The 214,445-nt window shown below is 41.5% G+C and overlaps 8 protein-coding genes and 1 long non-coding RNA gene across 10 annotated transcripts; 6 read left to right on the forward strand and 3 right to left on the reverse strand.

The window, feature by feature from the left end:
* The first annotated feature begins 46,135 nt into the window (after positions 1-46,135).
* LOC112561556 lies at positions 46,136-47,897 on the forward strand. The gene is made up of 2 exons (XM_025234114.1): positions 46,136-46,318; positions 46,875-47,897. The coding sequence occupies exons 1-2, from the start codon at positions 46,136-46,138 to the stop codon at positions 47,895-47,897; spliced, it is 1,206 nt and encodes a 401-aa protein (XP_025089899.1).
* A 29,052-nt stretch (positions 47,898-76,949) lies between these two features.
* LOC112562868 (probable G-protein coupled receptor 139) lies at positions 76,950-164,082 on the forward strand. The gene is given in 9 exon segments (XM_025236440.1): positions 76,950-77,651; positions 134,632-134,638; positions 141,672-141,778; positions 157,834-158,038; positions 158,041-158,225; positions 158,227-158,348; positions 158,499-158,805; positions 159,134-159,447; positions 160,883-164,082. Coding segments are annotated over 7 exon segments (1,329 nt in total). The 5' UTR covers positions 76,950-77,651; positions 134,632-134,638; positions 141,672-141,709; the 3' UTR covers positions 161,010-164,082.
* A 3,885-nt stretch (positions 164,083-167,967) lies between these two features.
* On the forward strand, positions 167,968-169,426 carry LOC112561983. The gene is made up of 2 exons (XM_025234875.1): positions 167,968-168,414; positions 168,611-169,426. Exons 1-2 carry the CDS (start codon positions 168,333-168,335, stop codon positions 169,147-169,149), a joined length of 621 nt encoding a protein of 206 aa, XP_025090660.1. The 5' UTR covers positions 167,968-168,332; the 3' UTR covers positions 169,150-169,426.
* Positions 169,427-169,444: 18 nt separating this feature from the next.
* Positions 169,445-171,747, forward strand: LOC112561987. The gene is made up of 2 exons (XR_003098756.1): positions 169,445-169,709; positions 170,027-171,747. It is a non-coding gene; the product is annotated as an uncharacterized LOC112561987 (long non-coding RNA).
* Positions 171,478-180,457, reverse strand: LOC112561980 (arsenite methyltransferase-like). Of its 2 annotated transcripts, none has more exons than XM_025234873.1 (10): positions 180,321-180,457; positions 177,177-177,380; positions 176,546-176,696; positions 175,891-176,027; positions 175,013-175,082; positions 174,406-174,487; positions 173,991-174,116; positions 173,617-173,759; positions 172,761-172,877; positions 171,478-172,144 (listed from the first exon to the last, which is right to left on the reverse strand). In XM_025234873.1, exons 2-10 carry the CDS (start codon positions 177,371-177,373, stop codon positions 172,073-172,075), a joined length of 1,095 nt encoding a protein of 364 aa, XP_025090658.1. In that variant the 5' UTR covers positions 177,374-177,380; positions 180,321-180,457; the 3' UTR covers positions 171,478-172,072. The 2 variants fall into 2 exon arrangements, with proteins under 2 accessions (XP_025090658.1, XP_025090657.1); XM_025234872.1 differs by lacking the exon at positions 180,321-180,457 and adding an exon at positions 178,781-178,936.
* Positions 180,312-186,974, forward strand: LOC112561981 (arsenite methyltransferase-like). The gene is made up of 10 exons (XM_025234874.1): positions 180,312-180,449; positions 181,248-181,506; positions 181,700-181,850; positions 182,164-182,300; positions 183,165-183,234; positions 183,739-183,820; positions 184,207-184,332; positions 185,435-185,577; positions 185,929-186,045; positions 186,718-186,974. The coding sequence occupies exons 2-10, from the start codon at positions 181,313-181,315 to the stop codon at positions 186,787-186,789; spliced, it is 1,092 nt and encodes a 363-aa protein (XP_025090659.1). The 5' UTR covers positions 180,312-180,449; positions 181,248-181,312; the 3' UTR covers positions 186,790-186,974.
* Positions 186,975-187,113: 139 nt separating this feature from the next.
* Positions 187,114-189,941, reverse strand: LOC112561979 (galactoside 2-alpha-L-fucosyltransferase 2-like). The gene is made up of 2 exons (XM_025234871.1): positions 189,146-189,941; positions 187,114-188,238 (listed from the first exon to the last, which is right to left on the reverse strand). The coding sequence occupies exons 1-2, from the start codon at positions 189,333-189,335 to the stop codon at positions 187,253-187,255; spliced, it is 1,176 nt and encodes a 391-aa protein (XP_025090656.1). The 5' UTR covers positions 189,336-189,941; the 3' UTR covers positions 187,114-187,252.
* A 562-nt stretch (positions 189,942-190,503) lies between these two features.
* Positions 190,504-201,499, reverse strand: LOC112561978 (prolyl endopeptidase-like). Its single transcript, XM_025234870.1, has 20 exons — positions 201,311-201,499; positions 200,377-200,504; positions 199,247-199,342; positions 198,776-198,944; positions 197,962-198,063; positions 197,584-197,726; positions 197,145-197,260; positions 196,823-196,872; positions 196,243-196,338; positions 196,018-196,122; positions 195,664-195,768; positions 195,069-195,149; positions 194,273-194,386; positions 193,697-193,845; positions 193,380-193,496; positions 193,099-193,194; positions 192,273-192,374; positions 191,712-191,868; positions 191,395-191,463; positions 190,504-191,121 (listed from the first exon to the last, which is right to left on the reverse strand). Exons 1-20 carry the CDS (start codon positions 201,482-201,484, stop codon positions 191,056-191,058), a joined length of 2,235 nt encoding a protein of 744 aa, XP_025090655.1. The 5' UTR covers positions 201,485-201,499; the 3' UTR covers positions 190,504-191,055.
* An 82-nt stretch (positions 201,500-201,581) lies between these two features.
* Positions 201,582-202,937, forward strand: LOC112561985 (putative peptidyl-tRNA hydrolase PTRHD1). Its single transcript, XM_025234877.1, has 2 exons — positions 201,582-201,902; positions 202,745-202,937. The coding sequence occupies exons 1-2, from the start codon at positions 201,717-201,719 to the stop codon at positions 202,913-202,915; spliced, it is 357 nt and encodes a 118-aa protein (XP_025090662.1). The 5' UTR covers positions 201,582-201,716; the 3' UTR covers positions 202,916-202,937.
* The last annotated feature ends 11,508 nt before the right edge of the window (positions 202,938-214,445 follow it).

Raw genomic sequence — 214,445 nt, forward strand, 5'->3', positions numbered from 1 at the left:
GGTGTCCAGTGGGAAAAAAAACAACAACCAACCAACCAATAAAGGATACATCTATATATCCGAACCAAATTATACACATCGCTTAATCAGGCCTGAGCAAAAAACATGGAACATCGCATCGCTTTGTTCTGGAGACAAATTGAATCGGTCATCTACGTACAGAATATACAATCAACTCTAGATGACAGGGACTATAATCAACTTATACATCCGGCAGTAACCATGGAAACATGGCAAGCTACGGCTCGCAGGGAAAGACAACTGTTTGGAAACGAAAATGTACATTCTTTGCGTAGACTAGCTTGTGGCAAGGAAAACAATCAATCAATCAAAATAAACAACTTGAATACAGAATGGTCAACGATGCAACGATCCTTTCTGGGACTAACGAGGCCAGAAATATTTAAGCAGCAAGTAAAGTGTACACCAAATTGTAATTCTCACAGCCGTGAAGCAGAGTCGGGAAGGACACGAAACCTGTTCTTTCTGTGCATTGATAGATCACGAGAGTTAAAAACAAAAAAGTCAACAGAGGTGCATCCCTTAATTATAAATTATGAATTAAAAAAACAAGTGTCAACAAAGCAATATTCCTTCATTGATAAATCACAGGATTAATAGCAAATGAAATTTCTAAATATTAACATCTTTGGAAGAAATTTCATCTAAAAGCGATAATCTAGAGAATTCGTTTTTATTCCATGAATATCACAAGTCCTGGGTTTCAAATAAAAATTGTCTTAGTTACCCTGTATTGTTTCCAGAATGTTTTCAATTATCTCTGTTTAGTTTCTAATTGAACATAATACCATCAGCTCTACAAAAAATATAAAATAAAGAAGTTTCTTTTTTTCTTTCTTGAAATTCCAAAGTCTGCAAAAATCTTAGCTCTTTTATGTTTCATGACATTGCTGACAAACAGTTTGTTTTATATAATTTTTAACCCTTCTTGTTGCTTTGTCATAGTGCTGTGTTTGGTGTAATGAACCGTCTGAACATTAATTACAAATATTTACTATTGACAAATGTGCTTTTACTAGGTAAAATTTTATCTGAAACTAAAATCAAAAGTAAATTTCTAATTTTGACACACATTGAAAAGTTTCGTTACGGAAGAGTATGCGGACAAGAAAAGAGTTGTTACAATACTCTTTAGGTCATTATGCCATGGCTTTAAGAACAATATATACATAACACAAACTCATCAATATTTTCAAAAGGCTTATCGAGCAATAAATATACATATCAACAATAATTCGTATACGTCAAAAAAAAAAAAAACGTTAAGACTTGCTGACACAGAAGGAGGGAAAGAGACTGAATGGAACAGTCCTACACACAAATGGAATAGTTGCTTATGGATTACTGAATGGAGCGATAGAGATTAGTAACAAAGCATTTTAATACGTTTTTTTTTCTACTTATTTTCAATGAAGGAGGTAAGAAGTACTAGTAGGCTATGTTTCTAACCGACATTTCACCTGCTCAGAGAATCTCTTCTAAGATTTATACCCCAAATCGTGAGCTGGTAAAGCTGAGGTTGGGCTTTACAGTAAAAGGTGGGATCCCTTGATACTTGACAATGGTAGTGGTTTAGTAGCACCACTAGGCAGTCTAAGAAATATGCATTCACGCACGCACGCGCACAAACACACAAACGCGCGCGCATATAAGCAATGCATGTTTTCACATTAATACAACATACAGAAAGGAACTAGGAAAAAGCGTTATGTTCGTACATATAGATCATATGCCATAAAAGCACATAAAAGCCCATTTGGCACACGGGGAATCTGAGGGTGAGGAGAGCACGGTTGTCGGTCTGTTGCACATACAGCTAACATCGAAATTTGTCAGTGCTCTACGAGCTAGAGCCTGCTATTGAAACAAATTCATCATCATAAAAATTATCATCAACAAAATAACAAACAAAAAAGAACTATATTAAAACATGTAAATACGGTGCAGTGAGACTTTACAGCCATTGGGACTAAACATTAGCTTCTCCATTGCATTGCATGCACATCTAGACTCTACAACTCTCCCTCTCCTCACATATATATATATACACTTAAGTTGCAAGGCATAGAAGCCATTTTTTCATCGTCAATGCTGGAATAATTCATACAGTTTTTTGTTTCATAGTGTTTCATTATTATCATCCATCATAGGCATAGAGCGTAGAAAGCCATCCACAAAACCTGCCGCAATCTGCTCCAGGCATCCATCTCTTCAGTTTGAAACGCAGCTTCTGCTTGTCAACTGTTACAACTACCGACAAAACACTGACAAGAGATTTAAAAACCATTTCTCTGATTTATGTTCCAATCATGGTATGAATCTCAACCGGCATTTTTTTTTCTCACCGCAAGACTTTTATCAAAAGCAGGCACCAGAAGGGAAATGTGTAGGAGAGGGTGAGTGTGGAGGGGAAGGATGTGATGTAGATGACAGGTATGCAGCTGAAAATGCTTCTTCACGTGCTTAAAATACCATTCCTACTTTCTGACCAAAAAATAATCTCTTGATGCCAGCAAGTCAGTCAGGTTTTGTTAAAAGACTTTGACGACGATGCGGCGCGTGCGCACGCACACAAACACACGTGTGGAAGAACCACTGCTTAGCAACGCACGCTGGCTGAACGATTCTGATGCTCGTGCGTTTTCGAAGAAACGTGGCGTTGACAGCATTGCGAGCGCGTGGCGTTTCCTCTTCGCCTAAATGCCACGCGTTCGTGCAGCGACCTCATGGTTTCCATGGTAACACGCGGGCGTCAATTACGCCTTGATTATGCTCGTAAGCAACAGCCTTTGGAAGGTTTACATCAAAAGGAAAACAAGTTTTGATACATTGCACACGCGGGATGGGTGAAGAAGGGGTCGGGGAGAAATCCCGTCACGTGGCTTAGCACTCAGGGTGTCACGTGACCTCCATCATTAAAGGTCGGTTCACAGGCACAGTTAAGGTCAGTTCACACGGGTCGTCAGAAGCACACGAAAGCATCGTGCATCCTTCTATGGTAATTGTTCTAGTTCAGAATAGTCCACAGCACAGAGTGGCAGTTAGCATGACAATTACTAAGCAAATGTCGATATTTTTTTGAAGATGCTAAAGACAAGGGGTGGATTGAAGGATGGTGAACTGTATGGGTGGGTGTGTCAAAGATTGGCTACGATGGTATTCCGTTAATAAATCAGTTCAACACTCAAGAAGAATGAGTTCAAGTAAAAAAGAAAAAAATGTTCCATACGGAAAACGGGAGAGAAAGGACAAAAAAGGGCACGAGGCAGTCTGAGAGTGGATGGGGATTCTGGAGGGTGGGCGGTAATGACAACATGCACATTTGCAGACCACCTCAGGAAATGTTGCTTCTACATTTACTTCTTTTATAGCTTCCAGCGAAGCCCACTCTGGCCTCTGGTAAAGGGAAACAAGTAATCATAGCACTTTAAATAAAATGTAATTTACTGACTTAGATAACTTTAAAATGTTGGTGGAATAATCCTTGAACTCAATCAGACTGGCGTTGCTGGAAAAATTTTGAAACCGACTGATTTTATTTTTGTTTTAAAAAAGCGTATCGGTAAATTTCATTAGTGAAAATTTCAAGATGTTTTATCAGATATGTAGGATAGGAAACAAATTAGAGACTCACGGAAGTTTGCGAGTTCCTCTGATGATCTGCAATTTTATCATAAGTCCAACAGCAGGCAATAAAACCTGCCAAATGTGCACGTAATAATAATAATAATAATAATAATAATAAGAATAAGAATAAAATAATAACAATAATTGAAATACATTACTCTGATTCATCGTCAAGCTCTTTTTTTTTCTATCGATAACTTCATTGCATTAAGAAAAAAACTTTAGTGAAGTACATTCTGGGATTTTTTTTTAAAAATCCTCAAGTCAGAGATGCTAGTGGATTAGACCATTTTCATGTCCATGAAGAACAAGTACAAATAGAATTCAATCATCGAACATCAAAAGACTCAATTTCTCTCTCTTCCTTTGTCGAAGTCTTTCAAACACACACGCACTGAAGCATACACACTCATTCTCTCTCTCGCTTGATATATATGAAAAGCAACAGACAAAACCGTTAAAGGTTAAAGCTGAAGTACAAAAGGGCAATCTGAAAGGCAATGATGTTCCAACGACACTGAAAGATTACTTGTCAAAAAGTCAAAAGGCCGAAACAGCGGTTCAGTTACCAGAAATTTCAATCAGGGTGTTTTCTGAAAAGTGCAGCTGTTGTTTCGACAGACAGTTCGAATAATAATAATAATAATAATAATAATAATAATAATAATAATAATAATAATAATAATAATAAAAATCGAGATCATGTTACTACGGTTAGGTCAGTCAACAAGTTAGCAAGAGAAGTTGGCTAGAAGTACCTGGGGAGTCTCTCAAAACATCACGTGACCAGGTCACAAGCCACAGAAACATTTAGCACGGGGTGGAGTAAACATGTGTACAACCAGTACAACTACCTTAAGACAATCACAGACACTATGCTGCATCATCTGAAGCATGCTGCATGGAGGAGAATCTTCTGTTTTTAGTGAATTGATTAAAAACTTGTAAGGATTTTCTCAGGGTGGAAGTGTGCAACAGGATATTAGTCGAAAAAGAGAAAGTTACCAAGACGACAAGAGCGGTTCACACTTAACACACTGAACATTTTCTCAGAGGACTTGATGTAAGTCCTTTCGTCAATAAAATATCTATCTTAAAAAGTTGATTTACAAAGCAATAAATTAAAACCAAAACAGAAAACTTCTCGCAGACTTTTCATCTGGCGGAAAAAAGAAAACAATGAAATCGAGCCATGTAGATAGCGATGTCCACTGTTAACCCTTTCTTTCCTTTCAACCTCGAATTAGGTATTAATCCGAGAAATAGGGTCGACACTGAATGGTACCTTAAGAAAATTTGCTACTTCAGTGTTGATTTGAGAAAGTCGAAGAATAATAACAGACTTGATTGCACTTTGTCAGCGTCGAAAACTTCTTTATCGCTGCGAGAGAAAAAAAAAATTAGGAAATCGGGGCTGTTCGATGTTTTTACTGCATGTCATGAACTTGTGAACTTGCGATACTGCAGCGACTACAATTTTGAACTCATGGAACAGCGTAAAAACATCGACAAGCCCTGAGGTCTCATTTAACCCAGAAAATTAAAAAAAAACAAAAACAATTGTGATTTTTTTTTTAAATCAGGCATTTACCTTAGCACTGCGCATCGCTTTTCGGATTATTTAACTTATACCTACTCAGTAAGGCATAATATGCTGCAAATGAACTTTTTGAGGGTTGACTTTTAAGGTCACGAAAAGTTTTGAGACAGTTTGTGCTTTTTCTTTCTTCAAAAATAGTCGCAGAGCAGTCTTAGACATAAGCATTATTTTGTGACTGTCATGAGGCGACAGAATCGAAAAATATTCTGACAGCAGCAGGTAGCCCTTTACTGTAAAAATTTACTTGCGGTTCACCGGGTCACAGGGTCTAATGGCACGTGCTGAGCCCCGGATTTTTGCATGTTCAGTACGGCTGAGTAGCTGGCTTGCAGGCGAGCGCTCTGGGACTCCAGTCTCATGCGGAGGTCTTGCAGCGTCTCCAGAAGGATCTGCTTCCGGTGAATGTCCAGGAGACGCTGAAGCCTCAGCTTCTGCTGTTGTCGCAGCATCTCCTCCTCTCGGGCTTCCCGGATCTTACGTTGGACCAGCAGCTTTCCCTGCCGCAGGAAGAAGACCTTGTCCTCCAGGCTGCTGGTGACCTCGCGAAGACTGCGACCCGTCGCCAGGCTAAGGTCAAGGCTGTGTTCCGAAAGTTCCGAGCTCTCACCCTTCGACTGGAGAACGCAGCGTGGGAGGGAGTTCCCGGCGGGTGAGGTCGAGGCCAGGGGGGTTGTCCTGATGTGGTGCCGGAAGAACGTCGCTGACGGACGAACGAGGACAAGGGCGCTGCGCGTGCGCGAGTCCCTGTTCCGGCTGGAGAAGACGTCCGGTCCTTCCGACGACCTGCGAAACTTCAACTGCTCGCTGAAGTCACGAGACCCTGTCTCTTCGAAAGGTGACGACCGTCGTTTGAAAGACGGGTCGAAACCGTGGCTCATGACGTCAGGAAAGCGTGTGACGTCATACGGGTAGGGCACGATGCTGTCAGAGACCACGAGGTTTTCCAGGCGACAAGGCCGTCGACGGTCTCGAGGCCGCTGGTTGGAAAACGCGCTACAGAGGCCGTCGCTGCAGGAGCAGTAACCGGTGTTTTCCACCGCAGTTTTCTCCCTTTCTTGAAGGAAAACGGACCAAACTCTGTTAGAAAATCATTTGTACTTTGAGTCCACAAGTAGACTATCTCTAAAGGTTTCTGGGGAAGAGATTGGAGTGGAGGCTTAGCTCGATGCCCTGCAAGCCAGCCATGGAAAGGTCGAAAGCCTCTGTGGAAACAGGAGTGTCCCGATCTCGAGAGACCGGCGGTTCGTCGGGTTCTTTGATGTCGGAGGCGACGTCGTCGTCTTCGATTTCATTGTGACACTCACGGCTGAGGCTGGAGTACCCAGTGTCCGTGGAATCCTGCATGCAGTCCGGCATGAGCCAGAACTTGTTGTCCATGTCATGGGCTTCAGCAGCAATAGTAGCGGCATCGTCTTCATCCTCAATAATTCTGTCTCCCTCTGTAGCGCCGTCGCTGGCATTGGTTAGCCACTCCAATTCAGAGTTAGTTAAGACATTGATTTCGTCATTCTCTGGGTCATCCTCTTCTTCTTCATCGTCATCGTCTTCGAAGTCGGTCTGTACAGCCACGTCTGCTGTGCGCGCAGTGCCGCCTAGAAGGTCGCGGAGCCCACGTGTCACGCTGCGTGCCGGTCTTTCTACTCCGCACACGCCGCTAGTGTTGGGGTCTGAACTTTCCATCACCACCCTATCGTGCATCGACTGGCCGCCCTTGCAAGAGTAACTGGGCTCCATAGAAAAATCTTTATCAGGAACAGGACGATCTTTCATTTGTGGGCGACAACTACCGTCGATGTGAGTGGCGAGGGCTACCTCCCTCGTGTCCTCGTATTCGTAGCTGATGTTGTGCGCAAGCTGCTCAATGTTGCTGGTCAGGGCGCAGATGCTGACGGAGGGTGACAAAGCGTTGTCTTCCTGGGAATCTGAATCCCAGGCCTTGGAATTTCTGTTTCCTACCGCTGGTGAGAGCGGCGTCTCGAACTCGCACCCGTAAGAGTTTCTTCGAATGATTGCGCCGTATTCTCCTGGGAGCTGCTGGGACCTGCGAATCACTTTAGTCTGCTGCAGCCCGCTCGGAGTGGATGTGGAGTGAATGGTGTTGAGATTGTTATACGAAGAAGAATCCAGATCCCATTGTCTGTTCCATCTTTTTGAATCAGACTTTCTGCTAAAGCCAGTGTTGTTGTCGTTTCTGCTGTTGTCCTTCACGTCATAGTGGATGTGATCCTGAAAGTGAAGCACCTCCCCAATGCCGCTGTCTAAAGTGGAATAATACTGCTCACATTCCGCGGAGGAGTAAGTCGGTAGCGAAGCGACAAACGCGGCGGCCCTGACCTCAGAATGATGCGGTCGATGTCGTCTCCGACGACTCTGCTGAGGAGCGCTTCGGGGTACGTGCTCGCTAGGTGACGTCAGAGGCGACACGTTATCAGAGGTGAAGGAGAGGGGGAGGAGGACGATGAGCGGGAGGAGGAGCAGGGGAAAGAAAGGCTGCGTACACTGTAGGGGCTGGGGCGAGGCGAGGGGAGCCACGGGTTGGTTCGAATCCGCGAACGGCTCCGTGGTGCCTTCTGTCCGCTGGAAGTCAGCCCCGCCGGCGTGAGATCTTCCAGACACCCGTGACCAGACGAGTATCCACACGTGCTGTCAAGGTCACAGTCATGCTCACACCACTCACGGAGAGGCCGGGGGGAGGACAGATCGCCACATTCGTCGAAAGTCGCTTCCTCCAAGGGAAGGCAAGCGAACTGTTGAGGAGGTCGCTGCTGTAGTCAGGGCTCCCCAGTCCCAGGGCGGAGGACGAAGACGCAGAGTCGTCTAACCTTTGCTGCTCCTGTCCGTTCTCTTGATCGTGGAAACCTGAATTTTGTTCCCTGTGTCTCCGAGAAGGAACCTTTGTTGAGCTTTCCTTTCCTAGAAGTCTGTCCCAGAAACTAAAGCGGGATTCTGCCACGGGGAACCAGTTACCGTTTCCGTCCGGTTCTATTGCCGTCGGCGAGGACAGCTGCTTCTTCGACGACGAGGACGCCGAGGAGGCCACGTTGTTGGTCTTAGGCGTTGATGTGGAACCGGGAACCTGCTGGCTCTTTTTCTTCTTTCCTCGCACTCGCGGGAGGGAGTTAGCGACAAGTTCACGCAGCTTCATGGCGTTGGCACGTTTTCTATTGGCTAATAAGCGTCACGTGAGGAGAGCGGCCATCGGTGACCTTTCACGCGAGTCCCTCGATCTGGAAAAACACACCAATTAGAAACAATTTAGTTCACGCCGACAGCACTTAGCACATTTTCTACAATTAAGGGGTTGATCATATCTTTTTAGCACGCACAGGACGCACACATGCATGCATACTCTTACAAAGTGCACACGCACACAATGCACACCCACACAGACATGTGCAGTCTCTCTCCCTCCCAACTGTTCTCTCTCATTAGAGTTCATTCTGGGCTTATCGTACTAATTGCATCAGAAAGCAGACCATCCACGACGAATAATTACACAGTTACTGCTCGCAACCTGTTCATCCGACGAACTGCTTCTTTGCATGGATGCGTGTCTGCGTGCGTCAGTCAGTCAAAAACTAAATTGAACCGCCAGTACACAAGTTTGTTCAAGTGCAGTTTCCAGACTGTGTGCGTGCACGCATTATCTGCATCTGCTTGTCTGCGTCTGCGCGGATGAGCGAACCCGTAACCTACACCCGGGACGAGCGAAATGGGCCTAAACGAGTGCAATCACGGCGAATTATTCCCCTTGACTTCAAAGCAACTACCGAGGTCTGCACATGGGCAGGACGACAAGTTGGAAAAAAATCGAGAAAAAAATAAGAAATCAAATTTTGCGATCCCGTTGGGAGCATGTCTCGCGCACTAACACAGCCATCACTTGCCAGGCGCGTGTCGAAGCGAATGTGATGCTGCACCGATAGCGATTCCTTCCTCCTACCAGTCCCACCACAAAAGAGAAGGAATAAAAAGTTCTGTGCTCACAACTCAATAACTATAGTTACAGCTCAGTAAAACAATGTCGGGAAGGAGGACATAAGAAAACTTTGCGAAAGAAAGTCAGAAGGAATGAAAACGTTGAGGAAAGGAAACTGAGGATGAAGACAGGTTAGAGGGGAAGAGACAGAATAAAAGACTGAAGAAAAAAGAAAGAGGCAGAAGGATATAAATAGGCAAAGAATCAAAACAGATGAAAGTTATGAACTAATGATTGAACGAATAAGCAAACGTGTTTGAAAAAAAACTACAAATAAGTGATATATATATATAAGAAAATACTAAGCAAGTTTCAATTTAAGAAACACTGTTATTTTAAATGTTTGTGCCTTAAGCTATTGCCATACCCATACAGCTTCTACCCCATACCCCTCCTCTTTCACCACCCAATAAAGCGTGACAGAAGGGGGATAACTAACTCAAGGGGGCTATAATCTCCCCCGAAATACCTCCCTCGGCGATGTTCTTCACGCTTCGCAATTCATCACTTTCCAATATCCCGTTGCACAGCTCCGAGTGCATCCATAAAGAAGCTGGTTTCTAAATCATCGTGCCTTGGACGACTATAAGAAAACACTGGTTCCACGATCGTAGGATTTAATGACTTCTGTTTACAGGGAATTTCGATAAAAAATAAAAATGCCTAAGAGTTTTTAAGTATTTGCTCAGAAATGCTTAAAGAAGCAGACTGTTGGAGATACCAGGGGCAGGGCACACATTCTGGTACTCCAGCAGTCAACTCAGCTGTGAATATTTTACTATCGTTGCTTTTATGAACAGTGATGGACGAACCTGGGGTAGGAAGAGAGTAGAAGCATGTCTAAAACAAAGCCAGAGACATTCTGTATATTTGATAAACAAATCGTTTTGAAAGCAATGACACCATACCTTCAGATTAGTAGCAGAAGGAATGCGACCACAAGAAGATGGATGCAAAATGAGATTTTAACTTATAATATCGAAAGTACTTGTTGAGAATATACAGGGTCGCCTAGAATACAATCGACGACTGCATGAAACACAATTCTAGAAAAAAAAATCAGATGAAAAGGAGACAACAATTACACCATTATGCTGAGGACGAGAGCTGTTTCGGAGGCGAATGATGTGTGAACTTAGTGTTTAGACAGGAAATGCCACACCAGGGAGTTGCCAAGTTAACATGAAAAAACGTGAAGGCGGAGGGTCGTTGCAGAGGATCGGAATCACACGTGCCGGGCATGGAAGGAGGGAGAGGAGAATATTGTTTCGGCACGTGGCCAGGCACATACAGGCCCACAGTCTGTCCTCGCCAGCCAAGTCCATGTTGCCAGCCCGTACCGGATGTATGTTCGAAAGTCAAAAGCGATGAAAAGTAGTCTTCATCTCTCACCAATCCCAAACTCTTTCGGTCACACACACACCCAAGCTTTCCAACCAATCACTGAAAACCTAGCTCGATGACTCGTATTAAATTTGCATAAATAGCTGACATCACCTTTCGTAGATTGTTTCTCAATATGTAATGAGAAATATTTCTTCTTTTCGATTTTCTCCTGATCACATCGTGAATAAAAACTGTTCATTTTGTGTCTCTCGTCCGCAGACTTCTCTCTGTATTACCCCACCCCTACCGTGAGCCAAATAATAAAGTTGAACTCAGTTCCATTTTTCAGGGAGGGCAGCAGCATCCGTGCAGTCGACAAAGGTCACTACGTCACGCACACAGCTGTCACGTGACGCCAGACGGCAACGCGCTGACTCCGTCGCCCGAGATTAGAGTGGCGATGGTTTAGTTTGCTCTCGGACCCATTCCATGCACGTATAGCAAAGGTCAAAGGTCGATTTAAGTCACAGTGGGTAGAAGCGGGAGAGAGGGAAGGTTGTGCTATAAAAACTGTCGACATAAAAAGGTTTTGTGTGTGAAGTAGGTTCCACGATTTTGACTTTGTCTCGCTGTGACATACTCCAAGTCACAAAATTAATAGTAAGGTCCAAACAAGAAGACGACGTTGGTCAAATATGTTTACTATGACAACACAACCCATCCGGCTACAGGTGTGTATATTTAGTCCCCAGTCCGGCTAGTACACAACCAATAAAGTACACTCATCCATTGGTATTCGTGGGACTTTCAAAAAAATGCTAACAGTTTGTTAAAAGCTCTAAATTCCCCTTAGGAAACCCTAGCTGACTAACTCAGTGTCTGCAATATTTAAAAATAAAATAAAAATAAAAATAAAATACACTGTGTACCTTGTATGCAAAGTACTTTTAACTTTAAACACTACTTTTAAAACTCCAGCATCAACAATAACACACAGGCTGGCTAGTATCAAGATATAATGAGCCGCGAACCCATAGTTATCAGAGCAAAGTCCGCATTTTATTTATTTTTTTTTAGAACGTAAAAAATAATTACAATCCCAATTAATTATTAACGGAAAACCCGGCAATAATCAAAACCGCGGAAGAAGAAAATGATGGACTAAGGACGGAGTGTACTCAAGATGGACGCATTGTAACCGGTGTATTTATAGTGCAATTGAAATAAGAAGAGCCTGGGATTTATTCCATGTGCATGTATGTTCAAGTAATTTAAAACGCACACATAACCTAAAAAAGGTCTTCAATCTCCATTCGATTTCATCTTTTATCAGGAACCGCAGAAAACATGTCCTGATTAGCTTTGGGATGGGAGATGAAGGAGGTAGGGTGGGGTGTAGGTGGTGGTGGAATAAGCTTTGCATGTTGCACAACATCCCCGGAGGATGCTGCCATTAAGGCGAGGAACCGTTCCGAAAACGAAGCTTGTTAGAGCGCCTGTGTTGTGTAGTCTGTGACACGCCGCCATCTTTTTCTGTTGCCAGGTAACAGTGTCAGACGGTGCAGGCTGCACGAGGGGCGGTGCGAGCCTCACCACCTCACCACCAGGCCTGCACTCAGGCAGCCAGCCTCATAAACACCAGCTTCCGTGTCGCCACGGTGAACCCCACCCTCCAAAATTGTTCGTTATGTTCCTCCTTTGACTGTGTACTTGCAAAAGGTGGATCAAAGCCGGCACCGAGAGAGAGAGAGACAGTGCAAACACGACACAACTCTGCAAACATCGTGCCAACGGCGTGACACCTTCCTCGTGACACTGGAAAGAGTAGCAGAAAACGATTTGTATATCTGCAGGTGTGCTTTTCTTTCCAAGAAAATGTTAAAACTTGCGAAATGGTGAAAGTAAACTGAGTCTAATGGAGGTATTAACGGACTCTGGCAGTTTTGGCACGAGTACCTTTCGTCAGCATGCAGTCATGGCATGTGTCACGACAGCTTTGGCACCTGTCCGACACCTGACTCGACATCCGGTACACGTGTGTAATACCTGTAACATGTGCCTGGCAGTTGCGAAGGTCTTCGGCATTTGTCCAAGTTCTATAGCACCAGGTAACCCGATGTCCAAAGCAAAAGACAGAGAAAATCTGGATTCTGACATTTTACAGAAAATGGCGTGTATCTTGTTTTCTATGTCATCTACCGTGAATGGGGTGGCCAGTGAAACGAGACTCCTGGAAATACTCTACCCTTTGTTGTAAGCAGTAGTTCTGACAATTAGAAAAGGACTTCTTGGTAACTTAACAAACTCTCTAATGTGTGCTCTGTCATTTATTAAAGCATCTTTATATGTACACACATATATACTGTAGGTTTCTGAGAGACTCAAGGGAAAAAGAAAATGGAAAAAAAAACCTTGCGAAAGAAACGAAAGAAAAAGCTGTACTCAATATTGGCCTATGAGTCATGTCCCAACCTTTGCAATGGACAGTACTGCTAGCAAATGTCACGTGACTTAAAGGTTGGCTAAGGATTAACACTCACACTTTACGTGCATGGAGGTCAGACATCTTGTCTGATGTACACAAGGAGTTGGTGAGTGTCAGAAAGTGAGTACGCGAGAGCGCGTGTGTGTATACATGTATTAGCATATATGTTGGGGAGGGAGACGGAGAGAAGTTTTGAGAGCAGATCTTTGCTGAAAAAAAAAAATCCAAAATATTTTTATAAAAGCATGCAAACGCACTAAAATGGACACAGAGAAACTGAGAATGAAAGAAAAACTCGGCAATGTTTGTGAAGGGTAATCCATTTATGGTCATGGGTGCAGTTTACGCTCGTTGACCGAGAGGTGATAGGACTCTAAAAGAGGACTCGACATAAAACGGCTATGTCCTCCAAAACTGGCGATAACACGCGATGTTAGCTCCTCTTCCGCTGGGCAGCTTTCAATTTCTCACTTACCAAATTTGGAGAAGTTTTGGAGAAGCGCGCATGCGCACGCTCACACTCTCCCTTCCTCCACTCACTCCAACAATCCTCACCACTCCATGAAACCAGGGCAACGCGGAAATCTCATGATACTCGTTGACGATGTTTTTACTTGCTTCTTCTGAAGCTCCGACCAATGCCCGCCCCTCGAGCTTTCTTTCTCTCACACACACATTCTCTCTCTCCCCCTTCCATCATTCAACTATCCCTGTCCCTCCCAGATCCCCATCCCTCAAGTAAAACTGGCAAAACTGAATTCTGAACGAGAAAAAAAAATCGTTGACGGTTATTCCCATCACTTGCTGCTTCTGAAACCCCCCTCTGTCTCGACCCACCCTGCCGCTTCCTCCTCTGGAGATCAATCATAAATAATGTCGGCCTCCCTCCTTGTCAACGCCCGAGAAACGCGTTCATGGGGAGGTAACTCTTAATCCAAATATTTTTATACCTCCACAGCGATGGACGTTTTCACGCCTCAGAAGAGCGAGCGGTCTTGACAGAGAGCCGACTTCATTTCAATGAATTAAAACACGAAATGTAAGTGATGGTTAGAATGCAAAGTACTTTGTGATTCTAATCTTCAACGAGTATAAGGTGAGGAACCTACGCCAACCGCTTTTGTAATGTCCATTTTAAAATATGCTGATTTAAAAATACAGTTATCTTCCCCACAGAGGGAGAGAACGAAAAAAAAATACAACGAAAGACTTATTCCAAATTTCTATAAATACAGTTCCAAACAGGACCTCAAATGAAACGCAGGTGGAGTGCTCATCAGGTGTAAAAGAAAGGATTCACCGGTGAGCAGAATTTAGTCACCACTCCTTCAGACCCACTCTCTCCACACCACCATCTCCTTCCTATCTTAGAAAAAAAAATTCCTCCAACTACTGTGCCAGATGTTGGCAAAATCTTGCCCCTAGTGTCTGGGTGGGCGTTTGAGGCCAGGGGGCATAACTGCGGGTCTAGATGTGCAATGGGAGGTAAGTGTAATTTCCATAATGTTCAGGACACGTGCATCAGCAGTAAAAGACCGCCTCCCGTGAAGGAGCTGATTGCCAGGACCTGTGGGAGCCGCGCCACACTTCGACGCTTCCGTGTCTTGCCGGAGCTTCCCTGTCACGTGACAGCTTCCCTGAGTACTCAGCAGGTGCACGCTGCTCACAATCGATGTCGTCTGCTCTTCAGGTACAACAGACAACCGTCACGTACACACTTACTGGGTTCAAGTCAAAAGGTCGCCTCCTGACCTGTTTCTTCGGTTAGTGGAGTGAGACGCTTTTTCTCAGGATAAGCATTTTTTTTTTTTTTTTTTTTTGGCGAGGGTGGTGCCCGCCTCCTCCATCTCTTCTCTCTTCCTTACTTTCCACAACCTTTTGAGTCAGGTAAGTGTTCTCGTGGGTCGATTTGGGGGTATCTATCCGATGCCCACACGGGTATCGAACAGGCATACAACAATCAGTTAGTGATACTACAGACAAAATACAAGCTATCTGGTTCGAAGGATCCGTGTTACCGCATGATTGGAAAATTGGATTAAAAAAAATAAGAGAATCTTTGAGACATCCCGATCTGCATATTTCCATTACAAAATGTAATTTCTACTATGAAGAGCAACTATCATTTCGTTGTGTCGTTCTGATTATATTTTAATAAAGAGAAGCAGTGAGACCTCTTCATAACCTCTTAACTCTCATTTTACAGTTAGTTTATGCCAGTATAAAATTATTACAAGTTACCTTGTCGTGCATTAGGTCAACAAACCGTGACGGCACTGTGCAGCTTATCTGCCCACCTGTATCACTACTTACCTGCACGCCTGTATCACTTTTATCTGCACACCTGTTTTACTATTCATAATTATGCACATCTGCATCACTAAGCAGGCAGACATTAAACACAGCATAACTCGCGTCACCCGACTTACCTGCACACCTGTATCATTGTTACCATGAGCGGCAATCGTTTCAGCCTTGCGGAAGTGGTCAACACTGTTTACTACTCTCGTCATTCACTTCGGATCTTTCAGACGAGACCACAAAGACACGTGTTCCTTTTCGTCTAACTCTCCAAGCCCCTCCCCACCTCTTATTCCCCCATAACCCCCCATGCACACCTTTAACCCTTAAGACACTTAGTAACGCCGGACTGGAAGCGCGGGGAGACCTCAAACAGAAAGCTTGCCTTATAATCAGATTCCTCGAGCAAACATCTCTACAGCCCTTCAGTAATCTCCCGGCTTTTGGCGACCGTCTGATTCTGAGCCCCATCTGACGGTGGTCTTAAACTTGCTGACACAGCGAGGGCTGACCGCGCGCGGGGCGTTCCTTTCTCTCCCAGATGCCCCGAGAGTTCGCCGCTCCGAAAGGTCAGATGGTAGCTAGAGACTCTCAGTTAGTCGACCCTCAGCACCACCTACACTCTAACTCGTGCTGTCAGCGGCACAGCGCCACGTGTGGCGGGTCCCTTAGTAACCATGCAATGTGAGGACCCTTGTGTTGGGGTCGCTTAGTTACCACACAATGTACGCCGTGTGTAGGGGCCTTTAGTTACTATACAAATTGTACCGTGTGTCAGGTCCCTTAGTTACCACACTGCCCGCCGTTTCTCGGGTTCATTAATTGTTTAATAAGTATGTGCCGTGTGTAGGGACCCTTAGTTATCATTCTTTCTGGACTTGAACTTTTTCAATCTACGATGTCCAAGAAAACAAGCAGATGATTCATGTCATCTGTCGACGAGATACAGTTGCGTCCTATAAACGACAAAGATGGACTGAGCGACAGACATATCTGTATATCTGTCTATCCAACTAAGATACAGAGGACATGGGAATTAAAGTATTTTGTGTACGACTAAAGGTAGTGACATGTCACAGGCACGGCACTCTATCACCGTCCTTGAATACCGTGAAGAGTGATTGACAGTAGAAGCGGACAGAGAAGAAAGAATGGACTGGACATACCATGAAGACATGGTACGTCTATTTACTTATTTGCCCTGGCGACCGGTACCCGTGTGTGTGTGGGTGGGGATTGGTGTTTTATGCCGAGCCAGCAACTAAGGTTGTGTCACGGCAAGGGCAGCTAGCCCTGTAAACAGATGCGACATAAAGAGAAAGTACAGCGTGCCCGAGACCTGAACCCAGGACAGCCAACCCTCACTATTGGTGACAAGCGCTAACCGTTGCGTCACCGAGCCGCCCGACCAGTTCGGGTGGATCAACAAAAACGTACCTCAGGTGGTATCAAAGGATGAATGGTGATGACAATGCACCTCGTGTTGGACTATTATCCCGCAAAACTTTTGCTGTAGCGTCACGTGTCTGTCTACCCGTTTCACCATCTACCCGGTATCCGATTCAAGAGATGTCAAGCTGTCAGTTGTGCCTCTTGCAAAGAACCTGTTCATACCTTAATGATGTATCACGTGGTAACACCTCCTTCCCCACTCACACAAACACACACATATACACACAAAGGGAGGAGAACCGCGTGCAACACGAAGTACAAACACGCGGCCACGAGACGTGCGAGCGAGAAATGTTGAGCTCAGCAACCCTCTCAGCCTCCTGGGCGCTTTCCAGGTCAGGGACAGCAGGGATGTGTGTGTGTCACGGTCATCACACCAGGTCTTGGCACAATGAACAGGTAATGAACAAACCCCCGCACTGCGCTCGACATAATTCACCAAACAGTTTCACACCACCTACCCCCTTCTCCATCCATCACCTTCCTGCCCCACTCTCAAACACCACAATCCCCTACTCCGATACCCTGAATAACCACCCGTTCCTAGCACAGCCATAGTGATCATCCACTCTACCTGGTGTAACCGTTGAAATCATTACAATCAAGCAGGACGAACTTCATGCCACCCGAGGTTAACGCTTGAGGAGGTAGGAGTGGGTGATCACATAAGAAGATTTTAGCGAGTTCGCACTCCTGTCCAGGGTTACTGGCAGTTCAGTCGAGGTAAGTAATGCCATCCAACAGGAAATCTTGAAGTGGCTCGGTTCTCAAGGCTTAAGTCTAGCACGAAGCTATTCGTCTAATGAAAGTATAGTTGCTTCGTTCTCGAGGGAGGAATAAGAGCAGGAATTATTTATGGCGTGTGTGAAGGAGTGAGAGAAAGGCGATGGGTGGAGGCGATGTACTTACTGTAAAATCTTTTCTTGACAAAGGAGAAGCAGGTTTAGTTGCAGCCTCTTCCATACTCCATGACACTCCAGTGAACAGGTATGTCACACAAACACAGTGACATTAGCAGTCTCTTGAAAAAGGTGGTTCAGGACACCTTCACGAGATAGAAACAAGTCCGTGTAGTGATAGTAAGCTGGTCCCTCTCTCGAGCCAATCCTCCCAACTTATTTTCAAGACCGATGTTTGACTTTTTAATTTACTTTTTCTTTTTAGCAATGGGGCCTCGTCCACGTTTGAGGAATCAAGTCAACGCCCCGCCCCCACAGCTGACCAGACCTCCGTGCTTGGCAAACAAGTGGATGCTGCCTCGGTTTGCGAGGAAAGGATCCAAACTTTAGGTCTTGAACCTGCGTTCACACGTCCAGTAGAACAGCCTCGAAGCCACGTCCTCCTCACGGAGGGTCAAAGTCTTCAACCAACTGCTTCAACGATCGCAAAAAACTCACAAACTTTGATTCTCCTACCCTTCACAAACGCCACCGACAAACTTGCTTGTAGGTCTTTCGTCAACCGTTCTCGGTTATGGTTTTAAAAATAAAAATCCAAACAGGCTGAACAGTGACGAGTGAGCGCTGGTTGCCCACACATCCACCCACAAAGCCGTCCGTCGGTTGGGCTGAGCACAGTTCAAGCGACATGCAGGCCTGTTGCGCACGGCTCCTACGTCGTCACGTTGTAGCTGGCCGGCCTTGCCAGGAGTTGTGTGTAGTGGCGGTGATGGTGATGGTGGTGGTGGTGGGGTGAGGGAGGATGCAGTAGCTGGCTTGCTGCTGCGGCAGGCGTTGACAGACCATGCGCGGCGCGTCACCACGCTGCTGTTAGCTGGGAGGGTAGAGGGAGGGTTTGCAGCGCCGAGGGTCGATATCACGCGCGCACCTGCCTCGAGCACGCGCACACCTGTACGACCACGCGGCTCCCCTCGCGTGCAGTTGCGGAAGTGGAGAGGACTTGTAGTCGTTGTCGACAAAGGACGACCACCGGTGAGTTCAAACATGCGCGGTCAGGGGCGGATAACTAGCAAGTTGTCACATGCTTTTTTGTTTGTTTGTCCTCTCTGTGTCCCCCTCTCCGTCTTTGTTGTCTCCCCTCCCCCTTGATAGTCCTCTGACCCTATTAGCCAGATTATTACTAACTTTTACAACTATATTTATTTTAATTATTTTCATTCCTAATGTTAAGAGAGATTTCTTTCCCTCACTCCTCTGCCTCCATCCTCCCGTTAGACCGACCACCCACATCCTGTCCGTGACATTCTAGTGGTCAGTATATTTTTCTTACTGTAGTTGCACTGACCAACTTGTCACAGGTGAACCCAGTCAACTGAACCCACCTGAGGCGCCAAACTTCTCGGGAAGGTGGGAGGGGCGAGAGCAAACACTTACATCTGCAGGCCGGGTGACGGATACATAGAATGTTTGTCAGGTTCGCAGGTCAAGGGCAGAACTTGAGACGATGAATAGACGAGGGAGCTTGCGAGTACGCACTCACGGACGTATGAGCCAACACGTGCGCCGACACGACAAGCAAGAATAACAACTTAATCATGATTAGGTAATAAAAACCAAACAAATACTGATTACAAAATATAATTTTTTTTGAGAGATGAATCAGCCTGCGCCTGAAGCTAGTGCACTGTGATCAGGCTTGATTAAAATTTTTGAGAAGAGATCAGTCTTTTCTTTTTCTTTTTCTTTTTTTCCTCCCTGCTTCGCGATCTTGGTGCAGCAATGGTCCAGGTCGAGCCTCTTACACAAAGCAATCACAAACTATCAAAACAAGAAAATGGAAGAAAGGAGATATGACTGTGAATGTAAACTACTAAAAAAAATAATGAAATAAAAAGTTTTAAGACAACGATAATGTTGACATTTATTCACAGAAAAAAGTGTTTTTAAAAACTAGCTAACAACACAATGCAAGTACTGAAAGTTGCTTTTCTTCAGAGTGGATAAAAGACTTTTCAGAAGTCTCTTCTTCTCACCTTTCTACTTCTCAAGTCTTGGCAAGGAAGAGAGAAGAAAGTTATTTCGTCCTCAAAGTGAAATACCAGCATCACAGACCTACACGGTATTTCACAGGTAAGCCCAGAATAGAAAAGTGCGCACAGAATTTACACCTTTCTCGAGACAAGAAGCTAAAAATACATCAACGATTTTTTTTTAAACATTGAATACAGGGATAGAATAGAAGGTCAGGATAAACTAAGAGAGGAAATCTCATTTCGGGGTAGCGTACGCACCGTCCTTCTCTAGAAAGACAAGAACATCTGACAAGGAATTAAAATAAACCGCAAATCTGGATGCCATTCACCTGGCGGGGCTGCGTACCTGGAGGTGCTGGGAGTGGAAGGGTGGGAGGATGGAGTTGGATGGAGGGAGCAGAGAACCTGCTGTACCCGAGATGCTGAGAAATCCACGAGACTACAGGTAGCCAAACAGGAATTACACAGCAATGATACCAAAATAATAATAAAACAATCATTCTCAGATGTACCGTTGGTCACAGTTCTCCACCTTGATTTATATTAATAGGGGTGAAAGCAGACAAAACAAGAAAGGGGTTAGCTTCCATTCATCTACCATTGATCTCCCCCTTCCCTGAACAGGAAGAACTCGATGGTGAACTTCCTCCATTCATTCTTTGACTTTTCCACACCTTCAGTGCCAAATGGTGCAGGGGGGGAGAGGGGGAACCTCCCAGTCCAGACAACCTCCTTGCCCTTCTCCGTTCTCGCTATCTCCCATCTCCAGGTATCTGCCTGTAAAGCTTTTGTCGGTTACCGTGAGAGCTTTGTTTGATCTTCCAGCGCACCTGTGCTTCTACCTGGTCGAGGGATAATCTGGAGTGGTCTAGAGCAGCAGGTTCCTTCTGCTTCCTACGCCTTCATCGTCTGCAGACAGAGCTCTTGACGGAACGGCTCGGGTTGAAGAGCCTGGCTGAAGTGACAGACTGTTTAGAAACAGTCCAATCAGCAGACAGTGCCACTTAGTTTGAAAATGGTTTTCGTTTTGCTTCGGTTTCATCATCATCATCATCATCATCATCATCATCATCATCATCATCATCATCATCATCATCCTAGTTTTCGTATCTGTGGTGTGTGTGTCCACAATTGACAACAGTTCCAGGCACCGACATCATCATGTCAGCCACACACGCACGTGCACACAGCTCTGATCAAAGACCTCGGCCATCTTTTCAACCGTCTTCTACGACTAATAGTTGCGACAGCCGACATGCGCCCTGCCAGGCAAAATGGTTTCACGGCGAGACTGCTTCCGGTCAATCACCCTGAGACCCGACCTGTCCTGACCTTTACCTCCAGACGACTTAAAACAAGTCATGGGTTGACAACCGCACACCATCACAGGTACAGGCAGCAGCTCGCAATACCTTCACAACCGCCGACCCTCCAGCATCACATCTCCCTCCCTTCCCTAAGGCCTTGCCCCTTTGCATCCTTCATTCCGTCCTTGCAGCTCTCGCAACAATAAACTGTTTACTGGTGCTGCTCCAGGAGTTCTGTTATCTGAGGGATGGCAGGGTGCCAATGACCGCGGCACCGACAGCAGCATAACAACTTCATGAAATGACTTATTCTAAGATGGCGGGCACCGTGTGTGACGTCACGGTATGCTCCCTGCGATAGGCTGCTTGCTCGCTTTCTTTGAAATTATTTTCCTGCTGTGAGTTCTGTGTGAGAGTAATCATGCCGGGTGGAGGTAGGAGATTCCGCGTCCTGTGATTATATCTTTGGTGGGTGGAGGATGGGGATGGGGAAGCAATACTGATGCAGCAAACAGCAAACTTATCTCTTCACTCGTAGGTCTTCATCACCATCCATCCATAATGCCGGGTGTTGCTTGTATTTCTTGCATGGCTGCTGTCGGTTCGTACACTGAGCTCGTGTTTACATGGGGCAATGTGCTCTACAAATTGCATTATTTTTATTATTCGTTCCTCACCCATCCACGATGCTTTCACGAGATGTTCGTGATTTAGAGCGGGTGTTACACCTCAACCAACTATAAATACAACGAAATTCGTTCAAAATGGTCAACACATTGAAAACACTGTGTTTGTATACATATATACGGGTGGGTGGGTAGTGTGCGCGTGGGCTTAGCTCTGCGTGTAGCATGTTGGGATACAAAGACAAGTAAACAAACACAGAGCAGTCACAGAGTGATCTAATCCACTGTCTTTGGATGTTTGCAAGAATATGTGTGGGGTGTGTGTACAGAAGATAAATACAGAGAATAAAGGGGTAGATTGAAAGGAGAGAGCGGGAAGGGAAGACAACCAGACGTTTCCCTTGTAGTTTTGTACCGGAGTAAAGGTCAGCACACATCCAGCGAAAACATTTAACAACCTAACTCTTCATGTGCCAGGCTTCGCTCTCTGATCGTCTGCTGCCGACAGTACAAGAGTTGACAACAGCGACGAGAGAAAACCTCTTTCTTTCGGCGATCCACCGAGTAGCGGGACTTGCGGAGTTTGTAGGGCTACGTGACGTAGTGAGGTTAAGAAGTCAATCGTCTAACCGTACAATAAATGTCACAGGACAACAGAGAAAAGAAGACCGTTAAGGTCGACGTCGACAATCCGAATGCTCTTAAGAACGAATAAAAGGACAGAAAACTCGCCGACATCGAGACTTGCATTTCCTTGAAATAGTGAAGGTGTGTAGAGAGAGATGTATTTAAAGTAGGGCGTATGTGTGTGAGAGAAGAGAGACAGAGACAGACAGAGACAGAGAGAGACAGACAGACAGATAGACAGATGAAATGTGTGAGAGAGACAGACAAACAGACAGATGAAATGTGGAAGCAAACGCTATCAAATGCTAGCTAATGAGTTTAAACTGAACAACAAAGTAGCTGTCGGACAGAATTATTACCTTCATGTCGACGGACACAATGTGCTAACTGAAACATCCCACTGAACATAAATTTATGTCAGACAAAGTCTCGTCCTATCGTCCATCTTTCTCACAATGAATCATCATTACGGACCTGCCTCCGCAAGACCGGCTGATGTTCTTTTCATCTATTGTATGCCAACGCCACCAATCGATGAATTATTTCCCTTTGGCTGTAACAGGAAATCGTTTGGCCCCCACATGGAAACCCCGTCGCCATTTAATAGTTTGACTAATTAATTCTTTCGAGCCAGAACATGAAAGAGGCGCTACAGGCACCTGGTGCAGGCGCTGGCCGTGCTAACCATGTTTGTCTCACCCACATCTTTCACTCTCATCTCGGAGGGTTCGCATCCTCGTCTGGCGAAGGACCGGGGCAATCGACGTTGGAATCGATGACTGGGGTATCGTCCAGGTTGTGGCTCACACCGTGAAGAACGATATGGTTGGGGTTGGGGTGGGGATGGGGATGGGGATTGGGATAGGGAGGGGAAGTCGGGGAGCTGGAGAAACGCTCAGATGCTCGCATGGTCACGTGTTTGTCTGCGTGCTGCCGCGCGCCCAGGTACAGCAACACCGCCAGCCGCTGGTCTTTGAACCCGAAAGCTGCTGGCACGTTTCACAAACAGGACTTTTTTTGTACAAAGGTAAGAGGGCCAGGTGACGAGTTTGTAACAATACGTGAAACATGAAGAGGAATTAGAAGAAGGATCCTACTGCTGATGTCGAGGACGACGACGATGATGAAAGGAACAAACTTGAGATTATCTTTCAACATTCTCAATAGATTAAAAATGAATGAACAAAAGAAACCAGGACAAAGTTAAACACTACACTACTAAATAAACAAAACAAAACAGTCGTCAGATCCCGGTGTTTATACCCCTGTCTACACCCCAGAAAACCCACTTTTTGTGTTATTAAACCCCGAACTTGCTCCGCTACTTGATTGGCAGTTGGGCGGAAATGGGTGGTATCCGCTCTGATTCGATTTTCTCTCCCCTCGGACTTGTTTTCGGGGAAAAGATTTACTTTAGGCGAAATTACCTTCCTACTTGATCAGCGGTAGCCATGTCTGTTGGCGGAAGAGATTCAATAAGACTAAACGGAAAGTCTACATCACTGAACTTTGTACAACCACCTCTTCTGCTGCCTGCAAGTGTTCGTCATTCTAACGGACACAACAGTTGGGTGTTAGATGTTGGGAGGGAATCAAGATATCTACTTGTATGTATATACATTAAGATGCTTGTATACAGATATGTGAGAGAAACAGTAAATACGACTAGCCAGCAACTGCAGCCGTTTCACACCGGCATGGTGTGTGTGTGTGAGGGAGTCGTTTGATTTACTTTGATTTTTAAAGAGAGATTGAGTGAGAAAGACAAAGTGAGAGAGAGAAAAAAAATTTTCTGTGCTGAGGCCAAAATCGAAGTAAATATTTTTTTCCTGTCCTGATCCTTTACTCAAAGAAAGGAGCCAGAGTTCAACGAGAGATTTATTTCCCCTGCAGGAGGTCACCAGAAGCACCCTGGCGCTTTGGTCAATAAATTTGACGAAACGGTTGCCCGAATAATGAGAGATGAGAGTTGGGGACGGGAAGTCGTACATCATATTTAGGCTGTTGTGGCGAGTGGGCTATGTGGAGGTGGGGTAGCTGGGAAGTGGGGGAGAAAATAATAATGGGAAATGGGGTGGGATGAAGATGCTCGATCCGCGCATGCGTGTGCCAACGGAAAGGTCCTCCGTTGAAGACTAAGGGAAGAGGTGGATTTTGTACCAAGAAGTGTGTGGACCACCTACTCTCTCCGTCACGCCGGGTAGTCAGGTCCTCGTTACTTGTGTACCATGTACTTTGAGTAATTGTGTAGCATGTAGTCATCATGTCGACTATGTATCACATGATCGGTACTTTATCAGAGATTTATTTATCATAAACAGATGAAAACAGAAATTGCATCCATACATCCATTTTTCTAATGAGAGAGAGAGGATGAGAAAAAAAAAGGGGAAATCACGGAGAAGAGAAAGAGGATGTCTCATCTTTTTTTAAGCAGAGGATTAGAGCCGAGATGAAGAGAAGAGGAAATTCAGCAGGGTCAAAGTGAGGACAGACAAATGAGGAACTGAAGAAAAAAAAAAAACTCGTGTCGGAATTAACATCAGCTGATGCACGCCGACATCGCGCATTCATCTGCTGTCCCTTCTGACCGATCTTTACAGCATCACCAGAGACATTCCCTACTAATGGTATTCCGCTTTTTTTCCTTTTAGAAAAAGCAGTTTCATTGTTAGTATGAATTAAATAAATAAAAAAAAAAAAAGACTTATTGGATCTCCCCTCTCAACCCGAGGAAACTATCCCAGTTCGACAGAAGTCGTTACCGAGGTTAAAGTCCCGAGTATAAAGCACGACCCAGCAACAGATGCCCGGGACGAACTCATTTGCTTTGAGTGCCAGGCTGCACGCACAACCTTCGCCAACGACTCTGTGTCGGTGGTACAGGAGGCAGGACAATGACCCCGGGTAGTGGCAGACCACAAGAGGCAAACTAGAGGATGTCACGAGAGATGTACGAGACTTCAGAAGACATGAAGACAGAAGGACCAGAACACGTCCTGTAGGCTGGCGAGCACACAAAAGGCTGGCACTAACGGAAGAAGTAGAAGCAGAGAATAATTACCTCTCCACGACCAGAGTGACATCTCCAGGGAATGGCAGCACAGAAAGAGCGGGTACACATTTGCAGGAGTTAAAGACATAGGATCCTTACCGTTACACAAGCAGTTTGTAAAAACATTGAACACTTCTATTACTGCTTAGGAGATTGTTTTTTAAATACATGATCGAAATGAACAAATGTAATCAATTAAAATATTATTTTATCAGAGATAAATACTCAGGCAGTCGCTTTGAATTAAAGAAATGATCATGGAAATGAGGGCTACAAAACGACAAAAACACACAAATAAATACAGAAAGAGATTCTAAAACAAATACAGAAATGCGCAAAAATACATAAATTCAGAAATTTCTGACATGCATTGCCTCATTCTACTCGCATACCGACAATGAGAAGTATTCAATCAGAATCATGAACCCGTCAAGCCACTCACAGATGGTGTTCACGATGCTCCATGACACAAACAGCTCGCGAGAAATCTTTGAAGTCCAGTTGCTTTTAGTTTCATCCAGGTACTCGCTCAGTCCTTCCTCCCTTGATCAGCTCTTCCTCCCACTGATCTCTATCTCCCTTCCAACTCCACCTGTAGACACCTCACACACCTACACTAACCTTTAACCTTATAACTTCCGTCTTCCTCTCCTCCCCCGCGTCGACCTACGTACACATACCACCACCTACACTTCCCTTCTTCCACTCCCTCCGTGTCTCACTCCAAGAATGTGCGATGGCTTTTAAATTATTTTCTGGTTCCGCGTGCCAGTCTGCCATGCAGGCATTGCCAGCAACCTCGCTGTCTTTATCTGTCCAGGAATGGCGCTGCGGAATGTTGCTTTAAACAAACAGGTAGGTGCGAGTTGCGAGGAGCGAAGAAATATTTCCTAAGGCCACGCGACGGTAAATAAATAAACAAATAACATCGAAGCAAGTTTTCATAAGATTAGGTATTACTGAATATTTTTCGTGAAAGCGATAATTTGTAATGGAATGTATCATGATTGCAGTGAGGTTTGACACAGCAGACATTTTACTTTTTGTTTAATGTTTAGTCATCGGAGCTTTGAAAATTCATAGGAAGGTCCAAGGGAGAACTACTTTCAGGTTAATTCCTCTTTTTTCCCCATTACATCAGCACGTGCATCAGTCTAAAAAAAGTATTTCCGTAATCTTTGTCTCGTTTATCAGTGAGGTGTTACATCATTTCTCGAGGCTTTTCCTTTTTTTGTGAGGAAGGAACACTTCACCTTCCTCATCGCATTTTCTCTCCTCCAAAAGGGTCATTTACCTGTTCAACAGGTAGGTTAACTGCGAGAAAAATACACTGCGCCACACCGGGAAACGAACTCTGACCACTCGCCAGTCCACTTTCCCCTGAAGTATGTCGGAGAGAGATTTACTTTCCACTAGCAGGTGGCCGTCCTCACGAGCTTTCAAGCTTCCAACCTAGAAAAATAATCAAAAGAAAACATCGCAGATCTCTCTCTGTAGCCTGTCAACGGGCGATGATTTCGTGAAAGATGAGGACATCAATCATTGCTTGCTGCAGTCATGTAGTCCTCTCTCCCCACCCTTTATCCTTCCTACCCCCTATTTGCAATTTACCGCAGCCCCAATTTATTGCGATGACAACCGTTGGAATTTTTTTTCTTTCAAGCCAACGAAGATCAGAAGCTTGTGAGCTCTTTCTCGGTTCCTCATTCACCTCCCTCTCAACCACTCCAGGTGAACAGTGTGTGCTGGTAAAGGCATAAACATATAAAAATAAACATGCAAACACCATTCGGTTACAAGTAACTGTGTAACGTGTAAACATGACCAGCAGCATCGATGGAAAATAATCTCATCTAGCATCAACCGGGTGCATTCAGTACAGCAGATGAACCAGCGTTTCAGAACAACAAAAATATTTTTATAAACCAAGTTTTAGATAAATGAACACAGAAGAGAACAGAAATTTATTTGTTTTCATCCGTCAGTACCGACAGCGACGAGCAAAAACATTTTAGACATAAACAGGTTAAAGACAATTGCATTTATCTCTCCAATATTTTCTAGGAGAGGCCATTTCGTACTTTTTACTAATGCCATAAAAATCCGATTACCTGGGGAATGGGGAATATATGGGGAATTAACTGACAGTTGAGCCGGTATCAAATATTAACAGTTTCACTGACTGCCGGTGCGAGCATCCATCAAGTATCCTCCCGTGAACCTCATCTCTGAACGCTGCACGAGACATTAACAGTTGTGAACATGTCCCTTGTGTAAGATTACCTCTGTGACCTTTCACTCCCTCACAATACTGACCTAATTTTTTGTTTTACTCGTTAAAGCCCTCCTGTAAAAACCGATCTTCGCTGGGAAAAACAAACAAAAACAAACAAAAAAAAAAAAGAGCGCTACAAACATTCGTCTATATTTCAGGCCAGAGTTTGTAGGGTGCTTTTATGTGGTGATTTTACAGCTAATTACCGGCGGCCATGTTACAACGGAAGGGAAAGGGAAGGAGAGAGAGAGTAAAAAAAAAAAGCAAAGCTGATTGCATGACGGAGAGAAGAGTAACGGGCAAACAGCAAGGTGCGTGATGAGTTGCGTGCGCAAAGTGAGTAACAAGGCAAGCAAGGTGAAGGTTAATTGCTACTCCCGGTGCAGTCTCCCCCTCCCCCTCCTCACAATCCCCCTTTTGACACAGAGCCACAGAGTATTGTTTGCAGATGCCACCATCATCGTCTCTTGAGGGTTGTCTTCCTCTTCCCTACCCGCTTCCTTCCTTCGGTAACCACGCATTGAGGTTCGCATGGGACTGACAGCAGGTGGAGATGCATAAATGGAGAAAAGAACAAGAAGCAGACGAAGCAACGAGAGTTGCAAATGCAGCAACAAAAGTAGAGAGTAGGAGAATCAGAAGTAGAAGCAAGAGTGAAGCAGCAGGAGAAAAAAATCAGAATTTTTACAGTTGAATACCAAGAAGTAATAACAGTAACAACAACGGAAGTAATGACAATAATAGTAGTAACAGTACCAGATGTAGGATGAGGAACAGATATAAATAGCAGCAGCACTAGTGGATGGGTTTTACGCCAAGCCAGCAACTAAGCCACCACATGCGGAGAAGGAAACATTAAACGCGCCTAGGGCGAGATTTGAACCTCGACAGTCCGTCCTTCCTGTATCAGTGACAGGCGCTGGCAGTTGTGTCACAGGAATAGTAACTAACAGTCATAGAAATAGTAGGAGTAATAGTAGTAGCAGAAGTAGTAATAGCAACAGTAATAAAAATAACAACATTAATAGTGGTAGTAAGTAGTAGAAGTATTTTCGGTAATAGTAGTAACAGTAATTGGTAACAGTAACAGAGGTAGTAGTATCACAAAGTATCATAAACACATATTCCGCTGGTATTTTATCACAAAAAGGGACAGAAGAAATATTATTTTAATTTTTGTCTCTTAATCACATCTGGATTTGTCGAGAAAACAGGAAGTGATCTAAAGGTAGTATTTCTAAAAATAGCGTCGTCTGCATGAGCTGATTTCTAGTCCCAAAAAAAAAAATAATAAAAAAATAAATAAAATAAAATAACATAATGCAACCGGGACAGTTCAAGTCCATCTTTGTGATTTGTTGAAAGAATGCGCAATTGTCACAAATGTTTGCGAGGTGGACGTGAAAACAGTAACAACAGTAATACAAACGGTGGCAGCACTAGCAGTAATAAAGGCAGCATATAAGTACTAGCAACGGTACAATAAATTACAGTTTATTCCCTCTCTTCACAATGTCCAAAAGAAAAGCGTTTTAGAATCGATCCACCTATCATGACATCGTTCCAATCATCGCGATACTGTCAGCGATACTGTAATACTTGTAAGCTGTGTCGTATCTTAGCACCCTCACCGTCTGACTACTGGTTAAAAACTAAAGGGCAAGAGAGAGAGAAACAAGGATGAAGGTTTGGAGGAGGGTTGGAGGAGGAAGAGAGTAATAGAGTGAGATGGTTTTGTGAAAGACTGCAGGCCGTGGCTGTAGCTACTGGCGGGAAATTAGCAATGAGATTGTTTTCCTCCCGCTGCCTGCGCGCGCACGACATGACATGTTGGCTCAAGATGCAGTTTCTCTTATCGCCGGGTGCCCAGGGAGTCCGGACAGAAAAGAGTGTTAAAACGATCTGTATATGTATATTTTTTTCTGTATGTCTATGGCAGAGAGTAGAGCTAACCTGCTGACTGCTGTGGAAAGAAGGAAAATCTGTCAGAATCCTACAGCTTCAGGTCACGTGTGGCACGTGCTGGGGAAACGCTGTGAAATATTTACGTACGAACATCTGCATCGCTGTCTGTCTGTCTCTCACTCTTTCGCTTTGTCAAGATCTCAGTTTATCATTATGTCTTTGTCACTATTTATTTTCTCACTGTGTCTGTCCTTCACTCACTGTGTTAATGGAATTCATTTTTCTCACTCTGCCTCTCTCTCTGCCAAATTTATTCTCACCCCAACTCACTTTGTCCTTCTATCGTTCACTGTGCTGTTATCTCATATTATCTCTTTATCACTGTCTACCACTCGGTCGCTCTCTCTATCTGTTTTCTTTTCCACTATCTCACACTTTTGCACTCTCTATACTCCACGCGCAATGCACGTATATCCACATTTGGTCTTTTCTCAGAGGTCCACATTGAACCCCCCCCCCTACACACATACACAGACGCACACACACACAAAATTACAAAGAAGAAAAACACTGTTTGCTGTAGTTTGATGCAGGCCAAGCTACTAAGTCATTACCAGGGCGAGCTGGTCTTGCAAGTAAACAACAAGGTCGAGATGGACGAGGAAGACACTAAAGAAAAGAAAGTTCTAGAAAATATCGTGTCACAAAACAACCACGACTCCTACAACCATAAACCACGGTTACTGCGAGAAAATCACCAGAAACAAGACAGCGGAGGAACTCATGGAGCTGATTTTCATGCCAAGTCTTTTCATTTTTCCCCTTTCACCGATTTGATTTTTAAATTTTTTTTCGGGTGTGTGTGTAGAGGGGTACCAGTGATGTGATGTTTAACCGCCTCCTCCCACGTGACCCAGCCTCATGTAAGCCCCGGCGGCGGCGCCGAATTGGCATGAAAGAGCTCGGATCAGGGAGAGTTCCGGTTCCCTCCCCAGCCAGGTGCGCAGACAAACAACTCTCACCTTTACCTGTCCGTGATGTCTGTCTTCACCGCGCTAACATCGCAGCGCTGGCAGCCACTGCTATCCCATCCTGCACCTGCCTACGTCACACCCCACCTTCCTCCTTCCTCCTAGGCCCCCTTCCTTCAGCACCCTCCTCCACCCGACAAGAGCCTCGTGCCAGCCAGAAGAAATGCGGTTGAACACTTCAGTTCTTTCCGGCAAAGGTTTGAATCGCTCTGAATAACCCGGACATCTTCTGAATCATTTTTCCATTCTACCAACGAAAATGCGTCTTTGTACAACGAAAACAGATGTTGGTCACGTGACGCAGGTTTTGAATTTACACCTGATAACGGTTTTGATGCATCATAAGCACATTTAAGCATGTCTACGCCATGCTGAACGAGTTAAACACAGGATATATTCACGTTTATTCATGATGAACAAGTATTTAAGCAGGTGTAACGATTGTTTACACGGGATCAACTTGTTTACCGCATGTTTACTTCGCATAACCTCAAGGTTTTGTCCATTCGCTCGAGTGGAATTAGGTCAGATTCCGTTGCCTTGTGACCTCTTTCCAGGAGGAATATTTTAGAAAAAATAGTACATCTGAAAAAAAGTATGTCCAAAATCTCAAGAATCACCGAACTATCTCTAGAGGCTGTCAGGAAAGATGAGCAGATAGATGATGAAAGAGAGAAAGAAGGAGAGAGAGATAGAATGCGGGGCTGTTTATAACCAGCTTCAAACAGCAGGAGAAAATCGCATTCTTGAGATGGATCTCCATCGGCTGTTCTGATGATGCTAATAACTTTCAGACATTGCCAAGGTATCCTGCTTTCCGTCTGCCGACAACGGCTCAAACTGGAGAAACAATCTGAACACAAATGCCTGGAAGGAAGAGAGGGCAAAACCAAGGAGATAGAAATAAGTGTCGGTTCCCTTGAAAGCTGAAGAAATGTTGAAAACGGGTTCGTGTAAACAACACTCTCTGAAACATCAACATTTCGTTGCTGTAATTAGCCACAATGAGCCTCCAGGTTTGTGTTCTTGTTGGGTCAAGATGCCCTGTGGGAGTTGTGCTGGGGGGAGGATGGAGAAACTCCAACACACAGATCATGTCAGATTCTGGAAGTGGAAACTTTACAGTCGAAGGGAAAAAAATGAAAAAAGAAACCCCCCCCCAAACAAACTCGTGGAGTTCTGTTGGAAACGATAATTTTTAAGACATTTTTTATATTCTACACACGATCTAGGAACAGAAGTTTAGGGGCAATGGCATGTTCACTGCACTTAAGAGTGTATTAAAGTCGTTGCCAGGATGTAAACTCTGGGCCACAAATAGTTTTGAAGGTTTGTCGGTAGGAATGAACCCACCAACCTATAGAACACCAGTACCTGCAGGTCATGTAAAGGACAAGATCATGTCGACATTCTCTTTTTCTTTCTCTTGTGCGTTCATTTTGGATCTCTTCTTACATTACACAATGAGCGAAACATTCGGTTTTTTTTTTTTTGTTTTTTGGAAGAATGATAGTTCAGTGGGGATAACTCAGGCAATGTCGACGATATCGAATTCTGTCCTTGATTAGTTAGCACACCTGTGTGCGCTCGTGAGTGAAGAGTTAGAGAGGGACTCTCATCTTCACTACACTAACCAAAAAAGGATAAAACGTCACCTCAGAAATCCCCAGTACGTCACCAGGAGTTGATACCTATAGTCAGTCCGCCCACGAGGATGGGTTAACCCTCAGGTCCGCCCCGCGCGGCTCGTGGTGAGGCCCGACAGGCCGTTACGACATTTACGGTGCGTGAACCTCGCTCTCTCTCTCTCTACCTGGCATTTGCCGCCTGCTGATGCAGAGGTAGGATGCTGATAACAGTGGAGTACTTCCTAATCTAGGGTCAGCGTCGGTGCTTCTGTCTGTTTCTGGTGCACCCAGCAGTTGGATTATATTCGTCCTTCCACCTTCAATAGGTGTGACGCTTGCTTCTGGGGACGCAAGTAGTTAGTTGACAGACAGAAAGAGAGAGATGGCATAAACCATCAAAGGACAAATGTATATTTTTGGACTGCTGGCTGTTTGCCGAAACCAACTCTTACCCTCTCGCGAAGTTGTTGAGGCTGTCTTGTCTGGAACCGCGATAAAATTCTTAAAGTCAATGAATAGACTTGTAATAAATTTGTTACTTAGTTACTTTTTCTTTCAATCGTTTTCTTTTTATTTTGGGTAGGGGCACGAAAGTCCTGGATACTCACTTCACGCGACTTACAACCAATAAACTGAAAACACAACAAACCTTAAACACTCAACACGAGCTTGTTGTCACTTAGACCTTCATCCCCGACGTCAACACTTCATCCCCGACACTTCATCCCCGAGACATCAGATTGTTTGCATTAGAGAGCTAGTGCTAATGCAGCTCCAGAGAGTAACAGACTTTGAGAAAGCTACCGCTTTTAGAGAGAAGTTTCAGTCATGTAAAGTAACGGGCTGTTACGCAAAGTCTCTGAACTGGGGATGAGAAGTGACTATGACGAAGACGACGAGTTTGCCTCCCAGCACTGGCCTACATCGTCGATTCCTTCGAATGGTCAAATCTGCCGCGCGAAGAGGTTGACGATTCACTTGTCAATGTGTTAAGAATTTAGTTTAGGGATGGTGTCTGGGATGAAGTGCTTAGGGGATGAAATGAAGTGTCTGCAAGTTACGTATGGGAAAGTGTCATGTGGAGGAGCCTGGGCTCGTCTGATGGATGACTAATGGCGCAGAGTCCCCCTAGTCCCCTCTCATTGCCTTCTTATACCGGAAAAGCCAACGCTCCTTCAGCGAACTCTAGTGTGAGAGATGATGACGAAGCAAGGGTGTGGGTAGAGGGAAGGGCGGGGTAGCGGTATAGTGGAGCAAAATACAAAAACGACAAACAGGATTTTATGTGTTCACAAACAACTCGGCTTCGTGTTTGTTTGTTGTTGTGGACTGTTACATTTCAGTTGTTATTGGTACTCATGCGACTTTCAGGCATCCTAGAGCATGTAGTCAGTTGATCTCAAACCGCAATGATGAAGGTGAGGTAACGTTAGCTCGAGAGTCAGCTATGGACCGGATTCCTTGAACTGAAAAAAGGTGAATGACCTGCGAGGTCGGGTCACGCATGCGCGCACTAGCTTCTGAATCATGATGAGAATGTAAACAATGTCTCCTACACGTACATGTGTGTGTGCGTGTTGGAGAGCGGGGTACGACAAAAATTGTGTCACATCCTGTCTATAACATCAAAGAAATTCGTCATCAGAGAAATTCGTCATCATCATGACGACATTACGAAAGTTGACGTCATTCTCATAAGACTTGACTCCCAATGTCTGAGAGTTTCACTGGCACCGACATGACTCAGAGGAGAGTGTGTTATCGCCATGAAGAGCTTGCACCAAGTGGTTTGCGATTGTAATGTCTGACAAAGCCTATTAGGGGCACAAGGTTATCTCAAGCTAGTCTGAAGCTAGGTGAGTTTTCAAATAAAAGGGAAAAAAGCTTTATCTCGCGACTTTTTATTTTTTTTGTAAAATTTGACTCAGCTGCTCTTACATAATTGAAGACTGTTCCTGCAGGTGAGACGCCCAGACTTTCTTCGGTAAAAAGATTGTAATGATAAAGGAAAATTAACTCGAGCTTGGAAGATAAATTATAATCATAGACTAGGCATAAAAATATTGGGTATTTGCGAAGGAAATCAAGTTCGATGATTAGTTTTCTTTTTTTTTTTTCTTCAGGAACTTGGCTCAATACCGGACCTGTAAGTTCGAGTCAGGTAGCGACATTAAATTATATACAAAATTTGTCCTTGTTTACAACTGAATAGGGAGAATATTAGACATGTCGAGATAGTTTGATGGTCTACAAAACATACAAACATATGCGAAAAATTTTAAAACTAACAACTGGTCTTAGAATGTTTGTATCATCGATGAAGGTCTGACAGCACCATTGCCCTGAGCTTAGTTTTCTGTTAAAAATTTAGCAGCATGACCTCCATGATTAAAGCAAATTTACTCAAAACTTGCCTGCCCACAGGGGAACCACACATATATTCCCAGAGAATGAAATTAACTGAGTGAAGGAAGATTTCATTCTCAGAATCGATAGCTGCATGAGAACAGATTCTGTTCTTTAAGAAAGACGCACAGCTGGAGGGAGAAAACCTAAAACTAAAAATAAAACAGAAGACCGGAGTTGTTGAGAAGAGTCTGGCGGAAGCATCCGTTAGAATTGCTGCCAGTCTCAGCCACTGGCAAAACCCTTTCTATCTTTTTAAAATTTTAATTTCGGGGTTTGTACCACGAGTAAAGATTGTACTCGTGTATCGTTAGTCTTGAACTTCATTCCTTCGTGCGTGCCAAGCTCGTGATGTACCGCTCTCGGGGGGAGTTGATGGGGCGTGTCAATGGCTGTTTAGAGGGTATGGGGAGTAGACATATTTACATCCCGGCAGGTAGACAGACGAAAAGGCGGAAGAGAGAGAGACAAAGGCACTAGAGAGAAAGACTGAGAGAAACACTAGGCCAACATCAAACATGGTGAATGAGTGTCAACTTTAGTTTCGAATTCGGTCGAGAAGAGTGCTCTTCGAGGATTTATGCATTTGCCCCGAGAAACTATTGTTTTAGTTTTTATACCTGCCGTCACTTTGCTGAGAGCCATGTCTTCTACTTTGCTTGCCTCGCCATCCCTCCTAGTCAGGGAAGCAAGTTTTCTGAAGACGATAATAAAAGGTTTGACACAGCAGCCCCAGAGCAGTTCTCACACGTAGTGAAAATGTTTTAACATCCTGGCAGCTGCTGCCTCCAGAATTCTAGAATGCTCTTTGTTTTTAACAGTGCATCAAGATTTCTTCACGAGCTAAAAAAAAAGAAAAGAAAGAAAAAGAAAAAAAGAAAAGAATAATAATAGGAAAAGGACGCACAAATAGTCTCAACAATCACAGCTCCACGTTCACCAGAGGGACTCGATCGCTTGTCTGGTGTAGTGTGTTAAGGAAGGATAAATAAATATTATATTTTGTTTCCTTTTCGTGTTTGTTTCGGATGATTGTAAACAGGTGCTTACATCCGGAGCAGACGTTAAACAGCCACCAGTTTCAACCTCACGGATCGGTCTCGGGAACAGATGACTAAGACTGGTGGTCGCAGGACAGACATGCAGGCAGAATGAAAAAAAGAGAGATGGAAGATGCGAACACATTTCTGCGTATACATGTATAGATATATCTGTTACCTGTAACTCAGACTACCATATTCATCAGAAGTTCTATGACATCGTGGCATGATGGAACGAGGGAAAGAAAGAGCAGACAAGGGAACGAAAGAGAAAACAAATGGCAAAGAACAAGAGAAAGTTCCATTAACCCTGTTGTGGTCGGGACACTAACATCATTTGTTAAGATGCCATCCAGACTGGTTCCACCAAAAGGACACGACGGTCGGAGTGTCTTTGACTCCCAGGACGAGAAGGTGGAGATTACCCTGGTGCGTCCATCAATTATTCACCTTAGGAGACACTCGGCTGGAGCCAGGGACACGACCTGTTGCTGGCGGCAATGAGCATCAGGAGGGCGTCAGAGGAACGAACAGAACGTTCACGTAGCTTCACGTAGCACGTAGCTGGCGTTGACATAACGGCTCTGCACTTGACAGCATCACACAGCAGACCTCTCTCCAACCTCACAGGCCAAGTGCACCATGGGGAGGTGTGTCGCTCCACAACAATGTTTTTTTCTCTTGGAAACCGTTATTAGAAACACGTTATGAGGATATGGCTTCGAGATGCGAAACGACCATAATAACTACCATTTTTTAATCTCCACTTTCACTTCTTCATAAAGTATTAAAGTTGAAGAGGAAGCAGAAGATTTCAAAAATAAATTAATGTATTTTTATCAGTGTTAACAGCAATCATCTATGCCAAGTTAAAGCTGCACGAGTAGAAGTGCTGAAAAGGAAGCACATGTCAAAGAAACCATATTGATGAAAGTGTTGATGGCTTATTTATTTTGTGTGCCACGATTAGATTTTCACCCATTCCTGAACAAACAAAACCATAATTCGAGCAATCAGACATGAAAGATCAACACCAACATCATCAACAACGATACTAAAAAGAGAGACATGACAGAGAGAGGAGGCAAGGGTCGAGCATGATGATGTGTTGATTGAGAAAACACGAAGAGTGCCTGAAAGAAGCAGGACTTGTTTATAGAGAAACCTGCAGAACAGAAAATGATGCAGACAGTGAGATTGGAGGAAAGCAAACAGACAGAGAAACAAGGTTATTAAGAAAAACAACCAAAGAAATTAGGAGACCGAATACTTAAAAAATGAGAATTACTCGACATGACTTTTTGGATGCAAAGGGAGGGACCGAGGGAAAGCTGCGGAAATGCTTGTATGCGGGCAAAGTCTTCGAGTTCCTGGTTATAAGGCTATGTGACAATTATTATAAACTCTCATCTCTCTCTCACACTCTTTAGCCTTGACCTCTGTGACAAGGCCAAGCATCAAGTTTGTCCAAACGTTTAGGAGGGAAGCGGAGCACCTGTTGTTTCCCCATTTAGCCTGCGGCAGTGTCTTTTTTACACCTGCGCGCAAACGTTTTCTACCTGAGAATCTGTGAGAGGTGGTAGAGGGAAGGATGCAAAAAATTAAGAGAAAGAGACATTCTTTCTCAATTACAGATGGGGAAGTGGTATCCGTTTGAGGACAAATCCATTTTTAAGTCTTGGTGGAACAAACACGCATCATCGTCATCATCATCATCATCATCATCATCACCACCACCACAGCACACACGTGACAGATCTGGTACTCACCATCAGCAGCAGCGTCGCCAGCGCGCATTTCGTCGTTCGAGTCTGCTCTGGGGTCAGAGTGCACAAGGTGAGGTCCGAACCTGTTGGCCACAGTGAGGCGGCCCTCGACGTGCTGACTGATCTCCCCACACAGATTCATCCTCGCTGACCAGCCACCCGGGATGGCAACGAGTTCCAAAGGTCGAGGTGAGGAAGGGAAGCAATACGGAGGGGAGGGGAAAAAAAATCACTCCATCACGTGACAGCAAGTTATGACTGCTGATTGCCACGTCATCTCACGTCACCTGAACAGGTATAGTCAGGACGGCCGGCCAGTTGCTCCTTTTTATTCCAGGAGAATTATCAGTTTAGAAAGAGTTTTCTTTCATAAACAGTTGAGAGCTCTCAGAAAGTTTGCAACTGAGTCTCGGCAGTGAGAACAACCGTTGCCATGGTGAACCTTTACAGAGGTTTGGTAGCCGTTCCGCTGTTTTAATAACTTTTATTTCAACGGTGTCTTGGAAGGTTTACATCACACACATTTCCCAGTGATCATCGAAGCAGTTTGTGTGGACATCCGGCTAAACCATGCGCAGGGCCGGTCACTCTAACGAACTCGTTCAGAGTTATCCCATTTGCTGAGGATAACGCGAAATCAGGGGATTTTCGCTGAAGATCTTTCGCGAAGCTGAAAAATACAGGTGAGGATGAAACTGATTTTTTTTTCTCTTTCCAAAGAAAATCCAAAGAAAAAAAGAAGACCAGGCTCGGTGTCTGTCCTCGAATCTCTTTTTCAATCTCAGTCTCAGTCATTCAAGGCGCTAGAGAAGACGAGATGGAGAAGAATCTTCTAGCATCCATGTTCCTAGCTGAGCCCTGCAGCAGACGAAAACTTGAGAGAGTGAGTGGGAGAGAAACTCCTTTGCTCTTGCACGGACAGCATGCACACAACACTTGCATGTAGGCGAGGAGAGAGGGAAGGTGTGAGTGAGGCACACAGCCCGTTAGTCGGTGGTCTCCCCCTGTTGCTGCTGAGCGGCCGGTGGTGGCAGCAGTGGTGGCGCAATGCGAGTGGAGAGAAGAAGAAAGCCAGGGAGTGCCAACGCATCCTTACAAGTTTCTTTGAGTCAGCGGCAGCTCTCTCTTTCCTCTCTCTCCTTTTCTTTCTCGATCGCTCATTCCTCAACAGGTTACACGAGCGGTTCACGCATTCGGAACTGCGGCGAGGCTCGCTGGCTCCGTTCAAGTGGCAGACGGCTGAACAGACTTGATGCCCAACGGTTACCCTGTCCTTCCCCGTCCTCTAGTGGCGGCGTCAGATCCCCCGCCAGCCTCTCTCCCATCATCGATTGACCTCAAGCCCAGTGGTTCCAGGGATCGGAACCTAGTAATACAAGGCCCTCGTGGTATTCCTTCGGGACTTGTTGGCCCACAATGCTTTTTTTCTGGGCCTTGGTCTCTGATTGTCGTCTTTTCTTCTTCATCATCATCATCATCTGCAAATTATAAAGCAGACAATTGCTAACATCAACTTTCATAATGTTCGTGAGGTTTTTGGTGACATCTGTTTTTATTTAAAGGACACTGTTGTTTTTTTTTAACGATTACCTTTTGTGCCAGACTCATCTAGCGAACATACCGCAAAATTTCTCGAGATACAAACAAACTCTAATGTCCAATTCACTTCTACCCCGCAATCAACACCTCTCGTTAAAATTCACAATTAATTTACAGAATTTAAGACATATTTTGGGTCGTTAGAATTTTCTACTAATGACTACTTTATTTCTGTCTGTCAATCTATGTTGTTATTATTATTATTCTTGTGCGAATTCGTCCATCTTTGGCATTAATGTTTGTCTACTAATCTGCAATTTCGTAATTACGATACCCATCCCTCTCTACAGCACACCAGCCCCGAGTACCTCTCCAGTACCGTGAGGCTAGGAAGGATTGTCACGTGAACTGTCATGGCCGATGATCGATCATGATTATTCTCATCCTATTGTCCCGTAAACGATACTTTTCTAGACCCCACGAGCAAGCAGACAGAACACGAAAAACACATTTCCTGAGAAGAACTGATAGTTTGTGTCAGTCCCACTGCTTCCTGTGCCACTGTCTAGTCATCTGCATTGGTCTTTTTGAAAAAAAAAATTAACGATGCTTATTTTTATGTATTTTTTTCCTTCCTATTTCATTCTTAGTTTTGAGCAGTCCACTAAATAAACCAGTCAAAAATAAATCAAAACTTTCTGCCCACACACTATCTTTCTCGCAATGTCGAGGGCTAAATGGAAATAATGTCTTGCTTACTAAAATATGGAATCGACCGTTTGCGGTTAATGCCTAGATACAATGAACCACTCATACTAACCCCTAACATCAATATATTGTAGGACCTTTCGCGCTGGAAGTTCTATTCATTAGACAGTCTGTGAGAGCGCGTGGAATTTAAATGTCTTTAATAATTAACGAATGAGTGCTTAGACGGGGAGACAAGTGTGGGGATGATGCTAGGTAGGTGGCGCTCACCCAAGCAACCTGCTAGATGGCGGTAATGGCCAGCGGTAATGATTAGCGGGGGAGAGAGGGCACCAACACACTGGAAGAGCAAATAGTCCAGAGATGCTGGCGCCACCTATGTAAATTATCGCTCTTTGCCGCCACCATGACCCTTCATTGACGAATTGATCAGTGAGAATACAAAATTGCAGACATTATCTACATAGAGGAGGACTGATGTCAGTCATCTGTCACGCTGGATGCTGGCAATGAGAGTGAGAGGATGCTTTTGGGATGTGCGTGCGTGTGTGTGTGTGTGTGTGTCTGTGTGTGTGCATGCTGCGTGTGTGTGTTACATATAGAGAGAGGAGGTCGGTTGGGGTTAATTGGAAATGCATGATTCACAAATTTGTTTTCCCATTTCGTCAAGTGGTGTATTCTTTATCCTGTTGTATTATTCCCTCTCCCCTTTGACATGGGCCAAAGGACTACTCAGTCAGCTCCATGTTCATTTTACCCCCTCACCATAAATAATTATCATCGTACAACACAATTAACCTACAGCTATCACTGCACGACAGAAGTGCCCGACATCTGCACGTTTGACTCACTACCCGAGACAGCTGCATTCTGAACATTAATTTACTAACTACGTATTCAGCCATCATTACCAGTACATACACACTTACTGTCGCCGTTTAACACACTACACACACATTGAACAGCTGGCTATCACTGCTGATCTTCCAAGATCGATTTCCCAGCAATCCCCTCCCTCTCCCCCCACATACACATGACGATCTCACCCTCACCGTCCCACCATCATCCATGATATTTTACCCTCCCGCCCATCCTCTGTTACCGTCCACAATCTGCATCCATTTCTGTCCATTTTTTTTCTTTCGTTCCTACCTCTTTCCCTCCCAACAGTTTGGCGCCTGCTGGGGGAGATTTTTGTATTGCGCGCATCGCACCCTGGAACTCAGTCTGTGGCCGTAACCTCCAGGCGAACCTGGCACAGTGATGGCCTGTTGGAGGCGGGGGAGTTGGCTGTAGTGCAAGTGTTTGGGCTGAAGAATCCTGGAATTATGTGAGTGGATAAATGAATGAGATTTTAAAAAAAAGGAACAGAAAATACGCAAGTAAAAGTCAACTTTTAGCAGCAAAGAGGTTGAAAAAGAATACGGGAACTAGATGTGGTAGTTGATGACATTACCAATAGTTTGTGGAATAATGACAGTGTCGAATGGAACTATAAAACGAGCAGCATGTATCCTAGATACCTAACGGACTTTGGAAAAAAAAGAGGGACGTCATTTCACGTGAAATTGCACCCACGTGACCAAATTTTACCGCTGTCCGTCGTAGCTAACGGGTCTCCTAAGATTCTAGCAGACGACATTTTTTTGCCTGAATGGTTGGGCTACCTTGACACAAGGGTCCTTACTTTCCTCAAATCTGATGGAGCAGTATCCTCTTCTGTTCTCGCGATTCAAACGTACGAATGTCACCATGCACACTCGTGATGTCATCAAGCTCCATGACTACTGCTGTTGCTGTCGCGATCTGATGAGGGTATCTGCCGTTAAGCTGCCATCTTTGTAGAGGGTGGCTATCAAGTGAATAAAGATGTTCACTTCTTCGAGCCGGACTCCGTTCATGTAGATGCTTGCTTTGCCGTTGCCAGTGGACACGACTTGACTGCTGTCAGTGCTGGTCTCCATTCCATCTACATAGGTGTATCTGTCTTGAAAAACACACAGCCCCAGCTCTGCCACCCCGTGTAGCTTTGATGGCTAAGTCTATCTGTGCACAGTCGTAGTTTCTTCCGTTTTCTTTGCACGTTTATGTTTGTCAAACCAGTGTGAAAGGTGAAATCATTGTATAAATTGGGGAAACTGTAGTCACTCTTCCAAGGGAAACAACAAAGGTTTTCTCAGAAAAAAATGAGGTTATCTACCTTGGTTACCTTTTTGCTGTGAAAAGTTAAATGCTATGTAATATTTTCCCTTCTTTTATCTATTATTTTATCTCATTTTCTTTCTTTTCCTTGTTTTAGTCTCTCTCATCCTCTCCGCTGTGGTTTATTGCTATTGTGCTTTTTTACTTTATAAGTTTGCTGAAATTGGCTCAGGCAAGTCGAAGAAATACTGACACCTGAGATGGACAAGAATATCAGAGAGATGAACTTATTCTTTTTCTAGAAAAAAAAAAAAAAGTTTTACAGGGTCGCCACGTCCCGAGTTACCGGTGGTGTGTTTCATCACCGTCGTTAGCTCCTCTACCCTTGGGTGATAACAGAAATACACCCACAACAACAACCACCTATCCTCGACGGATGAACGATGACTGTGTGTGTGTGGTTTCTTACTTCTTACTGTTTCGATGCTTTTACTGTTGCTTTGGTGGTGTTTAATTATAATTTTGCTTTTGTATTGTGTTTTGTCGGCTTTTTTTCCTTAGTTTGTATTGTTTTTATTTTTTTATTTACGTTCCTGGTTTGAACTTGACCTTGTATTTGCTTGTGTTTTTACCCTCTCTCTTTCTTCTTTCTTGTTTTATGCTCAAGGTTTAGCTTGTTCTTTTTCATCATCTTTTTCTTTTCCTGCTTGCCTTGTCATTTATTTATTATATTTTTTTGGGTAATTCTTCTTGCTCAATGCGTATCTATCTTTTTTTTTTTGAGAGGTCTGCGTTTCTCATTTTTTTCTGTCCTTTTTCTTCTGCTCCTGTGCTGTCTCTACGGGAGATTCTCTTTCTTTAATCGTCACTTTGGCTTCATTACACTTTTTTCCCTCCCTCCATCCATCCTTTCCCCAGCTGCCATCGTATCACGCAGCCCCTTTCTCTCCCTTTCCCTTTTACCCCAAATCACACCGTAATTTTCTGCTTCCTTCATTTAACTTGGGGTGTTCCTGACTTGGTCGCATTTTCCCCCTTTTCGTTCATTGATTTCCCTTTTACTTCGTTAGCAGCCCTTTGTGCTGCGGTGTCTGCCCGAAATTTAAATGTTGTCCGAGAGAAGAGAACCAGCAAGTTATCGACATGCCGTGAGGAGCCTGGCACACCAAGGTAGGAGTGGTGACACCACCGGCCATAAATATTGTCTTACACAGCCTCTTAATGGCGCTTGACTCATCAACCACAAAATTGCCAGTGTTCAGGTTTTCTCCACCCCTTTCTACTGTCTCATTCTGTTGATATATGTTTTTTTTCGGTGAAGAGGTTGTTCTTACACGCCGCTTCCCCGCCCCAGCCCCTCCCCGTCTCTCTATCATTTCATTAATTTTTTTAAAAATCAATTTCTTCATCCTAGCGAAAGGTTTTGCACTTGGTTTAAAGTCTGTCATACACCACTGGAAAACATCACGAACTGCTTTTAAAATATTTCTCTGAAACCAAACCGACGGGCCAATTCTTCTTCAGAAAAAAAACCAGAGGGATGAGCATCTCAATTATTTTTCTTTTTTTTTTGAAATTAAAGCGGATAATTTTGACAAAAATATAATCAAATTGTTTCGCAGATATTAAAACTGTATTCTTGTCCTCCCGTTTATTTTTGGCGACTTTTAGTCGACTTGAAGTCTACTGCTGACCTTAGCAAGAAGAAAGGAGACAGGGTAGTAGAGGCAGTGCATTGCAGGATTGGATGTCCGACCTATCCCAGGGTTCATTCCTGGATACTCTCGATGCCCAGAGTTACAAACAGATGGAAGGAGCTTAGAGTGAGGATGGTAATGATGGCAAAATGACAGATGCTGTGTAGAGATGAACACTGATTTGTTCGCGGAGGTATTGTAAAACCGAAGCTGACGACCCGGAAGCACTTATCAGGGTTACAGATGAATACACACAGGGACAAGGCAGACCTCATCATGCATGCACGCACGACAACCGCCGGGCCACTTGACTGCATGCCACTCCACCGGACATGCGCATCACATCCTGCCCCTGCCCCTGCTCAAAAAAGCTGGGCTTCCACCGACCACGCCAGGAACAGGCGTCTTCCATCACTCCCTCTTATTCTGTCGTCTGTTCACTGAAGGGGGAAGTTGATGAGATCGAGCTGCTGATGTCGGGCGCAAAGTAAGCATCTTTGCTAGTGACAGGCAAGTGACATAGTAATTATCGTATTTTTTTTCTGTCGATATGTGAAAGCTGAAGTGTGATATCTTTGTTATTTTCTGTTATATTGGGATAAAAGTAGATGTGATGTGTCATCCCTCTTTCCTTTTCTCTCGCTTCCTCCTTCCGTCTAGCCATCATGACTCACGTTTCGATACTTGGGACGACTTGTTCCTCGCTTTCGTCTCTGATGTTTAGAAGGAAAGGCAGTAGTGTGCCCTTGACACCACGTCAGTTCAAGCTGCTTAGCGAGTTAATGCTTATAAGCGATCACTCCAATATTTATGATATGTATTATGATCTGACGACTCATGTACAGCAGCAACAGCAGTGAGAGATCAGACAAGCAAGTAAACAACACACACACACACACACATAAACAACCACACATCACACACAAAAACACACACACACATAACACACCACAAACACACACACACACACAAACACACACAAACAACACACACACAAACAAACACACACACACACAACAAACACAACACACACACACAACACAAACACACACACACAACACACACAACAAACACAATACACACACAACACAAACACACAAACAAACACACACATACAAACACACACAAACACAACACAAACAAACACACACAAACAACACTCACACACAAACACAACACACCACACAACAAACACACACAAACACAAACGAACAAACAAGGCACAACACAAACAACACAAACACACGACAAACAAACACACATCACAAACAAACACACACACAACAACACAACAAACAACACAACAAAATACACACACACATACAACACATCACAAACACAACACAAATACAAACCACACCACAAACAAACAAACAAACACAACACAACACACACACAACACACAAACACAACAAACACACAAAACACACACACATACAAACAAACACACAAACAAAACACAATACAAACAACACAAAAACACACACAAACACAACATGCACACACACAAAAACACAGAAACACAAACACACACAAACACAAACAAACCAACACACACAAACACACACAAACACACAGTATTAAGAAGCGATCAGGCGAGCTGGGTGTCGTCAGCAAGCCACCAGACGCAGCAAGGGATGTCGGGAAGTATGAACAGCCATCTCTGTCGGCTGCTGGCGAGGGGAAAATCAATGATGATATCGTGCTGTACATGTGTATTACGATGAAGGGTAAAGGTAAATGCAGTCCCCTGGCGTTTCGCTCGATTAGTGAGGTGGGTTGCCAGCCTCTTTCACCAAGGTGAGGGGTCTAATTCTCCTCCCCTGCTGCAGCTTCTTCCCCCAAACCCTCTGAAGGATCACGTGTCCATTCAACACTGGGCCAACTGTTCAGAGAGTGTGGGAGGGGCAGGGCATCGCTACACGGGCATCAGACTGACTAGTGTGCGCGCAATGCTGCTCTGACCACTCCGCCCTTCTTTCCTTCCATCGAGCGTCAGCTTGACATACAGCAGGTCGGTACAGTTACTCCGATAACACAGTTTTATGCATCCGTAGCCTACAACCACTCCATCCGTGGTGTAAGCGGCTGAACTAACTGCACAACACGGTTGCAAAGAGAAAGCTCTAGTTGCATGTAAGTGTCAGACATGACCATCCCGATGTTAGGTACACAAAAGAAGCTTAGTAATACACTTCATGTCAAAGGTATTTTCAGTTTAGACCAGTAGTTTAAACACTCTTCCTTCTTTCAGATTTCTGTTGCAAGTCTGGCAGGCTCAATAATTTATTCATTAAAATCATAACAACTATTTATTACAATTCTGGCGTTATGTAATTACTGTTAATTATGTTAATTACTGTAAAGTTTGCTGCTATCTGTGCAGAAAGTTATTTGAAAACATTGTCTATCTCTACAACCATAAATGTTTACTTTTTCTTCTTTTTGATAATTTGATAGAGGGAACACATTACATTGCTACCAAAGTGCTAGAGATATATTTTCGGCAGACAGACCACATAAAAAGATAAAATGCTTGAGATGTATAAATTACAACGGACATGGTACTTTAAAAAGTTACAAAAGTGAGTTACCTGAAGGATTTTTTTTTTATCTTGTGAACATTTTTCCTGCAGATTTGATCTACATTGAAGGAAACAATGACTGTTAACCTGTCGACTCCCAGTAACTACCCGGAGTGCCGGGAGCAACCTCGCCACAAGGCGGCGGACATGTGGCTCCCCATAACCTACGTGGCACTCATGCTCATTCTCTCCCTTGTCGGAAACACTCTTGTGCTGTTTGTCTATAGCTGCAGATGGCAGTCTGCTGGTGCAACAAAGGTATTATTTCATTAATATTATACTGAACTCCCAAAATAATACTTTCTTCAAATAGTGCTTCTATGAGTAGTGTAAGCAGGTATGAACGCAATAGTTTAAATTTAAAATATTTTTTGAGACATTTATCTCTGCATATATATATATGCCCTTTTATGTCTGTGTTTAATGCTGTGTATATTTGTATGTATGTACCGAAATGTCTGTTAGGTTGACATTGTTACTAGTGAGACAGTCTGTGGCAAGGTAGCTACACAATTTCTTACGAATATTCTTGGCAATGTCTTTAATAGGACAAACGCAGGCAGCATGTTCATACCTTCACACTCACACACAGCTTCAACATTTGACCAAAAACACATTTCATATTCAAACTTTCTTGTTTAACGATATGAAATATCTCCGATTGACCTCAGCTCTCAGCTTCTTGTCTACAGGTGTACGTGTGCATTCTGGCCATCCTCGACCTGATGGCGGCTTTCATCATGATGCCACTGCACCTCATGACTTTCAGTTTTGCATCGCCTCCGGTCGGCTTTAACTCGACATCTTCTGCCAGTTCAGCGCCTTCTGGGGCTTCACCCTGTACACCACCACCGGCCTCGTTCTCGTAGTCATCGCACTCAGCCGCTACTTTAAGGTCAACAAGATTTTCAAGGCGGTCAAAGACGACCACTCGAAGGACCAGATCTTTGAAAGAGTCAGTGCGAAGGTGTCAAAGGTCGTGACTTCCAGTCGAGGCGCCAAGATCACATCGCTTGTGGTATTCCTTGTTGCTGCTGCCTTAAACACGTCTGTCATCGAAATGAACGGAAACTTTCCAGATCAAAACTGCCTTTTCTATAACTCAACCGGCAAGTTTTCATGCTATTTCGCCTGCGGATTCGACACAAATGCACGAGACAAAGCAGTTGCGTTCCTTATCTTTAAAACTGTCGCCTTTGCCTGCAGCTCCGCCATCATGATTTCTCTTTACGGGTTGGTGCATGTTCGTGTCAAGGTTTTGGAAATGCGCGAACTGGAGATTAAAGCAAAAACTTGTCGAAGCCTGTGTTTGGATCTTGTGACCAAGTCGGATGCAGTGGACAGGTCAGCCGCCGCCCGAAAGCTAAAATCCCAGAGCTTACAGCCAATCGGCTCTTCTGAAGAGGAGGAGGCAGGTGGCGACTGCAAGCTGGAGTATTTCCCGCAGCTGTCGTACCCTGGGGAAACGAGTCCTCAACACGTGCAAAGTACGCCGGAAGCTGACGAAAACAGTCTCAACATTTCTCTGGGCTCGAGCACCGTTTGTCATCACGAAGCCAAACAAAGCCAGAAATCACGGAACGTCACTCTGATGCTCATGATCATCACCTTCGTTTTCACTATGAGTTACCTCCCTTTCTTCGTCCTCAGCTTTAAGGAGCTGTACGATAACGGGAACTGGTGTGACATGTCCCTTAATAAGTTAATAGCCTTTGAAGTCTTTTCACATTCTTTCCTCATCTCCAGCGCCGTCAACCCTCTCGTCTACGGCTTTTGTGACCCCACCTTCCGCCGCGTGCTGTGGAGAACACTCAGATGGCACAGAGAGATCATCTAGCAACGATGTTGGACATCAATATAACCCCTTGTTCCTCCAGCTCATGTCGGGGATGCAAAAAAAGTACGTCGTCAAAAAGTGTAGAAAACTAATGTTAATAATGCCAAAGTATGTACTTGAATCTTGATGAGTAGATAGGAACAGCCCGGATGTTAATCAGAGTTCTTTCTTTGTTTACTTTCTACTTAAGCGTCTTCAGTAATGACAGGAACACAGATACAAGTGTTCCTCGTGTACGCGGAACTAAGATTATAGATGTCGATTCAAAGAAGGAAACACATTTCACAACAGAAACGACTCCTTGGCTTTTTGAAGGCTAAGCGCTTGTAAACACTCAATCTGATCCTGTTTACAGTCAGCACTAGAAATCACTTATCTCTGTCGTGGGGAAGTAGATATGTGTGATCTGTGCATCAAAAACGAATTTAAAGAGACAACAAGTGAAAAACAGTTTCTTTAGTTTTATTTGTTTTGTTTTTTGATTTTTGTATTTTGGCTGTTTTTTTAAAATTTTTGTTCTGTTCCCACTTTTTTGTGTTTAATTTATTTATATTTTTTGTTTTCACATTGATTGATTTGTAGTTTGTTGTTATTTTTTAGTTTTCTTTCTCTTGGAGTCTGAAAAAAAAGTGTTGCACACATAAACCTACGTTGCTGACGTATGTATTGCTCTTCAAAAGGGAAAATAGTCACGTGGCCTGCCTACTACGGCTGAACTTTTAGTTGAAAGGAGTCAGATAAGAGACTGGCAAAACGAACTGTTTTTAAAGTTTATTTGTTGTTTTTTTTCTGTTTTGGTTTGGTTTTGTCGTGCAGTTGCATTCACACTTAGCGCCATAGCTGCGATAATTAAATGCAGCATTGATCTTGTGTTATATTAATTGTTTATAAAGAGATAATAATCATCTTTAGAGCGATGAGTGATGAGAAGACCACTGCAATAAAGACTTTTGTTGTTGCTGTGTTTACTATATTGAAAAGTTAAAGGGAAGGCAGAAGACTTGAAGACACACCCACCCACCAATGTAAGGGAAATAACTGCAAGACATGGACTTTCCTTAGTATGAGAGCTCAAACAGTAGTTGTGTCCCTTCTCCCTCATTCAGCTCAAACATGCCAATAAATGCAATCGTTGCTATGAGCATGGCAAAGAAATAGCCACTAACAGCTGATGTCTCTTAAGATAAATAATAATAGTAGTAGTAATAATAATAAATAATACCAAGATAATTTAAAGCATACGTATAGAGCAACCCAACTGAGCAGACATGAGGGTTAACTATCCGGCTGATAATATCCAACTGACAAATTACCATGAATAGAGGAATGTGATTTTATTTTATTTGAATATTTGCTACTATTAAAATGTAAGGTAGGACCGTTTGAATGCAGGTCTAATTTTACCAGGAATTTACCTCCCTTTTTAACATAACTTGTATCAGGTTTTTGACAAACCATTTCTTTTATGACAGAGCACCACTTTATTCTTATAATCACACAGATTTCCACAGTGTTGCAGATTTTGGTCACTCTTAATTACTTAAATATTGATGTACTTCTGTACTTGAGCATCTTCCTTATGAAAGTGAGCTTGCCCTTCTGTACTTGCACCTCAAAGTTATAAAAACATTGTGTTCACTGTGCCTTAATCATTACAGTATACATGCACTTTTAATTATTAAAATATACACATTTGTGCACATATTCATATTATTAGAATGTTTGATTTGTTGTTGATTGTGGTCTCTTATTGCAACTATTTATTAAAAGTCCTCACAGGAGTGATGATGGGTTGTCTGGACTCAGAGCTCACCTTTGAGAGTTTTCTCTTTCTGTGGATCCTGTTTAGGGCCAGCTACTGGGTTTGCGATACCGAAGCTGCGTAACCCTAGATGCTAGATACATGTTATACACCAATGCCCCAAGTTCTTTGTCTATAGCAAATCATCTTTGCTACTGACACCAGCTCAATTCATATTCTTGCTAACTTCTGAAATTAAAGAAAGTTCTACAAAGTTCTTCTTTGTCTTTTCTTTCAAGAGGGTACTTAGGAGCAGGGTTTATGCGTTGACCAGCTGCATATCCTGTGAACAATGGATTCCTCACGCCGCCATTTGACGGCAGATGTGCCTGCCTCACAGGAAATGAAGATTGCAGCCAGGTTAGTGTGATCAAAAACCTGTTTAGAAGGGTCTTTGAAGTTTCCCCCAAAGACGCCCAAAATCAGCGAATTCTTTTCTTGGTCACGAAACACAGAATGCGGTTAACACGTGTGAGGCCATACCAGTTCAAAAACTTGCCTGAAATTCGTGGATCTAAGAAGACTCCTTGGCAGGAGAGTTCTTCAGGTGATGAGATTTTTCTCTCGTCTGTACCTGCACCAGGGAAGCCTGAAGGTTAGTGCAGACGGTCGACATGCTTGGCCTATTGCCAGATAATTTCACCTGTTCACTCACCAGGTAAGTGTCTGGCTTATCAGGAAAAGTAAACAGATAAAGGCAGCAGAATTAATGGGTTGGATTTAAGATTCAAATTTCCGCTCAAGACACTGTGAACTATAGCTAATATACTGCCATAGGGCTGCAAAAAAAAGGACAAGACTCGGACAAGACTCAGCCCAGTCTAAAGAGTTATCTACTTACTCCGTACTCTAAACCAAGTTAAAAAAAAAAAAATACATGCTGCGGGACATGGGTATCGAAGCACTAGTGTCATTCTCTCGCATTCGCTCTAAGCACTCGACTGTTTCCTTTACCAACTAGCTCCCCGCGGCTGCTGGGCCATTGAACCCGCGCCCTTTTTATCTGTGTTTGTAGGTAACACCGATCTGGGAATCGTTTTAAAATACTGAACATACCAACATGCTTTTTCAATGCACAGAGGGAATCTAATCAGGAAAACATGATGCAGGAGCAAATAAACTGAATGAGTGAAACAGTTTCAGAAGTTACAAAAAAAAAAAATTAAAGATAAAATCCAGCAATATATATCTCTCTACTTTGAATTAACGCTGACTCAAGACAAAAAGCGTAGGAGGTATTCCTTTCACTTTCCATGAAAGAGATAATGTTGTAAGTGGTTTGTAAGTGTATTTTACAAGACTTGCCCAACTTACCGGTTGCCTGAGTTTCATCGACTGGTGTCCGCTAAGTTTTATTGTCACAGGGCGGATGCCAAAAGCTATGAGGTAGCAGACTGGTGGCAAAAAAGTAATAACAATAAAAATAAAATAAAGGCAAAGCGTTGGAATGGAAGAGCTGCTAATGTAGAGGCAATGTGTTTGTGAAAAAAAAAATCGACGAGAACTGCCTGGATAGTGGAAAGGTAGACAGCTCCATCAGTCACTCACACAAAGAGGACGACATGAGTGGACAGGGAGACAGTGAACAGATTAAACGCGCGGGTAAATCACATCAAACACACAAACACACACATACATATAAGCACATTCTCACACACATCCACTGTATATGGGGCAGTGCAGTGAAGATTGACCCACCTTGGGTTCAACCTCGTCTCGGGCACGATGTTCTTTCTGTAATGTGATATCTGTTGACAAGTCTGCCTTTCCACAATGCAACCTAAGTCTCTGGCTTGGTGTAAAACACTAACCCCCAAACCAACCCCCATCCTGTACATACCTACATGCTGACGCAAACATGACATAGAGGGAAGGGTTAGATAAAAAGATCCAGACGAAGAATGAGAGAAGATTGAAAGAATGCGTCAGTCTTCCCGCAAATTGCACATGCCGTTTACAGAGAGAAAGAATCCTGCATTCCAGACGATCGGCTAGAGAATGAGAGAAAAAAATGTTGGTCCATGTAACCACACAGCAACAAATAAACAAACGACAGACCACTTGCCCAGGTGTGTCTCTGTTTGTACTGAAGACCTGTCTCGCATTCCATTCACAAACTCCCGTTCACTCTCTGACTATTGAATCCTCTTGACAGAGCGGGAGAAGGAAGAACCGTGAAGGAGGCCAATAAATGGGTATGTGTGGGGGATAGAGTGGGTGGGTGTGACCAGAGACAGGCAGGGAAGTGGAGGTAAGTGTTTTATCATTGCACCTACTTTCGTGCCCGTCGCGTGATCGCAACTTCTGACCTCAAGAGCCGCTTGATGTGGGCAGAGGCTGGTGATAAATATGTGTGTCGGGCCGGATCGAATCTTGGGAGCTGAGACCTTGTCAGCTTCAACGAAAGCAGTTAAAGACTAACCCGGGTGCAAACTTTTTTTTTAGTTCATTCCAAAATGATCTAAGGAAACATTTTTATCACTGTTCACGATGAATAAAACTTTAAGCTTTACCCCTCTTTAGTTAATTTTTTGATTTTCTTTTTCAATTTAAAAAGCGAATAATTAGCCTATATTCGAAGATCTTAACTTGCTTGCCTTGACAATCCCACTAACGTGTGTTTTTTCTAAAAAAAACATTAAAAATACTTTACTTATTTTTTTAAGAACCTAAATACAGATGTTTTAATGTTTTTCCAGCAACTTTGAGCTTAATTTCATGTTTGGATTTGGGTTCTCCTTTAAAGGAGAAGGACTAGGCTATTAATAGATCACTTCCCGTTGTCAAAGAGCTGTGGAAAATTCTAGGGAATATCGCGAAGCCTGGCTTAATCTCCTGGCAACCCTCCGACAGTAATTTGCACGAAGCGATGCGCTTATTTAATTCTGTGATCGCTCCGTGTTTATTTACTTCCTGTCTCCTATGGAAATTAGCCACGCGGAGGAGCTAGTGAGGAGGAAGTAACCCATTGGCTGCCAAGACGTAGCGTGTAATCGTGTATTACAAAGGGGAAGTAATCCGTGTAATAACGACGAGCGCGAAGGAAATTCATCTTTTACACTAAAGGGAAGTAATCAGACCGATTACAGGAAGAGAGAAAAATTACATGCTAGAGAAAAGGGAAGTAATAGTAATTTTGGTGGCAACGGCGGGAAAACAACACAACCAGAGAGAGAGAGGGATAAAAGAAAGACAAAAGCAAAGGGAAGTGACATTAAGCTAAGGAAAGCAGGAAGGAATGATGAAAAAAAAAAAGAAAGAAACAGAATAGAAGGAATACAAGAACGTTTGGAAAGAAAAAAAAATTGAAGAAAGGAAACCCCTGAAAATAATAAAAAAAAACAGAAAAATAAAAACAAGATAAAAATCTCAAAAGAGTAAAAAATAAAAGATTACTATACAGGGCTTGATGTTTGTATCTCGTCAAGAGGAAATGTTATCATGTAATCGATCCTAGCAAGAGAAGAAATAATATTTTCAAACTGTCTGTGAATAAACAAAATTGTGGAAAACTACGTAAAGCGGCGATAACTTGTCTTCTGACTTCAAGCATGACTCGAAAACAGAAATGTAAGAAATTATCTTGTCATGGGAGGAAAAGATGCAGCCGGGCAGATTGGGGCATGCACGGTATTATGTTCATGTGGATACCCCGTTATAAACAAATTTAATTTCAGGGTAATGTAAAGAGAAGAAGAAATATTTGTAATTATCAGGAGAGCGTAGGCAAATGTATGATATTATTATTATGGTCTAGATTAACACTGAGCAACTTGGAGATGCTTGCAAAGACATAATCACGACTTATGTCACGTGATCAGTGTTTTTTGTACACACTGTTTGCTAAAGCATATAAAATATAATTAATAATCAACAGATGGTATAACTACTAGTATTGATAAAGAAAGAAAAAGATGGCCAGAGACCATGTTTAAGCAGACAGAAGATAAGGAAGAGAGCCAGAGGGAAGCTGGGACAGGCGTAGAGAGGTAGTGAGAGGCCTTACTGATGGTTGTCATGGAGCAAAAGCTCTTTCTCTAATTCAGATTCAAATGAAACTAGAGTTTATTAAAGTCCGTTACACATCACTTGACGATTAGTGGCAACAGGAGCTGTCCATGTATATATTTTTCTCTCGACTTTACGACCACATCCACCTCTCGCACCATTTGACTTGGAGTAGAGCCGCCCGTAGACCGCTGTCCTCCATCAGTTGTTCATCAGTTGTTCATCAGTCTGATGGCGGAGCTAGGATAGGACTTTCGTGCTACACGACTACACTGCGTGTGTTAGTCTGTCGGGAGAACGGTTATGGCTGCACTTCCTGTTACTCAACGGTGCGAGAGAAATTGCTGAACATTCACAAACAACATTCTGTGAACGTCTGGGCGTCAGGCCAATGGCTGACAGGATTGATGGCTTTTTTTTTTCTTTTGTTTGTTTGTTTGTTTGTTTTTTGTTTTGCCTTCTTTTGTTTTTATTCTTTGCTCTGCTATGTTTTTATTATTTAAAAATGTTCTCAGCTGCTTTAGCTCCTCAGAAAGAACTATTAACTTTCAAGTAAGAAGTTTTGCCGGTTTCAGCAGCTTGACATAAGCCGGTGGGTGTCTGATGACAGAAACATGGCCGACGTATTCTATGACGTCAGAGAGTTTGCGAAGGAAACGAAAGGAAACATGGGAAACATTTTTTTTTAAAAAAACATCCTCGGGATTGTCGATAACATCATAAAAAATAAACAAGTGTGGGAACAAACGATCAGACTCACAAACCAACAGACAGACGATAGGACGTTCAAGTGGACAGACTGACAGAATGACTAATAGAAGAATAGATCGACAGAAGGAGACAGCAAGAAAAAAAGCGACAGTAAAATAGAGGTAGAGGCATACCAGAGAGATGGACGAGCAGACAGACATAAATGCAACGGGACAGACTTTTGTTTGTTTGCTTTTCCTGCCTGGTAAACAGAAGTCTCTTCAAAATATGTACCAGAGCAAAATCCAAACCCTTGACAATGACGAGAGCTTTATCACTGTGCTGCTGATAAACACTGGGTGGAGGGCTTTATTAAAGTGTGAAGACAGAAGTCTGATGGGCTCTCTCCTTGCCTACTTATCACCAATAATGTCTGTGATCAAGGTCCGAGGGTGCCGTTATCTCTCAGATATAAAATGCATGGCTGTGAGAGTTATTTTGGTCTTCGAATAAAATACAGACTGTGAGAAACTGAATGCAGGATGAGACAAAATTGATCTCCTGTGGTCTTGTCCTCCAGCCGGCACATAACAGACATCAAAGGTTTGGAAGTCTTCGTGTGTTGTTTTGTGGTTAGCATCGACATCAAATTGTTTACAGTTCCCATGATGCAGCTATCCTTTCAAATGTGCCGTCACTACATTTTTATGACATATTTTCTAGGATTAAAAACAAATTTCCTAATTATACACAAATTATAAGCAATACATCAAAATCAACCTCTGCCCTAATCTCGAGCCTCTTCAAAGCTCTGCCAGTTGCTGAGGTCTGCAAACATTTGCATCCCTTTCAAGTCTCAGTGTTGTGTTTACTTATCTTAATTTCCCAAGCCACCAGTACATTGTCTATGAAAATTTATTGTCCTCGACTTATAATTCGCTTGCTTTGTTTTCTGAATATCACGTAAACTTGGGTAAAATATTTTGTTAAATCATTTGTTCCGCTTCTTGTTTTATTTTTACGAGTTTATTTTTTTTTAAAATTCAAATTGTGTTTGAGCATTGCGCAACGGGAACGATAAATGTGATCAGCTTAGAAATAAAACCACATTAGTTTGATTGATTTCCAGTCCCTGAAAGTTCTCTCATTTCAGAGTTGCGTAAATCAATGCCCCTGAAGCCAAATAGTTTGCCAAGTTTAAATATTTAAGAGTTATCCTTCCTATGTCTAAACAGAAACTTTACGATGAAACAGCCCATACATCCTCCACAAAATATTATACAATTTGTTCAATAATCTAACATTAAGTCCCCTCCAACAGAATGATATTTCAATTATTTCTGGACGCCACGCTCCTCAAGTCATCTTATAACATTTATTCATACTTGCAATGTCTGCCTTAACGCTTACCCATGATGCTTTTCGCCTGTGATGTGTGCCGCCTTGTTTCTGGACAGAACTGTTGAGTGAGATGTCTTTCAAGGCTAATTAACTTGTGATTGGGTCCTTTTGTTTACTACAGCTTACATTGTGCGAAGAAGTTATATTTTAGCCAACATTATACAAAGGGAGTTTGATGGACTAAAGCTGACACCAACAAAGGATTTGTGGGTCCATCAATGCTTATTGTCAACATTGTCCGTGATAGGCTCTCTTGAATTCGGTATTGTAGAGAGTCAGACAAGTGAAGCTTTAACGACTCTGTGGGGTTAGGTCACGTGCAAGATACTGTTTCCATGATTCTGGAATAATATCAATCTTCGTTCTTGTGATACACTCCCCTCTAGACATCACTGATTTGTTGATGACAAAAGGTTGCCAAGTACCTCTGCCTGGTTCCGGTGATCTTGGAACAGATATTAACAAGGGAGACAAGACTGTTCATGTTCCCTAGGGAGAAGTTGAGAAATCAAGAGATGAAAGAAAAAGTGATGAGACTTTCAATGAAGGACTGAGAGAACTGAGTGAGGATGACAGAGCTGACAGAGAAGGATCTGAGTTTCCGTAGGAAGTAAAGATGTTGTTGGCTCTTACAGAGGATGATGTCAATGTTGATGTCCATTTTAAACTTGTTATCAAAGATAGAACCTAGACATTTGTAAGAGTCGACTACCTCGATGGCATCATCACCGTTAATTCTGATGACTGCTTAGGCCTGTTCGTCCAAAAGTCGAAAATCATTTCTTTACTCTTTGAGGCATCCAAGACAAGAAAGTGTTCATTACACCAATGAACAAAGTCAGGAAGAGCTCCACTATGATCATGTTCACTATGATACAAAAGCAAAACAGTGTCATCAGCAAGTTTTACAAGAAAGCTCCTATTCGTAGTGCTTCTACAACTGTTAGAATACAATGTGAACAGTAGTGGAGACAAGCAGGAGCATTGAGGGGAACCAGGTGACAACAGGATCTGACAGAAGACCGTTAACAGAAATTCTTAATTTCCAATTGTTAAAAAGTCCAGGACCAGAGAGTTAGAAGGTGAGACAGATGAAAGTCTGAAACTAGACTCTCAGCCAACGCCGTATGACATTCTTCCATCACAGAGAGTTCATGGTCCTTAAATAGCCACCTGCATCGTCAGGGGATTTAATTTCAAGAAAATTGCAATATTTCAAACGGAAAAAAGAAAAAAAAAAGAAGAAAACAGAAAGTAAAAGAATTTAAAAACGTTAAAGAAAAAAAAAAGAAACTGATCGAAAGTTAGGGATTTGTTCCTGACTTTAGCTAGCCTCTGTGTGCCGTTAGGAGACATACGAGAATCGCATTATTCAAATGAAGCAGGAAAGAATAAAAGAAAAGGATAAAAAATGAAAGAAAAAGAAACAAGAAAAGATTCAGGCTGTAAATTGAGCTTCAGAAAGTACATCAATGTCAATCCCGTACATTTTTTAATTTCTCAAAGGTTTAACCAGGCATGTACAGTTTTCAGCCCTTTGTTTGGAAACAACAGAAGGCAGTCACATCAAATAAAAAAAATAATTCTCACAATGATATTCATGCATTGCACACGTGATGGCGATCCTTTTTTTCCACAATTTCATTTGTCCCGAGTGTCTACGGTTCCTGAATTCAATGTCCCATGATGTTTCGTTTCCATATTCACTTGCATCAGTAGATAAGAAATGCTATGAGATGGTAGATGTAAGCAGAGAGGATGTCTCAATAGGCTCAGGGTTCAGATCCCGTCTCTGGACACTCTCTGCTCTTGATGGTTGTCAGGATTTTTTTCCTGTTGTTTTTTTTTTCTCCCTTCTTCCTCTCCCTTAATGCAAATCACCTCAAGGGGACAACACTTTCCTACTAAATAAATTAACCATGTGTAATGTCACTGAATTACTACAATCACACAAAATTGAAGGCTCAAAATCTTTTTCATCAGTTTAATGATCAGATGATTGCAAGAATTTGCGCAATTTTTCTGTTTTCGTTGAAACTTTCTAATGTCGTCTCGGAAATAAAGAATATTTTTCCTGCATACAGAGTGCAAATTGATTTTGTTCCTATCCATTTCAGGATTCCTACAGGTTGCATACAGATTAAGTTTAGTTTGCTCATTTACATCAAATCAGTCTTCCCTCAAAATTCTCCACAAACATGCAGACACACGAACACACTTTCTTAGGGTTAAACTGAAGTTAGTGAAGCTCACCACGCTATGATAGCTGTTAGTCCCACACCTTAATCAAGCTTTCCAAAAGATGTTTGCCGCGATATTAATTAACTAAAAAGCTCGAATTTTATGGGTTACTGGACTGTGTCCTCCTTTTCTGCGGGAAGGTGTCGCTCATGATCTTGGGGCAAAGGTCAAATATCAGACTGATTTCTGAAAGGCGACCCACATGGGAGGAAAGGTGGCCAGTCTGGGGAGTAATCAGTGTTATAGATTCATGAAAGATTCAGTCTTTAATACCCGACACTGCCACTAACAGGATTAAATGTCAGGGATTCATTAATCTGACTAGGAGAGAAACTTAAGATTATTGTAGGGTGTGCGAGAGAGAGAGAGAGAGATTGATAGTGGGAGAGAGAATGAATGTGAGTGAGTCAAAGATTGAGAGTGAGAGAGTGAACAACAGTAAGATAGAGTGTGAGAAAATGAGTCGGAACGAGTCATAGACTAAGTGTGGAGAATGAGAGAGAGAAAGGGAGTGTGAGAGGGAGAATGAGTAAAAGAGATGACATAATTTTATTAGTCTAGTCACTCACTACAATAAAGCTAAGAGTGTTTATATTAGACAATTGTAAAGACACCGAGGTGTTGTGCTTATATATTAATCAATTTTTATTTTAATACCCAGTATTTACAAATATACACCAATACCCAACACTCATAATATCATGCTGACCATTGACTTGGAATAAATAACTTACCGCTCCCTGCTTTCTAAGCAGACAGGACCAGAAAAAAACCCAATGTAACCCAGAAAACATGATCACTAACACAGTGTTGATGAGTTTTTTTATTTATACTTTTCATCTGACAGCATTATCGCGCAATATTTATATCTGTAATAAAGAAGAACAGAGCAATGACAAAAAATGAACATGAGCTTATAACACTCGAGAACAAAATGTAATTTCCAGGGTAACCTGATCCAACAACCTGTTCAAGGCTTTCTTTATGTATTTATTTATTATTATTAAAAATATACTTTATCTGATGTTCATAGGGAAACTTCATACAACTCTTGACACTAAACATTAATAATGTTTTTGTCATTCCTGACTTGTTTAGAGAGAGAGAAGCAGATTGTAAACACAGCTGTGAGGTATCAATAACTGAACACAGTTGATGTTGTTTACCTCTCGCTTGATTTTCCGTCCTTGTCAAGCTGTTGTATCATGTCCCACAGTCAACACCACACACAAACACAATTTCAATCAACATTGTGTCAAATCTCAACAATGTATCAACATGGCGCATGATATATGTCAAAAATTGTCGGTTGAATGCAAGCTCCCCAACTCCATCCCCTTTCCCCCATCATCAACCCACAAAGGCCCCAGCCAGCCATCAGGATGTGGAGTGACAGAGCAAACAGTACACATGCCAGAGAGAGGCTGTTCTTCCCCAGCTCCTGTCGTCAGTCTGTGACCATTTCTGCTCAAACCAAGTCGTTCTTTGAAAAGGTTTGCAGACCCATGCTGCTTACAGCTTTTCCACGGGGCTGTGGAGATGAACAGCAATCTCCGAGAGACTTGGGAGGGTCGTCACCGTCGCTGGAACTGTTTACAGACACTGGGCAGAAAATGGGAATTTATTCGTCTCTTGCAGACAGGAACGATTCTCTTGGAAAAGGTCAGACACTCAGGAACTGGAGACAAAGACGAACATTGTCAGAGAGATAACACACACACACACACACACACACACACACACACACACACACACACACACACACACACACACACACACACACACACACACACACACACACACACACACACACGTGGGAAGCCTTGTAGTGTTACCATACACTAACAGAGAAGGTGAAAGTTCAGCTAGAATCAGGAGAGGAAGAAGGGAAAGGATAAAGAACTTGAACACCGTTTAAAGAACAGACTAAAGAAACAAAATGTGTTACAAAAGAAGCGTGAGAGAAACAGACAGAAAGGGAGATGGAAGATTCCAGACAGTCCCAGATGGAAGCCAATTCCGAGGCCGGGGATGGGAGGGGGAGAGAAATGTCGGGGAGTGTCCTCCCTTGCACTGTCAACACCACTTGCCTTCGCACTCTGACTACGATGCGAGCAGGGCCGTGCTTAGGGGCAGGCGGACGAGGCATCTGCCTAGGGCCCCGCGCTTCAAGGGCCCCGCGCTTTTGATTGTAACCTATTGACGAACGTTACAAATAAATTAATCGTAGGCTTATGTTGTAATGTGTATCGCGTGCTATCAATGATAAAAGACCCTGAGGAAAAAAAGTGACTTTAGATCCCAACTAAAACTGATCGTGGCGTGAGGGCCCCGCACATGCCCTTTTGCCTCGCCCGCGGGGGCTCCATCGACAGTATCAGAACTATTCCCCTGAGCAATATCGATATCAAGTTTTCTGTCTCTCGAGTTTAATAGTTATTGTGAATTATTTTTGCCTTATGCAATACTTAAGCGAGTTGAAATGAGAGCTAAGTGGATTCAGCTAGTTGCAAACACATCAAGTTGTCTGATGGAAGCACATTGCATCAGATTCCCTGACGAAACCTTTACAATTGTGAAAATTTATAACATTGTTTATTTTTTTGAATTTATTTGTAAGAATCTTTACTCTCCAGTGCCTAACTTAATCCTGTCATACAAAGTTTTGACCTGGAAAAGGGAACTCAAATTAGGTCTCAGACATTCAGCCAATCATCTTTGTGCACGAAATATCGACTGTATGTTCCAGAAAAGTGGGTCTGACTGCTTCTGTGCCATTTGTGAGTCTTCCTGTTGCTGTTCCTACATTTTGTGCAGACAGGAAAGAAACGTTAGACTATTTTCCCACAGCGCCTGCTGCGATCCTCGCCATCTGCTTGTGAGATGTTCTTCAAGAAAACTTCGTGAACCACTTTTTCAGCTTGGCCACACTCGTCTACACCCCTTCCCCTGGCATGCCTTTCGCACATTGCACCCGCCAAATGTTGGAGCATATCCTGAGATAGTCGCTTGCTACAGGCACCTGTTCTTGGCTCAACACCAATGTTAGAGACTCATACACCAGCACCTGTTCTTGACTGTAGTACAGTCACCTACACCTGTAACGCTTATTCGTTAAACTAACACAAGCACCTGTTATCCACACTAACATACTCACATGCTCTTGACACTAACATGGCACCTGAACTTTCACACCTGTCGTTGCCATTCTCACAACCATCTGTTCTTGACATCTAATAGGGATGCTCTTATCTAACATTGATGCTTTTCAACGCCTCTGAGCAGCTTCCTTTCAGCAAAATCAGTTAGTGCTGCTGCTGCTGCTGTGCTGTTGCTGTTGCTGTTGCTACTGCTTCTAAAACATTGATGTCCAGTGGTCATCTTTGTATCATCTTTCTCTTCTCTATGTTTCTTGCTTTGCTTTGCCCTCTCGCCAAAGGCAACAGCGAACCGGGACCAGCGCATTCTTCGTGTCACTTAATCACAGGCTCCATGTAGAGGAATTTCTTTGAGTCCTGTGAATTTTTGTTCTGCTTGTAAATTTTTTTCCACCCTGAGCCATTCTCCACTCCGTCTCTACTATTTTTTTTTCCTTTGAGACATTCTACCTTTCCTTTCTTGTAAAAAAGTAGGTTTAACATTTGCAGAACTAATTTATGCAGCATGAAACTAACTTACGAAAATTTATTCTTTTGTTTTCACAGTTAATTTTTGTTTGTTTGTTTCCTCAAGAAAATTTCGTTTCGATTTCGAAAGCCCAAATAATACTTCGGGATTTTGGAAAAATATTTTCTTAAAATCCCTTTCCTTGAGGGTTTCTAAAGGAAATATTTACTCTTATAATAACGCTTAGAATTCCAGAATTTAATGAATCTCAGATTAGACAAATGAGAATGATGCTGAAAAGAAACTACGAAGTACTCCCCAACTCCTCAGCTCTTCAGTTCCTAAAGGACAGCATTGGACTGTGGCTAACCATGACAGGTCAAGGACGTGTCTGCAATGAGAGGCTTTTATCTGGCATGAATCACAAGGATAACATTCTCACTTCAGACCGGAAGTTTGAGAGCAAGGGAGGTAATCACGGTCTCATGGACTAGATATTAAAAGCAAACTTCAAATTAGAAAAAATACTAAAAAAAAATTGTAACAAGTAAGAAAGAAATGAATACATGAATTATTCAGTGACTGACTGGGTGTATCTTCTAACCTAAAGATAATACAAGGAAGAGGAAAGAAAAAAAATGAACAACTCAGTCTTACTTTCAAGATGTTTACTACAATAAACGAAGCTTAAAATCACTAGACACGCTTGATGCTACTAAGGAATTTTTAAAACACTATTTAAAACTGTTAAACCCCCCCACACACACACACCATTACACACACACAACACACACACATACACACACCGTTTATCACAACAGCAACAAGTTGAACTACGGAAACAAACACAGATGAGTTTTCCTGATTCCAGTCTGTGAGTGCGCGCTGTCTGTGGCGCTAGCGGTCTCCCCATCCCTCGTCACGTCACGTGGTGCGGTTTCAGCACGTCTGCTGCTTTGGCCAGAAAAAACCAGAACAGCTTTCTTCGGCAGACTCGTGCGTAGGTGGGTGTTTTTTTAAATGAACAAAACAGACACAAAAAAGAAATTCAAAAGTGTGTTTCCGGTGTTGTCTGGGAGAGTAAGCCTGACTCCGCAGGCCAGAAAGCTCTTGGGTGACAAAAGACTGATGCTTTCTGATCGTGATGGGTCTGCGAAGGATTTGTGAGATATTCTGTCCTTAACATCTATGTCACGACATGGTGGACACTAGAAAGGTTCACGTTTATGTGTGTGTGTCCAGACAAATATACACACACAGAATCGAAGACCTCAGATGCAGATACCAACAATCACAAAAATGAGCACAAAATCACATCATTATTCATTCCTGCTTTTTCTCTCTCCCCTTTCTCTCTTCCATCTCTCTTTCACTCGATTCTATTCTACTCTTTCCTCCTCTCTCTCTGTCCCCTGTATATCTCTCTCTATGATTCTTTCCGTTTTCCATCTCATTCCATTTCTCTCCTCCTCTCTCTCATCTTCTCTATATTTTTCTTTTCTTCCTCTCATCCCCTTATCTCCTTCTTTCTATCCCTACTTCTCCTCATTTTCACGTCTCGTTTTTTTTCTCCCCCTCTCCTCCCTCTCTCTCTCCTCTGGTTATCAAACTCCCCCCTCTCTCACTCTATCTCGCAAAGCAAACAAGCCCTGCCGAAGGAAACTTTACTCTTGTTTCCGCTCTGTCTCATCTTTCCCAGCTCCCATCTACATTAGTTTTTGTCCCTTCCCCATACTTTCTTCTTCTTAAACTTTTCCCTCTTTCCCCATTTCTTGTCCTTTGGTGAAGATTGCCCCGCAGCACGTAGCCCTGCCTCTCAACACAGACCTCACTTGATGGTCATTAGAAGAACAAAGGCTGGCTATGGCCTCTCCGCCACTTGTCACGACCCTCTCATCACGTGTCCTGTCACTCGCTGTCACCAGCCCACAAAGACTCTCTGCCTCCGATCCTTTGAGGTTCCGCCTGCGAGTGTTTCCACCCCCATCCACCGTCCTAATCAGGATATCTCCTACAGCTATGAAAATATTTATCTGAGGAAAGAAAAATAACAAAAAAAAAAAAAAAAAAAAAATCGGTGTGTGTGTGTGAGAGAGAGGAAGAAGATGGAAAATGCTTAACAGCGCTAAGAAATAATTATGGTGAAGATTTCAAAAGATAATGTACAAAGTTTTTTGAAAAAGTTTTTCAGTCGGTTTTTCCCCTGCCATCCTGGCCGGTGTTCATGATTACAGAAAAACTGCAGAACGTTGGTGGATGTCAATAAACATGAAACTGAGATCATGTCCATCGACTGCCAGAGTCTGGAAACACGCAGGTCAGGAAGCAGGACTACCAGACAGATTCGTGCTCCTCATTTTTTAACCGGCTGGTTGTCCAGGAGCTGCACTATACAGGGTACATAGGGTACACAGGGTAACTCGAACACACGCAATACCAAGAGGACATACTGTCTGAAGCCATGACACTTATCAAAGTCACTTCATGTAAACACTTATCAGGAAAAAGATGTCAGGTGTTGTGCACCTTGTCTCCGTTGATTTATTTGTCGTCATTTATTAATTATTTATTTGAAGAGGAATATTGAAGTTTGGCAGACAATTCTTCCATTTTATAGGGCGCGAGGTTCCACAGACAAGAATCTGTTACCTTCAGTACGCGGCTTATGCCAGTGTCGTAAATACCTTTAGGTATTATTTTCGCAAAGCTGCTTTACCTAACGGGATTATAAAGAAGCTTTTATGTTTCACTTGTTGTCGGGAAGGAACAACCTACATTTTTTTGCACGTCTCGCATCCTAGTAAACGTGCAGTTATCTTTACACACACACATGCAGACTCACAAACACACACACATACACACACATTCCCGCCCATCCACACACGCCCTCGCTAAACGATAATAAAAAGTAGTTCCCAGAGTAAGAAGTCCAATGTTCTAGTGGTTCGGAAATAAAAGCGTTGTCCAATAAATGTAAGAGGCTGTGGAATTTCTGGGGCAAGTAGAGTGTTAGGAGTTAATAACAAGCAGGTGTTGCCAGCGATGGTACTCGGTGTTTTTATTGCATGAATACGGAATACTTCCCAGCAGTCATCAGACTCGAGAGGTGGAAACACACAGGAACAGTTACACGGCACTGGTGAGCTCCCCTCACTCACTGGTGAGTTCCCCTCACTATATTCTGAGCCTGGATAAAATGTGCACTGTTTTGTTATCAGTTAGTAGTCTAGCAGTAAGACAGGCAGACAGGAAAAAAGAGAAACTGAAGAAAACAAGAATATGTCACCATTTCGACTAGTTACTTCTTCAAAAAATATATAAAAAAACTGACAAATATAGAGAACAAAAGTAAAACATCGCTTAAAATTCATCTTTCAAAATCGTGGAGGCAAAAAGCAAAGTAAGCAAAGCAGCAAACTTAAAGGGCACTTAACTAGAGCTGACGTGGGCGATGAGTGAAGAAGTGGGACTCAAGGAGGAATAACAGCATCCGTATCATCAGACCGAGAAGAAAAGACTCAAAGAACTCATTTTTCTCTTCTTATTTCTCCCACCAGTTGACACAATGCTCTGGCGACTGGACAGTCTTGCTGCGTCAGAGGAGATAAACAAATGTAAAGTTTACATCAACAGTCTGGGGACTGGACAGAGGGATTGACAACAAAGAACATGAATTCCTTTTTTCTGTCTGCCTCTCTCCGTATGTCATTAATTTTTGTGAATGTAGGTAAATCAGCTTATATAGATCTTTAAATTATGCTCTCTTTCATTTTTTTTTACTTTCTTAGTATTCCATGCACATTGCTATAATATTCGTTTTTGTTTATTTGTTTATTATTTCTTTGTCTCTTTCGGGATTTGGCTAATCGTAAGAAAAAATCGTTAGCTTATACCATCCCCCTCATTAATAAAGATTTGTTTTTTCCTCTCTCTCACGTACTCTTTGTCTCTTCCTTACAGCTATTTCTTTAATCAACTGTCTCTGCAGTCCCCCAAAAAACTGTTAATTTGTTTCTCATCTCGTGTTTGACTGTCATTAATAACGGTAAATCCGACTCCAAGTCCTGTTAGGTCATTGAACTCTTTCTTTCTTTGAACTCACCCATCAGGGTTATTTTTCTGTCTACAATGTCGCATTCAAGAGTCAAATTATTCTGTAACTTGTTTGTCTACTAAATTTGGAGAACCTTAAAATAGACAAAGACAAGACTGGACAAAGGAGTCAAGGAAGAAAGGAAAAGCTTCGACCATCGTAATTACCTGAGCGTACAGCTATTTCTCAGTTTCAAAGTATCTCATTTCGATTGTCTTTTCCTGGTTTGAAAGCTTGAAGTTTGAGAAAAGGGCCTCGAAGGAATTGCGTTCAAGAAATATACAGTCATTTGCCATAACAAGGACACACGATGGAGGTAGATATTGCAGTCATTAAATACTTAAAAGTTGAGAATGATTCAAGTGTCTAAGCTACCACAATATTACTAGCACTTACGAACAGGTCTAGAACACCAACAGAGAAACTGCCAGAACATCCCCCAAAAAGTCAAAATCAAGCTGCAACGAAACACCATCATACTATTTATACTTAAGTATTATCATTATTACAAGGAGGATGAGACTGAAAAACCTACTCAGTCTCAGAGTATTTAGAAGTCAGCGTGGGCAGACGACCAAGCGTCAGAGCTTTAGGTTTTGTGTCGAGAATAATGTTGATAATGATGATTGAGAGGATGTCTCCACCAGACCTGAAGTTCCTTCACCGACCTTGACCTCGACAGCGAGACCTATTTACTGTGACATCATCACATTGCTGCCACCCACGCCAACCTCTGCTCAAGACCCTGCCGCCCTCTACCCCTCAAACAAGGACTGTGACCGATTTTAGACAGAGAGGTTCCTGCTTCCAGAAAGCTCCCCACAGCCTTTTCACAAGCATCTCCTTGGGAAGACAGACGATGTCAGCAGACAACGGCCTTCCTTGGTCTTAAAGCGCGAGAAGTTGACGTGATGTCGACGAGAACGAACTCCTGGTTGTCATTATGGTGCCGGCATGCAATGCGCGGCAACTAATTAGGTCCAACCACCCCTTCCTCTCTCCTCCGACACCCGTCAAACGTCATGGTAGTCATGGGTGACCGTTTGGATGCTATTGATTTCATCAGCAGCTCGCTGCTCGAACTAAGCCTCTCGGATGTCGCCATTGCCTGTCTCTCCGAGGCAGGGGAGGTCAGCCCCGGTGTTCCTTGGAGGCGGAACTGTTCCCCGCTCACAAAGCTGGTAAAATTCTCTAGCCTCACTTTGTATGATGCAGACCAGCTTCCAGAAATCAAAGCAGGTAACTCCTGTCACGAGGGCAGTAGGATGTGAAAAGGAACACAAGAATACTCAACTACATCAACAGAAATAGTGTTGTTGCTGTTGTTGTTTTGTTTTGTCGTTAATGGCTGTACTAGAGTGTGAAAAGTGCCGAACCTACCAATTATTCGAAATTCTCATCGTATTTGCAACTTTTCTGGCATTGTGTCCGAAAACAAGTCTGAATAAGTCTGGTCAAGGTGGCAATGACCCGAGCGTTTGCCCCCCAAACAATTGATTTCTGTGACCTTCAAACACCACTTTGCCAAATTGGTCAAATTAATTCAGGAGTAATTTGCTCGGCTAAGAACTGTCTTTAGGCCAAGCTGAAATTGTGTAACAAAGCTGATTATGTCAGATTTTTATTGCCTATCCAAGTATTGAATGGATTTATCTTAAAAGTAATTAGCTGAAGAATACAACTATGTTTTTTGGAGATATGCCTGACCAATAGTTCTTGCACCAGAGAAACAGCAACACCTGAAAAATTAATAATTAATAATTATAATTATAATTATAAAACAGCACAAAATTTGAATAGCGCATATTCACACTCGTAAGAAGCATGCTCTTAGCCCTTAAGAACAAGAACGAAACATGGACAGAAGACAAGGGACAGAAGAATAAACAAACCGTATGCACTACGGAAGGATAAACAACAGGTCTGACGACAAATAAAAACAAATACAAAAACGCAAAGAGAAACCAAGTCACAAAAACTGAGAGCATCGTGATTTTCCAACAGGAAGACGACCATGGAGGGGGGAGAGAAGGAGCTAGCATGGTGTGCAATGATGTTTGGAGTAGTGTTTACGGAAGACGTGCACGTTTAAAGGATTCAATCATTCAATAGTGGGTAGGTGGCGGATGTTTTGTTGGTGTGGTTGACAAATAACTGTAGAACAATGATCTTCATAACTCTGCTATCTTTAAGTATTTTTTATGCTTGTTTGCTTGTTTGTTTGTTTGTTTGTTTGTTTGCTTGCTTGTTTGTTTGCTTGTTTGTTTGTTTGCTTGCTTGCTTGTTTGTTTGTTTGTTTGTTTGCTTTGCTTGCTTGTTTGTTTGTTTGCTTTCTTTCTTCTTTCTTGCTTGCAGTCACTTAGAAAGATTACAATGAACACACAGATTAGAAAAAGAATGAAAGGGCGGTGAGTGCGGAGCGACATAATGTCACTCACCGCAGACAGTAATCGACGTTTTCAACAAGAGGGAATAACTTAAAACAGATCAGGATTGCGGTTCCTTTTCGAAAATAAATGGATTTTTTCCTGACAAAGATTCCTCCCCAGAGATATCCCTGCGCCGTCGTGTCCGAGGTCAAGTGCCTGAAGTAGTCCCGCGGAGTGTGCAGACTCCACACTCGTTAGTCAAACCTTGCACAGCTTTCACAGGAGGAAAAACAAATGGAGAGAAGGAGGACATAAGGTGGCCCCCATTTAGTCAAGCTGTGCATGCAAACCACAATGCATGGTTTAAAGATTTTTTTTATTTTTAAAGAAAAGGCGTGATTTGGGAAACCTTTCCATCACCGCCCTGTAATACAGTGGAGACTGGCAGCAAGAAAATTGTGTTCATGTTTTTGATGGTTGATTCCCAGCCACCCGCTGCTGGGGTCAAGTAATTTGTTCTGATTTTCTCGGAAAATGGAAGGAAAAATTGTGAACTAGAAAACAATGAGAAAAATAACCGAATTTTTGTTCTCTCTTCGTTCATTGTGCCACGTGTCATCATTAGCACTTTTGTTGTGGGCTTATTGATGAAGACAATATACTCACTTACTTGTTTCTCTACACGCGTTTGTGCATCTGTCTGCGTTCCTACCTCCCCTCCAACCTTTACCACGCTCCATTCTTTCGCGTGCAGTGCTACAGTGGGAAGGGAGTTTCCGTTTCAATCCCATCTTCCCCTCGTGGACAAATTTTCATCCGCCTGGCGAGGCATATCATGGATAAAATATGAGTAGATGAAACCTGGCTGGTACACCGAGGGCACAGAGGTGATAACCTACACACCGCCAGCTTTCTACCGGCATCCTTGGAGACTGGCCCGGATGTTGACTCGTCAGCACGCGCAACATCCTCATCCTCGGTCTAGCGTGCAAGATGTCAAAAGAGGAGAAAAAAAAGTCAGGGATGCGCGGCATTATTGATGTTTGTTTTTTTCATCCTGAAAATACTCAGTCACACAGTCTGGTCTCACTTTGCTCGCCATATCTCCATGTCGCAACACGACCTTTCAACTAGGGGGAGTTAATTGGCAGCCCTATAGATGCAGGCGGAGTTTGCGTTTCTGCACGAAACCTGCCAAAGGCGCCTGCTGCCTGGTCAATCATCTCTCCTTGCCTCTCTTTCATTGCTCCTCAATCATCGTTACAAGAGTGCATCGGCGTGATCATCAAGTTGCAGGAAAAGCGATTTCACAAAGGGCAAGGGCGAACTGCTATGGGGATTTCTTTTATGGATGGTGTGGGTTTCGTGAGAAAATTGAGAAACAGAATGTGTGTCACGCATGGATGAGTTTAAATGTCGGAGGCATCTGCTCCAAACTTGGTAGATTACTGAAGTTATATACAGGTCACTGTGACCCAGATGAGTAAATAAAATCATGGTCATTGATGGTTTGACTGTTATAAGTTCTACGAAGACAGTTTTTCCTCCCTCGACATACTTCAGGAAGAAGTGCATTGCCTCCTCCATGTCTGAGCTCGTGATTTAGCAACGCTTTTATACCATTTGCGGTTTCCTTACTTCCTCTGTCGATTTCTATCTAGCCATAAATACGTATTTATAAAGTGCCAAAAAAACTTTAAAAGCGTATGTCTATAAAAATTGATGTCTGGAGAAAAAAATATGAGACATGAATTTGGATTAGCCCGACAGAGGGAATGGACCGCGAGAAAGACTTTTGTCGAAATTCACTGAAAGCATAGACATCATTCCCTGCGTCCTCTTTCCCCTAAGGACTGAACATCTCAGATTTTTATCTCAGAATTATCTCAGAACCCATTCCGTTCTGTGGAATGTTACACGATGTTTGCATTTTTCTTAACTTGATAGCCTGTTAAAACAGTTTTCTGCTTGAAGTTTTGTTTTCAGAATACCTGTGATCATAGTGAAGCATAGGTAAGAGGACCTCAGGGATAACCATAGACCAGAAGGGTAATTGAAAACAGGTGTATATATCTAAATATCGAACATGTTTGATAATGTTTAGAGACTCCGTCTTGTACATGGTCCACAGCTATGACTAGAAAAGGTATGAGATGGCTTTAGGGATTGAGTGAAGGTACAGGAACCAAACCCAGAGCTAATTACAATATAGACTTTGTTTGACGACAGTCGCAATGACGGCTGGCGACACTAACGACTCGCTCGTCTAATCAAACCATCCATGTTTGCCAGTCGTCTTTCAACTTACCCTCCTCTTCTCCCCGCTCCAGATGGCGCACCTGCGCGATTGACTGCAGGGTACGTTTCGCAGCGGGTGGCCTGTGTTTACAGGTGTGACCGGAAACACCTACAGCACGTGATAACAAGGCACGGCATCATAATGGCGCACGCTTGATTACTTTCACACTGGCAGTTGACACTTCTGTTTCCAGTCTTTCCCCGCTAGGAAAACATGCCGCAGACTATTTAATTGCCACTTTGTGTCAGGACATTGGCAACCAAGGGTTAAAACGTGGCGGCAAAGTGTTAAAGGCTGTAATAGAGCTATTGTCGGTTGATGAGAAGCGATTTGGAAATATCCATAGAGAAAATGTTGTCAATCCTTACTGTCAGTAAAAGAAAAAAAAACTTACTGTCAATGACAGTGGAGGCTTAATGACAAGTTCCTGATGGCAATGACATGAATAATCTTTTTTTTTTGTCGGTTCAAACGAACCTACCTGTGACTAAGGAACAGGTTACTTACCTAACTGAAATTAGAAAAAGAACGTTTTGCAGTCAGACAGGAAAGTTTAATTTTTAATGAAAACTTGAGAATTTTTAATTCAGTAAAAAAACAGAAAACTAAAATACAACTCTAGAGCATCCTAATGTCAATAAACACCATAAACATTAAACTCTGAACAAATAAACAAACGCATCAATCTTTTAAAGAAACCAGGAAATCCTTAGGTAAAGTCTTGATGAAAGTCTTGATGTCAATGAAAAGGACAAGAGGTCTGTAATGTCAGCAGAAAGTCAGAAAGTTGTAAATGTCGGCGCAGGATGATGTCAATACAATAACAGGAACTTGCTATATATAGAAGATAAATGTTGGAGGGAAGCTTGCCCAGCAGGCGATGCGATAAAATTGTCTTCACGTGGCTGAAAAACGAGACTTGATGGATAGTAACTTCCGAAATGTTTCTCTCGTATCTGAAGAAAAAAATGTATAGGGATGCACGGACAGAGAGGGTCGGCCAAGATTTCTTTCTTTTTGAATGGAAATTGAGGACAGTCTCGCTAAATCAACCTGACAACAAAACTGGATGTCAAGAATACAACACTCATTGGACTGAAAATCTGGTTCTGAAAACAAAATTTGTATCTGATACTCAACAAGAAGGTAAAAGAGAATGATTCGCTATACAAAGATGTGGAAGTAGGATATTATACTCGTCTGAGTGCAGGAGTGAAGTTGAATCCATCATAAGAGCGGAGGTTCATCCACGCCTGGCATTTCAGTGGTGAAAAAAAAAATCACAGGAAAACTTGAAAAAAATGGCAGTTTTCGTTAAAAAAGTTTTGTCTGTGTTTCACGCAGGTTAAAGGGGGGAAAGGGGAGGGAAAGAACAGTGGAATGTGTACAAACAGAGTTTCACAGAGTTCCAGTAATGAGGGCAATGGAGCGCTGCCACCCGACAAGTTATGTGTTGGTTTTAGGGGTGTGAGCCACAGCGCTAGTCAGCTGTTGAATTACGAATGTTTGTCTACCTCTCAGCTGCCAGAAAAGTTGGTAGGTGAGAGTGAACAGCGCTCACTACACCGTGAAGTCTCAGAAATGTAGAGGAACTTATTTGCCCTCTCTCTTTCTCTCTTGCGTGGGTGTGCAGGCGCACGTTTGTATTTGTGTGTGTTGCCTTCTATTCTCTCTCCTGCTCTATTCTGTGCAATCATTTTGCGTCCTTCTTATTTTTTGTGTCTCTTATTAGTAATTTTCATTGTCGCCCTACTTTCCTGTCCACCTGTATTTCATTAAGAGATTGAATCATTTCCATCTTTCTCTTGAGAACACCGATGACCACCTGCGTGCCAACGTCCTCTTCATACACTCGCACGTGTCAGGACTCACGATCGTGATTTCACAGAAAAGCATGATCACAGCGGCCACGTGAGTTGAATTCCTGCGTGACATCACTGTGCCACTTACTGGAAGCACGTTACACAGGTTTGCAATCACCACGTCACCAAAGAGAAAAGGTTTTCTACTCCCTCGTCTGATGCAATCAAAGTGACCAGGTCACGCTTCCCTGATTGAGTTCTGAGGCGACAAGGTAGAAGGCTGCTGTTCATCCATCCTAACAACACGAGGTTCATCTGAGAACTCTGCGAAGTAAAATGAAAAGTTTACGTTTCTCGCGAGATTTAGAAAATAAGAAATGAAATTATAAAAAAAGCTAAAGGCCAATAGACACAGATCTTCATTAGTTATTCAATCTTTTATCTGAAACTTCATCTCTAACACGCGCGTACACATCCACATACACACGCTGATACCAATTTTCTTTATAATACTGACAATAACACATCTCTCTATATATATATAAAAGTACATACATTTGTCTCGTTTGTTGTTTGTTTGCCTCCTGTGCCCTCATGCGATGTGAGCATCGACAGAACTGTTGAGGTACCTCACATTTTGTTAAAATGGCCGCCGTGTTCAATGAGGCCAAAGGACCGAGTGAATTCTCGACAATCAGTTCGACAGCTTGTCTCTAACACTAGTTCATTAGCGGCGCCATTTACAAAGCCAAAAGCTTGTTGGCAATCAATAGCAAATATCAACACCTTTGTTACAAGTCCACAATCTCGAAACAGCTGGTAGTACTGAATTAGTTACTCCAAAACAAAATCAGTTTGCATGTCCTCTCCCAAACCCAGGAGCAAAAATTATGGCGCAGTTACGACAGAAGCGGGAACGGTAAGTTTTTTTTTATTTTTACAATTTTAAACCTCATTTGTGGCTGACAGACATTTCACGAAAGATAAATACATGCTCTTATCCTGTTAAAGTTATTCATTAATCATTTAAATAATAATGTTAAAGACGACTATTAACACATGGATGGTGTATGTATTCTTCGATATGTGAAACACCAGTAGCTACAAATACTATATTTTGTTTGACAATACTAAAAGGTGTGGACTACAATAACAGCGATGAAAGTAAAAGTTTAACAGCTGTTTTCAGTGTAAGATCGGACTGCGTAAAAAGACTAGAAATACAACCGGAGTGTTTCAGCCATGTTTTTGCTTGAAAGGAAAACGCTGCTTCAGAACATTAAGGTCTTTCTCAATGAGTTGCTGCTGAGAACGATTTTGGTTGAATGAACAAAATTGTCTTTTCTCTGAAATTAAATTCCTGTAAAGCGACAGTTTTACTTTGAAGTTAAAAGCAATTTTCTGACCACAGTCTTCAACTGGTTCTCTATACCAGCTGCTGACAGCTTTGTCCAACTATTTTCACTGCTGTTTACAAACTGTTTGCTGATTTTTTTTCTTTCTGAATGGGGGTGTGAATGTATATTTGTAGACAAATGATGCAGGGTATTGTTGGAGCAGAGTGCAAGAAGGTAACAGGGTACAGGACAGAGAGTATACATCACTGAAAAAAGGATTTTTTTCGTTGCTTCCGATCAGTTTAGATCTGTGAAGAACCTATTTCTTCCTTGTGTGTAGTTTCGTATACCCCGTATACTAATCCAAATTACCAACTAATACAAGTCTTTGTTTAAAATTACATTTATCGATGTCTGCTTCTTTTCTAAGGTATTTAATTAGGTGTTTGGTTGGTTGGAAAATATGTTGTTGCTTCTTCTCAAAGCGCTCTTGTTAATGATTTATTAGGATTCCCACTGTTTCCTATTTATTACTTTTTCATTAATCCGTATGGAAGCTATTACGACTAATGTAAACATCTTCATGAAGTTTGTCTTTTCTTTTGTAAGTACACACTTTGTTATACCGACTTCAGATGACCAGATGATTTACTTACCGGAAAGTAGTGATTAGTGCTAGACAGACTAATAAGTGGAAATGTGAATATTGGAATTCCTAGAAAGTTCAGTGCATAGGGGTTAACAGGGTTAACACTTTGCATGGTAAATGTTGTTCTTTTTAAAAAAAAGGTCATGTCCAAAAAACGGCAGATATGAATCAAAATATTTCAGAGAAAATATCGTCTGCATTTTTGTTCTGTCATGTTAGGACTTTAGATGTCTCGATCAATCAATCTGTCAATCATTCAGTCAATCAATCAAGCTAAACTGTTCTTTCCGATCTCCGTTTAATCTTACATGTTCCAGGAATTCATCATATTTTTCTAAAACGGAAAATACTACAGTTGGTCAGATGAAACGGTATTTTTACACGATGCATTTTTTGTCCAAAGAACCTTTGAGAGTCGGCTTGTGAATATAATTACAAGTTTCATGTTTTGCACGACGAAGCCTGAAAGGAAAGCTTTCTCTTGAAATCTTGTGCAATCTTCAGGCTTGTCCCTTTCCCAGAAAACATGCGTTAACGGAAAACGGAAACGTGGTTTATCGCGAGAAGACACAATAAACCTGTCTGTGTACAAGACAAACCGACATTTCTTGCTTAAAGCCTCGTGTTCAGAACAACTCAAGGCAACCGAAACCTTTTCTCCCGTCTCCCTTTCAAACACAGATTGATGGATTTTCTCCATTTCTCAATTTTGTCAACTGAGTTTTTTTTCTTTATTCGGTCAATTCATTCTCACTCACATTTTCTTTCTCTCCCTCCATCTCTTTTTCACCTTTCTTCTTTTGCTTTGTCGTCCCATCTCCCACCACCAACATTATCACCGACATCGACTTCGACGTTTTGGCACGTCAAGCCACTCACATTCTCTACCCAGGTGGCGCTTTCTTACACGGGTGTCGTTGTTTCACTTTGTGCCGCGCTGCACGTGCTGGATCCCCGGCTGCCTCGCTGCGCATCACTAGCGGAGCATCGCGTGGAGAGATTGGTGATCGCAGGCGTCTCGCTAATTAAACTCTGAGCGAGGGTGAGGCTGCCATGATGTCCGCACTTGTCTTTAATTCGTAATCATCTTACTGATAATGACTTGTGTTTGTGTGTGAACAAACCCTGAATACACGCTGACAAAAGAAATAAATGAAAACGTAGGGGAAGAAGAAGAGAAGAGGAGAAAGAGGAAGAGAAGAGAAGGAACAGCAACAAGAAAAAGAAGAAAGGAAGAAAGAGGGAAGGAAAGAAAGGATGAGAGGATTGAAGTAAATGGATGCCGTCGGCCACGATCAAATATTTACTACAGAGGGAGGATCTCTACACTAAGGTGACAACCCCTGACGCTGCTTCACCACATAAGTAGTGCCGAGCCAAGATGTAGTTCTCGCACGGTGATACAGGACCTACTATAGGGCGACAGAGAACTAAGTCAGTCCTGTATGTCTGACACATGTCAGCTTAATGTCTACAGTAAACATACCGTTTCCTATTGCTGTTGTCATTCATAACACTCAAGAATAATTGCGTCTCTCTCTCTCCCGCTCTTTGCAGGACAAAATGGAGAACGCAGAGGAGACAGTTACGAAGGAAGGATGAAAGTACAAAACAACATTGGGAACTTGAGGGAAAGTGTTTTATCTCTGTAGTTACCGAAGCAGTGTCTAGACCCAGTGGATATTGCTTCATGAGGAGTTCCTCCAGGGTAATTTTTGTCGCTTGCCATTTCTTTCCGACTACCACCCAGGGGTAGAGCAACACTCGCGGGGTTGGACACCACTTCTAATAATAATAAGTGAGCATTATAAAGCACAATATCTCAGCAGAAAGACATGTAAACATGAAGGCCCAACACTTTTATCCAAATCAAAGCACGACAACAAAACAGAAACAGAATCAAGGAGAGCTAATCCCCCCACCAAGCCTGTTGGGTGAAGGGACACAACTCTGCGCTTCATAGTTGCGGAGACAAAACGCTTGTCTTTAAGATGTCTATATTGCTCCCTGGGCAACAACTACTTTATCTTTGTAACTACGAGTCGTTTGAGCCAGTCGTTGGAGTATACAATAGTACCAAAGCGTTTGAATGGAAGGCTGGTGTCAAGCGGCTAGAGAGGTGAAAGAGAAAGTAAGGATAAGAAGGAAAAAAGGGAGGAATAACGGGGTACTAACTGATGGGATTTAAGCTTCGCAGTCGTACCTTAAAAGGTCGGTGTCTGATCTTGTTGTTATTGATTACAGTAAGCAGAGGTGTCGTGAAAGAAAACTGGATCGCAGCGAGAATCAAGACTTCTGGGAAGGCGATCTTAACAATGACTAAAACTATTGGCACCGCGTCTTCCAATTTTGAAGCCCAAACCAATAGAAATATTTTCCTTGCAAATCCAGAGAAGCTGGAAAGGAAAAAAAAACAACTCAAGCTCATAGGAGACACAGAGAAGGACAAAGACATCCTTTCGTATAGTAGAGAAATGAGTTTCTTCTCTACTCTAGTGACGTGTCAACTGTCTCATTGCTGTCCGTTACAAACGTCACGCTTCAGTGCTGCAAGCTTCCAAAGGTTCATCTTCTCTACATGGAAGTCTCACACCTTTAGCCACCAACTATTTTGGCTAGCTTGCCTCTAATACTTGTTTTCATCAAGAGTTCTGGCGCGCGAGCCACATTGATTCCCCGAAGCGCGCGCATGCTGAATAGGCAACTTCCGCCACGTCATAGCCGCTGCCGCCCGTGGATCCGCCACTGTTTCTCCGCGCCTCTCCTGACGGGAGGGGTGGGACGTGCACCACGTGCCTGGCTTTGGATCACTGGCAACCGGTAGTGCAGAAGTTTACATATCGAAACGTGACGTCAGGAAAACAACAACAAATCTCTCGTTGATAAGGATTCGCTTCTCATGAGGAAATATGAGATGAAATTACTATCGAACTGGCTGCGTTGGTTGTGGGTTGCCTGCAATGTGGGAAAAAGTCTTCAAGAAGTGAGCACATAGAAAAAAAAACCAAGTAAATGGACGGTTTCTGGTGACTTTATTTGTAGCAAGTGAATTGTTCACTTGGTTGCTTAGTTGCTTAATCGACGGGCACAATTTTTAACATAATCTTCGCGAGTGATACAACAAGAATCTTGAAGATGATCTTACAACTTAATGAGATGACAAATTATTCTGGAAGCATTGTGAAGTCTAACTATCCTGCTACCAATGTGATGACAAGCTATTCTGTGATATTCTGACAAATCGTGGCCTGACTTTGATGGAGGAAGTGTGTTGCTGGAGTTTCTCGTTGCAAACGTGATTTACGTATAAGACATCATAATGGCGACATAGTCATTGCACCAACAGCAAAAACATTTTGCAAAATGGTGAGCCGTGCGTCCCCGTCGCCAAATGGACAATGCCGACGTCACCAACGACAAAACCAGTTGCTTCATTAGGATCATAACCACAGCTGTTAATGTAAGTAAACACATTTTTCTTTCCACGTTGCTAGTCACTTCTATCTAAAATAAACAACCTAATAAATGTTAAGAAATTAAAAAAAATTAAATATATATAATTCTGAATATTTCATGGTCGCCTGCTTTCTAAACGATTTGAGATAGATCGATCTATCTATAAATAGCTTTCATAGCTATATGTCTATTTTTAGAATCTTAACGGCTTTTCAGTGACGTGCCGGGTGATGAACAGCGGTACGCCCTCCATCAAGGGGGTGCTAAGATCCCGGTCCAAATTGTCTAGATATTTGCTGTCAGGCTGCTTGGTGCACAAGCCCCCAGAGAACATCCGGGCCTCAAATCTGAATGCGTGCCAAGAATGCGTGGTGAGACCGTTACGAAGGAAGTCAAATGAGACATATGGTCGCATTTAATGCTTATACGAAAGTCTGTTCAAGATTTCTCGAGGGAAACTGGAATAACTAGGCGCACGTGACATAACGAGTTTTTTTTCTGGTGTGAAAATATATTTATGTCAGTGTTACACGGCCACGTGACTCCAGAAATAGCCGAGGGTGTCGCGAGTGTGAAATGCCAGCTAGTGAGCGCAGCTCACCACTTCTAGAAGTTCAGTCAAGGGAAAGCAATGTGGAGAGAAAGGGAAAGGATTGACTAACCAACCTTTGATAAAACCTGAACCACTCTCTCAGTAATATTCTTGAAAGCAGAAAGCAGTTTATTAAGAGCTAAAAGCTTTTGTTATTTCTCTAAAGTACATGATCTGAACTTTGCAAGGCTAAGGGATCGTTGACAGTAGTTTTATTTCTTGTGTGTCAATGAAAGGTAAAACTGGAAAACATTTTTTTATGGAAAGAAAGACGAAATAGATATCTTCTGCTTGCACTTTCTCTGATGTCTTGCTGGACGATGTTCTTGAACTAAAACCTATTAACAAGCTGCAGCAGATCAGTATGCAATCAGTCCTAGCTCTTCTTACACCTGCAGCCCCTTAATTAATGTCCCAGCTACACAATGTTCGTAAAAAGTGTCTTCCTTCAAACTTTTCTTAAATGGACACACTTTTTTTCGCTTTGATGTCTGAAACACATCGCAGCGTGTTCCGGAGATTTCTTTGACAGTTTCCTCCGGAATTTCTGGTTTTACAATATGGTTTGTTTTCTGGAACAGTTTTTGTTCAGCAAAATGGCTGACAAATCGAACAAGCCTCTTGTAAACTCAAGGATGGGGAGGCATTATTTAAAATGTAACTAATTTTGCAGGCCCAGGACTAGTTGTGGAATCCGAGCAGGTGCAGATGTCGGAATTATCAATTTAAATCAAGTCTGAGTGTATGCAGCATTTTCGTGGCAGCTGATGATGATCGCTTGATCAATAGATGATCGATTAATTGTCATAACATGACTCTGCCATTTGTCCACTGATGCTGAACATGTCGCAGGATGAAAGTGTCACAGAGTTTCACTGATTTATCTGTGTATGTCACCGACACTAGCATACACGTAGACGTACACGTAGACGTCCACATGGACATTTGCATTTCTCTTTCTTCACAAGACAACTCTGCCTCTTTGTATGCGTTTAATGAATTAACTAAATTTATGCTACAGGAACAAATAAAAATGTACGATAAATGTCGAAAAATGATTTCTTAGTATACATCAAGTCAATTTATAAGACGCTCTACTCCGCCGACCTTTTAGTTCGGAGCCAGATGTACTTCAGTACTTTAGTTCAGTTCCTACAGACCTCGCAGGCCTTCTGTAGTTCTAGATATAATATATCTCGTGCATTTCTTATCAGACGACCTCTGAGTCTACACCGTTTTCAATTACAAGAACCCGCAACACTTCTGGTCCAACGCCAACATCAGCGTCACGTGACCTCTTCATCATAACTACGGTCCCACGAATGCAAAACAACAAAAAGAAAGTTGGCAATATATATAATATATTGTATATATTTTTGTTATTGTGAGTCAGAGATGGAAGTCGGCGTACGAGTCGTCTCGACTAAAGAGATGCACATATCATGTCTTGCATACTACGATCAACATGTGTTTACGACACTGTGTAGTCAGTGATGCCGCATCCTGGAGCCTCTATTATTATGAAGAGGCTTCAGAAACATGGCAGTTGTTGTATATGTACAGCAATGGAACTGCTCTTTCAATATTGTTGTTATTGGATTTTTCTTGCGCAGTTCTTTTGGGTTTTCATCATCAACTTTTCTCGTCTGCCTCGTCCTTAACATGGAGACATATTTCCTACTTGTCTGCCAGTCTCATTAAATACAAATAAAGCTAGCTATGTAACATTTCTGTTGGCAAGTATTTTTCTCTTTATCTCTTGTCAGTAGGTTCACAAACAAACACACACAGAGTGAAAGATAGAGAGAAAATTACTTTTTTATCAATCACAGTTGTCTGGGACTGACAAATTCCTATCTGACCTTTCTTTTTCTCTCTACCCTCGTCTCTCTCTCAAAAACTTATTTGAACCATCTGACTGTGAACTTACTAAAAAATATATTATCTCCACAAAGAACTGAAAACATCATTTGGTACATCATTTGATCAGATTCTTAAAATATCTTCAGGATGAGTCAGAGGCATTAACAGGAGTGTTTTTCTTGAGTTTAAATGTCTCTAGATTACTCCAAGTCGTTTCCTGACCTTTTTTCCCTCGTTTTTCATTAAAAATGTTTGCATCGTAAATACCAATTGGAGAGATGGTCTGTCTACAACTGCTGGTCTAACCTCAGACAACTCTTTACACATCATTACAGGAATCAAGTCCCATCATTAACTCGTCTGTCCGTTCTTTCTGTGAGGTGTCGGTTCACATCTCATGTGGTATGAACTGTTTCTTGCTGACGTAGTTGTATTCGACTTTTTCTGTTTTTTTCTTATATATTCAAAGTTTCAAGTTCTGAGAAAGGAGATGAGACAATCTTACAGAATGTGTTTTTGTTTCTTTTAAATGATTTCCCATTAGATTGGTGTGCAAATATTTTCTCGCCAGGAGAATAGTTTACCCCATGGAATTCCTGGAGGTTTTTAGATGTTTTGAACATCGCTGTGGGTGTTACGATACGAGTCTAAACATATCATGAGATATACAACTCTTTCGGCTTTGGAATGTAAGGAATTGCATGTCAAGTTTTTGCTGCCTTTGTCGTGAGGATGAAGAGTTCTTGTTGGGCATAAACCTCTAAATCTGGCCAAAGAAGACAAAGTAGTTATGTTTCTTTGTTGGCCTTCGTTCAAGGGAGAGGGCAATAATAATGAGAATACTGAGTTTGTATAGAGCCATATCCTGGTCCTATGGACAAAATCATGGTACTTTATTTTAAAACAAAGACAAGACATACAGACACAACATAACAGACATGCTGGTTAGAGAATTTATATGATTGATACCCAGCAAGAACCTGCTCCAGTCTGCGCAAATCATTTGAAAAAAACTGTGATCCAGGTTGTTCCTGTCCACACCAAGGCCCCGAAAATTGTTGAAGAATTCCTATGGTCGGTCACAAAACATATCAGAAACTAAATCTTTATCAATGAACTTACAGACACAAACTGCATATCAAGTGCAGTCACAGCCAAGTGTTCTCAAGAAACAAATGTGGAGCACGAGAGCTGTTACGTCAGCTTTGTGCAGCCTCGTTCTCGCTTATCACTATATCTATGTTCGATGGAGGAAAAAAAAACCAGGAAGATAGAGTGTAGCCAAAATGGACTCACAGGCCGCATCAGGCATCATCATTGCCCCAGAGGTTCGATTAACTGAGATGAAAGCACGCGGCCTGTAAGCTCAGCGAGTATTTACTTCATTGACAATGCCCTCAATGTTTCTACTCCACAATACTCTCATAAGGCGCTTGGTGGGCAGGGAGGGCAGATTACTTGGGTATCTTTTCCCCACGACACCCCTAGGGGAAGTTCTACTGACCTCAAATGAATAGCAACGTTCAGAAATTGTTTTTTTTTCTATACATAAAACTCTAATCTCACAATCATGCTTAGCGGATATCGGAGAATAATGTTTGTTCTCTTCATGGGCGTTTAATTACAGACAAAAGCGGAGAAGTCATGCCTTTAACATTTTGAAAGAAGAAATATTTAAGATATGAAGGGAATGCTCGATAAACAATACACGAAGAGGAAAGAACAAAATTAGAAAAAAACCAGAAACGATGAATATCTAAAATTGTAAACTCGTGATCAGAGGGCTCTTCCGACATTTTATCTCTGGAACATCCTAGTCACGGAAAATTCTTTTTCATTTTATTGTTTTCTCGAAATAACAGAAATAGCAACTATCACACTAGTGCTTGTGAGGATAAGTAAAGGTTGTGACTGGTTTTAACTGATATGGTAATGGAGTAATCGTGTGGCCGATGTGGTAGCAATGGCAGTGACGATGACCTGGGTTTTTTTCCCTATGGTGTAAACAGTATTTTCATCGTATTGATGTCAGAAATCACACATTTACTGCTTTATTCCATGACATTTAACAGTCTCACTCTCTATTTTACTTGCTGTAATTCTTCAGGTAAATGCGTTCTTTCACCAGAAGCTTCCACTTACATCTTCATCGATGAAACATTGGACTTCTTGATACTTACAGGGTACAGTGGTGTTTGGAAGTAAATGAGAGATGACGAAATGAAAAATTATTTAAATTCGCGCAATCCAAAAAATTATATATTTACATAAATATACGGAAAGCCACTTGCGTGTTTATGATACAGGCTGTCAGGATGCGATATACACAACAGGAGATGCTGCACGGACAAAGCACCGCGAGGGGAGTTAACCTGTCAGTGGAAATTGAGATACACATGCTGGCGGCCGGAGGGCAATGGCGATGTCGGGTGATGCAGCCCACATCATTTGCTTCTATAGCCTGATGAACCCCTGCCTCCACACACACAGACGCACACACATCCACACAGATCCACACACGCACACAGTGGGGGCCTACGTCACTGCCGGTCTGGCCCTATCTGCAGGCCGCCTGTAGACACCCCAGGGAGAGTTGTCGACCATCGCGATATGTTTCTAGATAACGAGCTGGCAAAGAGATAACTTTTGGCTGCAGATGTTTGCTGATGAAGCTTGACAGCTCGCATGTTTTTAAGCTCTTCAACACGGGTTTAGGGGAGATAACCGATGAGTTTTTCGATGTCCTTACCATGCTGTGCTGAAATATTTCTTTGCACCGGGGATTACCGTTAGAATTTATGCTCCTGCCAACTCTGACTCAAGTGGTAAGAAGTGAGATAAAGATGGGAATGTAATATTATATATTATGTCTACTCCCATGACACGATATTAAGTTTTAATAGTGACAGTGAGCACTAGGTGTCCTTCCCTGACTGTGTAACCACGGAGGTGTGTAGGTGGACTGCCGTTTGTCTGCCGAGACCAACGCTTAGTCTCTTGCGATGTTCTCCACTGTTAGTCTCGGTGAGCCTAAACAATGTGAATAAACCGGAAGCTTTGTAGTCTCGTGCCTCCTTTTAGGAGTTAATCTGAAATGTGAATAAACCGGAAGCTTAGGAGAATCATGCCTCGTTTTAGAAGTTAACTGGAAAAAAATCGTCTGCCAGCAGTCCAGTAATACAAGTTCGTGATGTAACCTGCTGAGTTGCTGTAATGGAGTTATCTTGTTTCATGATTAGGACCTCTTGTAAATGTAACCACACGAAAAGGACCCGACAGAAACGATCCTATAAACTAGAAAATGTGTCAGGAAGGCTGGCCACACAATCCTGCTGCTCTCGGAAATGGGAAACCAGCGGTCACTTCATATAAAATCCTGGATAATCAGGTCCGACGGGTACCTACCGATTCCACTATTATGAACCCAATTCTAAAGATAAAAAAAATTCTACAAATCGATCTTTTAGAGTCAGGGGTTTAAAAATATGCTGGCATTGGGAAGTTTGGCTGTTTTTTTAAAAATAAAGTCTAGAGATAAGATAGCTGACTGGAAGGAATGAGTGTTTACGAGATCACTGAGTTTTTTTACAAGTCTCGGACTGCCCACACAGCTGTTTATTTTTGGGTTATTTTCTTGATATTTATCTTTTCAAGCTGTGCTCACGTCCTAATCTATCGAATTTTTTTAATAGCAACTGACTTCCGTCTATGGAAAATAAAGAGTTCGCTTATTTACTTACAATAAAAAAATAGAATTGTAGAAAAACAATACATTGTGTTCATACATGCACTAAAATCTACATTATAGTTTGGTGAGCTGAGGTAAAAAAAAGCAATTTCCCAAGAACACAGAATAAGCAAAGGTTCAGGAGTACATTTTGTGTTTTACTTTCAGAATATATTAATACTGCGTGTGTATGTAATTTCAGAAGCTGATTTCTTCCAAGATCCTAAACATCGTTAAGATTCTAATAAGATTCTTTTGAGGTTCTTGAATATCGGTTATAATATTAATCTCAAAGTAAACTGTTTGGCAAAGAAATGTAATAGCACAAAAGTAGTCATGTATCGTTTAAAATATTTCAAAAATGTGTTCGGAAAACGAATGGGATGGCAAGAAATCGTAGGAGTAATAATTAAGATAGGTTGTTTCGTTTGTTGTCGCAAAAGGTAGAGAATTTTCTTTTCAAAGCTTGGAAAGCAATTACTCCGGTAAAATTAAATGTTCAAACCCATTTTTCAATCGATTTTACGTCTGCTGCACAGACGACGAACAGGCGATGGATGAAGAAGTTTGAAACGAGTAGCGAAACTTTGGCATGGTAATGGCCTCAGACACTGTCACGTGCCTTCCTCCTGGTCACGACCTTCTTATTGGTGCCGTGAGGTCACATGTTGCTGCTAAGGATCTGCAGCAGTGACTGGAGAAAAAAAGAGTTCAAACAATCTCCCGCTATACAAACAAGAGACCATCTTTAAGATGTGTTTGTATGCAATACGCATATATATATATAAATCGTCCATAAAATTAAATAATTTTTCTATGTTCCAAAGCATTTCACTTCTAGATATACAAGATATCTTAAAAGATATTAACACTCAAAAGTAGCATAGCTCAAGTAGACTATCATCTGTTTGTAAGTCCTTGTGGTAGCTCGTTCGTCAGTACGGATGCTGGTTCTCCGTCCTTCGTTAGTTAACCGGGGATTGCATTTCACTACTCCAAAAATTAAAAATCTTTCGGGTAAAGAAAAAAGTCCGAATTTGGAGCTTGACTTAAAATAATAAATACAAAAACAAAACAAAAAGTTTTCATTGAAGGCGTGGAATAATGGTGCCAACGTTTTTCCCAAGACAATGACATACTGCTTAAAACTTTTATAAGCCCAAGTCAATCTTTCTTGTTATATGATCTATTCCCTCCCCGCACATTAGATGGCTTATTACCATAAGTAAAAGAAGTGGATAATCATGAGATCAAAACATGTTGCAGAGGTGAATGTAACCGAACCTGCAAGAAAAAGCAGCCGTTACACAACAAACAATCCAAGGGGATTCAGGAAATGTGATCGAAGGGTAAGGGACGTGCGTAAAATCTGTGAAACCCGAACTTAGCCAGGCATTCGGAAGACATGCAGAAGGAAAAAAGCCAGAAAATGAGAAAAAGAGTCAAGGAGCCTTTAAAAAAAACAACAAAAAAGAGCAAAAGCCAGCGAGCCAACTGCAGCTGGAAAGACAAAAACAAACCGCAAACCAAAGCCGACGAAATTAATCCATTCGTCTGTCGATGTACCTCAACCATGGTCACCTGACTTTCCAAAGACATGAGCCCACCACCATACAAAGGTCTTTCGCTTCCATGTCCGTCCATCCGTCCGTACGTACGTCCGTCTGTCGGTCTGTCTTTTCTCTCCTAGTTTTCTAACACTCCTCAATGGCGGCTTTTTTCAATGTTCTACTCTGACTTTCGACAAAGTGTAGGTGAACGGTAAACTAATCTGGTTTAGCATCTCAACAGGCCGGTCGGGAAGCAAATCGAATCCACTGTCTGTACAGTCTGTCGAATTCATCTGTTCTTTTAAGTTTCCGGTCTGCAATCTGCCGATATGCATGATCCCGGTACTCATCAGCATCGCCTTTCATCTTCTTCTCTTTTATCTCTATAGAAAGGTTCCATAAAACGACCCCTCACCTCGTTAACCCTTTATGCGCTCCTGTAAAGCCTGTATAAGTTAGCCGGGTCGATGGAGTCCCTTTGTGGACGAGTTAGTCTGGATCGAAGGAGAACTTGACGAGACCCAGAACATTGGGGTGGAAAGTGAAGGAGGGGCGACCATCCTGTCATCGCACCCCGTCGTATCTGTGCAGATTACATGAAACATTGATGTGGAAAGCCTTCGATCTACCATGCTCTACAACTCTCACCACTGTCGTACATCCCGGTCATCAGTCATTTGTCGCTTGACTGGAATGATCGTTGAGGGAAGCACATTGATAGAGGCGGGAGCTGATGAGTCCCCCGATTCACGCCTGGTTTGGACGATTGTGAGCAGTTCTTCATGTTTGTAAGTCAGTTCTTTCTCTGACCAATGAAACGTCGACTTCTCTCCATGGGACATCGAAGGATACTCTTCTACAAAGTTTGGTTCTAGGTCTCATGGCCAGAGAATACCAGCTTTCGCCACTTGACTGTTCCAGGTAGGAGTTCCAGGTTTCCTACGAGTGTGGTGACCATTTTTTGTACAAAGCATTGGTTTTATGTTTTTATGAGATACAAACCAACCTTCTCAACATTTGTTCTCACATACCTAGATTTTCTTCCTTGTATCAGCTAGTCAAAGTATCACATCCATAAAACAGGATTGATACTCGATAGACATACGAATTTTTAGGAGACACCCTTGATGGACCCTACTGTCGTGTATAAGAAACCAGCCATCGGGTGATCCAGCAGTATTGTGTTAGGTGAGCTACTACACAGTGACTTGGACGAGACCTTTGTCGATGTTAATTTTCACAATACACCCCATTGTCTCTGACTCTCTCAAGAGCCTTTTTAAAGTCTATAAAGTTGATAGATGTCCCGTTGATTCTGAAGATTATTCGCCATTAGGATGCGATAATTAAAGTGTTGTTCACCTAGGTTCATACATATATCCTGAACCCAGTCTGTTCTTCTGCTAGCAGTTCATCAGCCGCGAATAATCTGTAAGAACTTAAAGTAATAACTTAACCGATTTTCCCCTCGTGAGTTAAGATTTGCAGCCCGTTTATTGCCACTTTATAGAAGTGTTTTCTGTCTAGACTCCTCCAGCCTTTTTGATGTTTACTTCCATTGGCTCTTTTTGTGTCACTTGATTCCTTGTGAAAGCTTTGTGGTGATTACTCTTTTTTAAGTGAAGAACAGTTATCTCGGGTTTGAATGCACTTTAGGAAGCTTCGCTATAGAAACTGTTTACAATACCTGGATGGCCGTCTGTTATGAAAGTAAATATTAAACATAAGAGATTTCATTTTAGTCACTGAAGGCAAAAGTGTTGCCCATGGACTTTAACAGTTGCTGTCTCAGTGATTTGTCTTTGCCTTCATAGTCACTTTACACCACAGCACAGGGATTCGTATTCAAGATTCATTGGTATCTTTGCGTTGTGTATCGCTGTGTAGCGTTGTGTCGCGATGTGTATCACTATATAGCGCCTATGCAGTGTTTCTTATTCTTTTGACCTAAACAATGTGAGCTCGCAGAAAAAACACAGTTCTATCGTTTTATAGTGAAAATTAAATAGTATTGTCTTTAAATTAATTGACTCTATTTATTTATATTTTCTGTCTTTCCTTTATTTGTCTTCCTAGTTATCCCTGACTCTTTTTCTAACGACTGAGCCTGTCTTCCTGATTTCGCTTACTGCTCTTACATTTCTTTCTGCATTCCTTAGCTTGCCTTTCTCTTCTTCTTCTTTGTGTGCGTTCGTAAGGGTGTGTGTGTGCGCTCGCGCTGAGCTGTCATGGAGCCTAAGCTGCCATCTCTACCTACAAAAACAACACTCAATCTCTGTTTCGCTCTCTCTCTCTTGCGGTCCAGATCCCTTAGGACAGCATTTTTAACCTCGCTGTCATCTAAATTTCTTGTTCTCTAGGAGACGGCTGCCAAACAATCAGGTCGTGGTCTGTCCTTTAGCATCCAGATCCTCCACGGAAGATGCTGGACCACGCGATGCTGAAAACAACAGCTTAAAAGAAAGTCTGGCAGCTGCTTCCCGATCTCTTCCTGCTCAGCAAGAGCAAACCGTGGTGACACTTTTACACACTCGGCAACCGCGGACGCCGCGGAAAACCGTGACAGTCACACACTTCTCACATTTGCACGCGCTTTCAAAGACAGCACGAGCCACAAGAAAACAAACAAAACGGAGGAGTTGAGGAGGAATATGACGTAAATGTCCTAAAGTCAATGGATGTGACCCTGCCTGACCTTACTGTCAGCCGCGGACGATATCCATCAACCTAGATTGGATAGTTAGCGAGTTCAGCGCCTCCTGGTGCCAGACCTGCCAGTCAGCGTCAGCTTCTGGTTCAGTGGTGTCCGCGTCTCGACCCTCCCGCCTTGAGTGGAATCTCTTCACCCTTTTCCTCCTCACATCGCACCATTCATGATACAGGCATACACGTGCATTGATGTAAAGGCCATGGTCACAAAAAGCACTTGTGGGAAGGTTAAAGGTCAAAGCGGGACGGACTTTGTGGGAGATGATTGTTACACACGCCGTGGCAAAGTGTATGAGAAGATTTTTTTATTCTTTCTGCTACATATATTTTTTCATATTCTAAAAGATTGGACCTGACATCTGTTGTATAAGTCATGATTAACAAAAAAAAATAATATATATAATAATATGTATAATATTATACACTTTCATCTTTTTTAAGTCAGGTATGCACTTAGACTTGTCGCGTCGCAAGAAAATGTTTGTAAAAAAATTATTTTTCTTGTTAAGCTGAACTACGTTGCTGAAATAGTGAATAACAATAACAACAACAATCTTCAAATGTAAGCTAGGTTTGGATTACCCAAAGTAAACAGTTGTTTATTTGAAAACATTATTTTTCATGCTTATGGAGGCTTGAACAAGTCGCTCAGCGAAATATTTTCAAGGTTTAGGACTTTTTAATATGAAGCAGCTAGTGTTCATCTTCAGAGTAAAGTGCGTTACTCCATCCATAACACTCAACGGGGAATTCTGTAAGGTCCCTGAAGAGTAGATTCACAGATTAAGAAAAAAAAGCGATATTTAAACCCCCGAGGAAAGGTGGAAAAAAGACACTCTCGCATTTGTCAGTGTCAAAACACTACTTTCTAATGGACTTCCTTGAAACCATCGTCTGCTTCCTTAGGCAACAAAAGTGTTCTTGCATACCAGACCGTTAGGTGCAACGTAATCTCACGTACTCAGAAACCCCCAACCCCCCCTCTTTGGGAGCCGCTGTAGCTCAACTGTAACGTCTGAAGGAAGATGATCATGATTCGCTTTCTTTGCGATGAACCTGCTTCATTCAGCAGTATCAGGGAACGGGAAGACACTCACACATACACACATGCACACATACACACATACACACACGCACACAGAGGCAGACTCTGATGAGGAAGATAGAGATTGAGCCTCTGTACATGTGTATTTGAGCATGCGCGAATATGGTTCTTGGATTCTCCTTTAAGTTTATTTTTATACCTCCCTTTCAAGTCTTTTCCCAGAAATAATCCATTAAAGATTAAAGTCTCATGTGCGCAACAAAACTAAAAAAGTTTCCAGTTCTACATCTTTAAAAGTTGTTAAAAAAAAGTTCTTTGTAGAATTAAAAATAATCTCCATCCTCCTAATTTAGATAAATAACTTCAACATTATCCTTGAAGCAAAAGCTTCAAAAACTAAAGATAATAAAAAGAGAGAAGATAAATCAAGAGCTTAAGTAGGGGATAAGAGGATGAAGTGCGGGTGTCTGTGGGACTTTCTCTAACAAATTCTCAGCATCTGAAGAAAGCTGCTAGCTTGGCTCAAAAGTCTCTGTAAACTTTTTTCTCCATTACTCAGTTCTTGCCTTTCCGGCAAAATACATTTCCTGTTGTCGGCAATTCTGACCAGATCCGTGATTATCTGAGTTTTTCTAAATGATAGAAATGCTGCCAGGCTGTTAACTGACGCGGCCAAGATCGAAAAGAAAGTGGAACATGAAAGCATACAGGTGAAAACAGGATTCAGCTTTGAGACGATTCTGAAAGTTTCAAAATTTTCTTTTCGTGAAACATCCGGTCGTCTAGAATCTCTCTTGTGTCTGACATTACGAAAGTGGTTTTTGTGTACCACTTCACCTTTGTAGGAGACAAGGATGTAGTGCAAACCAGAATTCGCCAATTGATTTATGTTCTTTTCGGAATAGAGAATGAAACTTGTATCACAAAGTGTTTCCGAATGCAAGCCATTGTAATTCATTCTGACACTCTTATCGACAGTATTCCGTACCCAAGAAAAAGTAGTAGTCTGCTGGTTTGAAAAGCTTATAGAAAATATTATTTACCTGTCTTCTACAGCATGTTCGTGAAAGATAAATTACCATTATCAATAAATTGTTCGAAAGTTATTAACTTTACACAAATAAAACCTTATTTAAAAAAAAAAACGAGTAACTGTTGCAATAATTTATTATCGGGAACTAAGACAACAAAATCACAATCTGCCTGGATTTGAAACACAAGCGTTGGAGAGTATTATCAACTCCATCATTAACAAACGAACTTCGTTTCTATTTGTTCATGTAAAAAAAATAGTATATGTGTGTTAATGCTTGGAATCGGAGTTAAAACTGTGCTTGGAATCGCTTTTTCTTGTCATAAAATTACATTAAAATTATTATTTTTAGAATCAAATCGTGCCAAGCATGACACATCTACCCTAGACAATCAAAATCGCCTTTTTTTCACTGCAAAGTTCATGAAGTCAAACATAAATACATCACCAGGAAGTCGTTTCACTCTGAAAATTATCTTGTTAATTTGTTTTAACTAATGGAGATGCTAGTCAAAGCTTTTGTTGTAACGAAGAATCTTCCTTCAAAGAATGTTGCTAGATTAGCTCACCGTTACTCAATTAGCAACTCAAAGGAATGTCTGTGGAAGTTACTCATGTCTACAAATGAACTGAAAACTATGACAGTAACAGTAACACAGTGATTTTAAAAAGCAAAGGTAAAATAACCCGAAATAAATAAGGAATGAAAGAAAGAGGAAAGGCAAGTGTGTATGAATATGTTTTTGCGTGCATCTGTGTGAGTTATTTAGAGAGAAGGGGGAGGGAGAAAGAACGAGATATAAGGATTGTAAAAGTAGAGATAAGGGGTTTCTAAAGAACAAGTCCTCTTATTGTTGAAAGTAACTGTAGAGAAGAGCACCCAGTGGGGTAGAGACACGAGAGCATGACGACGTAGAAAAATTAATTTCCAGCAGCCCTTGGAGGTTATTATACGACCCACGGAGCACTAACAACCCGAGGATGTTATTACACGACCCACCAAGCACTAACCGATGACGCAGTCAAACGGAAAAACCATTTCCCGTTGTGACAAGTCACGCAAAACCAGTTTACGTGTAGGAAATACCAGTGTTTAGCTCAACCGTTTACTGTTACAGGACAATGGAAATGTGTGTGCAGTCGACCGACTAGCAAGACAGGCACACACACCACTAACACGCAGATGCTCGAGGATGATGATGATTGATGATGATGAAAACACCTAATGATCTACAAATTTAGCTTAATGATGTGCTCGCTGTCCAATTAAAAAGTTACATTGTTTAAAATTATCACATTGCACATTTTTTGTCTGGATCCTTGGTGGGTACAGGCTGCACAAGATGGGGTTACATTCTAGGGTTGTACTGAGGGAACAGGAAGAGGGATCCTGATCCTGCAGAAGCCCTTGAAGCAGACCGTAGGTAGTTTGTATTCCATGCCAGTCTGTACACAAAGCTAGTGGAGAATACAGAGACGAGGTTTTGCATGATCTTGTTTGCTTGATGAGACGCGCGCCCCTTCTGGAGTTTGCTAATGAGGTAGGGAGGACAATAAGACAAGAGAGAATTACAGTAGTTTTGAACAGTTTCTTTTTAAAATACAGAAAATAATTGCACTAAGCTTTGAATCAGTAGTCCGTTGCTCCCTATATGTGGACGCAAAAACACACGAACAATTACTCAAGCTCTCGGTCATAAGGTCATGTGTACGGTAGAAATGGAATTGTCCAAGACTTTTTAAATCTCTTGCAATAAAGGACATTTTACAAGGCCCTAATGTCGTCGAGCCCTTTGTTTAGTCAGACAAAGTTGTGTGTGAACATCAAAGGAAACCAGCGTTTTAAAGATAATCATTCTGAACATTAGCAGTTTGGTCAGATTGCTGAGCCAGGTTCATGCTTGCCTGCACAGACATTTGCTAATACAACGGGTCCTTACAGCACTGTGATGTTTGAAGCTTTGACAGTTATCCCGTTTAACAATGAGCCTCAGGGAAAAAATAAATGCTGTTAGCAGCATTAACAGACATGAACACAGCTTTAACTTTAAAAATTTCTTCATTTTGACATAAAGTTGACTTATTATTGACAAGTAGGAGAGATAGAGGAGAGATAGCATGGCGAAGAGCTCTTGCAGATGCTGAATGAAGACACTGGCATATCATGCAGTGGTCGACATGAACTGTGTGGGCGACATGTCCTCAACGTCATCTCTCGAGCTTTAATGACGTATTCCTACAGCTGTGACATCATCACGACACGCCATTGTCGTCATTACGTCATTACACACGCGAGGGGGACTGCGGCGCAGGATGGCGGGGCGAAACTTCCTCAGATGGTGGGAACCGGAAGTGCGCAGTTGCACGACAAGCCTCGGGGCTTGCACAACCCACGCCACCGTCAGTTCGATCATTTGGCCGAGCTCGTCTCCTGGCACTAATTGTGACTGGTGTTGACTGGTGTGGACATGGCGTGATCAGCGCGAGATCGAAGTGCCTCTCGTCGTCAGCAGGGTCTGTTCTAGAAGTTGCGACACTCCATGCCGTCCTGGCTCCAACGTTCTTCTGAATGGCGAAGAGGTCCTCGACCTTAGAAACATCCTTTCTGGTAAAGGCAAGAAGGCTTTTAGAGGGTAGGACAGCGGATGGACCTACGTAACAACGGTTTCTAAGGCCTGAGGTCACTATGGCAACGCGCAAGCATGCACACACAGTCTGTTGAAGAACGTCTACAGGACCCGACTACATCCCCCACCCAACAACACACAACGAGTGAGAAAGAAAGAAAGATAGCATAGAGAAATCAGTGATAAGTCATTTAAAAATACTTGAAATAATTATTATACAGAAAATATCTCAATTTAATACCAACTGTTGAGGTTAAAATTATGAAAGCACACGTTTATCTAAGTATTAATGACACAATTTCGTTAACGATTTCTAAAACATTATTATATTTCAATATTAATTAATTAATTTGTATTAAATGTCAACAGTTTGGTTTACCCATAATCCTGACACCCAGCCCTTTTGACTTGATCCTAGTAACCTAAAGTTTCTGTGCCTTAAACCTGTGTCCTAGCAGAACTAGTAGGACGCCATTTTTAAAAGACTATCCCAGAAGAGAAGATTAACATGCCACGCTGTTCTCCAACAACATGTGAATCAATACCCAGAAGGAGTCCCTCGAAGACAGCCCTCTCTCCATGGCACACAAGTTAATTTCTTCCGCAAATAGTCTCTCCTGGTAAGGGACGCCACTGCACCACTGATGGCGTGGATAGGCCTTGTCATCTGGCGATCAGATCGAAATTTTGGCTTAAAAATCTGGATCTTTCGGCACACAAGATGACAAGGCGCCGAACCAGGGTGCAAAATAAGGGGCATCCGAACCTCGAGACGAGAAAACCAACAGAGCAGACCCCGAAGCCTGGTCTGTCAAGGGCGGTAACAGGGACGAAGAGAGAGTAACCACGTTTCTTTGGAGGATCTGATTAAGCTCGACAGACATGGTAGAGGAAGGAGGACAATAGTCGTGGAATCTGAAGAGAAACTGGAGCTCCAAGGACGACTCCCCCGATTGATATCTTGTCAAAGTCGGGCTAACAAACCGATCGGTTTTTCTCAAAAGGCTAGTCGCATCGTTAAGGCCTTTAAAAGAAATTTCTAGGGCGATACAGGAGTTCAAAAAGTTGGCTTGTCTAACACGAAGATAGATGATTGCAGACTGAGGAAAATTTTTAAAAAAACAGAGAATGGGAATAGTATTTTAATTTTAATTTTCAAAAACGAGAGAGTGAAAGGTAATGTTAGTCTATTGACTCTCTGGTCAATGAAAGTAAAGTGTTCAAACCAGATTTTGTTTTGTCTGGGTCACCTCTTTGGGATGGTGATGGTGATACATATGCCCTCTCTATCACTCGCTGTGTTCTCTCCCCTGAGCCCAATGCGATGTCAACGGCTTGATCAACCGAGGAAGGAGTTAAGTCACGCGAGTATTGAACTGGTGAAAGTAAATACGTCACGAGGGTATCGAACTGGCCAATACTCCACTTCCTGACCTCGGGCGAGGACCCCTTGAACCACCATTCTACTGTCCCCTTGACTATGAAAACAAGTGAGTGAATGCGCTGATCTCTACTGTTTCTACTCCTGAGAAAGAAGCTGAACAGCAGGACTTTTAACCAAACATGTGATTTTTGTTCAACATTGACGAAAACATTTTTTTCAGTTTCTAGGAAGTGAAGACGACACTTTCTGTCCTTGCCCCTAAAAAACAAAAAACAAAACAAAACAAAACAAAAAAACAAAAAAAAACAACAAAAAAAAAAAAAACAAAACAAAAAAACAAAAAACAAAAACAAAAACAAAAACACAACAAAAAAATCTGGTTTTGGGATTGCAAGGATTTCGTTCTCTTGTGTTCCATCGTGCGTGTAACGACTGTTTCATGAGAAAGTTTTCAAAGTGTAAGCACGAATTGATCCGGGCTCTAAAGGGCATGTTTGTCAAGTGGCTCAATCGATTCCTTTTCTTAAGGATACAAAAGTAATGAAGCAGAAATCGATGTCCAAAGTGTACAAGGGCTGGAGAGCCTGAAGGGGTGCGTACACATCAAGCAGACAAATGAAGATTGCTAGGTTCCCTCTCCAGAAGCATATATACGCAAGAACAAGGGAGGCAAGATGAAGATTGCCTCTTGCTGATGGCGCCCCCTACACATCCATGCAGATATAAAGTTCGGTGATGTACCAAAGACTTTCTCGGGCAGATATTTACAGCGGTGGCTTAACATCCTCTCTCCCTGGTCAGACAGCCCGGAGATTAAGGTTAATTCTCAGTCGACAGACGATGCTTATCTCAGGCTGGGTGAGCTGCTCGTCGTTAGATTGCATGACTGGCAATGAGTCTCATAAACATCTCTTCAATGCACCTCGGCTTATCGTTTCGTTTCTGGGGCTTTTGTTGTTATTGTTGTTGTTTTTCAACCATTGCTTCAGGTAACTTTGCGTATTTGGAGGGTTTGGTAGAGCAACGGTCAGCGCCTGTCATCAGTACAGTGAAGGTTGACTGCCCTGGGTTCAGGTCTCGTCTCCCTGTTCTTTCTTTTCATGTTGCCTCTTTTTACAGGGCTGGCTGTGTTGCCGTCAAAGTTGCCATCTCTTCTATTTATCAAAACTTTCTTCCTAGTTCTTTCGTGTTCTCTCCTTTTTTTCCTCTCTCGCTCGCTGTCCATCTTATATGATTAGCTGTCTTTTCTCATTCTTTCTCTCGCTTGCGGTCGGAAAAAGAATAGTTTACTCCTCTCTCTTGCTGTCTATCTGTCCCATTCCTCAATTCATCTCTCTCTTGGATGTTATTTAGCTGTCGCTGGGTAGGAAGTATTCTATCCTTGTCGTTAGGGTCACGACATCGGGTCAGAAGGATTATGATTTGAGTTCCTTCTGGTTGTTGACTGGAAAACTCTCTAAGAAACACTTAATAATTAGATAATAATTTAGAGCATGCAGTAAATATCAATGATGACAAGCTAGCTGAAAACCTTTTGCAAGTCAAAGAACAGGTTTCCGATTTTTTTTTTTAAAAAGTATACGCAAACGGAAGCCAGGAAACATCCAGTGCTGTTCCTCTGTCTGACTTTCTTCAACCTTAGAGAAATTTCTGAAGATTTCTGGCTCGTCTCCGTTTTGTTGGCAAGAAGGGTAGGAAACCACAAAATACAACAGAGACAAACAAGATGAATGTGGAGGGAGGGGTAGTGCTGGCACAGATCAAGTTGCGGTACATTTCGGGGTGGGATGGTGTACTATGCATGGTGTGACACGCTGGCATGTGGGGTGGGGCATGTAGGGTGTCAGCACACTTACCCAGGTACTTCAGTGACACGTTGCATGCGGGTGAAAGGTTGGTATGGAGTGAATGAAGGCGGAGTGCGAGGCGAGAAGGAGGTACGGAGGGATAGAGAGATAGAAAGAGAGATAGAAAGCCTATATTTCTGTGAACTGACGAGTGAGAGGTCTGTGAGTGAGTTGTGCGTGCGAGAGGACTACTGTCAAGGTTCGAGTCTTCAGTTCCGACGATTTGTGTCTCAGGATACGCTTTTGGGAAGTATACAGAATGCAGCAAGGTGCTGTTACAAGTCTGTTGTTCCTCACTAGACTGTATTGTTGAGCATGACCATTCCTGCAACTGGAGGCTCTGAGCAGCATCGTCTCTCTGCCCCCATCACCCACTCCAACCTCCCCCTCCCTCTCGCACAGTTGCCTTGTCTCGCTGGTGGGTGTCGGGTTTAGTCGTCAGCAGCTGCGGTTCCCATGAGAACGATGCTGTTTCCATTCTAGTTGTCGTCTGCTGGATGTACACGTTTCCAAGCCACTTGTTGTCCTGCAATATATTGTGTCAGGGAGGTATGCACAGTCGCCACGAAGTCAGGAAGCACCACAACACGAGGAGATATCACAGCGAACTCTGGATGGTGCTGGTGTAAACAATCCGCACGTCATGGAACAGGGAGGAGACGTAAGTATTTTTTCCCATCGTCAACGTCATCGACATCCATCATCCGTTATCCGTCATCCCATCACCATCATCACCACCATCGCCATCACTACTAACATTGTCGTCACACGTTTTATCGTGTTAAGTATCATTGATTGACATTACCAAAACAGCTATCGTCATTCTTATTCCCGACATCACTGTCATCGTGAATGGAAAGTAGGTGACAAGGACAGATGGCGCTGTAAGTCCATGACGGATATTTCTCTCTATCTCATTCTGTGTGAATTAAACACCATGGACAGGTCAAGATTCCCATTCTAAGTGTACAGCATAAGCCTCAACTTAGAATTACCGAGGGCAAAAGCAACGAACTTTGAACTTAGGCACGTGTAGGAAAAAGGGGGGATTGAAGATTATAGGATTTTTATATTGTTGTTCAAACAAGTACTGAAAGAAAAAGTTGTACAAAAGTGGAGAGGTAAAATACAGTTGAGCGATAGGTACTTTGGTTATAGACAGTTTAAAAAAGGAGTTCTAACTCTCCAAAATATCTGAGTAATAACCATAAAAGTTCAGAAAGACTCTAATACCATTTAGACTAGGAGTTTGTGAAATAAATATCAGCAATAGGTATTCAGACACCTTTAACAAAAACTGTCCTTTTTGCCAAAGCAGATCAGAAGGTGAAGAACATTATTTTTGCTACGTGTCCAACCTTTGTTGACATCGGAGTCAACTGTCTAACACCTGACACACAATGAGTCCCAGCAGACGATATTTGCTTGTGTTGCTGTCTCTGGCGGAGTCAAAGGTCATGAGACATGTCCGATGTATATTTTCTATGCATTAAGGTGGCGCAGTGAACTGATAGACAACAACAGGAACAATGGAAATGCTTCATAAATAATGTGACCTCCTGTGATCAGACTTGACAGGCTTGGCCTTTCAAATGTTAGCAGACTGAGTCGATGACCTCATACTAGTGTTGGTGTGTGTGGACGTGACTGTTTGTTTGTGTATGTAGGGGAGGGTAAAAAGCTGAATGTTAGAAATACGAACGTACATAACCATCTATTTATTCTTCAGTATTTTCATGTTTATCCATAGAAATCTTGTTACTTTGTAGTATCTTGATTTATTGACAGCCTCCAGTGAAAAAATATTGTGGCCAAGGAGTGAGGAGATTGCATCGCCAAGCACTTGCTACAATATAAATAAGTTAATTAAAAAAAATAAATTCCCTTGGAAAGTTCTATCCACTTTGGACATTTCCGTTTTGTCATTCAATCAACATAGTTCATTATTGAATTTTCAAGGAAATCACGCTGAGTGAAGTTTTGAAATAGCAAGACATAGATTTTTGCGTGGGTCGTTTCTACTTGGCAAGAGTATATAAATGTATTTTCAGAACATCCGACTTGTCCAGTGACCTCAGTGCTACAAGTACAGAAATACAATAGCAAAATCTGCCTAATACGAAACTATTTTTTAAATTTTGGATAGGAGTGACTCTTAGGGTCCTAATTATCTGACACATTAGTGGAGAAGGTACTTCACGAGACGTTTACTCATCTTCAATAATAGTTTTCAAGAACTGTAAGGAAGTTTTTTTTTTATTTTTTTTTTTTATTTTTTTATTTCTAAGTACACTATCGGATTTTTCCACCAAATAAGGAGTTAATATTTAATTTTTAAAAATTACAGCCAAGAAAACAGTATTTGAAAATGCAGACTGCAGGCTTTCACATTAGGACCAAGAGATGTTTAGCGCCGCCTCACTGATAGTCTGTGAGCAAAAGGCTTTATGCTCCACCTCAGATTAGATGATCATGTTTGGTAACACGAGCACTTTGTCTGTAACAACACAAACAAGCAAGCTCGAGTGGGTCTTTGTTTTCTCGGCAACGGGCAGACTTGATTACATGTTAAGATTTGACTCGCTCGGGCGCAAGCGATGACGGAGGACTCGTCGTTAAGGACTCATCGAAATGTCAGAACAAAGATGCCAGGTCCTTTTACTGTCAAACGATTCGTGTGCAGAGCAAGCAGTCATCGGTGTTACAGATCATTTTCAACGGAGATTTATATATATTTTTTTACCTTCATTTTTATTTCTGCCATCTACATTTGGGTTTCACCATCTGCTGTAAGGCAGAATGCAGAGTGAAGATAGAGAAACTACGCCAAAATCATTAATTTAGGAACAGTGCTGCTTTAAAACATTTTTAAAAGTAGCATAACTTGTATATAGTCGATTGTTCTTTCTTATACATGGACATATGCAGCTACGTTCCCTCTCTATGACATGTACGGACAAATTCATGCACACGCATACAAACAGAAACCTGTATCTCTGTTTTTCATAAGTGCCGGCTGTCGAGGAAGGATACAGAAGGGGAAGTCAGTAAAGCAAAAAAAAAAAAAAAAAAAAAAAAAAAAAAAAAGGAAAGGGAAGAAAGAAATTTGAGGGTGGAGAGGCAGGTTAAAGTGGTTTTTAAGAAGGAATGTAACTCCGTGTTCAGTTCCAGTGGCAGCGAGTGATGTGCATTGTGCTGCTGTAAAATATTATCTTTCAAAAGGATGCCTTCCATGCAACCTGACAGCTCGTAGAGAACCTATCTTAAAGTGAGCAAGCACACATACATACACACATATTTATTTATATACATTAAGCGAAACAGTTTTGTCATTACAACCTAGCTACGAGCTTTCTTCTAAAGCCACACAATAAAATGTCGGAGTCATCAAAGCCCAGTTGTATTTATTGTCCACCACATTCATCTTTCATGTCGTCTACTCAGACTGCTTACGTCGTTCCCTGTAAAGTTTTCTTGGTCAGACCTTTATAGTTTGGGTCTTTGTAGACGATAGTCGAGAGCGGAGATGTAATAACAGTCTTCGACGGAAGGAAATAATTTGTTTTCTGTGTAAGTTCATATTTCCTTTACCTTCACAAATCGCATCTGACAAAAAGATTCTTATGTCTTCGATATTTTCCTGTTTCTAGCCTTTTATATCTCTCTCTCTCTGTCTGTCTATGTGGGTGTCTTAGCGCATACTTAAAAATTATTTTGTATATCAGCTTTAACTTGTATAGGCTGAACAATGTCTTACCTAACTTTTAGTCACAGACCCAGGCTGACACTAAACAGATGTGATGTGTGAATGTTTAAAGACTTTCTCCACATGAGAGCAAGAGTATATGTGCATGTGTATACCTGATATGCTCCACCGTGGAGTTAGCAATTTAGGGCACGAAAAGCAATCTGTCGACAGTTAAGCTGAAGAAGCAGGGAGTGAAAAAACGACTGAAATATTTCTTTCTTTCTTTTTTTTTTTTTTTCTTTTGAATGCTGGAACCTCGGAAAGGAACGCGTAGGAAAGTTATTATGAGAGCAATGGAGTAAAATGTATTATTTCAGTATGCCACAACAAATGATAAGACGAACCTAAATCCCTTACCCCGAAGCAAAATGTATTACACAAACACAACACACTTGTTTTTCTTAGTTGATATCCAGGAAACAGAAATAAAATAAAGTTTCCTGTGGGAGCTAAAAATAAATAAGATGTAATTTATTAATAATGTGATGACATTTTCTGTCTAGAAGATAACATCTCTCACTACAAGATACATACAAACAAATAACAGTTGTAGAGGCTGAGGTTGGCTGACACCTCAAGCAAGAGAAGGTTGCTATGCCATACATTGGACATGAGCAGATGGCTCCGATTATTGTTGATTCCCAGAATTCGGAGTAAGGAATCAGAGTAGGTGACTTGGTGGGAGCAACACCATCAGTGAGGGACAGAAACAGTTCTTTGCAGCATACAGAAGTAAGAAAAATGAGCCCAGAGAGTGATCGTGTAAAATAACAAAATAAATAAATGAAATGCATTTAAAAAATCAGTCAAAGAAGTTATAGAAAAGGTTAATGTGTATAATACAAATAAGTGCAACAAGAAATCAATAAGAAAAAAAAGAAGTTTTTAACAAAGATCACGAGAAGACTCATATAACTGAACTAAGCCATGAAAAAGCATGGACATAAAAATGAGGACCAAGCGGAAGAATTTCGCTCCTTACACAATTTCTAAAACAGGTGGATTTTGAGGAAGCTGGCTTGGCAGCTTCATAATGTCGGTAAACATGTCGATGGCGATGCAAATAAGTTTTTAGATAAAAAAATGCCATCAAGCATTAAACAGACTTTGCCTCTGATGAGTCACTGAACGACCGTTGGCGTAAGAATTTTCTTTCGTTAAGAAGGCGGTTTTCAGACATCAAGGACCTCAAGAAAGCAGAGCAAGTAGAGCCTGACGAAAAGCTTTTTGATTTTTCCGCGCGTTTTTTACGGGGGGAAACCTGTAAATAATTCTGCAGACAGTTGAGAAAGTTGAAAGTTGCTGGGGCGAGTCTGGTTGAGGTGTATGTATGTCTCGTCTCTAAAATGAGAGTAGAGATCACTTTACTGAATGTAATGTTTCTAGACGTTTCTATGAGAATTTAAAAGGCAATCAAAGTATCATCTGAACAAATGCTAGTAGGAAACCATGTCTAAATGGAACAAAAGACGCTAATACATACATTTATGTATTTCTACATCATTAGAACATTTCTAAAAGAAAATGCGATTATACGCGCGCAAGCGTATTTAGAAACAAATACTAAGCATAGTTATTTTTATTGTAAAGTTCAAAAATTTCAGCTGAAAAACTTGCATTTAAATTGCGTTGTACGTCAATGCCTTTGTAAGACAATACTACCCTAGTTCCGTGACTACATAAAACAGATTGCAATCTAATTTCAAAACGACGAAATATATATTCTTATTAAAAAAAAACAATCAAACTGGTGAAGTATCTTTACTCTGTGTACCCTTGTCGCCCTCAGAAGACATCAAAGACACAAACGGTGACAAAGACTAGGGTCGACTCATCTATGCGATGGTTTCACTCTCTCTCCGGAAAGGTCAGAGGCGTGATGGAGGAACGTGATAACGAAGTTAACGACAGGAATTAAGTTATCTTTGTTAGCAATCCTGGTGAATTAATGTCAATCCACAAACTAATGGCTCGCGAGAAGACATCATAGACGGACGAGGTGAATAACGATAGGCCCTGTTGACTGATGGACTTCTGTGCGTACAGACAGACATACAAACAGGCAAATGAATAAAGATGCTCACGATACATTCGCAGCAAGAGAGGAGATGGAGTGAGAGAGAAAGGAGGTGAAGGGGTAGGGGAGACAGTTCTTGGACAGTGCTCAAGTCGGTCGCAATATCTTTGTGAATATACTTTCAGCAGCAAAAGCTTTGAAGTGGCCTTAAATGTTGTAGCACATCAGGTCTGAGTCGGAAGAAAGTTTATTACTCTTGACAGAACCACAATCATGTTGTCAAGTGCCATGAAGTGACACATGGAGAGAGAGGGAAAGGAAATGGATGAAAGGACAAATAGGAGAAGGAATGCAAGGTGTCATGTGTGTGTTTGTGTGTTTGTGTGTGTGTCGGTCAGAGATAGAGATTGTGTACTAGTGTGTCTGCATGTTTAGTCGCACATTTTTCTCATGTCCGTAGTTTCTGTTCAAAGGTTAATTTAAGACACTCATCTCTACAAATTAACTGTACTGGTTGAATTGCTATTTTAACGATTTTTAATCACCAAGGCGATCATGTGCAGCATGTCTGATTTTTTATTGCTATTCTGCACATCTTGCTAGTTAGCACAGCTCCCTTTGATACAACCTTTATTGTGTATATGAACATGAGCATCAACATATATCTATGTAGCATATCTATGTAATACTCAGACATATGCGTTTACTATGATTCAACATTTCTGACAGTTATCCCCCAAAGCATTCATAAATGTAGTTAAGAATAAGACTTTTATTTTACAAAATCCTGTAGCTTCCATCCACACTTACACAAATATAATGGTTTTCACAGGGATGCGTTAGAAACTCAGTAAGTAAACATTCTCATATATCAGTTGATCTTTAAGGAAAACGGTGTTTACACTTGTCTGATAAGCCAACGGAAATCTGTAGCTTATCGTTTGTACAGAAAAGTCCATCGGGACCCTAAATAAGAAGATGGAACCATCTATCTAAGTTGTCTGTTCATCTGCAACATCCTGTACACCATGAGATCCCACACAACAAAAGCTGGATTTTTGGAACCAGTTGCTAGTCCAGATCTTATTTCAAAAACAAAAATAAACGACTTTGCAACAGACCTAGTTTCCAGGCAAAAAGTGTGAGATGTTTTCCGATTATCATAGGTAAGGTTAAAAAATATTTATTTGAAACCAACCGAAAAATTATTTTTGAACTCCCTCTCCAATGTTGCTAAAGAATGTGCAAGTGTGTGTATGTGTGTGTGTGTGCTAGAAACACTCTGTATATTACTATCGTATACTTTTAAGTGCATAAACAGCATCATTAAACAAAATTGTAATATGTATTAATGTAAATAGGAAATGCTGCACATATAATTTGAAAAAAGTGAATTGTACACTTTATAAAGTATGTTTCGTGCGTTGCTGCAGTTTATTGAAAGCCAGACTTCAAGCTAACAGATTCTTTCGTGAAGAAAAAAAATTTATAAGCTATTGAGTATCACAGTTTTTTTTATCTTTTTAATCTGCTACAGATTATAACCCACTCTCTCAGACATCTTGTGTTTCCCTATATAAAATTGTGGAGACATTAAGAAGACTCAGATTCCTTTCTACAAAATAATTCAATGACGATTTCAGTCTAGTGGATCTGTACACTGGAAACAAAGACATTACCTGGTGATGCTTGTTGATGACAGTCGCCTTGTACTGCTGACATACCTTTATGTTCTCCTGGCACTGTCATTGACCGTGGTTTACTGGCACTGTCATTGACCGTAAATACTTTTTACGATGAATTCAATTGGGAATCAGTGAAGTCCTTTTTGTTTATGCTACTCTCTTAGAAAACTCTCTTCTTCACTTTTCTCGTTTTCTTTTATCAGCTTTCATCCCACTAATTATTCTCTCGTTCTCTTTCTCTCCTCTCTTTCTCTCTTTTCTCTCTCCTCTCTCTCTCTCTTTCCCCTCTCTCTCCCCCCTCTCTCTCGGGACTGGTTTTAACGCAAATCCCACTTGACAACAAGTAAGGAAGGATCTTTCTAGAAGATAAACTGATTAGACGTTGAAAATTGAAATAGAATTCTTTGATGGCTTGCCGAGCGTCAGGAGCAGAACTCAAAATGGCAGATATCATAAGCAGCTCGATTTCCGACTCATCTACACCACTGAGCGAAAAGAACTTTCTTTATCTTTGCTCTTCCGCTGGAGAGACTTGAAAAGATAGACTGTATCAGGGTGTAGGCGGGGAAGGAGGAGAATCAAAGTCCCTGCTTAGCGTGGAAGGAATAAAAATTTTGTGCAGAGTTTTTATTTTTTCAACGCCGTCTCGCTTGACTTGGAAGGCGACCGAGGACGGAAAAAAGTGTTTTTGATTTATGTCACACAAAGAGTAAAGCAGAGCCATTCTCAGAATGTCTTTGTACTTCGGGAACTTTCCCGGCCTCATGGGGAACCGTTATCGTTATCAAAGATCTTGGCCGGACGCACCCGCCATCCGTAGGCAATGGCTCGGGTGGCTAAACACAAGTTAGTAACACTGTTGATATTTTGTGAGCACTTTCACAGACTCTCCATACCAGGACTCTGCTCATACATGCCTCTATTTTTTCGATTATGAGACATTATATGGGTTTATCATCTCACGTGATCAGCTCTCTCAAGTAGTAAAAAAAAAAAAAAACCTTTCTGTTGAAGTTTACTTGAACGGCGGTCTGTCGTCACCATTTCCTCTTTCTTTCATCACTAAAGTTTAAAAGAAACTAAAAAGCTTGTACAAAGTTGTTTGTACCATCATTCACATCTACTTTAGATACTTTAGGTTTGTGTGCAGTTTGGCAAAATAACACAGAACCGATCACCACAAAAGAAGTTCGCATCTGATTGGTTTCTAGAAAGAAGTTTTGGAAAAGTTCGCTTTAAATTCAACTATTCCATAGCTATTACTTCGCAGGCTTTACTGGTTTGACTTTTACATTAGGTCAGGGTTTGACCTTTTGACCTGCTCCAAGGTAAGGGCTCTACTTATGAGTTATGCCCACCTGTCGACCGGAAGTAAGGATCTCTAGTTGTCTGATGACCTGTGGGAAAAAGAAGATTCAGGGACTGCTGCCGGTCTGATGCACCATTCCCGAATTCTACACTCCAGAGAGAAAAGAAAAATAGAAACTAAACATGGAGGGTGGAGAATGTGACAACCCCAAACTGACAGCGATGACAATTAGCAATTCCCTTTGACCCTAGAGACGACAGATAACTCGCATCTCACTCTCACCCTCGATGTCTTAACGAGCAATGAAGCCTCGGGTTACACAAGACGAGAGTGACCGTCGGTCTGTTCGCATGGCAGGATGGGATTGTCTCACATCCTGGGATTTTTAGTTTCAGGCGTATAAAAGATTGGAAATGTTTCTTCATCAGAGGCCATATTTTTTTTTATTAACGGCTCATCATAACACCTATACACTTACTTGCTATAAAGCTCTCGCTCTTTCTCACGCACACGCATATTTTTACAAAAATCGAAATAATTGTAGGCCTCGCACTCACATCCACATCGTATGATACCTCTCACTGTTCTTATCCAGTAATAAAAACTCAATATCCACCCTGACCTACCCGATTTTTGTTTCTCACCTGCGGGTACAGTCCGTCGCACCCATACATATACACAGACTGGAGGAATGCACATCATCACACCCATAAATATTCACAGGCTGGAGAAAGAGAGAGCAATGACATTAAAAATGTTTTTTGTTGAAAAGATTGAAACACGTCCAGACATAATCATAATGACAAAGCCGATACTCGATTCTGTTTCATTTCTTATGCCAAAGACAAAATAATCATAGCTGATGAATCATTAGTCAGCTGTAATTCAATATTTGTCTCTCCCACTTGAAATCCTACCATCGCCAGTTGTTTATCTCTCTCTTTCTCGCCCCCTCTCTCTTAACAAGTCCCTTCAGAGAAAAAAGCACTTACTAGTAACTCTATAGGCCTTGAAACCTGGCATTGTCATTTTAGAAAGATTTTTGGTTCCTTACTGGTTCGAACAAGTAAAGCGTAGATAACTCCAATACTACCCACTCTACTGTGCTGCTGATGGACTAAAATTAATAAATATCCTATTGCTAAGGAAGAAGTAGTGTGGGCAGCCCATCCTCTGAAAAAAAGCAGCATGGTCAGACGGGTTGATTAGTGAACCAATTAATCATTCCTCAACTACTATCTCCCCTTTGGGGTATCTCCTGTTTCAATCACCTATTTGACCATGGACTATTCCCTGATGTATGGACTGAAGCCATTACCAATCTTTCTTGAAGAAGGATGATGTTAACTAGATAGTTACCGCAGCTTTTCTCTCTTAAATATCTGAAGTAAAATTTGTAGTTATGTTCTCAACAAATGAATCAAGGACTAGATTGAAGAAAACAATAAAGTAGGCTAGTAAGAAGCTGGATTTGTAAAAAGATCACTCCAGTAGGTGGTCAGAACAAACAAACAAACAAATCTTTTCTTTGAAGTCAAAGCAAACATTCGACTGATCTGCACCAAACACTGTAGTTGGGAAGTCACGTGCTGAGAGGTGCACACGCCTTGGGTGTGGAGTCGGGTGTGTACAAGGGGTCAGGTCATCAGGTCGTCAGGTCGTCACACATTAACCCTAACCCTACCATAACAACCTGACTTTGAATGGTTGACCTCACATCAGCTCAGCCAGTCGAGGTCGCCAGCCAAGCCATCCATTACAAATGGCGAGGCCTCACGCACGGCGGCCACAGGAAAGACAGAGTCGGGAGAAGCTGGTTTCCGGTTGAGAAAATGCTAACCGCTGCAGTGACAGTCAAGACAGAGATGCTCGGGGCCACCGACTTTTCTTGCATGACTGACAAGTAGACCAGACCTGGCCATTGGCGCACTCAGTCTCAAGGCGCAATCATATCCGGCGAGCTGTGGTTGGCACCGAAGGCGGAGGGAGTCGATTACAAGTAAGGTCTCTTCAGAGACGTGTGCAAAACCTCGCTGGTTGCCAGCCATGCTGCTGCTGATGCTGTAGGTGATGATAGAAAGATGAGGATAGGGTGCTGACAAGGAAGAAAAGAAAAAGAGATAAAGAAAAAAAAAAGGTGTCAAAGCACTGGGAGTTGTTGTGCTTATCACATTAGGGGTATTCCCACCCAGACCCTCTTTTGTGGAATTTAAAAAAAATAAAAATTCTTTGATATACAGTAAGAGGAAAAAAACTGAGCGGAAGAAAAATCAATGAAAAGAATCAGTGGGGGCGGATTCAAGTGAACACATAAACTGCAGTGACTGAGTAGGTCTGTGACGTCACATACTGCAAGGATCGGCACTGAACAGTGGCTCCATTTCCATCTTGTATTAATCATACCCTCTGTATGTTAATTAGCAGAGTTTATTACACACGTAGAGAAAGGAGAGAGAAGTAAAAAGAAAAGAACGTATGAGAAGAAGGAATCAACTAAAAAAAAAAATAAATATAAAGCAATCAGAATGTCTAGACACATTCTCCATGATGTTTGGCTAGTTGATCTGACAGATTCCAACAAATGTTGGAAAAAAAGGAGGAAATCCAAATGGAACCACTGCTGTCGGAAAATCCGCAAATCATCGCAAGAGAAAGGAGTACATTTGCACCAAGACATCGGAACCCAGGAGTCCTGTGCTCCTCATTGTGCCTTCATTGTGAGGACAAAGCCAATTACCAACCGACCTGCCGGGGCTTCACCAGTCCTGTGTTTCGTCCAGTGCACTGCAACTCAAGCCGAAGATGATGGAATTCTGGTCACCTGGTTCACACCATACTGACCATGCATCAAATATGTTAACGGGCCATGATCAGCATGCCATAGGAGCTGTTCAGGCTGCTGAATATTAGTTAGCTCTTCCTGACATCATTCTTTCCCTCCTTCACCGACAAGAGGCCAAAGTTCTATGAGAAGTAACTGCGGCGATACCAGCAAAGTATGAGTGAAAGGCCTTCTTACAGTCCCGGCATGCACCTAATGGTGGACACAGGACTTCCATGGAGCTTGCCTTTATGATGCCCCACAGGGGATATGTAATCCCCGGGTAGCATTGGTGAAGGAATAAAGTTTGCTACTTCTACTCAGACTCCGACGCCACAGAATGGGCAATAACTCTCTCGGTGGCGGATGCTCCGTGCAACCTGCATTAGCAGTCTGCGGTAATGCGCAGCAAGCGCGGGGAGGACGGGCAAGGGAGAGAAGACAGATGAAGAGCAAAGGGGAGAAAACTGGGGGAAGTCGTCAAAAGTCTGGTTATTGTCGTTCCTGACGCCTGTTAACGTCGCTGGTCTCAAAACAGACCAAGAAAGTGGAAGGGATGTAGGGACTTGGTTGGGTTTTTCCAGGAGAGGCTGCAGAACATTCCTGAATCCGATTTAACGATGTAATTGGAGGTAGAAAACATACGACAATGTGTAGATCGCTTTACAGCGCCAACCGCCTCCTCGCCATTTGGGAGAAGTTTCTGAAATACAAGGATATAATATGTCTCTTATTTTTTAATGATTTTTTCCTCAAAGGAATGTAAACAACTGAAAACAAAAGCAAACTTGATCTCAGACTAGGAGTGCGCAATAACTTGAGAATGTTCTAGTGTGTCTGAGCTCCCTCTTCTCATTCCATCTATTCTTCATTAGGGTAACAAGAGAAATGTGAGGTTAAAAAGAGAACAGACAAAAAAAGTGAGCTAAAAAAAAAAAACAATTGTCTGGAAAGTATGAAAGTTGGGAAGAGTGAATGAAAGAGGGAAATAATAAATGAAGTAGAGAGATTAGGAAAATAAAGGAAAGTGGATGAGAGAGAGAACCAGCGGGGATTGAAGATAAATCTGCTGATCGAAACGGAAACATGAAAACCATATGTTAGCATCCTGGTCACACAAAAAGACAGTTTTTATGTCTCTAAGTAAGCCTGGGTCAGTCTGTCTTCTTTCCTTCCCTCTCCCAAAGAGTGCAGTCATCTTGCCCTGCATCCGACACCAGACATCATCCATAATTTATATCTGTCTTAACCCAGTTCAGGACTTGCTCGTTTGTCTTCCATTCGCCATAAGATAAAAAAGGTCCGGAGTGATTAATGAAGGAATAGTTTTTCCTCCGCTGCATTATATTGCTGTTCACATTAGGGAAATGAAGTTCTCTTGCTTTATTCAACATCCATTGACGACGGAGCAGGCATTACATCGCTTTCAGATGCGATTCAGGTCAATCCGCATCTACATTGTTTGACCATGTTCCCCTGTCCGAACTTTTGTATTCTATAATAAAGTGATTTTCTGATCGACTGTCAAATGTTTTTCAAAATCTTGTGAACTGGGGAAATGCAATAGACCAAGAAAAAATGTCTTGAGACCCATAAACTAACCCTCGTAGGTCATCATAAACCACTTTATCTAGAACACTGCAGATAATTACTATACTAAAACGAGGTTTCATTATCGATGGCCTAGTTCTATCTTTATTTTTATATTTATATAAGACTCTTTCCTATAATACCAATGGTCTAAGTGACCTTAAAGAGGGTGTTGTAGTCTAATTATTTCGAAATTAGAGGCTGTAATTCTTTTGTCAAAGTGACAAAGGAGATTTTATAAGGCAGCTGGACTAACCCTGAGCGATGTCCAGGAATGCATTAATTGAACATGATACGGATGGCAAGATTTGTAATTTTCTCCAGCATTATTTCCGATGGTCCCCGAGGCCGAAGTAGGAGAGGAATGGTGTCTCCTGTCATCTTGACCAAATTCCCGCCCTGACCTCTCGACCTGCGATATTGAGGTCAACACGCAGAAGACCGAGGTAGTGGCATGCAATTTTGGTGGCTTCAGTACCCAGACATAATTAGTGGCCTACAGCCTGCAGAATTCGAACATTTATAAGTTTCAGTGATTGGACGAATAGAGATGCCCTCGCACCTGTTTCCTCTCTACCTTGCAGGCAGATGCTATTCTCAGAACTCTCTGCATGTCAGCAGAGATGAAAGCGAATCTCTCTGGGATGGGGAGGCCTTATCACCACCCAGAGTCGTAAACCGAGAGCGTTGACCGCCTGGCTCCTACCCTGCTTTTTGCATGCACAGATTTTTTTTTCTGGTGGAAGGGAAGGGGTATGAAGACAAGATCTGACGCCAGTTCATTGCGAGTGTAAAAGAGTATTGAAGGAGTTTTATATACCAGACAGCAGCAAGTAGACCATAGAATGCTGACGATAAATACTTGCTGCTGCCATGTGGATTTTTTTTCTAGTTTTGCAAACATCGTTAACAGGGAGAAAATAACAACAAAAAGTCCACCATTCTCATTGACGGAATATAAATAGCTAAATAAACAGAAAAAAATGCTTAAATAAATAATGATGTTGGGTTAGTTGCAGAAAGTATTATTTTTGTTTTTGCTTGATAGACAGAGGGTAATCAGTCGCAGCGAAGGCATAAAGGAACAAACTGCGTGTGGAGTAAAGTTCCATCCTGTACAAGAAAGGATCTTTACTGATTGATGAATGTCTACGATAAAGTAAATTGTGGAAGCGTATATACTAATCCATTCATGGGTAAATAATACCATGGGCTACAAAATATAGATCGTGACCTAATTTGTTCGAATAGCTATTTATAGCCTTGCGTCTGGACCCATAGAGCAAGTCCGCCATTCTGTCTACGATGACCACACATCTGTGTTTGAGTGACTTAAATTCCCGTTTTCTTGTCACTCCATCACTCAAGTTGAATTCCTTATTGCAAAATGAACCCATGGTCTTCTAACAAAATACAGGGTACTGTAACGAGGTATATACTTCATAAGGTCTTTCATTCTTAGCGTACTGCTGATTGTACATTGTCCTCTGGAAGACAAGACCTATCTGCTGCCTCCTAGCGATGATGAGTAATTTCCGTTCAATCAGGTCTTCAAATGCTTCTACATTCTACATGTCGAAATCATTCAAAATAAATGCCATTGTTCCGTTGCACAATTCTTTTCTGACTAATCAGACCACTCACAACTGGTCTGGCCGTCTGACTTTTCTTTGAACACCTTTCCCCTGTGTGCTGACATCTGTCGAGCTTGCTAAATGCATGAATATTCACGGTCTTTAAAGCGTGTTGTATTCAAATAATTCTATTATTTTTATCGCAGATGCCTAAAAGACAAATAGATGGGTTCACTAATGTTCACAGACTATGTGCAAAATAATGAAAAGCGTCTGGCAATACAACAGAAACTGTTGTCAGTCCGTGGAATTGTCAAAATAAAGTCCATTGAACACATATCCTGGCACTGTCCATTAAATAAAGACTTTTGGATCCAACTACGGAATATGTTAAAAAAAATTAGAGAAAATTAGGTTGTTTAAAGAAGTTCTTATATTAGTACTAGAAGAACTTTAGTATTGACAAAGCTTTGAAATCATTTATAAATTCACATTCCTGAAAGCAATACCAACTTCCGGATCCTTACTTGTGAGGTAAGAAACTGAGTAAACATTATTTCTGGACTAAATAAGACATCATGCTCGCAGTGTGCTCATCGTCTTTGTCGTTGATTTCCTCGATGATACATTAGATGACTTGCGCATTTCATGCAAAAATGGTTTGTTTCTTGTAGTATATTTTTTTTCGAAGCAATTCGTCTTCCATTTTTGTCCTACATTGCGGACTAGTTGTCTCCAAAGTCAGAATGGACTTCGATTAAAGCACTCTGTACAGGGAATTCGTTATAACCAGATATTTCCGAATCGAGACCGTTGTGTGTGTGTACTCCAGAATCGCAATAGAATCGGTTTAGAGCATCGACTGAGTTATCAAGGATGCCTGCCGCTAAACTAGGGGCAAAGTTGCGGGAGCAGTTGGTCTGCTATGATTTATCGTCTAGAGGTCTCCATTTTGCTTGATCATGAGGATGATGGTAATAATGATGGCTTCCCTTTTTGCGTTTGTAGACTGGTATAGTAAATGGAACACACACAACACACACACTGTTGCATTGTGTTTCTGGAAGTCTGTCCAATCCTAGACTGTATTTCCCGATGGTCTGATGACGCTGGTCCACTTCCCTCGACCGTTCGAGCTAGGAGCATCCATCTGTCTCTTTCCCATCTTCTATCTGCTTTGTTCTTGCCTCTTGGGTCCTCAGGTGATGCACGCTACCTCATTACCATAAATATAGATGAAATCATCCCAAACGTTTCCTTCCATGCGAGCAGAAAATTTATCCTAGGGCTATTACAATCTCACTACATATAAATACCACATAAACAGACGACCCATTATTGAGATGTCATTGTGACCTCCTTTAACATAAATCGAGAATTCATGAGGTAGAAGGCTGCAATTAGGTGCAATTAGGTTAGATTGCTGAAGCCAGAGCCTAGTCTACATCAGCCTGTGTCTGTGCATCATCTCCTGTCATCTAAAGTGAGTAACACTGACATATGGTGTCCGCTGTTTATTGATAGTTCTGAAGAAAGAAAGCTGCCCTTGGAAAGTACGAGAAACTGGAAGTTGTGAAACTTTTATTTTCATAAAAGCTCTGCATGAACCGCTTCTAGCGCTTCCTCTCGTGAGGATTTTCTCTCTTGAAATGTCAAAAAATCGTGGTTTAAACCCTTTACAGTTAACGGACGAGCATGTTTTGTTTTTGTCACAAATCATTTGTAATCCTCGACACTCTTGTTCGTTCTTTTTCTTTATACGGGTAACGCTCAATACGGATCTGGATTGCCTTACAGAGAGAGAGATGAACAAACTTTGGCCCCAAAAAACAGTGTGCGCGCGCTCATTTATCTTTGCCACGAAGAGACAGAAAGTGTGAAGAAACATCAGAATATTATCAATTGAATTCTGGTAAGTTTATAACGTACATAAAGAACATATACAGCATCTTATTATTCATTTAAGTACTCTTATTAGAAATAGTCATCATCATCCATCATTATCCATCATCCTCATCCATCATCCTCATCCATCTCCCAACTGGTACCAGATGATCACCAGTTAAGCTGGCCCAGTAGTATCAGTCGTCGGTTGGGGTGAGGGGACCTGGCGAGACGCAATGGCTGATAAAAATTCCCGGTTGAGCATCTCCTGCATGGAACGACTAATTCACTTATTCGTGATTTCCAGCTGGTTCTTCTTTAATCTGTCCATCTTTCTCTTGGCATCGACTTCCTCTCCAGATGCCCTGGCAAGTGGTCTCATAATATACTCTTATATATATATATATACTGTTATATAGAGTGTCGCGTTCGACCATATGAGCGAACGAAACCAGATTTCTCCGTAAATGTTGCGACAATGGTTTGGGGTGTTCCATGAGAGTAACAACGTCTCCCCGTTGGTGTTTTATTTTCATGTAGGATATTTAGAGCACTTTTTTTAGGTCTGGAACACCAAAGGTCGTTTGAAAGAAGTCTTCCAGCATGTCATTGATTTGAAGGAGGATCTGTTACAGTGAGGACTGGCTGTCCTGGGTTTCAGATTTCGTCTCGGACAGGCTGTTCTTTCTCTGCATGTGACATCTGATTATAGGGCTGGCTGCCTTGCGATGATGTAGCATTATTTGCTTGCGTACCCCCATCTCCACCCAGACTCCGTCTAATATTTTATTTAAAAGATTCTCGAGAAAAGGTCAGCACAAACAGGAACCGCCACATCTGTGTATCGCCTTGTGGAATATATAGGTGCATCCCATATGTCGTGCGCAATATATTCATTCGTCTATGGCACGAGGCGAATAAAACACTCAACGTCTACATCGTGGAGCCCGAGACACTTTAGAAGTAAACTGACAGCCTTGTGTGCAAATCGGAGAAAAACAAATTTCACAGAAGTTGGGGAAAGACCTTTCTAGAATTCCTCAGGTCAGAAAGGACACGTCAACAAAACCCAACTCACCTTGAAGCACTTGTAAACTTAGCGTTTGTTGGAAATAAAACTTCATCCAAACTAAAAACCAGCTGTTTAAGAATTGTTGTTGTTGTTGTTGTTGTGTTGTTGTTTTTATCATTGTTATTTCTTAAGTGGATAGAAGTTTTAAAAAAATAAGGACACAGAACTAGTTCAGTTCCCATGTTTGTTTTCTGGCGAGGTTATCCTGCTGCTGCACTTATTCAAAAGTTGCATCTTCACTGTATAGAAAAGATTTACTCTCACTTATCTTCCAGTCTTACATTCACTGATAACAACTCACTGAAGCTGGCGTCACGCTGGACGGACCCCTACAGAACATGAGATAAAACAAGAACTGGCTAAAGGAACATCTCTCAAAACTGTTATCGGACCTGAAAGGCTGCAGACTAGAGAGAGAAATTGAGTTCCAACGGTTTTGGAGAGGGAGGCAGCGAGCTTGGGTGTATTTTCAATGTGTTATTTTTTTGCACGTGCTTGCAATATTTCTGCACAAAAATATCTTTTAAAAGATTCGGGAGTAGGGGATGGGGAATTCGGTGGCTGGTTTGATGAGTTGAGAGATTTCAAACAGGGAGAAGTTGGCATCAAAAATACTTCTTTATCATAAGAAAATTGATGGATGTCTTTTACGCCGAGTTAGCAACTAAGGGAATATATTATGGCAATGTAGTAAATAACTCGTACCTCTAGAGTCTACAAAAAAAAAAAAAAAAAATGCTGCTCCAGCCGAAATGTGAACCCAGGGCACACGATCTTCCTTGTACTGGTGGCAAGCACCAACGTCACCTGACCAACCGGAAGGCGGAGGAGAGAAAATAAGAAAAAAGAATCCCTTTTTTTCCGCCTTGGCCTTTCACTGAAAATATAAAATAAATCGCTGATTCAGCGAAGGACGTAAAGGAGGTTTTAGTGTTTTCCTGACTCCATCAGTTCTGGATCAAATGCTAGAGTTGTCCACCCTGAGGGACGAGGGCGCTATAAGTGGCGTCAAGGGGGCGCTATCTGCGTGCGATTCCATGGAAACAGACTGTGGAGGCGCCTGCTGACAACGGTTTGCTACGGACTGCACTCACGTGACGCGTCACTGTTTGTCAGGATAGGTGCCTATCGCTTCTCTGTCTTTTATTTTTCCGCTCTTTCATTTGACCGTTGAATTTTATTCCTTTTTTCATTTTTATCGGGCTTTTTTTTTTTCGTTTTCTTTTTTGTTTCATTTGTTCTTGCTTTTTTTCTTTCTTCCCTTCATCCTTTCTTTGTTGTTTGTTATTATTTTCCTTTTTTTTGGATTTTTTTAATTTTGTTTTTGTTATGTTAGTGTTTCTGTTTTCTTTGGTTGTTTTCTTTCTTTATTTTTTTCTCTATTTTTGTTTGTTTTGTCTTCTTTTTTTTCTTTAGTATAATCCGTTGTTTGTCCTTCGGAGTAAAAGGAAAATAAACGAGAGAACATTTTATTTTCTTCGCCATTAGTATCACCTTGCTGTACGTGAGACTTGAGAACAGGAACGTGAAGCGGATTGTGCAAGGGCAGACCACTGTGTTACAGTTTACAGTGTTGGTCCTTGTGCGTCAGAGAGAGACAGAGACAGAGACCAAGACAGAGAGAGACAGAAAACAGCCTTGACACCAATACAGTGGGTGACGGGTGTGCTATGCGCATGCGCAGTTCAAGGAGACTAGCAAGACGGCAAAGATGTCTGAGACCATCTTCCCCCTGGAGCCGCACGCATGACGGAGTGTGAGGTGCGGTCTATCGCAAATGTGAGCAACAATTTATCTTTTGAACATCAACAGACTGCGTGAAATTCCGATGAAAAGAAACTCTGGAAAGAAAAAAAAAGATATATCGTGCAGGTGATTTCAACAAAAACACAAACACAACATTACACAAATACGACATTAAATAAGGAAACTTATTTTAAAAAATTATGAAAACAGTAATTAGGTTTACGACCATGTGCGTCGTTCAGACTGTGGTTGTAACTTTGCTATCATAGAAAGCAGCTTTGGTACGTTTTTATATTGTTTCCTCTTTTGCAATCACACACACATACACACAGAGTGATTAAACTCAGTGACTGGCTAATCTTCTGACAGGCAGACAGACAGGCAGACAGACATGATTGCTCCAGCCTCATTATTTCAATCCCGGTGCTAGAAACTGTGATGTGATGGTGACATCTCTGTTCACTATTTATGATGTGCTTAATTAGAGACAGAGATAGCAGCATCAAGCAGTCTCCCTGATGCAATGCAGCAGCAAGGGAAAGACACGCACACGCATTCACGCACGCACATCCGGGTATCTGAGGGGAATATTAAATGGCTGTTTTCAAACGTCTCAGAAGAGTTCTTCTTACTAATGGCTACTGTTGTCAGTACTGACAGAAATGTTTGAAAAATCCGAACAGACTAACAGTAGGAGTGAGCGACCCTTTATTTGTAGCTCTTCGTCTTAATGAGGTTTCTCGAAAGTGTCACGTGATTAGGATGCTGACACTTGTTTATTGAATATTTTTGGATGTGGCTCATTCGTACGGCGAAAAATAAACTGCAACTGTGTGTGAGAGAGAGAGAGACTATGTGTGTGTCAGGGAGTGAGAGAGAGGGGCGGTGAGCAATAGTTTACAAAGTAATATCGCCAGGTAGTCTTCGATTTCTTTTATTACGAACATTAACCTCGTCGAAGTCAGCTGCGCCCAGAGTTGTCTTCCCTCACGTAATTAGGTCAGGTTGACATCTTAAAACTTTAAAGAGTCAAAGGATTAGAGTTTCAAGCCTGAACCTTGATAAAAATGAAAACAAGGATCACAGAAAGCTGTTAATACCGTGATGTCGGAGCTGAGGTGTGCACACCCGAGTCGCTCGCATGATGCACAAGACAACATCCGGTATTTTCCAACAGACATGTCCGCTACACTTTGGCGCTGCATGTCCACCAATCTGCCACCGGTCCTTTTATCTATCTTTCTAGTGTTGTACAGAAAATAGCCCCAAAGCAAAAAAATGCGCATTTTGACAATAGAGTAGAAGAATGAGGCTGTTTATGACAATCGGTTGTAAAACTAATCCTTTATTTGAAAGCTCTAAATGCAATTCCATCTGTGTTATGATAGAGAGAAGGATCAGAGAGGTTGGTGTCCGCTATAAAGACTTATTGTCACCCAGTCTGTGTAAAGTGGGCAGATGCACGCATTGCGAAGGTTCGAAAACAAGCGAATGCGCATTGAGACTGATGCAGTGCGCATGCCAACTTCAAAGTGGATTGGAGGTAGTAAATCACAGGAATGTATCTGTATGTCGGTGTCTGTGTTGTCGCCAGCCATCTAGAGTATTTTAAGGCTCTGTTTACTTGTTTTATATAAGCGTCTTGTGTTCCTAAATCTTTCACCTGAGTATTTTGGATCATCACTATCACACCATCCTTCCAGGCATTTGCTTTTCCCTGAAGAGTTGTTTTCGTGGCATCTCCAAGAATTGTTTGCACGTCTTCGTTAGGTGCATCTTTCCAATGTCTTTCTGTTTGTGTTTGTGTGTGTGGGGGGGCGTGTGCAAGGGAGCGAGCAGGTCAGTGAGTGCGTTAAACTTCTATGTTTATATCTACATATAGATATATATTTATTTGTGTGCGTGCGTGTGTACGTGCTTTGTTCTAATTCTAGTCCTTCCCAATATTATCGACGATACACCAGGTCTGCTCTAACACACACAACCACAGATTGTTGTACGACAATTGCCTCCCTTGTCATGGACACGAGACTGTTGGCGCCACCATAGACATTTCACGTTTATCTTCCTCTCTCTACTATTTACCAGATAAATGCTATTTGAAGCGTTTAGTCACATACAATGAATAGCATTTATTTTCTTGGGAAACATCCGTAAATCGTGATAAACGATTCTCATTCACTCATCCCTAGACAATGATACAAACAGCCGATGGTGTGACAAGAGGAGTGATTCAATGCAGGATGGTCCACCTCTGAATACTCTCCAGTGAAGATATTTTCCTATTTCCTCGATTTGTAAATACATCGGTCCCTCGAAGCTCAGGAATGTTCTTTTTAATCCTTTTACTGTCTCTGGCAGTAGCATCCTGAGTCTTGTTATTTATAACAGCATATAACTTGTCCATTTTGTGTTGGACACAGACCTGGCAGTACGAGTGTTTGTTTGCTCAACAAACAATAATCACGTGTAAACGGAAACAAAATAATAAAGAGCGAACATTTGAGCGCATGATGAACAAAAACCAAATTCTACATTTTGTAGGACAGGACAAGAAAGTAAAATAGCTTTGTATTTAATCTTACAACTTAAGATCACGAAGCAGAGTCAGACATCATATTATAATTAAGGGAAAGATAAGATAAGACTTTATTTGTCCCAGAGGGTAATTCTGGAGAATTCGGGAAGCAGCGTGAGACATCAGACCGTCAGAAAATAAAACCAAGCACGTGACATCGTGCACAAACATCCCAGTGCGATGCTAATAAATGCAAAACCTACGATGATCAATGGCGTCAAACAGTGCAGACAGGTCAAGTGAGGTCAGAAGAGAGACCGCAGCTGGCGAGGGCAGACAAGATGCCCCATGTTACATTAAGCGAAACTGTTTTAGTACCGGGCAAAAGCTCTGTAAGTTGACTGACAGTAGGAGATGAGATCAAGTAAGGTTATGTGGGATGGGTTGTCGCAAAACTACTCTGTCCAGTGTTCCCTAAATACATGACAACTCGGAGACACGACATTGAGCAAAGTATAGAAACAGAAAACAACTCCAGATGGCAGACTTTCATCGACTAGATATTCAAGAGAAGGCGGCGAAACATCAAGACAGCGAGAAGAGAATGGATGAGTACTGGATCAATCAGGTCAGTTGGTGCCCGAGTGACGAGTATTTTGAGATAGGTTTAAAAGGGGAAAAAAGCTTTGGTGATCGATCAGGTCAGTTGGTGCCTTACAGTGACGACTACTTTGAGACAAGAAGAAAGAAAAGCTTTCAGGAAATCGCCATTTTAAGGAATCGATCAAGGTCAGACAGGATGTCGGCACTCTTATGGATAAAAAATATAAAGCAATCACGACGATGATTAAAAGGATATGAAAATGTCATGGACAGGCTTTACAGCGTCCAATCTTCCTATTTTGAGTCCTAGTGTCTTTGAAGACGAAAATTATTTATATGAGACTGAAGAAAAGCAAATGCAAATGCAGGTGGCCATTAGACATTTTGCAGCGCTGCACTTTTGCTTCTCGAATCTTGTCTTCATCATCATCTGCATCAGCAAATGATCGTTCCTGAAGGCTGGGTACCTCGGTGCACAATTATGAACCTGACAGCCAAAGACATGATGGACACCCAGTCTAACACGAAGAACAACATCAAGCTCATAAGCAATGAATGAACCTAGCAGTGAACAATGTCAACCTTCAGGGCTGTGTAACATTTTTTGTACAAAGAAAAAAAAAATAAATTAAATTTTGGTCGTAAAAATAGTAGACGTGCTTGTAGTCATGTGAAAAAGATGGTCAGGTGAGAAGACCATATTTTTAAAACTTTTATCAGCAGACCTGTTCATTGCCAGATGTATTATAGAGATTCTCTTACTCGCTGGTTGCAGTGACGGAACCAAATGGAAAACACAAAGAACTTTGGTCGTCCGCTGGAATTAAAAAAAAAAATAAGTTATGACAAAAAACGGTTAGCCCAGAAACGATCTTTCATTCACTTTTCAAGTGTATGAGATTTTGACAGCAAGAGATAGCAGTCCTCTATTTTGAACATCAACAAGATTAATGGAATAAGCTTTAAACCAGTTAAAATCATTGGAGATACACAAAATTTGCTACGGGGTTCAACAAAAAATTGTTTCTTTGATGCTACAGTGTTTAGGGCAAACACATTATTATCACATTTTTGGATGAGATGAAGTTTCTGTCAACATGACTGTTTTTCAGGCAGTAGAGCAAAAACCTCCTACAAATATACTCTTAACAGGTATTAAGGCTACGAGTTCTTCAACTCCGATTACCACGTTTCCTGGTTTAAAAAAAAATTATAAAGTCTTAAATTTTACATTCCCTTGGAACCGTCATGGCGCCAGTGTTAATTAAAAGGACATTAATTTTCTATCAAGCGCTGTCCTGACAATTATTTTTGGGGTCTTAATAAAAGTATTTAAGGAATTTCACAAGAGTTTGAAGAAAGTTACCCGGCTACGTGAAGTAAACATTCCATAACTTCCTGTCCACCCATTTCATAAAAGCTCTTCAAACCTGTTTTTGTTTATTATCGCTGACGTTCCGTTGTCGTCAATGATTATGACAAGGAGTCCCAGTCCTTGCATGTGCTTAACGAGATTTTCCGGTCGAGGTCTGGTCTACCCTCAGTCTGGTCTACTCTGGTATCGAGCTTCAATTTGTTCTGAAGGTCTTCACTGTGCTAAGTCTACTGTCGAGCTCTTTCCAAGCTCAGTTCTCTGAAGATCCCGGGTACAGGCCCCGCGCAGACACTGCTGGTGACACAGTGGAATATCATTGAGATGTTGCAAGATGACCTAGACACTCCAATCCGGGTTAATCCGTGAGCGTGAATGCCCATAGGACCGCAAATAACCTGGTACTTCGCTACTTCCTGCATAATTTTACCAGAAAAAAGGAGAAAAGCACGAAAACGATCGAAATTTGCAGAATGGCGCAGATGGCCAATACAGAAATCTCGTTGCTTTTAGAGGAGCTTTGTCGTGATTGATACTGGTTTAGACTACAAAATGGCAGTTGATGCGCTGAAAAATTGTTGTATTATTTTCATATTACTTATTATGTCAGTTACTTTTGTTATTATTTTTATTTTTTCTGCTTGTTGTCTTGCAAGTTTTTTCTTTCTTTTTCTCTTTACGATTTCATTTTTTTATTTATTTAGTTTTGTTGATGTTGGGTGAGGATGGAGAAAATGTAGCATGGACGATTTACAAGCCATGTGTTTAAATGAAAACTGCGGCCTGGGAAAGAATCTTCTGGGACTGTACAAGTCAGAACATCTCAATGTGGAAGAGAAAAATGGGAAATTGCCAACCTGAAATGGCTGAGGAAAAAAGGCATGTCGAGCTCATCCCTACGTTCAATCGCTCTCTTGCCTACATGGAGATAGAAACTCTAGGCACGTAAGTGCAGACACTTAATTACTTTTTTATTTTCTGTTGTCTCTCCGTGATTAGCTGTCTATCCTCGTTTGAAACTGGTTGCCTTCTACCCGATACCCGCCACTGGGCCTGGCACTCAGCTCCACAGTTAGCAGCTCGTCTGTCCGGCCACATGGGAGGCCGACAACAGGCCCTGACATTTTAATCCCCTCACCTTTAAGTTCACTCCAGGCTTTCTTCTGACGCCAGTAAGACTTCCTCGCTAATTCTTTCCACGGGACTTTAATGTCTCGGAGGAGATATCTCTGCTCGGTATTTCTCGAGAAAAAGGAATTCCAGCGAGCAGTTCTTCACCGGTGGTGTTGATGTGATTCTGTATTACTTTAGCCATTATTTTGTTTGGTGGCTGATTGGTTGTGAAGCTTTGGCACTGTTTAATGTTTCCTTTCTTTGGAAGAGGTGTGAATTGTCTTTTTTATCATTCTTCGGCCAAGTCTTTTTGCCCGAATACACTTTGGCACAGAACAGTGATTGCTTCGTTTTTTCTTTCCCACCCTTCTTGGGCACTTCATTTGGGACTTTGTCAACACCAGGTGATTTCCATCCCTTGGGACTGGTAGTTCTACAGGCTGTCTGGTTCTAGTCTGGTTGCTGCTGAGGATGTCAGGTCTGTCGTCAGCTTGAAGTTGTACAGGTTGCAATAATGTCCATGATTATACAAGAAGATATTCCTTGTTTGCTTCGATAAATAAAATCTTGTCAGTAGTTGAAGGGCATCGTTGCTGTACCTTTTGCCACTCCATCCTCTTGATTCGGTATTTATCTTTCTTTCCTGCCTAATTCCTTTCTTGATGACGCAGTTCGCTGTATTGTATTCAAAAACTTTTCCTCTCTTTTTTCAAAGCCTTTCTTTGGCTACAGATATATATAACTTCATTCGTGACTATTTTTGTTGTCCACGTACTTCTGGGCTGTTGTTACCTCTAGCACCTCTTTGATGAATGTAGTTATTTATTACATCTGTACACCATGATCGTGGAGGATTCACCTGTAACTAAGGCCTTGAAGATCTTTGCACGGTTGCCCAAGGGAGAACTTCTCGAGGAGGTTGATCAGGTCTATGTCCAAATTTCTAGATGTGAAATGTTTGGACTGTTCGGATGCCAGTCAGACCATCGAGTTTAGCAGAGACGCTAATGAACTTATTTGTATGCATGTGGATCTGGGGGCCAGGAGGGACTACTCAGAAATGTTTAACATTGAATGCTGGTCTCACTGAGAGAGGATTTACCTGGACGAGGGAACATCTTATCACGTGACCCTACTGACTCAGAGAAGCAGGTGTCAAAAACAACAGGGGTGGACGTAGGGGTGGTACCCTGCAACCTTAAACTGCTGCCACCACCATCGTGAGTTGTGAGATGCGAGGAGTCCGTGGCTGTCCGCCAACAGGAGCACGAGTGGCATCATGGTATATCTTTCCTTTCCTGAGCCTGGGACAGAAAGGTCGGTACCTTTGTACCCAAATTCAATTTAACGGGACTTTTGTGAAAATGCCTTCAGTATGCATGAGTGCATCCCAGGGGAAAGTAATCCCCAGCAAAACACAAAATGAAACACGAGAAGGCTTCCAGACACAGACGATACAGGTATTGTTTATTGTCTCGCCCGACCTTTGAGCTACACGCCGTCGACTGTATGGCGAGGCCTATCATTTTCTTTTTTGCATCCGGCACTTTCGTTGCCACGGCGATGATCACGTGTCTTCTTCCCTTCCTCTGCTCGCTCTGTATGCACGGTATTATTCTTCGAGGGTCTTATTTTTCTTTTCTTTTTTTTTTTTTTTTTTTTTTTTTTTTGAAGACTGGCTTCATGGACTGGTTTTTACGATACAGACTCTTGGATGTGCTGCGAATGACATTTTCTTTCCCCGGGAAACTTTTAATTGGTGTTCTTGATGAGAAAGATAAATGACAGAATTTTTTGTAGTGGGCCGCATAAATCCGGATCACAAGAAAGTTTCCACGGAAGAAGGAACAAAGAAAACATTTTAATTATTTTTCATCATATTTCTTGAGCAGTCAGGATAAATCCAGCCCTAGTGGTAATGAAAGTTCTGGAATCATCTTAAAAGAACAATGTAAGTAGAAATGAACAATGCACAAACGTGAAGTACATACACATACACATGAAACACACACCTACACGTACACATACGCACGCGCACCTACACTAATGGCAGCGCAGGTCGTTAGCGCCTTGACGAGGGGCCATGCCAGTCGTTGCCCCGTGAACCACTTCCCACCACCTCGCTCCATTAACGTGCGCCTCGCCCCAAGGAGCCCATTTGCTAGCAGCTCTACAACCGTTTCTTACCCGCCCAGCTCAAAACAAATATTATTTCTCGTCTCCTCTCTCATCCTTTTGCGGCTGATATGCGTTGCTTCCCTTGACTGATATGCGTTACCTCCCTTTTGCTGAGTTTTTTTATGTTTATTCCTATAAAGTTCCTTGTTTTGTCTATGTTTTTTGTGGGGAGGGGAGAAGGAGTTGGAAAGAAAAAAAAATGTTTTTCTTTCACAAAAATATTTCGACTTGGCATTAGTCTTCCTGTCTGCATACTCGCTGCTAGACGTACAAACCTGATTCCTGCAGATTACAGGCCCGTCAAGTGTCGGATATCACCGGTTGTTGTCATTAGCTTTATCATACTATTCGACAGAATCTGTCTAGAACCATCCTTTTCGGTACCGCGGTGGATTGTCGATGCCTACGCGTACAGATTGGTAATCTATCCCTTTGCCCTCCTCCCCACGCCCGGAGGACGAGCACCAATGGACCAGCATCGCCGCTCGTTAGCTGGCACCAGTCAAGAAATGAAGGAATGAGGGAATGAATGGAAAGGGGTTGTCTACATAGTGGCTGCCCTTCTCCGAAAATTCAGCCGGGCTGTGTCGGTATTACCTCCGTTAATGCGAAAAAGAGAAATTAAGGGCGCACGTCCTGTCTTAGTCATTTCAAAGTGTTGTCCTTGGCTACCGATTCATTTTACAAATGTTTATTTTGTTGTTTACTTTATCTTAATGCATCCTGGCCACTGCTTCACTACTTCTTTGACAGGGACTTGATACTGCTTTGTGATACCGGAAATGTTTGTTCTTGATTTCCATGTGTTTCTACATGATTAACGATTTATCCTTCCATGGTGACGTCATCAGTGACGCACGGGTTGGCTGCGACTGTGGCGCCACCAAGAACGCGCCCGAGAGGCAATTTGTCGTTCGACTGCCTCTGTCTCATAGTTAAAGAACCGGAAGTTTGCAACATCCGTCTGAACACCTGCCCACAGGCTTAGGGCGAAATGAAATGGAAGCCGATGAAGCGAACAAAGAACAAACAAGTGTGTGGATCTGTGTGTGTGTGGAGGGGGCAGGATCTGTGTGAGTGTGGAGGGGGCAGGAAATGTGTGTGTGTGACAGGATGTCGGTGTTAACCTTTGACCCACGCTGGTCAGTAACGTCAGCGCAAGAGCACGAGGAACGCCTTGGCGCACTCTTCTACAATCTTCTTAGAAGACCTGTCAACAAAATCCAAATGAATGTGATTCCGCAGTGAAATATAGTTCCACACACATTAAGTGGCGCTGCATTTCCTGCCTCCTGCGAGTCTTGCACGTGTCTGTTTGAGGTCAACGAGCGGCTTTTCTTAAAGTGTATTTTAAGGAAAGAAAATGACATTTCAGTTTTTCACTCCATATTATTCTTATTGCTCCGTCACGACTCCATTTGTGTAAATGAGAGGGAGGAAGGATTAGTTCAAGGGTCTGTCTGCAAGCTGAAAATGTCATCTCATATTAACCCTCTTCAAGCTCAGTTCCTAGTTTGAAACCTTTGAACTAGTTTGACCTCCTCCCCGCACCTGTTCAGATGCATCTCCTGTAACACGTGAGGTCTACCTGGGGTGGTGCTGGCATTCAATGGTCGTCTTAGATGACGGTGCAGACGGGGAAGACAAACATTAGAGCAACAATCGGACTGAACACGAGACGAACAGCAAACTTCATCAATCATGGCGGCAGAGGTCACATCGGAGACCCTCAGTGTTCTGAATGCACCTGGCGTGAACTTTTTATTGACTGGTGCATCTTTGATTGTTTTGCTAATTTGTTTTCGTCTTGTGCCTTCTCCATCTCTCTGCACTCCTGTGTGTGTGTTGCCGTGAGCCCACCCACGTGTATATATTTCTCACTTTCACACTTTTCTCCCCACCACCATCACCACCACCACGTTGTATGTTACTGTAGTTAACCCCAGACGGGATTCGGTTGTTGCAACTCAGGAGGTGGTCATGTCGACCTGCTACAAATTCCACGACCCTGGCTAATGTCTAAAGGGACGCGATCCCCTGGAAACAGGACCAGACATTGAAATTATTCACGGGGAGAGTGAAATGGAGTGTCTACTGGACTGCTGGCTCCTGTGACATGATGTTACGATTGTCAGACCCATGGGGCAGGTGGGTGGTGGTCTGTATCTACAAACGATGTCTCACTCAGACATTCAACTTTGGCATCTGCATTGGCACAAAACGGAGAGAAAGAGAAAAACAAATCACAAAAACATGGCGGAAGCTGCCATGTAATGGGTTATTGCCCATTCGCTGGTCACGAGTAGTTTATTTTGCGACTGATGATAACAGTGATAGCTTCTGAATATTTCTATTGTTGAATCCCAGAAGGTGTGAAATGGATGGGGTGAGGCGCGCGAGAAAGAGAGCGAGAGATGGGCAGGAAACGCGGAATAAACTTACGAAAGACAAACCCAGTCAACCTAATGATTTTCGACCAACAACACTAACCTTCCTGATAATCAAAGCTTGAAAAAAAGTTGCTTAAATTGTGTCCTGACATCTGTGGGGTCAAACTGGACCTACTGCAATTTGTTTATTGTAGTAAGATTGTTTTTTGTGTTTTGTTATGGAGCATCATTAGCCTTGTCTTGTAGATAATAACTTCCTTTTCTGTGTTGTAGGTAACTGAGGACACCTTCCAAATTAAAATTTCCCGTTGGGCTTGGTAATGTTGGTCATTTGTCAAACCTCAGGGGCTGGGAGTAGGGGTTCACTGCGAAGAGGTTTCAATCCTCCTGGTGTGCTCACCTTTGACCTCGGATGGTGGTGCTCTAACCACCAAGCTACCCTGCCTTACCTCGTTCATACCCTCTTCCTAGTCCTATGGTCTCCTTCCGCTTTCTTTTTCTTAACCGTAGTTTTAATCCATTAACTGTAAATGCTGCTCAGTGATAGAAAAGTAACAGAATGTACAATCAGTTTAGTTCTTAGCGAATCGATGTCAACTCATCTTGCTCGCGTGTAACTGATAGTAACCCTAGAGGGCTGTGGATTGTTTTTTCCAATAAAATTTTCATTTACGAGGCGTTCAACCCTTAAAACTCGTGAAGTGTTTCGTGTAAATGTAGTTTGGGATGTCGGCATTGCCGTGACCTCTCTACCACACTCAGCATTCCACACTTTTCACCTCATTAGGTTGCACAGAATGGGGAAGACTCCACTTCCGGTGTCACGCGGAGTTACTTTCTAGCAACGAAATCACTGGCATGGCAATAAGAAAAAAAAAGTGCAAAGTGCCATTTCAAAATTTCCAGAAATGTCCAGCTGAAGAAAGAGGGGCGATTACCGCGCAGAAAATCGTTAAAATCATTTGGATGCTCGTGCTTGAAGGGAATCAGAATATCATAATAACAATAACAATAACAATAACAACAATAATAATAATAATAAGAAGAAGAAGAAGAAGAAGAAGAAGAGCATGTCTTTCTCTTTCTTTGTTGTTGCTAATATCGCATCTTATCCTTTCATATGCGATATTGACTTTCACAAAGGTTCAGCTGCACTTTTGCCTGACCTGTCTGTTACACTCATTTATATTTAATCTCCTAGGTCGTCCATAGACCTTTGACCTTTCAGAGTGGCTACTTGTCTGTTGAATCATGGCGTTGCAGTGTACCCGTAAATATAATTTTTTGTTTCACAAACCCTAGTCTTCACTGTAGGTGAGGAATTTAAGTCGAAACTGAAACTGATATCATGACAAACCGTCTTCCTCTCCTCAGACTATTCTCACTGAAAATGATCGTCTGCTTCCATTGGGTTTTGATGCCGACATTAAACTTTAAAATCTCAATGTCCAATGAAAAAATTATTTTCGTATATTTTTGTTTATTTGTTTGTTTGTTTGTTTGTTTGTTTCTTTCTGTCTTTCTTTCTTTTTTTTTTCTTTGTTATTTTATTTTTTTTTTTTTGTTTATACAGATGCTAAATTTGAAAAAAAAGTAATTTAGGCATTTCTTTTGTCTAGTTTTCGTGACCCGAGCTTCATCCGACATCTGACTATCTATCATTTTTTTTTCAGCAGTTTTACTCCCTGTCGTTGATAGAAATAGTTTTAATCATTTTTCTTTTTCATTCTTTGTGGTTCGGGAGGTTATCAACATTTATTTTTGAATATATATCTTGGTTGTCTCTTTGTTTCTAAATAGAGAGATATACAGACGCAGTCATCAAGCCAACTGTCTATGTTCAGTTTAGAAAAAAACCAGTAAAAATGTCTTCCTCGTTAAAAGAAATCACTGGTGGCATGCGATGTTATAGATAGCTGTCTTTCGTTTACTCTAATCTTCTTCATTCCGATGAACTCGTGGACGTCAGCCGGAAACGTGCTCCAGCGCGTGCGCGGGAAGGATACCCAAGATAGAATGCGATTTAGAACCTGAAGGTCTGCAGCATCCTGTGGGTTTCTTGGTGCTTTTCAGCCTGCAATTTGAAAACCCTAGGATCATTAGCAAACTATTTTCAGCACTATTTTTTTAATCAAGAACTTCATTACGCCAATGTTTTATTTGTGATTGAAACTATTTGTTGTTGTTTTTAACGAGTACTTTCATTTTAAAGCATTATTGGCTTTCTCCTTTTTATATGGGGACGAGAGAGATGAAATAACAGATGTAATGACATTTTTATTGATGCGTGACTGTTTATATTGATGTTGGATTATATATCTGAAGTGGGGGAGAAGATGCTGTAAAGTCCGTCTCTATTAAAAGCTCACTGGAGAGGATAGATATGAGAAGATAGATATGAGAGGATAGATATGAGAGGGAGAACTCCTTTTTTGTCCTTACATGATTATTTGTTTACATATTTCACATACAAAATGCAGCAACAATATTCTCACACAAATCATGATACTGATAAGAAACAGATCGATGTATATGTCTATATATATTTATATCTCTTGGCCAGAGCTTGCAGAGTCATCTTCCAACCTGTCAACAAGGCAGTGGATAGGATAAAAGTGTTTCAACATTGCAAAGTGTCAAAAAGAAACTCTTTATGTCCAGATGGCGGCCTTGCGTGACCCACTTGTCTTTCTGAATGGAGTCTGCTGCTGGTAAATGCATGAAGCAGTCGGTCAGATCGTTCAGTAAATAAAAACCCAAACAAAAATAACTCAGTAAATAGTTCGTTTATCAGCATCAGGAAGTGTTCCAAACTGCTCTAATGTTGATATCCTAGCTGCAACCTGTCCAGCCAGCTTCACATTCATTTTGCTCAAAGGTAGAAGCGGCATGCGCTTTTCAGTTAACTTTGGTGCCATTCGCACTTAATTTTGTTTGTCAAACTTGAAAAAAGTTTTCCTCGTGTTCTCTGGAGCACAAACTACCATTCACAAGAAAACCAGAGCTCTTTAAATTATTTCGCATATTTTTTAGATGAGGGGGATCATATATAAAAAAGATTTTTCTTTTTATTATGTAATAAGAATGGATGGCCTTCTTAGCTCTTAAATTGCTTTTCAAATGTTTTTTCTATTGTTTGTCCCGGGTCTGCTATAATCACTTCAATTTCAAACCTTTCGAGGTTAATTTAAATCCGGCGTTCTGACAGAACAAAATTACCCATCTTGCCTCCCACGATCACCTTGGCTGGCTTGTGCCATGCTGTTTCTTAACGAAAGAGAACTCTAATGGCGAACTTTCCCATCGCTCTCGAGTGGTTCCTCCCATTATCTATCCTCTCTTGGCACACGAGGGGAATTTTGTTGGATGCCCAAGCTGGCACAGTAATAGTATCAAAAATATGGATGGATGCCCTCATCTCTACATTTGTGAGGTACAGGTCTACGAACTTCCCAATTCACATAAAAATGTTGCAAACGCTAGTATCAGGAGTGTACTTGGACATTACGTTGTCATGGTTACAAGGAATGGAAAAGCTTTGACTCTTCTCGGATTTGGTCTTGTGGATGGTGTTGTTATCATGTTCCTATATTTTATTATAAAATCTCTTGCCCGAGTTCAGCTCAGTAACCTGATTATTTGAATTGCGTTTTATATTTCTTTAAACAAGGTAATATTCGGCTTTGTAAAGAAAGTCTTGTAAATATTTGAAACTCCCAAACAAAATGGCTTCTTCACTGGCCAAAGTGATGCTTCACTGATAATAAATCTGTCCTTTTTTTATATTCAGCTGTTTTATTTCATGAGCATCATCCTCGATCAGAGTCGCAGCTGTTGAATCTGACAATTGCTATGAACGAAAGAGATGGCGCTGATGTTGATGTTGCATGAAGAGCTGTAACAGAGCCACATGGCGGCAACACACAACACGCTGATACAGAGCTCGCCGCGTCCCAGACATCCTTTGTGCCCTTTGACCTCGCCCTTTATACGCTCGATTACGTTGGCGTCCAGCTTTCTGCCCACCACAGAGTTCTTGACTGTTATTTGCCATTCTGCCTCCCCTGAGCAGCCTGCGGTAATGATGGAGCCAGCGGCCTGCAATAAAAATTCGCGAGTTATTTCCCTTGTCGATGAGATTATGACTAGAGCCTTTAATTCCAGCGCGGCGGTTTTAATTACCCATTACCCTGGAGCATAATCTTGCTGTGTTATGAGAATTGTTTTGTTTACATGTGGAGGGTATGCAGACGGAGAAAAACGTTATAGCCTGAGCAGGTTCAACTCAAGTGGCATGTTAGTGCTCTGGGTGGACGTGATGGGTCTCTCAGACCAGGAATGAACAGAAAAAATATTTATTTAAATTAATCTAATGAAGTAAATTGCAGGCGAAAATATAAATATAAATAATAAGAAAAAGTAAAAACAAGCCACACACCACATGGGAGATGTCGTGAGATGACGTCTATATATATATATATAAAGAAAGGTAGGAAAGAAGGAAACAAATTATTCAAGAAGAGATTCCAAGCTCAGCAGACATGATACTAAAGAAATGGAACAAAAGGAAGAGAGGTGGAGGGCGGAAGCTTCAGTGCAGAGGTTGAAAAAGGCAGACAAGTGGACAAGAAGACAAGACAAGCGAACGGAGGAAACTATGGAATTATGAGCTTGATAATTCGTCTTTTCCCGTTTCACTTTGCCATTTAACTTGGAGAACCTTAATTGTTGGCGCTTTATCTTCACATCTGTCCCCTTGTTCTATCTCTTCTGTCTTGATGCTACTAAGGTGCTCCAGGACGCTAGTTGCTGGCCAGCCTTCCTGCAAGTTTCTGGGAGGAAAAATGGTTCCACTGCTAACTGAACTTGTCACGGATACCTTTCTCACTGCCATCTCCTTCTTCTGTGCATTAGCCTCCCACGCATACAAAGAAAGTCTTCAGTCCTCCATGCAATAATTTCGTAGCGAACGGATCGAAAATGCCAGGTCATCTGCAAACTCCTTTCACCACTCTAACTTAAGTCCACTGTTGCATTCAGCTCGGTCCTGCTGACACACTTCCAATTTGAAAAGTCAAATTATCGGCAGTTACAGACTTCTTGTCTGAGCTCGGCACCAGTTTGCTGCCCTCACAATTTTTCCACCTTCTGTCGGGCCTCTGTATCACAAGATCCGTAGCCATGACCACGAGGTAAACTTATTTCGTGGGTTGGTAGGAACATCACGCAAGGCGGTCGTGTTGTGTCGGTAAATAGGGGTAGACCTTAGGTGCTGGGCTTGGACTTTGTACTGCCTCAGGGCCCTCTCTCAACCCTTGGTTACCTAACGATTGCGAGAGTTTGGATGTAAATCTGGCATCAGACCGTGTGAAGAAGTATGGGGCACCGATGATCACGAGAAGACGTGACTGGGTGAGAGTACAGAGACAGTCGTTATGGTGGACCTAGTCTAGACATCTACTTTGAACTTCATGTTGAGCAATATTTACGAACATCTCTCTCTTTCTTCTTCTCTCTCTCTCTTCCTTCTTCTCTCTTCATCTTTTTTGGTGGTTGTTGATTGAGAGTATGTCGACTGATGCTCCCTGCTGGCGCCGCTGCTAGTTATGACTGAAGAGGGTGTGTGTGTTATATACTATGAAATGTAGTTTTTGTGTATTAGAAATTTAGACAAAGATGACATGAGATGATGGCGCCTGGGCTTTGTTGATGCAAAATACCTTTCAAAGCCTCCTACACATATAACATTCATTAAGAAGCAATAACCTCAAACATGTGTGAGACAAAACAGACCTGAACCATGTAGCACTTGTGTCCCACAAGTATCACCGAGCATGATGGCCAAAATCTAGCACCAATGTCGTCTGCTAAATGTCTTTCCCTCTTCAGAGATTGTTGAGAAGAAGCAGAAGATCCAGAAGCTGAAGAAATTATTTCTGCCAAGAAAGGAAAAGAAACCAATATGCTTGCGATAGGCTCGAAAAATCTATTTGCGACTGGCCGATTACCATTTCTTTTCTTTTTTAAAAGCGCTGGGCAAATGATAGAATTTGTTGCACAAATAAGTGAACGTGCACCCATAATTATAATGAATGAACGAATAAATGTAGATCTTCAATTATAAGTAAGGAATGGATGTGCATCTTTAATTTCCTCGCATGAACATTTTCTAGGAATAAATGCAAATATACAAAGGAAAAGTGTACATACAGTAGTGCAAAAAAAAAAAATGGCGGATGGGCTAGCAGACCATCAGAAAAATAACATAAAAAGTCAGAAATTCAGGCACATATTATTACTGCATAATCTCCCACAAATGAAGCATTACCCATCCCAGAAGTTTTGGAGAGATTGCCATTGGCATTTCGCCAGCGGAATTGTGGGACGGAGAGAGAAAAAAGTGCTCAGCGGAAGTGGAACATGACGGAACCCAAGGGATGCTAACGGGACAGAACTCTTGCGCTGCTTATCATTGTTTTCTAAAGATTTGTCATCCGTGCACAGTTATTTCACGAAAACTTTGCATCGGAGATTGGATGATTGAGTGAAATTGGAAACCACGCAAGAAACAAAACAGAAACCTCGTTGTTGGGAAGAAATGAATTCACGTGCGTGTGTCCGTCCGTCTGTTCATTCTTTCCGTTCGCTTTTTCTTCAACATCGTGATAAAGTAGCTTTCGGGTAGCTGTCAGGGTGTTTAGTGCATTTTAATCTCGGATAACTTGTTAGTTTTGCACCAGCTGAGATCTATACCTCAGCTTCCGTACACTTGCATGCTGGGCTTTAGCTACCTCTACATGATATTAATTACAATTTTTCTTATAAAATAGCCGAATAAACTCAAATTCTGCATGCAAATCCTACAAAACCCAGTCCTGTCAGTGCCAACGACCCCTCGGTTCACTTAAAACCCTTTTGCAGACACTGCACGTCAAAACGAAATTTAATCCGAATTTTTTTCTTTTAAATATTTTTTATACATTAAAATACCGGCGTGTTTATCGTTGATAAAACGTGAAACATCTTTTTCCTGTGGGGAAGAACCAAGAATTCGAGTTCTAATCGGAAATCTTAAAACAACTATGGAGATAGCCATTATCTTTTTGGAAAAATTTGACGGCACATATCTTTTTAAAACCCATTTCCATTTTTTGGTATTACAGCTTGCCTTCTGTTCTGAGTCGGCACCTCAGGCTGTCTGCAACTTGATCAGGTTTTTTCAGAGTAGACTGGTAAAGAAGGCTTTTGTTGCACTTTGTAGAAGACTTGGTTCTCGAGGAACTCGTTTTAGTAATGTCTATCATTTGAATACTGCGACTCCCACACTTTAGTTATTTTACTGGTCTGCTCTAGGCAAAAAAAAATTTTTTTTTAAAAAAAAAAAAAAATTTAAAAATTTAAATAGAAGTTTCCGAAACTAATTCACAACGACCGTCTAAAGAAAATATTGCTCTTACAGTTCAATTTTTTTTTAGTTTTCACCGAGAGGGAAATAGTTTTTCTTTAAAACCCATCTTTTTTAGTTCCGTTTTGTTTTCTTTCGATTTTGGAGGGATTATTATTAGTTATATTCTGCAAATATCTAAATTTTTGCTTTTTTGTAATTTTTTAAAACGATATTTTGCACACTAACCTAAATCTGATGCTAGGAGAGTAAAACATTCAATTTAAAATGACATGGAGTAGAAATCTCGATAAAGTGACATTAACTTTTCAAGAAGAAAATCATCACAAAGAAACTATGAAGTAGCTAATGCCCACAGAACAAAAACTTTAATTAAATTTGCATTTTCTGCTTGATTTTTCTGTTCAGACTCGAAGACAAAATTTGACAAAATAAACAAAAGTTAAGAAAGACAAATTAACTAAATAGACAAACTGTTTATTATTTTAGAAAAAAGTCTTTATGCAAGAAAGTCTACACACACACACACATCAGTATGTTCATGAAAAAGAGAGAAGCCCCTCTAGAATGTTATTCGTGGAACACGAGTTAGCTATGCTGAATTTCTAGAACTGGTCTTGAGAAAAACAGTCTGGACAGGGGACAGGGTAGGCAAAAAGGATCATGGTTATTTATAGCCACGCTGACGTCACTGCTTTGACCTTAAGTAGAATGACCTCAGTGTTTGGACAGGGTAGCTCACGGCAAGATTTCCGAGAGAAAGGTAGACTAGAGAAGAGAGAGAAAGAAGAATGAAAAGGGTGAACACCACTTAAGACCTTTCCAACCACCACAGCTGGTGATCCTGTCGCACATCGCTTGTCACAAATGCAGCTTTATACTAGAATCCGCTGAGTAAGAACTGGTTGTCCTGGTTGCAGATCTTGGGTGGGCTGTTTCGTCTCTGCCTATGGCACTTGTTTACAGCGCAGCTGCTTCGGTTACTAAATCAGAGTAAAACACGCAATTCTCTCAACCACCACCACCACCGCCACCGCCACCACCACCACCATTACCACCATCACCACCTCCTCCTCCTCCTCTTCCTCGATCAACATACGACTGCTCGTCCAAGATAAGTGCTTTCGGCTAGACAAATGTTGTGAAATGGACCAAGAGTATGGCTCCTAACACTAACCCTCGGGCTAACCTTCTGAGGAGCTGCAGTGCTGACGTCACAGCAAAAACGGTTGGCCAAACTGGTCGTCAACTTACCAACTTTCTAGAACATATATGGCCGACACTATGAATACACCTTACATACATGGTGCCGCAAAATGTTAAATTTTTTGTACATATATTCTTCACATAAATCATAGAGGGGTTAGGATATCAAAAAAATTATGTAGCTAAAGTATTTTAAAACCAAAATTTTCTTTTAGACAGTAGATAAAGCGGTTTGACAGGAAGTTTGGAAATCTCCCATTACAACCCTGTCTTCGGCAGAAAAATGGCGATGGCCAGCAGGTCAAAGTTGAAGCACCAAACTATCGAGACTAGTGTCTTTTAAATGCAATATCATAGCTGATTTTCGTCGCAATGAGTAATGTTCACATATCGTTGATGATTCTTTACTGCGTGATTCTTTACTGCCTGTATAAATAAACTATTAGAGAGTGACATAGTCTGCATAGTCGACATATATGTCTCATAAACAAACCAGAAAAAAAAGTCAGTATGACTTAGGACCAAACTTTCTGCATCAATAATGTTAAACAAACCTCAGAACATTCCCGACCGACGTGCACTCGTCTCGGTGAACGAGGTACAGTTGCGATGTGTCAGATGAAGGTAGTCAGAAGGAAAGGCGAGGAAAATATCAGGACTGGGCTGGAAGCAGGCAGGTTGTCTGTAAGTGCCACCTATCCCATGACATTTCAGATTCTGAGAGGACGATCCATACAGACATTGCCCCGTCACAGTCTTTCGAGACCATGAATAATAATAACAACAACAACACTGATGATACAAACGCTGTCGGTCCATAGCAATAAAAAAGTTTCATAGGATCATCCCTCTCTCTTTCCTCTCCCCAGCCCCAACAACTTACCGTCTGTCATTCCAGAAGAGTGCAGACTGGAGTGGCAATACCAGGTCTTGTCAATGTGTACACCAAAGAAAATTCAAGAAGTCTGCTGTGTGTCTGATATTAGTGCAGGTCGTCGGTTAATTCGGTAGAATGCGTGGGATCGGAATACTTCTTGCGAGCTCATGTCTTGGTGTTTTCTTTGTCATCTCAGTTTCAGAACTCAGCTCCATCTTGCAAGCTGAAATTTGAACGAGAATAGCGGAAACTAGAATATTTATTATTCTTGAGCGTCTTTAAGAAAAGGGATCGCTGCTGGTCCTATTGTGTATTTCATTACCAAAGTTTCAGAAAAAGATAATCATTTGTTAAGTTTTATTAGCCTGCTCTTAACAAGTTATCGATATCTCGAGATGTGGAAACTTCATCGCCGTGCTCTCATGTCCCAATGTTTTAGAGGAATCCGTCTTTCTTACCTCCATGTCCTCAAAGGGTCATGATGAGCTGTCACTATCCTATCTCAGTGAGTGTTTGCTTTCGTCTTTTTTCGTCTTTTTTTTTTTTTTTTTTTGAGAGGGCTGTCAAGATGGGAGTAAAAGTGATAAAAGCAATTACCAATCCCTAACAGATTGAGATAGGCTACAAGTGAATGTCTGCAAAATGTGTCCCTAGGGAAATAAACTCCTAGAGGGGACTTGCGACGATTGAGGAGAAAACCAAGTTTGTACAGACGAGCTAAGGGCAAGTGTAGAATCTGAAACACTTATACCTCCATTCTACAGGAAGTCATCTACGTAATGTAAAGTCGTTTACTGGAGTCCTCAGGCAACCACAGTGTCCAAGAGGTGGACGAGAATCCAGGGACTAAGGTTGTGGCCGAAAAGAAGGGTCATCCGGTGCAAAACGCAGGAGCATATGAACTAGACTAGCACATCGGGACATTATCTAGAAACACCGCATACTTACCCGGATTTATGGAGAATTTAAGCCGTTCTCTTTAGTCATCAAGTTTCAAAGGACCCCATCTCTGTTCAGATGTTTAGCAACGAGTAACTTTTCTAAAGAAACATCTTTAACTGGCGTCTAGCTTGGGGATGAGCTTTAAGGCACTGACGAGAATTTATTTTCCGTGGAATATAGGACAGCTTTTTGTAGAATAGTTTGATTTCCTGCCGGAGGGCTGCTGCTCACGCGGTGTCTTTTGAGTAAAGGGATCCTGTGTACTCTACAACCTCGTGGAAGATGTGAAAGTCTGTCTGACCTCTCTTCTCCACCCAATTAACCCAGATGTTAGGGAAAAATGGGTGTTCTAGAGTTGACAGAAGAAGCACGTGAGAACTCTGACAGGCACAGTGTCCTTAGCGCCGTGACAAAGATGGTGATCGTACTTGGAAACCTTTCTTCGGTGATTGGGGTGGAGATGAGCACAACAAAACAAAGCTTAACATTCGGTTTATGTTGTACCCCGAGTTCAGTAACAGTCTGCTACCCTGAAGAAAACGCTTCTGAAGGAAAACGAAGTCACGTGCTTGGAACAACTGTAGCCCCGCCAGCCCGACACAGACGACGTCATCAGAATGAGGAGAGCTGATGAGGCCAAAGGTCGGAAGGGGGGCCGTGCAGACGGTCCTGTCGCCAAGCATCGTCATCTACCTTTATCCCAATGAATGCTTGTCTGGCGCAAACTAAGCAAGCCCGCCTGTCCGCGCCACTTAGTCACAACCCGAGACACTCCATGAAAGACCAGCGCCGCCTGTGGATCCGGAAGCCAGTCGGGCCATGTCCAGTGAGCGGAAGAAGGAAGATAAAGTGCCACTCGCCTCTGAAGTCACATTCACACAACAGCTAGTCTTATTCGCCGACCAGCAGGAGACACGCATGAGCAGACAAGATGGAAGGACTAGCTAGATACAAGCGATGTGAGGAGAAGTTTTAATTTTTTGAGACGAGGATTCGCACACGAGGCGTAGAAGATTATCTCTTGGTGAACGTGTTACGATCTGAACTTCGTTTACATACAGTCCAGGGGCGTAGGAAGATGTTTAGCTTTGGGACAAGGAGGATAACTCATTGCTGACAGTGAACAATACTCACATCCACTGCAGTATTTGTCTAGAACATAGTGATGTCAGGCGCCATCAGACGACCATTTCGCTCTCAAGTATATTATTGAGTTCGTTTTGAAAAATAAAAAAAAAAATAACCTGACCCCGCATCTGCCTTCACCACCGACCAGCTCACAATGCGCATGCGCCGAATAATTGACGAAATACCCTCATTACCTGGTCAGATCTTTCTTCTGTGGGCTGGTAGCTGCACGTCTACCGTAAATCGAAAATGCTGTATGGACTGAGTCTGGTAGGATACAGGCACGTATTATCTTATTATTCTCACCCCTTCGAATCCAGACACATCGACGTCTTAGTTTTGGAATGAACCAAACTTTTTTGGTGTCTCTGCTGTTTCGGGTACCTACTCCGGCCACACTAGTCTGACGACACAGGTCTGACCACTAAGAAAATAAAAATTTTCAAAAATATTTCCCAGTGTGCAGAGCAAATACTAAATTTGACTTTTAAATATCTACTTGCTGCTTTTTTCGATTTTCTTTTTTTTTTCTTTTTTTTTTTTTTTTCTTTTTTTTTTTTTTTTTTTCTGATTGTACGTTTCAAGCCTCACCCTTTGACCTAGACACAAGCGATTTTGGAATCGGAGTTTGCCCTTTGGAGACACTTATCCAGCTGGTTTACCGCCTAAACTAGGGTAATTTTACCTTGGGATAAACAGCCGATATGCAGCCCAGGGGAGTTCAGCAAACCACAAAGGTACAGCAAAGTCTCAAATGCAATCTCTTAAAAACAGTCACTGAAGCAGATGTAATCCGTTAAGTGCATTATCCTTCAATAAAGGACAATATCAATCATTGTTACAGCTCCCCAGGCTCCCACGCTATCCGGTGTTCATTACAGTCTCGTACTGTATGGAGCGTGAAATATATTTTATATATATATGTTACAGAATTCGTGTTCCATTAAGAATGGATGGTTAACAACAGGCCATACTGCTATGCTACTCAGTGAATTTAACTGGCAAAACGGAAAATTTTTGTCTAGTATTCCTGTTAAAAACAAATTTTAAAATAACTTGTTCCGTTCATCTCTTCTCTGTTTCTTCCTCCATCCTTCTCTACCACATCCCCATTTTTATGTTTCTCTCTCACTCTCTCTCCGTTCTTAGCAATCAAATGAAAAACTGTCGCCTGCACACTTCTGATAAACTTATGAAAAATAAACACAATACGTGAGAAAGAGTTTGTAATTTTGTAATCATCGCAGTCATTAAGCCCAAAAATAGAAATCAAACAAAAAGAAGGAAATGCTTAAAAATAAAAGCCTGTGGAATGGCCAGCAGATTCAAGTCATATCTGGTCATGGCGACTGCTAGTTGTCTCCCCTGTAGTGTTTGCTCTTCGTGACTGATAAATGTTTCATACGCGTGAGACCCGTGTGACCAATGCATCATCCGAGAATTATCGAGTGGAAATGAAAACTCACTGCGATTTGCCTGTTTAAGGAACCGATTTCACTTCTGCTGTCAATAATAATATTTATCCTTTTTTTTTTTTTTTTTGTAAAGGAAACGCCGATCTCTGTTGGTGGCTTTGGACAATGTCACTTTAAAATATTGGGTTTCTGATGATGAATACTGCGGATGCTCCGACTGGGAATTTTTTTAATTAAACCAGAAAGTTGATGATTTTAACGTCTTTCTTTCATTCATTTTTGTTCTTTGTCTTTTTTTCTCTTTTTTCAGTTTTTCATCCTTCTTCCTGTTTTTCTTCAATTTCCCTAGCTTTTATTCTATCTTTTTTTTTTGTTCTTTCTTTCTCTCCTATTTATTTATTTCTGTCCTTAAGTATTTCTTTGTTTATTTTTTATGTATTTCAATTTCTTTCTCCATTTCTCTTGTCTTCGATTGCTCTAGTTTTTAAAAATTTTCTAACTTTTCTTTTTCTTTTTATTTTTAATCAAGTCGGGCGGACGAAGAAATGGAGAGGTTAAGAAGTACTTTCGGACACGCCTTCTGGTAAATGTCACATGGCAGTATGCTTCTCACAGCTGATATCCTCATCTTACTGCACCAGCAGATTCCGAGAGCAAACACCAGAAATTTAATCAGATTTATTCCCCGCCTTCTGGCGCGAACTGAGATCCTGACGAGGCTTCCATTTTAACGGAATTTGAGGGAAGATGCTCTGAGGCTGCGAGACCTGAGAGGAAGGTTCGTCCAGCATGAAGTCAAAAATCCCATTCCTGAAAAAGTAAACGTTTTTCACTAGAGCTGCTCCTTTAAGTAGAATTTCCGACTGAAATCAGAACTTTTGTGGTGTCGAGTGGACTGGGGTATAGGGAAAGGTTTCGGGTGGATGTCGTTCTTCCAGACTAAACTCTCGACTCAGTAAGCCGGCACTAACTCAAGATTCAAGTGGCGACAAAACCATTTAGGTGGCAGTGAACCTCAAGATTTTTTCAAGCTTCTCAGAAAGAATTTTTCTTCCTCGGAGGACTTTAACGAAAGGCATTGACCGTGGCTTATGGAGAGTGAAGGGTGGTTGCAATAGGTTGCTTTGAGATTGAATTTCCATCAGGCGATTGAGTCTGGTGCGAGGGTCGACAAACCTCGTAACGAACGCAGTAAAATAATTTTAGTTGACATTGTCTGTTAATAACCTTTTGATTTACACATAAGAGACATGGAAAGCATGCAATTGTGTAATGAACTAACTGCTTCTGTGCTCTCAGACTAATGTCTTCACGGGTGACTTGACCAGCCAACATGTCGCCGGACCAACGGTGCTGCACCAAAGTAAGGAACCGAACTCAAAATGAAAGTGATGATAAACAGTGGCGAATTCAATGTGCTCGAGCGGGTTCGTTCTGGTAGTTTTAAGGTTTATGCTTAAAAACGCATTTTATGAAATGTAAACATTTTGGAATGCATGCTGGATAAGCGAGTGTTTTCAAAGTTCCAGCTTTTTTAAAGATATGCGAAACAAACTTGTCAAAATTCAGGCACAGTGGCATGTGTGCAGGATGATAATCTCATTTTCCTTTAAAAGAAACTAAGTTTGAGGCCAGGGACGTCTGCAGGACCCTAATTCAATGGTCAAACCATTTATGTGGGATTGCAATAAAGGAACGCTGTATCACTGGAGTGTTACATTGCATTACCTAACAATCCGACTCACTAATCATTTTTTATTAAATTGTCTGAGAAGGAACCGCTGATTTTCCAACTGAATTTGTCTGATTTTCTTTCATACCATCTTCTAATGATCTATTAGATTTTCCTCCGTATTCAGTGCGAGGAAAGACCACAGAATAACGATGGAAACTGCTTTCCTTAGAAGTGTTATGTCCATCAATATCACGTCCATCACTACTGACACGATAACAGACTGTGGGAGAATTCATTTCGCAGGATACGAAGTTTCTCACTACTTCTGGCAGTTAGGAAGTGGAAGTGGAAAAAGATGGATCAAGTCAGTATTTTTTTCACGATCGTCCAGATTTGTCTCCAAATATCTTCTGAGAGAAGTTGTTGGACAAAGGTTAGACGTGTCTACCCTTGCAGCAACATAATCGGTATGTGCGTGTGTGAACACGAAATAGAGAGAAATATATCTATATATACTATTGCTTCATTAATGCTTAACACGCTTGGTGTGCGACTGCCTGAATACAAATTACCAAACTGTATAGAGTGTCCATGCAATAAGTCTGAAGACTGTGGTCTCCTTTCCCGAAATGTCCCTACGAAGACGTGTGTAATCTTGCCGATGCCACTGCCACCTATGAGACAGTAACAGAAAAGGAGAGAAAAAACTTTCTTTGGGCTTTGCAACCAGAAATAAGTTCCATTGTAACTGCCGTGACGGGGGAAGAAATCTCCCAGTGTCCCCACACTGCTTCAAGCAAACGACTTTATCTTGTGAAGACAGACTGCAGTAGAAGAGTGACATTGGCAATTATGTTTTCGTGTGCCGAACCTCTCTGGTGGTTTATGTCTGGATGATTTAAACCCTGAGGTACATTTGTTTTAAACTTACAGTCGCCTGGTCTTCCGATTTCATCTCCCAAATCAGCAACATTTTTAACCACTTTTTCATTGTTCTTCGGCTAATGTCATATAAAAATATCCTACACACACACACACACATTCGCGCGATGTATATATATATAAGATGAAATTATTAATACAATAATAATGTATACCTATTTTATATTTTGATTTTTTTTTAATATACAATTTAAAACTATTTTTAAATTACGGAAGTTTTCATCGCCTTTTGTGACACTACATTTAAAGATTCAAAATTAAAATCGCATAAATGGTTTATTAACTGTAGCGTTTGAAAGGCAAGCATAGTTAATAAAATCTGCCACAATTTCTTTTTTTTCTCGTGACATCTCTATAATGTTAGCATTTTGTGCAATTATACATTTTTGAGTACTTTTACCTTGTTAATCCATTTGTATAATGTTCTGTTTGTAGATATTGGCACAAGTCTGGAGTACATCTGGGAATGAACTATGGATTCAGACTACGCTACTGACATGAGTGTCGAGGCTGCTGCTGCTGCTGCTGGACTAGAGAGTCTGGTAGGCGGATCTGAACATTTCATTCAGTTTCTTGTTTCGCTCCATAGTAGACCTGCATTCTTATCACAACAATATAATATTAGTGTGCGCTCTTATCCATATCTCTTTACTACGAAACAATAATTTATCCTACATTTTTACTAAATCCACTGCAGCTGTTTTGATACATTTGTGATTATGCTATTCCATTTTTATTCACACTCAATTTTCTAGTAAATTTTGTTCGAATCTCCTAGTGTTATATTCTCATATTTTCGATTACTCTATACGATATAATATTCAAATATTCATTTTATGTGTGCTTTTAACAAATAGTTTATATCCTTGCTTAAACATTGTAGAAAATGTATTTACATCTTTTTAAATCATGAAAAAGACTGTAATTGTGGAATAGTCATTGGGGAGTAAGGTGCTAAAGACTAGGTCTTGAATGGTTGTAAGCGGAGTTACCTGCTCAACTCCCTCGCCACCCTATCCTCATCAGCCTAGTCTAGGGTCTGGTACCCATTCGATAAACACGGGTATCGAACCGGCTAGTTTTATTCCCCGGCTTCAGACTCAATTTTTCGGGATTTAATCAACTTTTTCTAGATACGCAGGCTTAAGGTTGTATTCACTTTTCTTCAGAACTTTCACATTTCTGTTTTCAAACAACCCAAGAAATTGGAACGTACAGCCAATGGTCCTTCTTCAAGAACACTGAATGCATACGTCTCTATGTGGATACACAAGACATCCATAGCCCTGTATGCCGAATACATAAAAGGGACGCGCGGTATCTATTTATTCAGAGCCAGGCGCAAAGGGAGGCAACTGTCGGTCCTGTCTGTTTGTCGGAAATCCCCTTGTCGCCCAAGTCTGCTCCTCTGCAAGACATTGGCATCGAGTTAAGACCGACCGGGAATCTCAGAAACCGCCTCGCGCCAGATCGGAATCGATCTCGCGTTTTCTCGAATTAGCGAGAAGTCGTGCCCCCTCACCCTGCATCTGAACAGCACGAGACCCGCGCGTGCGACATTTCAGTGCGCTTCCAATCAGACCAACAGAATGGAGTTGTCGAAATACGTCATCAATACTGGTCTTGTGACGTAATATGTTGTGAATGGAGCTGGAACTTAATAAATTGTAAAGATCATGAGTGTGACGTAATAAGCTTTAAATGGTAGATTTGTGACGTAATAAGTTGTAAATGATGTCATTAGGGTTTATGATGTCATTATAATTGTAATTAGTAGACTGCGTTGACGTAAGCAATACGTCAACACTCTTCATCTTGCTGTCTTTTCTATGCGTGCATGTGCAGAAAAATGTGTGTATGTGTGTGTGACTGTGTGCATGCGCAGATATCTATGTCTTCTTTATAGATTTATATGTGTGTGTGCATTTATTTGTGTACGTAGATCTATTCTTCTATGTTTGTACTCACATACGTGTGCATATACCTATTAATCTCTACCATTTCTTCACCCTGAATTACATTTACCGACAAAATTTATTCCACCAGCCATGCTTTCCTACCATGTGAACCTCTTGACCTCTGCTAAATAATAGCGGTGACGTCACCACCAATGATCAATAACTGCCAAAACATTTATCAGCCGCTGACAAGTGTGTTAATGAAGCAGCTTCCGGTCTTGTCCCACTCCGTGACCAGCAGTCATAGGTCAGGTCTGCAAGCAGGCAGCTGCCTGTGAATAATCACTCTGTCTTCGTGTGACGTATTCACAGACTCCGTGACTGTGTAAAGCACTGTAGGATACCAGGCTGCACCTCCATTCGCTGCTACCGAACTTGATGATACAAAAGAGTTGAATAGAAATAAAGGAAAGAAAGAAAATTGAATTTATTTATTGAAGAAGCCTTCGGACCCTTTCAAGAGTACTAAATACAATATAAAAAAAATAGAATGTACATCATAAGCTATGCAAACTGTATAATGAACAAAATAGTTAACTGTTTTGCAATTCGAATGCTTCATAGATGTAATTTGTTACATTATCAACTATATACTTGTCAGCATTTATTAGTGGTACAGATGAAAGGAAAGCAGATGGATGTTGATAATACTTTTAGGTTATACGATTCCTATCGTTCTCAAGCCGCCTGTTAAAATTCAACATCATCTGCTACAGCGACCTCTGGAGACATACGCAGCCGAAATGCCTTTAAAAAACTACACCTTTAGAGAAATATTAGAACAGAAACTTCTTCTTCGCAAAATGCTGAGAATGCATTTACTTGTGCTCAGTCATGGTCGGACTTATTAGTCATTAAGGACAGCGTTGGGGAAAAAATGAAAAAAGCCACAGATTTTCTGCCAACGGACATGACGTGGTCATCCAGATACGTGCGACACCAACGCAGCCATAGTCCACAGAGTGATGATGAACCAGGGTAAGAGAATTGTGATGGGTTGGAGGAGAAAAATGCTGAGTCGACGAAAGAAAAATCAAGGTTGAAAAACCTAGAGACGAGAGGAGAATGCGATCTCGGAGTAACAAAAACAAGTCAACAGTACGACTGTTTTTGAAACCTGAATTAAGTCCGTCGCCTTTATGCTTACCTCTTCTAGAAAATTTCAAGCCATTTATTAAAGTTTCATTGTGTTTTTACGGAGCTCAATTTCCACTGAATTCCGTTACACATGTAAAAGAGTGTGGGTAATCTTGTTTCCTTTAATTATTATTATAATAATTATAATTAATAATAATAATAATAATAATTAATTATTATTAATTATACAAAAAAGAATATTAGATATATTTCCCTTGTCGATGCGAGCTGTGAGCTTGGCATGAAAGACTGAAACGAACCCTACGAGAAACAAGAGTAAGCACAGGTCACCTTGGCAAACATTCACTAATATATATATGGGGAAGAGGATGTGAGCCAGTTCACTATCATCTTTGACTCTATTAATTTTTATTTTGCTATTTCCTTCCCTAGACGCCTCTCTATAAAATATTCATTAATTTATTTTTGTTCTGTCGCGCTGCCAAGACCAAAAGACATGGACATCTATGATCTCCTTTGTGTTCTCAGCACAATCTTGCACGAAGAAGCAAAAGTAAAAAAAAAAAAATGATGGAGTTCTCAAATAAGACTTCGTTAAACTCGTTAACTTAGCAGGCAGTATTTATTCTTGAAACGGTGTCCACCTTCAAGCCCGAATTATTTTTAAAAGATTTGCGCCCACTTCAAACGCTGTTGGCTCCACGGACCCCCAGCCAGCTAATGAGACTCATTTCAATGCAAATGTCTTACGACCATCGGTTCATGTTCTTTTAATTTTTTAATGACCTAATTTTTTCTCTTTAGTGCACTAAGGAATTTCAATATATTTTAAAGTGATTGCAATAAATGAATAGATTATCGGGGATGCTAAAAGCAATATACAAAAATGATGAACATGCTGACTGGGTGTATTTCTCGAGAGATTTTATTATCTACCAGGTAAGAAATCCAAGAATTCTCTAAGGTGCCCGTCCAGCAAGAAAAAGTGATAAAGTTTGGTGTCTTGCCGACTTCTGTCTCGATGTGTTATAGTTACATATAAATATGCTCGTGTAAATACCATGGAAACGCATTCTTTGTCACGCTGTGCACAGCAGTCGTAGTCTGAATTTGGGTTTTTTATCTGATTTTTATCTTTGAAAAAATCATCTCTATTGAGTTCATCGAGTAAGAAAATATGTGGATTTTTATCCACTTTGTGCTTAACTCAGTTTGGCAGTTTCAATTTTTTTCGGGTGATCTTTCTCATTGCATCGCGTGCAAAGTTTTGTTGAAAGCTGCAACTGCACCGAGTGTCGTCTCTGCTCTATTTACCTTCCAGTTTATGCTTCTTTAAGTTGTCAGATTTATCTCTCGTCTGTCTGAAGCTGCGTGCATGAAGGTGTTGCAGCATTTACATTTCGTCGGCTCTTCTCTGTCGTTGCAAAAATTCACCTAACCCTCCCGACGGTGAAGAAGAGGGAGAGAGAGCTGTGGAGGAGCGGATGATCTATCGACGAGGCACCCGACTTAACACAGGTCCCAGTCCCCTCGTTAAATCTTGATAGCTACCCGATCACAGCAGATATTTATAGGATATGCTATGAAAGCAGATTACTAATGACTTCCAAATTCTTGGAGAATGTTTTCAATCTTCAAGCAGTTCACGCAGCAATGCTTGAACTTGGATATGAGCTTACTCTCCTTTTTATTCCTTCTTTTTTCTCTCCTCCTTGCTCCTTTCTCTGTGTTGTACTTCCCTTCTCTTCTCCCCACGAGATTCTCACCTCCCTCTCCCCGGTTGCAGATTGAATTCACAGCTCAGTGTATTTTTGACCGAGACTAGGCAACCAGCCAGATTTATATAGAAATTAGATACACAACCTGCTGACGTCCTCGGCAAAGTTTCTCCCAGACTGAAGACAAACTCCTCCTCAAAAATGAAATCGATCAGCTAAATAATAAGCTTCGTCACGTAGGCGCTCTGTCTGGAGTGTAGTGCGTGATTAGCCATATCGAGGCTGATAGTACAGCATCATCTTGCCTCGTTCTCAGTTCAAAATGTTAAAAGAATGTCTGAAGTGGTGTTTTAACCCCCCTTCGCGCCAGTTACCACCTAGAAGTGGCTGCCGGCACAGTCTTCGTGCTCTGCAATCTTGAAGACCTCACCAATGGCTTGTTCGATGAAAACAAAGATGTTTTGAACGTCCTCGACAAGGAAATGGCCGCTGATTAGTTCAAAACTAGTCAAACACTACTTCACCTTTTCTTCAGACGTCACCTCGGGACGTTCTTGTCGTCTGCAATTTGTTGCAGCTGTCGGCGGATGAAGGAGGTGATGTGAAATGTGTTTCGCCTCTTTTCATGCCCATTCGCCATCCGAACAGCCATCTGCAAGGGATATGGGCTTCTTTGTGTTATCTGACCTCGGCTCACAAGTGCTGTGAAGACCGGACAAGATTTCCCAGTGACACGACATTATTCCGCTCACGAATACCTGTTAAGATGGCATGATGGTGTCTAAGGGAGGCTAGTCCCAGAGGTTAATAGATTCCTCTCCTTTATCTCCATGCGGAAAGATGACTAAGTGATGCGGAATCTTGTTAAATAAGTAAAAAGCTACATCTAAATAATCAGAAACACTTCAAAGACAGTACTGTGAGTTGTGCTTTTGAAGTTTGGCATAGAAAAGCATACAAAAGCATTCATTATTAAATTACATAAAAAATTCTGAGCCTGATTTCTCCATATTTACCAAAGAATATCCACAACTATCACGGTGTACCAACGACATAATTAGATAGTTAAATGTAGCATATTTCTGACAAGGGGAAAGGTCAACCGTAATCAACTCGAAGACTTTGCTCCTCTTGTTCCAACGAACCAAGCAGGTGACATCGTGCGGAAGTATCTGGCATCGTGCTTTGCCAGAAATGTATTGCTGTCACGTGCTGGGTCGTTGACCTCGGTCCCAAGTTCATCTGCTATGAGTGCAAAGAGTTACGGGGAAGAAGATGGCCCGGCAGTTAGCGGTCTTAAGCAGAAGGCATCAGCAAGTCTGTCTGTAGTCGGACCGTTGTCTCTGATATTGGAGTTACGGTAGTCGGAGTTGTTAGAATCTGGCCGCCTCGTGTACAGCAATCAGCATTTCTCACATCCATGACAATTCAATCAGATTCGCAGTCGAGGCAATATATTAAGGCATCTGGCCGGTCTGCTTGCTCCTTGCGACTCTGACAAGCGGCCAGCCCGCCATCTGCCTGCTGTGACATGGACAAATTGTGATCATCGCATACAAATTACCTCCCCTTCTTGCATGTAATCTTCTTCCTAGTTGACCGACTTCTACACCCACCAAGCACATCAGATGCACCTTAAACCAAAATCGAAACTCTTACATTTAGCTCTGCTGTAACGTTGCCATTAGTTACAGGATCTGGGTTAGTATCATGTGGGTGGGAGGGAGGATAAAATGGTAAATTATTGCTTGAAGACCGTAACAGGTTTGACATAAGACATGAGTATCAGACTGATGTTCTCTGATGTACTGCTCCATTTCCAAATGCCGAACGACCGAGGTTCCGTTCGACTAAACATCTCTTTCAAAAAGGAAAGCATCTCAGTTTGTTTGCACGCGCAGTGTTCTTTCTTCCAGGGGCACTCTGTTATTTTTCATACAAACATCATTCTGTGTTCAACATCTTTAAAAAAACAAGCTGTCATTAGGACTTTTTTTTCATTTGCCTAGCTATGCAAGCAGTGTGTAGTCCTTGTGAATGTGTGTGCGCGCGCGCATCATTTCCGGTGATATTATTACAGGGAGTTAATGAACTGAATATTCCTTGCACAGAAAACTACTCAAAACTCAACAAAGTCACACACTTACAAACTCATCAAAGTCCTCTATTGTTGCCGGGAGTCCTTCACCTAAATCCCCTGAAAAGGTTCTGGTGTCAGTGAGGTCAGAAGACTTCTTGGAAAAAAATTGAAAAGAAGCTTTTCATCCTCGGCCCTCTGATTGGAAAGATGGGCAAGATGGTGTGGTCTGGGTAGGTAGGAGTGACCATTACACTTGCCCGCAGCTTGATAAGAAAGTGCCAGCGGGTGAGGGTGTGGGTTCGGCGGGTCTACCCAGTTTTTCAGAGAGAAAATGGGCGACTGGCTGTTTTCAGACAAGATGATGAACTTAGCCAGAGGCATAATAAGTACTTGACGTCGGAATACTATTTGTCCTTCCTCGCCAAACTTCTGTCCTAAGCAAGTTTTCTGTCTGTACATCGTCTCGGATGATCAGATTATCTAGACAAGCTAAGGGATACAATTATGTCCCTTCAATACAGTTTCCAAGTGTGTACCATATGGTTTCTGGCATTACAAAAGATCTACTTGATCATTTAAATGGAAATAAAAGCATTTATAAATATTTTCAGTGTGTTGTCAAAGGTTAGGTATACTTTAGCGATTTTGCGGCGCATGAAGACGGTTGTTCTGTTAACCATATTAAGTAGTAAGACTGTTTAACATTTACTCAAAAATCTGCAGCCAGTAAAGAAGGGGTTAGATGCCAACCAGATGGTCTCTCTGTCTCTTTCGTAGGGTACAAGTATTCGATAGCCTGAGTGTCCGTTCATGAGCAGCCTAGCTGCCTGCTACGTGTTGTGCGTCTAGACGCCACCAACGGTTACCCTCAGGGAGGTGTAAAGGTTAAGCCGAGAGTAAACCTACTGTCGCGTGACCTGCATTAGTTCCTTCCGGGAAAAAATCTTCCCTAAAGTCCGGGTAGAAAGGAGGATTAATCTGCTACAATCGTGAAAACCAAGCCGCTGGGCAGTGACACTCTGATCCATTTTGGAGAGAGGGATGACAGCCTCCGTCCTCGGGAAGAGCATACGCAGGCTGTCATAGGAAGAGTCATTATAATAAGTGCCCCAAGGATTTATCGCTGACCGAATACACAAATGATGCCATGAGAGAGTGTGTGTGTGTGTACATCGATGACGTCATGACAGACTACAATTGCGTGACGGTCCAGTCTGTTGTGAATTATGATCAAATCTTGTACTTGATCCAATCATGATGATTGACGATGATGATTATCATTATTGATGATGATGGATGATGATGGTGATTAGTATTATTATTGGTGATGAGTGATGATGACGTAAAAATTCAATTCAGAAAAAGATAAAGCATTTTTACTCACTTTACTCTCATGGTTGGTTTGTGTTCCAACTGATTCCGTCTCAAGGGTCTTCAGCGTATCGCTGCTTCGGTGAACAACGCCTCTTGAGCTGGTCTTCCTTTCGATTCCTGGTGGAAGTTATCTTCTTTATTCCGATCCGTTACACACTGAAGTTCGTTGTAACAATGCAGGTTTAGGATTTACATACGGGTCTTGCCGCTGTCTGTAGACAGAGCTGCGTGAATACCAAGCATCTTAGTGGCCTCAGAGCCAAGCGATTTGCTGCCGCTTGGGATGTTCACGGGACGTCGCTCCCAGTCTCATTCACTTCCGGTCCGTCAGCTCTTTACAAGTCAACATGGTTTGCCCAGACCCACAGCTGACCAAACCTTAACAATCGTAGTCTTTACTATCGTGAGAGGCACTAAACGCTAAACAAGACTGAACTTAATATGTGTAGCCGCACTGAAAAAACTTTAGACGAAGCTCCGATTAAAGCAGGCAGCACTAAACAAATTCTAAACTACATTAATAGACATGGCTATATCAACTAAACACTGATTGATATTGCACTAGACACTAGATCACTTCTAGGTTCAAGAGCGGAAAAGAGAATCATCAATCAAACAACTGCCAAAAGTTGAATTTATTGACTCTGCTCAAATAATTTTCTTCGAAACAGTTTAAGACAACAAATGTGTTTTCTTTCGGAAAGAAAATGACCAGTGAAAAATCCGAAGGGTTGATTTGGGGTAGTCGAATTTGTTTTTTTTTTTTTTTTAATGGCGTGAAGACCCGGTTCTACACCACGCACTCTGGGGCGAAGAAAGAGGGAAGAAAGAAATGGTCAGCGACCTTTTTTTAAAGAGATAACTGATGTTGAAACATGGTGAACATGATTGCCTCGAACAGATAGGTTAGGGGTTAGAGCCCTGCGGGCACAAAGTCGATGTCTGTCTGGTGCAACAACTTCCGTCAGTCCTTGAGTTTCTGACTCCATAGAGGTTTGGGAAAAGGTAAAACATGAAGGGAAGAGAAACGCCGTACACACAAAAATACCAGCCCCCCAAAAAAAGTGTATTCTTTAACATAATAATAATGGAATCTGGTCCCAAAGCAAAGAGTTCATTGCGTGCCCGGTGGGTGTAGTTACTCATGTTCAGAAGGTGAATGTCTTTAGTATAGATGCAGTCTGCACCTTGCCATTGCATGGAACCTTCAGTGTCAACAATCAATGCTCATCTGACAGCCGTTATGGTGTTTGTATGGAAGCTCAACTCACTGGTGCAGTGGCCGAACCTTGGAGGACATAAAAATATTTCCATCAACACAAATCATGTTAGCGCATCACGCTAAAGAACATTGTAGCTGAGCTTCCAGGAAATGCACATCGTCAGCCATATTTACTGAACACGAAACTTGCTGTGACAGAGCAACATTACAGAGCTTTCTGAAGAACTTGCAGAAAAGAAAGTTTGAGTCCGGAAACGACATTGCCGATGATCTGATTAATGACAAGATGACGCCTATCTGGCAATAAAAATAAGTCATCTAAAAGAAATTGGAGCAGACATTAATTCAGGACATAGAAAAAAAAAAAACCCAGCGGATTCACAAATCAACATTTTAAAAAATGTCTTGACGGACATCAACGTGCAAACACGAAAGCTGATGGAGAGAAGTTATACGAAGGACATCACTCATCCGCAAAGACCTAAAAAAAATATGAATCGACAGATGTGATTTATTATGGAAGTCTTACTTTCAGCGACTTCTATTAAAAATAGCCAGTGTCATTAAAGATGAAAGCTGCAATCTTGATCTTTCGCCTTTCACAAGAAAGTCGGCTTCTGTCAAAGGCGCCCCCTATGATTGCTGCTCAGCATCTTGGAGAACATCATGCGTAAGACCCTCCACCATAATAACAATCGAATTACATCCATGGAAGGCGAATTTACAAACTGCGGTTTCCAGACAAGTCTTACAGTAGGAACTAACAAAGAACTGCATGATCTTACTAAAAGACAAGAGAAAAGTTATGGTCATGGGCAACGGCAAAGCAAAGATCAAAGATGGAAAAACTTTTTCCAACAAGGGTCCAATTTGATATTTATAGCATTATTCGTGAACCATACAAAATTATCTCCTAAAAAATTAGCCTGCTATTTAGTCTGTTTGGTCAAGCTGTAATTTAGGCCTCATTTCGTGTACAATCGCAGGCTGCCTGGCACTGCTGTTCTCTGAGTCAACACTTTTCTGAAATTACTTGCATTTACAAAGCATCTGCGCGCACATGCACACATAAACATAAATCCAAGCGAATTTTGCGAACCAAAGCTTTTTAATTTGCTCATCATTTAGAAGTACATTAAAGAGTGCAGGACAATCGTAGCCATGAATGGTAAACAGCAATTTGAAGATTAATTTTATTTATTATTTGATTATTCATTTGATTATTTGAACCCGGAAGGGTCTACTTTCGTCTTGGGTTAAAGAGGACATGCTTTTATAATTCTCTAAACTCGTCTTTATAGACCGTGTGCAGTCAATGAGAAGCATAGGTCTCTGTCCCGTCATGTACCCGTATGTGTCCTATCTTGCAATGGACGTTCCTTGCTTATCCCTCAAAATTTATGTTGTTGTTATCATTATTGTTATTATTAGTAGTATCATTATTATTAGTATTGACTTATATACATTTAAGATTCTATGAAAAAATTGTAGATTAAATCAACGCTATTACATCAAATAATTTCGTTTGAACAGGTTCGTCTCGAAAACATACAAGTTTCAGTAATTTAGTGCCACCATATTCAAAGCTCCACGACAGATATCTGTATCAGGATCGCGACATCAATAGCAGCAATGACTAGGCTGGACATGGTCTGGTGCATCCACGACATTAGACGTGCTATTAGTACAATCTGAACAACTTCCGACCTTACGAATGTGAAACGTGGACTATACCGATGTGAAGACGAGAGTCCAGGCATTCAAGAACAAGTGTTTGAGGGGGTTCTCAGGGTCTCTTACATGGAATATAAAGCCAAAGACTTTATTCGGAGCACTGTCAGCACACTCGGAGGACACCACGAGTCCTGTTGACAACAGTTTGTGACCCGGCACAAGAGGACCTGCTCACTGTCACCAGAAACACCCGTAAGTTTATCTACCGAGCTTATCCATGTGCTCCCCTATGACTGGAAACCAATCAAGAGACGGCTGGCTGACAGGCTGACTACCTGGCTGACTGGCTGGCTGGCTGGCTGGCTAACTGTCTGACGTGTTTTGTTTTCTCATTCACCTTTTCCAGGTGTTTCTATTCTTTTCTCTTTCCACTTTCTGCGTGATCAGAAGACCTTTGCCAAGATAAAAGGTGCTTTGAGTGGTACAAGTGACAAGGAAATTCTCAGCAAAAGATTTTCTGGCACAAAATGTCTGACAACGATGACGTGTAATTACAGAAACTCATTATTCACAAAAAGTTTTCTTATTTTTGATTCAAGAGGAAATCCTCCTGTTTTCGTGTAACAAAATTTGCTTGCAGGAAAAATAATGACTACCAATTTCTGTTCATAATGGATCCGGTTCTGTAATTAGCAGTTAGGAGAGTTTGGGAGTTCCTATAGCGCGAGCAACAACACGTGACACAAAGGAAGCCGTGTTTGTTTTTTAAGCGATGAATGACGACCAATTGTATGTACATAGATTGGCTACCAATTTATTTATCTACGAATATTGAAATAATAAGAAATTTGAGGTATAGATACCTTTTTACAAATGATATTTGAATAAAGTGTCAAGGCTTACATGATACAAGTGGGCATTGTCGCTGTTTGATTCGCGAGAACACACTCAGCAGTTGACAGTTTCCAAGACTAAAGTGAAGGCCAATGAAGTTCTAATCTTCATTCCTCGGCATAGAATTCTTAAATATCGCCACATAGTGGCCTTGTTTGCTTCTTTAGCTCGTGGAGAACAAAGATTCTCAAAGTGGAAATTAATTAACAATTATCTGACATTACCATGTTCCATTAAAGATTGTCTCGCATGGCCAACCATGTCCAGTGAGCTTTACTTGACTGAAAAGAACAAGAACTTCCTTTTCATAGCAAAAAGCATAGAAAACGAGATTTTAAACCTTCAATATTACTTCCAGAAACTATTCATTATTTGTTGAATAATTGCTCGACATTTTTTCTGGGGATAGATTGCGCATATCTTTTCGCCAAAGGCGCAAATTTGCATATCGCCAGGCCTGATGATGTCTGCTATTCTCAGATTGTGAATTCAGTTAAAGTTCTGCCGAGCAAACATTTCTATATATTATATCTAGCAGCTTATTTGTTAAATCCACAAAAATTCTGTTTACTTCTGTCAAGCTAAGTCAACGATCATCTCAGAATTTACTCTTGCTGGGAGAAACTCTTCAGATGGGGTCCACCTCCTATAATTACTGGCTGTTAAAAAATGATTTGGGTAGGTTTACCCTCTGACCCTTATCACAGGTCTTAGCCGCTACCTGGAGATAGTAGATTTACCATGTAGGTAACAGGCTGGGTAAACCTCCTTATTGAATAGAAGACCTGGAGAGGCGAAGAGCAGTCTGATAAACTTTCCTTTTTCTTTAAAAAAATATACCTCTGGATGTCAACCGGTGAATAAAAAATTCTTTGTTTTGCTGCGGGTATCTGCGTCGTGGGTTTCACTGGGTGTGCTCCAGACTTGGGTGTGCGTCCTCAAGTAAAATAATACCTTCTGACTGCTGCTGCTGTCTTTATTTTATTGTATGGCTTTCGTTTCTTTGAAGAATTTCACTATTTTTTGAAACCATTTTCTGCATCAAATGACATCTTTTAGTGTGCCTACATGTGTTTCCTAAATTTTTTTTTTTTACATTTCTCTTCTTTCATGTTTCTCTTCTTTGGTTTCTTTCTTCTTTATCCTTTATGGGTTTTTTCTTTTTTGGTTGCCTTTTTTCTTATCCTTATCTTATTTTTTTTCTTTCTTTTGTGTTATTTTCACTTGCATCTTCTTTTTCTTGCTTATTACCACTCCTCTTTCTCTATTCTTTTTTTTTCTCCGTCCATAACGCATGGCCACAATGGTTTAATCCATCTTTATTTTTAATCAGATTTTTGGTAGTTTATCAGTGATCTCCCCTTCATACTTTCCTGAATATTATTGAACCTGTCCCCACAGTACACAGAGGACATGTAGCTAATTTTGTGATTTTTGCTTGACCTTTCTGGACCACAAACAGGAGAGAAGAGAAAAAAAAATTATGCAGTGGTAACATCTCGCAGGCAAGCCACGAAGCAGTCGACATTCCCGGCATTCAATTCAAAGGGAACAGAAAGTCTGGTCTTCAAAGCCGAGTGTGTTAACTGTTTCCTCTTCCCGAGGGATTGCCATGGCCTGTCTATATGTCTTCAGATGCTGTTGAGGAATTGTACAAAAGTCTTGAGACCACCTGCTGATGGCTGAAGAAAATACCGAGAAGTCCTCTGCGTCTTCAGGTTTGCAGGATTTGCTAATCCTTGTTCTCTGTGTTTTGAGATGTTAAAATGAAAGCAAAGGATGCTAAGCTGCTAAGGATGTATCTATGCTAACAACTATGCTAACTGCCTTGCTAGTTAGCCGGCGTGCGTCGCTAGGGAGACTGGCGTCCTGTTGGCTAATTGGTGTTTATGTGTTCTGGCTATTCTTCGCTGAGGATGGAAGGGAGTGTGGACACGATGGTTGAGTTATGGGGGCGGGAAGGTATATGGGGGAGAATGGAGGAGATATAATCTGCAAGATTAGAATGGAGCTTCACTCAGCACGATTCGCTTCAGGGAGAAAAGAAAATCCAGCAGCTGCCAACGAATTCCCAGACAAAGAAGGAACAAAAAAGCACGAGGAAAAGCCATCCATCGTGGAAAGTTAGACGAACAGCCATTGGAAGAAAAATTGAACCACCTTTAACAGAGCTGGACTAGCTATGGGCTATAAAGCCTTAGTAAACTCAACAAGATATTCCCCTTTGCTGTCGGGGGAAAGGGAGGGGTTTTGGGGGGAGAATTAATTGACTGTGTGCGAGATAAGCAGATATGTTGATCGTTTTATGGACTCGCGAGTTTCGTCAACCACTTTGAGTAAGCGCTGGGAAAGCAGCTCATTCGGCTCCTGGAACAGCTTGCTCCTTTGTGCTCTGAGCCGCTGGAAATGTAAGACAATGCCCAAAAAATGTAAGACAATGTAGGACGATGCAAGACAAAGGAGAAAAGACGAAAGTGTGTTTTTTCTGAACCAAGTTGCTGCTCGTGACAGCTTTGCGTGAGGACTGGTCACTCCAAGGTGCCTTGCTTTTGGCAAGTTCTCATGTTGGTTTTTTAGTTGTCGCCTGCTGACAAATCAAGTGTCACTGGTTCTAGAAGGAAATAAGAGATTTATATGATCAAGATATATTGTATTCCTCAATGGGAGGAATAATCCGTATATTCAAGACAGCCCTGAGGAACCAGAGATTTGTCAGACGCTGAAGTCCATCCAGCCCTCCCAAAGACCAGCACTGAAGGACCAGCATAACCTGAAGGCCTCGTCCAAGGGATGTAGGTATGTTTAATTACTATGAGAACCTGAGGGCCTTTTTCTTGTGCTTGTGTCTCTTTGGAATATTTTCGTTTTCTAGCTTTGCAAAACGGTTTCTGATGAAAAAGATCATGATGCTGAAGAGGACGTTCACCTCGATTTGTGTCAATAGTATCATACACATAGGGTAGGCACTACCAGAGATGGGTACAGCCTGTACTTGGTAGTAAACCTGATGCTATGTCCAGCTTAATCATCGCTGCTGATGATGGTGTGGGTGTCTGTCATGGAGCTGCGTGCTTGGAGAGGGTGGCTCCCAACAACATCACAATCAAGATGTAAAATGAAGACAATGTGACTATGTTAACTCTCGGCCATAGAGCACATTTTACTGCGGACAATCATGAACTGGGTGGATATTCTTTCAGAGGAGTTTGGTTGTGTGTGGTTCGACTTCCAGTAGGGGAATAGCGATCTCGTGGTCCGTGTTGTGAGTGTCTGATGAAACACCACAGTCTGGTGGTCCGCCATCCAGCAAGTCAGAAAGAAGGCTAAAGTTATCTGTTGACAAAGTTATGTTTCGCGTGTAATTCCCATATTTCATTATCAAAAAGCCTTTATATAATTTCTGTAATAATTTCTATAGTTACAAAATTTTTCGGCGCAGAAAATTCTTAAGATTGTGTCAAACTTAAAGCACACTTTTTGATTGACTTTTACCAACCTTATAATGATTTACTCATCTGTGCGTTATTTCAACCGACAAAGCCTTTCGTTGCACGTGAACCTCAATAAACAGTTTTAAATTACGTCGTTAAGTAAATTTAAAAAGAGGGTAAGTATGCAAAGCTAGCATGGTGGTGTATCCGACAACATTTATGAAGAGCAGCATTCTGGAGCGCCGTCACACGTACACACACGCACACACACGCACACTCACGCTCTGGAGCACTTCGAGGGTTTGACCCTCGAGCACTTAACGAGGTTAAACAGCCTTACAGCGCAGGCTCGTACAGTTACGTGCCGCTACCAGTGACGTATCAGCACCGGGGGATCCCGTTACACAGCAAAAAACATTAATACATTCATTTGTTCTTCAACAAGTAGATAACATCAACAGAAAATCTCCAGGGTACATTACTCTCGCCTGCCAGTCTATGAAAATACTGTTGATGCGCTTAATTAATATCGGATGTGTCTGCTCGATTTTCTTTTTGTGAGTTTTATTATTGTTGGTGTTATTTTAACCTGAAACAAAGTTTCGCGTGTCGTCACTACCTTGTTTCGTGTCTTTTCTAGCTTGCACGCTCCATCCTGTTGGTCAAATACTTGTGTTTGTCAAAGGAACGGTATGTTCGTGTTTTTGGACGTGGTGGGGGAGCTGCCACCTTCCCTAGTGTGAACATGTGTGTGGTCCTTCCTTCACACTATGTTAATGGCAACTCGCTCAACCCAGAGCTCAAACCTGCAGGAACAAGGGAGGCAAGCGGTAACAGCTTCAGCAGGACTCAGTCAGACGTCATAGAGATAATTCGAGAAGGGACTAGTCGAGGTGTTTACAACAAATGGATGATTTGTCTCGTAACTTAATCCTCGCTTTTCTGCAGACACTTCACATCTTTATCAAGAGTCTGTGTTGAAAAGATTTGTAGAAGGGGTTTCAAAGGGGAGACAATATTCCCTTCGAAGTATGGACTGCATTTTTGTGTTCTTTTGTGGGAACAATAGTTTTCGCCACCATCTTTTGTTCCATCGAGGACCATCCACCCTCCGACTTAAAATGTCGTTTGCTCTGTCTTTTATCTAGATGAACTCGTCCTCAATGTTCGACTGTGTCAGTGAGGACGAGAGGGTGGATGTCAATCAGGTCATATCCTACGTCGCCTCCAAGTCCTCCGCCTGGCTGAACGCCAGCAACTGTTCCCTACCTCCCGGGGTCAACTCGCTGGCTGACCTGCGTGACTCCGGGGGCAAGCCGGCTGTCTTCGTGGTCGGCCGTCTCTTCTACGGATGGTTACACCCATGGTCCTGCTGGTCGGCCTCATCGGCAACACTCTGTCTCTCTGCGTCTTCGTCTCCAGGAACATGAGGTCCCTCTCGGCTTCCACATACTTGGCGGCCCTCTCCACCGCTGACCTTACAGCCCTCGTCTTCTACGTGCTGGTGGAGTGGCTCATCCGGGGACTGCCAGGCATTGCAAGGGGAGGAAGAAGACAATACCAGCCTGATGGCCACTAATGGGTCGTGCCAGATGGTGATGTACTTGCATTACGTGTCAAGGTTCCTCTCCGCATGGATCGTGGTGGCCTTCACCGTCGAAAGGTAGACTGCCAGCTGACTTGATTTATAATATATAATATATTTACTATAATTATATATAATATATAATTAATATAATATATTTATAATATAATTTCCCTTTAAGCTTCCCAGAGTATTTCTAACCCTATATTGTGTATGTTTGATTTCCAGGTACATCGGCGTCTGTCATCCGCTCCGGCGCCGCGACATCTGCACGACGTCGTCGACGCGGCGCCTGGTGGTGGGGCTGATCGTGGTGTCGTTCCTGGTCAACGTGTACAAGCCGCTGTTGTCGCAGGTGCATCACGTGCCAGGTGTGGGCATGCTGTGCACCTCCCACCAGGACCACCGCTTCCTAACCTTCGTGCTGGACTCCACCTACGCGGTGATGATCACGTTTGTTCCCTTCGTCATCATCACCGTCTTCAACCTGCTCATCATCCGCAAGCTCTTACGTCACAACAGGAAACGTCGCAAGGTAGAGATCACATGACCTGTACTGCAGTGCACGTGCTTTGTGTGAGGGTGTGGACAGAGAAAAATCGAGAGAGAACGAGTGAACGTAAAAAATGTGTTTGCAGGAATATCTGGAATATCTTGACATACTGAAGGATGTCATGGTGGGCAGGTAGAAGGATAAAAAAATAATAATAATGAGTAACGAACAGTGAATGATTAGTCTGCGCTTTCGTTTGTTTTGTTGTTAAGCAAACAATAGAAGGCGGGTGGTGTCAGAAGATAAACAAAAGTAACGAACGCCCACTTTAAATGACTGTTATTGTGTCTCGTTCACGGTTCAAAAGCAGGTGCGCGTGGTGACAGAGGAAAGCGTCATCCGCCTGGAGTTCACCCTCATCCTCCTCGTCGTTAGCTTCTGCTTCATCGCCCTCAACGTCCCGTACTTCGCCACGTGGCTCAAGGTGTTCCTGGCGTCGCACTACATCAGCGTCTCCTCCTTCGCGCGGCCCGCCGACCTCGACTACTTCCGGGGCGTGGCCCTCATCACGCGCGCCATCTTCTACGTCAACTACTGCATCAACTTCTTCCTGTACTCCATCACGGGGGCCTACTTCCGGCGCGAGCTGCGCATGCTGTTCGTGCTGCGGCAGCAGAAATACAAGTACGGATCGCAGAAAACCCGCTGCACCCGGCTGGCCTCGTCCAGCACCTCCCAGCTCGCCCGCCCGCCCAGTCAGCAGTCGACTCCTAGCCCCCAGTCCTGGGTCTAGCTGACCTGAGGTGACCACAGAACGAGGGTACACACTTGTATAGTGGCGCCGCAACAACTCCTTTATTGTTGTGTGTAGCCAGGCTTGCCCTCGTGCAGCCTTTCCTCCCTCTTCGAATCCCCAGCCTCCCTGCCCCCACTTACTCAACGTCCCTTCCTATTTAATTAACTTTCAGAAATTTTTTTCTAAGGCAGGGAAGAGAAAGTCAATCACAAAAACGATTTGTAGTTCGGAGGCGATGGTTTAATAGTGGTAATGATTTACGCAGGTGCCGCCAGACAACTAAGAGATCGATTCCTGGGTTGGGCAAGCGGAGTAAATACTTTATTAGTCTTTCAGGTTAGTTTTGCTTAAGGCCATTCTAAATTATTGTGTTGGTAAATACATTAGCAAGTTTGGACTTTCAAGTTAAAGCTCGGTTGACCAAAGTTCCAATGCCACGTGCATTCAACACAAGACCGTTGGTTGCCTGTGGAAGCCACAGAAAAACTTTGCCAAACTTGTTCAAACATTCGACGGTGTTTGCTCGGATGAGAAGTCCTATAAGGCTTTGATTAGCCGGACAAATATATCCAATTTTTATTTTTTAAAAACATGAAAATTATTTAAGGACCTTGCTAATCTTGATATTTGGCCGATTTCTGCCTTGTACGTATACACAGACATACGTGGTGTTAATAACGGTATATTTGCTAACCCTGTTTCAGCTGTCTGATCCTCTTTTACCCCTCCTTTCCCCACCTCCTTCGACAGAACTAATATTCAGGGCTTATTCCTGCTTCCTATGTCTATCCCCTTTAGCTCTATCTGTCGAGGAGGAAGTAACCATTGTAAAAGATTTTTGTATAAATTATAAATTTACACATATATATAGAGAGAGGGGGGAACTTGCTGAGCATTTTGATACTTATAATAAAGTTTAATGAACTTTACAAAAGAATAGCAAGCCCACGAAGAAAGACACAAATGCACATAACACACATACGTACACAAACAAGAACAAGTCAGCAAAAGGTTGGATAGAGATACATGAATAGACAACCGCAAGAAGGCGAAGCCTGAACGCAAAGCATGCCGGGACAGATCAGGATTTAATAGAAGGACGGGAAGACATTCCAGAGCCATCAACTGTGTCCGTCACAACAACAGGAGCACTACATTACGTTTATATATATATATGTCTAGTTGCTTAGGACTGAAGGTACTGTGGATGAGACAGGTGATGAGTTATCTTTCCTGATAGACACAAGCAGTGTATATAATGTATATATAATCTTGTGTCGTACACACATGCATACAAATTGTAAACTTTTCTCTGTTCCTCAGAGTGGAGACGGCCTTGCTAACACCTCGGCGATACAGAGCCTACTCGTCACAGGTAGTTAACTCCAGGTATCACGTGCCTGTCCTAGACTGTCAGGTGTCACTCACTCAGGAGTCGAAATTCCACTGATGTCATGACAGTTTATGGTGTGACACTGTCGAACTGTCGAACTGTAGAAAGGAGACGGAAACGTTTCGTCGTCTGTCTCTTGTGTACTGCGGAGACTTTTTGTTTTCTTGGAGGAGGGGAGGGAACTTTGAAGGGCAGAACACTCTGGAGACAAAGGTGTAAAGGTGTTTAGTTCTCGAAATTCGTTTGAAGTCTGGCATTCGGTAAATGTCAAGGGCTTGTGCTGGAGAGGTGCGTGTGCAATGGCTCGGGTACCAGGAATGTGGTTTATTACAACTGTTGAACACAGGATTGCGGTTTATTACAACTGTTGAACACAGGAATGTGGTTTATTACAACTGTTGAACACAGGATTGCGGTTTATTACAACTGTTGAACGCAAGAATGTGGTTTATTACAACTGTTGAACACAGGAATGCGGTTTATTACAACTGTTGAACACAAGAATGTGGTTTATTACAACTGTTGAACACAGGATTGCGGTTTATTACAACTGTTGAACACAGGAATGTGGTTTATTACAACTGTTGAACACAAGAATGCGGTTTATTACAACTGTTGAACACGGTAATGCGGTTTATTACAAATGTTGAACATCGCGTGTGATGCTGACTAACGGTTTGAGGATGTGATGACATGTTTCTCGTCAACAGTTTCTAGCGGGTCATCGCAACAAGTTTATTTTACGAGAAAAGTGTGTGAGGGACACGGAAAAAGAGAAAAAGAGAATAAGTCCTGACAAAGGAAAATGTTTTCCTAGTTTGTGTATACATTTATGTCAAAGAAGTGTATGTGTGTGTGAGTGTGCACGCTGTGTGTGTGTTGATGCTCATGTGTGTCTGACAGCTTAGCATCCAAGACTGCATCTTTTTCATCAAATTTCATTCAAGTTTTCGGTATAAGGCCATACATTTTTTATACCTATTTTTAGATGTGCATATAAATAACTGATTATGTATGCGCGCCTCAAGAGAGACTGTTAAAGTTGCTTATGTGTTTGTGTGTGTGTGTGTGAGATGAAGTGTGTAACATTGATGCCTGTCATGATTTTTGTAACTGTCACACAGCTTATGGAAATACGCCATTGACTTAATGTCATGCGATATGGAATGTTGACTTAAAATTCAGAGCTGTCCGCTCGTTTTGTGTTTTATACACAACTCGGCCATTTCAGAGGACCATGACAGATTGCCTATTCAGTCAACATGTTTCATTACCCGCTAAGTTTTCAGTTAAGAACAAACAGGGTTTGAAGTTATTCAACCGTCGCGGTTTCTTTCTTAAGTCGGTCAGGCATAGCTGAGGTTTAGTAGACCTTGCTAATGTCCCTAGGTAGCGATTTATTAGCGATTATTATTATTGTGTGACTTTCTATTAGGCATGATCATTACACTCATGAACTAGCCTGCTTTCAGCGCTGGACTCAAAAACAAAACATGAAGGACGGAAGGATAAACTACCGTGCAAGTAATACAAGAGAAACATAGAAAATGCAAAGAGGAATCAGGGAAACACACAGAAAGACCTGAAAGTCTGCCAAGTTAGTTTTAAAACTTGCATGGAGCATAATTCTGACAAACCAATAATGCCTTGGGCTGACAAAAAGATCTGTGCTTGAACAAAAGTATGGACATGACAAGTGTAGATGGCTAAAAAAAAAAATTAAAAACAATAACCGGCACAGGACATGACAGGTGTATACTTGCATATGTATACTTGCAGACTGTAGTTTAACTCGTGACACAGATCGAGCTGGTCTGTCGACTGGTGGTGATCTGTTGTCACTCTTTGGCGTGCATGTCACCCTCCTCACTCACTGTGATCACCACATTACCTACCCAAGCAACTTTGTTACCGTAGTTGTCAATTTGACAAGATCACTAGTCAGTAATTTCGCTCTCATTGAATATAAAAAAGTCCTTTTCTGTTTTCATAAATAATCGTTTTTCATAAATGCCATTTGACATTGTTCTGACAAGAGAGAAAGTCCGGCTTACACGGTTTTATTTTAAAAATTTGAAACAAAGTATTTTGAGAAAGTTTCATAACTAAGTAGAGTTGTCTTATTAGGGTTTAGAATTATAAATTCGTTGTGCAAATGACCAGTAAGTTTTTTTAATATCAGACAAGTTCAAAGTTGCTAGCAACCTCTTGACAAAACAGGATTCTTTTCTAAAATCCATTTTAACTTCGTTATAAATTTCTCTCAAAAAACCTGTTATTGCCTTTCTAAGAATGGTCTAAACTCTAACTACTGACACGTGTACAACCTGAGCCACTGTGATGTTTAGGTTTATACCAATGAACTCTGGACTGAGGCCTTTAAAAAATATCTTGGTCTCTTTGCATGACGAAGATTAAAGCTGTAATGTTCAACTGACTAGAACTCAGATTTCAATAGAAGGTATATTATTGTGAATCAATATATAAAAATAATTTTGCACTTGAACATTTATGCGCAAAAGCAATTGCATCTGAATGGATAGTCAGTCTAGAAAAAACTTAAACTCAGCATTGCGAACTTTGTCAGAAATGTAAAGTACACTCGAGTACATGGACAAACACACAAACATACAAATATACAATCATGCACTCCAGCGTGCATGCTCTGGTTTTAGTTTGGTGCCTTTGTACATGCGTGTACATACGTTATACATGCGCGCGCATGGAATCAATATCATGTTCATTATTGTTATTCTTTGCACTTCCTGCTCGTTGCATCTCTTGTACAGACATCAAGTTTGTTTCTCTTACAGAATGTTTTCGGGAGAAAAAATGCACATTTTAACTATTCATTCCATTGGTCTGTAACCAACTCTTTGTTCAGTCAGTTTTTAAGCTCTACAAACCATTTATATATGTTTTTGAGTGACAGTCTATACCATATACTCTAAACATATTTTTTGTTGTATTGAAGGCGTGTCCGTATCGCACGTGACATCTGTACATCAGATGAATGTTCAGTCAGTTCTCTTCAGACCCACCATCCACGTACTTTGTTTGAATGTTCATTGAAAACACTGTTCTGTAGCTATGACCGATGCTGCCCCTGCAGTTGTCAATAAAAACAATGAACAGCTGTTGTTTACTATGAACAGTCGTCGTCACTAAACTTGCTGGGTGTGGTGATGTTTGGGTGGTGACAGCCCTTCATTTCTTCGTTTTTACAGACTATAGTTGATATACTATTGTTCACAGACTATTGTTGACAGACTGTTGTTGACAAACAGACTTTTGTTGACAGACTATTGTTGACAAACTGAAATCCTGCTGCAGGTGCTGACACTACAGCGAAATGCATCTTATATTCACACATTTCACCTTCTCGCAAAAACAATTTCAGAATTTCATGCCTGATTGGTTTTAGGAAACGAAGAAGGAAAATTTTAAAAGTTCAAACAAAAATCCATAGCTAATTAAAGTGGTTCACCGTCTCTAACGCATGGTAAGAAGACCTTCAACAGGCTGTCTTCTGCTTAACAGTAAAGAACCTCCACAAAACAGAAAGCACAAAGAAATAAAGACTTGTGAATCTCTGTAAGAAAGCAGTTCTACTCCCTGTACTACACAGTCGTACATCATTTGCATGAGAGATGTTTTCTGTCAAGCAAATCGTTTGACTGTTTGCCAAGTATACAATTGCCATTCACCTATTACACACCAAAGGTTATTTTGTCCAACGACTTTATAGATAAGTCTGGGCCGCGGTTTTTAACGATCTGACAATTTCTGACACAAATTTGCAAAAAAGAAATAATTCTCTCATACGATCGGTGTAGTATTAGTAAGTCACGATCTCAGACACATCATTCAGAAATAAAAAGGACTTGTAGGAAATAACTGGAAATCATTATTACATTTGTACTTAAAACAAAGGCTTATATTTTAAAATGCGAAAATGTTTTAGGAAATGGGAGGACCACAGTAATAAAAATTATGAAAGTAAGTTTACAAAATGAAGCCTAAAATAACTAGAAAAAAAACAAGAAACAGAAGAAAAGACAGATAAATAGTAATTACTGAGACCAGAAATTTAAAATCGTGAAAATACAGCAAATAAAACATTAGTGATAAAAGTAAATAAATAAATTGATAGAAGGAAATAAATACTCACACTTCAGTTTAATACATTGAAGCGGGAACTTGGATTCCAAGAGAACCATCATTTCACGAACTAATACACTTCAATAAAAAAAGAAATAATTAAAAATGTGCATGAATAAAGAAAATCTGACAGAACAAAGGAGCTAGAAAAACTCAAGATAAAACAAAAGCTACTATTCCACGAGAAAAACTAAGGTCGCAAAATAGAAAATTGTCTTAGGAGAAGAAAAAAATGAGCGAAGAATGGACAAGGAGGAAAGATAAGAATAAAACTAAGCAGGAGCAGGGAAAAAAGGCAAGCACAGCAGAATTTCCCTCTTTGATCATTTGTGTTGATTTAACTCTTTTTTTTCGACTTCGTTTGAAGTAAACTACTTTGCTGAGCCCCTCAGACCACTACCGGTGGTCCTTTCATTGACAAACATCCAATGGCGCCTGTGTTCTCGTAAGTCCTCCGTCCTCAGGTGTCTCGCCAAGTGGACCATGTATTGTGCGATCCTGGTGGCTTCAATGGCCGTTCGTTTTCATACTATAAAATGCAAAGGCTTCTTTTTTCATTTGTATTTACAGGTTGGTTTGGTTTGGTTCTGTTGCACCTTGCATTTTTTCTCCTCTTAAGTTTTTTTTTCGATCGATTGTCTTTACGTTTTTTTTCTGTTTCTTGTGGAGTTTATTTTAAAGGTTGTCATTTTCCACCATTACATAAATTCTCGATTCTTTTCCTACACTCGACCTTGACATCCTTTTCCAGAGCCTTCGTGTTATTTCCGGTCTCTTTGGCCCAGTTTTGAATGGGTTCCGGCCTACTGCTTCTGAATTTCTTTTATTTGTTGTGTTAGTTCCACCGTCCGCCTTTTGGGCCTTCAGTATGACATTATACTGATAATACAAAGTTGCTAGTATCTACCCTTTGGTGCACAACTCCAGTAAACCTGGTTTACTGTACAACATACAGATTGTGAAAGCCTAGAGGTTCATCAACAAATTGAAAATTAATGAATACAAAACTGAAGTCTCTTCAACAGAATCTGAAAAGAAATTAAAATGTGTGTCATTCTTTTTCTTCTTTTACTTTTGCTAGGGTTAACATCTCTCTGTCTCTCTCTCTCTCTCTGTCTCCACCTTCTCCAGATCATCCAAAATCTTGGTAGTATCATCAAAGCCTGATTGTTTCTTGAATCAATGCAGTCTGTGTCCATCTTCCTTGAGTTTCGTTCGATCAGTCACTCCGACCCTTACTGCCAGTTCTTGCCACGAAACATCCCATGTCTGCTTGTGTGTGATTTCTGGCTGGATTACTGCCACTCTATTCGTCAATCTCCCTAACCGTCTGCTGGATGAACTTCAAGAGGGAGAGTAAAAAAGGCGCGAGATAATGCCGCTCGTATTCTCCTTCCAAGGCAGAAAGTGGACCTCGATACACGCCTCCTCCTCGAGCTCCACTAGCCGTCAGTTCGAACTGACATTGATTACAATCACATCTACAGTGCTGCAGTCCACCTGGTGGTGGTGGTTGTGATGGTAGTGGAGGTGGTGGTTGCGGTGGTGGTGGTTGCCCACTCTTTGCCAAAGACAAAAGATTAGTGACAGATTTTTTGGCCGAGTTTGGAAGTCAACGATTAAAGAAAATAAGATTAAATAGCAAATTCCATTAATGTAATCAGTTAACAATCAGTTTTTCTCCTACTAATTTACACATAATTATTGTTGCCATGTTTACTTCACGTGTGGACTGCCAGCCATTTCACTGTTAGCTGCTTTGTTAAAAAAAGTCATTAGCCGAGCTCTAATCAATACACTCGTCTTCTGCGGGAATTATTTGTAAAATTTTGTCAACATTTTCTGCTTGCGTGCATGATAGATTTTCTTCGGTTCTTTTGTGGAATCGAACCTAGAATCAATGGAATGAGAGGGTTATATCCGAATCGACCTGTACGGTTGCCTTCAGAAAACACCGTGAAAGACGATAGTCTGTCAACAAGGACTAAGGTCCACACGTACACGTGAACTTGTCATAGAAACTTATTATCAATACCAAGAGAAATTATTGTGTGTGGCAGTTGCAAGGAAACGGAATGTTTACAGCGCGATGCTGGACTAGATGGCCAGACCCTTCTCGTCCTCTTCTCGTCCTCTTCTCGTGTTTTCGTGAACCTTTTGGCAAAGCCTAGCTGGTTAAATAAGAAGGGCTGTAAATTGTGCATGGTGAGGAGGACTAAGGGGTTTTTGGGTACTGCCCTGTAACGTGGATAGAATAGCTTCTATCAGATGTATTCCCGCGGGTAAAAATGAGGGAAGGTCGAAGTACTCCTTCGCGCCGGCATTTAGAGGATTTATTATATCCCTCCTCTCGCAAGGAGGATGGGGATGAAGGAGACTTTCCTGCTTTACATGTTAAGAAAGTATCAAGAGCTTCAATTTATTTGTAATTTATCTTTTGACAGTCTAGTATAGGGGTGGGCAAACGGTGGCTCGTCTGACAAAATGTGACAAAGTGTTTATGTATCATAGAATCACACTCATATAAGAACCTAAATCATGAGAGTGTGCACAAGAGAATCGTCAGCAAGGAAGCAGTAGAAACATTGTCAGTAACTACATCACTAGTAGTGATAATATTACAGCGGGAGACTAGTTGTAGGTGTTGCTGGTGTCGTTGCCATCGTCGTTGCAGTAATCAGTAAATTTCGAAATTATTTATCACTCGGCTCTCATAGGAAGGCTGTGCGGACCGGTGTTGACACTGTCGACAATAGTCTTTGTCTCCTTCCGTTGACCCTTACCCTGCAGTCACTTCTCTTTCCCCCCACACTACTACCACCACCACTCTACTCATCCACTTCATCACAAGTACTGTTGTTGTGGCAGCCTGAACATCCGGGACTGAGGTTTCTACAGGCTCGCAGCATCGCATGACACAGCTTTTGTGTTTTGTAATCATCGATTAATTATTTTTTTCTTCGATGCCAATGAACGAAGGGCAACAGCCGGTGTGTGTGGTGGACCAGAAGACATTTTGAATTGAGAACTAATCTTATGCTTGCTTTCTGTCCAATGTCCTCGCTGACTGTCGCGTGTCCAGAGGAAGCTGATTTAGTTACTGACGAAGTCGCTTGATTAATTAACCCTCTCGGCGCTGAGGCTTACTTTTTTGTGGTGTACCTCTGACAAGTCCCGATGTCCCGTAGGGACTAGAGATCGACAGCAAGTAAGCGGATCATGAATATGCCAAGAAATGCTTTGTCATGGATGGTGGTTGTCATGTGTGTTCTCTGCCTAATGGCCTCTGTCTTCATCTACGGTAAGCTGACTTTTCTTTCTCTCTCCCTCTCGATGCCCAACTCTGTTTCTGCGTCTTTCTGTCTTATTCTATTGCGGTCTCTTGTGTCTTACACTAAATTGTCTTCTCTTCTCTCTACAACTGTTTAGTGTGTATAGACGTTTCTTTGGACATTGACAACCAGCAACATGATGATGACGATGATGTCTTCTTGCAGTACAGCACTATATACTCTCGACACCAACTAAACATCATTTCCCGCGAGACACAGTTCCGAAGTGCACTTCCCCAGCAGACCTCAAGGTAAGCAAGGCCAGCACGCCTTCCATGCTGAGATCAGGGCGAGAGGACAATGCAACTGCAACAACGGTTGACTGTTCCCCCCACATGGTGACCAACGGAAGCTACAGTCAACCACAACAACCGCAGCACACACAGGTAGCTCCACACAAATTCATCCACGAAACATTCCGGAAAATAAAGTCCAGTGGAGGACGGTTTCGTGTAGGCCGTGCAGACAAGCCAGGAGACGATGGATGGTTCTGGAGTCTGCTGACGTCACCACCTCCTACTGATGTACCCCGTGTTTCACCGAGCATGCTCAAAGCACGGGGTCAGAAGGTCATACTGCTGACCTACGTCCGCAGTGGGTCGAGTCTAACAGCGGACATCATTGACCACAGCTCGGATGTGTACTACGTCTTCGAGCCTCTCTATAAGCTTGCAGACTACGCGAAGCACGTGAAGAACTGGTGAGACGATAAACTAATCAAATGTAAACAAATAGCAAAGGCTCACACGGAAAATGCGGCAGTTGGATAAAGGGATTACAAAACATTAGGAGATATTTCTTCCATTTCCCTCAGATTCTTGTTTTTGTTTTCGTTGAGAACGAATAGTTTAATCGTTTTTATTTTGTAGAAATGAGGGCTAACTCCTGTTTTTAAACCAATTTTAGGATTGGAGAATGACTGACGTACAATATTTTCTATCCTATGGACACAAAAATTACATAATCACATGACACCGGCTAACAGGTAGGTCAATTGTCAGGAAAATATTCTCCTTGTTCCTCCATCTCAATGATGTTTGTATTGCAATCGCAAAATACTTAGACTAAGGTTTCGCTATTTACTTTAAGCTCTGTCAATACCATTCTACTGGACAGGATACAAAATTTTAGACGAGAACGAGCGATGCCTGTACGTTGGTCAGGTGATCCTGCGTCATCTCCTGTCCTGTGACGTCACTCAGCTAGTTGGCGCGTTGTACGAAAACTTTCTTGTACGGAACAAAGAAACCTCGCTAATGGCTCGGTGGGGTGCCATCTTTTTTTCTGCTTTTTTCTATTCGTCTTTTCTACTATCTTCTTGTTGTTTTCCTTATTTTCTTTCATTCATTTAGTCGTTCATTTTTTATTCAGTAATTTGATCCAAAAATAGTGACCCCGATGTATCGTTATATCGGAAATATATAGACCCAAGCACGATGAATAGACAAAGTAATCAAAGGTTCTTCTGTTTCTGATACTTTGAAAAACCATTATTCCTTTCATTCTTTTTATTATTTTTTAGGTCTTTCATTTAGTTGTCAAGAGTGCAGCGATACAGTTATTCTTTTTTTCGTCATTTAGATGTCAAAAATTTGCCAGCAACTACCCATTCGCTGCAAAGAGTTGCCTTGCCGCAGCGGAGTCAACCTGCAGGTCACATGACACGATTTTGCTGAAGGTCGTTCGGCTTCCGGTTAGCGGCTTGCAGCCTCTTCTAACCTCGCACCCCGAGTTGAAAATCATCTACCTCGTTCGCGACCCTCGGGCAGCCCTGTGGTCCCGAATCAACGTCCTCAAGCAGCCACAAAGAGAAACTTTAAAAATTTCGCCCGAGACCTGTGTCTGCGCATGCGTGACGACGCATTAAACGCCCTGTTCCTGCTCAATGCCTCATCACAGCGCATCCGGTTCCTGCGCTACGAGGACCTGGCAGCGGACCCCTTGCCGACCTCTGAGCACATCTACCAGTTTCTGAACCTGACGTGGACCGAGCACATCCAGCATCTCGTGCTCAGGCAAACCAATTTCTCGGCAGGGGGCGCGCAACGGGGATGTGCCCCCCGGCGAACTTTGACACCCGGAAAGGGAGGCCACCTGCTACCGTTCACTGTCGTTCGAGCAAGTTCGGAAGCAGCTGCGAGAGCATGGAGAAAGACGATCCCGTGGGACATTGTAGAGGGCGTGCAGGCAGTCTGTGACCCCGTGATGAGCTTGCTGGGTTACGCCCCTTTGCGGACGCTAGATGAGGTTCGGAATGACACACTGCCGTGCATGGTGAATTTTAAGATGTTGCACTCCTATAGAACTCTACACCCTGACTTGGGGAGCAGAGATAAATAAAAATATTGTTCATTGCGATATTTGAAATAATCGATGAAGGACGTGTGCATACTTCGCTACCCACTTCCTTATTTTCGTGGTATTTTTGTTAGGGTTTTTTTTTTTTGCTGTTGTTGTTGTAGTTATTTTTTGTTTTTTTGGGGGGTTTTTTGTTTTGTTTTGTTTTGTTTTTTGCAGTCCGTTCTTGTAACGCTGCAAGAAATTGGAATGTAGGACATGGCTTTCAAACTTTGAGAGCAGTCCTTCCTTTCACAGTGTCGTTTTTTTTTTTTTTCTTCTTTGTTTGTATTTTTGTTGTGTTTGTTTTGGTTTTTTTTTCTTTTGTTTTGTTTTTTGGTTTTGTTTTGTTGGTTTGTTGGTTTGGTTTTTTTTTTACTTCTGTCATCGCTTTCACAACTTTTGTGTCCCTATGAGTGCGTCCTTGAGTTAGTATGAGAAAAAGAGAGAGAGGTGTGTGAGAGAAATGGAGGAGGAAAAAGGGAAACGTGAAATATTAATGTTGCGTGTATGTGCGTGCACAACGAGGGGGATAATATGAATGCGTGTATGTCATTGAAAACATGAAATAGTATTTGTGTGTATACGTGTGTGTGTGTGTGTGAAAAAAGAGAGAGTTCCTGTGCGTATGTAACCGGTCTAGCCCATCCGCAGCAATCGTTCCTAACGCGGTAAATCATTCTCACTCCACTTTCTAGGATGGAAAGAACTTGTTTTATTTGATGAACTGATGCCACATTATACTACAACTCAGACAAAGGCATACTTTCATTGCCCGCGAAAGAAAATTTTCCTGACACCATGTAGAGATACCATGATCCTCAGCTAAACGAGAAACTCTGATGTCACTTTGCTTCTATCCTCCCTTTTGTTAACGAACAAACGATGTAGGTAGATGTCAGTTAAAACAATGGACGCTGCACAACAACCAGTGCATTGCTTGGCAAGTACAAGAAGACAAGGACTATTTTTTTTTGTCTCCGCAGAGCAATGGAGGTTCCGGCGTCGATGATTTAACAAACAGAATGTAAGTATCTGTTATCAGTTTCGTCTTGAAAGTAATGTGAAGATCACATTTTTTTTCTTGGGTTTTATTGTATTCTTTATCGCGGGCCCATTCCAATGAAGAGAAAGAAAAATGCCTTGTCCCTGAAGAACTCTAAAGTCACTGCGTTCATCGTTAAGGTTTTAGATGTTCTCTCGCCAAATACTGCAGAAAGCATCATTGCAGTCTTTCTCTCCTCTTCTTCTGTCCATCACCTCTTGTAGGTCACGTGTAGCCGCGGGCCACTAGCAGCATTGTTTGGAGCAACATGATTTCTTTGGTGCCGCAGCACTCTCTGCGATAAAAGGATCGACTTTCTGAAAATAGAAAAAAGGAGATCGTGGTGTGTATTTTGAGTGCCCCGTGAGGTCAAGGCAACGCGGTAGAAAATGATGATGATGATGATGATGATGATTATTGATGATGATGATGATGATGATGATGATGATGATGATGATGATGATGATGATGATGATGTTATTTTGTTCCCGTTACAAGGTATACTGATATGTTTATATGTTAAGTGTATGTGTACGCACAGAGAAAGGGGACAGAGAGAGAGAGAAACTGTGACATCGAGAATTTTCCATAAAAATTGCAGTTGAAAACTATGAGAATTTCTAAGAATTATATTTTGCAAGAATGTGATCTCGGCGAAAAGGGGATCGTTGAATTTTATTTAATCGTTTATTCTGCTCATCAAAATTTACAATATTTCAATTTGTAGTCAAGGGTTGAATTTCTGGTCATGATTTTATGTGAATAAACACCTCCTTGTGCGGTTGTCCGTTTTTATCTCTCTCTACCTTCTAATTTGTTTTCTCTTTCACGTATTCATACTATGGTGGCCAATAGAAGAGAAAATGATTCCCCCCACCCAAAACACAAACAAACAAACAAACAACAGGCGCGAAGCTCCATTATAAGACCTACGGGATCCTTTGTTTCCGGAGTGGCATCTGGTGCATCGGTGATGCTGAAGTACTGTTTGAAGCGTGAAGTCTTCAGAATGGAAGCCAGCTCGGAATCCACCACTTTCTCTTCATCTTTCTGCACACAAAACCTCCAAATCATTAACTAAATGCGGAGCCAGATGACAGAAACCATAGCCCAGTAACTACTCGGTGGTTCGGAAATGAGACCAACTCTTTTGGGTGAGTGGGGAGGGAAACTTATATTTGTGAGTGAAGTACTCATCTCTTCTCCACTGCAGCATTACCTTCCCCTACCCTCTAATGAGTCAGGGGCCCATTACACAGCTGGCTCCACTTCATGACTGGGGTGAGAGGTTGGAGGACAGGAGTATGCTGTGTTACATTGAACTCCATCCAATTTGTGGACTCCTACTTATAATTTACAATCATTCGGCGATCTGCTTTCCAAGACCGGTTAGTCTTCCACTCTTCCAAATCATTCCGGTATTTCCTTCCCCGAACTATTTGTCTATCTGCTTCCCAAAGTCATTATCACATTCAAAGAGTTGAATACTTGAGACGATGCAAAATATTCTCAAGTTGCTTTAGCTTTGTGTGTTCTGTCTCTCTACTGAGTGTTTCTTGTCTCTTCTTTCTTTTTCCCCTCTCTAACCCTCCTCTAGTTTGATTAATGTAAAAGGTCTTTAGCAAAACCAAAACTAAGCCAACGAGAGTTATATCCCTTGATGAGAATATATCTGGACATGGAGAAGTCTGTGACACACAGAAAACAGTTGCAGGTGCGTGTAAGTACACTGCTTTACAAAATCCGTCTATAGACGAGTGTGGTCTTGAAAATGTTGAAAGTACTCTGCCTTGAACAGCGTATTGTAGTCGAACACCACGGAGTCCGGGGATCCGATGATACCCCCGGTGTAAGACACACGACAAGGGTTGCTTGCTCCTTGTGCTGGCAGTTTGAACAACCTGTACGTCACTGATGTGAACCTCGCCGAGCCTGAAAACACGCATGCAAACACATGAGTACATGCATTTTACGATTGTCTATACCTTTAGACATGCCACAGTAGAGTTTAAACTCGGTCTTACCAGAGAAAAATATTAGGTTACCCACGACTTGTTAGACTGCTAATATTTTTGTCAACTTCAAAACTCGAAACAAAACACAGAACACATTACTATGACATGACATTTGACCTCAACAGGACACGTGATGCCATCAGCTCACCAAGCTTGTCGCCGTACATGCTGGTGTCTGCGAGTTTGGCTGTCACAAGTCGTGGAGAGCTGAAGCCGATCTCTGCTGCCAGTTGGTACAGCTCCTTCCACAGCAAGGCCCCGGAGAAACATTCGCCTGAACTCATCCAGAATCACCGGCGTTATTACTAACAAACACCACTTTTCTTTCTAGTATTCAGCGATTTGTCTACTTTTTCGAACAGAATTATTCATCTAGGAAAGATGGCTGGAGTTGTGTGTTAATGTGGACGTGTGTGCATGTAAAGTCTCACAATCACTGTAACATTTACAACCCCTTATAACAGTGTTTTATGAAGCGGATACAATCATGATTCTAAATACCTACCAGATAAAACTAAAGTCTGTTCACGCTTTTACTCAAAAGAATAGACAAAGGACTTTACCCCATAGAAACTGATCTTTTCTGGCCTCCTCGGACAGTACAGTGTCGGTGTAGATGTCACTGAAGTAAAATTCGCCGCCTTCCTGGAAAAAAGTACAAATATTACTTATAAAAGGAGGGAGAAACGAAGAACAACTGCAAACAAACTTAAACATCAAAGTGATGCACAATTTAACGTATTTTACTATGATTTACCAACAATGCAATTGGCTAAGAGTTTCTTATTGTCATGGCTATGTCTGTCGACTAGGATATGATGTAGGTGTGATTTCGCGCTATACAGGCTTTGCATTGGTGGAGGCGATGTTGTTGTCGCTGCTAGATTATTAACTATCTCCACACGACTTGTAGCCTCAACACCACATGACCTTAACGTGACACGTGACCCCGACACGACACATCACCTCAACATGACACCTGTTCCTTCCTATTCTCATCGCCTTTCTCGCAATCACATTTTTGCGTAAGTCATTGATAACAAAACCTGAGTGAAATTCTTTTTTCTGTCTTTTTTTGCTCGAAAACAAAGCCAGTCTGATTCTTGCTCATCTATTGCTGCTATTAGTAGACCAGTGAGGTCCGACTACTTCACCGCTCCACCAACGTACCTTCAATACTCGAAACGCTTCCCTCAGGGTGGACTTTTTATCCGGGGAGAGGTTAATCACACAGTTGGAGCTGAAACACAGAATTTTACATGTTAGCATATGTTACATGTTAGCAATAAATAAGCATACTTTGTGTCAGGTTTTGCTGTTTTTCTTGTTTGTGGCTTTTGTGTGTGTGGGAAGGGGGTCTGTTGTTTTGTGTGGGCTGGTTGGGGTCGGCTTATTGCTTAATTTTACATATTACTTATTTCATTTTAAATTTATTTTTAATTTAATTTTTTTTATTTGTGTTGCCTCATGGAGATATTACAACAATGAGATACAAATGGAACAACTGACAGAAAGACAGTCTGATTCAGGTGCAGCTGACCATTAACATCTCATGAGGGACAGACAGCAAGACAAATAAGTATAGGTGATCGTGACAGACAGACAGACAAACTTACAGATCAATAGATAACGTCTGGACGAAATATACTGAGCTGTTTCATTTGAGAATTTTGTAAACTTGAGGTTTGATGGTCACAACAAGAATATGGAAATTTAAAGATAGGGTCAGAGTTATCATTTTATTTAAAAAATTACTCGTTTTTGAGAACTAGAGACAGTGCCACCTGAGGACCCAAACGTGTTCTAATTTAAAATAAGTTTACGTGATCGTTGGCGAACGTAGTAGTATCGCCGTACTATGTGTCTCCCGTGTCACTACTGTCTCTCTATTGTGATCGTGGCATCTCTTGTGTCATTATCTCTCGTCCTGTTCTCTCCTTCATTTCTTTTGTCCCTCCCGTCCCACTCCTGCCAACTGTGCTAACAGTAACAACAAGTGTCCGCCATTTACCCTCCTGTACAGTGACGTAAGCAGTCACGTGACTTACATGATGAGGTCAAAGCTTCCCTCCTTCAGCCCAGCCTCTCCCAGCTTTTCGATGTAACCAAAGACAAACTCCACGTTTGGTTGGCTGTAGCCAAACTTCTGAGTGTGGTAGTCGATGTAGGTCTTCGCACAGTTCAGCTTGACAGAGAAGCAAACAATATGCTCATCTTGGATCGCAGAAATGAAATGATGATATAACATCATTTTGCATATTTATTATCAATCCCTAAATGAACGGGCACTTCTATTCTCTTGTTGTTTGGGCTACTAAGAGACTTAGGGTCTTGTTTTATTCGGCATCCTCTGACCGAATTTATTATTTTTGTTTGTATTGTATTCTGTGATTTCAAGTTTTAAAATTTAATTTATTTTTATTTTCCTTCCCATATAAATAACAACCTTCTCGTACAGTTATTATTATGATTATTTATATGAAATTTTTCACACACTGTGAACCTTGTTGCGAAAAGAAAATTTCTTTTTGAACATTCGTATGTTCAGTATAATAGTATTATTATTGTTGTTGCTATAAATATCGCTGTTACAGATATTTTCTGCATCAAAATCAGTCTGGGCTTTTACAGCAGCTTCAGACAAAATTTACTGCACACGTTGCTGTTAGACTGAGACATGCAAACACCATTCTGACAGCGTACCTGTTCTTCTGTCATGTCCACACCCACCACGCGACCTGACGGACCAACCAGCTTGCTCAACGCAAAGCAGTCCCGCCCACTGCCGCTGCCAAGGTCAAGGATGCTGCATCCCTCCACTGCTTCCGGTATTGCAGATCCACAGCCGTAGTACCTGTAAGGTAGTTTTTGAATATTCTAGATTTTCCTTTCTTCCAAGGGCACAGAAAAATGCAGTACGCTGACTTCGCCGATATTTCAAGAGTCATAAAGTCTACATCGTAAGATATATTTTCTTTATCATCTTCAGCGGCATCCTCCAACATACCTGACAAAATGAGTTATCACCAAACTCTACGACAAGACTTCTTTTTATTCCCATAACATCAGCTTGTAAATAAACATTTTCCTTATCAATAAAAATTTGTATATGTCTGCTACCAATTTCTTGTATGGAGTTTATTGTTCACACCCCAATTACCATTTCCATTCTTCTAGCTAAGTCTTACCTAATACCAAACAAAATAAACGTTTTCTTTTTTACCCACAGACCAGTCCAAATGTAGTCTGGATATTTAAATGAGTGGATTGATTAAAAAATTAATAATTAATAAAACACAAGAATGATTTGTTTGCGATTTCTATTTTCACTCACCTAAGAGTGACTTCCTCATGCACCTCGGCAAAGGCTTCTCGAACGTGCTTAGGAACTGACGGCGCGCATGTCAAAGTGTTGACACCTGAGATGACGCACTTTGATGTTTGGGAGTCTTTCCCATAGTGCTTCTTAACGGAGGAAATGACGTCATTTTCACCGCACACAGCGGAAGTATCCTTGGCGCAGGAGCACATGATTATTCTAGCAAAAGAAATAAAAATAATCATCATTGTCAATGTCATCATCATCATCATCATCCTTATCATCAAAAACATTAGATGCAAGGTGCAACAATGACGAGGTCATAAGGAGAAGTGAACTCTGTTTCACTGTATCGAGTTATCGGCATATGGAAAGAGGAGTCCAACCCTCTGTCACATCTCTCTCATTGATTTTCTCGGAGAAAGTAGGCGTGTAGTAGGAGTTATGTTAACAGGACAGGAGTGAAAACACAGTGTTGTCAAGCCGAATCAATCGAGGCCCGGATGGTCAATGACCCAGCAGCTAGGTCCAGGGCGTGGAAGGGAGGGAACTGGGTTGACGTGAGCTATTAGAGTTACTCCAACTATCAAGCTGTCAAACAGAGCTAACAGAGGCTATTACCTTAAACATGAAACAGTCTCTGAAAACACGACGCCACACCAGGATCCGACATCAAGGGACATCAAGAGGACATTTCCAAATTTCGCCGTAGTAACGAGGCAAGGCATAACTAAGCTTGATTCGAATGAAGCAAAATATCGAAAGTTAGCAATAAATTCACACCATGAAGTTGTGGAAATCAGTGACCAAGCTGGGTTAGATTTATGCCAGCAAGGAAGGTAGCATCATGGCGCCAAACTGGATACCTTGACCAGTGGTAAATATGGTGGAGATTGTCGTTAGAGCAGCAAAAGCGACAGTTCGGGATATTCGGACTTTGAAAGTCTGCATTTCTCGTGCTTAAGTAGCAGCTTTTCAGAACCACGAGAAATGCAGACTGTCAGCGTCCGAATAATCCGAACTGTTGCTCATTCTCTCTCTGATTGGTGTTGACTGCAGGCAATGTTGTGAATGGTGTACTATCGTGAGGTAGTACACTGTTATCAGCGCTCGTTGATCGTAGGTGCAAATCGTACCGGATAAATAATTAACGGATGGGCTTTGGTGGCTGAAATTTACAGGTTAGTTTATATCGCCTATATCTACTGGTATCTGAAAACACCGCAAACCATTCCGATTGGTCTTAATGCTTTTTCTGGAAATTCCCGATATGATAGCCATCTATGATCGAATAACTTCACCCACTTAGAGGCTCGTGAATCGGGAGTTCGTTTAACTACCGGGTTAACCTTATCTGCTGGTTAGGAAGTTAGGGCAATTTTGTCCATGGGTATGTTGCCGACTATCCAGTGTTCACACGAAACAGTCTATCAGTCAACGAGGACTGTCGTTTCAAGGGAGGTTATTTTTAGCACAGTCTACCGACCAAGCGATCGCTCGCGTGTTTGCCGTCAACACCGATGTGCTGTGCGCCGCCCGCTGCCAGGCTACAATGTCACACACATGACAGACGAGATTACAAGAGGGAAAAAGAACAGATGCACCATTCAGGCACTTACCACGTCCACCGACCACCGCACAACTCTTTCCTTTCCCTTCTCTCTCCTCTGACAGCTTTGCAACAGCTGCTTCGCGGAGGTCGCGCAATCGAAATGGAGGCTAGGGAAGGTCAGGTGAAGGCTGTCACGTGACTTTACAGTCGTAATCTTTATGGGTTAGGGGTGGTGGGTGGCCTAGCGCTCTCTACACTCTACAGTGTCAGTCTGTCAGGTACCCACTCCACAGGTAGGTCAATGGTGACAGTGGAGGGGAGGGTAAGTGCACGTGAGGTTGGGTAGTCGCTCATCCAGCCTCCAAGCTGTCTGCTGCCTCAAGTGTGGATAGCAAAGAAAAAGTTTTATTTCACGTTTCCTACAGTGGATGTGTGTGTGCTCAAGTTTTGTTTCTAAATCTTAATGTGCTATTACCTGTTTATTCGTGTGTGTGTGTGTAGAGAGAAATTAAGAGAAAATATGTGACTGTCTCTACCATCATGTCATACTAATACTATATCAGTGTGTTGTTGGATATGTCGCATAGTGATAATTCACTTACATACTTAACTACGCGATGTACCTTTCCTTATCGCCTGTTTCTCTCTTTTATCTACCTTGAAGCACATAAAGTATGCGTTATTTACGTACCCCAAATGATGCAGCATGACTTAACGGATTTTTTTTTTCTGGGGTGTAAGGTGGGGTTTTTTAAGGTCAAGGTTCCAGTTTATATTCCCAGATGACAGCCTGTGTATATGAATTTTTATTTTGAAAACTATGAGTTGCCATTTCCTTGGGGCCTCATATATATATATAACAAACATTTTCTGTCTGTTTTTAGAGCATGTGTTTCATTTTTCTTTTTAGTGCTCAGTTTGGTTCTGAATCCTCGTTTTAAAAAGTGGGGGAGGGCGGGGTAGGTTACATAACTGTTAGACAATCTTACTGCTATCTTAATTTGCTCCAGGGTTGGGATCAGGGGTTCTTTTGCAGTTTTCTGATCTTAACCAAGAAGGGCGCAGATGAGCAACAAAAGAAAAGGAGGGGGGGGACAGACGAGCACTCATCATTTTGCTGCTGAAAGTGACCCAGTGTCTTGCGTGTAGGGAGTCTGTTTTGTTTGTTATTGTTTTTGGTTTTTTTACTACGATGTCAAATATTTTATTTTTAGGAGCATTATTTGTATATTAATGTCTATGAAATGTATGTATGTATGTCTACATCATGAAAAAATAACAATAACAACAATAAAGAAACTAAATAAATCAGAGTTCAAAGAAGGTCCTTCAAAGTGAATGAAGTGTGCTCTACTGATGTAGTAAATTGTTTAGCTTCTCCTACAAATGTAAGATAACTCGCATCATAAAAACTTTTCGAAACAAAACGGTGTGATATCAGTTAAGCTCTCCCCGCGCTCGAAGATAACATGTGCCCTCGGATACAACAAGGACACGAAAAGCACTTTTAAAGCCACATTGCTGAAGTCATGAAAAACTGTTAGTGAATACACGCAAAAGGAATAGGAAAAATATCTGAACACACACACAAAAATAATCTGACTTACATCGCCTCCTCGGTCTCTTGTAGACGGAGTGACTGCCCCTAGTGCCCCTGGACCCAATTTTTCAGTCAGGAAGCTGTGGGAGATTCCGAGAGACACCTGGCGACGAAAAAACACAATTCAGTCTTGAAAGTAAGTACATCTGTTTTCTTCTGTTTATCTAAAGGTGCCTTACTTATAGTCTGTGTGGATACAGCTCGTGAAGAGAGCACAAGGCCCGTACATGACATGACCCACTCGCCTGCAGCTGTAGCCACGTAGTAACACCGCGCTGTCTGGGTTCATCTGAGGTCACGACTCGGGGTTCGAGGTAGCTGGAGTGGTGTGGCAGTTATATCCATCTGTGCCTACTTCACAGCCTTCTCTCTAGATGATAAATTGCCTGGCTGTAGGTCGCTGTCCCACTGAAATAGGTCTTCATGACCTATGATGTGCGGTGACACTTGTTAAATTGTTTCGTGCTGTAGAGTCCGACATTTTTATGTTTGAGGGTACACAATAGCAAAGTGGAAATGTATAGTTCTTCAAGATATGATATATAGGTGATTTAAAGAAAAAAATGCTGCATGATCGCAGTTGTCAGATATGGTTGAATGCTTGTCAGTCAGGGAACTTTGGTAATTTTACATTTCCTTTGCATTTTTACAAACTTTCGCTCCCCCAAAAAAATCTTAAAACCATTCTTTTTATGACTAAAGACTTTGCCAATTTGAATTAGCTTTGCTCTTTGTATGACTTATCGTCTTCATTTTAGATGAGTGAACATTTGGTTGTTCAGGATGACTGCAAAACTAAAGTCATTTTACGAGCGCTCCGATGTGATGTCTCTAAACAAAAACAAGGAAAGGAGCTTGATGACGATAAAGAATTTGTACATCTCCACTTTCTGTGACTTCTTATTATAGTTTTCCCCGTCTGTCCAAAATGTAGTCATCTGCATCAATCCATTGGACAGACTGTGAACACGTCAGCCCGAAGATACCCTCTGCACAACCATGTCTTCCTGTGGAAATTCGCCACAAGCGTCTTCTGACCTGGATGTTATAGAATCCATGAAGGACTACTACGGCAAAGAGGTCAGAACCAAAGACTCCTGCGCCACGGGGGTCACTACGCTGACCTTCTCGCCTGAGGTTCGCAAGATCGTGCGCGAGGCCTTCGATGACGTACACGATGAGGTCACGGTCAGGTGAGCAACAACAACAACAGGGGAGACGAGCAGCCATTGTTACATAATAAAGCTATTAATGGAGTCAACAGATTATAAGCTTTTCACATGTCTAACAAAACTTTGACACTTAATTTACTCAAAGTTTTAGGCTTTACATAAGACCTGTAAGACAGGGAAAAGCTAACAGATATTGCGGTTATCGTGTCCTCAGATACTATGGCTGCGGGCCTGCAATACCGGAAGCGATAGAAGGATGTAGTATCCTTGACCTTGGCAGCGGCAGTGGGAGGGACTGCTTCGCGCTGAGCAAGCTGGTTGGTCCGTCAGGTCACGTGGTAGGTGTGGACATGACACAAGAGCAGGTAATCTTCTGTGGTGATGTAGCTGTTTGCGTCAGGTTTTTATTTATTTATATATTTTTTTTGTAACCATTTCGTTTATTGTCTCTATTTTTCACAAAGCATACATACAAAAATACATCTTTCTGTAAAAGAATTTTTCTCCATGTATTTTGTGACATTATCTCAGCAGCTTCATATTACGACTTTTGTCTAGCCACGTTCTAGTCAGCAATTTTTTCCACCCAAATAACTTTCAATCGTAAACCAGTTTTTTACACAGGTAATTACGAGAGAAAATCTCATTTTTCTTTGTTTTCGTATTCGCAATTTACAGCTGGAATTTGCAAGAGGTTACATCGACTATCACACTCAGAAGTTTGCTTACAGCCAGCCCAACGTGGAGTTTATCTTTGGCTACATCGAAAAGCTCGTGGAGGCTGGTCTGCAACAAGGAAGTATCGACATCATCATGTAAGCAATGCAATGACATCAGTAGACTTGTAACATCACAATAGCATGTCAGGAGAGGCATTTGGAGGTTTAACAGAAAGTAAAGCAGGAGTACAGAATCACATATGAGACTGTGACAAAAGTTCGACTCCTAAAATAGGCCATGGACAGTGGGGATTAATTTCAATATTCTTTTTTTTTCTGGCTATATTTGTTGAAAGTATGTGGCATGAAGTGTCCAGAAATGTACCTCAAAAGATAACTGCTCATCTGGTTCTTATGCAATTAAATCTTTATTGTAACATCCAGGTGTCAAACGTTGACACAGAATGAAATGACACCTAACAGTTTCATTACAAAAACGTTGGGTCAGTTTTAAGTAAAATTTCTATATTGCTGTCAGTCTATTCGTGTTTCTGAGATTCTTAGATATTTAATAAAATTCTGAGATATTTAATAAAATTAGCGCTCGAACTTTTGTCACAGAGTAATATATTACTGGATTTTTTCCATCTCTGGACACCTATCAGTCTGTTCTTCTCTCTCGCTCTCTCTCGCTCTCACACACAGTTTAGCATCAGGGGAGACAACAGCAAGTAGGAGCAGCACTTGACCTCTACACTCTTTTTGTTTTGAGCCTGACACCAGGGGAAAACGAAAAAAAAAATAGAGAGAGCTGTCAATAAACATCGGCTGTTCAAACCATATCAGATAATTCTTTTTAACATTTACCTTCCTCGCTGCACAGCCTGGTTGGGACAACTCTGGAGATGATGAAGACACGAAGGGCTTAAAATATCTATATATAAACAGTGTCTTTTATATATACAGTGTTTTATATTTACATACAGCATGGCTCTCTGTGACTGTCGTTGTTTGTTACAGTTCCAACTGTGTGATAAACCTCTCCCCTGACAAGCAGGCGGTGCTGAGGGAGGCGCACGCTGTCCTCAAGGTACTGACTGTGGTGGCGCTGTTGAACTGTTTATGGTAAAGCGCCATCTAGCCAGAAGTGACCACAAATGATGTCAAGACTTCAGTAACAAAACTTTACCCAAAGGGTCCAACCCAAAGACAGACACACACACACTGACGCACAGATCGAGCGACGGGCGCCGCCTGTCGAGCCCTTGATGTGTGTAACATAAACTGAGTTGCTTCCCTTCCACTGCCTTGTGTCTTGAAAACCAGGGAAACGATCCCCGCATGTCGTTCAGAAAAAAAAAAAGTATACAAAAGATGTTTATGACAGGTCGCATAGCGGACATTCTACAAGAAACCCCATAAAGAAATAATTCAACTATTTTTCGATTAATAGACCCGGATGTCAGCTATTTTTATCGGTTTTCAAAGTTTCCGTTATTTTTCTCTCTTCCGTTTAGTTAGAGGTGGTTGAAAGGGAGGAACAGATTATATAAAGTAGGGCAGTGTGTACCCTTTATTTTTGTTTGTTTTTCAGGACGGAGGGGAACTGTACTTTAGTGACATGTACACTGACACCAAGCAGACAGACGAGATGAAAAAGGATAAGGTCCTCTGGGGTATGCTTTTTCTCCCTTAATTATTTATTCCTTTCTCCTTTGGTCTTCCTGCTTGCAACTTTCTTCCATTCTTTTCCTCTCCATTTCCTTCCTTTTTTCATTCATTTTTTATATTTAAAATTGTTCCTTTTATTTGGATAGTTTTCTAATCAAATGGCTAGGACCAGTACTCAGGTGACAATAATGTAAACATTCAAGAAGTTCTTATATAATTGTCATAGCTATACTATATTTATATCTCGTACTCATTTTAGAAATTAAAAGTTTGTATATTTTAATTGATTTTAAATGTCAGTGCATACAGATCTGTATAAATTTTGAATAAAATCTCTTATTAATATTTACTTTATTGCCGTACCTCTGCTTATACTGTATGCGGTTTGAAGGGGAGGGAATCGGAGGAGCCTTGTTGTGGGACGAGCTGTACCAGCTGGCTGCTGAGATCGGCTTCAGCTCTCCACGTCTTGTCACAGCAAAGCCCGTAGATACCAGTCAGTTTAGTGACCGAATAGGTAAGCTTGCAGCCTTGCTTTAACACACTGATGTGAATTTAAAGACCTACCTAATGGTGAGTCAGATTATACTCAAAGGACTCCTTTCATATCTTTCATATCACCTATTAATGTCTCGAACACGAAATCGCAAGGAGAAACATGAATCTTAAAAAAAAATAATAATAATTAAGATTTCCTAACTTCTTCAAATCTCCATTTGGGCCCCGAGACGAGATATGAACACTAACTTTCTAACTGCATTGGTGGCAAGCGAGTGTTTTAACTACTAGAGTACCTTTCTTGTTCCATTCTCTCATTACTCCTACCCCCGAATCTTCTAGAAGATGCGCACCCTCTCCTAAACTTGATACTAGGCATCCCCCCAACCCCACCTGTCTCCCTTCGGGAAAACCACAGGTCACGGGGTCACCGGCCACCGGACACACCCCTGTATTGTGGTAGCCCTCGCGTGCGTGCGTGCGTGTTTAATTAGACACAGATCCACCCACCTCCCATCAGACCAGAAATTGAGATGGGGCTAAGGGATATTGAGAAGACTGGTGGGAGGCAGAGAGGGTCAGTTCTGACATCGATAATCTGTCGGTCAATTATGGACATGACAGAATGGGCATCGTCAGTGCCAGACAGCATGGCTGGCAGCAAAAATCTGATAACAACTGTCCACAAGCGATGTATTTACACGAGATGTAGACTGACTTTACATGTGAAAGCTCTGGAGCCCCATAATATACAGTAGCGTGTGGTTGAATATCGCCACTCGAGCAGTTGGATTGAATTTAAATTGTGTTCACCCAGAGTGACCCTTTCTAACATGCGTTTGGGAGGAAATACGAGAGCTAGCTGAGAATGAATGATACACTAACAAACTTATAATCTTCATTCCATTCTTATGTTTTTAATAATTGTGCCTATGTGTGGAAAAAACAAAAACACGATTCCTATCTTTGTTGTGTATGATGGAGGGTTGTCAGCCATACTACAGATATATGTTGTAATAACAAACCATCAGACTTTGTGATGTAGTTAGTCGCTCACCACCCGTACTGTGTACAAGAGTCAGATGAAACACCTCCATAGCTGGTGTGTGTGTTTGTCTCAGGTTCAGCCAGGTACGTAGCTGTGACATACAGACTGTTCAAACTACCCGCACAAGGAGTAAGTGGACCTAGTCGTGTCTCCTACAAAGGTGATATTGCAGGTTGCCAGGAGCGGTTGAAACTTGACGACGTCACAGTATTTGAGGTAAATATTTAAAAGTACAGAAATTAAAAAGTATGAGATAGCACTAAAAGCAGACGAGACACCCCTTAAAGTATATGAGATACCCCGAAAAGTATAGAAACTCCTTTGTATGAAATGACCATCTTACTACGTGTTTGAGACTAGGAAGAGGCTGGAAATATGTCCGCAAGTAGTGGATTTTTAGAGGAACGAAAGAAAAAATGCGAGTTTTTTAAAATAAAAAGAACTATTTTAAATCAATATCTTATGGATTACTTGAAAGTTTATTTCAAAGAATTAGTAGATGCTAAACACGGCTACCTCTAGGTAATATTTTTCCTGCTTAATACATTTGCTCGGTTTCATGCGCAGAAAAATGAAGAAAAGGTGGTGGATTCTGAGCTGGCGACCATTTTGACAACTTCCCGTTTCAAACAGTCCTTCAATATTACCAACGCCCCGGATGCAACTCCAGAAACGAAAGATCCGGTAGGTTACTCAATCTGAAAGCGTTTGTGAATTGTTCTCAGAAAGTGGACAGAGGGTCTGAGTGGGTGCAAGGGAGGACGGGAGGGTGTAAGAAAGGAGGAAGCTGAATGCTATTGTCACTAAACTACACACGAATACATGTTCACTCATTCAAAAAGTTGTGCGTTCCTAACTTTTGAACTAATTAAAGTATCTTAGCTTAGCTTCACACTAATTAAGATAGCTGGAAATGAACACACGCTGGCTAGCTAATCTAAACACCCCTAATTCAACTATTTTACCATAACTTGAAGTTAGTTGAAGACTTTTAACTAAACTAAGCTGCACGCTAAATAGTGTTGACTGCAGGCAATGTGAATGGTGCACCAACGTGACGTAGTACGCTGTTAGCGCCGCTCGTTGATCCCAGGTGCGAATGGTATCAGATAATTAATGAATGGATGGGTTTTGAAGGCTGAAATTTACAGATTAGTTTTATATCGCCTATAACTACTGATATCTTTAAAAAAAAAAAAAAAAAAAAAAAAAAAAAAAAAAAAAAAACGCAAACGTTCAGGTTGGTCTTTACCTAAACTGCACACTATCATAGCTACAAAGCGATTGTTAAACAGTTTGCCTATCCCCAATGTTATCTCGACCTTTTTCTGAGCTGAATGTTTATCCCTATTTCAGAAGGTAAACCCGTTTGAGCTTCTTGACGAGCGGTGTGCCAAGCCCTGTGTGCAAGGAGCGTGCGCTCCATGACGTCCTCGTCACAACGATCATCTGGCCGATGAGCGAAACTACTACACTACTGACTTTTCCTCCTTGCTGGGGGTTTTTCCTCCCTTTTGTAACGTGGCTGGCTTAGCAACTTCGGATTGTTTTACAATTTTTTTGTGGTGTGAACGTATAGAATTTGTTGTAAAGTAAAATGACCACTGAAAGCACCAAAGGAAATTTTACGTTTTTTTTCCCTCTTAAAATTTGCGACTTTGGATCCACGTTAGCTTTTGTTGTCAAGTAAAACTTTCCTGGAGGGTATCAGGAAAATGTGAAGGCTTTTTCCCCGTTCAGTTTAAATTTGCGACTGCCATGTCTTCTTCTTTTTTTTTATTTGTTGTTGTTGTTGTTGTTGTTGTTGTTGTTATTTATTATCATCTAGCCAGTCAGGTGGCGGGACATCACTCAGTAAGATCCAAGACACTCTTAATTACTTCGGCGAAGGTTAGAGGGGAATCCACCCAGGGTAGATGTAGTCACTGGGATCTGAAAATTCTTTCGAAAAATTCAACCCGGGAACAAAAAAGTTCTTCATGTATACCTTCAACCCGGTGTTGAAAAAGCCCGCCCACCACCCAAATGTCCCCACAGTGATGATCATGTGGTCCATCAAGGCCAAGATCTGCATATCGACGGCTGGCTCGTGCATGTTGAGAAAGATGACGTCACTAGAGTTGTCCTGCGTGCGAAGACTGTGGCGACACCAGTCCAGGTCATCGCTGGCCAGAACGAACGTCAGGGGCGAGAACCTGCGCCGGAAGTACGTCATACTGTTATGGAGGTACTCGGCAGATGCTGCCATCCGTCCGACCTCGGGTTCGTTGTGGTCCGTTCTGCGCACGTGTACTCCGACTAGTGTCCTGCCGGGTAGCTTCCGCCTCACACCCTGCACGAAGCGCTCGGCCTTGAGCAGGATCCAGTCTTTGAACCGTAGCGCCAACCTCACTTCCTGTTCCACACTTCTGAAGTACTTCCACGATTGCAAGTAGCCGTTGACATTGACGTCCAGTAGCTGATTGAGGTACAGCAACCGGCTGTCAAAAGCGCCATCCTTCTGGTTGCGGATGATGACAGTGCTACGACAGTGTGACCGGAAAAGGACCTCGTTCTCGTAGACAGGGGGGTTGAGGAGTATTTCCTGGAGTATTCCCAACTTGTCGTCGAAGTAGAAGCTCATGTTGTTGGCGTGGGCAAGCCCCAGTACGGCAGCGTACTGAAAGAGGACGTTGCCTAGGCGACCCATTAAGTCGTGACAAATTATCTTTTTGGAAGCCGTTGATTTGTGGATTTGAGTCCACGTCACCAACGATTGGTTCCGGATCCGATTCATTTCGTCTGGCGAGAGGGACATCATGAAAATATCCGAATTGTCCATGAAAAACCCTTTGAAGAAAACACACAAGGACAATATGATGACAATGGCTCCTAGAACTGAAAAAAAAGAAAACAGATTTGTATATTTTGCTACCTTCCCTCCCTCTTTCAAAACCCAAGTACAGATGGCATTCAAGCTTAGCGAACAAACAGAAAGCGCAGCTTTCAGAAAAGCAAGTAAAGAAGACTTCGACTAAGATTTTTTGCATCAGAAGAATAAACACAAGTTCGTATCAGGCTGTTTGTTAACCACATAACACGATTCCACTGAGATTGTTCTTTCCTTGTCGTCTCTCTCAATCACAACGAGTTGTCAATGTCGAGTTGACGACTCATTTTAATCGGCGTGGTCGATATTATCGGGGGTTTTATTTTTGAGGAGTGGGGGTAGTTTCAGTCTAATCCATTTCCTTTATTATTATTATTATTATTATTATTATTATTATTATTATTATTATTATTATTATTATTATTCAACAAGTAGAGAGGTCGCCTGTCAGGAGATTGCAGAGGGAAATGATGAAGCGTGGGGCGGAGGGGAGAAGTGACATGGACGGTAGAAAACAAACTTTTGGAGACGAAGATATCTAGCAATATGAAATGAAACATTCGCTTATCAATTGTTAAACAAAGCACAAAACTGCAAAACAGGAAGGATGCAATTACATGGAACATTATTCAGTTTGTTAAGCAAGGCACAAAGCAAGCAAAGGAAAAGTTTAGGTTTCTTGTAGTCTGTCAGATAAACATCCGAGACAAGGCGCGAAAGATTCGTGTCTAGTAATTTTTCAGAAAATGTTCATAGACAGGCGGTAAAGATTCGTACTGTCTACGTGGAAACTTCTTCAAAAACTCCTCAAGGAAAAACTTGATGATACAGTGTGAAAATCTTCGCCTTTGCTGTGTACTCAAATGAGCTTGGTCCAGAATGAGTCGAGAGAAAGGAAAAAAAATCAGATCTTACCCCAAATGACTTTCCTGGAAGATGTGAAACACAACAAAGAAACAAATTTCAAAACACTTCGAGCCTTTGGCTTGACACTGAGACTGGTCGTCCGCTCGATAACGAACATCGTCCGTACAGGTTGAAGGTTTTCATGCGATGTAGTCCGCTCATTCAAACAATAATCATCCATGCGGTACAGTCGTGCCATTGGTCACGGTTATAAACGTCTACACCCAAACAACAACTGGTTATATGCGTTTGAAGACGCATTGCCATCGACTGGTATCGCCTCAGAATTAACCACTAAATTGTACGTAAAGTACATTTTCTCTTTTTTTCCTCAGGTGGGTGTGTCATGGCACAAAGGGACTAACAGTGTAGTTCTCAATCAAGCGGTTCTCAATCTTTTACTTGTAACGCCCTCCTGACGAACAAAGGAACGTCTGTACGCCCCCCTTAGCCAGCAATGTAAGCTAATTTCACTAATACCGGTATAAGAAACTTTTAAAAAATTACCACCTTCGCGCCCCCCACCGTTTGAGAACCGCGGGTGCAGTTGGTAAAGACACTCCTTTCTTACCACTTCCTGAATTATATCAATTATATAATTACCACTTCATCTCGAGACACTCCGTATGTGACACCTGTTTTCTGGAGTTGCCTTCGGGGGTTTCTCCCTCCTTTCTTATCAAGGAGGAAGCACTTTCCTACTAAATGAAAGAAAGAACGAATTCCCATCTCCGCCGGCGAGCGCTCGGCACTGTGGCGAACCTACAGACGCGATCTTCTTCCAGTGTTTTTGTACATGAACTCACAGCTGACAAACGTACGATATTCAAGAATATTAAAGCTTGGAAAATACTACTGTTTATGAACTTTCGTTTCAAATCACATAGTTTTAGTTTCCTACGAGTTTTAAGAAAAGAGATTCACACTCTGCTTCACGCGGGATACCGCAGATATGGAAGGTGATAATTCCATCTTTCTATGTTGGAAATGCAAGTTTGCTGTTCTACTCAGTTACTGAACAACCCTTCTAACCACTCGGATGTCAACTTCTCTGTTAAGAACATGTTGAATTCCTCAAGACATTTTTAAAGGACATTCTGTTCTTCGTGAGAGATTTGTACAGAAACTATTTGTCTATGTTAAATATTTCAAGAGCTCATCCACGGCAAGATTGTCTTCGAGTGCTGCAATTTGTGAAAAGCTTCGGACAAGTTTCCTTGTTATCTTCTGTATTCGTCAGTTTCTTTTCTTTTTTTGTTTTTTTTTGCCACACTCGCTCTTGCAGAACACAACCATTACTTGATATCTGAAAAAAACTGTTGTAACGTTCCATTTTCTTCCATAAAAGGAAAATAGCAAAGCCTGCAAAATATTTAAAATGTGGTTTATTAGCCTGTCAGCATGGATAAAATGTCCATATTGTGGTTCTCTTCTCCTCTTTCTTGTCTTGAGTTTCTCACGTAAAAACTTGTTTTAAAATAACAAAAATACCTGATTGACATTAAAAGATTTCCACATGCAAATGTAATAAAATAGCACACACTCTGTTTGAAATCTAACTTCTATCAGATGTGATACAAAAAAAGTATTTTACACATACATGTTGAGTCATAGTGGTTTTTTTCTTCTCCCAAAGATGGTCTTTGTTGCTCTGAATACTTCAAATTATTTCAGATTATACACAAATATTCATGCCAAAAATGCTGTGACCTTGTTGCCAAAGATTCAAAATAGAAGCGTCCACACAAAAATGTCAAAAGAAAAGAAACAGTAGCATGACTGTTATTGTGACTAAGTTATTGTTATTGATGCAAACACTGCTGCTTCTAGAAGATAATGGCTGCCATTCTCATTGCTTAGTGTTCTCTCCCACAAGTGAACTAGAGTCTAGAGTTGAGGATCTGGCAGCTTTCTGTGTGTCAATCTGTCCATGTGAGACCAATAGTCTGGTACACAAAACTGTAGAAATCAACAATTTCTTCGATCTGCAAATGTTAAAAAAAAGGATGGATGTATGTTTAAATATGAAAACTTGTATCTGCTGGATTTCTTCTGACTTCTATATTAGTAAGTAGCATTGTGTCAGAGGTAAAATCAATCTGAAGAGCACAAAACACTATGACTTACTTCTTTTTAAAATATGTATTAAAAGTCAATTTATAAAGCTTAAATGACACATACCCACACATATTTCTCTAAAAGGAAGAAATCAGAGATGTCTTACATTTCACCTTGTCTATTGTTCTAAATATTCTTACCACTTTGGAAGTTGGTTTTCCAGCACCATGACCTGATTTGGTATCTACTCGAATCAGCAAAGGGTTTGTCTGGAAGTGAACAAAACTACCAATTTATTCATAATGTTTGTCCTTCACTTTTTCACTTTCTCTCTCTCTCTCTTACACATTTATACTTACACATCCATAACAAAAAACATCCCTGTCTGAACTGTTTTATCTACCTCCAAGGATTACACGCCTGAACTTAAACGTCTATTTTATGTGCTTGTAAGGATATTTTTGTGTTTCTGTGAATCTCTAAATCAATGGCTGCTGTAGCAAGTAATGATGTTCACCTGGCTCTCAGCCTCTCCTAAAACATGCTGCAGCTGGGCTATGAATTTCAGCGAGTGAAGAGGCACAACTCTGTCATCATGGTCTCCAGTTAACAGCAAGATGGCAGGGTACTGTCCCCCCTTTGGTTCTTTTGGTATTGTGTGAAGAGGAGAATACCTTAAAATCGAGAGCAATACCTCTTAATGAAGACTAAAAAATTTCTCATATTATAAATATGAACAGCTTCTTCATTACTGAAATTGTTATTTTTGATGTTTATGAAAGAAGACTCTTTATTATCACAGACATGCAAACCCACTGTATGTTTCAGTACAATCATACAATAAGTTAAGCATACACAGAAAAAAGTAATACACGAACTTGCCAATAATCGTGTTTCACATTGGTCAAGAACACTTTAGAATTCTTATCTGCTTTAATAATTTTTATAAAGGTCAAGTACCATGAAAACAGAATTAAAGAATGATTCCAGTGAAATTCATTGTTTTATTTTAAATTTTCAAAAAAACCTCACAGACCACTAGGTTAGTCAGAAACCAGATCTCTCCCTAATAGCTTACTTGATAAGCCACTGAAACTGTTGTGGATCATCAGATGATCCATAGTCAGTGATCCAGGCATGTCCTATTGTGAACTTGTGGAAACGCAGCATATCCAGCACACTGTTGCCGTCAAAAATTTTAAAATAAGAGAGATTTATCAGATAAGAATAGAATAAAAGGCAAGCTACTGATGCAATTTTAAGAATACTCCAAGATTCAAGAATTTTTGTATTCCAAGTTTGTTTGTTTTTTTCCTTGGCATTAACTCTAGGCATTACTTGCGCTTGACTATAAAATAAGTAAAAAATGTGTTTTTAGGTGGTTATGGTGAAAATTTTTGGAAGGGATCAATTTTTTTTTAAATATACTATTTTTTCAAAATATCTTGCAGACAGTACCCAAAATCATAGATCATTTATTTTAATATTTTTGTAGAATGCAAACTGTTATGTAAATTTTCAAGCACATTCATTTTGATATCTCTTTGAAAGTCTTGGAGAAAATGTGATCAAAGTAAGGACCCAATTAGGGGAAACTCCAGAAAGTAGAAGTTTTGGGATGCCATGGTCGAGTTTGAGATAGCTAATTTTGATTTTGATACTTTCACATAAAATACATATGGTTCAGATGCATTTTTGTTGAAAATTAGTGTTTTGATGTTAAATAAATTTTTCACAGTCCTTACCAAATTAACTTAAAGGAATTAGAAAAACTTTTTCACCACACAAGCCATCACAGGAAACATATATTTAAGAAAACCATGCACATTTTTCCAGTTTTCTCACTCCATGGAAATGAATCCAACTTTATAACTTATTCTTTTAGCTCTAAAGGCTGCACCTACCCTACTTGGAGCACACCAGCACCAAAAAGATCAGGGCGTTGGTTCAAACATGCACCAACTAAAAGTCCACCATTAGAACCCCCGTTTATGGTAATCCTGAAATAAAAAAAAAAAAATCACAAAAATAACATCTAAAAGAAAACATGTGAAAAGAGAAATAAATCCATTTACATTATGAAAGATATTCGCTTACGTAAATGAATGTCAAAGTGTCACAAATGTCTGCCATTATTTAGCGATGCATGATTCTTGTTGAGAACATAAAGTACTTGTCAACTTACTTTTTGGCAGTTGTGTACTTGTTGGCAATCAGAAACTCAGCAGCTGACTGGAAATCATTGAAGCAGTTTTGTTTCTTGTCTAGAGATCCATCTTTGTGCCATGTTTCACCATATTCACTGAAAAGACGTAACAAATTTTAAAGGGAGTAGGGATTGTTAACATCGGGAATGAAAATCCCTGGTTTTTATTTTTTTTATCTTGCATGCGCACACACACAAAGAGATGGAAACACAAATATCGATATATATGTTGCCATATCATATCAAAAGAAGAATGAATGACAAAAGTCAAAACAAGAAAAATAAAAACAACTCACTTTCCTCCACGAATGTTCGCAACAACATAGACACCTCCCAAATGCTGCAGAAAAACTGTGCGCGAAGGTGAGAAGGAAGGAGTTATTGAGATGCTAAATCCACCATAGCCATACAGTATCACAGGGTGACTTCCATCCAGGACTAAACCCTGATTACACAGTGAGTACACATCCAGATTAGAAGTCTAACTACAGCATTAGTACATGTACAGACACAGTTGTCAAGGTGGCATTTTGTGTTTAATGAAGAAAGAATGTTTACTCCTGAAAAGCTATGGTTGTTTGACAGTAAGTGTGGCATGATTAAACTTTTGAAATAATTGTTTCACATATTGCAGAAAACTGAGGGTATTTCACCCAGCACAGTGAAAATCTGCACATAAAAACACTTTATATGTCTGTGTGTGCTATCTGCACATGCATGCATGCCTTTCTGAGTACAGCATATGTGCCTGCTCATGCAGGCAAAAACATACATGCAGTTGGCTAATGTAAAATATGTTGTTACTATCGATTTAACACAAATCTCTGTTTGCCTATCAAGAATCCACAGAAGACTTTTATTCTAGTCCCAACCTTTTTGTGAACGAGAAACATTGGTATCTGCTTGCCATCTGTGCTAGTGAAGAACTTCTGTTCAGTTTCAAATTTGCTGGCGTCAAATCCAGTTACCCTGATCTCTCGAAAAACCTGCAATGGTCAACTCATCAGCTTACTGTCACATCATAAATTAACTATTAATTATAAATTAATTCTAAGGTTGTTTCAAGATTTAAAGACTATTTTCACCATTACTTTTTCTTGAAATAAATATGAGAAGCTTTAGTTAACTAAGCATCTTTAAAACTGATATGAAAGATATAAGAGTTACAGAAAGTCTATCGGCAAAGCAAGTGTTTCTGATTACTTTTTGTATTTTAAAATTAAACCTAGATTCAGTGTGAACTACATATCTTAGCTGTATTCATCACATCACTCTTTTGTCTCATGCACATGCAAACCACTTGGTGACAATTTCTCTTAAATGTTTATCATACGTTTTTTTAAGCATATTGTAAGAAAAATTCTAATCATGACCTCAATCAAATGATCTTTCTTAAACAAACATAATGGCATGATATTAAAATAAAGAGTAACAATAAGACTGCAAATGTGAGATGGCATAAAAGTTCTTGCAGGTATTTCATTCCTGATACATCTAGCAAACATATGATTCTTTAAGTTGAAGAAAAAAGCATTTGTTATAAGAGTGTTATAATTCACACCATATTTGGTAAAATACACAAATGTTACTTATCCACTGAACAAATCTTAAGGCCGAGATTTAAAAATGTACTTTATAAAAAAACTGTATCTGACAATTATAACATACCTTTGGTTCATATGTACCCTGTTGCATGTCAAGGTGATATATAGTTCCAGGTGTCAGAAATGACATGAAGTGGTAAAATATCTGGAAATCATTGATTTCAAGCCATTTTCACATTATCTGATGCATTATGAGTGCAAAAAGCCTGTTTACTACTATATTTTTGACCAAACTGCCAAGGAATCTGCTTTTCAAAAGAGAACTTTCTTTCAGCCAGTAATTGTCAACCCATCAACACCCCCCTCTTTACTTTTCTCAAATATACCTTCCCCCTTTTCTTCTACCATCCCAAACATCTTGACAGCTTAGCCAGTTTCTACCAAAGTACATCTTCTTGATGGATACCTGTGCATCATCATCAACATCATCATCAACATAATCCTCTTGTCATCAAAATGCAACACTTTTAAGTGATCATCTTACCTTTACTCATAATAGTAAACTGTAAGCCATAGCATATTGAGTCTAGAATTACCTTCTTGATGTGGCTTTTGCATGGAAGCTGATATTACCCCCCAAAATTTACATTTTAAGGCAATCTTTAAGTTCTGAATAAAACCATGTTATAAGAGCATCAAAACAATAAACTCTGACCTACCTCCTTATCTTTTCGTTTGCCTGAGAAACCAACTATGGAACCAACATCTAAAGGCAGCTGTGCTTCTCTTTGACCTGTGGCAAGGTCATGTACAAACAGCTCACTCTGCACAGAGCATGACAGTGATCAAAGCCAGTGAACTATGTCATAACAGTGTTCTGCAGACTTACCAATATTAGCAGAAAAGATGGCCTAGCATTTGTAAATGGGGAAATAGGAAATACAAGCTTTAGTGATATCATAATAATTAATCTTTCACATAATACACACTGGCATGTGCACGTGGGTGTGCACACACACACCCACACTCCTTCTCTCTCTCTTTCAATTACTCTTGTGTTGAACACGGCTCACCTTTACATCTCTCAGGTAGCAGACAACCAACTTTGTCTGGTTAACACAGGATACCCACTCCAGCACTGCACTCTCATCCTCGTCGATCAACGTTGACCAGTTTTCCTGCAGCAGAATAGTTCCCAATGCCTAGGATTTTCTCCAACAGAAACACACTAAGAATTTTTTTAAGCAAATGTGATCCTACCATACTACTATATATCTGCTGTAAAAGGTTATCCTTACTGGTTCAGGTCTGGTGAAGTCAATGTTGATCAGCTTATAGCGTGGAGCATTTTTGTTTGTCTTGAATGTGAAGACTGTCCCCTCATTGGCAACGTACTGAAACATTTTAAGAAATCAAGATTAAATAGTTATTCTTTATAATTCTGAGTCCCCAAATTTTTCATTATGTATCTTTATTGCACAGAAAACTGGATTATTGAAAGGGTAACTCTCCTGTCTGAATATGATAACATAATACTCAATGATAAAAAATATTTAGCATTATCTATCTTTGAATATTGTCTCATAAATTATACGTTAAAGATATTGATTCAAGATTCATATTTTAAAAAGTCTAGAAGACGCTGTGCCAGTGCATCTTAAAGAAAACACTAAGATTGTTCATTTTTAATGTGGATGAGGTATCTATAATGAAAAATAACATAATTCAAACTGATAAAGGAAACATTATATTGTTTTATAAGTTTAGACACAAATACCATCCATGCACCCTAGGAATCCAAACTCCTTTTATTTAATCACTTTTTTTAGATCTATCATGTTAGTTACACTGACGGCTTACAAAGACATTGTTTCTCACCTCATACTCAGCTTCAAAGTTGTCCACAACTTTCACATAGGGCAATAGACCTGCAGCATATTTTAAACAAATGTTTTCAGAAAAGGGCACAGTCACCTATTAACTCTTTTGTTTTTGGTATGTGAGTGATGGCTCAAGCCTATTTGAAATGTGAATTCCAGTTTAAGAGAGTTAAGTGTCATAGAAGGAACAAAAAGAAGAAGCAATGAAAACAAAATTTCTCATTTAGCTTTCTAAACAGTCTAAGTCAAAAAAAAAAATTAAAAGGTGCAACCCGAAGCAAATGTGCAATCCTGCATTATCAAGAATAATTGTGTCTCACCATTTATGCCATCTTTGAGGTTCTGAAGGTCCACATAATAAAGTCGGTTGACAGGATCACAGCCTTCTCTTGGAGTTAAAAGGAGGTATTGGCCACAGTCTGTCACTTCTGCTCCTCTACAAAAATACATTTCAATTACACATATTAATTTTCTTGCAAAGCTAACTTACCTATAATTACATATGCTATTCTATTTATTAACCTGCCTCCCTTACAATTCATACCTTAATATATTATAAGACACCAAACCAGCAGGTCGGCTGTGGTCTGCCACTCACAAAAAACTTTTTTTTTCTGTCATATTACAATCCAGGTGTCTCCTGAAGAACACAACTGCATACATGTGCATTTAATTAAGCATGTATGTACATGAATCCTCGTTCTCACATGCAACCACACCATACACACACACACACACATTAAATATTCTCTCTCTTACATCATCCACTTTGGATGGTCTGGTGCCTCTGCAACCAGAACATCCTCACTTTGATTGGTGCCGAGCCGGTGGTAATACACTTTCTGGTGCAAGTTTGTGGTAGTCTCTGTACCATCTGCCTTGCCCTCCTGTTCTGGGTAGCGCTGTAAATTAAAAGTACCATCTGAATATACACAAATGGTATTTCCACTTTTCTGATGTGGGGGCAAGGGCTGCTACTGGGATTTTCGCTAAGAGTAACAACAAACAAAGAAATGGCATTAAATGCTGAATGTAGGAAGAGCAACAAAAACTCACTAAAAAATACTCCTTTGTCATGATGAAAAGTAATTGATATAAAAAAAACCCAATGCTTTGTTATCATGAAAAGTTACTCACATTATAAAATAGTCCTTTGTGATCATGAGTCCAGGCCATGCTGCTAAATTTCACATGTCGTAAAACATCTGACATTTCCTCTCCAGAAGGTGCTTTTTGAAACTGAAGAATCAAATAAAATTTGCAATGTCACAGAACATAAATAAATTTTGATAAGCGATAATGTAAAACTCAAAAGTATATGTACTTTGTATATTATAATAAGCTATATATATATAAACAAGAATAAGAAGTGGTTTACTGGCCAAGTGACAATGCACTTGAAATATGACTTCATGATGGAAGAGACAGAACAAACGAAAGAATAACCGGGCCTATCCTATACATAGTTACTACCCCTCTTCCTTGCTTGCTTTTTCTTCCACACTCTCCCTGTCCATCACAGGCACAGACGCTGCCTACAGTGACTTGACATGATCCAAATATTGCAGAGCCAACCAAAGCACATATGTAAGGAGTTACAGATGGATGCTTGGTCACCTATAGGCACTGTACGCGACCCTTACAGAGTGCAAAAAGACAAATTCAACTACTAATGGTCCTGACACAAGTAATGGCTGAGTTCAGAAAGGCTTTATATTCTGAACTACATACACTGCAAGCTGATTCTAATACTTTTTTTGTGATGAGTGGTAAGGGCTGCCAAAAACAGTGGTAAACCTTCTCTTGTACAACATTCTCTTCCTCTGAATGTACATCTTGCTAAAATCATACTTACCTAGATTAGCCTTTGGACAGAGCATAAACAAATATTTATAAAAAAGTTGTGGGAATCCTCCATTTACAATCCAGTTCATTTGCACTTGCTGCTCACCTTGATGGTGACCCAGTCTGAGCCACTGTCACTCAGTCCATAAGCCCAGTAGGCTCCATTCTCAGAGAAAGCATGACCCTGAAGGGAGACAGTGCCATCCACTGACAGTTTGTTGGGGTCAAAAAACACACGTGGCTCTCCATCAATTGCATCTTGCACATACATCACACTGAAACCCAAAATATTAACAAATCAACATCACATTTTCTTAATAAGTCATCTCCCTTTTCTTGCGTGTATATGAATGCATGGGCATATCTGGTAATTACACAAGCATGCCATAAAACTGCATATATACACAATTACACATATATGTAAAGATATTACAATGATTGTGGATACTATGCACTGATAAAATGAATTTTTTGGTTAAAATACATGTTTCACGTAAATGGGAACAATTACATGTCCTGGTTCTTGTGCATGCACACACACATACACAAACACAACTGTGTGATCTTATGTGCATACCTCTGATTTTGCAGACCAGTGTTGTGGAAATAATAGTAATGATCTCCCCGATGCATTGGACACCCATACTTGGGATAGTCCCACACTTCTGTAATCCTGTTTACAAATTAGGCACACAATTTATCACACACTCTCTGAGTTTAATGTGAGGATGAAGTACTTGTGCTATGTGTATAAATCTAAGAATTAAATGTTGTAAAATATTGAAGGAAGGACCTTATGTTCTCAAGTGATTATATAGCAGCATCAATGAGTCAGTAATTAGAAAATTTGGACTTGATATATTCTTGATGTTGAAAAAACTTTATCTAATAATGAATTGTTAAGCTGTGTGGTAAACCAAGAGAAAATATCTGTTTGAAGAGTGTTGGTACATAAAGATGTGGAGGTGAATGTGTGTATAAGGAAGGCAGAGATAGAATGATGGTGTAGGGGGCTGTGGTGGTAGGAGGGAGGTGAAAGGTATTATAGGGGTGTGAAACCTTATAATATTTTCTAGTAATGTCTTTGGTGGATAATCATATGTGTATATGTGAAAATAAAGGTGAATTATGAATGAAAATTGTATAGATTGGGTATTTTCCAAGATGTGAGTAGGTTCTGGCACTCTTGTGCTTAAAGCAATAAAAGATAAGTCTATGTCTGAATTTAATGTTTTGTCATCTAACATCTCCTATCAACTGAATATATAGTATGTGTAATCCAAGGAAAGATTCAATTTTATATTAAAAAAAAAAAATTATATCGCTAAAACAATTTCAGTGAAGCCATAAAAAAAATAGACAAAAACATACTGATGCTCTCTGTATCTATCGTGCACACACAAACACACATACACAGAGACGTTTAGTTACTATTTGTAAATTATAAGAATCTGCTGTTTGAGGATAAAAGTGATATATTTACTAGTTTGTATTAGTACAACCTTGACAATTTAACAGTGTATGAAAGATTAGACTTGCTAAAGATAACACTTCAGTAGGTCATACTTCATGCTATGATAGGACGTTTAAGTGCCTAGGATGGTGTCAAACACTACACTTGTTACAAAGAAAATGTGCTGATAAATAAGGGCACACATAAAGATCTGTGTCAAATTGACACTACTGTAAATGTTGGATTTAGAATACCTTTTCAGAAGTTTATCCCTGACAGGGCAAGATTCTATAAAAGGCTTTGAAATCTCATTTTGTGCATCAACAAATGCCCTTGTTTCTTCTGAGTCTGGATCCTCAAGCCATCGATATGGGTCAACTACCTGTGAAAGATAGAAAAGTATTTTTCATCTCTGCACACATATTTGCAGCAGTCACTTTATTCTACAATGTCTGAATGGATCATCAACAAATTCACCCTCTGTTATTGTTACTGCAAAGTAATGCCTTTTTAAAACATAAACAAAACAACTGCCTTAAAAAATATTGATTATTTTTATGTATAAACTGTCAATTTACTTTTATATTGTCTGTAAATTAATAACAACCTAAGTTAAATCTCAAGAACTAACTTTAAAAGTACATTCTGAATGATTAATAAGATATGATCAAACCGACAGTTTTAGCCTCCTCTGATTACTATAAGTAACTTCACTACACATCATTTGCTCCTTCACAAAAGTGGATTATAATATTCGTTCTGTATGCTGTTATAAAGGTATAATTTTGCAATGAAACTGTGCTGCAATTGTGAATTAGGAAAATAAAGAAATCTTTGTGTTTGTCACAGAGTATAAGGTCAATTCCTATTTTTATCTCAAGTACGAACCTTTTTTCGGGCAAATAAAATTATCTTTTACACTAATCTCTTGATCAATGAAAATTAAGGAAGCGAAAGTGAAAAGAACTGGAAATGACAATAGCATTGCACTGCAATCTTTAACACGATCCAAAAAAATCTGTATATGTCGAAGACACTGCTTCAGCATGAGATTCCCTGAATTATGATTATTAAAGCTAAAGCAAACAGTTCTCGGGTTGAGATCGCTCTTTGATACGTGCTTTAGCAGTCAGGCAACACAGTCGACGAATGTAAATTGTTAACATTCAATGCGAATCATGCTGTTACCTTCATCCCGTGATAATCGTCTAAAACCGATTCATTTCTTTGTGCCTTCGGATAAGAAAACTTTCCCATTTTTTTAAACTTGTATAAAATGCGAGGAGACTGAAGGTAGAAGGATACAAGAACGGCGAACAATGCCAAGCAGACAGCGGAAGCAACCCCGGCATCCCAGCGCATGATTCGCAGCGAAGCTGCCACATCTTCATCCAATCAAATAAGCGGAAAATATTAGAACTTACACATGGGTCTAATTTTATCCAATAAAAATGCAGGACGATCTTCACTGCGAGATCATACAAAATGGCGTTTATGTTGCTTTCGTTTTGACAATCGATATCTACATTTTATACTTGGACATCGTTTCTTTTTATGAACACGAACTGGAACTATTATCTGTTAAAACCTAACAATGACGAGTATCGTTCAGTATGTCGTTGTTCGTAGTGATCTGGTCAAAACGAAGAAGTGGCCACTAGGGGCTCTCATAGCACAAGCCTGTCATGCTAGTTCTGCTGCCATTCATCTCTTTTATAAGACTCAACACACACAGGAGTATCTGTCTGATTTGGACCGTATGCATAAAGTTGTATTGGAGGTATTGTTATTCGTACACCTGTTTATATGAATGTTGTATACTGATTTATTACAACCTTTCCTGTCACGTCAATAGCCTACACCATGAATGTGTTCCCTTATTTATCAGCACATTTTCTTTGTAACAAGTGTAGTGCTTGACACCATCCTAGGCACTTAAACATCCCATCATAACATGAAGTATGACTTACTGAATTGTTATCTTCAGCAAGTCTTTCAAACACGGGGAACGGGGATATAAGTTCGTGCTTACACAAAATCAACTTGTGCAATATGTGCATACACATCATGAGGTCGGAGGGAGACCAGTAGTGTTTGGATTTGTGTTGGTTGATTGGTTTGATAAGAAAATGTTACTACCTGCAGACCATATTTTGCATAAATAGATAATGTTAAGGAATCATATGCAGACCTGTCTACCCTTAATGGTTAGCCAGATACATTATGAGAAATCCTCGCTATTGTGGTAATTATGTCTAAGGCCAAAAAAATATGGGAATTATTTTACAACTTTGTTTTTTATTTCTTTCTTCTTTAGATGTTTAGTTTATTTCTTGCAGTTGGATAGCTTTCAAGCAGTTGTCCATTTGCTAGCTCTGAATATTTTTTGTGCACGATACAGCTGGTGAGACCAAAGGGAAGGGGATTATTTTCCCAGATCTGGGGGAATACAGTTTTGTAGATAGTTTACCCAAACATTAGGAAAACAAAATATGCAACTCATTCATCCTTAAGACTGGTGACATAAATACTCAAACAAAGATGAACAGACATGTAAGTAAATAAACATATGTATGTAATATATCTTGTATGATCCACTGAATGTATGCCCCTGTCTTTCAGGCCAAAGATGAAGAAAGCCTGAAGGAACTGTCTCAAATTCTTACCACGTCTCAGGTTGACTTTAAGCTGTGGGTAGAACAGCCAGAGAACTTTCCTACCTGCCTAGCCACACGGCCATACCCTAAAGAGGAAATTCAGCAGTACTTCAAACAGTTTAAACTAATGAAATAAAGTGCGATGTTTTGAGCTAGCAGTTGTGATGACATTTTCAAATGCCTTGCATGTCCACAAATGCATGTATAGGAAGGATGGTGGGAAGATGTGGGTGAGGAAAATAGAACTCTTCTGTTTACAATCACATCAATATTATTCTGTTCAAACTTACATTAATATTGTTATGCCTAAACTGGAAGAACTGTATGTCACCAAGTATCAAGAGGTGGATGAATGTTTCATGAATGGTTCTCTGCTGTAACATTATTTCTTTTAACAGGTTATTAAGATTGAAATAACACACGTACATACTTTTATTTGCAAGTAAATCAGTTTATAAAGACCAGTCTATGATACAATTTTGAACTACAAACAGTGAAGCCTTTAATAATACTACACAATCATTTCTACTAGTATAGTTGCCTATTCCGTTTAACAGAGTAACCAGGCAATGTGTTAGTATGGAGTGCAGTGTGCCTAAATTTGCATTGCATTGTAAGAGTCCCATATCCTAGAGACAGGGTGCAACGGTTAACGCCTGTGACCAATACAGTGAGCATTGGCTATCTTGGGTTCAGATCTCATCTCTGGCACACTTCTTTCTCTGCATGCGGCATCTGTTTACAAGGCTGGCTGCTTTGCCGTGTCAGCCTTAGTTGCTACCAATTTTTCTCCCTCCCACCTCCTAGGGGCAATTAACATAAGTGGTTAACTGGGACTTAATCACAGCATGTGAAGAATAGAAGGCAACCGTCTTCTTTCTTCTGCCTTAAGCAAACAAATCAGGCAGTCTTGGTGTTTGGTAGGCAAGGTTCTCCAGTCAAAGGAACAGGCGAGCCTTTAACTAGTAACCTTCCTCTCCGGATTTGATGTGTGCAGCTAGCAGCAGACTCATATGTTAACTTTTCAAAAAGGCGAAAATGGAGTGTTTGGTTTCTCAGAGAAAAGGAGACTAAATTGGAACTGAATTAGATTTACCAAATGGACATTTGCCGACTGAGTTCATCATTTACACTCTTTTAAAATTAGTCTCTTGTTCATTTTTTTCTGTTGCAAAATAGTGCTAATCCATCGGTGGCATGTTAAATATTTTGTTGAGTTTGTACTTAAGTTTTTACTTTGATGCTATATAGTTGCACTCTCAGTACAAAGGCCCGCCTGGTCAGGGAGATGAAGGAAATCAATATCACAGGCTGCTGCTGGGTCCGCCTACAGTGCTTCTCATTGTGTGGAGGAGATAACATAGTCATAAAAAACTGCTCTGGAAGCTACATGGCAAGAAGCAAGAGCTGGACATTTTCTTCAAGCACACTAATCCATATGTAGTGGGACAGACGCATTCTCCACAAAATGATTTCACGCACACACACACACACATGCCCTTTATGCAAATGTTCGAAAAGGGGCTGAAGAACTTTAAGCATAAAAAATAAGTAGTCAAAGTAACATCTTTACTAAATTAGTATGATAATGACAGCCTTATTATGCATTTTTATGTATGTCATGTGAGCCAGTCACATCTCTGAGAATTTCTGATGGATACAAGAAGTGGTGAAGACAGAATGATAATGAAATAAAAGAACAAGTTCTTAACAGTTGTTACTGGAGAACTAAATTCTTTAATGAACACTCGCGAAGAAAGATTTTCCTGGAGAAAATATTATTGTATAAGGAAACAGACCTCACAGCTAAGGTTCTGTTAGGGACATCGGCGTTTCACCAGAGGGCTGTAGGAGCAATATCAATGGAAATGACATTAGCAAGACAAGAGTCTGAGGGACAATGAATTATTGTGCTGGGCGCTAGAATAATATGACACGCGATGCGTATTATGCTCATTGGAGTACCAGCGACACTTCGTATTTTTACTGATGTGGATAACTGATTATAGTTTGCACTAAGACGCTAGTCAAAGTAAATAAAGACTTTCCTTTTGTAAAACTCTTTTCTCCAGCACCAGATAAAAATTTCACACACACACCTTTAGGGTATGAATCAATTACACTTTCACACGCAGAGGATTGCACCTGGAAAAACTACAAATGTCATATTAAGGAATATGTTTCTGATCCGAACTCGCTTCACCCTATTCTCCATGTGACAGGCGCTTTAGACACTTCAACACCAGAAAAAAATCCAGAAAGGAACACAGAAAATATTAATGGAAAACACATCGATCGGGAAAGAACTAAAACAAAACAGAAAATGTCCAGAGCATGACACATTTCGCAAGGGAAGTCATCATCCTCGCCAATGGCGGAAAGACGTCAAGCTGTCGGACAGCGCGACTGTCGGAGGAATGAGCGGACATCGCCCCAAAGATCACGTGATTGTACAATGTTGTGTCTACACCCGATGAAAGTTATCGATCCTATATAATGAGTACATGAAGCAGACTCCTTCTCTTGTCGCTAGGTGATCATATATAAGACGAGAGATGAGTTCAGTCTCTGGTGCTGACATCATTTCCCCCAAATGGCGAGAGGTTAAACTCAGGTAGGAATGCCTCACCTTCACTCGGGGTTATCCCTGCGAGTCTTGCTTTGGCAAAAGTCCTTACTGGCTGGAGGGACATAAAGACCTTCATAGCTTGTCACCTCAGGTAAGACTTACTGTTGGCGATGCATACACAACAGCAGGCAGAAAGACATGAGAGAGAAGGCAGGATGAACAGACCGAAAGTCGCCAAACAACATTAATATTATTTTCTGTGTGTGTGTGTGTTTTGCTCTTGTATGCGTGTGCGTGGATGTAAGTGTATGTGGGTAAACTTATCTTCTAAAAAAAAAAAAGAAAACTGATGTCATTTATTTACTAGTAATCTAGCGCCAAACCATCTGCTGTCATTTTTCGTCGATGACAATAAACTAATTCCCTGTCTCCCACTACAATGCTGCTTATCTTAAATCCTCGAGATGCTTTTTAAGTTCACCAGGGTGAAAAACATTTTTCACGTGATTAGGTTTAGTCTAGCCAGTCCCCAAGCCTCGGCGAATAACATTGTTTCCTTCAAAAGATATACACTCGCTTTAACCTCGCAATTCTCTCATCTCATTTTGAAAAGGTGGCTTCTCGTGACGTCACAAAAACCTGCTTCCGGTTATGGCAGTCTTCAGTAGCAAGAGCTTGAAATCCGTGGATTGGCTGTTGCCTGAAGTGATGTCAGAATTTAAAATTTGGTTTAAACCAGGAACCTTTTACCCCTTAACATCACAATGCATTGTTGTGATCAGATAATGTCGTTACCGCGTTGTATTCAGATTAAGCCTTTGGCTCTCACGAGAAGACTTACAGATGAAAGTGAAGTGTCACAAGCTCACACACACATACAGACACAAACCCTCCTAAGCATCGAGTGCTAAGAATACAATAATGCTAACAACGCAACAAAATAATTCTAGGAGACAGAATAATCCTAGGAATGTTTCTTACTGAGGATGATGATGGCTGGTGGCACGAAGGACCTGATCTGGTATTCATTTCTTTGTGTCGCCTGCCAGAAGGTAGTAGAAGACCGTTCTGTTATACAGTCCTGTCCCCTGTTTAATGGTAATGACATGTGCTGTTCAGTTTTCAGCAAGTCTGAGTCTCATTTTGTTTTTCTCTCGAGGTGGCCTTTAAGCCCTTGTGACTTTTTTTCTCTCCGATGAAAGCGCAACTCGACAACTCGCGGGGCTCGGTGACATTTTTGTTAGCAGCCCCTCCCATACCATGTGAGCCCCCCAGTTTGTGAGAGATAGCACAACATTGCAGAATTGGCAAAGAAATTCAGGAGGAGATTGTATTTCACAGATAAACGAGTTTTTGTTTTGTTTTGTTTTTTGTTGATGTTTTGTTTTGGCAGTGGGTGAGATTGGCAATGAACATACTATTTTATAACGACTTGTGTGCACTCTATATACATCTCATAATGACAACATCGAAGAAATGTTTGAACAATACTCAACAAATTAATGTACGATGCTCTGTGTGTGTGCGTTCGTTGCTCAGTGTTCATCTCTGTAAATAAGTATTGATGAATGTGTATCTCCATTTACTATGGTTCATTTTGTTTATTTATCAACAATTAACATTGCCCGTCATTTAGCTTCAGTCATATACCAATAGATATACTCATGCACATAATACACTCACTGAAGCAAAGCTTCTAGAAAATTTGTTGAGAGAACGTGCAGTTATGATGCTGTTATTTCATTAAACAAAAGATCTTCAATTAGCACAACATTCGAAACTGCCGAGAAACTTTCAAAAAGAAATAAATTCCCTCGGAGGCAACCATCTTTTAGACTGAGTTTCTTCTGACCTGCCTTCCTCCAGAAATTATGTTATTAACGACAAAGGATGGGGTCAAATCACTAATGTCGTTACGAAGCAAGAAACACAAAAGCAAACAGCCATCGTCATGTTGCCAGGTGTGAAATTTGTCAACACCATCTCCAGACCTTAATGACAGTGACACTGACACACTTTACAAAATAGTGATCGTTGTTCGGCGAAGCATCCTATAGCTTGGTGGCTGCAGCAGTGAACTAAAGTGGTTCACCCTTTCCACAGGTGAAAGATATATATACTCCTTATCTATTATTGTTGGGTGGAGGGGTGTCTCCACAGTTGTGCCAAGGCTGGAGACCTTTCATCCCAATGCAAGTGAAGAGAGATGTACGAGTGATGTCAGCTCGGTCTGTAAAACTGTGAAAACTAGGATCAAGACGGTACAAGTGGTTGGCAAGGACCGTCTGTGCGACACAACCCTAAAGATTTTATAAATGAAAGAATAATAATACTGAGAATTTGTAAACATATGTAAGAAGATAAAATAAATTAAAAACAATAACATTATATCAACAACAATGGTGGTAATAAAACTATTAACTACATAAATAAAGTAAAACAAAGCTTGCATGAAACAATTCATCAAAAAATGACCGGAAGTGAATGAGTGATATCCTGAAAAAATTATTCTTTTTTTACTTCTCCTCTTGTGTGGCAGAAATAATATGAGGAAGAAATATGTCAGACAGGCCGGGTTATATCCCAGTTTTGTCCCCAGTAACACGGAGCTAAGTACTGGTTGTCTGTTGAGCAGGCAGGGCACTATCACATGTAGCAAGCATTAATCCAGAAACCTGGCGCGATTACAATGGTTTCCATGGTTTCCATCTATCACAATCATGTGCCAGTGACCTACTTCTGTGGGGTGACTAAAAAGTCATCTTTAGTGATAGCGAGAATGTATGTTGTGTCTTTCTTTTTTCTTATTTTTTTATCTTTCTTCTTTTTTCTCTGTTGTCTGCCTGAAAGTGGGTTTTTTTTGCGTTCTTTGTTTCATTCTTTTTTTTCACTCGTTAAGGATTTTTATTGGGTTTTTCTTCCTTTCCTTACTTTTGTTTTGTCTGTTGATTGCTTGTTTGTTTGTTGCTTTGTTTGTTTATTTGTTTGTTGTTGCTTGTTTGTTGTTTGTTTGTCTGTGCTATTTCTTTATTTTCCCTTCCCGCATTTTCCTTCTCTCTTTCTCTATGCATATATATTTAAGTATATATTAAAAGAGTTGATTATACATAAATACAGAGTACCTGAATGCCAGCAAAAGCAAGAACTTCACGATATGTCTCTGTCATCACGATTGTCTTTCCTCTGTCATCACGACCCACTCGGTGTCACGAAGTACAATTAAGAGGCAAAAAGTGCCCACATTCCTTATGCCGCTACAAATATCCGAGGGTCCAGTGCTCTCTCTGTATCAACAGACCGAAATCGAATCAGTCCATATGACCTTTGCTAATAGAGAATTTTTCTCGCAGTTGCAAGCCGATTGGTATGTGCTAGGAGAGAAAGAGAGTTGCGTCCGTAAGGCCCGATCATTTCCGAGAGGGACGCGTTGGTCCGTAAAGCCTGAATTATTTCCGAGAGCAAATCGATAGACATCGCGATATTTCTGTATCGTTTCTGCAGCTTATATCGTTGGGTCATGCACTTCAAGCCCCCTCTCGCACACAAGCTGATCGACAGTTAATTAAGAATAAGAAGGACTGAGAAGGGAATAAATAAAGGAAAAAGCATCAACTGATGGAGGTCTGAAAAAAAGTAGAAGAAGAAAGGACGAGAAAAATAAATAATATCGTCTGAGAAAAATCCTCTACGACGACGACAACGATGATGATGGCTGTCAAACTGTTTTACAGTGACGTAGAAGGTGACCACGGACATCAAACTGAAAAACATACAAACTGCGATATCACCACATATAGTCAAGAATAAAACTTTTCCAGGCGTTCCCCACAAGCGTGTTAAATAGTTGGCTGGGGTGGAGTCCGATGAAAGCTTTGCCCTGCATGACAGCAACAGTTCACTAAGCTAACACTGGCAAGCAAAGCTCATTGTGCAACGTGATGTAGACACATGCAGAAAGATAGTCTTGCGGAAATTCTCGTGTGGCTTGTAACAGGCGAATCGGGCGCTTGGCACGCGGCCATGACAGTAAAGAAAAAAAAAAACAAGTTAACGCCGCAAGGACCTCAGGAAGATGGGGGAAAGTTGGTAAAGCTTTGTAGGTCTCATGGCACCGAACTTTACTGCGCTATTCCCAGGTTCTGTCTTGCCCCACCATCACTCCACTGAGGCGCAGCGCGCGAGCCCCACGCGCAGCCGATGGGATACGGTGGAACTGGATGCGAGAGAGTCAGAGGAGAGACACACGCAAACGATACCAAAGCACCGCGCAGGTAGACCCAGCTCCATCGCGAGAGACAGGAGGAGGAGGTTAAACACAGAGAGAGAAAAAAAACGGAGCGAGAGAGATAACGGGGGATTTTGGGGGAAAGGGAGACGGAGGCAAAAGCGAAACCGAGGGGAGGTTGGAGGGGCGAAAAGGGACGTAATCCCTTCAAGGCATCGCCACAGTCAGCGGGATTCCAAGATGGCTGCTGTGGCGACGAGGTGGGACGATCGCTTCAAAGACATCGACATCGAGAGCATCCTGTCCCGCGTGCAGTGCGACGACCTCTGACCTTCGCCGCAGGAAGACCGTCTTGAAAGGTAGGTGCTTGATGCTGGTGATGTGGTGCCGGAGCTGTGTATGTCGGTCGGGCTGGCGGAGTGTGCAGGCCGGCGTGTGTGGTGACTGACATGCGCCTGACGGTTGGTCCTGGTGCGTTGTTTACTGTTGACGTCAGATTAGCTCGCCGCTAGGGGATCACAGAGGCTGTGGCTCCTGACCTGTGATAGTTGTTTGTGTTTACAGCTGGAAAGTTGCATGTACCTGCAGGGGTGGAATTAACGTGCGTGTTTACAGGTGGAAAGTGACGGGGCTTCTTAATATACAAAGATACTTATTTAGAGATGGAGAGTTATGTGGTTGTTTACTGCTGGAAAGTTGTGGTATACAGTTGGAGAGAACTTTAAGTTCACATACACTTTTGCCAGTAAACCAGCACACATTCTCTCTGTCAAACATATATCAAGAATGTGTATGTCCATCAATTATCACCAGTGTATATATATTCCAAAGCTTGTTTTGTTAAGGTTTGGGTCTGTGTTCATCGAAGAGACATGGCAGTAGCAGCTTGGCTAACCAAGATTTTGTAAAAACCAGCTTTTTCCTTCGATTTTGCTTTTTTACCCTTTCAATCTCTCTTCTCCCACTTTCCATGTTTCTCGCAAGTCTTAAATTTTCCGCCTTCAACCCTCTTCATTATTTTCCTCTCTCTCTCTCTGAGCACATACGTGTGTGTAGCAGTGGAAGAGCAAACGAAAACTCAGAGCTAGTTAGTTGACTACCTAGTTACATCAAACCACACTATTACCTATTACATATACGTCGGTTGTTGTTCGTCTTAACACGCACTCGCGGACAACACACACACATGTTCATGCACGCAGAGACAGAGAGAAGAGACATAACAAAAGATGGGAAGGAGACAGAGATAGAGAGAAAAGAAAACAAGAGATGGCTAGAATGAACTCAGAGAGAGAGAATCGAAAGTATGATGTCAGCATTCCTTGCAGGACGAGATATAAATGAACTAAAATAAGTGTCACACACCTTTAGAGAGACAAAGGATACCTCAAAACAACTGAAGCACTAAACAATCAGAATGTGTAAGAAGGGAAGATAACTTGTTGCCTGTCCCCCGTCCAAACCCTCCATCGCTGCTTTCATTCTCTGATGGTGGAGGTCGGCGCCTTCCAGTCCCAGCAATACCCTCCGCCGCAAGACACGCGATCGATGTAACGTGGATGCTGGAAGAATGGAAGAATGCAACTGCATGCAGTCAGCTTCCTGGAGCATCCTGCTTGTTTGCACCCAAACACACCTTCTTACTCTTCGGCCAGTTTTCTTACGAACGGCAGTTGCCGCTACAATACACTCATGAACGAAGACGGATAATTACCACGACGGCGACATTTCGATAAGGATAGCTTTGATGCCGTGAAGAGTTGTTCGCTGTCAGATGTTGGAAGGTCAACCTCCTCAGATGCCACAACCCCACCTCATGCTAGATAGAGCTTTCCCATCCCAAAAGACATTTATAAAACCATTTTGTTGCAGTTTAGTTAAGTGCCCTGGTGTTTATATGACGACAGCTTACGAAAATTTTAACTTATCAAAGTTGTTTTTATTTTTTTTCACATCTTCGCTAGAAGTGTGTCAGACAGGGCACTGTATCTTAGAATGCTTGGCACGGTTTATTCTTTAAATTCCCCATGCTGATGATTTATTTATGAGGCAGGTGTCTGTGTGATAGCCAAAATAGATTGTCAACATTGGAGAGGCAAGTGATCGGACAACAAGAAGAGCATGGAAGGCTCTCAACGCGTATCGTCAAGACTTTAAGCACAGTGTCTTATCAGTATGTAATTTTGCCAGTGTTAAAGTATAACGAAAAACAAAATACTCGTCGATGTTTGGGACGGTAGACATGTGTATCAGTCCAAAAACTAATGGCGTGAGTGCTTGTGCGACAGGTATACTCTTTGTGAGGAGGGAAAAGGCTCTGTTGTACTATTAAAGGGTACCCCGGTCTCTGCCATGATCGTCATAACCTTTTTCCCCATTCATACTCCCCTCGTCACCCGAACTCATCAGCAGCTTCTGTTTCGTGAGACCAGCAAGTGACTATCAACCACTTCAACTTACTCACTACCCAGAATCACCGTCGTCACCCATCCTGTGCTCCACCCTGTTGAACTCCTTCTTTACGATACCCCATTTAACAGAGAATATCTCTCTCTTCTCCCCCCATTACCTCTGACACCCCATCCTCCAGCCCACAACCTCTCCACATCCACTGGGTGTCGATCTGATCGATATTGATGATATAATATGTGATGTGACTGTCAGAGGGTCCCGAAAAGGTTACGTCGCATCAGAGTCCGTCTCAAAATACATCTTGAAAAAAGAAAGTTTCGGGACAGCCGCCGCCAGACAGAATCAATGCCGTTCTTTCTGTGAGCTCCTGCACCTGCAGCAAGAAGTCTTTCTGTCTCTCGTCTCTCTTCGTACTCTGAGGATGTTGAAACAAGTTCTTGAATAAGCTTTCCTGTGAACCGGAGATAGTGTTGTGATTCATTCTTTTTTTTTCTTTAAAACTTCACCTCTCAGTAGTCTTCATCTGATCTTGATACTTTGCTTGTACATTTGATATTTCAAACCTTCCACACGTTGAAAGAATAATTCCAAATCCAGATCAAATTGGTTCAAGTTCTTTCTTCTCGTCTATTTTCTTTCTAGTCTGTCTCTCTATCGTCGCTACCAAATCCTCTTAAATTTTCTTGTCAACACTTCTAGTTGTTTTCACCTCTGAGCACTTCATAATTATATTCTTTGTGGCTCCATGCTAGGCCATGGTCGTTGTAAGTCGACTAGGTTTCCTCCGTTATATTCAGTTCACCAACCTCTCCACTCCAAACGCCAAGCTTTTTTTGTTTGTTTGTTGTTGTTTATTTTTTATTCTGTCAGTATCTTTTATGAGCCCTCTTTTTAATCACGGGAAACTTCTTGCCTGTCGGCGGCATCAGAATGACCCGACGCGGATAATTCCCGATTCATGCGATTTACTCTCACAGAGGTCCGCCAACGTCGCCAGTAATGCATCGCTAATAATGGGCTAACGAACGTTAACGGTCTCTGTTTTTCTTGCTCTCAGGCCATTTGGGCTGTATCGCGGATCCTGAAGTGATATTTTGCTCCTTATGAGCATCACGCAGCTCCCGGTCGGCCACAACACCGCAAACTGACGCCTCTGGTGTTCGTAATTGACTTATGCATCGGGTATGACTACCATATTCTTCTTCACTACTCTGTGTCTGAGACTGCCAACACACACACAACTCACAACATACACGAAATCACACATCACGATGCAGACACACACACGACACGAAAACACACCACACAGTGCCTCTCTGATGAATATTTAATTCACATTATCCCATATACAGAACTCCTAATTGCAATTCGACTTATGCCCTGTCGTACAAAAATTAAGCAGGAATATCAGTTATTTCGCCTGAGATTATCCCACAAGGCCATAATAATAAGTGTGACAAAACAAATTGCTAAAACTATTTCTGTGCAGCAGCGACTGATAAGCTGAGCATCACGACACTATTAGCAATCTCGAACATGGCTAAAATTTAAGCTCAACATTTCGATGTTAATCTAAAATCTACCGCGCACGAACTCGAGATGTGGCTTAAGAGGAAGACTAAGATGCCGTTGGGGCATGTAGTCATACACAGAGAAAAGGGGAATGGAAATCAAGAACTGTGTGTTACCTGCCTTAGACGTTAGAGGCAGACCGTCCAGAGTTCTTAAAGACAATTAGGGAAAATGATCCTTCTTTTATTTAACAGCTTTTGTTCACTTATTCTAATCTGTAAGGACTAGAAGAATAATGCAGCTCTTCTTCCATCTTTGTCCACTCTCACTTCTTGCCATCATGTTCAGACTTGGCTGTGGTCTGAGTTAACCCTGGTTTATTTTCACAAAACGAAACCGGATGTTTAGAAAAAAAAAAAATAAGGCATAAGGGTATAGAAAAACATTATTTTTTCATACCGCAAAAAAATAATAGGAAGTTGTTGGGCCCTTATTCGGAAAAGGTGGTGACCCTTCCAAGGGCTTTAGTTCACACACGCACGCCAACAGACCAGACTTTGCATCTACTGTCAATTCATTCCTGATACATCGACCCGCTAGAACATCTCTCAGCACTTCAGAGCTTGAGATGTCCAGTGTCGCCTGATGATGCCGACCGAGACTCTGCTGAGCCAGGAACAGGAAGGTTGTGATGCTGTGTACACCCAGTGCTGGGCGCGTACCTGCACTAAGGATCAACTCTAAATTAGCGGTCTTTTTTTCAGCAGTTTCTCGGACAAGGAACTCTAGCCCGGGTGACAGACCGTATACTATCAGATGGCCAGCATCGTGCACGGCAGTGTGGTAACAGGAGAGCGAGTGTGTCTGTCAGAGCTATATCCTCTATCTAAATTAGATGCTGAAAGGAGGAGAATTCGTACTTGATGAGAATCTCTCTTGTTTTGTTTT

The sequence above is a fragment of the Pomacea canaliculata genome, linkage group LG4 (genome assembly GCF_003073045.1).
Source record: "Pomacea canaliculata isolate SZHN2017 linkage group LG4, ASM307304v1, whole genome shotgun sequence".
In the NCBI taxonomy this organism is placed as follows: Eukaryota; Metazoa; Mollusca; class Gastropoda; order Architaenioglossa; family Ampullariidae; genus Pomacea; species Pomacea canaliculata.

What these genes read in the sequence shown, in the direction of transcription:
- LOC112561979 (XM_025234871.1), bottom strand. Translation starts at nt 189,335, where the DNA reads ATGGCACGACTGTACCGCATGGATGATTATTGTTTGAATGAGCGGACT. An exon ending in TTCCAGGAAAGTCATTTGGG is followed by an intron (nt 188,239 to 189,145) that starts GTAAGATCTGAT and finishes CTTTTTTTTCAG; the next exon opens with TTCTAGGAGCCATTGTCATC.
- LOC112561978 (XM_025234870.1), bottom strand. Translation starts at nt 201,484, where the DNA reads ATGCGCTGGGATGCCGGGGTTGCTTCCGCTGTCTGCTTGGCATTGTTC. An exon ending in ACGATTATCACGGGATGAAG is followed by an intron (nt 200,505 to 201,310) that starts GTAACAGCATGA and finishes TATCTTTCACAG; the next exon opens with GTAGTTGACCCATATCGATG. An exon ending in GCTGGTGTGCTCCAAGTAGG is followed by an intron (nt 192,375 to 193,098) that starts GTAGGTGCAGCC and finishes TGACGGCAACAG; the next exon opens with TGTGCTGGATATGCTGCGTT.
- LOC112561983 (XM_025234875.1), top strand. Translation starts at nt 168,333, where the DNA reads ATGAATATGCCAAGAAATGCTTTGTCATGGATGGTGGTTGTCATGTGT. An exon ending in GGCCTCTGTCTTCATCTACG is followed by an intron (nt 168,415 to 168,610) that starts GTAAGCTGACTT and finishes GTCTTCTTGCAG; the next exon opens with TACAGCACTATATACTCTCG.
- LOC112561556 (XM_025234114.1), top strand. Translation starts at nt 46,136, where the DNA reads ATGACTGTTAACCTGTCGACTCCCAGTAACTACCCGGAGTGCCGGGAG. An exon ending in AGTCTGCTGGTGCAACAAAG is followed by an intron (nt 46,319 to 46,874) that starts GTATTATTTCAT and finishes ATCTTCTGCCAG; the next exon opens with TTCAGCGCCTTCTGGGGCTT.
- LOC112561980 (XM_025234873.1), bottom strand. Translation starts at nt 177,373, where the DNA reads ATGTGCTCCTGCGCCAAGGATACTTCCGCTGTGTGCGGTGAAAATGAC. An exon ending in AAGCGTTTCGAGTATTGAAG is followed by an intron (nt 174,488 to 175,012) that starts GTACGTTGGTGG and finishes ACTTTTTTCCAG; the next exon opens with GAAGGCGGCGAATTTTACTT. An exon ending in CTCCGGAAACAAAGGATCCC is followed by an intron (nt 172,145 to 172,760) that starts GTAGGTCTTATA and finishes TTCTATTTTCAG; the next exon opens with AAAGTCGATCCTTTTATCGC.
- LOC112561981 (XM_025234874.1), top strand. Translation starts at nt 181,313, where the DNA reads ATGTCTTCCTGTGGAAATTCGCCACAAGCGTCTTCTGACCTGGATGTT. An exon ending in AGGCGCACGCTGTCCTCAAG is followed by an intron (nt 183,235 to 183,738) that starts GTACTGACTGTG and finishes TTTGTTTTTCAG; the next exon opens with GACGGAGGGGAACTGTACTT. An exon ending in ACGACGTCACAGTATTTGAG is followed by an intron (nt 185,578 to 185,928) that starts GTAAATATTTAA and finishes TTTCATGCGCAG; the next exon opens with AAAAATGAAGAAAAGGTGGT.
- LOC112561985 (XM_025234877.1), top strand. Translation starts at nt 201,717, where the DNA reads ATGACGAGTATCGTTCAGTATGTCGTTGTTCGTAGTGATCTGGTCAAA. An exon ending in TGCATAAAGTTGTATTGGAG is followed by an intron (nt 201,903 to 202,744) that starts GTATTGTTATTC and finishes CCTGTCTTTCAG; the next exon opens with GCCAAAGATGAAGAAAGCCT.